The 288,358-nt window shown below is 47.8% G+C and overlaps 1 protein-coding gene across 4 annotated transcripts; it reads right to left on the bottom strand.

Moving 5' to 3' along the window:
• Positions 1–62,913: 62,913 nt before the first annotated feature.
• Positions 62,914–271,537, bottom strand: GALNT14 (polypeptide N-acetylgalactosaminyltransferase 14). 4 transcript variants are annotated; one of them, XM_019448165.2, is made up of 15 exons: positions 271,125–271,522; positions 139,322–139,491; positions 112,435–112,533; positions 104,912–104,979; positions 102,525–102,590; positions 102,229–102,350; positions 94,516–94,603; positions 93,703–93,787; positions 90,242–90,345; positions 81,854–81,980; positions 79,612–79,704; positions 75,456–75,539; positions 74,835–74,979; positions 64,680–64,799; positions 62,914–63,484 (listed from the first exon to the last, which is right to left on the bottom strand). In XM_019448165.2, exons 1-15 carry the CDS (start codon positions 271,251–271,253, stop codon positions 63,329–63,331), a joined length of 1,656 nt encoding a protein of 551 aa, XP_019303710.1. In that variant the 5' UTR covers positions 271,254–271,522; the 3' UTR covers positions 62,914–63,328. The 4 variants fall into 4 exon arrangements, with proteins under 4 accessions (XP_019303710.1, XP_019303701.1, XP_019303748.1 ...); XM_019448156.2 differs by having other exon boundaries at positions 62,914–63,487; positions 271,125–271,517; XM_019448181.2 differs by lacking the exons at positions 62,914–63,484; positions 64,680–64,799 and adding an exon at positions 70,977–71,278 and having other exon boundaries at positions 271,125–271,525.
• Positions 271,538–288,358: the final 16,821 nt, after the last annotated feature.

Below are 288,358 nucleotides of genomic sequence, written 5' to 3'. Positions count from 1 at the left end.
CCAATAATAGTCAAGGACAGCTAAGCAGTAATAAAAAACTTCTCAACAAAGAAAAGCCAAGGACCAGATTATTTCACTGGTAATTTCTACCAAACATTTACAGAAGAATTAATGCCAATCCTCTAATTCTTCAAAAAAATTGAAGGGGAACAAATACTTCAAACTAATTTCACAAGGCCAGCATCACCCTGGTACCAAAGCCAGGTAAGGACACTACACAAACGACAAAAACAAAAACAAACACAAACAAACAAACACTACAAATATCCCTGATGAATATAATGCAACAATTCTCAACAAAATATTAGCAAACTGAATTCCACAGCACATTAAAAGGGTCAGATATTATGATAAAGTAGAATTTATCTCCGAGATACAATGATGGTTCAACGTATATAAAATCAATAAATGTGATACACCACATTAATAGAATAAATGATAAAAATCATATGGAAATCTCCATAGATGCAGAAAAAGCATTTGACAACTACATTATTTAATGTTAAAAACTCCCCACAAATTGAGTATAAAAGGAACATATCTCAAAACAATAAAGGTTATACATGATAACCCTGCAGCTAACACCATACTCTATGATGAAATGTTGAAAGCTTTTCATCCAAGATCACGAATAAGACAAGGGTGCCCATTCTCACTATCCCTATTCAAAATAGCACTAAAATCCTAGGCAAAGCAGTCAGGCAAAAAAATACATACATACATATATATATATATATATATATATATATATATATATATATATATAATAAATCCAATTAGAAAGGATATAAAATTATCTTTGTTCCCAGATAATATGATCTTAAATAGAAAATCATAAAGACTGCCCCTGAAAACTGCTAGAATAAATTAATTTAGTAAAGGTACAGGGCACAAAATCAATATATAGAAATCAGTTGAATTTTTATACACTAACAACAAATTGCCCCCCAAAATAAATAAAAACTCCAATGTCATTCACATACAATAGCATCAAAATGCAATAAGGTGCAAAATGCAGGTGAGATATGTATACTGAAAACTATTAAGAATGATGAAAGAAATTGAGGAAGAAACAAATAAATGGAAAGATATCCTATATTTATGGTTTGGAAGAGTTAATATTGTTAAAGTTGTTCATACTATCCAAAACTATAGATTCAATGCAATCCCTGCCAAAATTCCAGTGGCATTTTCCATACAAATAGAAAAAATAATCCTAAAATTTGTAGGGCATCACAAAGACACCTAATACCCAAAGAAATCCTAAGAAAGAATAACAAAGCAGGAGACACCACACTTCCTGGTTTCAAACCATACTACAAAGCTATAGAAATAAAATCAGTACAATACTGCTATAAAATTAGACACATTGACCAATAGAGCCCAGAGCCCAGAAATAAACCCATGCAAATATCATTAACTGACATTTGACAAGGGAGCCAAGAATGTTTAATGGGGGAAAGGCTAGTCTCTTTAATAAATGGTATTAGGAGAATTGAATGACTACATACAGAATGAAATTGGTAACACCATTCACGAAAACTAACTTGAAATGGAATTAAAGACTTAAACATGAGACCTGATACTAAAAACTCCTAGCAGAAAACATAGGGGGAAAGATCCTTGACAATGGACTTAGCAATGATTTTTTGGATGTGACTATGACACCAAAATTGCAGAGAACAAAAGCAAAAATTAATAAATGGAACTATATCAAACTAAAAGCTTCTATGAAGCAAAAGAAGCAATGAAATAAAAAGGCATACTACTGAACAGGAAAAAATATTTGCAACTCATATGTCTGATAAGGGTTAAAATCCAAAATACATAAAGAACTCCTACAACACAAAAGCAAAAAAAGGAAAAAAAAAATCCAATTTAAAAGGGGGCGGAAGAACTGAATAGATATTTTTTCAAAGAAGACATCTAACAGGTACATAAAAAGATGCTCAACATCACTATCAACAGGGAAAGAAAACTCAAACCAAAATGAGATATCCTCTCATACCTGTTATAATGACTATCATCAAAAACACAAGAGATAGGTGTTGGTGAGGTTGTGGAGAAATGTACCCCATTGGTGGGAACGAAAATTAGTTCATCCACTAAGGAAAACTGTGGAGATTCCTCAAAAAATTAAAAACAGAACTACCCTAAGATTCAGAGGTCCCACTTCTGGGTATAGATCCAAAGGAAATGAAATCAGGATATTGAAGAGTTATTTGCATTCCTGTGTTCATTGTAGCATTATTCACAACACCCAAGATATGGAAACATCCCAAATTCTTATTAATGGATAAATGGATAAAGATGATGTGGTATATATATAAAATGGAATATTATTACATCAAGGGAAAGAAGGCAATCTTGCCATTTGTGACAAAAATGGATGGAACTTGAGGCCATTGAAGTAAATGAAATAAGTCAAAGAAAGACAAATATATGGATTCACTTATATGTGGAATCTAAAAAAGCTGAACTCATAGAAACATAGAGTATAATGGTGGTTCCCAAGGGTTGGAGGCTGGAAGAAATGGGGAAATGTTGGTCAAAGAATACAAACTCTCTTAGAGCAGAAATTAATGCTATCGAAACAACAACAACAAAAAAACAGTAGAACAGATCAATGAAACCAGAAGCTGGTTCTTTGAAAGAATTAACAAAATTGATAAACCACTAGCCAGTTTTATCAAAAAGAAAAAGGAAAGTACCCAAATAAATAAAATCAGGAATGAAAGAGGAGAGATCACAACCAACACAGCAGAAATAAAAATGATAATAAGAGAATATTATGAGAAATTTTATGCCAATAAAATGGGTAATCTGGAAGAAATGGATAAATTCCTAGAAACATATACACAACCAAAACTAAAACAGGAAGGAATAGAAAATTTGAACAGACCCATAACTAGTAAGGAAATCGAATTAGTAATCAAAAATTTGCCAAAAAACAAGAGTCCAGGGCCAGATGGCTTTCCAGGGGAATTCTACCAAACATTTAAGGAAGAGTTAACACTTATTCTTTTGAAGATGTTCCAAAAAAGAGAAATGGAAGGAAAACTTCCAAACTCTTTCTATGAAGCCAGCATTCCCTTGATTCCAAAACCAGACAAAGACCCCACTGAAAAGAACTATAGACCAATTTCCCTAATGAACATGGATGCAAAAACCCTCAACAAGATATTAGCCAACCGGATCCAACAATACATTAAAAAAATTATTCACCACGACCAAGCAGGATTTATACCTGAGATACAGGGCTGGTTCAATATCCGCAAAACAATTAATGTGATTCATCACATCAATAAAAGAAAGGACAAGAACTATATGATCCTCTGAATAGATGCAGAGAAAGCATTTGACAAAATACAGCATCCTTTCTTGATAAAAACCCTCAAGAAAGTAGGGATAGAAGGAGCATACCTCGAGATCATAAAAGCCATATATGAACGACCCAACGCTAATATCATCCTTGATGGGGAAAAACTGAGAGCTTTCCCCCTAAGGTCAGGAACAAGACAGGGATGTCAGTCTCGCCACTGTTATTCAACATAGTTTTGGAAGTCTTAGCCTCTGCAATCAGACAACACAAAGAAATAAAAGGCATCCAAATCGGCCAGGAGGAGGTCAAATTTTCACTCTTCACAGATGACATGATACTCTATATGGAAAACCCAAAAGATTCCACCAAAAAAACTGCTAGAATTGATTCATGAATTCAGCGAAGTTGCCAGATATAAAATCAATGCACAGAAATCAGTTGTATTCCTGTACACCAACAATGAAGCTACAGAAAGAAAAATCAAGGAATCAATCCCATTTACAATTGCACCAAAAACCATAAAATACCTAGGAATAAATCTAACCAAAGAGGTGAAAAATCTATAGACTGAAAACTGTAGAAAGCTTATGAAAGAAATTGAAGAAGACACAAAAAATGGAAAAGGATTCCATGTTCCTGGTTACGAAGAACAAATATTGTTAAAATGTCAATACTACCCGAAGCAATCTACATATTCAATGCAATCTCTATCAAAGTAACACCAGCATTCTTCACAGAGCTAGAACAAACAATCCTAAAATTTGTATGGAACCAGAAAAGACCCTGAATAGCCAAAGCAATCTTGAAAAAGAAAACCAAAGCAGGAGGCATCACAATCCCAGACTTCAAGCTATACTACAAAGCTGTAATCATCAAGACAGTATGGTACTGGCACAAGAACAGACACTCAGATCAATGGAACAGAATAGAGAACCCAGAAATGGACCCACAAACGTATGGGCAACTAATCTTTGACAAAGCAGGAAAGAATATCCAATGGAATAAAGACAGTCTCTTCAGCAAGTGGTGCTGGGAAAACTGGACAGCGACATACAGAACAATGAACTTGGACCACTTTCTTACACCATACACTAAGATAAACTCAAAATGGATGAAAGACCTCAAAATAAGACAGGAAGCCATCAAATCCTTGAGGAGAAAGCAGGCAAAAACCTCTTTGATCTTGGCTGCAGCAACTTCTTACTCAACACGTCTCCAGAGGCAAGGGACACAAAAGCAAAAATGAACTACTGGGACCTCATCAAAATACAAAGCTTCTGCACAGTGAAGGAAACAATCAGCAAAACTAAAAGGCAACTGACAGAATGGGAGAAGATATTTGCAAATGACATATCAGATAAATGGTTAGTATCCAAAATTTATAAAGAACTTATCAAACTTAACACCCAAAAAACAAAGAATCCAGTGAAGATATGGGCAAAAGACATGAATAGACACTTCTCCAAGGAAGACATCCAGTTGGCCAACCAACACAGGAAAAAATGCTCACCATCACTCATCATCAGGGAAATACAAATCAAAACCCAAAGGAGATACCACCTTACACCTGTCAGAATGGCTAACATTAACAACTTAGGCAACAAGAGATGTTGGCGAGGATTCAGAGAAAGAGGATCTCTTTTGCACTGCTGGTGGGAATGCAAACTGGTGCAGCCACTCTGGAAAACAGTATGGAGGTTCCTCAAAAAACTAAAAATAGAACTACCCTACGACCCAGCAACTGCATAATTAGGCAGTTATCCACGGGATACAGGGGTGCTGTTTTGAAGGGACACATGGACCCCCATGTTTATAGCAGCACTATCTACAATAGCCAAAGTATGGAAAGAGCCAAAATGTCCATCGATGGATGAATGGATAAAGAAGATGTGGTATATATATACAATGGAGTATTACTCGGCAATCAAAAAGAAGGAAATCTTGCCATTTGCAACTATGTAGATGAAACTGGAGGGTATTATGCTAAGTGAAATTAGTCAGAGAAAGACAAAAATCATATGACTTCACTCATATGAGGACTTTAAGACACAAAACAGATGAACATAAGGGAAGGGAAAAATAATATAAAAACAGGGAGGGGGACAAAACAGAAGAGACTCATAAATATGGACAACAAAAGGGGTTGTGGGAGGGGGGATGGGCTAAATGGGTAAGGGGCCTTAAGGAATCTACTCCTGAAATCTTTGTTCCACTATATGGTAACTAATTTGGATGTAAATTAAAAAAATAGAAAATAAAACTAAAAAAAAAGAAAAAAAAAGAATGTAAAATATGTCAGGGTATGAAAAACCTTGACTAAATGAGTGCTTTCAGGGTACCAGATCTTTCAGAGAGCAGCTCAGCCATAAAATTTTAATATCATACAAATGAGTGACCTGAGTATAAACACATGATTATAGTATACACTGTATTTTTCAATAAAATGCTATTTTCTTGTGAAAAAAAAAAAGAGTAACAAACTGTCAATTATAAAGTCCAATAAGTTTTGGGGATCTAATATACATAATGGTGATCATAGTTAACAATACTGTATCATATACTTGAATGGTTACTAAGAGAGAAGATCTTAAATAGTCTCACCACAAAATGAAATTATAATTATGGGAGTTGATGGAAGTGTTAACTAATGCTACTTTAGTGGTAATCGTTTCACAATATATAAGTGTATCATATCAAAACATTGTAAATCTTAACCTTTCACAACCTTATATGTCAATTATAACTTAATAAAGCTAAAAATTTTATATAAGAATAAATTTTAATAGATGCTTTTATTGATCTAATTTAGCTATGCTCTATAAATAATGGAACATTTATGCAATGGAATACCATATAGCCATTTACACACACACACACACACACACACACACACCATTTAACAACATGGGGAAATGCTCACAGTATAATGTGAAGCAAAAGAAAAGAAAAAAATCATAATCACATAGATAGCACTATCTAAATAATTCTGTTTGAGAAACACAAATAAAATCAGGCTAAGCCCATAAGGGGAAAGTTATAGAGAACAAGGATTAGACAGAATTATTTCAAAATGTAAATACTGCTTATCTCTGACCAGTGATATTATGGGTAACTTTTATTTTCTTCTACAGTCATTTCTATACTTTCCAAAGTGTTCACAAAATATGTATATTACCCTTAAAATTAATGAAAGGATATTTTTAGAAATTTTTTTTGGCCACTATGGAAAACAGTATGGCAGTTTCTCAGAAAATTAAATATAATCCATATGATCCAGTAATTCCATTCTGGGTTTATTCCCAAAAGAATTAAAAGCAGGGACTCAAACAGATATTTCTACTCCCATGTTTATAGCAGCCTTATTCACAATAGTCAACAAATGGAAGCAACCCAAGTGTCTATCAACGCATGAATGAGTAAAAATGTGGTATATACATACAATGAAATACTCTTCATCCTTACAAAGGAAGGGAATTCTGACACACAGTTATGTGAATAAGCCTTGAGGACATTATGGTAAGTGAAATATGCCAGACACAAAAGGGCAGATACTGTACGATTCTACTGATAGGAGGTACTTGGAGTAGTCAAATTCATAGAGACAGAAAGTAGAATGGATGTGACCAGGGGCTGGGAGGAGGGAGCAATCAATGTTTGATGGGTACAGAGTTTCAGTTTTGCAAGATGAAGAGTTCTGGAAAGGATAGTGTTGGCAGTTGCACAACCATGTGAATGTACTTAATGTCACTGAACTGTACACTTACAAAATGATTAAAATGGCATATTTTATGTTATATATGTTTTACCACAATTTAAAAAATTACTTTTACAGGATTTGAATTAAAATCCACGTAATACTAGGGTCTCAGCTAAAGTGATGAAGTTAACAAGTTGGAAGGCAGTGGGCCAAACTGTGGAAGGTCCTGACAGTCCTGCTGAGCTGTTAGGTTGGAGGAGGCATGGGGGAGAGAAGAGTGAACTGTGGGAGAGCCAGCATAGCAGTCATGCCTGGCATGGACCGAGCTGGAGTAGAAAGAGAAGGGAAGGAAGCCAAAAAGCCACCTATATCCTGGATGCTCTACTTATGCCTCCCTATTTACGTCTAAAGAGATAAAGCCAAGAGAAGTGACTTGCCCAGGGTCCCAGAGCTAGCAGGTGGCAGACCCTTGTCCTGAGTTCAGATGTCTCGGACCCCACATCTCTGCTCCTTCCTTGAAACCACACTATCTTCATATATTACAAATGAAATAAAGGAAGGTCTGTGGGAGAGGAGAAGAAGACAGAGGAAACAGGAAGAATGTAGGGAAAGAGAAATGAAAGAGAATGTCAGGAGACCGGAAGATGAGATTCAAAGCTGCAAACAAGAACAAACTTTTAAATAAGGCCCTGAGTCTGCATTGAACTTTTGACAATTATGGTTTGTCAGCATGGTAACTGATTCATAATTATTTTATGGGAGTTTAGCAACTCTGTATGTAACTGGCTCAGAGCAGTTGCAGAGCTGTTAATCCTGAGTGTTTATTACCCACCATTCAATAAATAGCTTAATAAATCTAAAGAAGTCCAATTTATGGGGATGGTTATGGCGTGCTATTCAAATTCCAAGCAATTACAATAAAACCATGTATATTGAGGGTAATGTAGGTTTTTTTTTTTTTTAATTTGATATTGGAGGATGCTGGTACTTGACACCCCTTTGAGCTATTCTTTGCTCTCTCTCTGGGCCATAGGGGGCCAGAGCAGGACAGAAGTCAGAGGCTGCCATTTTGCTGTCTGCCAGGGTGACAGCAGGGTGAAGGAGTGAGATTGCCGGGGTGATGGAGTGAGATTGGACATAGGCTTGTCATCTTCCATGCTGAATAAGGATCTAGGTTCCTGGCAACAGTGACATTACAAGGCTGTTGGATTTCTTGTCCAGGGCTCACCTCTGACCTTGGTGTGATGCAGCATGTCTCAGCCAATGAGCTTTGGGCATCTTCTAGAAGGTGAGTGATTTGGGAAGGGTCAGGAGTGATGACTTCTTTCGTCACGGCTCCTGTCAAAATCAGGGACTTCTCTGCTCCCTTCTAGGAGTCTAATGAAAATATACAGAGGGCTGTGGGTAGATTAGAAAGTAGACAAGAAATGGGGTGCCTGGGTGGCTTAGTCGGTTAAGTGCTCGACTTTGGCTCGGGTCATGATCTCACGGTTTGTGGGTTTGAGCCCTGCGTTGGGCTCTGTGCTGAGAGGTCAGAGCCTGGAGCCTGCTTCAAGTTCTGTGTCTCCCTCTCTATCTCACTGCCCCTCACCCACTCATGTGCTCTCTCTCTCTGTCTCTCAAAAATAAATACACATTAAAAAAATAAATAAAAAAGAAAGGAGACAAGAAACTACATACACACACAGACATACTTCATGTCATTACTTACACTTGGCCTGTGAATTTCCTCTCATTCCCTGACATTTTTGCCTTGTCCTCCATTAGGAAAGCAACTGGTTGGAAGTGATGCAAAGTGGAAGCGATGCAAAGAAAGATACTAGCCTGAAAGAAAGCAGATCTGGTCCTGGCCTTGGCTCTTACCCTTACTGTGTGGCCTTGGACAGGTCACTTCAATGATGGGGCCTCAGTTTCCCCTTCCAGTTCTGACACTGTGGTTTGATGCTTCAGCGAAAGAGAATTGTAGGTGAACAAGAGAGACAGTCCGAAGAGGTACTCTGCAGAGGAGGATTCCTGTCCGAATTGGGAATGAGACTTTATGTCATCCAAAGGCAGAAGTCTCAGTCCACCTTCTTTCAGCTCAAACATTTATTCTGATTGAGTACTTTATTCAGTATGAAGTTCGGTGCTTGAAACTGCCCATGAATGAGACTCATTGCCCTCCCTGCTAAGAGTTCAGGTCTAGTGAAACAGAACTATGAAACATACTTAAATAATTATAGTACAAGAGGTAAATGCTAAACTGGCATTTCGGAGAAAATGTTTTAGGAGCCCAGACAAAGAAAGTCACTCATTTTGAATTGGGGAAGGATGTGTTTAGGTCAGCCTTGATGGAGAAGTTGGTATTTGAGCTAGGCCTTGAAGATAGGGAAGAGACAGACACTCACCACTGAGAAGATGTGGGAAAGGGCAGGTAAAGGGAACAACAAAGGTGAAGAAGTGTGGAAGTGCATTCATTCACTTGCAACCTGCCTGAAATGGTTTGGGGGCACTGAGGATAAAACAGTAAATAAGACAGACTCTCTGATTTCATGGAGCTTGCAGACAAGTGGACAGGTATTAAACAGCCAAAAATATCAGTGAATAATATGGTCTTAAGAAATGGACAATCCTGTGTGCCTGAAGTGTGGGGTGCATAGTGAGGAAAAACTGGGCATAAACTTGATAAGATACAAACTTAAAAGATTGTACAGGGTCTTAATTGTGGTCCTTAAGAGATTGCACTTTGTCCTTTGGGGTAGTAGGGAACGAACAAAGACTTTTTTTAGTGGAGAAACATTACCAGATTTATGTTTTAGAACTAAAACAAGAACTAAAACCAAGTAAAGAATACATTAGCGTGAAAGAGGCTGGCTGCTGAGAAAGCAATTAGAATGTTATTACTGTAGTCTAAGAAAAAGATGATGAGAATGGACGCAGGGCCATAGCTGCGGTAATGAAGACAAGGAGACAGATTTGAAAGGCATTCCAGAGGCACAAACAAGATCTGATGACATGAGCAGTGAACGAGAAAGAGGCAAAGATGTACCATTTACAGACTGAGTGACTTGAGAACTATTTAAATCATTCTCAAAGACAGAGAATACAGAAGGAAAATCATGCAGTTGGATATGAGATGCCTATGGGACAGCTAGTAAGTTCAGTTAGCAGTGTCAGCTTCGATCTCTAAGATGAGTCCAGGCTGGGGCCAGTGGTTGGAGAATTGTCACCCCAGGTATATAAATTGAAGCCATGAGAATGCATGAGTCCAATCATAAAAAGAATGAAGAAGACTAAGTCACACTGATGAAAATCATGCAGAAGGAGACAAGTTAAGAAATTCAGAATGAATGCTCGGGGAGAATGATGTCCTAGAATTGAGGGAAGAAATAGGGATATGGGGTATAAAGGTGATGTAGCTTGGAAGAAGAAAAATTTGTTCCATCTGGTGGAGAAGTCAAAAAAACTTTCCACAGGGGTGCCATAAAACTGGGTTTGAAAGACTAAAGATTTTTTCAGGTGGAAGAAGATGGAACATTCATTCCAGACACAGAATCGTACATGCAATAAAATGAAGGCAAGAAAGAGAATGTAATGTATTTTGGGAACTACAAGCAATTTGGTATTGTTGGAGCATGAAGTGTGTTGGGGAGTGCCAACTGATGGGGCTAAATGGCAAATAGGGAACAAATCATAAATGACTTTAGGTGCCATGCTCTAGTCTAAGAAATTGGTCTTCACCTGTAGGTAGAGATAGAAGATATAAGCAAGGAAGACTTGGTATTTTGAAAGATCTCTTTGATTTTAACTTTTATCTTTATTCTTTTTTTTCTTCTGATTGGTTTATTTCATGGTTCTTCTAGTTTAAGATGAGTACTTGGTTTCATTTTCTTTTTCAGTGTCCTTCGATAATTAAGTTCTGCTTGTATAGTGTCTTGTATTGCATTGTTTTTGTATAGAGTGTTCCATTTTTCATCGGTATGAAGGTAGTAAGTAATTTCTTGTTTAATTTCCTCTTTGAAATCACCAAACTGGAAGTTTTAAAAATAGAAAGAATAAAGAAATCCAAAATCTGATTTTTTGAGAAAACCAATAAAACAGATATACTTCTTGCAAGCTTGCTAAGGGAGAAAAGAAGAGAGTATAAAAATAGACAAGATTAAAAGTAAAAAAAGGAGACATGTGCTGCCATTACCCATTACATGCTTGGATTGTATACTAACAAAATTTAAAGCTTAATTTTTAAAAATTTTTAAAAATTTAATTTTAGAGACAGCACAAGCCAGGGAGAGGGGCAGAGAGAGAGAGAGAGAGAGAGAGAGAGAGAGAGAGAGAATCTTAAGCAGGCTCCACATTCAGTATAAAGACCAATGTAGGGCTTGATCTGACGACCCTAGGATCATGACCTGAGCTAAACAAGAGTCAGATGCTCAACCTACTGAGCCACCCAGGCACCACAAAATTTAAAACTTAGAGTAAATGTATTAATTCCATGGAAACATATCATATTAAAATTGATTTAAAAGGAAATGGAAACCTTGACTTAATCAACTATTAGAGAAGAAATAGATAAACTGATTAGTGAGGGTTTTGTTTGTTTGTTTGTTTTGCTTTTTAGACAGAGAGAGAGGAAGAGAGAGCTAGGAAGAGAGGCAAAAGGAGAGAGAGAGAGAATTTCAAGCAGGCTCCACACTCAATGCAGAGCCTGACACAGGGCTCAATCCTCCAACCCTGGAACCATGACCTGAGCTGAAACCAAGAGCCAAACATGTAACCAACTGAGTCGCCCAGGTGCCCCTGATTAGTGAGTTTTCATTGAAAAAAGTCACCTGGCCTATAAGCTTGGATTTTATATAACATAAGAATAGGTAAATTCTTACTTAACTACTCCAGATGCTAGAAAGAAGCTTGACAAAGACAACAAAGAAGGAAAACCATATCCCAATATCACTTAATTCGTAATACCTTAATTAGGTGCAAAATTCCTAATACCTTAATTAGGTGCAGATTCTAAATGAAATAGCAAATAAAATTTGGCAGTGATCTAAAGAATAATTTATTATGATTAAGCATATTTTATAGTAAGGTGGCTTAATATTAAAGAATCTATCAGGGTGCCTGGATGGCTTAGTCAGTTGAGCATCCAACTTCAACTCAGGTTATGATCTCATGGTTCATGAGTTCGAGCCCTGCATCAGGCTCACTGCTGTCAGTGCAGAGCCCGCTTCAGATCCTTTGTCCCGCCTCTGCCCCTCCCCCCCCACCCTTCCTCTGCTTGTGCTTTCTCAAAAAAAAATGAACATTAAAAAAAAATCTATCAAAACAACCCACTATATCAATATATATTATTATATCAACAAATTCAATATATGTGTATGTGCATGTGTGTATATGCACAAATATATATATATACACACATATATAATATATATGGTATTTATCTATATCTATAAATATTAACGTAGGAGACTACAATGTAAGGTTGAAGAGACTCTACTAATGCAAGTGAACACCCTGAATTAAGAAAGTACAGCATAGACATATTTGATTATATATAAATTAAAGTCATTATATGAAAATACAAATTAAAAGTAACGTTACATGAAAAAAAGGCTACAATAGAAATATCAGTGAAAATGGTATAGAGTAAGACCCTCTAAAATTCTCTCCTCGATCAAGGCAATAATAACACTAGTAAATGTTCAGAATCAACTTTTTCAGAACTCTGAAAATTAACCAGAGGCATACAGAAATTCAGTGGGCATCTATAAAAGAAAAATGGCTAAAATTTAGTAAGAACAGCAAACATTTAACTTGTCATATTCTCATCTCCCTCACCCCATGCAGCTCTCATGAAAACCAGCAGCCCACTGTCACAGTGGAACCCAATAGCCTGGCAGCCACCAGGGTAACTACTCTGAAAATAACTACAAAATATATAGTGAAAGAAGTGACAAAGAAATGAAGGTATGCAAGGAGATATTTATTTAGTACAAAAGGACATAGAAACGAAGGAACAGAGTAACAAAAAAGACATGTACAAAAAAAAATAGCAGAGTGGCAAAAATAAATAATACTTTATTAGTAATTAATGCAAATGAATTAAATATTAAATGTAAATTATTAAACTCCAATCAAAAGGCAGAGATTGGCAGAATAGACAAAAAAAACACCACTATATGCTGCCTCTAAGAGACATAATTTAGATTCAGAGATATACATGGGTTGAAAGTATAAGGATGGAAAAGTATAGCATGCAAACAGTAACCAAAAGGGCTGTAATGGCTATAGTCATACCAAAAATTAGACTTCAAGACAAAAATTGTTATTAGGACAAATATAAACACATATACACCTAACAACAGACCCAAATACATGAAGCAAAATCCATGACAAATTGAAGGGAAAGTAGATAACAATAGTAGTTGAGCCCTCAATATCTCACTTAAAATTTTTTTTTAACGTTTATTCAGTTTTGAGAGACAGGGAGAGACAGAGCATGAGTGGGGGAGGGGCAGAGAGAGAGGGAGACACAGAATCCGAAGCAGGCTCCAGGCTCTGAGCTGTCAGCACAGAGCCTGACATGGGCCTTGAACTCACAAACCATGAGATCATGACCTGAGCCCAAGTTGGGTTCCCAGGCCCCCCCATATCACTTTTAAAAATGGATAGAACAACTAGACAGAAGAGGAGTAAGGAAACAGAAGACTTCTATATAGAGAGCAACACCATGAGCCAATTAGATCTAACAGGCATCTATAGAACATTCCACCCAACAAAAGCAGAATAGACATTCTTGAATGCACTTGAAATATCCTCCAGGACAGGCCATATGTTATACTGTAAGACAAGCCTCAATAAGTTTAGAAGGATTGAAATCAACAAAGCATGTTCTCCATCCACAATGGAATAGGATTAGAAATCAAAAACAGGAGCCGATTTGAGAAATTCACAAATAGTGGGAATTACACAATATCCCTAAATAACTAATAAGTCAAGGGAGAGGTCATAAGGAAAATTAGAAATTAGAAGCAGTTTGAGAAAAATGAAAATGAAGAAATTATTTTCTAAAACTTATGGGCTACCGTAAACACAGTGTTTAAAGGAAAATTTGTAACTGTAAAGCACTATATTAAAAAAGAAGAAAGATTTCAAAACAAAAACCTAACCTTCAACTTTTTAATTAAGAAACTAGAAAAATAAGAGTAAATGAAATGCAAGGTGAAGAAAGGAAGGAAATAATAAAGACTAGAATGGAAATAAATGAAATAGAAAATAGGAAAACAATAAATAAATAAATAAATAAAGTTGGTTCTTTGAAAAAAAAATCAACAAAATTGATTAATCTTTAACCAGATTAATTAAAAAAAAGAAGACTCAAATTATTAAAATTAGGAATACAAAAGGGAGCATTACTATAGACCTTATAATCAACAGGGTTATGACGTAATTCTGTGGGGGCGCCTGGGTGGCTCAGTTGGTTAAGAGTCCAACTTTGGCTCACCTCATGATCTCATGGTTCACGAGTTTGAGCCCTGCATCGGGCTCTGTGCTGACAGTTCAGAGCCTGGAGTCTGCTTCAGATTCTGTGTCTCTCTCTCTGCCCCTCTCCGACTTGTGCTCTTTCTCTCTCTCTCTCTCTCTCAAAAATAAATAAGCATTAAAAAAAAATTTTAATGGAATTAAAATAAGGTAATTCTGTGAACAATTATAGGCTGAAAAACTGAATGATCCAAATAAAATGGACATATTTCTAGAAAAATTCATGCTGACTCAAGAAGAAATTAAAAATCTGAAGATACCTATAACAAGCAAACGGTGAATTAGTAACAACAACAAAAAACCCTTCCTACAAAGGCAAACCCAGGACCAAGTAGCTTCACTGGTGAGTTCTATCGAAGTTGTAGAGAAGGATTAGCACTAATCCCTTTACAAACTTTCAAAAAATTAGGATAGTGTGGGAATTAGAACCCTCATACATTACTGGTGGGAATGCAAAATGATGCAGCTTCTTTCGAAAACAACTAGCGTGGCAGTTTCTCAGAAGTTAAATATAGAGCTAGCATATGACCCAGCAGTTACACTCCTAAGTATAGACCTAGGAGAAGTGAAAAACACACGTTTGTGCAAAAACTCATATCTGATGTTCACGGCAGCGCTATTCACAATAGCTCACAGGTGGAAGTAACCTAAATGTCCATCAACTGATGAATGAGTAAGTAAAATACAATGGAATGTTGAGACGTAGAAAAGAAATGAACTTTTGACACGTGCTGTGTGAATGGACCCTGGAAACATTATGCTAAGTAAATGAAGCAGACGCAAAAGGCCACATATTATAGGATCCCATTTATATAAAATATGAAGAATACACAAATCCACAGAGAGAGCAAGCAGATTTAGGACTGTCAGGGTCTGGGGGGAAAGGGAAATGAGGAGTGGCTGCTAATGGATGCAGGGTTTCTTCAGGGTGATGAATTAGGTATTAATTAGGATTAGGTAGTGGTGAGGGGCGCGCAACCTTGTGAATACGTTAAAACCAGTGAATTATGCCCTTAAAATGTATATGGTATACAAATGATAACTCAACAAAAAATCTAGGTTATGCGTTTTGACAAAAACAAAGTAATAAGACATGCAATGTTCAGAAATGTTTGCAATTCAGATGGTAGGTATGGGGTGAATTCCTCTACTCTGCAGAGAGAAATTCTAAGTTGACAAAAAAAAACTAAGTCACAATAAAGAGAAGAAATTGTAGCAAAATTACAATTCATAGAAGGGCATATGCAAATGGCACCAAATATACTCAATTCACTGATAGTCACAGAAGTCTAAATTATAATAACAATGAGGTATCTTTTTGCACCCATCAGACTGGCAAAAATTAAAAAGAACTATCATATCTATTGCTGGCAGGGATGTGGGGAACAGAGGGTTCTCATATATTGCTGGTTGGGATAGTGATAGAGCTATTTTGGAAGCTAGCAAGCAACAATTATTAAAATTCAAAGTACATATATTGACCTAGCAATCGTACTTTTGTTAATCTATCCTAGTAAATAAAAATAATATTTTCTAAGGGCATAGACATAGAGATATAGATATAAATATGTATAGAATATAAAAAATACATACATAATATATATAATATATAATAAATAAATTTAAATAATATATAAATAGAAATAAATATGAATATATTAATAAATTAATATATTAAATATATATAAGAATATAAATATAAATATATATAAAAATATATATATATTTGCTGAATTGGCTATTGATGTTTATAGTGGCCCCAAATTGAATAGGTTGTGGCACATTATATTGTGGAATATTATGTAATCACAAAAAAGTATAAATTGGAGAACCACCAGCAGACTTAGAGGGAATTCCCTGGATTTTATTGGATGAGAAAAGATACAGAAGGGTGTGTATAATATAATCAATCCCCTTTCAATAAAATAATTACAAAGAATAGTATATGTATATGTTCATACATTGAATACATAAATCTATATATGATTATACTTTAAGTTTATTTATTTTGAGGGAGAGCGCATGCACGCACGAGCAGGGGAGGGGGCAGAGAGAAAGGGAAAGAGAGAGAATCCCAAGCAGGTTCTGTGCTGTCAGCTCAGAGCCGGATGCGGGCCTCAAACTCACGAACTGCAACATCATGACCTGAGCCGAAATCAAGAGTAGGACACTTAACTGCCTGAGCCACCCAGGTGCCCTGATTGTACTTTTAATATACCTGTAAAAACAGAGCAAGGGAAAAAGATCACTCTGGTGACAGTGGTTGGGAAGATACTTAACAGGAAGCAAAAATGGGTGGTACAGAGACCAGTTGGCAGGCTCCTCCAGGAAAGGCATGATTAAGACCCTGACTAAATCAACGTCACAGCCCAGAGAATCGAGCACCTCTCAGAAGTTCCACCGGGACATCCTTTCTGGGGCTTTCTTTTGGATGCCAGAGTCCCTGCTTGCCTCTACTCCTGCAGACGAGGTGACAGGCCTGCTGGTTTACTGTTCCACTGTCAACACCTATCCCTCCATCTTGGATTCTCTCCTTCCCACAAGGCCAGGACCAAATGAAACCATCTTCACAGTTTTACTATACCCGCAGGCTTGCCCCAATCATTGTCCTGACTGTCCTCTTATATCCTTTGACATTCTCCATGAATTCGGATCATGGAATCCCCAAAAACAGACCGGCTCAATGAGACATCTGCAATGATATCGTCATGGCCTTTTGCTATATTTATTCCTCCTCTATATGGATAACAAGGACATCCAGCTGTGGCCTTCCTTTACCTCCGCATGTTTTCTGTCTTCATCCTTCTTCTGGGAGTCAACTCCACTCCTTTTACCACCATATGAACTTCCAAGTTCTCCCAGAACTCCATCTCAACCCAACTCTCTTTTTAGACCTAGACTAGCGATTCTCACATTGTAGGTGGGTTAGTATATCAGAATCCTTTGGGGAGAGATTTTCAAAATACATATGCCTGCCACTCTCCACCCTGCTCTCATCCCCAGTGTGCCATGGGTTCTGGAAAAATGAGCTTTTCTTTTCTTTTCCAATGATAGCATTAAGATGGTACCATGTACTATCTTCATTTTGCAGACTACGAAATTAAGGATCATTGAAATTAAGTGATATTGCTAGGAGCTTCTGACTCTAGAGCACATGCTATTTCTCCTGCATACCCAGCTTTTTAGGAGAACTTACCAAAGGCTCTGGGGAGGTGCTTTACTTAATTCTTTTTATGTTTTATTTTTAAGTTATTTTTGAGAAAGAGAGAAAGAGACAGAGTACGAGCAGGGGAGGGACAGAGAAAGGTAGGGGCAGATTTCAGAGACATCTGAAGCAGGCTCCAGGCTCTGAGCTGTCAGCACAGAGCCTGATGTGGGGCTCAAACTCGTGTACCTGTGAAGTTGGATGCTTAACTGATTGAGCCACCCAGGTGCTCCTGTTTTACTCCTTAGAAGAACCCCTGGGGTCTACTGCCTAATATCATGGTTTAGTTTTTACTTTTCTGAAAGTAAGCATTGAGCTTGTAATATATGCCAGGAATAATGGGGGTGAGGAAGCTGAATGATAGAAAGGGAAACATAAAGATAAACAAAACTGGCCATCTACTTTTTGATGAGCGCACAGCAAGTAAGAGTAGACCAGCGAAAAGAGGCAGTTCCAATCAGTGTGACCGGTACCTTTACAGGCTAGAGGAATCGGGGATTTATCTTTCCTGTGAAGTCTCCTGGGTGAGCAGGTGTTTAAGACACACGTAATATAAATGGGTCTATTTGGGATTAGCTGTTTCTAGGGGCGCCTGGGTGGCTCAGTCAGTTAAGGGTCCAACTCTTCATTTCAGCGTAATATCACAGTTTGTGAGAGGGAGCACAGCGCTGGGCTCAGAGCTCAGCATGGTGCCTGCTTGGGGTTCTCTCCCTCTCAAAAATAAGTAAATAAACATTAAAAAAAAATAGAATTACCTGTTCCTAAAAGGGAGGAATCCTATCCCTCCCTCTGAACATATGAAGCCTACAGTCTTAGGGGCCATCATATTTCACCCTTAACCTGGGAGCAACTAAAAATAGAACAAAGTCTACTATTTCCCTGTGATTTCTGAGGCTCTGCATGAACCTGGCTGCCATAAAGCTTTAGCAGCAGGGCCTTCAGATACTTCCTAACCTCAGGCAGATAAAACACATGCATGAATGAACACACAAAGTGAGTAGGTCTTTAAAGTATTTAAAGAAGTGAGTGTGATCTTATAGGAAAGAATAGAGGTTCAGCAAATGAAAAAAAAAAAAAAAAAGAAAAGCTCATTCAGAACAGATCGGGAAGTATAAGCAGAGGCAAAAGTTCAAAATGCTGCCTGAGTCGTAGATCATGGACTGTGGAGCTAGCCTGCCTGGGTTCGAAGCCCAGTGCTGCCACTCCCTACATGTGTGGTCTTGGGTCACTTGTCCAAAAAGAGCAGGGCATTTCTGATTCTGAAACAGAAGTTTGGGGAGGGAAATGGGAGGCAGTGGTGATGCTCAAATTATAGCTTGGCCTAGATTATAAAGGATCTTATATCAATTTGGATGTTAGTTGGGGAGATTGGGAGCAAGGGTAGATTTTTAAGGTGAGTGTTGCAAGGTCAAAAAGATTATTCTTGCTCATTTCTCCACAACTCTCCAGTGGCTTCCCTACCTGGCAGGGACCTCTGTGAAGCATCTGAAGAATGCCTCTGCCTCTGAATGGAATCAGCCACAGAGAGATGGCAATGTCCTGCATCGTGTATCTCTTCAAAGCCGAGTGGAATCCTGGGAAGGACGGGGGTGTCCCAGCGTTGGGGGCAGGGATGGCTGTAGAGCCAAATGTTTCTGCAGCTTCTGCCTTTTGGGCCCAAGGACTTCTGAAACATCTGCTCTCCCTCTGTGCTTTCAAACTATAAAAACTGCCGCTTTGATCCAAAGAAAAAATGGATTCAGCCTCTGGGTTAATGCTGTTGGTTAAGGATTTCAGAGAAGCAGGACTGGAGCCTGAGCAGAGAACCAGGGATCAGAAGAAGCTGTGGAAATAAAGTCAATCCACTTAACCTGTATGAATCACAGGTGCTCATTTATAAAGTGGGTGAAGTAACCCTGTTCCACGTGCCATTCCAAGGAGGGGACACAGGAGGTCACACAAGGCAGGTCTCTTCATCAGATAGAGTGATGCTTAACCAAACCCTCAAAACCACAGTCGCATACAATGGCAAGCACTGACTTAGCTCCAAGTCTGGGGGGTCCAGCTGATCTGAGCTTAGCTGCTCCTGTCTGTGTGTCCTCATGTGACTGTGGTTAGCTACAGGTCACCTAACTGGCTCTGCTGAGAGGGACTCTCTTTCATATGACTGAGAGTCAGTCAGGTATTGCTGATCTAGGATGGCCTTGGGACAGTTGGGATCCTTGGCTCTGTTCCACAGGCATGTTCTTCTTGTGGTGATGGCACAGGGAAGGATGAGTAGAAACCCACAGGTGCTTTTCAAACCTCTGCTTATGTCACGTCTTCTAACATCCCATTAGCTAAAGCAGATCACATGGTTAAATCTTGCATCCGGGTGGGAGGGAGCTGCAAAGGTACAATGGCATAAAGTGAGGGTGGAGGGAACCGAAGTGCAGAGTTAGGGCTATTTTTGCCATCTACCATGGCCTCTATAAACTGTAAGCTATGCAAATAAATGTAAGGTGATATTACTATCCAAAGGCAATTTAATCCTTGTATGCTTGTTGAATTGATTTACATGGGCATTGGTCTGTCTCAGACCTGATTACTTTCACAAGTTTTTCCAATTGCCCCATGGTTGTTCATAGCTAAAATAAAACTCCATTTAAAAATGATCTATAAATTTTCCTCGGACAGCTGAAGCTTTCTTCTTTCTCTCCATCTGATATGAGAGTGTGTGTGTGTGTGGGGGGGGTGCGCTATTGGTGGTGATTTTCTGTTTCCATCTAGCTTAAGTCATCAGCGATAACTTTAACTTGGCAGTTTTCATCAGGGCTCTTTCTAAATGTGCTGACATTTCAATTAAATGTCAGTGGCATCATTCTGTTTACCAGCTGGAAGATTTGTAATGGAGAATACTGGTAGTGCCAGAGACTAGAGATTTCCATTTGGTGAAATGCCAGCAAACGCCTTTTGTCTCTACTACCCCCTGAGGGTTCCCTGCATGTGTGTTTTGACAGACTGACTGTCCCTTCAATATGTCCCTGGTGCTCTAGGTCAGGAATTTTCAAATTGTTCCCTGCATCCTAATGGGGGTGCTTCTGGGGTTAGGTTATTGATTTATTATTTGTTTAGGGCACAAATAGAACCCCTTCTGCCCTCCCAGTTTAATGAAAGAATAGCCTGAGTTTGAAGGGCAGGCAGTTAAAAGTTATCATTTGCAACTACATATTTAGATGTACAGCTGACCCTTGAACAACATGGGTTTGGACTGCACGAGTCCACTTATAACTGGATTTTTTTTTCAATATAAGACAGTACTATAAAAGTATTTTCCTTCAGACTTTCTTTAAATTTTTTTTAATGTTTATTTAGTTTTGAGACAGAGAGAGACAGAGCATGAGCAGAGGAGGGGAGAGAGAGAGAGACGGAGACACAGAATCCGAAGCAGGCTCCAGGCTCCAAGCTGTCAGCACAGAGCCCGACGCGGGGCTCGAACTCACGAGCTGTGAGATCGCGACCTGAGCTGAAGTCGGACGCCCAACCGACCGAGCCACCCAGGCGCCCCCCTTCAGACTTTCTTAATATTTTTTCTCTAGCTTAGTTTATTGTAAGAATCCAGAATATAATACATATAACATACAAAATATGTGTTAATCGATAGCTGACATTGGTAAGTCTTCCAGTCAACAGTAGGCTAATAACAATTAACTTCTTGGAGAGTCAAAAGTTATATGTGGATTTTTGAGTGTGCCGTGCCCTAAACCCCCTCCCCATTGTTCAAGGGTCAACTCTATTAGGCTTTTAATTGGGAGCCACAAGAAAATAGTTAATCCAATCATGGACAATGGAGCAAGTCAACCTGGCCACACCTGGCCCAGCTCTGGCCACACCCCAGCTGTGTGATTTGGGGCCACTTTCTCCAGGTCTTTGAGCTTCCACTTCCTCATACGAGCATGAGAATATTATCTATTAGAGTTCTGAGGCTTAAGTGAGTTAAAATGTTTGAAGCACTCAGCAGTGCTGAAGTGTTAGTTATTATGCATATTAATATGATACAAGCAAAAAAAACTATAGATATAAATCAGATGCTGAAACTAATATAAAAAATGCAACTGTCATAACCTGGTTCATGATCTAATCTTATTTGTTAATCAAAACAACCTCATTATTGTCACTGGTTGACTGTCAAAATAAATATTATTGATTAGAAATTATACAATAAACACATAAGTTTCAGATGAGATGTCATTTGAGGAAAAAAATGTTCTGCTTAAAAAATTTAAAAGCCACAGTTCTTAGCTATCTCACATGATTCTGAATTAGGGGCTGAAAAGGCAAATCAGATAAGGGTCCAGCACCAAACCTACTTGGCCCGGGGGGAGAAGGTTCCAGGCTAAGTGTTTAAGCACAACAGTACAGAGATGAAATCATTCCCCAACATTTTCTACTAACACATCCTGTTGAACCCAACAACTTGTGAGAGCATTTGGTGATAGTAATCTTCCATGGAGTTAGTAATTGCCTTGTGCATTGACCAGGGTCTGGGAACAGTCCTATGAATGGTTGCCAAAGCCCCCCGGGTTATGTGTGGCTATTGCCATCATTGCTCTTAGGCTCTGTTCTAATATTCTGGTCCAACAGAATCCACAAATGCTGCAGGGATCTAGGGGGAGCCATGACAGTTTTCCTGCCTCTCCACTTCTACCACCCTGTGTACAGACTGCTGCAAATCAATTTGATTCAAGTTCTAGAAGAGCCTGATGGGCCAGCAAGTCCAAAGGGAGTGGTGGTTGGCTCCATCTTCTGCTGGGGTGCCACGGTGAAGCTGCCCTCACTCTCCCTGTGCTTGGAGGAAGCACGGAATGGTGTTTCTTCTTCACCAAAGACCAGCAGGGGGAAATACTAGTGGGAGTGCCACCTGCTGCCAGTTTGTGCTCAACACAGTTGCCTGCAGTGGATAGAATCCTCCCCGTTTTACAGATGGTCACACTAAAGTCTCAGTGACCCTGCTGGGCCTTCAGCTAATGGTTTCTGACTCCAAGTCCATTGTGAGTTTTATTCTCCCAGCTAACCCCAGGGACTGCTTCAAGGAGGAGCTGGCAAGGGCTGGAAACTTGAACTTCTAAATTAATGCGAAGCTTGATTAACCCACATTATCTTTCTTGTTGTTATTCAGCCATTTCTGGTTTTGCTCAATGTCATATATGCCCAGGAGGCCTCAGGGAGATATGATCTATTCTCCTTCAGCGGTTTCCATTGTGGGGAGGCAAATGCTCCCTCGTCATGGGCTCCTACTTCCATTTTAGTGGCTTCATATTAATCTACAGAATAGAATTACTCTATTCTTAACATTTCTGTTGTAGTTGACCATGTACATTGTTTTTATTTTGCACTTTTTACTGTAATGCATATTTCTGTAATAAACATCTTTGGGTTTTGGGTTTAATGCCAAAACATCTTTGTCAGTATACAGGTATGTAATTCATATATATATATATATATATATATACACACACACACACACACACACATATTTTATTGTGGCAAGAAAAAAAGCTCAATTCTGAAAGTGTTGAAGGAATGTAAACACCAGGCTTGCTGAGGCACCTCCCTTGACTGAGTGGGGCTGGGGGCTGGGGCAGGGGAGGTTGGTACCAAACTGTGGAGGGGCTTGAATGGCAAATGAATGTATTTCAACATTTTTTTTTTTTTGGTAAAAGGGGTTTGCTAAAGAGAAATGTGACATGTGCAAGTTGAGTGTGGGGTTATACATCTGAAGTCGAAGGCTAGAACTGAATAGAGCAAAAAGATATGAGGTCAGGCCCTGACTGCTGTGTGATTACAGCCCTCTGGGTTTCTGTATCCTTATCCATAGAATGATTGGAAAGCTCAGAGCACAGAGGAAGAGTCCCAGTTTCAGAGCCAGCCAGACCTTGATCTAAATTCTAGGTCAGCTATTTACCTACCTGTAAAATGGGGGAGAGTTTTACATACCCCAGAGAGTCATGGGGACGACTACGATTATGGTATAGAGAACATGGTCCAACAGTTGCATAAGCTTGGATAAGCAGTAACTGTTTCATCCTCATTAATTTTACAGACTGGAGATTGTCTAAACTATCCTCCAGCTCACATGTGCCATGGTTCTATTATGTGACAAGATAACAATTTAGAAGAATGAGGGTCCAGAAATTAAATCAGTGGCTAATGGATTCATGGTTTAATCCATCTTGAAAAAAAAAAATCCTCTCCTGGAAAGAACCCAACAGAAAATAGTACTAAAGATCCGAACATTTCCCTGAGGAAGAGCGATGTTGCCCAGAGAGGTTACCTTTAAAGTGTGTTTAATTCACATGACTGGTGTCCAGGCCTTCCGGGTCAGCTTCTCCCCGCTCCCGGGTGAAGAATGGAATGACATGAAGAATACACCTTGAAATTCTTGGATGGTAAAAAGGATTAAAAATCAATAGCCTTTCTGCTTCAACTCTCCCAATTTTGTTTTCATCTCCCTTCTGTAGATAGAAGCCTAGCTACTGAAGAATGACTTGGTGCATCTGGCGGGGAGGGGCTGCTGTGTTTTGCCAAGGGATGTGGGGAAGTTTCTCTGAGAGCCACTGCCAACAGCATCAATGTCTGGCAGAGATTGTGGTGCTGGGCCTTGGGGAAGGGAAAACGCTAGAGCTGTGCCCTCCCACGTGGTAGTCACTAGACAGCTCCTCAGTGACACCAGCCACATTCCAAGTGTCCATAGCCACATGTGGCAGGTGGCTACCGTATCCGCTCAGCTCTACAGCGTTCCTATCACTGCAGAAAGAGTTCTACTGCACAGCACTGGTCTAGAGAAGGATTTGTGGAGTCCCCAAATATTAGAGAGCACAGAGGGATGTTAGAGATTGTCTAGTCTTGCCCCCAACCAGACCAGGAGGCAGAAGGCCTAGTTCCAGTCCCAGCTCTGCCCAAACTCCTTGCCTTGGCCTATCAACTCACATGTCTTGGTTTTCTCATCTATAAAATGGGTCTAATCATTCATTCAGTCTGTCAGCTCATTATTTTCTAATGCCTACTAAGGTTGGGTACTGTGCTACAGACTATGAACCTGAAGACAGGCTCTACTAAATTTCTGGCAGCATCCCTCAGAGCTGATTGAAACACACCAGCGTGTCACAGCCCTGGCGGCAAGAAACTCCCAGATAATGTGCACTGAGTGCCTTCCACTGGGTTTTACCAAATTCAGGAGGGGCTCAGTATGCTAACTGTGCTGAGAGAAGCCACTGGGGACAAAGAGCTCCTTCCAGAGAACTCCTTTCAGGTTTTCCTTTCACATTATGCTGGTCTTTGGCACATTTTTTGCAAGATGAAAATGGCTTAGAGAAGAGACAGAGCAGGGATATAGAAGCTCTGTGTCTGGAAAAAGAGAGATTAAGGTACATTTTGTCCAGACACAGAACTTCTACACCCTGCTCTGTCTCTTCTCTAAGCCATTTTAATCTTGCAGTGAGGTTACAGGCTGCAGGAACCAGTGGAAAGAAGCAGCCGAAGGGGCTCCCACCCTACTCAGATGCCCCTTGCATATCCGCTCTGGAAGGAGAAGCTGGAGGGATTGCCTCCACAACACATCTTGGCCGTACAGCCTCTTAGCCATACCAGCACCTGCTATTTATAAGACATACAGGTGAGGAGGTGAATGGAGGACGTGAAGCCCAGACAAAATAGAAGACCAACCACACTCATGGCTGCTGGTACTCAGCCTCCTGCAGGAGCCAGCATGGGCCATGAAGACCACACTCCAAGTGCTGAGCCCCATGTGGTCCTTCCTGCCCACATCTGGGTGGGTCTGCTTTTGTCATGTGTATGACCAAATGAGGACCCCTCAGCCCCACAGTTGGTGCCTCCAGAGGAGTGTTCTGGGCTAGAGGAGGGGAGACCCAAGGTCCCATCTCAGCCCTACCAACAACTTAGCTGTGTGATCTGGGAACAAGGCAACCAACCTCTCAGGTGTGTGAATCAGTTGCACACACTGATTAAGCCCCAGGCAAAGATATTCATATTTTATGACCAGGAAGGATGCTCTAGAGAAAAACTGCCAATGCCTGGGGTAATATCCCATGTAAGGAATCCGAAGCTTCAGGACCATGGAGAAAAATACAAAAGCTAGGACAAGGCACTCAAATCCTTCCTCTGTTGCTAATCTGAAGCCTGCTTTAATGTCCCAGCTTCCTTCCCTGACCGTCTGTAGCCACCGAATCTCAGGGACAGTCGGGCCCCAAACTTTACCTGTGATCAAATCCCTATGACAACATCTTTGCACACAGGTCACATAGCCTGTGCTTAAACACCACCAGGGATGAAGAGCTCACTATCTCCTATGCCTGCCAATGCCATCTTTGGGCTGGCCTAGCCAATAGAACAGTTTTTGAGATCTGTCCCTAATTTACTATGAGTGACTGCCTGGACGACCAAGTTAAGGCAGAGGCTGGGGCTGTCCAGGCTCAGTGGTAGATGATAGACTAATGAACTATGTTCATCATTGGTACTGAAATGGGCAGCTGTATCTGCCCCCTCCCCCTCCCCAGTACTAGAAACTTTTCTTCTGAGACAACTGCTTTAAACCATTGGTCCTTGTTTTTCCCTTCAGCAGCTCCATGTTAGGACACAATCATCTAACCACTCAAAATAATCCCGTCTTTCCATACTACAACGATTAATTTAGAAATGAATGTGTGACCCAATTCCAGCCAGTGAGATGTGATCAGGGATGTTAGCTGCGAGCTTCTATGAGCTTTCCTCATTTTTCTTAGGGTTATAGGAGGCCAGTTCTTGCTTTCTTACTGGAAGTGAACAAGAGAGCAGGTAGCCCTTATTGCTACTAATGGCCATCACAGGCATGCTACCAATGAAGGATAAGGCTGACACAGTGGATAGCAGAGTGGAGAAATGAAAAGAATCTGAGACCTAGATTATATCACCGAGCCCCTGAATCAATCAGACCCAAAGCGCATCTACCTCTCGTCCTCCAAGTTATGCCAACTAGTATATGTTCTAGTTATTTAAACCTATTAGGGTAGGATGTTCTGTTATCTGCACTAATTGGGCCATGTGGATGTAACAAGTCTAGTTCATGTTGGAATGTCTAGAGATAGCCACCCTCTGTTCTTGTGTTTTCTTACTCCAGGTTTCACTTTTTTGGTCGCTTCAACTATTCCTTATACAGATTGGCTGGGAATAATTTAGTATTTTGCAGGCTCGCTTCTGAGTATACTCAAATTATTTTAAGTCACTCTATAACACCTGATAATAGTTTCTATTTTCCATCTAAGCATCTGGTGAGGTCTGTAGAAAAGTGAATACCAACTGTGTATTGTGCCACCCAGCCTCCTGACATTGTTCCTGGAATCCATATGCTGTTGATGGTCGCATGGGGTTTCTCTTTCCCCAGAATGGCCAAGGCAGCCGAGTTCTTCCTGGCTTCTGGGTAAATAACTCATGTTCTCGTCACTGCGTGTCACAGATAGAGAGTTTTCAGTGGGATTCAATGTAATTGCCACCATCTATCACTTTAATAGCCTAATGAAGGTGAGATGTAATTAGAAAGGGTGTCAGTGGAATATGGAGTTTGTTTTACAATTATCTATATAGCCGGGGGGACCATCAGCACAGAACATTGCCTTTTAAAAGCCCAAGAAACATGTGGCATAAATGTTCATCTTTGAATGACTTAAAGGGACCTGTGGTCAAATTCCACTGGGCTATTTCGTAGGTCCTTTAAATACTTATGCAGGTTGTTTGTGTTGGACACTAGGTGGGCTCTGAAGAAAGTCTCACAGATTCTTGTTTCCTATTGACTTCTGGTGACATTGCAGAGCTGTTTCTCTTGTCACCACTTGAGTATCTTTGGCTGCCCCTTCCTTGATGAACAGTTAATGATTTCCAAACAAACATTATAATCATCCTGGACTCGCTAGTGAACAACATACCTCTTCTTCAACTGAAGAATTTCTGCCTGAGGGCTTTTTTTATTATAGTAAATATACATAACATAATATTTACCATTTTAACTAATTTAAGTGTATAGTTCAACGGCAAGTATATTCACAATGTTCTGTAACCATCACCACCATCCAGTTCCAGAACTTTCTCACCATCCCAAACAGAAACTCGCTTCTTGTTAAACAATAACCCCCATGTCCCCCTCCCCTCATTCTGGGGAACCTCCATTCTACTTTCTGTCTCTATGAATTTGATGACTGACTCTAGGTACTTCAAGTCAGTGGAATCATACAGTATTTATTCTTTTGTGTCTGGCTGCTTTCACTTAGCATAATGTTCTCAAGGTTCATCTACATATGGCACGTGTCCAAATTTCCTTCCTTTTTGAGGCTGAATAATATCCCATTGTAAGTATATACACATTTTGTTTATCCATTCATCCACTGATGGATACTTGGGTTGCTTCTTTTGGCTATTATGAATAATACTACTGTAAACATGGGTATATAAATGTATGTCTCAGTCCCCTTTTAATGTTTTGGGTTATATCCAGAAGTGGAGTTGCTGAATCATGTTGTAATTCTATGTTTAACTTTTTGAGAAACTGCTAGACTGTTTTCCACAGTGGCTGCACCATTTCATATTCTAACCAGCAATGAACAAGAGTTCTAATTTCTTTTCACATTCTCACCTGCACTTGTTATTTTACACTTAAAAAAAAATAACTGTGCTAATGGGTGTAAAGTGGTATCTCACTGCGGTTTTGATTTGTACTTATCTTTGGGGTTTTAATATCCAAATCCTTCAAGAGGAAAATACTTGTCCTACCACAATATGGTAGCAAGGCCTCCAGAGATGGGGCAGAATCCATAAGCAGGAGTTTCCCAGAGCCTCAACTGCCTGGAATGTGAGCCAGAGATTTTCATTTCTCCTTAGAAATGAGTCAGAGCACCAGATTTTACTCTAGTTGAGGTAGGGGAGAGAATTCTGAGCTTGGGAATAAACAGATATGGCCTTCATCACTATCTTGCCATTGCGTTGTTCTTGGGTGGATCACTTGGCTCCTCCAAATTTCCATTTTCTTATCTGTAAAATGAGAGCACTCTGTACTCAGAATGGAGTGTTAAATAATATGATGATGTGGAAGCACCTGGCAAAGTTTAGCACATGTCAGGCCCTCAATAAATATGATCCAACTACAGAGATATTCATAATTGTACCTTGGCTTCTTATTGGGCTCAATTTGTCCAATAGAACCTTATAAATCCCATGAAGGCACACAGACTAAATCATATATTTCTCCCAACTCCTTGTAGCTTAGTACACCCTGGCTAGATAGGGCTCTATAGTAGCTGATGAACACATTGTTTGGACTGTAGTTTTCAGTCAAGATCATAAGAGGTAGAACAAGAGAAAGAAGGCTAGTCTCTAAATCAGGAGGACTCAGGGTGACATTACAAGGGCAAACCACTTCAACAACATCAACAAATTCCATAGACATAGACAAGACAAAGGTACCTTACATGTGGAACATCCTATAGTCAACACAGCATTTCTGATGTATTATTCTCTTTTCCAATTCTCACAACAGCCCTGTGAGCAAGGGGTCATTCCCATTCTCATTAGATGGATGAGCAAATCAAGGCTCAGAAGTTTATGTCCAGGATCCAGGACCTTGAATTAGGTGTCTGGACTTGAACCTAAATCTTCTGATACCAAGTCCATCAAAGCTCTGTGAATCAAACCCATTCTAGATCCGGTTTGATGACAGGAAGAAAAGAAACAGAGATCAAAAGCCACAAGAGGCTTTTCTTTTCACCTTCTTCACACCCAGAACTTCATCATCCAGGTGACTTACTGGATGCTCTGTTACATGTTATCTATGATGGTTTGCCAAAATGGAAATAGAAATTCTCCTTAGTATTGATTTCCATCTTCTCCCAAACATGTGTTCAACAAATATTTCTCTGAACCAAAGCTCAGGCCAGTTTCTTTGGCTCAACTGTGGAAGGACCACCTTCCCTGAGCACCTTCTCTCTTCCCGCTCCCCTGCCCTTGTGCCCCCGCTGCCGTGGTTGGAATGTGGTTTAGTTCACAGGAAGAAATCAACAGCAGACAGACCGCTGGATGGCTGACCCTTATTTAGAAGATACTGTCAGTGGGAAGAACACTGCCACCAGATAACGATCACTTGCTGCTAGATAAATGCCAGGGCTTATCTCCTGATGGATGTTTTGCAAAGAAATAACAATTATTCACCATAGTTTTGTTGGATTGCTGTGGTGTTCACCCTTGCCAAGGGGCACGGGCACCCTTTTGGGAACTGAGCCACTGGGGACAAAGCACAACCTCAGTTTAACACCCAGTGTCTAGACCAGGAGGCAGGAGATGCTAAATGGACAAGGAAGAGGGAGATAGGAGTCTCCATCTCCAACCTGCTGTGTGACTTTGGGGTACTTGATTTATCAATGCCTCAGTTTCTCTAGCCTAAACTATGGTTGTTACTTGCTACCCTGGGCTGTTTTAAGTGCTTGGGAAACACTTGAAACCAACATTAGGATGTCAAATGGCATTTTCAGCACTGTTGAAGTGCCCACATTAGCTCCATTTTCACGGAAAGGGGAAAGGAGGCATGGCAACAGGAGAGTTGGAAGGAGAGAGTATGGGGTGGGAGGGGGCCATGAAATGGGGCCGGGTGGCAGGGGGAAGTTTGAAAGCTCCGCAGCTGTGAGGACACTGGAAGTAAAGGAACTCTCACTATAACACTGAGCCCAGTTTTCCCTTCTGGTCAAAAGAGCACTGGATTTGGAATCAGATGGTTCTGGACTCAAATCCCAGTGCAGCCATTTATTAGACATGATTGTGAGCCAGATGTGAGCCTGCTGAGTTTTAATTTCCTGATTTTAAAATGGGAATATGACTCTGTCCAAACCTGAATTATTGTAATATCCTTCTGACCTCCTGCTTTTCCCGTTACCTTTTATCAAAGCTTAAAATTATGACACTCCTATACTTCACCCCCTTCAATGATTTCCATTTCTTTCTTTCTTTCTTTCTTTCTTTCTTTCTTTCTTTCTTTCTTTCATTTATTTATTTCACATAATGGCTTCCATTTCTCAGAGAAAGTCTGTCTTCATGATGGCCTAAATGGCCCCCCAAGACCAGATCCTTGTTCCTTCTCTGATCTCATCTCTACTCTGCTTGTTTTCCTCAGCCTTCCTGGCCCCTCAGGACTGCAGCTCAGTCCCTTTGCACTGACTGCTCCCTCTGCTTGAAACACTCTTTGCCCAGATATTTGCCTAATTTACTCCCTCATCTCCCTCAAGTGTTTTTTTTTTTTAATTTATTTTTATTCAAGTATTATTAACACAGTGTTAAATTGTTTCACATGGACAATATAATGATTCAACAATTCTGTGCATTTCTCAGTGTTCAAGGTAAGTCTAGGCTCAATCCCCTTTATCTATTTACCCACCCCCACCTACCTCCCCTCCAACAATCACTCTTTTGTTCTCTGTATTTAAGTTTGTTTTTAGTTTGTCTCTTTTTCTCTTCCTTTGTTCATTTATTTTGTTTCTTATGTTCCACATATGAGTGAAATCACATGGTATTTGTCTTTCTCTGACTGACTCATTTCACTTAGCATTATATCCTCTAGATCCATCTATGTTGTTGTGAATGGCAAGGTTTCATTCTTTTTTGTGGCTGAGTAATATTCCCTTGTGTATATATACTGTATCTTCTTTATCCACTGATCTATCAGTGGACACTTGGGTTGCTTCCTTATCTGGGCTATTATAAATAATGCTGCAATAACCCTTCTTAAGGAAACCTACCCAAATCATCCTTTTGAAAATTGTAAGCTCAACTCCCTCTGATCTTCCCAATTTGCTTTATCTCGCTGTTTTTTTTCCCCTCTAACATATACCACCTTCGACCATACTAGATTCTTACATTAACTACTTACTTATCCTATAGGTATTTGTTATTTTTGTTGCCTGTCTCTCCTCATGAGAATGTTTGACTCCTGAAGGGCAGGGATTTTTGTCATTTTTATTCAGTGGTATATCCCTAGAACCTAGAAAAGTGGCTGGCACATAACAGAGGATCAATAAATATGTACTAAATAAAATACAAGTTGAGTTATGTCTGTCTGTTAGGGCTTTGTGGAGGATTAGAAATGATACATAGAAAACACCCAGCACAAGACTCTGTTCCTGGCAGGTGTTCAAGCATCATTAGTAGATGTGCCTGCAAGGGATGTGGTGTGTGCGAGGTTCCAAGTTCTGCTAGCTCCACTGATGGACACACAAGACTTTCTGGGACCCACACAGGAATATGTATATCAGCCCAGAGGGACTTACACATGCTAACAATTACTCTTTGCAGAATGTATTATTATCATAATTTTCATCGGAGATGAGGTGAAAGCCTCAGAAAAATTAAATATCTTGCTCAAAGTCACACAGCTGGGCTTCTAATGGAACCACTCCCCGCTTCCAGTAAGAGGAATAATTGCACTCATTTTGCACAACTGGTGGCTCACATTTTAAAAAATGTTTCTTGCAGAAAAATTTGAAAATAAGAGCCTAAAGAAAATTAAAATCACCTACAATACCACCACCCAAAGCTAAGTACAATCAGAATTTTGGTATGTATCCTTTCAGGCTTTTATTTTAAATATAAATTATAAAGAGCTTTATTTAATAAAAGCGGACTTGTACTATAAGTATCATATATCAATTTTTTTAAAGAACTATATTATGGACATTTTTTCATGTCATTGCATTCAGATCAAATTCATTCTTTTGAATGGCTATATAGTATTGTATATAGCATGATGGAAAATTCTATTGCTAGAATATGATTTTTCTCCAGTTTTCCCCCCATTGCAGATACTGCTGCAGTAATCATCCTTGTACATATTACTGTTTCTGTGGGCTAGAAACCTAGAAGTGGATGTTCTAGATTGAGGGCATGAGCATTTTAAGTTTTGGTTAAGTGATCTCATTGTCCATAGTAGTTTCTCAAAAAATGTTTCTGTCCAAACTCATTTCTATACTGTATCTCTCTCTTCAGTTTGAAGAAGAGGCAAACACTTCAGCTTGAGAACATGATTTTAGAACATTTCCTCCTGAAATCCTAAATAATCAATTGATGACTGCCCCATGGCCCACTAGGGTTCTACTGGAAATCTCCCTGCAGAAACAGTAGACTCTTTGCTTAGTGAGTATCCAATGTCTACCATTAAGTATAAGGTAAACCATAAAAAAATTGTGTATGTATTTTATTCAGTGGAAGAATTTCCTTTTCCTCACTTGCTGAGTATTTTAATCAAGAATGGGTGTTGAAGCTTGTTAAATTCTTTTTCTGTATCTATTGAGATGATCAGATTATTTTTCTCTTTTATTCTGTTTAAGTGGTGAAATAAATACATTGCTTTTCAAAGGTTGAAACAACCTTACATTCTTGGGACAAAATGTACTCAGTCATGATGGATCATCTTTTTCTGGATTTGACTTGCTATGGTTTGCTTATGATTTTAATATCCATGTTCATGAGGGATATTCATCTGTAATTCTCTTTTCTGTAAAGGCTTTGTCAGATTTTTGTAGGAGGCTTATGGTGACCTCATACAATGTAGTGGGGCATGTTTCCTCATCCTTTACTTTCTGAAAGCAATTGCAAAAGATTGACATTTCATATTCCTTAATCTTGATAAACTTCAACAATGGAAACATCTGGACTTAGAGGCTTTTTGTGGGAAAACTGGAGATAAATCCAAGGTCTTTAACCGATAGGGCTATTTAGATTTTCTATTTTGTTGTGTCAATTTTGGTAAATTTTGTTTTTCAAGGAATTTTTCCATTTCATCTAAATTATCAAATTTATCAGCATAAACTTGTTTATAATATGTGCTTATCACTATTTTAAAGTTTGTGCGATCTGAAGTGATAACAGATCCCCAGTACAGATTATTTGTGTTTTCCTGATATAGTAACTTGTGTTTTCTCTCTTTTTTTCTTGATCAGTATTGCTAGGGGTTTTATCGATTTTATTCATCTTTACAAAGAGCCAACTTTTGGTTTTGTTAGTTTTCTTCATTGTTTTATACTTCATTTCTTTCTGCTCAAATATTTATTAGTTTCTTTCTTCTATGTGCCTAGGGTTTAATTTGCTCATTTTTCTTATGGTAGAAACTTAGATCATTAATTTTAAACCTTTCTTCTTTTCTTTAATGTTTACTTATTTGAGAGAGAGTGGGGGAAGGGCAGAGAGAGAGAGGGAGAGAGAGAATTCCAAGCAGGCACAGAGCCTGATGCAGGGCTTGATCTCATAAACTGTGAGATCATGACCTGAGCTGAAATCAAAAGTAGGATTCTTAACCAAACTGAGCCACCCAGGCACCCCTAAACCTTTTTTCTTCTCTAATAAAGACACTACAGTGGTAATTTCCCTCTGGTGCCACTTTAGATGCATTACAAGTTTTGATATGTTGCATTTTCATTACTATTTAGTATGAAATATTTTCTTTTTTTAAGTTTATGTATTTGAGAGATAGGGAAAGTGACAGAGAGAGAGAGAGAGACAGAGACAGAACATGAGTGGGGGAGGGGCAGTGGCTTTTTGTTTGTCTGGAGTTTATAAATCTACCTGGAGAGTGGTTAGTCTAAGATGAGATACTCTACCATTACCAAAACCAAATACCAGTGGCACAAATTGCCTGTTTTACATCTTCCACCCTTTTGCTATTGAGATGTTTAGCTTTTCTTATTAATTTATAAACTCTTCCTCCTGAGCTCATTTCTGCATCTGCTCTGTTCATGACCTAGTTGAACCGGCTGGTAAAATGGCTCCTATTTCACATTTCTCAAAGAGATCATAAAGGATAGCCTAAGAGAACATTTACAAATGGATCAAGAACAAATACAAATACGAAATTAGAAATCACTTCATGGTGGTATCTACCAACACACTGCTATATAATCCTCTGCATTTAGAATTAATAGTGCCCTCACTGCTGGCTACACATGACACAACTTTTCCTGTCCCCAGACAATTTCATTTAGGCTATTTTTTCCCACTGTAATGTTCTACACATGATTTTAAGGCAAACAGACTTTACTCACTACAATGTCTGTAGAACAAACATCACTGAGCATGGAGTCAAGAGACCTGGATGTTAGTCATGGTCCTCACAGTCACATCTGTGTCACATCACATCACAGTCACTTTCCAAGAATCAATTTCTCCACCTTGCAAACAATCATAATGAAAGAGTATTGTGTTGTAGATAGAAGGAGGCAGGTGCAAATACCAGCAAGCTCAAGGTGTGGTGCACAGGAAGAGCTCAATGGAAACTGAGTTCTTTCTCGAGTTCTGACCTGTCCAAAAATGGACAACAGAGGTGAAGCTTCTTGGCTATGGGTGCTGCAGATTATACCATGGGAAAGATGTGCATGTGGGCGGAGGTAGCAGCTGGGCACGGGTACAGGAGAGAGCAAAGGGGATGGGGAAATTGGGACCAGAAATCTCTAACCACTGGGGTTTGCACTTGCTCACTGGAACGGTGTCAAATAATTACTGTCCTAACCCATTACATTTCAGATGGTCTACCACGAAGAATTATTGTGGGAATAACAAGCAAATATAGGTGACTTGAACACAGCTAGTACGGTGAGCCTTGGGTTCAATTTCTGGCCTATCTTATCCACGATGCCAAGCGTTTTCACACACATGGATATTCCTGACAGTGTACCTGGTTTATAAGACGCACTCCATAAATCCTAATATCTGAGTCTGAATCCAACCTGCTTTGCAAGTATCTTCCAATGAGCCACACAGAACTGAACCTGGGGACTCTGGACAATCTCAGCCACAAGGCTACCATGTTCCTCTGCACCTGCTGAGCTGAGTGCTGCCTTGGATGTGTGCGGTACCTGGGTACTGGAAACGAAATCCACTTAGGTGGGAGATTTAGAGCCAGCTCTCATCTCTACCTCTCCCAGCTGTCTGACCTCTAAGGTACTGGGGACAGTATGGGATGGTGTCTCCGTCTGCTTGAGCTGTCATAAAAGAACACTATAGACAGTGGCTTAAACAATAGAAACTTAGTTTCTCACAGTTCTGGAGACTGGAAGTCCAAGATCAAGGTGCCATCGGTGTTGGTTTCTGGCAAGTCTTGTCTTCCTCACTTACAGAGGGCTACCTTTTCACTATGTCCTCACATGGCTTTTCTTCTCTGTGTGCACAGAGAGAGAACGAGAGAGTAAGAGAGAACTCTGGGGTTTCTTTCTCTTCTTATAAGGCTACACTCTGATCAGATTAAGGCCCCACCTTTATGATCTCATTTAATCTTCATTACCTCCTATAGGCCCTACCTCCAAATACAGTCATTTAGAGGTTAGAGTTTTAACATATAAGTTAGTGGGGACACAATGGGAAAGTCAGAGCCATGAAATGAAGAGGAGAGGGTCAGAGGTGGCCAAGAACAACAGAAAGAACACAGCAAACCACGGGCACGGTGAGCATGGCAGCCTGATACAGGCAGTTCTCCAGGCACTGGGCCAGTCAGTTCAGAAATAGGCATTTGGTTTGTTCCAAGATGCTGGCTATTTCTCTTGACTGAAGATCAAACCAGGCCTCTCCAGGGACCAGAGAGGCCCCCTCTGTGGCCCCAAAGATCTGGCTGAAAAGCCCCTTGCCCCACACAGGGCATAGCAATCTTAGAGGGAGGTTTTGCTTTCTGCTTGGAAGAGATAAGGGAACCAACAGAGTCTGGAGAAGGGCAGAGAAGAGTGAGACATTTTAATAAAGGGCCTTTGGTAACCTCTAGTCCCAGCAAGGTAGCATGCCTGTGTTTTCACAGGCAAGAAAAAAAAATACAGGGAGCTGAGATCATCTTATGGATCCCCCAAAATACACAAATGGGTTAATGACCAAGTTCTTCAGGGTCTAACAATCAACTGAGCAGGGCTGAGGACACCTGACATCTGAAAGCTTCGAAGAATGTGCACAGACATATAGGACAAACCTGATCCAGCTTCCAGAAATCCAAAATTAAAAATGAAAGGATAACTAAGGGGGTGATTCTCTCTCTATAGTCAGACTCTCCATAGGGTTCCCTTAAGCAGTGAGCTCCCCTACTGCCATTAAAATATTATTCAATTTACAAAATGTTAATTATATCTAACTTTTTCCTGAACACGTCAATTGTGAACCTAGCTGCCCTGGTTTGACATAGATTCATTTCCTCACGTTTATTCGAGCAATTTTTGTCAGGCACTGTGCTAGGCTCAAGCACGTGGGGTGAGTAAGTCTCTTGCCTGGCCTCCAAGGGACCAGCGTTTACTAGTCAAGCTGCTGGGTGTGCGGCCAGCTGGAGCGCCATAATAAAAATGTCCACAAGTGCTCTGAGGACACAGAGAATGAGGCAGTGACTTCTGTGATGGTGATGGTGAGGACACATATCCTGGGAGCCTCAGCAGTGGAGGCAGTGCCCGAACTGGAATTTCCCCACTTGACCATTCGAGTCACAAATATTTGGTGAGCACCTACCGTGTGTCAGGCATTGTGTTCGGGTCTGCAGTACCACAGAGATGACAGGCAAGGTTCCTGCTTTCATGGAGCCTCCAGTCTAGCCACAGAGATAGTGAACAAAAAACAAGATAATTATAGATTGTGAAATGTGAATTAGAAGAAGAGGGCAGGTGGTTCCTACGTGGGGGAGGCTTACTTTAAATCCAGTGGGTGGGGAAGCGCTTGAGGAGAGGGCATTTGGACTGACAGTTGAGGGATGATAGTAAGTCTCTTTCAAAAAAAGCTGGTAGAAGCTCTAGATACAAGAATTGGTAAGTGCAAAGGTCCTGGTGTGGGGAAGAGATCACATGTCCTGGGAACAGAAAGAGGTTGCTGTGGCTAGAGCGTGCTGGGCAAGGGCAGAGGCAGAGCTGCATGGTAAAGGGCTGTCTTGCTGCTTTGGGGAACAGGGCGGGGGGTTAATTGGGAGAAGGAAACTCAACTGGGTTTTATGGTTAGAAAGATGTGCATGTCCTGTGAACACCCTTACCTCTTCCCATCTAGTTTGGGGCAACTCTCACTATCTGATTGATCCTACTGATCCCATCTTTATTGACAATGTTCATTTTTTGCTCATCATGAAGTTTTGCATGTGATATTCCTCTAATATTAATTAAAATATGATTTATCTTAATTACTGAGTTCTTGGCACCCCCCCTTAAATGTTGCACCTGAGGTACGCACCTCACCTTCCCCATCTCAGCTGCAGCACTGCCCCCCAAACCCCTTACCCTCTTCCTTCAATACTGAGATGTGGCTCAAAGGGTAGAGGGAGTTGGAGATGCCTCAGCTTTTCTTTTCCTGCCAAGAATTTCAACGCCCCTCTCCCACCCTGGGCACTTTTCTCAGTATGTCACCATGTGCACACAAAGACATGGCTCTTCTCCATCATCTGATCTCTGTTGGGTACAGAGGAGACCGATGACCACAGTCATCCGGGGAAACCAGCAACCAAGGAAAGCTTCAGAGTAGACAGAGTGAGAATCCAGATTCTCAGATGCCTGGCAGCAGAGGCCCCGTCTGTGGCCCCAAAGATCTGGCTGAAAAGCCCCTTGCCCCACACAGGGCAGAGCAGTCTTAGAGGGAGGTTTTGCTTTCTGCCTGGAAGAGATAAGGGAACCAACAGAGTCTGGAGAAGAGCAGAGAAGAGTGAGACATTTTAATAAAGGGCCTTTGGTAAGCTCTAGTCCCAGCAAGGTAGCATGGTAGGCAGGCATGGATTTTGATGTCTATGCCTGGCCTCCTCTGAAGCCTTGGCACACTTTCCAATAAGTATGTAAGATGCCCAGGTGAATACAAGTTCTGCATGAGAGGCTGTGCGAGGGAGGAGCCTCTTGAAGGGGAGCTCCGGCTAGGTCAGGGGACTGGGGCTCAGTTCTGTCTCACCTACTCGGCCACACCATTGCACACCTCTGCGTCTCTGTGATAAAATCCCTATAGATGCTTCCTAATTCCCTACCAGACACTGGCTCCTTAATGGCTAGGATTTGTCTTAATACTCTTAAAAAAATTTTCAGCATGCAGTATATGCCTGTACATAGTATACCCTTAATCAATTTTGATTAAATGAAATGTGGAATGATGTATAGGAAAAAACAAACCCAGCAATGGTGCAGTGAAGTCCTATACCAAGGATGGACGGGCTGAATGCACCCTGGGGCCCCTTTAAATTGTCCCTAACTCATCAATCCTTGTCTACTACTTTCTACCTTCTCAACTGGATTTCTTACTAATAAACTCCTTCATCCCATCAGAGGCTAAATTGGGAAATTCTTCTTTGTTCTTGAATAACTTTGAATAATGTCTCACATATATTTAATATACTGGAGGGAAGGTTGGATTTAGAAAAGAATATGGATTTCATGCACAACAGACCTAGACTTGGAAATTGCTATTATAGTTTTGAAGTATTATGTCACTTTTGAGTGCAAGGGATGTGTGTTCCTCTTACTCTTGCCATGGTCAGTGGGGACCTCTTTGTGGGAAATTCAGCACACAGATTTTGTGCAAACTCTTGCGCGTTCCTCATTTTAGGAGTCTTCTCTGCAGGATGTGGCATCCTTACACTCTTTTTCTGCAATTCTCTCCTCTCCTGGCTTCCACAATTAGAACTCTGATTCTCTTTCTTCCACTTGAAGTGGTTCTTTGATTTTCTCTCTTGGTCTGCTGTCTCTGTTCCCTCCTCCTGCCCCAGGAACACTGGCATTCCCTGGGATCCTCCCCCAGGTAGGCCTCACCTTCTTCCTGCCCTGGTCTGTCACTGATCTGCTCCTGACTTCCACACCTTTCCCTTCTGCTCTCGCTTCATCCTGGGGCTCCAGGTTCATATTCCCAACCTCCTTGGACAACTCCATGCGGATTCATATTGTGCCTAAAATTAAATTTGACTGAGAAAAAAAATTGTTTTTCCTCTCCACCTTCTAACCTTCTCCCAACCTAGATTTTTTTGTCTCAGTTGATGATTTTGCCACCAATTTAGGCATCCGGGAGCAGTCTCTGATGCTTCTTGCCTGCTCATCTCTTCCAGATGGGCTATGGCTTGTTCTTGAGAATATTTCTAATCCGTCTTCCTCCTTTCCATATCCATCAGCTCTGCTCTCTTTTTTCTCTTGCAAAAACTTTGCAAATCCCCCAAATGAGTCTTCCTCTCCTAAGCCTCCTACATTTCCAATCTGTCCTCCACAGCCTGGGCCATTTCATTGCTGTTTTACCATTTAAAACCTGCTGCTAGGATCGCTGTCCTTCCCTGGCCAAATGAATGGACCCGTGCGGCCATGGAACCAGCAGGTGGCTGGGACAGTGCTGCCCCCGCACCCTTATGCAACTCAGACTGAAGCTCCTTTACCCTTCCTGGGGAGGTGCAAGGAGGATGTAGCCTCGGTCCGCACTGCTAATGGCATGGCAGGAGCTGACAGTAAAGCTTCCTTTATTTTGCTAATTCCCACTGTAAGCTCCCACTTGAGTGGAAGCAGAAAGCCAGCTCTTAGAACCAGCGTGAGAACTAGATCTGAAAATTTCAGACACGTATGGAAATAGAAAAGTATAATAAACCCCAACGAGCCATCATGTAGCTTCAACGATTTTTAACTCATAGCTTCTCTTGTTTCTTCTCTACCCTGTGCAATCCCCCTCTCCCCACTCTGGGTTATTTTGAAGCAAACAAAACTGAAGACATTGGGTTTTCACAGAGCAAAACATCAGGGATGCAGACCCTTTGGTGATTGACAGCCTCAGTGCCCGTTTGTCCTCAGCACCTATCTGTGGGCTGGCTCTTGCGGGGAGGGCTCTGCAAGGGACTCTGGGGCTGGGCTGTGGCTAATCATAGCTCATGACCCTCTCTCTACTGTCATCTATGGGTGATACCACTCCCTCCCCGTGGGAGCTGAAGGGTAGTGGGGGCCACATGGCTGGTGTCTCCGCACTGTGTCCAGGTTCCCCACCCAAGCCCCACACCTGCCCTCTGCTGGAGGCATCTGGGGCAGCCGGCAAAGCACTACCCACCACCTCCCCAAACCAAGGTCTCATCAACAGGGTGCTCATCAGACTTTCCAGCCAAAGTTAGAATCCATCCTTGAGCTTAACGGGAGGCCGAGGGAGAAGAAGTAGCAGCACAATAAAGGGAAGGAACCCAGACTGTGAAGAGTTAAAGTAGAAAATATGGTATCTGGGTTTCTAAGGACCCCTCGGAGGGACCCAACAGTGTAGTCTGGGGCAGGAACAAGGGTGACCAAGCCACAGGTGGCATAGCGAGGGGATACTGCGCTCAGGCAGCTGGAATGCAAGGGGGTTGGGCCAGAAACTGCAGTGGTTCATTTCCCTGGGGCCTCGGCACAGCCTTTTTTGTAATCAAAAACATTTGCAGGGCTCTGGGCTCAAGATACAAATTTGCATATTGCTTTACATAAGTCAGCATATGGAGTTCGCTCACCCCTAACACCAAGAAAGGGAAATTAAATTCAATTAGATTAATTAGTACAACTGATTGCAAATTGTTTTCAGACCTAATATTAAGGGTGCCGCATGCAGGAAATACAAAATAGATGTTTTAATTGGGAGAGGGGGGAGGAAAGGAGGGAGGCAGCTTGGGCAGCCCAGCCAGGTTCACCAGAGAGGAGTGAGAGAGAAACATGAGCTGGAAGGAGGGTGCCTGAACTTCTATGGGACATCTTAGCTCCCACCTCTGCCCCCACCTATACAATTGCTACAGACTGGGAAGAGGCTGACTTCCCGAGAGGATCAAGCTTAGGCTTGGCCGCTCTCTTGCCGTTATCACTTGCAAGGCTCAATACTGAATGCTGCAATTGTAATTTCTTAAGAGGGCTTACCCAATAGTATACAAGTCCTGAGATGTCCTGAGACGTCCTGAGAACTTACAACCACCCTTGCCGTTCTTCCACAGTTCTCCCCTTCCTTCCTTTGCTGGTTTGCTTCTCTCCCTTGCTGCTTTGTTTCTTGAAATCCAGGGTAGGAGAAAGGGGCTCCAAGGAAAAAAGGTCGTGGGGGTTGGTGCTGCGGGCAATCCCTGCTTTTGCCAGCCCTCCAGATCTGCAGCCCCTGTGAGCATAAGCCTGGCCCTGTGCGAGCTGAACTAGTCCTAACTCCCAGCCAGCCAGCCAGCCTCAGCTGCTAAGTCCCCCAGGTCGGGAGTTAACCAGCCCACCCTTATCAGATATCTGCCTGGGCTCAGGCAGATCCTCTGCCTCCCACTGGCCTGCTGGGGTCACTCAGTTGATGAAGTCGATGAGCAGCTGCCTTGCGTCCTGTGCTGAGAGGACCCCCATCAAGAGTCCCAGCTCACCCAGCTGGGGCTCCAATATCCTGCAAGCCATTCCCTTGCCCCATGGACTGCCAGCTCCCCCTGGCTTTCTCTTGCCCCCCCCCCCCCCCAGACAGATGACAGGAAGCGTGATGGTGCTGTGACTGGTACTCCTGCTGCTTGCCCTCATCCCACCTGCTCCTGGCTCCCCTCCCCTTCCCCAATGGCTTATGTAACTGAAGTCCCAGCACACCTAGGACTAAGGCAGCCTCAGTTTTAAAAGAGACTCATCCACTCCATTTTTGCTTTCCAGTCCAGGCCCCTTTGGTGAATTAGCAGAAGGCCAGAGTACTCCCCAGAGAGCTAGAGGAGCGTAAAACGCTCTCAGTCAAATGCTATAGATGGGTTCTCTGCACCATGAGTCACAGCTGGGGCCAAAGGGATTCCTGCATGGGTCAGCAGCATCCCTGAAACTCTTTCACCTGACTCAGGTTGGAAGGATTCATTCACTTATATATTATACTCATTCATTCAATCACATATCATCTCTTGTGTGCTAAGCCCTGTGAGATAACTCTGAGGTGGACCCATACAGCCTACCTCAGGGTGGCTAGACAAGTCCAGAAATAACTAGAATGTGAGACAGAATAGGCTAAGTCTTCAAGAGAGGCATAAGCAGGTGCTAGGTTATTTAGAGGTAGGGAGAGCACTTCTGGGTGGGCAATCAAGAAAGACTTCAAAATGGTGACCATGTAAACTGGCTTTCCAGGTGGGGTAAGATGGCAGCAAGTGGGGATAGACAGAAAGGCCCACCATGGAGGGACCAGAGCAGTCCCAGGAAGAGGTGGGAGGAGTCTCACCACCCCACCCCTTCAAAGGGCAGCATTCAATTTGGCTTTAGAGTTTGGGCAGAGAAGAAGTTGACAATTTTCAAGAGCTTTGTGGGCAAAAGGCAGCCTGAGGGTACACCAGAAGAAGGAGTGGCAGAGGAGGGAGCTGGGGAAGGAGGGAGCACAGTGTAGGGGGTGGGTAGAAGTGTCAAAGACCTATTGTTCCTTCTAGAAACTTCCTCCTCTTTCCTGCTACTCCCAGCTGATGGCCAAGAGGAAAGTTAGAGGGGTCCCACTCACTGCCCTCAAAAGCCAGGCTCCACTCAGTTGTGGCAACTTCTATGCACGTTTCAGGCTCCACTGGGTCCTTGCCAGCAGCTAGGGTGCCGCAATCCGGCCTCACCCTTCGTGAACCCGCTGCCTTGAGCCTCCGCGGGAGAGCAGAGGCTCTCCATCCAGGCAGTGGCCTGTTCTGCGTAATGATAAGCACGCTCCTGACATTGCTAAACGGCCGTCTACTTCTAATAAACCCCATGCTGGTGGGTGCAGCGCGAGAGGTAATAATCGCTCTTCCTGGCTCACTCAAACGGTAGTCAGGATTATAAAGGCGCATGAATCAGAGATGGCAGCCTGTAACAAAAGCTTTACCTCCAGCTGTTTTGTTCATTTTCTAAACAACAACAGAACATTCCCTCCTTCACCACCCCTCCCGCTTGTTCCTTTGTGTCTGGGATCCATTATCAGCCAAATGCATTCATCTAAACCTCCAGGCTAATACAACTTGAGGGAGGGAGGCCAGAAATGCCCCGTGTCCCATGGTTACGCACTCTTGCTCTCCTTGCTGCTGGTACCTCCCACCTGGAAAGGGATCCCAGGTTCCTCAGCTGGGCACAATTCATCTTCCCTGCTGGCTTTGTCCTTCACCTTCTTCCAAGGCTACACCTGCTCAGGAGCCCTGGCCCTATTCCTGAGGCTTAGCACCAGGCTCCCTGGGCCTCCGCCTTGTGGCCAAGACTTGGTCCCCCATCTTTTATACCTCTGTTCAAGTACCTGGGAACCTGTCTTGGTCCCTGCCTGGTGTCATGGTTGTTCTAAGGGCCTAACTACTACTACTACTACTACTTTCTTCATCTTCGTCTTCTTTTAAATTGAGGTGAAATTCACATAACATACAATTCACCATTTTAAAGTGAGCAATTCGGTAGCATTTAGTACATTCATAATGTTGTATAACCACTACTATCTTGTTCCAAAACAGTTTCATCGCTCCAAAAGGAAACTCCATGCCCATTAAAGCAGTTACTTTCCATTTGCTTCTCCCCACAGTGCCTGGTGGCCACCAATCTGCTGTCTCTATGGATTTACCAATTCTAGATATTTCCTATAAATAGAATCACACAACGTGAGAACTTTTGGATCTGGCCCTTTGCACTTAGCATAATGTGTTCCAGGTTCATCTATACTGTAGCCTGTATTCCTTCTTCTGTCAGAATAACATCCCAATGTATACAGACAACACAATTTGCGCATCCATTCATCTGTTGGTGAACATTTGTATTCTTTCTACTCTTGGCTATAGTGAATAGTGCTGTTTATGATTATGCATATGTGTATATTTGTTTGAGTAGCTGTTTACGTTTCTTTGGGGTATATATCCAGGAGTGGAATGCCTGGGTCATATGATAAATTCTGTGCCTAACTTTTTGAGGAATCACCAAACTGTTTTCCATGGCATCTGAACTTATACATTCTCACCAGCATTGTATGAGTGTTCCAACTTCTCCACATCCTTGTCCGAACTTGTTTTCTGTTTTTGTTTTTGTTTTTGTTTTGATCCCAGCCAATCCAGTGGGTGTGATGTGATTGCTCATGGCGGTTATGATCTGTAGTTCCCTAGGGACTCATCATGTTGAGCATCTTTTCATGTGCTTGTTAGCCATTTGTATGCCTTCTTCAGAGAAAGGTCTATTTAATTCCTTCATCTATTTTCTGATTGGATTGGTTGTCCTTTTGTTGATGGGTTGTAAGTGTTCTTTATATATTCTGAATACTAGGCTGTGAATACTATGATTCACAAATACTTTCTCCCATTCTATTGGTTGTCTTTTCACTTTCTTGGTGGTGTCCTTTGATGCATGAAGGCTTTGAATTCTGATGTAGTCCAATTTATCTATTCTTCCCTCATGTTGCCTGTGCTTTAGGTGTCATATCCAAGAAATCATTACCAAAATTGAGGTCATGAATATTTACCCTATGCTTTCTTCTAGGAGTTTTATGGTTTTAGCCTTTATGTCATTGATTCATTTTGAGTTAATTTTTGTATATGGTGTGAGGTAGAGATTCCTAACTTACTCCTAACTCTTGCTCTCAAGCCCATCTCAGCTCAGGATCCAACCTGGGTCCTGTAGCCTGCTGGTCATTGTCCCTGATGGCAGCATAGTTCAGTGTTTCTTGCTCTGGATTATGTGTTGGTCCAGGACACCCTTCTATTCTGTTCAGCCTCCATGCTGTGGGTTGCTCGTCTGCACTGTAACTTCTTCCCCAGGATTGGCCACCATGAGAGAGGACTTCTTGGCTGACCAGTGAGGTCTGTTCCTCCAGCTTCAGTCTTGTTCTTGTTGTAGGTCTAACCCAGGCCCTCCAATCTCTCCCCTGAGACTGAGCAATCCTGCTATTGTATCAGATTGCTCCAGCAGTCTCTTGTGACAAAATCAAGTTTCTCCAATAAAGTGCAGTTGCTAAGGGTATGGACTGGAACTGTGACCATATCCCAGCCCAACCACTAACCACAAGGGTGACTACAGAGAACTATTTAACCTTTCTGTGCCTCAGTTCCCTCATCTGTATCCATTTACTTCACAGGGTTGATAGGGCCTTTATCTGAGTTCGAATATAAAAAGGGTTATGAAAAGTGGCCAGCCCTTGATAAAACCTCCATGAGTGTCAGCTCTCCTTAAGAATGTCTAAAAACACCACTGGTCCCTGGGCAGCACATTACAACTGACCAGAATGACATTTTAGCACGGATGAGCTCCTTGTCCTAGGTCCAAGGTCAGAAGGAGGTTACCTACCTGGCCAAGGAGGACAATAAACCTATCCATGTCAATAGCCACAGAGAACAACCACACACAAGGAAGGAAGGAAGGAAAGGAGGAGGAACTACAGGGCCCCAAACCAATTTGGCTGGTTGTGAAATTCTGTTGGTGCCTCCAGGTTACATGAATCTACAACCAATTCAGATGCATCATACCTGTGATCTAATAAAAGCAACAGAAAGCAGGAACTGATTTTGCTGAGCTGTCCTGGGTTGTTCTGGTTTCCCCCCCCCCCCATTTGCCTGCTATTGAGTCCTGGGGGAATCTTGTTATCCCTGATGTAATCTAGTGGCAGGTTTGTATCCTGGGGCCAGAATCACAAAGGTCCCCTAGAGTCACCTGTAAGGAAGCCTGGGAGGAGGACCCTTCCCCATAACCACCCTCCTGGCTGTGTCCTTTACAGAGTTGCAGATGACTCATCCCCAGGAGGGAGGTTAGCCACCCGGATTTATTATCTGTCTGAACAGGCTCTGTGCTGCACGACCAAAATAAAAGGGGAAAAAAATAGAGGTGTCTCAGCAAAATCGGCTGAATCAGAGTTAACAAGAAAATCTTGTAACTAATGATCAGAAATTAAAATGTACTCAGGAGCTTTACTTTTAACTGAATCGCAGGGTGGCAGGGTGATACTGTGCAGAATAGCGCAACTCTTATATTTTGCCGGCAGCTAAGGGCAGACTGTTCGCAGCTTGTCTAGGTGGGAGGCTGGTGCCCCATCAACCTGGGCTATCACTTCCGGACGAGAACTTCCCTCTCCCCTCATCCCAGCCCTCGACTCCTCTCAAGTAGAATGTGCCTTACCTTTCCATGCACCTCTGGGGTTACAGTCTGTATCTCATTTGATTCTCACGACAGCCTCACGGTATCGGTGAAACACCTTAATCCCACACCTCTCCATTTTACAGAGGTGAACGCTGAGGCGCAGAGAGGTTCTGCAAGTGTAGGGCCTGATGAAGGATTCGGGTTTTTGAACCGTTAGAATTCCTGTACAAAGGCATCCTTGGAAACAGTTAAATAATCTCCGGTAGTTTCACTTTTCCATAAACCTAGATTTTCATGTACTTCGCACTTAAAAGGCTATGCGCTGCAGCAAGCTGGCAGATATGGGAGTCTGAAGTGCAAACGCATGGTTATTTTCTATATTTTAAATGTTAACAATGGCTTTCATTAGAACCGAAGTCAAATATTTTCTTGCTTGCCTAACTCTAAAAGCACTTAATTTTTACAAAGTAATTCAGATCTGGGGCTGCAGCGAACCATGAATATTTTCAGTCTCTGAGCGAATGCCTCAGAAAGCTGTGGGGGAAGAAAAGAAAGGGTGTCAAGTGAAATGGGCTTGTAGGCTTGACACTTCGCCTTTCACACAACTCTCCTGGCCACCCAGTTATCAATATCACGATTAGCCACACTTCACCTACCCGGATAATGGACACCCGCAAGGGAGGAGCTTGCAGTCTACATGCTGGGGGAGACACAGAGTGATTTGATTTGAGTTTTATTTGCAGATGTCACCCTGGGAAGGGGAGGGGGCGCTCCTCTCTGATTCTTCAATTACAAGGAAGCAGCAGGACCTCCTGCAAGGAGAAAAGACACCCGTCAGGAGACTGGGACTCCGGTCCGCCCTTTAGCACTTACAAGGCTTGAGGTCTTGAGAGAACAATTCTCAGTGCCTCATTTCTCACATCTCTAAAATGGGGATAATCATCCCTCCCATGCAGGGTTGCTGAAAAATCTCAAGTTTGGATCGAATCAGGGGGAAAAACACGAATACCCATGCATATATGTATAGATGCAGGGCTTATCCTAGAGTCGGGATTCAATAACATAGGTGAATTTCAGTAGGAATAGGAATTACAGTTGTACCTGTATTGCAATAGCATAAGGCATTTGGTAAGTATTCTCTAGGTTTGACTTTGCTCTCCTCTGTGAATACACAAAAAGTCTGGCTGAAATCCTATTTCAGTGACACATCCCCTGCAATGCCAACCTGAAGCCACCTCTTCCTCCTCGGTGCTCATCGTCTGGATCTCTCATTAGACTGAACATTGTAACACCCAAAAGCATTCTTTCTGTTTATGGGACCTAGGGCAGGTCTGGATGTTCTGGAGTGGGGCAAGATACCAGGATGTGAGTGTATGGGTAGTGGTGGGTTGGTGGGGAAGGGTGAGGGAGGACATGAGTTTTGGCAAAGGCAAGTAAGTCCATAAAGCCAGCCTGAGATCAGGAGGCCAGTGTGAGGGCAGAAAAGAGTCAGAATGGGAGGACCATAGTTGGGTGGTCATGCAAAGTTTAGGGCCTGACATTTAGGCCCTGTCAAACCAGGGCAGTGGATTGATAGAGGTTCAAGTGGCCAGGTAGTCTGTACCAGGGACAGGTGGCCTAGCACATCAGAACTCCATGCATGAGTCATGACAGGCAAGAGTATATAGATCCCTGTCAACACATAGGTCACCAGAGTCGCTTAGGGGATTTTCTCAAAATACAAGTTCCCAGGCCTCAGCCACTGAGATTCTGAGAGGAAGTCAGATGCACTGTTGAAAGAGCTCATGGGGGGGCGCCTGGGTGGCGCAGTCGGTTAAGCGTCCGACTTCAGCCAGGTCACGATCTCGCGGTCCGTGAGTTCGAGCCCCGCGTCGGGCTCTGGGCTGATGGCTCGGAGCCTGGAGCCTGTTTCCGATTCTGTGTCTCCCTCTCTCTCTGCCCCTCCCCCGTTCATGCTCTGTCTCTCTCTGTCTGTCCCAAAAATAAATAAAAAAACGTTGAAAAAAAAAAAAAAAAAAAAAAAGAAAGAGCTCATGGGCTTTCCTGCTCTGCCAGGGCATGTGCTCACCAGGTGATGACCTTGAAACTTAATAGAAGGCTTAATGAAGGTTTACCAAGAGGCAGGAGGTCTGCAAGGCATACAAACCAGCTCAGAGCGTGTGATGAGCTCACAAACACTTTGTGAAGAAAAATTTTTAAAGAGAAGGGCAAATACCACCTTGAGGATCAAGAAACCAAAGTCAGATGACAAAAAAGAAAAAGGAAAGCAGTCATTTCCTTTAGAAAGATCCATGTGGGAAGGTTGTCACCAGACCCAGCCCAGGTTCTCTCTTAACAATGTCCTGCACCTGAGTTTCCCCATCAGACCCACAAAGACTGGTCATGTCTGTGTGAGAAAAACACAGTTGGTGTGAATCAGTAAGGATTCGAATCTTACCTCTTGCTGATTTGGTTAATTTCTAGCTAATTTCCTCTACACCATAATAAGAGTCCCAGGCTCTAAGCTAAGGTCCACTCCTTAGTGGGGATGTGGGTAGGACCACTGTGAGAACAAGAGGATCATAGGGAGTCGGTTTATCACACGTATGTCTTTCTTTTCTTCCTTAAAAATTGTTTACGGAAATGTGGTAGCCTCAGCTCTCTTCCCCTGTCTTATGTCCGGAAACCCAAGCCTGACATTAGATTGTCCTTTAGAGAAACTAGGGGAACCAAGAGAAAACACCTACTAATATTGACCATTGGGATCCCCCCACAATGAACCGGCAAGGTCACTTTTTTTTTTTTTTTAATTTTTTAATTTTTTTATTTTTTTCAACGTTTTTTATTTATTTTTGGGACAGAGAGAGACAGAGCATGAACGGGGGAGGGGCAGAGAGAGAGGGAGACACAGAATCGGAAACAGGCTCCAGGCTCCGAGCCATCAGCCCAGAGCCCGACGCGGGGCTCGAACTCACGGACCGGCGGACCGCGAGATCGTGACCTGGCTGAAGTCGGACGCTTAACCGACTGCGCCACCCAGGCGCCCCGGCAAGGTCACTTTTGATCATGCCATGGTTCAGCTCACCAGGTGGCATATCCTATCCATGAACACAGAATGTCTCATTGTTTAATATGCCCGTACATCCACAGTTAATAGGAAATTTGAGGACATCTTCCAAACTGAAACAAATTGAAGGGAAACTAGGGAATTCCATAAGGGAGATCGAGGGAGAAAGAAACCACTGAATAACCAAAGAAATAGTATAAGAAAAATCCCCAGAAATGTAGGATATAGAATCTCCAAATTGACATTAGGAAATAATCAGAAGACCAGGTATAAGGAAATGGCCCAAAGCCTTGCAGAGAGGGGGGGAAAAAAAGGGCAACGAATGAAAGAAAATGATTGCACTGGTATCAGTGGAAGCTCAGGAGTGTAGTGGAAGCTTGAAGGCAAGGAAGCAATTTTTGGTGGATGATTTACCTTGTGTATTTTGCATTTCTGGATATCTTGTGAGAGCGGCACTGACAGCCCCTTGTTTGGTACTATCTTTTCAAGCACATTTGTATAGTGAACAGTTTTTGAAGGCAGCAATAGTGTTTCCCTCCAGAGCAAAAATGCCCATTATAAAAGATTTAGTTTCCCGAAGCTCAGGGTTCATCTGTGGTAACACAACACACTGTGTGTGGGTAGGTGTCACTTGGCCCTGTCTCTGCCACCTGTGAGAACTGGGGTTAGGAGAACCAGTGTCAAAAAAAAAAAATGCTGATATTCTACCTTCTCCCATTACTGTGAGTAATAAACTCTCCTTTAGCTCTGACCCAGGGGTCTTGTGTCTTTTACCAGCTGGTGGGCCAACTTGTCAGCTTGCAAGTAGGGCAAAACCTCAGACTCTTCACAGTTCTTGAGAGCATTGCCTTCAGAATCCTGAAGCAAATGACTTTCACCTTAGAATTTTATACACAACTCAAGTAGAGAGCCAATGTGAAGTAGAATAAAGACATTTTTACCATTCAAGAATTTTACCTTTACAGATGCAAATTCAAAAAGCTTACCTCTTACCTTAGGAAGGTACTCTAGGATGCTATCTAGAAAAAAAAGAAAGAAAGGAAGGAAATCAAGAAATAAGATCTATGATCCAAGAAAGAAGTGAACCAAAATTAGAGATTGGAGAAGAGAATCCCCAGGGTGTCTGTTATGCAACCTGCAGAGAAAGCAACCAGTAACATTGGGGCATTTGAACAGAGAGCCTCTTGAGTGAATTCTTAAGGAAGGAAAAAAAAGGGAATAAGGATTTGTTTGAGATCATGGCAAGTATGTCACATGGGAGAATTTGGAGAAAAGAGTGAGAGAGTCACAGAAAATCAGGGAAATGAAAAAGGTGAAGCAATTGTTAATTCAGGGAAAAACAAAAGATTGTATGAGAAAGGAGGTTGGTCGTAATTCACCATTTGGCTCAGTGTATAAGTGCTGATTATTGATTTTGCCAAAATTTATTTTATAAATATGTCACTGGGATAAAAGGAGAGAAATGTGGGCAGTGGTGTGGAAAAACTAAGTCCTTATCTCCCATGGCACAAAGTCAATAGATAATGTCTAAAATTGATATTTCAAGAAACAGCTGTATAATATTCAATTATCGAGGTAAATGCCAGGGGAAAGCCCTATAAGCGTGAAGGATGGTTACCTCTGGGGAAAGGGAGTATATTTGGAATAGGAGATTTCTGTATGTAAACATTGCTTCAAACAAGTATTACTTTGATAAAAGTAATTAAATGCAAGTTTGAGTTTTTTAACAAGACAAAGATAACTGGTATAGCCCTTAGTGTCCTGGATCTCTTTTTTCTTGCAATCCGACTGGCATTGCCTTTATCAGTTCAAAAACCTCAGCTTTTTTCATTGTGAAAAGACAATTTTTAAAATGTGTTACATTTTGGGGCTCCTGGGTGGCTCAGTTGGTTAAGCGTCTGACTCTTGATTTTGGCTCAGGTCACGATCTCACAGCTCATTGGATCAAGCCCCGTGTCCGACTCTGCTCTGACAGTGCAGAGCCTGCTTAGGATTGTCTCTCTCTCCCTCTCTCTGACTCTGTTTCTCTCTCTCTCTCAAAATAAATAAATAAACAAAAAAATTTAAAAAATAAAATGTGTTACGTTTTGAACTTCTTAGTTGCATGACGCATAACATTGTTCTCATGTTTTTCTTGACTAGATTCTCAAAAGGTAAACTTTCTTGGGGAAAAAAGGGAAAAGAACAGGAAGGGGCCTGGGATCTGGAGCTGAAAGAAGTGGGTTTCAGCCCTGCTGCGCTGGCCATCAGTGCTCACACTGTGCATCCTTGGACAAGTTACTGCAAGGCTCTGAAACACGGTGTCTTGCCGTGTAGGTGAGGAAAACAACGCCTTCCTTGCAGGGCAGTTATGGGCAGTGTGTGGGTGTTTTAGTTCCCTGCAGCCTCAGTAGACCTGGCTACCTGCATGGAGGAAGCACCTGCTAAGTACTGATGTGAGCCCATTAAGAGCAATTTCTAAAGACATTTGGAAATGGAAGCAAGTGGCCCCTATGATTTAGGTAGACGTTTGCCAAGAAGCTGGAGTTGGACTGAAAGCACTCTTTCAAAGTTCTGTTCATGCTCAGTAGTCTGGACTTTTCTTTCATCCTAGCCAAGATATACAGAATTCAGGCCATTTCAGCTGTACTGCCGCAATGAGAAAGGATGGATAGAGAAGAACAGAGCTAAGCAAACCCGTTCTCCACGGAATGACTTTGTTTTATAACAAAGAGAATTCCCATCTGTCCACACTGGATTCCCATCAGATGCACGTACCTAGTCTTCAAGACATGTTCCCACCCTGGAGTTTCTGGTTCTGGAGTGTGAACGATGTTCTGTGGTTTGAATATCTTTGCTAGGGCTCACCTCGCCTTCTTATGGGTTCCCCTCCCTAGGCCCCACTTCACAGGTACTGTTACCCTGAAGCCGACTTGGTCGGGAAGTCCCAAAGCCAATTTCAGCAGGCCAGGGCAGCCAGTGGTCATCCCTCTGGATGCTTAGCCCACAGCCCTGCCATTCGCAGATGGGCCAGTCTGAATGCTCTTGGTTCCTGTTAAATTTGTGTTGTTGATTCCCCAGGGCAGCAGGACAGAAGCACCAAGTATCCCTCAACAGAGGCCAGGTTTGAGAGGTTTTCATGTGCTTCATGATCCAACAGAAAGAATTCTTGGTGGTTAGGATGAACTGTGGCCTATTCATGCTGTCCAAGTTGCCGGGGCCTGTTCTGGACATAAGGTGAATGTGATCCTGGCTGGCTGACTAGACACAGGAGCAAAGTGGCTTCATCTGGAAAATCTGGTTTGGTCTGCTCAGGGCAGTTCAGTTCAGCAAGCACCCTCTGAGAGCAGACCCTGGTAGATGCAGTGTGGGCCCCATCCTCGGAGGGGCTTACAAAGAAACAGAAGTGCAAGGGGAGACACGTAAACAGGAGGTACAGTTCATGCATGGAGTGCTAAGTCAGCTTTGCAGAGGGCACAGTGGGAACACGGGAGCACAGGCTGACAGAAGGTGTTCCATGAGGACACGAGGTTTTCACGGGGACACAGGTGTCCCCCTTGTGCTGGGAGGGCTGGAAGGGGTTTCCTAGCAGATGACTCAGCCTTCCTTCAGCCCCATGTTCTTCCCCAACCTCAAAACAAATTGTCAGAAGTTCATAAAGTTAATGCATCATTTTTTATAGTCAGGGTTGAGCCAGGTACTAGAAGACAGTGTGGAGAAGCAAAAGTGGGTTTCTGGGCTCAGACTACGCCCCCTTGCCTCTTGTCCTATCAGCCTTATCACTTAGCCATCCTGTCTTCTGGGAAGCTTTTCCATTCCCCCCCCCCCCACCTTGGTGCCCCTTGTACGCCAGTGACCTCTGTTACGGCCAAGAGCACATCCTCCCCCTGTCCTAACTCTCTCTAAAATAAAACCTGCTTCTCTCCACTGGTCCTCGAAGGCAAGGACTGGTGGCCAGCTCCTGAAATAGTTCCTGCCATGGAACAGGTGCCTAGTAAGTATCTATACTTGGTGATCTCCATATACATTTGGGGGGCTGACTGCCACGTACTTTGCGAGGCAGCATGTTCACCGAGGAGAGGTAGGCAGCTCTACCACTTATATGTTGGGCAACCTCAGGCGCCTGGGTGGCTCAGTCAGTTAAGCGTCCAACTTCGGCTCAGGTCATGATCTTGCGGTTTGTGAGTTTGAGCCCCACGTTGAGGTCTGTGCTGACAGCTCAGAGCCTAGAGCCTGCTTCAGATTCTGTGTCTCCCTCTCTCTCTCTGCTCCTCCCCTGTTTGTGCTCTGTTGTCTCTCTGTCTCTCAAAAATAAATAAACATTAAAAAATATAGGTTGGGCAACATTGACCAATTATTTAACTTTTCTGAGACTCAAGTGTCTCATCTGTGAAATCATGAGGACAACACCTGTCTCGGCAAACTGCTAATAGCATTCACAGTGAATGCAGAGCACATAGGCGTATATTTGACACACAGTAATAGCTCACTAAATGCTAATTCCTTTCTCCCTTCTTTACCTAACAAATGGTTGATGGGTGAATGAATCTGAGGTCAGTACGGCTAGCCAGGTGTTAAACAGGCAGAACCACTTAGTGTAAAACTCCACCCATGAGGGAGTTTGCAGGGGGGATTTCACTGTATCATTTTCTTTCTGGTAGGAACACAGTGTTTTTATTATTTTTAAAAATGTATTTATTTGTTTTGGGGGGGCAAGCAGGGGAGGGGCCGAGAGAGAGAGATGGAGAGAGAGAGAGAGAGAGAGAGAGAGAGAGAGAGAGTCCCAAGCAGGCTCCTCGCTCAGCACAGACCCAACCAATATGGGGCTCTATCTCACAAACCACGAGATCATGACCTGAGCCGAGGTCAAGAGTCAGATGTGTAACTGACGGAGCCACTCGGGTGCCCCGTAAAATTTGTTATTTTATCCTTAATGTGAGGAGCAGCAGAGCCTGGTGACTATGAATCCGGAGCTCTGGCCACGGACTTCTTGGACCTGAACCTTACTTTTACTACCAGGTGAATGACTTTGGGTGAATCACTGAACCATCTTGGCCCCTAAGTTACTCGTTCGTAAGACAGAGATCGTAGTACTGTTACCACATAGCTGTTACTTGCACGAGGATTGACGAAGTTCAAATCTTGAAAGCTCTCAGAACAATGCTGAGCACAGAGTTAAGTGCTGTGTAACTGGTTGCTATGCTACTATTCTTTTGTGTGTCTAAAATGTTTTATGATTGACTAATTAAGCCCGGTTATCAGATACTCAAATGGAACAATTAAATATGGGACGATGCAGGCATCTTCTCTGCAGGCAGAGCAAGATCCTCTCAGCATTAAGGCCATTCTCCCACCTTGTTCCACCTGCTCTCGTCACCTTCTCCTCTCCTCCGTGTCCGCTGCCACAATCACTGAGGATCATCGTCTGTCTTCCACTCTGACTGACGGTGACATGGTTTAGGCCTCATAATCTCTCTTGGACTATTTCTGGAGTCTCTAATAGGCCCCTTGTCACAGAATCTCACCTTTGAAGCACCTTACTTCCTGCTACTTAATCCATCTCTGTCCTCTTACACTCGGGTCAGTATCATTCACTTGCTCCAACACCTTCAGTGGCTCACAGCTACCTCCCCTAGGTCCCCCTCTCTGACCCACACTCTTTCCATGTCTTCTATGCTACGCTCCACATTCCCTGAAAAAGGCCTGTCCTTTCCTGCTTCTGTGTCTCTGTTCTGTGGCTGCTGTTGCCTAGGACGTGTCCCCATCTCCAGCTTTTCGAAACCTCACTTATGCTTCAAGTTCATCTCACATGGGGTCTTTTCTTCCTTGGAACCTCCAGAATTCTCTTTTTGAACTTCCTTTCTGAACTCTGTCTGAACTGCTTTGGGTCCTTAACATCCTATCTCCTGGCTCAAGCCCGAGTGTCCTTTAAAACCACCAATCCATCAGTGGATCTAGAACTCCTGCCCTCCATTTGGTGAGAGACTGGCCCCCAGCCCCTGAGCAGGGGACCCCACCGGAAGGCAGGCAGAAGCCCAGGGCACGGGGTGCTGGACGCAGTGTTCTCACAGCATCCGGGGGTACCTCCAAACCTGAAAATCATGCAGGTGCCAGGCTGGTGAGTTGAAGAGAGGCAGGATTCAGGTATGAGAGCTGAGCATAGGAAGCAGAGCTGAGATACTTCCTGGGGTGTGGGGTGTGGTGGGACTGTCTCTGAGAGGGAGGGCGGAGCTTCTGGGGTGCGGGCCAGACCAGACTTGCTCTGCCAACCTCTGTTCCTCCCGTGCTTGTGCTCTGTTCTCCTGGACTGTGACACCACTGACAGTGTGGCTTCCCCGCAGGGCTCAGCACGGACCGTGGCACACCGGGGGTAGCACACAGGTGACAGACCCGATCTGTGTGCGGGTGGGGAATGAACACAAGGGCCGAGGAAACACCCAAGTGGGCGAAATGGCAATGAACTGCAGGCAAGGAGGGGCCGAGACTGGCGACAGGGACCGCTCACCCTCCCTGCTCTTCTCTGCTTCTTCCCCCTCCTGGGCTCCTCACCAATTCCCAACCGAAGAGCAGTGTTGCTGGGGATCAGGTTCTCCGTGACCCCGGGGCCTCAGACCCAGCCTGACCTCTAAGTGACCTCTGGATCAGGGTCAGCCTTCAACACTCCAGAGCCCTGTCCTCTGCTCTGGACACTGATGTTCAATCCTCACAATAAAACTATAATGACGACAGACATTTTCGAAGACATAATATGTTCCTGGCTCTCTGCTGAGAACTCCACATTTCATTTAATCTCGCACCAACATTATGAGATAGCTGTGACTATCGCCCCATTGACAGAGTTGGAAATTGAGCTCAGAGAAGTTAGGTAATGTGTCCCTAGTCACAGAGCCAGTTACTGGAGGATCTGAACCTACATTATCTGACCCGAGTCCACGGGACTAACTACTGTGCTTTAGAGGAGCATGTTGGTCAAAGAAAAAGTGGAACGGGGCTCAAGGGAAGGCTTTTTTTCTAGAAGTCAGGGTAGGAGAAATTGAGATACTATTCAGTTAATGGGGAAGGGTTGGGTGACGGGGCGGCATACCTGTAGGAGCAGGAAGGTTAGAGGAGGCCCAAGGCACAGGTGAGGCTTGGCCTCAAAGGAGGCTAAGAGGGAAGAAGCAGCTCATTCCACGTGGCCTCAAACTCCTGCGTTCACAGAGGAGAAAAGTTATTTTCAGTAAAAGGCAGGGGAGGAACTGGGTTTGGGCGAAGGGTGGAGGGTGGAGGGATTCGGTCTCCCTGCTGTGGGGACAGGCCCGGGGCATCTCCTCAAGTTGAAGGACAGGCCGGCAGAAAAGAATAAAAGCCCAGTGGAGCTGGAGCCGGCTGCCTCCCTTGATCTCACACCGCAGTGCGATGAATGGGAACAGTTTGGGAACAGAGCGTGTCCTCTCTGTTGTCTCCTATATAGCTTCTGGCTGTCAGTGCACCTTGTTACGCCCAGGGAGCACCCTGCAGAAATGGAAGGGGGCAGGGACTCGCATGCTCCGTCCTAGGGATCTGGGCACCCCTGCTGGGAAGCGGTCTTCTGGAGGGGAGGGAGGCATCCCCCCCTCCCCACCCCCATCCCCCCATCCCACCATCATGGATGGCACACCCTTCATCCCGGCACCACGGCTGGCCCAGGGGGGATGTGCCCTCAGAGGCTGTAATTTCTCAGAAGGCCATGCGGTGAGCCTTCCGCAGGGGATGCACACAGCTCCTCGCTGTGCTGGACAGTGAGTTATTGCAGCCTGTTATCTTCAGCAGCAGGTGGAGGCATCCTGGGCCGCTCCTTTCTGCAGAGCAAAGCCAGATAATATTTACTGGCTCAAATGAATAACGTAACCAGCCCTGGTGCAGCACAGAGGATGTGTCTCTCACCCAAGGTTTTGGTTTTTTTTTTCCCCTCCTTTCTTCCTTCATTATGTTTGTAATTCTGTTTTATTATTTCCCATTGGAAAGCTGTGAAATGAAAATGATGCAAATCTACTGCTGTGAAATAATGTCGTGCTCCAGTCCTTTTCCAATATGCCCTGAGGTTTGCACTGTGACGGCTTCATTAAATTAGTCGGTTCCATGGCAAATGGAAAAGCGCTCGGAGCTTCGGGGTGTGTTAATCCGAGTTAGGATGCTTGAGACCTTGGACCACCAGGGAGCCCGGGAGGTTGGCTCTGCGTGTTGGAGAGAAGAGGCTCCCATCATCACCTGTAATGTCCCAGAGGTCTCCACGTTCACACAGCTGCTCGACCTCTCACGTCACCCTCCAACCTGCACTCTCTCCTCTGTGAGCCAGATGTGCCCAGCTCTTGGCACAAGTCAAGGGAAGAGACAGGTTAGGGCACAGTCTCTTCAGGGGCACAGTGGGCAGTGGCTTAGTGCGTGGAGTTGGGGGGCAGGGAGGGGACTTCAATCTAGTATAGGTAAACCACATAGACCACAGGTAAAAAGTAAGCCTCCTCTCGAAGGCCAGCCAGGACTCACGTTGCCAGATGCCGGGGAATATGCCTGAGATTCCTTCAGATGCAGTGCAATTGTGGCCATGTCCTCTTCTGTCACCATCCCCCAGAGTTTATGAGAACAGATTCTCCTTGCTGGGCTCTATTGCAGTATTAAAGATTTCCATTACTGATAGTTCTTTCCAGTTAGCACTTTCAGTATTAAACTCTGTCATTATGAAGTAAAATATGCATGATCCCTAAATCTATGGGTATTATAACAAGATTTCATTGTTATAAATTTGTCTTCTTGGTCCTCCGTTTCTGTCTTTGCTGTCTTTTTAAAACTCTAATGTCTGATAGCTATAGCCAGGAGGTAATTAGAAAGTGGTACTAAAGAATCACAAGCTTATTCTCTCACTCATTCACAGAAATTTATTGAGTGTCTACACTAAGATATGGTCCCGCAGCCAGTGGGAAAGACAGCGGTGACAGCTAATCATAATACTAAGGAATTTTGGTCTGAGGTGATTTGGGAAGCCCCCTCTCCACCACACATGTAAATATTGTATGAAATAAAATAAAACAATTTGAAACCATAGCTGCACTTGAATGGAAGGGGGAATCCTAGATTCCAAAAATGAGTGTGAATTCAAAGCTGGAGTGATGAGTGTGAGCTGATAGGGGAATTGAATCCAGATGGCTAGAGTTCGAACACCCAAGAGGCCGATGTGAAGACTGTGGACACCCGGGTGGCTGGGATCAGAAACAAGACCGTACATATAGTTGGTTCCTTAAAAGGGCTAAACAATCCCCACCCACCAGCGGGGTGAATGGTGATGGCATTGCAGCAGGCCAATAATTTGCGCAGAGAAATGATCATTTGCAAAAGATGGAAAACCAAGCTTGTGCTAAGTGTAGATGCGGGGTCCAAATTCCCATCGCTTCCACAGAGTGGAAACCACAATCAGAGGAGAAATCAATGTACTAAATGGTTTAAAGTCAATGGGACCCAACAGAGGCAAACTTGAACCTTCCCTGAGGCATGCCTCCACAACCTGGGCACCTGGGGTGTGCAGAGAAAATGACTCCTGCTGAAGATGAGCTCACACAGAGGATTTACACAGCACATAAGGAAACAAACTGGCAAGAGAGAAAGGCTCAGATTCAATATAGCACCCGACTTGGCCACCTATGCTGCTCCTAGAGCTACTCAAAACCTCCCATTTCTGCCCATTCTCTCAATTTCATCAACCCTCCAACTCTAATCCAGACACTTGGCAGTGCCTGGAGCCCCTGACTCTCTTCTTTCCAGTATATATATAAAAAAGGATGTATAAATTCCTTTCCACTTAATTTGCACACCACACCCCTAAGATACTTAGGAATCCTTATTGTTTGTATCTGAGCCCACTAGTCAGATGTGATCCCAGTACAGGGGGCTTCTGACACCTCCTCACCTGGCCGTGTGGTGAGACTGCTCCAGGGTAGTGACTCCAAGCTTGGTTGGTGGTTTCAATCTTGTGAGCCCTTAAAAAGTGAGGAGCGTAGGTCCTTTCTGTTTTCATAGGCTGATGTCATTTGACCCACTTTTACTTTCACCGATGACTACTGGTGGCCTTCGGAGTGAGCCTTTCCAGGATACTGAAATTTGGCACTTGGACTCAAAGATCAGAGTTGACTAAGGACTCTGACTCAGCATTCACTGAAAGACCTGACTGCCAGGCAAAACTTGGTCACACTCACTCTGCTGTGCAACTGCAGGTCGAGGCATCCCAGGGCAGGTCACTGTCCCATCAGGGCATCATCAGCTTTGTCCTCAGTTGGTGGAGGTGTGGAACTGTTGTTATCTTTTTTTTTTTAGTTTTTAAAAATATTTGAGAGAGAGAGCATGCATGAGCAAGCAAGGGAGGGGCAAAGAGAGAGGGAGAGAAAGAATCCCAAACAGGCTCTGTGCTGCCAGAGCAGAGCCCAATGTGGAGCTTGAACTCATGAAACATGAGATCATGACCTGAGCAGAAATCAAGAGTCAGACACTTAACTGAGTCACCCAGGTGCCCCGGAACTATTGTTATTTCTGCCTTCAAATCACAAATTACTCTTGTTTTGGCTTTATCGCTATCAGCAAAAAACGTTTGTCCTCCTGGGGCAAAGGCCTCATTCTTGTTTCTCCGTTTCCTTGGGTGTTCAAGAGGGACTGAGAGCCACCTACACTCTGTGACTTTATGGGAGTAGTAAAATATAAGTTACTTTACCTTGGACAAGGAGGAGTTTTTCCAATCATCCATTTAGGAAAACATTCACTGAGAGCTTGATGTGCCCAGCCCAGTGGTGGGGATAAGGCAAGAAAGAGACAGCTTTCCTGCCACCAGGGAACTCAAGGTCAGGTACAGATATATAGAGAGACCAACAATAGGTGAGGACGTTGGCTCCTTGAATTATTTTAGTGCAGGGCCCGCTTCCCCTACTCAGGGGAGAGGGTACTGGCAAACCTATCTGATCTTTCCTTCTCTGCAAGGCTGGTTTAAATCCTGCGGACACAGCTCGAGGAGTCATCAGAGTATCTTCTTCAATAGGCGGCTTTATCTATCCCATGGCTTCCTCTCCTTTTCATAGTGAAGAATGAAAGTACCACAAAAGAGCCAAACCATAACTAAAGAAGGTAAGAGGGGCATTGTATAAATCGATACAACCCCCGGAAGAGATTCTGGGTGTGTGCACTCAGTCCTTGACCTCCTCTACCTGCAGTAGTCCTCAGCAATGATGAGCTTGAACCATGGCCCTCACTGAAGGCTTTCTGGATGAAGGGGAGACAGACACCTGTTTAGGGCACAGTTCCTGCGGCAGCCAGAAGCGAAAATGGCCCCCAATGATCCCCCCACTCCTGGCATCAGCTTTCTTGTGTAATTCCCTCCCCGTAAGTGTGGGCTGAAACTAGTGACTTGTTTCTATCACACAGAATGTGGCAAAAGTGACAGATGGTCACTCGTGAGATTAGGTTCTAGAGGACCTTGACTTCATCTTGCTGGCACCTTCGACTCGTGGGTCTGCTTGGTGAAGTGAACTGGTATGTTGGAGAGGCAAGGACTGAGGCAAGGACTGTATGGCAAGGACTGAGGGCGGCTTATGGCCAATAGGCCTGTAGAACCAAATCCTGCCAACAGTCAGTGAGTGAGCCCTGGAACAGATCCTCCTGTTTGAACCCTGAGAGGACCAGAGCCCTGGAAAACACCTTGACTGTAGCATTTCCAGTCACTCTGAAGGAGGGGACCCTGTGAAGCTGAGCCTAGATTCTTGATCCACAGAAACTGTTCGATAACAAATGTGCGTTGCTTTAAGCTGCCAGGTTTTGGGGGTAATTTGTCATTTAGCAATAGATAAATAAGACCATTACTAAACAGCTTGTGGTGGACTGACCTTGGCAGAAAATGTATGGGACTATTTTGGGAACTTCTTTTTTTTTTTTAAGTTTATTTTTGAGAGACAGAGCACGAGCAGTGGAGGGGCAGAGAGAGAGGGAGACACAGAATCTGAAGCAGGCTCCAGGCTCTGAGCTGTCGGTGCAGAGCCCGACGCGGGGCTCAAACCCACGAACTGTGAGATCATGACCTGAGCCAAAGCTGGACACTTAACCGACTGAGTCACCCAGGTGCCCCTATTTTGGAAACTTTTAAACAATATGCATTGGTTCTTTTCTTAAACCCTAGTTAATAAGCATGAACAAAGGTGCATCTTGGTGGCTCAATCAGTTGAGCATCTGACTCTTGATTTGGGCTCAGGTCATGATCTCATAGTTCATGGGTTCGGGGTCTGCACTGGGCTCTATGCTGACAGCATGGAGCCTCTTGGGCTTCTCTCTCTCTCTCTCTCTCTCTCTCTCTGTGCACCTCCCCTGCTTGTGCTCTCTCTCTCTGTGTCTCAAAATAAATAAATAAACATTAAAAAGATAAGCACGGACGAACATAGTACCCAATTCCTAGGGCACATTGGGGATTTATTAGAGTAAGAAAGTCCTATGCTAGTGGCCACAGACTATAAAGCCAGGAGGGCCCAGAGCAACATCTAGGGCAGTGGTCTCAACCAGGGAGGAGAATCTAAATCACCTGAGGAGCCTGGACCCCACCTGGACCTCCCAAAGCAGGATCTCCACAGCTGGAATCTGAGCCCCTAAATAGACATGATTTGTCCGGATGAGAGAACATATCCCTGGGTAAGAACCACGGATCTGCTCCTGTTCCCCTACTTGACATGTTGGGAAATGAAGCAGCAGAGCATTTGTGTGTATGTGATTTTTTAATTAAAAAAATTTTTTTTAAGCTTGCTTATTTTGAAAGTGAGTGAGCGAGCAGGGGAGGGGCAGAGAGAGAGAGAGAGAGAGAGAGAGAGAGAGAGACTGTCAAGCAGACTCCACACTACCAGCACCCAGACCGAACCAGGGCTCAAACTCACGAACCGTGAGATCATCACCTGAGCCGAAACCAAGAGTTGGATGCTTAACGGACTGAGCCACCCAGGTGCCCCTGTGTGTCTTTCAAGGTCACACAGGCTGTTGGTGGCAGCCCAGGATAAGAGCATGGGTCTCTCATGGACCTGTTCTCTTTGTCTGCTCTGCCCAAAGACCCTGCAGCCTCCGCCCCGCCGCGTGTCCCCTCTGAATGAAGAACTTAGCTTAGCCCAGAGCTTACATAAGTAGAAACAAATAGATGCACAGAGAAAACATCTAAGGTTCCTTTATTTGTTTTGAAAACAACCTCCATTCTTCATCTCTCAATTTAGTCCTGGTCCAGTGACAAAAAAGGCTTTTCTCTCTGGCTTCCTTTGTAAGAAAGGGAACAACATAAACACTTCCCATTAAATCTTGGTCGCCAGATTCCAGCGAGGTGAAGACTGGGCCAGGACTGGAACTCAGCAGCATGGAGAGCACGTGAAATCTGTTTCTGAGCCCCACGTGGCTTACAATCCTTTCCTCCATCCTCCCTGAGACACCTGCTCCTGTCCAGGGGCTCTTCTCTACCTCCCCATGCAGGGCATCTACTACAGTAGTTGGGAGCTGCTGGTGGCCTGATTTCTGGTCTGCTTCTCATCTGGGAAACGTCACCCACGGCCCCGCTGGCTCAGGCACGGGGTCCTCAAGAGCTCACCAGGTCCCAGTGCTGGCTCATAAGTGACGACTCACATGGGTTGACAACGATTTCCCTGCCATTCTCGGAGCCATCACCAAACATGTCCGTGTCTAGGCAGAGGTGGGATGCTATGTGCTCGATGCGGGAACCAGTCTTGGTCCACTGCTGAGAAGACGGAGAGGAGAGAGAGTGAACCGGGATTCTCTGGCTAAGGCCCCAGGTCCTATCGACAACACCAGCAGCTCCAGAACAATCAGCCGTGTTTACACCACACGGCTGGGGTCACCCAGAGACTTGACTTCACGGTCTCACGGAGGAATAAAATTGCAACTAATTGCTTTGCAGGTACTGTTGGTTTTTCTGGTTTTGTTTGTTTGTTTGTTTGTTTTTTCCCCTCCAGATAAAAAAGTAAAAGCAAAATCAATATGTTTGCTAGGAAAACTCATTAGAAAGCAGTAACTTTCTAAGCCACAGGCCAGAAAACATGAAGCACGTTAGTCAGAGGAGCACCCAGAGAGATGATGTGCCCTCAGTGTCTGCACGGCAGGAAGATGTGGGAGCGAGCTGGGGGATGGGGTGCAGGAGGGCAGAGAGGCTTCTGGGCAGCACCTGATGCCACGAACCTGTGCTCCTCCAAAGAGCTCCAGCACATGAAGGGCCCAGGCAGAGAGGAGAGCTCATGCCTCTGCTCCCCAGACCTCCTCTTACCCAGCAAGTGGGGGGGATGGACACGTTTCGGGGAACCACCATTGAGCAGGCACCATGGACCACTTCAGTTCATCGCTCTAAACAGCTGCCCCATGGGGGGAGCATCATCAACTAACTTCACAGAGGAAGAAACCAAAGCTCAGAGAGGTCCAGTAACCTGCTGTGGGTCACACAGCCAATGAGTCATAAAAGGGCATTGGAATCTCTGTCTCTCTAATGCCAGTACCCAGTTGGCAGGAAACTGTGTGGGGTTAACAACTTGGGGTCAGCTGGGCACATGGCACATCCAGAGTGGTACGAATCTTGGTGGACATCCTGCCAGAGCACAAGGCTCCTGAAGGCAAAGTTCGAGTACTGCTCATCCCCGTGGCCCCGAAGGCTTTGCCCCAGTGCTCTCCGGCTCCGGGGTGCCAGGTGGGCATCAGAGCTAGGCAGGAGGGTACAAGATGCACATGCACACTGTGGTCTGCCGAAGTCCACAGGCATTCAGGGGCAAGCCGACCACCTCTCCTAACCAGGAGGGTCTCTTTCTGATCAACCCCTCCTCTTCTACAGTTTCTCTCTTGTCTTGCACACGAGCCTCCGACCTTACTCAGGCAGTCTGGAAGCTGCAGGTGGCCACGACCCTGTGTACCCACTGAGCACTTACCTGTCTGTCATCTCCATTCTTGCAGAGGACAAGAACCACCGGGGCTCCAGGGAAGATGGTGATGACGGACAGGCACAGCTCCTCCTGGAGGATCTGCTGGGTGTATGTGAAGGCCCATATCTGGAGGAGAAGAGGCCAGAAGGTTCACATCAGGATCCTCGGAAGCCTGGTGGGGCACTCCCAGGACTATGTGTGATAATTAGCGAAGCCTGGTGGTATAAAGCACTGGGGGACCCAGCAGGAACGATGGTCAACAAAGTCACCTTGAACAATGGGACTCAACACCCAGAGGCTCGCAGGTCACAGCCCCACTGAACTCTCCATCCCCACACCTGTGAAGGGGACTGGCCTGGGCACGCAGGCCACCTCTGAGGGGCGCGAAACAACTCTGGGCTTGAGGTGGCGAAGCCTGAACAGCACCGCAGCCCAGCTATGTGGTCAACAGTTTCTCTGTCAGATCCAGGTCTGTTCCCCACACTTGACACCGTGAGCAGACCTGGCAGGGAGGCCAAATCGGTGCCCTGAAAGCCTGAGTGTTCCAATAAGAGGCCCACGGCAGGACAAAGGGAACAGGGAGTGTGCCACGGGAGGGAGCAGAAGGGCAGAGGGAGTCAGGAGACAGAACATCGTCACAGCAGGGGTGTGAACTCCAGCACTCCAGGAGGAGATGGCTTAGCAGAGCTCCTACAGGGAGGGGAGCTGAAAAGGCGAAAGGACAAGGAGGGTGGGGAGAGGAAAGGGGCATTCTGGGAGAGTCCTTACAAGGAACATGCCTCACTTATTCCATGCAATGCCAGAGATCAGAGAGCACCTAAGTGCTGAAGAAGCCCAAGCCACTCCTGTTTCTTAGGTCAGGGGGATGCAAACGTGAAACTCCACAAGGTCCTACCCAGGCTGCCAAGTGGGGGACCAGCTGCCCTTTGCCCTCATCACGGAGCAAGGGTGACCGGTGAGTTGGATGCTTTGAGGGGAGCTGCTGAGAGAACCCATCAAGGACTGAACTCCTTCCCTGCTGCACCCCTGCAGTTGGCCCTCAGCCTCTGGACCAGGCCACTCAGCAGCCACTTCTCCTTGGCCCGAGAATGGAGAAAGGGTCCTTTAGCTGGCTGGCCTCCTGTTCTAGGTCCATATGCCCCATAAGCTGACCCGGTGCTCATCTGTTCCTTGTTCCGCACCTCCCCCAGCTGATGGCAGCCACTCCCCAGCCTTGGCGCCTCTCCTGACTTCTGCTAGCTAGTGACATCCTCAGCGTCTTTCCTGTGTTCTCCTCTTCGCTCCCAAGCTTGGGTCCTTCTGCTGCCCCATCAGACACTTGGATGCAGACCACTGCCTCTCCTGATCTGGAACCTTCCCTGTCCCTGATACCTTGATGGGGCCACTAGTTCAGTGGGAGCCACCGTCCTCTATGGTTGGGTTCTATGTGTGGATTCCCTTTTCATTAAAAAAAATTTTTTTTTGATGTTTACTTATTTTTGTGTGAGAGAGAGACAGAGTGTGAGCAGTGGAGGGGCAGACACAGAATCCGAAGCAGGCACCAGGCTCTGAGCTGTCAGCACACAGCCAGGTGTGGGGCTTGAACCCACCAACTGTGAGATCGTGGCCTGAGCCCAAGTCGGATGCTTAACCGACTGAGCCACCCAGGCGTCCCTCCTGCGTCCCTTTTCAAATTGCTGGTGTTGGGAGAAGATCTAGACCAGGGGAGTGTATGGAAATACAGATGAAAATAGACTGGCTGTGAATTGAGACTTCTTGGAGCCTGGGCAAGGGTCCAGGGGATCCTTTATACTCTTCCATCTATTTCTAGACCTATATATATATTTAATTTTTTAAATAATAAATGTTACGGAATGTACTCCTTGGAACACATCAATAAATTCTCCACCAGCCTTGAACATCACCATACTACACACGCCATGTGCTTCCCTCCAGGGTAAACTGAAAGGGAAAGACGTCTGTATGCACAGAGGTGAAACAATAACCATGATGACATTGTTACCGATGACTAGCATTTGCTGAACACTTACTGTGTGCGAGACACTGTTCCGGGGGCTTTCCACAGATTAATTTAGTCTTCATAGGAATCCTACTAGATAAGTATTATTATTATTATCCTCATTTTACAGATGACGAAAGGCTCACAGAGGTTATCCAAAGTCACAAACTGGTCAGCGGTCCCGGACCATCTCCAGCTTGTTTATTGTTGCTGTTGCTGCCACAGTCATGGCTCCTTCCAGCGCCCTTCTATTCAAGTTTAATCACAGGCAGTGTCTGTCCCTGAGATCCCTCACAAATATAGAAAACTGTAGATCAGTTCCACTCTGACAGCACAGAGCTGGTCACTTCCCACTGGAAACAAGGGTCACACCCCATGTTGGGGACTGGGGAGGGGGGATCGGACCAGACAGTAGGCGCCTCCCTGACATTGATGGGAACTGGGGAAGTGCATGAATGGAGGCCCACGTTCCCCGGACTCCATGCCAGGGCAGGGGGGTGGGGTACACACAGTGCGGCCTACCAGCCTGTGCCTGTTCCCCTTTTCTTCCCACCCCGGCTCTGTCCCCTGCTGTGAACTCCTGCACCTGCATATGCGTGCTCGGCTGGTCACCCCCTTGGACCTAGGTAGTGTGCTAGGGACACAGGGTACCCCCAGGAGATCCATGCAGGTCCTCAGTTCAGGCTTCAGCCATTTCGGTGGGGGATTCTGGGGCTCCAGACATCTGCAGTGTGATCTAGAAAGTGGAAGCAGATCATGGGTGTGTGTCCAGAGAATTCTGTACGAGGAGGGGAGGGTGGGGAGAGAAAAGCCCGAAGCCCAGGCCCAGGCCCAAGCCCAAGGGCAGGAATGCCAGGGAACTACTGCCCAGGCCCACCATACAACTGCCTCAGCTTTAGATTTCTGCCATTGTCGGGAAATGAGGCTAAACACACAGTCAGTAATGTGGAAAGAAGATAAGGTCCATCCCCCTGACCCATTACCCACCCACACAGCTTGCTGTAAACCATGAATTAGCATTTTAAAAATAAATCCTGTAATTATCTTGATTACCACAATACACTGACTTTGTCTTTGTGTGTGTGTGTGTATGTTAAGAGCATTAACTAATTAAACATAAAAACTTGACATATACCACAATTTCTGAAAGCTTATCTTGGCATTTCTTCTTTTTTAGTATCCCAGGGGCTTCTAAACCTGGAAGTGCTAGGGAAGGCTTGAGGGTGGGAGGGGGGTGGTGTTTTTTTTCACATCAGAGACACCCCATCCACTAATGCCTTTCAGGAAGGAAGGCATATGGTGACCCCCACAGGGGCCAGGGCTGGGCTCAGAAGAGATCACTCAAGACCCCCAAGGGGAGAACGCACATGCACAGACAGGGTATGGAAGCCTTTACACTGAGTGGACTTTCCATTAGCTGGTGTTTACTGGCACTGAAATAATTCAGCCTCATGATTTCTCGGAGGAGCCACATCTGCGAGGGAGGAGGGAGGGAAGCAGAACACGGGAGCAGGTGGGGCAGGAAGCGAGGAGAGGTTTTCCGATTCCCATTCTGCAACCTGTCAGCCTTCCAGAATGGCCGGTGATGAATGGGTTTATTAAATGAACCTCGGAGTCAGAAATGGATTCAGGAAGGTAGCCGTGGTTGCTCAGGCTGGCCTGGCCTAGATCGGTGTGCGCTGAGCCGTCTCCTGACAGCTCCATTTGGGGGTCTGGCCCAGTCATAGACACTACCCCCTGTCCCTGCACCCCGGTGCACACAGACATGGCCACACCTACAGAAGGTAACTCAGAGGTGGTGTGGGCAGCCTCGCCTCCTTAAGGATAGGCCACTGAGGGACTGAGGAGAGGGGGGTCCACTCCTGGCCCTCCAGCCCCTTTGCTCCTGCCCTGGAAGAGGGGAACTGATGATGGGTCGAGGTTGGACCTTAAGGACTCTGCGCTTAGAGAGCCTCTGGAAGTCAGCCTCTGCATGAGGAGAAGCGAGCAGCCTGGCAGGTGGGAGCAGCAGACTTCTCTCTGGGTGATGCCCATCCGGCTGCAGCTGTCAGGGCTGGGACCACACGGGCCGCAACACCCAGCCCGGGTTTCATGTCTTGTGTTGGATGGAACAGCAGAGGAAAGGGGCTCTTAAGAGGACATGTCTGGGGGCGCCTGGGAGGCTCAGTCCAGTTAAGCATCTGACTCTTGATTTCGGCCCTGGTCATGACCTCACGGTTGTGAGATCGAGTCCCGCATCAGGTTCTGTGCTGAGCATACAGCCTGTTTAGGATTCTCTCTCTCCCTCCCTTTGCCCCTGTCTCCGACTCGTGCTCTCTTTCTCAAAATAAATAGACATTTAAAAAGAAGAAGAAGACATGTCTGGAGGAGCCAAGGTCCAAAAGAGGCAGGCATGAGATGGGTCGGGGTCCAGGCCCAGGGCTGAACTTGGAATGGCTCAGGGCCACCTCCAGGAGGCAAGAAGGAACCAGCCTGGGGCAGCAGCTCTTGACTAGAGTGATCTCACCCCTATCTGTCTGCCCAGGGGACATGCAGCAGTGTCTGGAGGCATTTTTTGAGCACTAGGACTAATTGGAGGGTGTCACTGAAACCTAGCAGGTGGGGCCAGGGATGCTGGCAAAACCTACAGCGCACATGACGGTCCCCACAACAAAGAATTATCCAGTACTAATGCAAACAGTGAAGTTGAGACACCCCAGCCTTGTCTGAAGGGCTTGGTCCCTGGGGACAGCAGGCCCGGCATTACTCGTGTATGACCTGAGAGTACTGGTCAACCTCTCTAAGCCTCGTTTACCCCATCTGTGAAATGGGGGGATAACAGGACACGGTTCACGGGGTCGTGTGATGACCAACCCAGATGATGCCCATGGAACACGCAGCCGGCGCCTGGCCCTGACGCGGTCTCCGTGAACAGTACTTTTGTGGCACGTGGGAGGAGCGATGGTTGGGTGAGGAGAGAAACATTCACACATGGAGAGAAGGCAGGGGCTGTGTTGTCATCAACGCAGAAGCCCGCATCAGTTACTGATGGTGGTGAGCTCCCCGTTCAAAAACTCTTCAGCGTGGGGAACAGTAAACAATGGAGAAGAGACCCCACGTGCCAAGCAGCATTGCTGGTTCTGTTGTGGTTAGATGGGCAAATAGCTCATTTATAAGGACTCTGGCTCTAGGTGCTTCACATTCATAGTCTATTGATGCTCACAGTGGCCCTGGGATGCAGGAACGGTTTTATGGAGGGGGACAGAGGTCAGTGGTTACTCTGGGCAATGCCAGGTGCAGACCGCAGGGTCGACTTTAAATGTGGGGCCTCTTTGGTGAGAGTGGATCTGAGCCAAGGGCATCCAGAACCACCAACTGGCCTTGAGTAGGCCACTCTGAAGGCCGCACATACACACCCTGAAGCCTTCTTCAGACAAGGTGTCTGGAATGAATGCATGGGCTCAAGTGACACTTCAGTTCAGCCAACCTCTTGATGCACCTAGGTCCCTGAAGGATCACCCAAATGCACTGACCAGCCGTGTTGGGGACACCTTCTTCAGCTGCACAGACACAGACCTCAGCCTCTCCCTGGTGACCTGGGAGGCTCAGAGTTACAGTCTCTGCCTTCGATTAGGACCTTCACCAGACTCACTGTTAGGGTGTTTTCTTTATTCCCAGTCCATCCTGTCCCTTCGTCCTGAGTTGTAAGAACATAGTTTATATACACGTGACTAAAAACCCACAGCCAGTGCATCTGTTGTTGGGTCATGCTGTTGGGCCCGAGAGTGACTGCTGGCTCCTTGCTTGTTACTCCTGTGAACGTGGGCGACATACTGAACTCTGCAGCTCTGTCCCCTCTACGGGGAATGAAGATAATGTGGGTCCCTGCCATGGAGGGCCACTGTAGGGAACAGATGGGTTTCCATGTGTATGTGTTCAGAACGGGGCTGACCACAGAGCAAGCGCTTCATCTGTGGACTATGGTAACGGAGGAAGCCAACAGGAAAAGAGATGGGCCCAGAGAGCTTCCTTTAGAAAAGTGCCTTGCTTTGCCTCCCAGGAGAGATGCTGGAAAGGCAGCCATGATGGGGCTGATCCCAAGGGTGTGTTCCCAAAGTGTGGGGAGGAATGGTGGGATCAGACAGGGAAGATGACATACTGGCCACCGTCCCGTGGGCAGACTCACTTTGGGTACCAAGGGGAGTGCAGGTGCGGGGGCAAGAGTTTCACCTTCTCTCACCCACCCGGGTGTCCAGCTGTCTACCGTGTCCTTCATAAGCCAGTAGCCCAAACTGCCAGGAACACAGGGAGACGGACACACTGAAGAGTTTTTAGGTTTGCTTCCCTTTTGAAAAATTGGGATAGTAAACGAGATTGGTGCATCTGTCTTCCTTCTATCTTTCAGACAAATATTTTTCTAGAGAATCCAATAAAATTAAGGGGGAAACTCGTTAACCTGGAGGGTTCTTGGGCTTCGCACGTCTGCAGACTGATGATGTATTTCTTGTGTACTTCACCCAAGGCATCAGCTTGCTGACATCTTCAATACACTCTCAGATTAAACATTTTGTTCCCAAGGTTGACGAGCCGGTCAAGAAAGAGAGGTGAGGCAGGGTGGACAGATGGGCTGGGGGTGGGGCAGGGACATGAGCCAGTGTCAGAGGCAGAGGACAACCATGGTCTGGTTATTTCCTTTCAACAATGGGGACACCCATGTGTCTGGGAACCCACCCCTGGAGAGCGTGTGGCCAGCTGGAAGCAAAACTCCAAGCTCTTGTTACCACCCTCTGCTGTTCTTTTACTCCAGGAGTCTGGACCCTGGAATCATCTACCCCATGGCCTGAGCTTGGTTTCAGGACCTGTAGAGATCTTACCCCAGGTCTCTCCTCCCAAGGGTAGACTGAAGCCGGACTACACACAGCCAGGCCCAAAGGGAACCATTTAGAGGGGAGTGACCAAATGTGGATTTGCCAGCAGGGAGTTCATAGCGGGGGACAGAGCCGGGGCGGGCAGAAAAGGGGAATAGGCACAGGCTGGTAGCCTGTGCTAAGTGTACCCCATCCCCCTGCTCTGGCATGGAGTCCGGGGAACGTGGGCCTCCATTCATGCACTTCGCCAGTTCCCATCAATGTCGGGGAGGTGCCGACTGTCTGGTCTGCCCTCCCACCCCCACCCAGTCCCCGACATGGGGTGTGACCCTTGTTTCCAGTGGGAAGTGACCAGCTCTGTGCTGTCAGAGTGGAGCTGATCTACAATTTTCTATATTTGTGAGGGATCTCAGGGACAGACATCTCGCACGAATGAACTTGAATAAAAGGGTTCCAGAACCATCTATGACTCCGACAGCAGCAGCAATAGCAGAGCTATGGCATGGTGGCTAGATTTTCCAAATCCCGCCATCACTACTTCCTAGCCTATGACTTTGGATAATCTCTCCAGGCCCTGGTTTCATCTGCAAAATTAGGATAATAGTGATACCTCCTTAACAGGGCTCTTGTATCCCTTCCTTGCTACGGCTTCTCACAGGCAGAGAAGGCGGCAGCTGCAGAAAGGGCTGAATTGAGTCATGAGAAAGGGCCTGCGGGGCACATGGGACGCCCCTCTGGACAGGCCAAGAGGCAGCAAAAGAAGAGAAATAAAATGTAGGAGGGGAGAAGAGGCGAAGCAGGGTCAGAGGAGACAAGCTTGGGATGTCATAGCACATTAGCAGAAAGGGCTGGTGGGCAGAAAGGCAGGACTATCTCTCCTATGTAGGAAGGACGGAAACATACTGAAAGGAAGAGAAAGGTAACCCAAGTCAGTCCTGCAAGCGTGTAGCTCCACATGTGTGCACGCATACACACAAACTGGGGATTATTCTAGCTGAATTAGTTATGCGGATTTCTATCAGTCCAAAGTGGGTTTACACCTTCACAACACTTGGACGTGCAGCCCAGTCCTGCTGTTGGCCTTGGGCCCCCTCTCAAAGGGGGCTGTGTCTGATGCAACCTGGCCCCACTCTGCATCCAGCATGCACCCTGATGCCTGGCACACTGTGGGCACTCAGTGTTGTCCGTGGAAGCAGACTGAATGTCTATCTTAGAGTCTTCTTCCATTTTCCTGAATTCACACTGCTGCTACACAAACTGTTCTCTCCAAAGTGGGGAGGAGTGATAGCTTGGCACTCTCTTCTAGAAAGAGTTCTTGGCTCACTCCAAGCCTGTTACTATGATCGCTCTTAGTTTCCCACAGATCACTGCTTTTCCTCCCCTTCTTGTGCCAATGGAAGGTCAGCTGGAATAGGTACTATTACCCTCCAGTGAAATCTTTCACTGGGGCTGGGCTAGTGGGGAACCCCTCCCTGAGACCGCAGAGATCCTGTGGCTCCCCTCCTCCCATGTCCTTACGGAGCCGAAGACATGAAAAGCCACTGCTTTGCTGAAGACAGATCAAGCCAACTCCTGTCCCTGGAAAAGGCGGATGGCAACATTCAGGCTGTTGGGAACCCCGCGGACGGGGCCTGCACACAGAGTCAGAAGAGAGGCAGGTGCCTCACCTATTTTCAACAGTTTACAAAACAGCCACTTAAGCAAATGGTGTCATTCCCAGCCAGGCTGCCATACCTAAGGCAAAACCAATACCCCTGCTTCCTTTCCCCTTTCCTGTCTAACTCAGGCAGCCCCTCCCATGTCCTGCTGGAGCAGAGAAACGGGTCTTGGAAAAGTCATTGCAAGCTGGAGGCCGGGGGTGAGATGCCTCAAACATAGGCATAGACTTTTGTGGCAGACGGTGTGGGGAGACACTGAAGACTGTATTGAGATGGGGAACAGAGGTGTGATGGTGACATGTCTGCTGGGGGATGAGGGGCAGAGACCGGAGACTGTAGCCGAAACCAAACACAATGGTTCCCAACCCAGGTGGTTTTATGCCCCAGGGGGGTTTGGTGTAGCTTGGAGAAAGTTCGATTGTCACGACTGGTGTGCGGGACATCTGGTGGGCAGAGGCTGCTGCTAGGCAGGCTGCAGAGCACAGGACAGCCCCCACTGGAAAGAACCATCCAGCCCCAAACGTCAACGGTGCTGAGGCTGAGGAAGGCTGAAGGAGTGAATGCAGGACGAAGAAGAAGAGCTAGCTATTCGAGGGGAGACGGGAAAGGATCTGCGGGAATGGGGACGCGGGGAAAAGAGGAGCCAGGACGGATGGACAGGACTGGAGCCTGGAAGAGGGTAGTCACACAGAGAAGGTGTGGGATGGGGGTGTGGCCGTGGTGCCTGGCAGCTGCTTGTGACTGGAATCACGGACACTGTGTCATCCAGCCACAGCCCAGGCCTTCACACATGCTTCCTGGGCTGCCCCTTCTCCCTGTCCTGACACGGCCTATTCCTACTCCTCTCTCAGGATCCAGACATTTTCAAGTCCTCTGGGAAGATGTCCCTGATCCTTATGCGTATGGCAGATACCACCCTTGGTGACTGAGCTCCATCCAGGACAGGGTTTACAACAGAAGGGCTGCTTACTTGCCGCGTCCTGAATTAGATCCCTTGGCGGGGGTGTGGCCATAGAGACCAGCAACCTAGTCACTCCTCACCTTGTCTTCACAGCACAGAAGAGCGGTTTGCTGGGTGAATAAATGAGTGAAATGCCCAGAGGGATGAAAACTAGAATTTGTGAATCAATGAAACGGGATGTCAAAGCTGGAAGCTTGCATAGAATCTCTAAGAAACCATTTACAGAGCAAAGGACAGTGACCTGAGAACCTGGGTGAATACTCACCATTATCATATGAAAGCGGAGGACAGGAGCCGGCAAAGGAAAGAGGAAGAAAGAATCTGGATCCTGCAGCTCTGTGGGAGCCAGGAGGAAGCTATGTGGCTAAAGCTGGATGTGCTTTACTGTATCCACCTGACCCAGCCCACATTTACTGCCAGCAGGTAGGACACCAGTGACATACGTACTCATTAAATCCTGCTAATTTAATGGCAATTTCCTATAGGCGCGACGTTGCCCAGTAAGAGGTCTTTCAGAGAAACTCTACACATTTGGAAAACTAGTGGAGTGAACTCAGTCCCAGAATGAGGAGGAATCATACTTCTTCTCCTCTGTTGCTAAGCTCTGGGTATAACTGGACCCCTGGTGTCACAGAAAAGCAGGTGACGGAGGCTAAGTCCCTGTACATGTTCTCATATCCCCAGCCTGTTGCTCACCTGGGATTTTGCATCCTCGCCTTTGATCTTGACACAGGGGCTTAGCCTGAGGTTGTAGATCTCAGTGTTTCTCTGCCTTTGAGACTCTAGGCACTTCTGCCTCTGTCGGATAGTGCCCTTCTGGATGGAGGAATCGTTGGGGACTCTGGAGGAAAGTCACAGGAATGAGGACAACCAGCCGCTCTTTGGCTTAGTAACACTAGCAACTGGAGAGGTCAAGGCAGGGTTTTGAGGATGACAGGGGCGTTTCATCCTGGGTGGTATTACCATGACCTGTGCTGGGGTGGGGGCTGCCACTAGGAACAATCCAGCAAGGAGAGACCCAGGAGCCACAAGGGTAAGGAGCCTGACATAGGACAGCATCAGCGAGCCCACGCCCTCCGATCAAGTGGGGCTCAAATGCCAGCAGTTGCAAGAGACTGCTGCTAGCTAACCTCAATCCCTCACGCTACTGATTAACTTAATTCCTCTCCTGGTTTCAGGAAGGAAGGGGAGCTGATTGGTCTTCTCAGAGCTCCACGCACTTCAAAGTCCTGATCCAGTTGGCCACGGGATGTCCCTTCTCTGGACCAAGTCAGCTGAGGGCCTTGCCCTGCAGCCAGCAAGAGGTAGGGCGGATACCTGAGCTCTGGATAGACATTCTCCAGGTACCACTTGAAGCTCTGGCAGTGCAGATTCTTCCTCAGCTCCAATCTGCTCTCGACGCTGGGGGTGATGGGGGCAGGGGTAGACACAAAGACAAAACACAGCTGTGTCACAGACAGGTACCGAGGCCGAGGCACAAAACACAAGCTGTTGCCCACGCTGCACCCACCTCTCTCCGGAGGGTACTGGAGAAATTACCCGAGACAGATTTCGAGAGCTCCAGACACTGCTATGGAAACACTTAGCAATATCTCACAATGGCGTGGTAATGACACGCACGGAGGGTTTGTGCTTTTACTTGGAAATGGGATCTGGGGGTGTTTTTTACTTTTCATTAAAAACAAGGCTACAAGGACATTCAGGGTGTTGTTGCTAATTTACTGCTAGGCCTCTGAGTCTACTTATCCACAAATCCCTCTTTGGATTCTGTAGTCAAAATATCATTCCTGACCACCTCTCCCTCAAAGAATCATCTTCTTTGGCTGGTTCTGGTGCCTGGTCATGACTTTATGCATCAGACATTTATTGAGCGCCTACTGTGTGCCAGGTGTTGTACCCCATGTGGGAAATGATGGATGGCGAGCTTTTGAGCAATTGACAAAGGTAATGAAACAAGCAACCACAACCCTGTGGGGACGTGGGGCGGGCATGTGGGGACTGTGGGAGCCCCTCAGAGGCGCACCCTTGCTTGTTGGGTCCGCGCTCGCCCAGGCGGTAATGGTGAAGCTGGTATCTGGAAAGAAAAGTGGACGCTACTGAGACAAACCAGAAAGTGGGTGAGGCAGGGACCCCAGGTAGACGCAGGGGAATACCAAAGGGAGATTGGTCTGGTGGCAGGGGCAGCGTGTGCATGAATGTATGCACGTGGGGGTGGCGGATTGGAAGTAAATGGGATAAGAGATGATGAAACGAATGGTAAAGGGTCTGGGGGCCACTGGGGAGGAGTCTAGACTTTGAGACAACGGGAGGCAACTGATGGGCTCTTAGCAGAGCATGACACGGCGACGTCTGCACTTTCAGGGCATCTTACTGGTGGCGAACTGGTCTGACGGGGCCAAACTGGAGACAGAGCGGGCAGGGGGAGGCGGCCGCAGAAGCCCAGGAGCTACTCACGCTCTCAGGTAGGAAAGTGGGGAGTGGAACGGAGAGAAGGGACAGGTCTAAGCCCCTCCATTTCTCCCCAGCTGCACTGCCATCACTCTCCTGGGTTCCATGGACACTTTGTTCTTCCTGGGTGACCATAGAGGACCGACCCTGACTGGGCCAGCCTCCCCTCCTTCCGGCCCTGACTAGACCAGGTGCTTTCACAGCCAGTACGCATACTTAGCACTAAGCACATCTCCTCACCAGACCCAAAGCAGGGTGAGCAGAGGAATGATGTCACTTTTTTTTTTTTTTAAAGCTGAATGTTGAGTGTTCAAGCAAAGACCCAGGCGCTCAGTGTGTGAAGGGCACAGGATCACCGGGACTTGGTGATTGCAGGACATGGGAAGAGACGGGGAGGGAAGGGTCAAGGCTGACACCCAGATTTCTGACTTGGGCAGCAGGACACAAGGAGGAGTGTTCGTGCAGATGGGGGATGCGGGATGAGGAACAAGCTTAAGAGTGAAGTAGACGAGTTCTCTTCAGGATTTGAGTTAGAGGAGCCTGGGAGGCGTCCAGGTGGAGATGTCCAGTTTGTACTTGGAGAAGGCGCAGTACGAAGACAGAGAGGACAGACCCTTGTGGAAGACCACATACAAGGTGGAAAAGAGGAAACTGAGGCTGCAGATGGGACCAAGAAGGGGGAGTGGGGGCAGAGCACGAGACTGCAGGTGCAGAAACCGTGGCCGGAGATATGCCGGAGGGGCTGGGAGGGAGAAGACCGATGGGTTAACACAGAGGATGTATCGGGCCCAAGGGGGTCAGGGTGAGCCAGGTGGGGGCTCTCAGGAACAGGAGGTGGGGGTGGGGCTCAGATCACACTCAGGAGAGGAGCAGGGAATAGCTGCCCACAGCACTCGCAGGCAGGAGCTCATGACGCGTGGCCCTGAAGGAGCAGACAGGGCTGTAAGGGCATGAGTGATGCTGGATTGAAGGGAAGTTTTTGTAGGTTTTTCCCCCGCCTCCTTCTCTTCCTTTTTAAATGGTTTAAGTTTTAAGCTTTACGACACTGTCTCAGTTTAAATGCAGATGGGAACCATGTGGTAGGGAGGAAAGATCAGGGCTGAGGAAGAGTGGAGACCCGCAGAGGACAAAGTCCCCCAGAACAGTGGTTCCCACGCTGTCTGCACATTAGAGTCGTGGAGGTGGGGGTGGGGTGGCTGCCTCTTAAAAATTCTACAGCCCAGGCCATACCTCAGAGTAGGTCAACTCTCTGGGAGTGGCAGCAGTCATTTTTGAAGCTCCCCAGGTGACTGCAACATGCAAGCTAGGTTAGGAAGCATTGCCCTAGAACTTGGCTCTTTGAGGAGAGGTCCTCAGACCGGCAACATGGCACCACCCAGGCGGGAGCTTATTAGATATGCAACTCTACTGAATCAGCAACCACATTTTAACAAGATCTCCAGGAGACGTGTGTGCACATTAAAGTTTGAGAAGTCCTGAGCCAGGAGGCAGGAGAGAATGAATCCAGGTGGAGGGAGCTGGATAAATGTTGACTTATGAATGAATGCAGATGAAAGGTGGATCCCGAGTACAGGTGGAGGGCTGGCTAACACGGCAGGAGGCACACCTGTCTTTCGAGATGAACTAGAGGAGAATGGGGCAGATACAGCAAAGTTCACAGGTCATTTGTCTTGGGAAGTTGAGGCCATCTATTTCATCTATAAAACAGAAGGTGTCATCTGTTGTGAGTGACGGGTGAACTCAGGGGCTGGGGAGACAGGAAAGGTTTAAATGGAGATTGGGGAGAATGGTACCCAGGAAAGGCGGCAGGACTGATGGGTCTGCCAAGGGCCTCCCTATGAGTCTGGTGGCCACGGTGTGTTAGCAGCACCGGCTGATAATTTCCAGAACCTTCAGCAGCCTGTGCGCAGGGGAGGGAAAGGCAAAAAGTCGGATTCATCCAGGGTTGAGAAAACTTTGCCTGGGGTGCTGATAGATGCACAACAGGGTAAAAGATCTGAGGACAATATCTTTTAAACCTTCTCTTTAAGTAAGAGAGTAAACCCAAGCTAGGGAGGGCAGGAGGTAAGGAAGGGGGAGGTGCATGGCCACAGACAGTGGACCGGAAGTTTGAGGACTCAGGACAAATGCCCTGTGAGGTCCTGCGCAATTGCCCTGGAGGGACAGCATGGGTTTATAACCTCAGAGACGCGAGCCATTCTGGCTGGGTCCGATGTAATCCTCCTGAGGGGTGCAGGCAGCAAAACCCACCCGCTCACCAGCCTTAGTCTGACTGAGGGACAGCAGTGTGACAAAACAAAACAAAACAAAACACTGGCTGCTCCTCAAAACAGTCAAATGACAAATATAAACAAACATAAACATCCCATTTTTCTTCTATCAGCTCTGGGCTGGAGAATTGCACCCTATAGTTTTGGGATCAGACAGGTGTGGTTTGAGCCTCATCCCCCAGGTGATTTGATTAGGGCAAGTCGCTTAATCTGCAGAAGCCTCGGTGTCCTATCCCGTAAAATAGAGGCAATTAAATCCATTACTCAGAGTTTGGGGAGCGCTAACAGGATAGCCTTTAGGGCATCTGGCACAGAATTCCTTTCCTGTCCTTGTCCACTCCCAGGAAGCTAGAGCAGGGTGCTAGGGGACACCTGTCTGATACTGCTCCTCTGAGAAGAAGGGCAGTTTGTGTGTGGGTGACTCAGAATTCGGAGGAGGAGCTCTGACCTCTAGGGACTAAGGCCGTTGTGTCCCTCATCCTACTTCTCTGTAAAAAGCTATAAATATCGCCCCATTGTGTGAAACACAGCTCACTCACTGGGGCGGTGGTCCAAGTTGTCAGTCATTCCATAAGAGCTACCAAGAGCCCTGCACACCCAGGACAGGGCAGGAGCAAGAAGGGACACAAAGGAGAGCAGCCACAGCCCGGGTCCTGGAGTGGCTCAAAGGCCGGGTGACCAGCTAAGTGGACAGGCTGTCAGGAGCTGGGGATCGTCTCAATCCTCTGCACGAATCAGCCTGAAAGGACACTTACTTTCCAAAGGGCCTCTCCAGGGCGAATGGCCGGGCAGCATAATAGTACTGCTTGTATTCATCCATCCACACTTCAGCTGTCCTCTTGGTGTTCCTGGGGAGGTGGGGTGGGGGTCACATATCGGTTAAAATGCACATGTAAACAACATTACCCAGCTGGGGGCCCCAAGACCCAGGAATAGCATTCTTCCCTGGGCACTGAGCCCAGCCAAGTCCTACCTGCTCTCCAAAGGGGCCTTTCCCCCAAGACCCAGGACATTAGTAGGAAGGACAAACTCCTCCCCAAAAGGTACACACCAGAAAAATTATGCCAGAAATAGAACTTATGTGGCTCAAAAATAAATGAATGAATGAATGAATGAATGAATAAAGAGAAAAGAACCAGGAGAACCCACACATGCCAGTGACCAAGAGCAGAGAGGCAGGACCTCCAGCTACCCTCAGGACCTCTGATCAAGGGGCTCCCCCTTTCTGCAGGGAAAGTGGTAGGGTCCCAGCTTTCGGCAGGAAAGCCAATCGCACATGGCTTCCTGGAGCCCGTGTGCTCAGTGTGGCGCAGGCATAAAGAATCAAGGAATCAAGCCGTCTGTCAGACATTTGGCCAGCACACTAGTCTTTTCCAAGAGTTTGCTCTGAGTCTGACCTCACAGGGCACAGAAAAAGCGAGAGAAACTGACACGGAGAATGTCACCATTCAGCAGACAGGGAGGCAGAGGTACGAGGAAGAGCCCGCAGAGCAAGACCGAGGTCATCAGAAAACAGTCAGATGCCAGGTGCAGCAGAGAAGCAACTCCCGCCAAGGCCCACGGAAGTGAACTTGGGGTCTCACTACATGGGGATGCTCCTGCAGACTTCTGGTTCTGTCTGCAGCAGAGGCATTCCATATAGGGGTCTGTTACACTCTTCCAAGTTGGTGGACCCAGAATGAGTCACGCACCCGCAGTCCATTCTTGGTGCACTCAAGTTACCAGCGCTTTGCTGGCGCGTTCCCCTGGGCCGGTCATCAGCCAACTGCATGCCGCTTAGGAAACACCTGTGCCACTTTTCTCTCACCACTGACTGACCCACTGGCCAGGGCTCAGACTCAAAGACAGTGCCTGTTCTGGAGCCTAGGGCTGCCCCCTCATTCCTAGGCTGGCCCCCTTCCACATCATAGCCCCCTGGCTTTCCTACACCAGGTGTCCCCCACTCACCTTTTCCTCCTGAAAACCCGAGGGCCCAAGGCAGCTCTCCCTTTGTGCCCGCTGGGTTTCTCACCGCCCCACCCCTGTCCACCAAGTTCCTGCAAAAGGTGTTAACTCTTCCCCTGCTCAACCCCATGACGGCCCTGAGACCGTCATGTCAGGACATGACCTGTACCTGCTCATACATGTGAAAACTGAGGAAGGAAAAACACCGATGAGGAAAACGATGACCCAGATGAAGAAAAGCACCAAGAGGCACTTAGCTTCCCCCTCTCCCAAATGGACTAAATGACAGAAAAGAAAAGGAAAAAGGAGAATAAATGGAGAAGTGAGGCTGTCAGATGACAAGACACGAGAATAAGGGAAAAAGCGGGAAGACGGAGGAAAGATAAACACGGGGAGAGGGGTACACAGGAATTATTTCTAGAAGGAATCACAGAAGAAGCGTGTACAAAGGGACAGAGCAGGAATAGGTAAGTGCAGCACCGGGTCACTGAGGCCCAGGGATCTTCATCCTGCCCTACCCCTTCCCGCTGCAGGAGGTGCAAACACCCTCTGCAAGAAGCCCAGGGTCGCAGGGCTTCCCCAGCCTGGACCCCGTCTGGGTGCTGGCAGGGCCCTGGGGCAGGCACGTGAGCTGTAGCCACTTGTGCATCCCCAGTCTCAAATCCTTCCAAGGACCTTTCCCCTGGTGACCCAGCCTGAAAGTGGGAGCAGTGGATCTTCCAGAACTCAGAGGCAAAATGGCATCCTCTTCCCCCAGCCCAAATGCCCCCAAATACCTGGAGCCCTGCAGGATGGTGCTGCCCAAGGACATGTGGGCCTTGTTGAGCCCTGGGCAGTCAGCGGTGGGGAACAGCCCCAGGCCTAGTCCTCAAGCTGGGTGGGCAAGCCCGACCTTCCCAGCTTAGGCAGAATCCCAGGGAGAATGATGTGTGGCTCCAGAGCATCCAGAACACTCAGGAAACTTACCAGAGAACATGGTACAGCCACAACCCATCACTGGGAAAGCCCTCGGCTTTCTGTTGCCCCCTTGAAGCCCCTGGGATGTGCACTTACTTTATATATGTGTTGGCATTTCCATCTGGGAAAACATACGGGTGCTTCTTCCGGAAGACGTGGCCCACCCGGCTGCAGGGGACGATCTCGAGGCTGCCCCCGCACATCCACACTCTGAAGGAGATTTCTGTAAGACAGCCGTGCCCCCTCATCACTGCGCTGTGTCCTCAGGAGGGGAGGGGACCCAGGATGACAGCCCTGAGGACCAAGGACGTGGTCAGGGCCCGCTGCATCTAGCCTAGGGCTTGGGGGTGAGGAGCTGGCTTCGTAGTCAGACTGTGTGCTCTGCTGGCTGGGCAACCTCAGTTTCCCCATCTGCAAATGGGGACGACAATAACTCATAGCCGGGAGGATGACCGGAGTGAATATGGAAATAGTGGCTGGCTTGGAGAGGCACACGTTTAATTAGCCCCTGTTCCCTCCCCTCATGGAGGACCACAGAGGGCTGGAATCAGGACCAAGAAGAAAGAATCCCCAGTCAAGAATATAGGAGAATTTCCCGACAGTCAAGGCCCAAGGAACGGCTGTAATGGAAGTAGTGAGTTTCACACTCTCACAGGCTAGCAAAATACAGGGGCAGGATTCCCAGGAAACCCCTGGACGAGGTGTCGGTCACCTCCCAATGGCCCGACTGCAATTCTATCATTCTGTAAGGGTGCCTGAATCGTAGCCCGGGAGGAGGAAGTCTGGCCAGTAGCTGAGAGCAGCTGTAGAGAATGCTGGAAGCCTCTACACTTGCTGGGGTTGCTCCCTAGGGCGGGGATTTTGCACACATACCCATTTCTTGCTGGTTGGCTGCCCGCTCTGAAGCTGCGGGTAGAGCAGAGTCTGCAGAGGCTGGGATGAGGCCGGGGTGTGCATTTCTCCCCTGGGGCTGTGTCCTAGCCTGGTGCTCCCGCCCCGGAAGGAAGCAGGGGAACACCAAGGTGGGGGAGGGGAGTATCTCATCACCGCTAGTGTTTAGAATTGCTGAACGACCGTCAGGCAGTTTTGTGATTGCTTTTACCTTCTCTACGGACAGTGCACCTCCTTATTGCCTACACCCAGGGTAGGCTCCCCCGTGCACCCCACTGGCCAGGCCACTGGTGGGAAGTGCCAATTTCCCATCTGGGAATTGCCGCCTGCTCCATGCTTCTGCAGTCAAGCTCAAGTGGGAGGAGGGCAGGCTGAATCGTATTCATGACCAGGCCCATGGGTGGCTGCTCTTGGGGGCGGGGCACGTGGAAGCAGACTGCGGTCCAGGAGCGGGGAATGAGGATGTGAGTATTCTAGTGCCTTCCCATCACATATGTGCCCCACACCCTCCAGTACCTTGGGCCCTACCTCCCTGGGTTCTTTCACCCTGGGTCCTCTCTTTCTTATCTGCTGCCCCTCCACTTCCTGCTCTCTGTCTTCTCCCATTCCGGCTTTCCAAGCAGGTGCCTGGACACGATTTCTCCATTGTGATCCTCACCTGCTCGGTCACTCACCTGTCCTCAGCCACCCTTTACCTGTCCCTACTGCCTCCTGCCCCTGTGCCCTTGAATTGCAGGCAAGGCTCCCTAGATACCAAGCCCACTGCCACCACCTTCCCCACACCGGCCCTTCTGCTTGCCCAGGTTCTGGTCCCAGTGCACTACAGCTCATTCCCAGGAAGCTCGGGGACAGGGTGGGGACAATGCGCACACTCAGATGAAGAAAGGGCTTCTCAAGATTACTTCCAAATGGTGGCAAGAACATGGAATGAGGGAGGAAGATGAGAAGAGCTCGGCTTTGGGGTTGGCAGCCCCGAGTCCACGACAGTCCCCCAGCCGTATCCCTGGGGGAACCTGCTTCATTCACCTCGCTGAGGCTGGGTTTCTTCACATGCCAAACCAAGATCACAGAAGTACTCCACAGGATTGCCACCCACATCAAATGAAACAGAGGTTTTGAGAATATAGCGAAACGTCTTTAGTACGACAGGAAGATCAGCCATGGGTGTGATCAGACGCCCCTGAAGCCAGTCTCTGAAACATGGACCCCATTAGCACTGCCCTCCCTACCTGCTTCCAGCTTCCTTCTTCTGCCACAGCAGCCACTTAAAATTTGTGGAACTAACACTTTGGGGTTTTGACTTTCCATCAAGGTCCTCGATACGCAGCAATCTGATGTTTGGCTGGAGCACAGTGGGATCACATGCCCCAGCCTGGTGTTTGTGGGATGGGGGGACACGAGCAATGAGTGAGCTCAGCTGACTGCCAACACCCGCCTCCCCACCCTGCAGTGAGCGCACCGAGGGGCTGCAGGGGCCGGGCCCTGGAACTGTTAGCACACGTGTGACTCTGGCCTCAGGACGTCTTAACAGTATGTTCCAAAAGTCTACTGTGCTCCCCTCGTTTCCTCTCCAGCATCTCAAAATACGGTCTGCTCCAGTTCCCAAAAAGGAAAACCCTCTCATCTTGCAAAACTAGAGACGGAGATCTGGTTTACTAGATATAACCTACAAATTTTGTGCCAGCCCTCCTCCAAAAATACGCATACGTTTTGGCTGTGGTCTCTTCCTTTCCATGTATTCAAATAAGACATATGTCCCTCCTCATTTGCAAAGCGAATCACTCCAAACTTTGCCTTAGTTCCATCCCTCGCGCCCCCCCCCCCCCGGACCCCTGCAACCTGTTTCTGCCTCTGTGCTTCCCATGCCCAGGATCTTGTTTCTCTCTCCATCTTTGTCCCCCCGTCGGCATGCACAGGCCCCCCACCTCGGAAAGCAGTCATCGGACCCTGGTTCTTCTCCACCTTCTTTCTGGTCTTCTGGCATTCTTCCACCCTGAGGCTCTGTCTCTTCGGTGTCTTCCTGACACTGCTTCCTCAGCTGGCCCCATGGTTCACGTGATGCTGAGGACTCCCCTCCATCCCGCCAGCCCTAGCTTGCTCCTGGCTCCTGTGCCAACTTCCAAGGCTGTCTGACCCTTTGCCAGGGAGTGCTGGACACCAGCAGATGCGTTTCATCTCCTACCCGGTCCTCACCTTCCACAGCCTGCCACAGCCTGTCTCCTCTCCTCCACCTGTTAAACCATCCCTCCTCCTCCTCCTCCTTTTCCTGTGGCTGCTGCTTTAGCCTAAAATCACCACACATCTCAATTCTGCAAACGTGAGCCATGGGAGGAAAATGACCTCTTCATCTACCCCTGGGCTGTGCTTTGTTCTGTCCTCCCTCAGGTGGTAGCTTATTAGTCATCCTAACAACCCTGCTCCTGGTCACGGATGTCCTTATTTTATGATGCAGAAGTGGTTCTGACCTGACACCTGCCAGCGGGTTCCTGGGGACTGAAGCACATCTCCCCACTCCTGAACTCCGCTCTCACCCTGCCTCCACCTGCCCTCAGCACTCAGCAGCAGCCGTCGGCCAACGCAGGTGTGGTGGGTGCAAAGACGCTGGCTTCAAGGCTTTTATCGGCCAACAGGAGAGGCTCACCTATGACCAGCCACTACACTGCATTTCCTCCACTCACTCATCCAATCGTGACAAATGCCCGTCTTTGCGCCCCTTTGGTCCGGCTGATGCTGCCCGTAGTGCCTGAGGCCCAGGATGCGCTAACAGCTTCTCTGCTCTGGAATCTTGAGTGTTACAACTGGGGTGAAGGGAGACACGGGGCCTGACCTGCACTGCGGTACTGCCCCCAGAGTCGGGCAGCCTGGGGGGTGCAGATTGGTGTGATGTTTCACAGGTGTATTGTGTGGGATATTTAGCACCCAGGACATGGAGTCGCCCTGTCCTTGTCTACACCACTGACATCAGGATAACCGTCCACACAGATACGTGCTGACACCTGGGAAAGTCTCGGAACCCAGAGGCCCCACGCAGCGGGGGCTCGTGCGTCAGAAGTGCTGTGGACAGAGGCGTGGGGCAGCGGGCCCTCCAGGCACCGCCTAGACCCTCTACTTTCCACGTCTGCGGCTCCTGCTCCTGCAGAGTCATCACTTTCTTAAGTGGGGAGGCCGAGCAAAGAGATGCTGTAGGGAATCTGTAGGGGGTTCTCGCTGAGTCAGCGCCGGCACCATCTCCACGGTGATGAATGTCATGCAGGCCCTAATATACTCTGAATTCCAGGGAGGGAGACGTGTCATTATTCCACCCTCATGGGGGGGGGGGGTGGGGAGGGGACGGCGCTGGTATCTTATTTTCTTTAGGCATCAGACTCATGCTTGACGGAAAGCTGCCCTCCCCACCCTCCATTCTCACCTCTTTTCTTCTGTCTCATCAACCCACTTACCAGGTCTTACCAGGTCCCCATGGCACCCCTGCCCTCCCCCAGACCCACCTCTGCCTGACAAGCCCATGACTGGCTGGATGGGAAAGGGGACGCTTTCTCCCCAGACAACAAACCACAGCCATCCGAACACCACTGCTCAGCCAGACCCGTCAAGGCTCCAATTTCATTTCATAGTCGGGTTTCTAAACACAGGTGGAGGGCGCTTTAGACACAGGCTCCGCCGACTTCAATGATCCTGTTTTACATGGAGCTGCACATATCGTATACAGACACGCATTGTACACACAGCAGGAGGACCCATTCTGCCTTTGGCCAAGGGGAACCTACTCAGGACAAGGGGAGTGGAGTGAGCTGTGGTGGGCACTTACCTGGCTACTGTTCTCCACAAGTCCACGCATACAAATGTGGCCATAGAGACCCGGCTCCTTTTAATGATCTTTAAGTTCTCAGGACCTTCTGGGCCTGGAAACTCTGTCATTAGTTTTTAATGAATGCATGGACTTGAGTAGAGATCATTTTCTGGTCTACAAAACCACACCTCATACCATCTGGGGCCATCTCGCTGCATCCAGGCCCCTAGCTTCTGAACAGGCACTAGCCACAGGCCCACCATGGTCACGCAGAGCCATAAGCCTGCAAATGCCAAGGTGGCACACTTATCTTTCCATAATCCCTATGAAAACAAGCCATGTGTGTCGTCTCTGCTGGGCCCAGGGTAGACGTGGGGAAGTCCAGGGGCAGTGGGAAAGGATGGTCCTGGGGGACTTCATCGGGGCATGGAGCTTCGGCCCAACGGCCCAGAGAAGGAACTGAGCTGTGACCTGCTTTAGTTTAGTTCCCTGTCTGTGGGGAGAGGACTTTTCATCAGACGTGGATGCTCTTCTCAGATGAGGCCATCTCCGTCACCTTGAGCCATCCAGCATGAAGAGGGAGAGGCAGAAAGAGAAGGTTCCAGGGAGAAACTAGTCCAGCAGGTCAGATACATGCTCCTTTAGCAGGTGCTGTCCACCCCCCACCCCTGAGTCTGAAGGGGTAGCAGGGGCATTAGCTTTATCTACTTACAGCAAGCTGCCCTGGGGCAGGGGAGGGTAATCGTCACTTTTGCTGCCATAACAAAGGCCACACAAACCTGGTGTGTGGGTTTGGCTGGGCCCCCTGCTGAGGGCCTCCCAAGGCCCAAATCCAGGTGTGCGAACATCACGTTCCATGCTGGGGGCTCTGGAGAAGACTCTACTCACCAGCTCCCAGTCCCTTGGTTTGGAACACTGGTAGCCAGCACTTTCCAGTGTTCTAGGCCTCTAGGACTAGAGGTTGGAGGCATATTCTCGCCTCGTCCCGGGTTTAGCGGCAGGCAGGCGGCAGGCACAGGTGAATGAACGCAAATACAGAGAGGGCCCAGGCCTCGTAGAGAGGAGAACTGGGTGCGGAGGGGCCCAGAGTGAGTGGGGTGGGCGGGAGAGCGGGCGGGGAAGGTGTGCTAGTCCTGGGTGAGGCCGCCCTGGAGCTGTGTTGTGCAGTGGAGTCCACACTCGGTGGAGGAGGGAGGCCAGGTGGTTGCAGAGGGCCGGGCATGTTGGGGCTGTGCCTCCGGACTGATGGCTGGAGAGGTGGGCACACACCAGGAGGGACTCAGCTGAGGGGTGTGGGCCTCGTCCTTAGGACAAGAAGCACCCACGGTGGCCGCCACGCCTGGGAAGTGGGAGAGACCTGCATTTCAGTGCTCTCTGGCCCAGTGGGAGGCTGGCTTTGAGGGGAACAGAATAGTCCTGGGGCTGGAGAGAGGGGTGGATGTGAACGATGATGCTTCGGGTGCGGATCCCGGGACTTGGTGAGCTGGGCTGCGGGGAGGCCCCCCTGCCACACCCTGGAGCCAGAATTCCTTCCCTCAGCACCATCCCTGAAGCTTAGAGAGCTCCCCGACCCCACTAAACCCCCGATCGTCATCCCCATCCTGATGGGCTCTTCCAAGTGCCCACTCGGGTGCCTACCTATGTTCGCATGCAGAGTTGGGGTGCTCCATGTGACATACGCACCGTTGGAGAAGCCCTGCATCCTCTGGCATATAAAATGCTTAAAAAAAAATAAAAAAAAAAATCCAGAAATGGCTTTCAAAGTGCTGAGAGCCGGCTATAACATAACGGGATGCTGGGATGGGAGAAAGCCGTGTTTCCTGGGATAGCTGTCTGTAGTGCTTTTTTGTGGATTGTAAAATTAAAAAAAAAAAATTTGTGTTGGATCAGAAAATGCCTCTCCCACACCTCTGCAGAAGCTCCTCCCTACTTCCCCAGTGGAATCAGCACTTGTTAATGTCCCACGACCGGAAGCAGCTAGCTGAGATTGCCACTTAATGTGGGCAGATGTGTGTCAACATTGCTATAAACAGAAGGTACTGGAAGGTTGGGCCAGAATGTGCCATCATTAAAAATAACGTGCTGCCTGAATCCCAAAGCGACTGCCACGTGGAGGAAGGCTCACACTCACTTTGTAGGGTTCAAGGGGGCAGAACAAGTCCCAACAGACAGAGGCTAGAGGGAGATGGGTTACCACCAAGGAGAATTTTCTAACAGTTTAACACAAAAATTCACAACAAGAGCATGTGCTGAACTGTGAAGCAGTGAATGTGTTGTCATAAACAGCACCTGAGCAGAGACAGGATGTCTGTCAAAGTGCTATAGAAAGGATTCGTTTGATTGTAGCAGGAAAGGCCGGAGCACATGAGAGGATCATGAGAGACACCTTGAGCAGCACGATGTCCTGGGCTCTGGGCTGCCCAGAAAGACAGAAATCTCATCCCCATTGGGATCGACAAGGGTCTACCAGGTTCTGAGCTCTTCTGGGCCCGTGCAGGCACAGCTGATCTCAAACCCATATCCGATTTATTTCCCCAGGCTGTTCCAGGGGACGGGTGCCAGGAAGGGGAGGCAGTTTGGTTCGTGGGATTGGGGTTTTCTGCTCGTTTGTTAAGCTTACAATCTGGCCCCTGATGGCAAGAGATGTATACTTTTGATGGGTTTCTCTACACTGCCCAGTTTGGGAGAACAGATGCTGTGGGTCAGGCCAGCAGCCATAAATTCCTGGAAAATAACTCTTAGTGACTGAGGAAGAAAGCCATAAAACACTCTGGAGGCAGGGACAGGAAAAAACACTGGCAGAGGACAATGCATGAGATTACTGCTAAATGCCCAGACGAGCCCCATGGGTCATTCTCAGGCCATGTCACTGCTCCGTGAGCCTGTGCCCAACGCTCCCCGGTGACACTCTGGCCTCTTCCTCTCTTTCTCCAGTGTCTTCCTCAACAAGTAGTTACCAAAGTCACCTTCAAGGTGGCCACTACCATAAGCACTAGAGACAGCTGGGAACAGAACAAAATCGAATCCCAGCCCATATTCTGGTCACTTCCTGGATCTTGGAAACCAACACAACACCTGCTGGCATTGTGTGCAGATGGCTCTGGGAGTTTTACAGACCCGACTCTGTGGAGTTTCACAATAACCGCAAGGAGCACCTTGGTGTCGCACTTCTACTACGTGAGGCAGCTCCGGGCTCACTCAGTGCTACGAGCTACACGAGCAGGTCCCGGACTGCTCTTTCTCCCGTAGCTGCAGAATGCAGGCCCACACCACTGCAGCCAGACACGCTTGCACAGTTTTGCACCCCTTCCACCCACACCCCTTTCTCTCTCACTAAAAGACAAGGGCCAGATGCTCCTGGGCTTCTGTGGCGACGACCCCAGACCCTCTTCATTACCCTGGTGCTGAGTGCTGTGTGCACAGAGCAGCCAACAGATGTTACCCAAGTCACGGGGTCACTGTCAGCCCTCTCCATCCCCGGGCCCCTTCCAAGACCCCCAGTTCAGAGCTCCCGGCTCAAGCCTCCGGCTTGGTATTCCTCCTTAGTCTTCCTGGCTTTTGCATTTCAACTTGCCCCTAACGGTCTTCCCCAGGAAGGCTTTCCTGGTGCTCAGCGTCCGTGTGGCCCCACAGAGAAATGCCTTGTTACCTCCACCCTCCCGGCAACCACTCCTCCGGTGCCCCCACTGGCCTTGCTCCCAAGGAGTGACTTACTGGCCCCTCCCAGGCCCTCACCCCAGGTACACGTGGTTCCAGGACACAGAGATGCCACCCGGCCCCAGGACGCAGAGACAGTGACTCACCGAAGTTCTCTCCACCCCAGATGTCCATGTCTGTATCATATTTCCCCAGGTATTCGAACCAGGATTTGTCCATCACGAAGAGCCCTCCAGCAATGATCGGAGTCCTATGCATTTGGAAGGAAGGGAGGGAGTTACGAGAGAGAGACCGCCGTCACATTCATCTGCCCTGGCAGTGCAGAGCTCAATACAATTTTCTCCCCATTTCTCTTCCTCTTCACAGGGCCAATGCATTATTACCTAAAACAAGAACATGCTCTGGAGTTTTTTCTTTTGATTTTAAATCTCCCGGCCTCACAGACAGGCTAATTTACTCATCAGCATGCCTTCCGTTGGGGGAGCTAGGATTTGCTCAGAACACTGCTGCTCTGAGGGCCTGGGGATCCTTCACTGGCCTCTCCCACAGGCCCTGCCCAGCGTGGCTCTCTTGGGGGGTTCCATTACTGGGAACCCGGGCAGCGGGCCACTGACCAGGCAGGGAAGGAAGACTGAGGCAGCACCTGTTAACAGCACATCCTAGGGCGCCTGGTTGGCTCTGTCAGTTAAGTGTCTGACTCTGGCTCAGGTCATGATCTCCCAGTTTGTGAGTTCGAGCCCCGCGTCGGGTTCTGTGCTGACAGCTCAGAGCCTGGCACCTGCTTTGGATTCTGTGTCTTCCTCCTTTTCTCCCCCTGCTCTCCCACCACTTGCACTCTGTTTCTCAAAAATAAATAAATATTTTTTAAAAATTGCACATCCATTTTTTGAGATTGTGTTCTCCTTTTCTTCCCTCTTTACCCCTCTATCATGGGTTATGTCACCTATGTTGGGGTCCTAACCCCCAGTACCTCAGAATGTGACCTTATTTAAGGAGCGAGTCTCTATAGAAGTTAAAATGAGGACATTACAGTGAACCCCAAACCCATGTGACTAGTGTCCTTAAAAAAAGGAAACACAGAGCCAGAGAGACAGACGTGCCTAGAGAGCATATAATGTGAAGAGACACGGAGAGGAGAGCCCCATGAAAGCCAAGGAGAGAGGCCAGCATTGGCCTCAGAAGGAATCGACCCTGTCGACACTTTGATTTTTGACTTCAAGCCTCCAGACCTGCAAGACAATACATTTCTGTCGATAAGCCACTCTGTGTGTGGTACTTTGCTGCAGGAACCCCAACAAACTAATACACCCTCATCTTTGTTTTTTCCCGTGGGATCCCACCCCACCTTCCCCTGCCTCTGGTGCCTGAGAGAGATGCCAGAGAAGCCACTTGGAAAGGAAAAGGTTGCAGAGGAAGGCAGACAAGGATAGCAGAGTCCAACCAAATAAGCCAGCAAGTTTAGGGACGTGTGTCTATAAGGATCGGTGGCTGGGAGAGGTGGGCAAGCCCTCAGGGACCTGGCCCCTCATCCAGCGTGTCCAGAGGGTGAAGGCAGTTTTCACCCACGTCAGTTAGTTGATGGAGAGGAGGTCCAGAAACCAGGTCTCCCAAAGCCACGCCCCCCTGCTATTTCCTGCAAACTGACCTAATGCTGGGAAACACTCATTCTGGGAGCAGGGATATTCCCACAAGAAAAGAGCCCACCCTCAGAAGGCCACCACTGGGACAGAGAAGGGTAATACCAGGAGGTGGCTGCACCACCGCCCCCTTTGTCCTTGATGTGGTCCACCACCATATCATGTGCTGCCACTGTTGGGTAGCTGAGAAGCTGATGTGTGCTGCATGGAGCTCTCAGTGTGGGAAGAAGGTTCTACTCTCCCTTTAGAAATAAAGGGCAGGGGGTGCTGGGATGGCTCAGTTGGTGAAGCGTCCGACTCTTCGATCTCCACTCAGGTCACGATCTGATGGTTCAGGGGATCGAGCCCCTCATTGGCCTCTGCACTGACAGTGTGGAGCCTGCTTGGGATGGTCTCTCTCCCTCTCTCTCTGCCCCTCCCCAGCTCACATGTGTACTCTCTCTCAAAATAAATAAATAAATAAACATTGAAGGAAGGAAGGAAGGAAGGAAGGAAGGAAGGAAGGAAGGAAGGAAAAAGAAAAGAAAGAAAGAAAGAAAGAAAGAAAGAAAGAAAGAAAGAAAGAAAGAAAGAAAAAAGAAAAGAAAGAAGAAAGAAAGAAAGAAAGAAAGAAAGAAAGAAAGAAAGAAAGAGAAAGAAAGAAAAGGCATTAGCCAGCATGCCATCTGGCTCCAATCTCCCTCTTGGCATCACTCCAGATTATGACAGCTGGAGGAGGAGGGAGGAGAGGCCAGCAGGTAGGTGAGACAGAGGTCCCTGGTAGAGCTCTCCTGAACACACACGTCTCTCTGGAGTGTCCCCATTTGGCTCTTCATAGCTCCTTGGTTCACAATCTGAGTTATGTTCTTAAGTTAATTCAGTGCAAGTGAGCAAACGTTTACTCTATGGCAGGTCCAGAGATACGGAGATGCCCATGAAGAATGTGGGGCATCCCTAAGTTACCGGCCAGAGAAACTGCATCCTAGTGGTCTTGTCTGTATTTCTCCAAGCACTTTTATCCTCCTGACACCCCACCTGAAGCAGACAGCTGTCAGCTTGGAGATTCCCCAACAGGTCTGGGACACGTGCACCAGCCTTAGGTAGGAACATCCACACCATACGTTCTCAGTGCTCAGGACACAGGCTCCCCGCTGGGTGAACACCATGCTCTGTTCTACCCCTGGCCCCGCGACAGGTCCTGGGCCCCAGGCGGCCATCCTGCCACCATGTGCAGCGAATCATAGCAAGGGCCTGAGGAGAGAACGCCCGCAAAAGAGCCTGGAGTTGATGCCACCATCTCATTCTCAGACAGGACACAGCAGATGTGTGTTTGTTTGTTTGTATATATTTTATTTTCAGGGAGAGAAAGAGTGCATGCACGCAAGTTGGGGAGGGGCAGAGAGTGAGGGAGACAAAGAATCAAAGCGGGTTCTGCACTGACAGCACAGAGCCCGATGCGGGGCTAGAACTCATGAACTGTGAGATCGTGACCTGAGCCAGAGTCAGATGTCTAGCTGATTGAGCCACCCAGGCGCCCCAGACGTGTTTGTTAACAAGCAGCAGTGGCCAGGCCTTGAGATCAGCCTCTGCTTACAGCACTGCTGACCTGACCTTTCCTGGGCTGAATCCTGCCTGGTACCTCAGCTCTGGCCCTAAGGAACCATCTTTTCCCCAGTCAGAGGCTCAAACAGGACCATCTGGTCCCAACTTCCCAACGTTTCGCGGGAAGTGTAAGTACGAGGCGCATGTGTGGGAAGGGTGACACCGGGCAGCTCCTCAGCACAGGCTTTACCAGGCCCCTGTCCCCTCAGGAGATGTCTCCTTGAAGACAGAAACTCCTGACGTAAGGGGAGAGGGGGGCTGGACTGGCAAGGGTTCTCCTGGTCTCTGCCCAGTCCTGAGTGTCCAATGTGAAATGCCTCCTACACTCTGCGGCAGCGGGAAGGACCGAGTGGTGACAGATCTGCCCAGCCACCCCTGCCCTGACTTACCTGATGGGCTCGGTGGGGTCCAGGCGCCGAGCCTTCTGCTCTGGGGAGAGCTGCTCCCACTGGAAGTGGAGGCTCCAATCAAACCCTGGAACACAGCACTGAGTCACTTGATTTGGTCTCTCACGTGCCCCCGCAGAGCCTGCGCAATGCGTCCCTTTTCTGGAAGCTCATGAACGCATCCGGGGAAGCTGGTCCCAGGCTGGTCAGCAAGAAGGCCGCCAGATGTCCCTCCCACAGCTTCTCTTTCTCTACCTCCTACTGCCTCTCTGAGCCTTCTCTGCTGGGCAGTGAGAGGATAAAGGGCAGACGATAGAGTCACTTGTGACAGAGTCTAAGGGGGACAGGATGGGTAGTTACAGGCGTGGCCCTTGGCCAGGAGCATTGGGGAGGCGCCAGCAGGTTTTTGTAAGGGGCTGAGCTACCTCAAATCAGTTTTGGGGAACCAGCACTAGGCCCTGAGCAGAACCTTGGTGGGCGTCAGAGAGAGCGTGGCGACCAGTGCTGAGGTGACAGAACAAGTCAGGCCCTGCCTAGCTGGGGGGTCCTTGCCTCCCTCCTGTTCTCAGGTCCCAGAGCAAGCCCATATCAGAGCCAGGGCTCTGGGGGCTGGAGGCATCATCCTACATACTCCCCTGGCTGTTCCATTCGTGGCCTCAGTGGTAAGGCCACAATGGAGCCACCAGCATTATAGGACTCAGGGCTGGACGCTCCAGACAAAACCACCAGCAGACGCTTCCCCCACTTTCCCCCTTGAATGCAACAACCAGGAGGAGCAGCGAGTCCTTGCTGGGGAGGGGTGCTGGCCCTACTCACCGCCCCTGAGCTCCGCGGCGGACTCGATGTAGTTGAAGTTGTCCAAGCTGATGATGTCAATCACGGGGCACACCACCCGCGTGTAGTCCTGGAAGACAGCAGACTCCGGGCTCAGCCTGTGGTGCCAAGGAGCCGGGCTGGGAATCAGTGAGCTTGGCAGAGCCTCACCCTGGTAACGCCAGGCTGGTTTTGTGGCCTTGACTAAGCACTGCCAGCTCTGGATCTTAATTTTCTCATCTAGAAAATGGGGTACCGCGACCTCTCTGTTTCCATTGCCTAAAACGCCAGGAGCCTTTCTCTGACTCCTGGAGTCCTTCTCAGCCACAGTGGCCTTCGGAGCATGGTGGGGACACGGCAGGGGCCGGCTGGAGAGGGATGCAAACGAAGAAGGGGGAAAGCAGGAAGAAGGGGGCTCTAAAAGTCCTTCACCATCAGTGGGGTCTCAGGAGGCAGAGGCCACAGCCAGCCCGGAAGGTGACCTCTACCTGCAGTCCCATGAAAAGAAGCCACACACCCACAGGAAAAGCACTTTGGAATTTCCAAATACCTTCATTCTATGCCTACGTTTACGAATAGCATCTCTCGACATTCCTAACTTCAGGCGTCACTTGTGATGGTCACAGATCGGTGCCTCCAGTCCTGACTCACCCCCTTCCTTCCAGACTCAGATCCGGTATGCCACTGGCCACCTCCGTGGATGACCTGTGGGCTTTCAGTGATGGCTTCATCATCTTGTCCCCAAACATGCTCCTTTCCCTCGGTTGCCTATTTCTGCTAACAGAACCATCACGTATCCCTTCGTCTCCCTAGCACAAAGCAGAAAACTTCGCCTCTGCCCATCACCCGTCGAATCTAACTCTGAAACTGCTCGTCTGAGTGTGTCCTGCCTCCATTTTTCCCCCTCACACCTGGCGTACCGCAGTGGACTCCTACCTTATCCCACTCTCTTCCCTTCGGCGGCCGCCGAAACTGTCATTACGATGTGAAAATCTCACTGTGCGCTCAACAGCTAAAAACCTGAACTGCCTGCAAGATAAGGTTCCAACTCCTTAGCCTGGCATTCGAGACCATCAAAACCAGGCCTGTATCTCCCTTTCCGGCTTCCTCACTTGCTGTATCCCTCAGGCTCCCATGTCTATAGGCATCAAAGTCACCCAGGAAACATTCTCAAAATATGCAAGACAGAGGCACCAGCTCCTGGGGGCTGTCAAGGTGCTGCATATATTTTTAAAGCCTTCCCTGCTCTGGGTGAACACCCTGTACCTGGCTTGCGGGAGGGGAAGCTGGGGGCAGTGTAAAGGAGATGTGAACATGGAGACTCCACAGCCAAATGGAAACCAAGCAGCCTGGGAGAGCCAGCAGGTCGGGGAAATCAGGCGGGACCACATCTCCAATCCTCCACACCTACCACCTGCCGGCACAGGCAGGAACCTCTACTTCTCCTTGTCGCCATTTCATTTCCTAGTTCAATCTCTCTCCCAGATGAGGCTGTCTCCTTATTTTAAGCTCGGACTTGCCAGGTGCCTGTTTTTATGTTCACAGACTTCATTTGGCCCTCAGCTTCCACGTGTGACTCATCCTGACAGTGACAAGGTACCTCGGAAGGCAAGGGGCCCATGTGGAAAGAAATGCTCATTTTCAATGCATTGCTTCTACCTCTGGGCCGCACACAGATGCTCCTTCCACAGTCGACACAGCACCTGCCCAGCTGCCACTGCTCTCCAGGCACCACTCAGGCTCTGTCACTGTGCGTCTCTGAGTGTGCACACGCACCACGTGCCCACGCATGGCCATCCACACCAATACCTCCCCACGGACACAACCTCAAAGACATCCTTGTGACTTGAATTCTGACATGGTTGCGGAAGTTCGGAGACTGAACTTCTTCTGTGAGTCTGACAAAGTCCTCATTTTGCCTTGGCTTGTTGAGCGTTTGGGTCTTTACAGCTTCACTAAGTCCTTATGTCAATGCTTGTGCAGCAGAGAATTACTCTTGCCCAGAGATATGTTTGGCCCTTGCCCAGCTTCTGGGCAGTAACTCCTAAGCCCTCAGAATGCCCTGCCTAGAAGAGTGTCTCTGTTTACCTGGGAGATTTGAGATATACCAGACAGTCTATGCTAATAGTGTGACTTATTATGATGAGGGCCTTGGGTCATGTGGTACCAACTCAACCTGACCTTCGGAGGGGCATGGAGACCATGGGGGGGGGGGGTGGTCAGCCACATCTAGGTGACTGACCCCCAACAAAAAGCCCAGACACCAAGGCTTGGGTGGGCTTCCTGTTCTGAAATGCTCTGTACACGTTGTTATACATCCTGCTGGGAGAAATGAGTGCCGTGTGTATAATCCCACTGAAAGAGGTCAACTAGAAGCTTGTGCCTGGAACTCTCTATGCACCTGTTCCCACTGCTGAGTTTAACCTGTCTCCATTTGCTACACGAAACAGTAATCATGAATATAATAGCTTTGCTAAGTTCCAAGTCCTTCTAGTGAATTACTGAATCTGCGGGTGGTCTGGGGACCCCCACACCGCAATCCTGGTGTTTCAAATCTCTCCTCAATATTTGGAAATTGAAATGCAAAATAAAATGCTGGTTGCTTGCCTGGGAAAATGCTGGTTGCTTGCCTGGGCCACAGCCTTCCCCAGAAGCCACCCAGGGGCTCCGCCTCCAGGGTGCGTCGGCTCTGGTGCACCGTCCCTGTATGTTCCAAGGGCTTCTGCCCTTCTATTACTCCTATCACAGTTCATATGTGGTGTCTGCTTAGAGTCATGGAGACCAGGTGGGTAATGAGGGATGTTTGGGGCTCAGTGCTGTGTGAAGCCATGTCCTTAAAAAGAGGCTGCACGAGACTTTAAACGTGACCCTTAAAGCCAGGACGCAAATCTGAGTGACACTGGGGGTCAGTATCTGCTCCACTTGCGCAGCACTGAGCCCCAGCCCACGGCCTGCTGGGCAGCAGGTGTTCATCAGCGTCGGCTCAAGAGGCTGGCTGTTAACTCGCTCTGAGGGTACTATGTCGATGGCTGGTAGCAAAGCGGATGGGTCAGTTACAGTTGAGAAAAATGGCCTCTCCTCCTACAGGCTCAGGGACGGAAGGACTTCCGGTAAAGATACCCAAAGCCACCACAGGTGCTGGCCCGTGAGCTCCAGTTGGCTGGTCTTCAAGGCTAGGCCCACAGGTCGGCTTAAGCAGGCAGCTGGAGGAGTCACTGGCAGGCCCATGGCCTGGACCCTGTCTCCCCCCCACCCCCCCACAAGTCCATTGGTAGCAATGACAGAGGCTGAATGCACCAGCCAATGGCCATCGATCACCTGTGCGGTACACCTCTCCTTCCTCCACCCATTCACGTAACTAAAACTACACTGTGAATGGGCACTCAGAAAGCTAGAGAGATCAGTCACTCACTTGGTGAACCAGCTTTACTGAGCACCTCTTATGGTTTAGGAATTGTGGCGGGTGCAAAGATGGATACGGCCTCACAGTCTAGGGAAGGCAGAGGACAGGCACTGGAGGGTGACGACGGAGCCTCTAAGGTAGGCTGGAGGGGCGGGGTGGGGGAGAAGGAAGGGGTCCTCGAGGAGGGGACAGAAGACCTGGGTTCTCATTCTGATGCTGCTATCTAGAATTGACGTCACCTTAAGCAAACCAGCACACGCTGAGGAACTGTTTCTTCATCTATAAAGTGAAGACAAATTATTATTTGCCAAACCATCTTGCCTTCCTAACAGGGCTTTTGGGTGGAAGAAGAGAGGGAGGCGTGTGAGAGGCTTTGAAGCATATGTAAGCCATTATTTACATAAATTTACCAAATGCTAAAGGGATTGAAATTTCTTAAAATCTTTTTTCCTACTGAAGAGATATGTAGATAAGGAGCAGGGAGAAAGAGGCTTCTGTTAAAAGAATTAAAACCAACCTGGTGCTTGTTTCAAGTATCATCGTGTAGCTGAAGGGAGGAGACTGGACGCGAGAGAGTTCCTTGTGGAAAAGACCAGCTGAGGACGGTTTCTGACAGCCCAAACTCGGCCTCTCTCTTATCTCTTTCTATTTTTGAAAATCCCCAACTCCAATTACAGCTTAAAATTTCCACTTCTACTCACAAGATCAAATCACGTTTTACTCTGAGACGAGACACAATACAAAGACGTGTGGAAACACAGGCTGACACACGCCCACATCCCTGTCCTGGAAGGGATGTCTCAGTGGAATGTTCTAGCAACAAGAGCCAGGGTCTGGAGAAAACCTCTGCAGCCCACAGAGGCTGCTGTGGCGCTTTGCAAGGGGCAGAGCCAGACCACGGCCCCAGGGTTTGTCCGGCCAGTCCCTTGCTACTAAAGCTTTAGATCAGACAGCGGTGGGGATCCGGAGCTCAGCCCGGGAGGATGAGCTCTATTCGGGGCCAAGTGACTGCCACAGGAGGAGCACTGGGTGGCAAGGAGCACTCACACGCAGGAGGGGGAAACGATGAAGGCTTCTCTGCCCTGCAGGTGAGGCTGACCAGGGATGCAAAAATGAGAATATTTTTCAGAGAGGGCTTCTGTGATGGCCTCACAGGCACTGGGTTGGAAAGGGTTCATTAAGGTTGTCTGAGAAAAGCAAGGCCCCCTAACATATCCTGCAGGGCCACATCAGCCTGAGGGGGGGGTCCTATAGATCAAACACTGAATCGCCACATGATCCCACAATTCCACTGGTTGGTATCACCCCAAAGAAGTAGAAGCAGGCACTCAAACTTGCATACTAATGTTCACAGGAGCACTATTCACAATAGTAAAAAGATGGAAACAACACAAATGTCCATTAGCAGAGGAACGAATGAACAAAATGTGGTACGCAGGCAGTAATTTCTCTGACACTGGACATAGCAACTTTCTTCTCGATATGTCTCCTGAGGCAAGGAAAACAAAAGCAAAAATAAACTATTGGAACTACATCAAAATAAAAAGCTTCTGCACAGCAAAAGAAACAATCAACAGAACTCAAAGACAAGCTACTGAATGGGAGAAGATATTTGCAAATGACCTCCCTGATAAAGTGTTAGTATTCAAAATATATAAAGAACTTTAAAACTCAACACCAAAAAAAAAAAAAGAAAGAAATAAACAAACAAAAAAACCCAATCAACTAAAAAACGGGCAGAGGACCTGAATAGACAGACATTCTTCCAAAGAAGACATACAGATGGCCCACAGACACATACAAAAATGTTCAACATCACTCATCACCAGGGAAATGCAAGTAAAAACCACAATGAGGTATCACCTCACACCTGTCAGAATGACTAAAATTAAAAATACAAAAAACAATTGTTGGTGAGGATGTGGAGAAACAAACGGGAGCCCTCATGCACTATTGGTGGGAATGCAAACTGGTACAGCCACTCTGGAAAAGAGAATGGAGTTTCCTCAAAAAGTTAAAAATAGAACTGCCCTACGATCCAGTAATCACACTACTAGGTATTCAACATACAAAATACAAAAACACCAATTCAAAGGGATACATGCACCCCAATGCTTATGGCAGCATTATTTACAATAGCCCAACTATGGAAACAGCCTGAATGTCCACTGATTGATGAATGGATAAAGAAGATACGCTGTATACATACAACGGAATATTACTCAGTCATAAAAAGAACGAAATTTTGCCATTGGCAACAACGTGGATGGATCTAGAGTATATGTTAAGCGAAATAAGCCAGTTGGGGAAAGACAAATACCATGTGATTTCACTCAAATGTGGAATTTCAGACACAAAACAAAGGAGCAAAGGGAAAAAAGAGAGACAAACCAGGAAACAGAGTCTTAACTACAGGGAACACACTACACTGATGGCTACCAGATGGGAGGTGGGTGGGGGGGATGAGGGATATAGAAGAAGGAATTAAGAGTACACTTATCATGATGAGCCTTGAGTAATGTACAGAATTGCTGAATCACTATATTGTACACCTGAAATTAATATAACACTCTATGTTAACTATAATTGAATTAAAATGAAAAACTTAATTAAAAAATGTGGTACACTGTGATATTGTGATATAAGAAGAAATATATACCTGGCTTTTGATCTTGGTTCACTGCACAAGAGCTTCTTTTTTTTTTTTCTAATTTTTTTGATGTTTATTTATGTTTGAGAGAGAGAGAGAGAGAGAGAGAGAGAGAGAGAGAGTGGGGGAGGGGCAGAGAGAGAAGGAGACACAGAATCCGAAGCAGGCTCCAGGCTCTGGGCTGGGAGCACAGAGCCCTACATGGCTCGAACTCATGGACCATGAGATCATGACCTGACTGACTGAGCCACGCAGGCACCCCTATTTCACTAAGAGATTCTAAAACCCTTGGGATTTCCTGAGAGATGGGGGGACAGGGACATCTTTGTTATTCATAGTAATCCCCTTTCATGGAAACTGAGTTTACGCTAATGAGATGACTGGTCAGCTGAGGAACCAACCACTTGATTAGAGGGTTGGTACTTTCAGCATCATCCCCGCCCCCCTCACCTCTGTGACCGGTAGGATCTGGAAGGGCCTCCAGGGCCAGGCAAAGCCCTGAAATTAAAGGGTCTGTTCATAACCTACTATTTCTCAATCCAGACCTCTTCAGCGGGATTTTGCCAGAAAAAAGGGGGAGAGAGCATTTTCTTAAACAGCGCTAAGTTCTGAGCTCTCCCAGTCTCAGGGAAGGCGGTCACAGGATGGGTATTAACCTCTGGGCCCATGTGTGAGAACTCTGCAAGGCCACCAAGGTGCTCTCGTCGGGACGAACGAAGCCGGGAAGGATTTCCCACTTTTCGGAGTGGTTCACATATCCCAATTCTTTCAGCCTCAACCCTGTCATTTTGCACAGGGAAGATGGTGTGGAGGCAACACGGAGGGCTCTGGTGCAGGTGGCGCTGGCCAGGGAATATCAGCCCAGGTCACATAATTCCCCTGACACTGTGTCCTCGTCTGTGAAATGGGTATGTGAAAAGTAACGGACCTCGTACTGCACAGAGCGGCCATGGGAGCAACTCAGGCAGAAAATGAAGGGCAGCAACGCTAAGCACTGATGCTGGTACCTACTGGTGACTTCTGGAGATCAGGATGGGGGTGGGCGGACTTTGGGGAATACAAAATACCAATGGGAACATTAAAGAAAGTTGTTTTTTTTTTCATACTTTCCAAAGGAGTAACCGAGACATAGAAGAAACATACAGAATTCCAGAGTAATCTAAAGGCAGACAGAGGCAAGGAATAAAGGTTTCTCAGCATCCTGCCCACCTGCCTTGGCCTGTGGGCAAGGGTGATGCATGGCTGGAGGAAAGACAGAAGCCTCAGGAATTGGGTGACAAGGCCCAGTGAAAGTCTGCTGCCTTCTTCTCACAAAAGGCACTCATCAGGGCTCCCTTTCTGGAACCTTCTACTGTCTGGGAGAAATAGTTCTGGGCAGTTCTCTTGCCCAGGAAACTGCACGTGTCATGTATCAGCTGCCGTTGGCAGCCCCATTTGCGGGCCTGCTGTGGGTCACAGTGTGATACAAAGAACTGGTCCCGGGCCTTGCCCTGCCATGTGACCGTGGGCAGGCCGCTCTACCTCAGCTTCTCCATCTCTAACGAGGGGACAGCAATCTGTCCCACCCCCTCCCAGAGGGCCTGGGGGGCATATGTGAAGTACTGGCCTGAGAGAGCCAAGAGGTGGGGGCTGTGGAATCCTGGCCTCAGTCAGCCTCACTCACCTCTTTGACTCTGTGCAGCAGGGGCTGGAGCCAGTCTCTGTTCACTTCACAGTGGCTGTCAAGGAAAGTCAGAGTGGTGCCCTGGGCAACACTGGCGCCCCGGATCCGGGACCGGACCAGACCTGCAGTGGGGACAAATGGGCAAGTGGATGCCCCCATCCTTCCATCTTCCGGCAAGCTCGCGGGGGGAGCCACATGACACCCCCTGCACACTGAACATAGACCCAGATGTGCACACACACACCCCAATCCCTGACACTCATGCTCCAAGGTCCTGCCCAGCTGCACGGACCTACCTTGCCGCTCTGTGTTGCGAATGCATTTCACTTTGGGCAACTTGATGAGTTGACTGCAGTCATCAGCTGTGAAGACAGAAGGTGACGCGGGGTGAATGCCCTGGGGTGGAGGTGAACCCGAAGAGTAGGTAAGTAAGGCAGCCCTACCTACTGTCCCTGCCCCCAGCCGCAGAGCCCTGTTCTGCCCCCAGGGTGTTTGTGGGTTTTGGATGAGGCTGACTGATTGCTTCTATCAATATACAAACATGGCCCAGTCCATGCAAAGTGGCCTCAAGGGAGGCCGCTTTGGAGCAGGTCACATAGTAGTACCTGTATGCTTGCTGGCAAGCACTTCCAGATGGGAATTCTTGGGATGGCCACCTGGAGACTCTTCTCCGTTTCTATAGACCATGAAAAGCAGGAGACGAGACTCTTGCTCACTCTAGTGGGGTCTAGCAAAAGCTGCTGGGAGACCACACAATGGATGAGATGAACTGTGGCGTTTCCTGTCTGATACCGGAGACCTTATCTGTCAAGTGATCTGTCCAGTGTATCCCATCACAGAACTGGCTTACCTCTCTCTCTACCATGCAGGGGAATGTGCCGGGATGGGCAGGAGACCCTGTCTTCAGCATCACCCCAGACCTGTCCTCTGGCTTGCCTGCCTGCCCCATTGCTTCCCTGACCCACCAAGTCTCTGAACTCCATATTGAGACCCCATCGTGTTGGTTTTGCTTCACTGTTTTACCACTCTTAGCCTCTCTTTGGCTCTGGACTCTATAGAGTGACAACAGAGACTCATAGAAGCTTCCTCTGGGCCAGGTACTGTTCCAAGCACTTTGAATGTGTGAACACATTTACTTGACTTTATTTTTTAATGTTTATTTATTTTTGAGAGAGAGAGAGAGAGGGAGAGAGTGAGCAGGGGAGAGGCAGAGAGAAAAGGGAGACACAGAATCAGAAGCAGGCTCCAGGCTCTGAGCTGTCAGCACACAGCCGGATGCAGGGCTCAAATCCACGAACCGTGAGATCATGACCTGAGCTGAAGTCATGTGCTTAACCAACTGAGCCACCCAGGCGCCCCGTGTTAACACATTTAAATCCTTACATAAACTGTATAATTATAATGATCTCCATTTATAGTCAAGGAAAGCAAGGCACGTGGAAGTTACTAATTTGCCTGAGGTACGTAGCCAGTGATTGAGTAAGTGATAGGTCTAGGATTTGAAGCTGGGCAGTCTGGCTCCGTCTGTGCTCTAACCACAAAGCCACTCCGCTTCTGAGTGAACCCAGCAGCATACCCTCCTCCAGCTCCAGTGCCAGGTGACCTGGCAGGACGAGTTTCTCCCCACCTCCAACTGCTTCCTCACTAGGAAGGGAGATCAGCTCACCAAGTTTAAGTACTGAGAGTCCGATCTTATTGTTCTGGACCCAGTGCACAACTCACGTATGCATTACTCCCAGGGTTCTGAGGCCGTGCAGTGGGTGTGGGTGATAGCCTTCCCACAGCAGACCCCAGGGTGGTAGTGGTTCCTAAGCCAGCTGCCAGCATGGGCACTCGGGGGGACAGATTCTACTCTCCTAGGACTTGGAGCTGTTCCCAGGGCCATTGCCTGCTTCCCCTGGTTTGTCACCAGAAAGAGGTGGCTCTGCCTGGAACTGCACCCAGGATGCTGGGATGATGGCTCTCATAGGAGGCGGCCCTACCAACCCTTGAAGTCTGAGGATGCTTCCCCAACTGTCGTGCCCATCAAACTCAATATACACATGTCTGAGGACACCTGCATGCTCTTCTGTGGGCAAGAAGATATTGGGGGGGGGGGTGACCCACGTTCTTTGATAGGACAACTTGGAAACGGAGATGACCAATGGCTGGAGGGTCAGAGGGTAGCTGCTCACTGCGTCATGGCCAGGTGGTGGGATGCCCCACACGGCACCCTGCAGAGCCCACCCAGCACCCCCCACAGGAATGCAAGGAGAGGGTACTGCAGCCTGTGCTCGGGCTAGCAGATTGTCACAGATACGAGTCACGGACCCCAAGCGATGGAAACTGCTCTGGGTCCCAGGGTCAATTCTCTGAAGTTTTCTATGTCCAGGATAGGGGACAGTGACATACATGTGTGTTCACACCTCCATGTCCACACGTGCACACACACACACACACACACACACACACACCCCAACCCAATCAAGGATCGACTAAATATACTGTGTAGGTCCTCAAAGACCCACAGCAGACGACCCAACAAATTGTTTTTAAACGTAAGGTTTATCTCCCTCCTGAGCCCCACATCAACACTTGAAGTCTTCTGTACCTGCTACAAGCCTAGGCTTCCCTCTATCCCCAGACAACCACGGGCAGGGAATAGAAACCTGCGTCTCCAAAGCAAGGGAGCACTGATACTCACGGTCATTGCTGAAGTCATCCACCAGTATGATTTCCTGGATCAGATTCATAGGAGTGCGGTTCAGTACGCTGTGAGGTGGAAGGACGGGAGATAATTAGGACTTCTAGCAGTTAAAAGTATGCACTAACCCGAGCTTTAAATAGACACCACTGCATTTGAGGAATGAAAACTGGGAGCAACCAAAGGGCTTGTGCAGTCACACCGCTCCCCTGTGCGCCCCTGGGATACAGCCCTGCTTTCCCCTAGTGAATGCCACCGCACCCACCCAGCACCCAGACAGAAACCCAGGAGTCCTCCTCAGCGATATCCCGAGACCCCACACCGAGTCAGTGATCAAGACTTGCTGGTCCCGCTAGAAAAGGTCGCTCAAACCACTTCCACCTCTTCCACTTCTGTCCTGGTTCAACCTCTCTTGCCAGATTTTTTGCAGCAGCCATGACCTGCCCGGGCTGTCCTCTGGGGGCCTCCAGAGTGAGCTTTCTGAAGCCCGGAGCTGACGTCTCATCGTGCGACTTTCCTCACCAATGCAAACAAGTTAAGTTGACAAAACCTTCACTGTCTAGACCCAAATCCTCAGCACGCTCTTCACTGTCTGGAGACGGACCCCATTTCCAGCCTCCTCTCGCCTAGGGCCCTTATCGGGTGACATCCTGCTGGTTTGTAACCGAGAGCTGGGTCTGCCACACTGCCATGGCCTGATATGCCCCTTCTCTGACGCAAGGACCAGTTTAACGTACTTCCTCCCCTAAGAGCTTTCCAGGTACTCAGTGAGAATGGATGGCTTCAGCTTCCTGAGGCTTCTATCATGCCTAACTCTGAGGGTTGGTTTTTGCTGGCCCCTCTGGGCAGAAAGGTCAAGTCTAGCCCAGGGGATCATGGTCCTTGTCAGTACTGTGCTGCCAGAAGCCAGCTCAGAGCCGTGGCCCGCCATTCCCTCCAGGGATGTGTACTGCACACCTACTATGTGCTCAGCATTGCATTGGGTATACGAGGAACAGAGGGAACGTCAGCTCTGCCTGCCAGATGCTCAGAGTCTAGGAGCTATTTACTACAAGCTGTGTGATCTTGGGCAAGTTACCTTACTGCTCTGTGCAGTAAGTGGCCCCATCTGTAAAATGGGGATAAGAACAGTAGTACCTTTTTCACAGGGCCACTGAGAGAATTCGAGAGAAAATGTTTCTAGAGCATTTAGCACAAAGTCTGGCTTGGAGTAGTTGTCTGGCACTATTTTTGTGCGGCAGGAACAATTCTGGGATTGACTTCATGTGCTGGTCTGTGCTGCCAATGTGCACTCACAGGGCAAGGCTGGATTTCTGGGTTCCCTCGGGGTCTCGGGCCGTATTCCACTTCTGAACACCCCAAACCACGCAGTTCCTCAGACACCCTCGGGGCCACACCACCCACTGGGGGGTGCCCATGGCCTGGTGCGTGTTGGGGAGGGGGTTCAGCTGGTGCTGGGGGGTTACTATGTGAGTCCCTCCTCTCAGGAGGGCCAATCTGAGCCCTGTTTTTGGTGAGCCGCCCTGTCTAAGCAGGATGCAGAGACTCTCCAGGAGAAGAACTTTGCCTGGAGCTACTTTTATTTATGTAGCCTTAATTCTCACCATGGCAACTGGTAGAAGGTGAGAGAGCAACCCCGACTCCAAGCCCTGAGCTGGCTGTTGGGAGGTGGGGACACAGAGGGGCAGGAGGTGGTGGGAGGAGACCCTTACCACACAGGATCAATTGACAGTCCCAAAGAAAACACACGCCAACCCAACGACCAGTCTCCTGTTCAGACAGGGAAGGGGGGAGGGAGGCAGAAAGAGGGGGAAAACCTGCTTGAAGAATACCCTCTAATGAGGTTTGATTAAGGCTGCAGCTTCTTCACGTGATTCCCCCCAAATCCCTGCCGGCTCTTTGAAATTCAAGAGTTCTCTTCTGTGAACATCAAAAGGTAAATCGCATGCAGCTCTGGGCTGGTTGAACTGAGAGATGATTAGCGAATAAAAAATGTCCAGGGTTTAAAAAAGAAAAAAAAAAAAAAACAGAAATCGTCAGCAGTAAGTGCTAATTAGACCATTTCCTGGTAACACCTGGCTTGTTTTTTGCTCCCCTAATCAGAGCAATTGGAGTGATAGCGGGGGCTCCGTGAACATGGCCCTGGATTGGGAGAGCCTGAGGTGGCAGGTGCTCTGGGTTCCTGGGGTGGCTGGTGGAGAAAGGTCAAGTCTAGCCCAGGGGCTTGGCCTGGCCCAGCTGGTCCCCCCAGGGGCCCCCTTTCTGAACCACCGCTGCCATTCCCACCATCCAGACCCTGCTTGCTCCATCCCTGGAGAGCTGTGCTCTCCCCAGTCCGTCTGCCAGGAGGCCTCACCAGTCCCTCTGCCACCAAGCCAACTGTCCCTTTCCTCCAGCTTAGGAAAAGCCCGTCCCCCACTACGGCGTTCCATGCCCTTTCCACACAGCCTCCGAATGGGAGTGAGTGCTCACCTCACTGGCAGGCCCAGATCACACCCTGCCTGGGAATTATTCTAGAACTGAGTCTCCTACGCACGGCTCACTTCTCTGCCAGAGGGCAGCTAGGCAGAGAGCAACTACCTACACCTTCCACAATCTGCCTGCCGAGCCCTGACGGCGGGGGCCCCCACGGAGCACCCTGGGAGGCGGCGGGCACGGCGGTGTGAACGGCGTGGGAGGCCGGGCGGCCCCCAGCATCTCCTAGCTGTGCCATCCTGAACAAGACGCCAGGCCGCTCCCAGCCTTCGTTTTCATCTGTAATTACATTTTCCTTGTAAAGGCAGGCGATATTAATACTTGACCTACTTCACAGGCTCTTGTGCCTTATGAAATGAGGAAATGTATTTGAAATTGCTTTGTGAACTCTACGGTGCTGTATGCAGGCAGGGTTTCTCCAATGTTCCCTAAATGCCAGTGGGATGAAGACCTGAGGTGGGCTGACCGTTGAGTCTGGACCTTCTGGAGTCAGGCTGACTTGGGTTCAAGTACCAGAGCTACATATCCACCATTTGCTGGCTTGAGAGCTTCAGTAGGTACTGAGTCTCCAGCACCACAACTTCCTCGGCTGCCTGAAAGGTGCTCAGCATGGAGCGTGGCCCAGGGGCTGCTTTCAGAATCCAGGTTATTGATAATAATGATGATCCTGGTTCTCAAAGTGTGACCCCAGGGCAAGCAGCATCTGTGCTGCCTGGGCACTTAGAAATGCGAATGCTCGGGCCCCACGCCAGATGCACTGGGTTAGAATACCTGGGGATGGGACCCTCTCAGGGAATTCTGATGCCTGCTCAAGTTTGAGAGCCCCTGAGTAACAACACTGCTGCGTCCCCGGGCGGGAGAGCATCAGGACCCCTGCCACTGTCCATTGTACAGGACCCCTCTGTGCCAGGCCCTGCCTGAACCCACTCACTCTTCTCCACCATCGTGTGAGGCAGTTATTACTGGTAGTTCTTGTTTTGCAGAAATGGAAACTGAGGCAGAGAGGTACAGGAGCTTGCCCAGGGCCACACAGTTGGTATGAGCAGAGCGGGCAAATCTGGCCCCGTGTCTCTTTTCTTATCCACCTTAACCTAAGAAGTTGTTCCCTCTAAATCCAGAGTTTTACCAAAAAAGAAAAAAAAAGCAACAGTAAGGAGATTCAGGGTATAATCATGCATGCTCCAGAGCCCCCACGGGCAGTGTCGGGTTGAAGGACACTCCAAAAAGAAGGGGACAGCTCTGGGTCTCACATATACACAGGGACCCACTGCAATACCAGATAAAGATAAGCCATTCCTTGGGGCTTGCTTCTGTCTCCTTAAAAAAAGAAGTCCCCTCACTGATCTGGGTTGTGACTCTCCCTGCCCCCATCACCCACCCCCATCATGCCACTGCCTAGCTCTGAGTACCTTCATGTACACCCTCCCAGCCCCCAGCCCTCACCCAGCTAACTCAGGAACTCAGGGGGCCAGAGAGCGAGGGCAGGGATGGGCAGAGGGGCGAAGGTTTAGTCAAGTGCTGGGGGGAGGGAGGGGGAGGAGAGGGTACATTCAGTCTCCCCTTGAGCGTCTTTCCCTTGTGAGAGCCTGGCAGCAAAACCATCAGAATTCTAGAACATTAAAGATGAAAGATACTTTAGAGAAGATCCTTTCACTGATGACAAAGCGAGATAGGAAGAGCTCCTCATTCAGTCCTGTCTCAGTGGCTGGTGATTTATTTGTGCATGAAGATAGGGAATGGAAGGAAGAGAATCCCAAGGCAAATAATACCTGGCCATGGAAACTTCTAGAAGTAATCTTCCTTGCTTCCCTCCCTCCCCTAAAATTCACTTTCACCGTGCTTATGATATAAAAGCCTGTCTGTTCACACAGTTCTACCTTCATTCTGCTGTTTTCATATATCACACTTGGGTGTTATATCAGAAGTTCCTCAGAGGCAGGAAACAGGTCCATGGGCTCTCCTGGCAAAGTGCCCAGGAGTTTGGTGTGTGGTCTGGCACTTCATGGGTGCCTTCTGAAAAGTATGGTGCTGATGCGCTGGTCCTAAGCCCTCTTTCAGAACACAGGGCACCAGGGCCTCGGAGGCAGTGCTCATCAGGCTGGTGGACAGAGGCACTGGGTTACACCCTTAGCTGCCTCCCAACCTCCCCCCTGAGCCAGAAACCTGAGTCTTGGCTCCTGCACTTACTAGCCCGGTAGCCTTGGGCCTCTGTTCACATCAGGCACCCCTGACTTCAAAAGTTCCAGTTCTGGATGGGACTCTGACTGGACTGAGGCATGAGGTGTTCTGGAGACCATAAAGCCCAGCATACATTTAAAATATTAATGATATTATTATAAAGTATCATTATTACTATTGTAAAAGAGCAGCGAGAAGAAAAGAAAAACTGTGTCTTAGAGCTGAAAGGGAGGAGTCTACAGGGAGCACCTCAAGTGACCTCGAGAATATAAACATGGTGTTAGGGAACGATGGGGAGCCTGGGAGCCCCACAGGATAACACCCCCAAATGTTCCAGGTAATGTCTTCTTGTGGAAAATGTGGTAGAACTGGAAACACGAGGGATATTTTCATCTCCATCCTCAGAGATGTGGTCAGTGATCTGCCCAAGTCACACGGCCAGGAAGCAGCAGGGGAAGGACTTACTTGACCCCAGATCTTGTGACCCCAGGTACCCGACAGCCTCTTTTGAGAGCTCACTCACCGTGCAGATATGGAGATAGCTAATGCTGCTCAAGCACCGACTCTATGCCCGCCACAGTTCTCGGTCCCTTGTCTAACCCAAAGCAGCACTATGCGATAGCTATGGTTATTATTCCCATTTTCTTGATCAGGCAACTGAGCCACAGGGAGCTTTGGTAAGGGGTGAATAAGATGCAGTCTTGCCCTAAAGGAGTTCAATGAAGATTACACCTGGGAAAAATGCATTAAGTGCTAGAGTAGGGATTTGTAGTAAGAAGTCCAGAGGAAGGCTCTAATGGTGTGTGTGCGTGCGTGTGCGTGTGCGTGTGTGTGTGTTAAGGGGGTGGAGGTGCGTGGTGTCAGAGGATTCCTAGAAAGAAGAAGAGAGGCCAGCCTGGAAGGTGAGGACTCTTGCTGATCCCAGTGCCCTCGTGGAAACATCTGGCAGACATAGTTTGTTCCAGAAACCCTGCCTACCCTGCCTAAGCAGACCGTGATGGCCATGGGGCTGTGGTCTGGTGTTTTCAAAGTAGTCACCTTCGTTCCACCATGTCCCTGCTCAGCCCAGAGGCTGAGAAACAACGTTTCTCCCTTCACCAGAAAAGACTCAGGTAAATCGGATCACCCCATACCCCTGTTCCCCCCCATATGCCCGCACTGGTTTACAAATTGGAAAGGTACTGACTCCTGACAGTGACTCAGGACATTTTCTGGTCAAGAGCTGAAGCCTTGTTGGGAAACCAAATGCAAACCTGGGGGCCTGGGGGGCGAATACAGAAGCCAGGGCAGAAAAGGCAAGCAGCTGGCAGAAGGAAGCAGCCAGCCGGTTGCCAAGGACATCTGGGCAGCAGACAGAGTTGCCCCTGTAGACAGGGGGAAACAATACATACTCGGGCAGTTCCCTCCTTGCGTTTCTATGGGATGCACTGACCCTGCAAGGCAGACATTCATCGTAAGTGACAGGTGGCACCGAAGACTTGGTGCCCGCCATCAGGGCGAGCCTGTCGCTGACTCCCTCCCATCACCCGGAGCTTCCCTACCTGCCCACAGCCAGGCACAGGAAGGTGTGGCTTAGTGATGGAAATGACAAGAGATTTCACCATGTTTGGTCATCCTCTCCTTGGCCCTCCCTCTCTGTGGGATCAGGTGACCATGCGATGCGCTGCCTTCCAGATAGGGATGGGCTCAAGCAGGCCATGTGTCCCAGGGGCATGGAGGTATCGCAGGCACTTTATCCCAGGGCCGACCCCAACACCTCTATCAGGGATGCTGAACACCACCACCATCCACAGCCTTGCCTATAGAGGCTGCTAAGAACTGAGGTCAGAGTGCAAGGGTTTGAGCCCTGCTTCACCACTGTTAGCTGAGCAACAGCGGGCTTTGATTCAGTACTTCCAAGTCTCAGTTTTCTCAGCTGCAGAGTGGGTACAGCAGTGGCCTCCCACCTACCCAACGGACAGCATGAGCCGAGGCACGTCTGCACACGAGGGCACCTCATGATCAATGGCTGCCATTACCACCTTCGAAGATGCCAATGCTGCTGGAGACTTGAAAGAGGAAGGGGGGCCGGATGGTGTTGGGGGGAGGGTGGGCATGGGGAGAGGGCTCCAGAGTTATGGGAGGGACATGGCATGGGGAAGGGAGGCAAAACAACCAGGGCCAGGTCTCCAGGGCCCTGTCTGTTCTCTGAGGGCAGTTCTGCTGGGAGCTGACGCTGGGGCTTTTGCAGGTCACAGATTCATGCAGGCCACAGGCCAAAGTAAGGATGCACCTGTTAGAGCAAGAGCAGACCCAGACTAGGAGCTGAGGGTGGGTGGAGAGGCGGAGCGGGGTTGGGGCTGCAACAGAAGATACACAGAGGGGAAAGCAAATATCAGCACTGCCTTCGAGCTGCTCTGCCATGTGCCGTGGCTCCTGGCCACATGGAGGCTGTGGAGAGGCGTGGACTGGGACTTGCAGTGCCTGGCAGACCCAGGTTCTAATCCCAGCCCGATGCTGGGGTGGGGTATTTACTCAGCGTCACCCCTCGGCTCCCTTGACAGCTGTGGAAGTTAGAGCTCATGTTCCAGAGACAGTCTAGCACGATGGTTAAGGGCGAGAGCTCCAGATCCTCTGTGGCTGCCACTGACCTCCAAGTTACCGACCACCTGGGGCCTCTGGCTATCCCCCTATAAAATGGGGTAAGAGCCGCCCTCACAGGAGGATGAAGAGCGACAGAATGGATGCATAACATGTATCAGACAGCACCTCCATGGAGTGGGACATGCCTGACATTCTTATCACAGGGCCAGCCTGCCAGTGAGCAGACCCGGTCTTCCCAAGGGTTGGGCCTTGAAGGGCTGATGGATGGATGGGGGAGGCTGTCTTACCTGCGGATGGTTCTGAGCAGGGTGGAGCGGGCCTCGTTGTGGAAGGTGATGATGATGCTGGTCGGGGGCAGGTCTGCACAGTACACCAGCAGGGTGCACCTGGGGAAGGAAAGGCAGGAGCACAGGTAAGACCTTTGGGGGCAAAGCAGATCTAAAGGGCTGGCACCAAGGGGCCAGGTGACTGGCGGTCACCGGTATAGACAGATGGCTGGCATCTGGGAGGGCTGACCTGGTTGCACGGTGCAGATTAAGACCCCAGGGCAGGAAAGTTCCCAGAATGACTGAAGTTCAATTTCCTACCACCTCAGGGGAACTTGGGCTCACATCCAAATTAAGTGAACGTGCAGAACAGAAATGTGGGATTTCTCACATGCCTGAATTCATGCATGGAGGTTCCTGGTAGCCACACAAAGCCACCCCAAGTCCTGGGCTCTGCTCCCTGGTCTGTGTCCATCCCGGACAGAGCCCCCACCATGTCCTCGGCCGGCAGCTCCAGTTGACTGCACCAGGCTGACCCCTCACCTCCTGCCACACACAAACATGGAAATCTTGTGTGTTTAACAAGGCAGAGCCCTAAAACCCTGGCGCAGAGACAATAAAACCCCATCTTAAAAAAACATTCATTTCCACGTGTCCAGGATCATTTCGTATGACAATTACATCTGGGGTAATTTCAATTTAATACCTCGCTGCAAGTGAAAATTGTAGCCCGCAGCCCGAAAATTACTATAATAATGAAAATAAACCCGCCAAGTGATGTCGGTGCCACCAGGGACTATCCCTGGGTAAGTGCTTCCTCCTGTTTGTCGCTCTTTCGGGGGCTGTCCAATTACGGGGAGTGGTATTAAATGAGGAAGTAAATAACAGACATTTGGTGAGTCAAACATGTCTTGTCTTCATTTTCCAATTTCGTCCTAGGCTCAGGGCTTTGCATTTGGGGTCCAGAGATCCAAGGATGGACTCCCAGGGGACCGTGAACCCCCTGAAATTGTTTGCAAAGTCGAGTAGGCAAAGGTGCAGGTTGTAGCTTTTACTAGATTCGCAAAGAAGTCTGTGGCCGAAGATGCTTAATCTCAGTCCTAGGCCAGAGAGCCTGACGCCCCTGTGGCCTCCGTGATACGTGAACACGTTCCTCCAAGAGCAAACCCTAAACAGAACAGAGAAGGCTGGGCCCTTGTGCTCAGGGCCTGAGCAGATCTGGGTTTGGGTCACCCACCAGGAGCCAAGAATTGGGAAAGGAAGGCCCCAGGGGAAGAGACAGTGAAAAAGGTAAGTCATGGCCTTTAGGCCTTCTCCTGCGGCTTCCAGAGAGACAACCCCTCACCACATCACGTCAGCTGTACCTACTAAGAAAACCCCCTGGAATTCACCCCTTCTCTGTCATCCCTGTGGGCCTGGTTCCGAGAGTCCTGCACCTTCTGTCCCTGCCAGTCACGTCCTGTGTGCCACACAGCTCCGCCCATGCCTTCCTCTGGCTTGAAGCCCTCAGTGGCTCCTGATGCAAAAAGTCCAAACTCCCGACACAGCCCTCAAGACCTTCCACACTTGCAGCTCCCTATGTTGGCAGAACTCTCCACCACCACTCACACTATGACTTCCGCATGGAGCAAAGTCCTTCCTCCCTTCTTCATCTAATGAGACCCTACTCATCCTTCGAGACCCTGAGCAATTTTCCCTTCTGCTGTGAAGGTGTTCCACACTCCCCCAGATAGGTAGTGACTTGTTCTTCGTGTATATGTCTCTCTTCTAGAGCTTCCTGATGGGACTGTCTCCTTCGCTTGACTATAAGTTCCTCTAGGAAAGGACCCTTGTCTATCTCCATGGCCCTAGAACAAGAGTTAAGTATACTAGATGCCCATTCATGGGGAAAGGGAGAAAGAAATCCAGGAAATGCATTTCTAGGTCAACTGATGACTTAACCTTTGGTGTATTTCAAAGGTGTGGCAGCCAGCCTCCCAGAAGGCTTCCAGAAACTCTCACCTACGGGTCCTTGTGCCTTGTGTAGTTCTATCCCCCTCACTGAATCAGGGCTAGCTCCTATGACCAGCAGAATATGAATGACAGTGGGTGACTTCCAAGGCTAAATCACCAAAGCACTGCCACCTGGAGGGAAGCCAGCTGCCGAGGACGTTCAGGCAGCTTGGCGGAGAGATGCCTGCATGCAGAGGAACTGAGGCCTCTTGCCCACAGCCGGCACCAGCTTGCCAGCCATGTGAACGAGCACCCTGAAAGTGAATCTGCCAGCTCTGGTCAAGCCTATAGATGACAGAAGCTTCAGCAGCTCTAAGCCAGAACCGCCCAGCCAGGATGCTCCCGATTCCTGGCTCACAAAGACTAGGAAGGTACACCACGCTTCCTACTGTTTTTAGGCTGCTAAGTTTGGGAGGGGGGTGGTTTATTTATGCATTTGTTAGCTATCACGAAAAGAGAAGGAAAATGCCGTGACATGGTCCGTGGATGAGAAGAGCCCTTGACGTGGCCTATGTTTGTATACAGAGCTGAGTTTAAATTGGGAGCAACAAGGAAGGAAGAGAGCAGGCGGCTGGTTGAGGTGGACATGGTGGGGGCCCTCGGTTGCTGTACTGCAGGGTCCGTGAGGACACAGAGAGGATGGAGATACCCAGGCAGAGGGGGAGGAGGCAGTGAGCATGGGCGGCACTGTAAGGAATGAGGTGGATGTCAGGGAGAAGAATAACCATCTGTCTTCTGCAGGAAGCTAACAGAGCTGAGAGCTTCGCAGGACCTCCTTGTCTCCATCAGAGATGGGGAGAAAGAGAGAGACTGAACCAAGTGACTCAGAAGGCCACTATTGCCAGGGCTGTGCCAAGGGTCAGGTGCTAGAAACTGCCCTAGGGATGGCTTTCCCTTCCACAGCCTGGGAGGCAAGGGGGCCCCAAACCCTAGCTTTCGTGATGTAAGTTATTTAAGGACAACTTGGTGCGGGAGGGTGATAGTGGGAACAGCTGCTCAGAGAGCTTTTGGGGACAGAGACCCTTTCTCCTGCCTTGGCGACATTCAGCCCAGAGGCAGTCATGTTCATGTGCGACAGCCCAGCAGTATGGACACACACAATGCTTGGAGGGCAGAGAGGCAGGCATCACTCTCCCCGGCTGGTGAAGTCTTCATGGAGCTGGAGGAGGAGGTAGGGACGGACCGAGGGACATGGTGTATGGTGTCCCAGTCCCGGCACGATTCTGGACCCTCAGACTGAGTGCTGAGTGAGACAGGTCATAGAATACTGGCCTGGGGGTCATACGCTACTGACCAACTGTGGGACTGTGAGCAAACCCCCTCCTCCCCAGTCTGCTGTCTACTCATCTGTAAGACAGGTTGGACCCCAGGTCCTCCTGCTTAAGGTCCCCCCAGCATCAGTAATCAGAAGCTGTGATTGTCGCTGACAGTGAATAAAACACAGTTAATCTGAAAGACCGTCAAAAAGACCATTTTCAGTTTAGGCTCAGCTGTGTTGCTGGATATTGAATTTTCTTTTCTGAACTGTTTCCTCATCTGGAAAGTGGAGACAATGATTTTTTAACTTGTAGCGATCCCCCCCTCCCTAGATTATCACTATGTTGTTAGGTAACAGTCCATGCTTGACAAAACGGTAACTATCATTATTTTCAACGTCAAGTTCAAATGTGCGGACAGCTCCTCCCATGGGGTAGTTCTGTCCTGTCTGACAGAGGGAGAGGGGCGCTGGGAGGCAAGAGGGGGCGAGAGAGCAAAGAACGTAGCATCAACGTTAGAGAGAGGAACCTGGGCTGTGATGTCAATGCGAATCCTGGATCTGCCGAAAACTGGCTGTGTGCCCTTGGGCACATCATTTGCCTTCTCAGAGCCCCAATTTGTCACCTATACAATGCAGACAAATACCTCCCTTGCAGGCTTGTGGTGAAGAACCCAGGCTGCAGGCAAAGCAGCAGGTGTTTAACAGATGCTGAGAAGATGGTAGGTAGAATTATCATGACTACAGTGGCTGAACCTGCCTCCATGCACTGGTCCACGCTTATGGACCAGAACCTTGAACTCATGGTTCAGAAAAGGAAGGGGCCTTGGAGACGAGTCAGTTCAACCTCTTAAACTGGGCAGAACTTGGTGGTGTGCCAGGCATTGGTGGGAGCCTGGGTCGTTGTGCTCCTGGACCTCACTCCCCTCCAGCCTCCTGTGCCTGCAGGATACAGGACAGGGGCTCCTCTCTAGGTGGGGCAGGAATCCCCTAAGCGCCCCAGCATGCACAACCCAGGGAGGGTAGGCAGCAGGGCAGAGCCTCACAACATGATGGCACGGGCAGCCTAGCCTGGCTGAGGGGACTTCAAGGCATCTTCCTTCTGCCCCTGGTCGCAGCACATCCACTGTCTCATCTGACCCTTGCAACAGCATCTGAGAACCTCCACTCCACACAAGAGGAAAACTGGGGCTCAGGCTTTCCCTCAAGGCCACACACCTGGTGAGGGATTCAGAAGAGCTGAACCCGGGTCCCATGACTTTTTTTTTTTTAACGTTTTTTTTTTTTTTTTTTTTTTTGAGACAGAGACAGAGCGTGAATGGGGGAGGGTCAGAGAGAGAGGGGGACACAGAATCTGAAACAGGCTCCAGGCTCTGAGCTGTCAGCACAGAGCCTGACGCGGGGCTCGAACTCACAGACCGCGAGATCATGACCTGAGCCGAAGTCGGACGCTTAACCGACTGAGCCACCCAGGCGCCCCCTGGGTCCCGTGACTTTTAACTGCGATTTGTCTCTAGCGTCCTGCAGCCCGCTTAGGGACAAGCACTAGGCACCGGCAGCAGCAAGGCAGAGAGGCTGAGAAAAATCCTTCAAACTGGACGCTGTGTGGAGAGTCAGCTCAGATGGTGGGCTCTCTGGGAGAGGGATCTAAAAGATTAATCAAACAGCAAGATCTATCAGGGACACCAGAGGAATGTCAAAAGCTGCAATGCTAAGATCTGGTACCCACAGACAGACAGGAAAGCTTGTTTATAATTTATTAAAGATTCAGGGGTTTTACTGGAGGGAAGAGTGAGTGAGCCGGAAAGATCGGGGCGGGGGTAGAGCCGGGAGGAAGGGCGGCCCATGCTGTGTGGGGAGACTGACGCCAGCCCGCCCGCCCGGGCTGCTGTCCCCATGGCCCCAGCACCTCCTGAATAACGTATGCTCCACTGAGCTCATTTCCTATGTGTCGTTTATTCTCTCCTGTTCCTCTCTTTTCTTTCTTTCTGAAAAATTCACCTGAGATTCTTGATTTCCCCAAGTTCAGCTGTGTCTCCAAGTGCTTCCTGAACCATCAACTTCTTGAGTGTTCAGGGCACTTACAGGCTGAGGACGCCTCCATAGTGGTTCGGAGATGCCGGCCCCGGGACACAGGTAGGAACTTCTCCCTCTTCCATCCCTTTCCATCACCAATCGCTGCTCCCCTGCTTGCCCTCCCCTCCCCACCCCTGCACCCCAACAGGTGCCAGTGTGGCTATGCCAGAAACGTACTAAGCAACAGTCAGTTACCCCAGAAATATAATGTACACATGTCTTCTATTTTATTGCACAAGCTTGTGACACCGGCACTTACAGCTGCCTGTAAGTGATGTGAGGATATCAGCATCATCCCCATTTTATCAGTGGGCAACAGAGGCTCCTGGTGGTCCTAAGTGTGCCTGCTATAAGGCTGGGGCCAGTCCTCCTGAACATACACCTTCTCCTACAGCGTGCCATCCTTATGGAAGAAAAGACATGGTCATAAATGACAAACATTTGGGGTTTTATCCTGGAGTGTGGAAACAGGAGGGAGTGATGGAGAGGCAGATGCAGTAACTCTGAAGCAGAGACATAAGTATTTTTACCCAAATGTTGATGGAAAGGAAAAGCCACTGGACTCCCCTGCAATGGACACTGGCACCAAGTGTGAGAAGACAGACTCTTGAAGGCAGTCTGGTGTCCCAGAGGGGAGACTGAGGACAGTTAGAGAAAGAGGAAAGGTCATGCAAATATGTGGCTCGATGTAATGGAGATCAAACAAGCCTGTGGGCGGGGGGGTGGGAGGAGTGGGGGTGGGGTGGACACCCAGGGTGTGTCACTTATTTGGGAGCTTGGAACTTCACTTCTCTAAGCCTTAACTCCCAGTTTACAGGGATGGCCTATCTACCTCAGGGAATGTTTTTAGACTACTACATAATGACCCCTACTGCCGGGCATGTAGTAAGTACCCTGCATAGTTAACACTCACCAAAACCCTCTGAGGGGCCACTGCTTAACGGACTCACTGCTTAACAGCTGAGGCACAGGGGGGTTGAGTAAGTCGCTGCAGCCAGTGCAGACATTTGAACGCAGGCCTGCCAGACGTCCTTGTCACCAGGCCACTATCATCACCATGCCATAACATCTCCTGGCCAGTACTCTTCCAAGCACAAGGGTATCCATAAGCCTCCAGCGGCTGCTCAGGTCCCGCCTGCGCCCTGTGCTCTGTGTGGACCCATGTGCCCCCAATTCAAGTCACCAACCCAAGAAGCAGTTGCTACTGTGCTGGGACCTAGCTGTTGCAGTGACCTGCCCAGAGGAGAGGGACAGACTGCCACTCCTGGGCCAACTATTGGTTGGGCCACCACAGGGGAATCCCGACAGGGGCTCTCACCGCCAAGGTGAAGCCCGTGAAGGTGTGATTTCCATGAGGCTCTGGGAGGGGCAATTCGTGAATACGTGTTCCTAAACGGAAAGCTGCTCCCCTCCCTCTGATTCCTTCAGACCCACACACACTGCAGAGGTCAGACTGAGGCAGAGAAACGGAATGGGCTGTCTTCTCTGTATGTTCCATTTCCTGAGCTCTATGGCCACAAAGGCCAAGGGAAACACAGCTGTAAGACATAAAGTGAGGGTGGCACCAGTTTCCTGGGGGAACACTGTCCCCGAGGGAGCAACAGTCTGTGGATTCTCAGGTGCAGGGGCCTGTGGCACATCCTCTATCCCTCCCCAACCTTTGTCTCGACTCACCATGTCATGGCTCCAGCCCCGAAGAGGGCTCAGGGAGAATGCCATCTCTCCCCCTCATTCCCCCAGATGCCAACACCCACCCCAAAGCTGGTGCGTGTGAGGAAGAATGAGGAGGGCAAAGCTCTTAGCCAAGGGAGCTTTCCAGAATGTCAGCTGCCTAACGACAGCGACAGGGAACATGCCACCAGCGTTTACGATCACAGATTCCGTTTTCAGAGCCGAGACCATCCAATACATTCCTGGCTCAGTTCTACATAAGGAAGCCTGCTCCCAGGCATGAGGAGAAGGAAGATGGCCCGAAAGGTATAAAATGCCAAACCTCTGCCTGGCCTCTAGGTCCAAGCCCAAGTCTTTAGAAGAGAAAAATGCAAGCAGTATGAAAAGTATGACAACTGTAAAATCAGAAATTCCTTTTAATCTCATTTCATGGGTAACACTGATACACTGTAAGGCATGAAATTTTTATTTCATGTCAATTTCACTGGGCTTTCACATGCAGATTAATTTGTTCATCCACATAAACATATACTGCTCCTAGGTCTTGCCTCAGCATCTGTCCTCACTTAGTATTACAGAAATCCTGCATCGCATTAAAGGCACTTAGAGTCACTGCGATCTGCTACTCCATTATGCTGCCACATTTTAATTGGTGAACACTTTATTAAGTTCCTGTATTCTGGGAAGGGGTTTCGTGAGCCCTTAGGGCAGGGAAGTGAGCTGCCTAGAAACGTGGCTGGGTGCTGTGGTGGGCAGCAGATGGCCTCCACTCCCCGAGTCCTTGTGTACTGCCCTCCTCTGGGGAGTGGGCTGACCCTGGGGACTGGCTTCTCAGGAACAGAATACAGCTAAAGTAACAGGATACCGCTTCTGTGATTAGGTTAGGAAAGACTGGGCATCCATCCTTCTGGCCTGCATACTTTGGTGAAGGAAGCTGCCATGTTGGGGAGTCCCACGTGGCAAGGAATTGAGCGTGGCCTCTGGTCAATGGCCTGTGAGGGACTGAATCCTGCCTACAACCACACGAGGGAGCTTGGATGTGGGTTCAGCCCAGTTATGCCCAGTTATGCCAGCGGCTCTTGCTGACTCTTGATCACTGTTTGTGAGAGCCAACAGTCAAGGACCCACCTGGGCCATGCCTGAATGCCTGGCCCGCAGAAAATGAGATTATAAACATCCTTTTAGGCCACTAAATTGTGGGTAATGTGTTATGCAGCAATAGGCAAGGAATACAAGTACCCTTAGCTACCTGGAAAAACAAGTTCAGCAGCTGTTTGTCAGTCCACTGGGTTCAAAGGCAAATTCTCCTGGGTAGTTGGTGGAAGAGTTAAGCCATTGCATCATGGTTCTCCCCACAAAGTGCTCCCAGAGCCCCCACACCTCCATTCCACAGGATGATCTAGGTGTGGGTGCCCAGGAGACCCACATACAGGGAGACGTTCTCCAGTGGTACCTTTTGGGGTTCTTCCAATTTTTATAGATTCAGCTCCCTCAGGGGTTCTTAATATGAACCATACAATACATAGAAAATTGTTGACTCTCTTCTCACTTCTCCCATGGATGGTACATAATAGTAGCCTTCCACATGCACAGAAGAGAAGTTAATTCAGTTCATACAATGGATGTCCTGGGGCTTTAAGGCTTAATTCTCGGCAGAAAGGTTGACCTAGATGGTGTCGTGGACACCCCTCCATGAGCATAAGGCCATTTAACAGAGGACTTGATCTCGGGGTGAGCCTGCTTAGGCCAACAAACACTTTCCCTTGCACCAACATCACCATATTCCTGGTTGACTCTACCTGTCAGGCCAGCTCAGGGCCTGCAGTTCACTTCTGCCTCCTCAGAGTACCCTCCTTGATTTCTCGGCCACCTACTCCCAGCACAATCAGATTTCTAAGAAAACCTACATCTTGACCATTCTAGGGTACTTCTACCATCCGAATCATTGCAGCCTGTAGATCAGAACAGTGTTCCCAGAAAACAGCACTGCAAGCCCATTTTCCTGGCAATGTAAGAGGGCCCCATAGGGTCTTTGCTGACAACTGGGAAGCTAACTGGGGAAGGAGAGCACTATGATGTAAGAGGCCAGGATATCTGGACTCCCCTAGAGTCTGGTTCAGTCCTGCTTCTACTTTATTTTGCAGCCCTCAGCAGCTGGAAGACCTTTCTCTCTCTCTCTCTTTTTTAATATGAAATTTACTGTCAAATTGGTTTCCATACAACACCCAGTGCTCATCCCAACAGGTGCCCTCCTCAATGCCCATCATCCACCCTCCCCTCCCTCCCACCCCCCATCAACCCTCAGTTTAGTCTCAGTTTTCAAGAGTCTCTTATGGTTTGGCTCCCTCCCTCTCTTCCCCCCCCTTCCCCTCCCCCCTGGTCTTCTGTTAAGTTCCTCAGGATCCACATAAGAGTGAAAACATATGGTATCTTTTTCTGTATGACTTATTTCACTTAGCATAACACTCTCCAGTTCCATCCACGTTGCTACAAAAGGCCATATTTCATTCTTTCTCATTGCCAAGTAGTATTCCATTATGTATATAAACCACAACTTCTTTATCCATTTGTCAGTTGATGGACATTTAGGCTCTTTCCATAATTTGGCTATTGTTGAAAGTGCTGCTATAAACATTAGGGTACAAGTGCCCCTATGCTTTTTGGCTCCAGACAAACCCCTGAGTTCCTGCAATGCTAGAGAGTACTTGCTTAGGCACTCCCTACACCACGAGCTGTTGGACAGTGTCTCCAGGAGAAGCCCATGCATGCTCTGTGAATAATGTGTACACAAGTCAAATCAGTTGGGCAAATGAGAAATACTGGAAAAATACTAGATCACCTTATTCGTGATCCATCGATGAACATGAACATGGTAAAGGCTCTGAAACCTCTGCGAGCTTATTGTTTACCAAGCTTTGACCTCAGAACCTGACCTCTCCCCACCCTTGCACCTCCCCCCACCCCCATCCTACAATCCCTTTCCCAGAATGAGAACTCAACTATTTACCAGGTATATGGTGAGTAAAGCATAGCATTTAACATCCTACCAAAGAGAATTCTGTGGGACACAGGTTTAGAAAATGTTGGTTCCAGCTCCCTCTTTTTTCAGATGAGGACACGGAGCCCCAGAACAGTACACTGACTTGCCCAAGGCCACCCTGCTAGTTAGTGGTCAAGCTAAGATCTTCTGGGCCTTACTACTGAACTTGCTGTTTCCTTAAGGCAACCAAGATTGAGGGGGGGGGGGCTGTCAGATGATACAGAGAGGCCCAAGGCTCCAGTCCACATGGGGTCACTATCCACTTCTGCCTCTCAGTGTCCTTTAACCACCCTCTCCCTGCCAAATCCTACCACCAAGGTCCCTAGTACATCTCTACCTCTAATGGAAACTTTTTAGTCTTTACTTGTTATCTCTGTAGCACCTGACACTGAGGGTCACACATTTTATTAAATACTTGGTTCTTTGCTCTTGGCTTTAGTGAAATCACCTTAGTGTGGCTATTCTCTTCTTAGGCTGTCTCTTCTGGATTCTCCTTTTCTTTCTTTCCCTCATCTAAAATTCTAGTGTTCCCCCCCCCCCCCCATTCTCTTAAACTGTCTTCTCTTCAGGCTCCTCTTTGGATTACTCAACTTTTTTCTAAGGCTTTGATTTCCTATCTGTTTTCTAATGACCCCAACCTTATCCCTCATCCTGATGAGCACCTTCTCTTGGATGTCCCCATGAGGTGACCTCTTCACCCAGCCTCTGCCGCCTCCAGCACCTCGGCCAAGCCTGCTGAGCCCTTCGTGTTCCCCAGATCACCATCTACAGTGTGCCCAAACCCAAGAGATATTCTTGAATCCTGCTTCTCCCCCACTCCCCAACCTAATTAAAGGCCTAGTTCCACCAATCTTTACTTAACTCTCCACCTGGCTGTTTCTCTACATTCCCATCATGTCTTCTCTGGATTACTGCAGCAACTTCCAAGCTGGCTTTATCTCCTTCCAATCTATCCTGCATGCTGCAGCTAGAATGATCTTTCCATACTGCCAACTTTTAATGCATTTCAATGCTGCCCTACTGCTCATGAAATAAAGTTGAAACTCCTAATCACGGCTTGCCATCCCAGTGACCCAGTACCACTTCTCACTCCTCCCCTCCATGATCCTAGTTTCTGCCATGTTCTTCTGCCTGACCCCCTCCTTCTCTCTCTGGACTTCTCTGCAGGCATGGCCTCCCTCCTGCATGTCTGAAATGTACTCTCCTCTCTTCCAAGGCCAGGCAGTCTTCTCTTCTATTCTTGGCTTGGAAGTTACTTTCCCCAGAAAGCATTTCTTGATCTCCCAAGGCTTTTCCAGTGTATGGAAGTATACTTTCCCCACCCCGCCCAGGACACCTCTGTAATTTATTACCAAACACTGCGAACTTACTTTTCTGTCCCCTGTACTGTCAGCTGTAGCAAAAACAAGGACACATTTGTGGTTGTGACCTCAGAACGTAGCACGGTGATTAAGCACAGTAGATACACAATACGTGTCTGAAGAAATGAGTGGATGCGTGAGTGAGGGAGGAAGTAGGTGGGCTCCCACCGGGGCAAAGCCAGAGGGGACACTGTCCCTTGCCAAGTTATGAGTGACACCAGCTCAAGGGAACTGCTGAGCTATAAGATGAGCCAGGTGCCAAGGTCAGTCATACAGAGAAGAGATACCAGACAAGTCACCAAAACTGAAGCTGGAGTATGCAGCCACAGTGGCAAAAATTGGGAGCCTCGGGCGAAGGCTGTCCTGGGACACAGCTGGGACAGTCATCTGGTGCCTGTGCAGAGCTCTGGCGTGTTCTGTGTGCACAGGAAATACCCACCTGTGTTTACAGGGCTGGAATGTTCCTCTTGATTACCAAAGTCTCAGGGACGAGGAACAAGGCGTCCACAAGGGAGATGGGACAGACTGACTGCTACCTGACCAGGATGCCAGACATGGCCCAGACACCCTCTTCACCCGGACTCATGCTGTCCAGTGTGGTGGACACTGGGCACTAGAGTGTGAAAGACACACGAGACTTCAAAGACTCTTTACGAAAAAGAATGCAAAATAGTTCATCACACTCATGGCATGTCAAAATATTTGGGTACACGGAATTAAGTAAAACATATCATTAAAGTTAATTTCACTTGTTTCCTTTGCTTTTAAAATGGGACTACTAGAAAATTTTACAGTACCCATGTGGCTTACATCTATTTCCATTGGACATCACTGTCCTTGGTATTACTGAACCTTAGCTTGTATGCAATCCAGTTTCAGATTTTAGTATTAGTGTCAGGCAATGGTTTCTAGATGATGGGTTCTTTTGTAGGAGTAAAATAAAACTCAAAAAATTATAAAGACCAGGATGCCTGGGTGGCTCAGTTGGTTAAGTGTCCAACTTCAGCTCAGGTCGTGATCTCACGGTTCGTGAGTCTGAGCCCTGCAACAGATTCTCCGCTGCCAGCCCAGAGCCCTCTTTGGATCCTCTGTCCCCTTTCCTCCTCTCTCCCCACTTGTGTGCTCTCTCTCAAAAATAATTAAACATTTAAAAAATTATAAAGATCGTTACTAGATTTGCAACATTTTATTTTGCAGGAGAGGATATCTGTTAAAGACCCCATCCTCTAATATCATTTCATAAAAGAAAGGGGGTTTGGGATGCCTGAGTGGCTCAGTCAGTTGAGCGTCCGACTTCGGCTCAGGTCATGATCTCGCGGTTTGTGAGTTCGAGCCCTGCATCGGGCTCTGTGCTGACAGCTCAGAGCCTGGAGCCTGCTTCAGATTCTGTGTCTCTCTCTCTCTCTCTGCCCCTCCCTGCTCATGCTCTGTCTCTCTGTCTCTCAATAATAAAGAAACGTTAAAAAAAATTTAAAAAAAAATGAAGGGGTTTAAACACTAAGGCTGCTATTTAATTTAAAATTAAACACTATTTAATTTCATAATAATTAAAAACTCTTTAAATTGTAAAATTAAGCTTTAAGAAAATCTTTCTCATGGCCTCCTCTCTCCCCCAACACTGACGATCAGAGTTGCACTGATTCCCATGTGAAAGTACAGCTCAAAGATCCGTCCACTAATTTATATGAGGCTGTGTTTGACCACCCCCGCCATGGCATGGACACCAGACACTGAGGACAGGCCATCTCCACTCGGCTCTGGACCCAGCAGCCCCTGCTCCGTTCTTGGGGGGTGCTGATGCTAATATGTCAGTATGGTTTTTCCAATCTCCTATCCCAATTTTTTACCTCCTCCCACACTTTTGCTGCCCATACAACCTGGGCTCAGGACGACCCCTGACTGGGAAATACAGCTGCCTGGGGCTGTATTTAGGCCTCGTAGAAATGGCCACTGCTCCACTCTGCACAGGACCCCTTTCCTTGTTTTTTCCAGACAACTGATTCGGCTGTGTTGTTGACCAGCTCCTTCGAAATCACTGGGACCCTGCGGTTTGGGGGAAACCATGGGTAGACAGAAGTGCCTTCTCTCCAGGATGAGAAACTGCTCTCGGGAGGCAGCAAAGAGGCCTCTCTTGGGTTGCTGCCAGGATCTGTGTTAGCTGGTAGCGGGCACCACCCAGATGGCAGCTATGTGCGTGTGTGCGTGTGCCTGGGTGTGTGTGCATACGTGCGTGTGCACACACATAGGGGATAATGTGCTCAAAAGGCAAGTGCAGAGTGTAGCTGGGACCAGGAAGTGTGGAGGTGGGCCAAGGCCTATTTTTGAAATGTTTCTGGAAAAGATTCCTCGGTGTCTGGGACGAGGGCTCCTTCAAGTCTTATTTTAGCCCTGCTTGAATCACATTACACAATAGTAATAACAGACAACACCTACTGAACCCTGGCTCCGTCTCAGGTCTCCTTCCAAGAGCTTTAGATCTGCGCAATGATTCTCAGAGGTAGGTGCTGGGACTCCTCCTCTCTCGTTCTGGAGGGGACTGTGAGGGCAGGTCAGTAAGCAGCAGAGCCTCCATCTAAAACCAGGTGGGCTGACTCCCGGCTCTGTGCTCTCACAGGCTCCACTACGGGACCCTTGGATGGTCATCCGACCTGCGGGCTCCCAGCCTTTATTTCACACTGGCCTTTCTCTCTGTCTTTGGTCTTGAAGGGCACATGCTGGAAGGTTCTGGAAAGAGGGAAAAATAACAAGTATCTCCCCTGCTAAAGAATGGTATCTCCCTTTGATGTTCCCTGAGCTATTATTTCCTGTTATTTCTCAGACTTTCCAGCTAAAGGATCAGAGAATAGTCAGTCCTTCATTTTACCTTTTACCTTCAGTCCTCAGACTGAAGTAGCTGAGATAAAACCTGTGGTCTAGTGACTCCAGGAATGTATCCAGGCCCAGCCCACCGAGCTCAGGAGTGGTCTGGTTGAGGGCCAAGTGTCCCTTACCTCTTCTTCTCTGGTGGACTGACAACGGTGTGCCCCCTGGAAGGTCCGAGGTAGGGAGGTAAGCAGCAAAGCCTTCCCACACCTTCCCAAGCCCTCCTAGGCAGTCCATTCAACCATCCCCAAGTCAGCCCTGCCCCACATTCTGCCTCCACCCCACCTTTCATTCTCACTTCCATCTGCCCAAGCTGGGTCCACACCCTTGCAGCTCCTAGACTATTCTTCCACCTGTAGAGTCTCCCCTTCATCTCCTCCCTCCCTGCTTTCCACGCTAATGTCCCTAACACATGCTTCACACACCACTGTCCCTACCCTCACTCTGTGCCTTGAAGCCAAGCCCTGACTGCATCCCAAGGTCTCCCCATCGGGCTAACCCCCAGGCTTGCCCCACAGTTCCCCTGCCTGAACCTTCCAGCCCTGCTAACCTGGTTCACTCACCAGCACAATCTCCACACGCCTCCCCATCCCCAACCCCCACCCCCATCTTCCTGTCCAGGGCTGCCGAAATTATAGCTTTTGTGCCACCCACGTCAGCCCCTACCACCACGCTTCTTGTGGGAGTTACTCTGTTATCTGCAAAGCTATACTGTCTCCTCCGTGGGCAGGGCCCACTTTTCTACTTCTTGTTCTCAAGGCAAGTTAGTCAACCGACCAGAGTCAATGTCCTCATCTCTAAACCCGAATCACAGCAAGGTGGCTGGAAGGCTTAGCCGGGAGAACATATACAAGGTGCCTACCATGTGTCATGGGAATAGTTTGATCAATAAACATTGGCTGTTTGTGGTCCCGGATTTATGTGCTAACACAGAGAATCCTTTGTTGAGTGAAGGTGGTTTTAAATTTCCCGTGATTTGATTTCCTCCCTCTGTTCTGGAGGATTCTTTCCCGCACCTGCACTCCGAACCCTCATGTTTTCAGTAGACAGTTTGAGAGTGAATCCAGTGAGATGCCCTTTGAGTTCACAGTCCCTCAGCGGGTACCGATGAAAGGCTGAGTGCCGGGCACTCTGCTGGCATACCCGCCCCAAGTTGCTCTAGGTCACAGGGGGGAGAGGATGTGTGTCCCTCAGGGTAATGAGTGCTCAGAGGTGAGCACGGGAGTGAGAAGGAGCCTCTGAACTTAGCCCAAGAGGGTGAGATGTTTTCCTGGAGAGCACTCCCTGACCCCATAGAAGGATGCCCTGAGCAGACAGGGCAGCAAAGACGAACAGGAATGAAGCCTCGAGCACAGTCGGGCAGCCGCGAGCCCTAGCTGGCTGGGGAAGAAGTGAACTGGCAACATTTGAAAGATCTCAGATGGGGAGCAAAGGGTCTGCATTTGGAAAGCTCTCCGTGGAGGAACAGGAGAGGATGGACGGGTGAGGAGTCAGCGCCATGCTGGAGGGCGGTAGGCAGCTGCTGTACTCACCCAGGTGAGAGGGGACAGCCACGGAGCATGGCAGCAAGGCCAGGGCCCAAGGGATGTCTAGGAGACAGAGTCAACAGAATGAGGGCAAAGCCGGGCTCCAAAGGTTTGGGCGTGCGTCATAGGTAAACAGCGGGACCTATCCTGAGATGGGGCAGGTGAGAGCAAAGCGGGTGCCTGCTGTCTCAAGAGATGGTGGCAGTGGGCTCAGCGAGGCTAGGGGTAAGGAACAAATGTGTCCATCTGACAAATCAAGGAGAAATGCAGAAGAGCAAAGAATCGGGAGAGCAGATACTGCTCTGGTTAGCATTAGGGTCATGGTGGGGGCAGAAGGTGACAGCTGTCTGGATACATGTGTTCCAGTCAAACATCAGGGTTCCTCCTGCTGCATCAGGGATACCAAGGATAACTACAGCGGCATTAGCCGATCCTGCCCTTGTTACTCCAATGGAACTCTGGCCGCTACATGACTCCGTGGGTCCCCCTTCTTCTGTCACATCGTGCATCCTTCAGCTGCTTTTCCAGCCCGCTGCTCGCGTCACTCCATCCCACTGTCTGTCACCCTGGCCAGCACCAGCTTTCCACAGCCGCCTGCCCACAGCTGTCACCTCCTCTGCTCTTTTCATCTCCCGTCAGACACGGTTCCACTTCCTGGCCCCCGGCCCTTACATCACTCCCTCTGCTGGCCTTGGCTTCCATTCCCACTATTTTAAAAGTACACATTTCACCAGACGGGGTGTCGCGATTGCCTCATTGCTTATTTTGCGCTCTGGTTTTTAAAGTAAGTTTGACATTCAGGCAAGCGAAGTGTTTTGGCGCCAGGAGCCAAGGCTGAGGCAGGAAGTTCTGTGCAGAACTTCTCTGCCCGCACCCTCTCCACCCACGCACCACCTTGTTCTTGGAGCACACCCCAACTCAGAGGTGGAGGATGGGGCGCGGAGCCAGGACCTCTCCAAACTCATTCCCGCAGCTCCCTGCTCCCTCGGGGCTGGCACCCTCTCCCCCCTGCCTCCCAGACCTGCTGCGGAGCCTGGAAAGATCACAGGGCCTGGGTGCTAATGCTGATCCTGGTATTAAGACCATTCTGGCAACTCATCACAGCTAACAGTCACGAGTGCTTACTAGGAGTTGAAGACCATGCTCAGCATTCGACGTGGATTATTTTGGCTCACCCTGACAGCATCCCTGGGTGTGGTTATTATTCCCATTTCACAGATGACAAACTGAGGCTTGGGGAGCTTGAGTAACTCACCCGAGGAGCAGCTAGCAAACCGGCAGACATGCCGTAGCTCAATGCTCACAGGGCAAGGAGACCTAGCCCTGCCACTCAGTCCACCAGTTACGGTGCCTGGGCTCCGTTTCCTCCCCTGTGAGGTGGCGGTGTCCCCTTCACCCAGGCACTATTAAGGTCATGTGACAGGGATGTGAGAGTGCTCGGCGAAGTCTCCTAGAGAGACGAGGCGCGGCCACTCTTGTTGTGAGGACTCGCCGAGGTTCCAATCTTACTTAGGAATGGTGCCAGCTGCCCGAGCCTCCCAGGATGTCCTCGAGCCCGTTCTGCTAGGCCCATTTCTTCCTGGCATTAGAGGCACAATGGGGTACATCACACCAGACGATCGTTCTTTGAAGTGCTGGGAGGTAATGGTGACCGAACACAAGAGTGGCAATAAAGGACAGCTCTAAAGGTCCTGCAGGCCCTCTAGTCCCCTTAGGAAGGGAAGTGTGTGAGGAGAAGGATTTATCCCCAGGGGGAGGGGAGGTGCTGCTGAGATGGAGGGAGCCGTGCTTCTGGAAATAGCCTCCAATCAGATTTAGTTCCTAAGTCAGTTTCTGCACATTCTTACCAGAAGTGTTTTCAACCAGCAAACAGGGCTGGAAGTGACCTTAATAAGCATCTCTGAGCTACTTCTCTCTTCTTTCCCATGAGGAAACAGATACCCTGATAGCTGAAGAGTTGGCCACTATCTTGGACAGGACCCAGGGCTTCCCACGCTCAGTCCAGGGGCTCCCCTCCATTTTCTCAGACTGCCACGGTGTGCGAGAAAATGTCAGAAAACAATCAGAAGAGAAGCAGGTTATTGAGAATGAACTAAGAATCAGGCTTCGTGCTTGGCTCTTGGCCAAAGGGCCGAGAAAGGTGAAGAGAGCAGGTATGAAACACTTGACCGGGTAGTGGTGCGGCCCATGACCTTATGAAAGGTGGTCCACGTCACTGATCCATGGGGACAGGCAAACCGAAACCATGGTAAGATAGCACAACTCAACCTCTCAAGGCCTCAAGTGAGACTGACCGCCAATCACTAGTGCCTCACTGCAAAGACGCGGAGCAATTGGACCTCTCATGTGCTGCTGGTGGGGTGGAAACAGGTGCGACAGTTTCACTGGGGGTTTTGCAGCATGTACCAATGCTTCTCGGGACACGTCCACATGTTCACCAAAAGACAAGGACACGACTAACCAAAGGAGCATGGATCATACGAGCCTCACACTGGAAAAAGCCCAAAGGAGCATTCAAAGCAGAAGATATATACATTGCAACATACAAAGAAATACTATACAGCAACGAGAAAAAACACGCCGTGTCTCGCAAAATGTGGCTAGATTTCACGCATGTAATTTTGAGGGAAGCCAGACACACAAGAGTACATACCGTGGAAGCCCATTTTTATATATAAAGTTCAAAAACAAGCAATGCTAGACAATGGCATTTGAAGTCTGGATCGTGTTACCTATGGTGGGGAGTAGGCGCGGGGACATATGGGTGGTTCTGGATGGCTGAAACTCAGTCTTCTTTTTCTTTCTTTCTTTCTTTCTTTCTTTCTTTCTTTCTTTCTTTCTTTTCTCTCTCTCTCTCTCTCTCTCTCTCTCTCTCTCTCTCTTTCAGAATTGATTTTTAAGTAATCTACATTCAACATGGGGCTTGAACTCACAACCCCAGATCAAGAGTCCCACGCTCCACTGACTGAGCCAGCCAGGCACCCCAAGTGTCTTCTTTTCCTTGAGGGAGATATTTGATGTGGGAATGTGGGCATGTTCTCTCTGGAAATTTCTTCAAGTGGTCCATGTATGAACTGTCAGCTTTGCTGTATATATGTGCTACTTTGATTCAAAGTTTACTTAAGAAAAGATGGAGAGAGGTTCTGGGTCTTGGTGTGTATTTTGGTCTTGCAGGGATATTTCAAAAGCTGCAGAAGTGAAAGAATTCAATACAGCCTATGACATAAGCAAGAGCCACAGCCAAGCTCAACAATGCCTTCTATTTCCCTCAGAACTCTAGCTGTCTGGGTGCCCATGACAGCACTAAAGAGAACACCCCAGAATGCAGAGTGCAAATCCAGGGTCTCCTCCTCAGCCTTCTGCCTTCTTAAAAGGGTACACCCCAAAAACAACTAGAAAAAAAATAATTTGGAGGAGAGAATGATGTCACCTTCCCCTTGGTGTCACTGGCCCCTGCGAGCACAGGTTGCTTGTTCTCAAGGCTAGCTTAAGGGAGAAGTCTTCCGGGGGGGGGGCAGGGGGGGGCAGGGCCCACTGCTGAGAAGGTACTGGTGGCCTGTGGAAGGTACTAAGGAATGTCAACTTTTGTTCAGAACGACCCTTCCCAACCTCCTCCTTTCTTCTACAGAAGGATGCTCCCAGCTTAGCGTTCCAGACTTGCCTGTGGTTCCCACGGTTTGTATGTCCCAAATGGCAATGTCTCTGCTATTCCTGAATAAGCTCATTTGTTGCTGGATAACCTTTGCTGTTTAACTTTTAAGGCTGACACCTAATAACCTAAGACTCGATAATCTGTAGGATAAATTTTTCAGGGGCAGTATTTTCATTCCAAATCAGTTTCCCCTCCTGGGTCCTGAACACACTTCTCCGTCTCTTTCCACATCTCTTTCCATCACCTCCTTCCCCAGGCAGCATGCAATAAGGGAGGCAAACCCAGCGGGGAGTGAGGGAAAGGTGGGCTCCAGAACCAAAGCCATTTAGTGCCTTTCAAAGGCACACAGGTCCTTCCTAGTCTTGGTGACAGAACACCAGAAGAAATTATTGACTCCGTTAACTACCTGAAATATGTTATATCTATGCCTCCAAGCAAAGCTAAAATAGAGACATCAAACTAATTGGGAATTGGGAAACAGAGTCCTCAAGCATTATCTCTTCTCCTTCTCCTTGTCCCACAAGCACCAGTAAACACACACACACACACACACACACACACACACACACACACATACATATATATACCCCAAACATCTTAAAATTTGAGTTTCAGCCAAGCATTGACTAGCTGTATGATCTTGGACATGTCCCTTAAGCCTTCTGAGCCTGGATCTCTTTAGCGAGGTATAGGCTTTATCTGGTATTCTTGCTCTCCTGCCTAAGTCTTCATTACCAGGACTGATGCTCAGTCCTAAACCTAGCAGTCAGATGGGGGTAAAGGACAGACTCCTTTTCCAGGTCCCCATCAATAACTTTTTCCTCTGGACCAGTACTCACTTCTCGCCTCTCCCACCTCACCCCAGAGCAAACTCCCCACCCCAGGGGGATCCTCGCCCTGAGGATCCCACATCACACTCCACCTGCCTTGGATCAGCCCCAGTTCAGGCCAAGTTTGGTTTTGGACATTGCCTACCCTCCTCTGGGGCCGGGGGGCCGGGGGGCCGGGGGGGGGAGGGTGGCAGTGGTGGTCCCGTGCAACACTGCTGTCTGGCACAGTTCTGCTCAGTCCTACTTTGGTCCCCCTTCCTGTTGGCAGGAGCTCGGCTGACCCCGTACCAGCTAGGGCATCTCCGGGGGTTGCTGAGATGATGAGGAAGTGCTGAGACAAAAGCGAAGGCACCCCAATGTTGACTGGATTAACACTTTGCTACAATGCAGCCCCACGCTTCCCTTTCAGAGTTATTCTCCCCTCCATCATCCCCACTCCAAGGAAATTACGCTGACTCACACATAACACTGTGGCTCTTTCAACCAATCTCCTCGTCTTCACATATGTTGTTCCCTCAACCTGGGATGCCTGCTGCCCCCTACCTGTCACCCTCCATCCCAGCTTAAATACCATTTCCTCCGAAAAGCCTCCACCTCTCATCCACATGTAAATGCCTTCTCCTGGGTAGGCCGGCTTCATGCTGTTTTGACATTCTTACAGGAAAGCTCCTAAACTTGTATGGTTTGCTCCATGACCAAGACAGTAATAGCAACACCAAAACCAGAACAGGGTGGGAGATGGGCACGTGGGAATCAAGGACAGGAAGTCTGTGCATTAGCTCCAGAATCAAAAATATGGCCTCAGAGCAATCCACAGTTGAGTATCAGGAATCAGTCCCATGTGCATTTCCCCCATAGACCATGAGCTCCCTGGGAGTGGGGACCAACTTCTAGGGTAGAGCTTGGCATGTGGTTAGTGCTCAATGAATGGGTCAAATGGAAAAGAAAGGGAAAATGAATGGATGATTGAGAGGCATAATGTCAAAGCTGGAATGAGCTTAAACAAGGTGTGAGAACACATTAGCTAATCCGGTTTGTTCAGAGGAATTCTCATCAGCAAGTTTTCTTGACTGGTCCCCTTTCAAAGGCTGAGATGCTGCCTCTTCAGGAAATCCACCTGAAACTCACAGAGCAGGCAATGATGGAGGGACAGGGGCAGCAGGCAAGGACCCAGGGGACCAGGAGTGTAAGGAATCCTGGCCCAGAGGCACCTTCTATCTCTGCCTGTATGTCTTCTCTTCCACTCCTACCCTGGGGAGAACCCCTTCCTGCGCCCAGTATCCGGTACTCAAATTGCCACCCAGGGTAGCAGATACTGTTCTCCTGAAGAACCACTTCTAGGATATTCAGAAACTCCTTCTGCTACCACTCTCCAAGGCTCCCTGGGACTCCAGGATGCTCTGGAGTGAAGCACACTCAGAGCTACTATCCACAGGCTCACCAACTCCTATATTGAAAAATGGTGCACAGGAGGGATCAGAACGTAGCAGATGGGGAGAGCATGTTTGCAAAAGCTAAGTGGCTGTGATGGGTTTCCTCTCTCCTCCTCTCTGCCTCGATGTAGAATCACCAACTCTGTGCTAAGCTAGTGGAAGAGGCTTGACTCTGAGGGAATATGAACATTTTTTATGCTTAGCTGTTCCAGCCGTAACGATTTTTATCCTATTACTGCTAAGTGACGAGTACAAGGAGAGAAATGATGATGATCTTTGGCAGCCATTCCAACCGAGTAAATACAAGGAGGCGAGAAAGGCGATCCCAGACTGGGCCACTGCCCCTTCATTTCCCAGGATGAAAAGGAGCAAAGGAAAAATGTCTTCCTGGTGAGATGTATCGAAGTGTGGAATTTTCTCTCCAGGCAAGCGATGGGTATCCCACTGTTTGAACCATTTAGCACTGCACTGGACAAAGGCTGGGAGAGTATGCTGAGGGGAACAATCAAACCAGCCGGCCAGGAGGAGGTGACCTAATGAGGCTTCCCAGCTGTAACGCCTTGCAGCTCACGGCTCATGGGCACAGTCCACCCTGCCACCTGCTCCCTTGCAATCAAAGCAAACCCATAATAAGTATTGCTAGGCAACAGCAAAAATACACGTTTGCTTTATCAAAATATTTCCTCCCATCTTGAGGGGTGTGCCTCCGTTTAATGGCTTCTTGTCTGCCAGATGTTTTATGTGCTACTTGGATGATGGCAAATCCAGCTGTTACCACCAAAATGTGGTGACAGCGGGGTGGGGGGGGGGGAGGGAGGGACACCTGGAAAATGAGGACTATTTGTTGGACCAGTCAGTGCTTGATAAACAGGAGAGCTCCCCTGGGAGATCTTTGCAGGCTCACCCCAGCTAGCCGCTATCTCTTCCTTACACTGAAATAGTTACTCATGGCGCACTACCCCCACCCCGATAAAGGCAGCCACATCTTTATCCTCGTGACCCCGCAGGGCCTAGGAAGTGTCCTGGGAGTTAAGGCTCTTGTAGGCATTAACAAGATTTTGGGTCTCAGGGGGGAAATGTGGCAGTAAGTTGCTCCGATGCAAGCACAACTTTTGGGTTCCCACAGAGGCGGGTGGGAGAGGCGAGTGCATGTATGCGGATACATCTGGAAAGAGAAGACCAAGCATAGAAGAACGCACTTATGTACAACTGCAGTGACTTGTGCACTGATAAAGCTTCAAGGCCACCTAGTCTGAGTGCAATGAGAACACAAAGCCAAGAAAGGAGCAGGGATGTGCGAAAGGCCATTGCTGGTCACCTGGTCCCCACGCCTTTCACAGGCCCTGGACCAGGGATGGGGAAACTGAGCTATGGCCAAGACATGTCTAAAGGCTGATGATAGCATGTTTCAATCTCAAGACCGTGAAGACTGCATTAGGTTAAATGTGGGTGGGCATGGGAAGGTTAGGCTGTCAAACTCAAAGGGTGAATGAGCAAAGGATCCACTTGAAACCATAGTTACTCATTTTCTAAACTATCCTGGGTGTGGACATCACTCACTGGCACCCCCACGAAGCCCGGGAATGGGGAGCTCCAAGCCTGCCTGCTGGCCTTGGTCATTCCACTCTCCAGGGCAACCCGGCCATCTCCACAAAATACCCTGGGCTCCCTGGCTCAGAGGACCAAGAGAACAAGGTGACTGTTCCATCCTGTATGGGGAAATGAAGCCCCCAGCCTCTCTGGGGCTGCCTTCCCACGCTGCCCCACCACGACATCCTGGTCAGGGGTTCCACGCTGTCAGCGCATTTGGCTTTTACATAGGCCCAGCTGCCTGTTGGGTGAGAACTTCGGCAGCCTCGTCCTCCTCCCCCACCCCACCTGCTGCCCCCCTCAGTCTCACAGCATCTTTGGATTCCTGAGTGATGCCCCCCAGTGCCCGCCTCTCAGCAATGCTTGCTCTAATGCTCAGCTAATAGTTCTGTCTCAGGCGCTGTCCGCACGCATCCTATAAATCAGAATCCAATTACTGTGGTAAGAAAATTGGAAGCAAATTTAATAAGCTCAGGCCACTCCCCCATGCTGTTTCTTCACTCTTCTCTTTCCAGTAATGAGGGAAAATGCCTTTTTCCTTTCACTGAGTCTGTTCTCCTGTCCCCTCATCTAAAGCCCCCGAGCATGGAAGGAGTGGACGAAGGGGGCTTCTTCTTGGCCCTCTTTCCCTCTTTGCACATGAGGCAGATGGGAGGAAATAGTCAAGTGTCTCTGCAGGCTTAACCCCCCTCTCATTTGTTCAACAAATGTTTCTGGAAATCCTAGCCCACACCAGGCTCTGTAATAGGTGCTAGCAAAGATGGGTCTCCCAGAAGGCCAAAGGCCTTGTCCTGTTGCTGGGGCTGCTGATGCATGTTGATGTTTCCCTCTTGAGAAGTCAGCTAACAAGTGGGGCTGGCTTAACAGCAATGGCTCTCACTGCAACTTTGCCCCTCAGGAGACATCCAGCGATACCTGGAGACATTCTGAGTTGTCACACGTCGGGGCTGCTCCTGGCATCTAGTGGGTGGAAGCCAGAGATGCTTCCCACCTCCTACAATGCACAAGACAGCCCCCACAGCAAAGTATGATCCAGCCCCAAATGCCAGCCACTGATTGAGAATCCCTGGTCTATAGGATATTGGCCACCAGAGGCCACAACTGGTCAGAGCTGTGACAGGCAGGGCCCAAGAAGGGCCCCAGGCACTGCATCAGGATGAAGTCAAGATACAGGGAGGCTGGACTCACAGGATTAAGGGACTTAGCTGGGGGTTTTAACCTCCTGGACACAGGCTCCGTGGGAAGCAAGGGCTGGAAGTAGGAGATCCTGGAGACAGAAGGTCACCCCCCCAGTGGGGCCCATCCGAGGGAAGAACACTGGGCTTTGCTGGTAGTTGCCGGAATTCTCATTAGCACAAGAGTGATGTGGTCACAGGGTCAGCCCCATACCAGACTTAGCCTGGAGATGGCCTCTCCTGGTGCTAGCCTGGGGCTGTGCATACAGTTGGAGCTTAACACCCCTGCCATGGCGGCCGGGTCCCTTGTGCTGGCCTTCATTCCCAATCACTCATCCTCCCCCATCCCTGGCCCTCATTCCCAACCACCTGTCCTTCCCTCTTCCTGCTCTTTCAGATCAGGATCCACAAATCTGAAATTCTCTGCTCCCAGAACCCCAGCTCCCACAGGGCAAGTTTAGTGCCCTGAGGCAGACATATGGCTGATAGACTTTTCCCCTCTGTCTTCCCAAAGGGGACCTGGATTTCATTTAAATCCTCTCTCCTCCTCTTGCTGCCATGCCAGCAGATCACACTCACTTAACAAATGCAACACGCTGCAGCGGGCCCTGAACAGGACCCAGTAAACATGAGTCCTTGGCAATAGTCTCAGTTCTTCCCCCACAACCAACACATATGTCCGGCCTTGTAAACCGCTTTCATTTCTGCCTCTCAGATCGCAGACCAGGGTGAATGCACAAATTCATCCTATTCAACGCATCCCCTCGAACCTGTCTGGTCAGTGAACCCCCACCGCCTGCCCTCCTTCTGCAGGTTAGGGTACAGCTCTCACCTGGATGCATCTGCTCCTTTCCCGGCAGGAAGCATCCATTTGTCCTTCCAGAGGGTCTCGCCATCTGGACTCAGGACAAGGAGGGACCTGTCTGGAACCAGTGGGGCTTCTCAGCCTTCTGTGTTCTATTTGCTCTTCTCCTACGTGTAGTCTCTACTCAGGGAAATAAAATGATCTAATTTTTAAAGAAAATTATAGCAGGTATCAGGGAACATGATACGTGCTGGGGAATTTTAACAGCAATAATACAAGACTCTGACTTTAAGAAGCTTTCAGGACGGCAGCAGGGAGTGTTCGAGGCACAGCCGGTGCCCTGGATCTCTGTCGGTGGGGGTCTTCCTGCTGCTAAGGAAGAGTCTCGTGGGTACCATAAGAAGAGAGTTAAGTTTACAAACCCTCCAAGTTAGAAGCCACAGATACCTTATAGCTCATCGCTCTGGCTTTTATTTATGTGGGGCAACCAGGACTCCAGCTCTGTTTATGAATGACAGTCACTGACAAGGCCTGGTTGAGCTGCTCCATGGGAAACATGCTATGTAAGTCAAGGTTTCTGAGTTGTATGGCCTTGTTGGGGAAACTGAGTCTACCAGCCTTCACAGACTGCCAACTTAAGCACCACCAGACTGACCAGCCTCATAAGTCATGAAAATTCGTACTGCCCTGGTCATAAACCCGTGTCCACAAGTGGGTACCCACAGACCCGAACAAAGGTAGAAAGCTAAGAAGCTCATGCCAGCCATACAGCTTCTCAATTTAACCATGCCTTCAAGGCCCTCTACCCCCCACAGGCCAGTCTGCCATTTGAAGCTGGTGCAAAGTGAAATTCTTGCAGGAGACACAAACTCCTGTCCATGGGCCATTAGTGCAGCTGGGTCTCTCAGTTGTGGGCTAGGAGGCCAGCACAGGGGAGCTGGGATCGAGGCTGACCTGCTGATTCAGGCCTCATCAGGAAGCAAAGGGCCGCTTCGACTCCAAGAAGGATTGGTAATGAGGCAACGTGCCATCACAAAGGCTCTTCTTGTTTAGAAAGAACCTTCCTGCATTGTTCCAGGCCTGATCTCCGCAGCCCATCCGAAGGTGTGGCCTGACCAAGGACATGGCAGACTGGAGGCCGTGTGAACGGGCTGCTCTGAAGCAGACAGCAATGGCATGTAAAGAGGCCCCTCTGATTTTTCCATCTCACAGGACGAAGTGCGCCTGGGCTGTCAGAGGAAAGGACCTCCTCCAGCGACAGATGAGGCCACCAACCTGACTTCCCAGGGATCTGCCCATCCTGCCCTCCCTCTGTTTGAAAGCCAGGCCAGGCCGTGGGACTCTGCCAGGGACAACGGGCCCAGGCTACAGGGTCTTTAGTGCTCTGTGACTTTGCGCTGAGGAAGGCAAGGTGCAGGGGGCTCCCCCATTCTCCCTGCAGGCGCTTGGGGATGCCTGGCAGCAGTGAGCAGCACAGAGAGGGTAAACTACCACATCACAAAACTTCAGCATCCAGCCTGCCACGGACGGTTTGCCTGCCCCCATTGTTGGCATGGGCACCGCGCAAATCAAGCCTGCTGTGGCTCTGTCATGACCTCAGGGAAGGGCAGAGAGTAATAAGGGGGAAAACAGGGAAGTACCTCAAATGGCGAGTGTCCGGGACGGCCCGATTGCTGGAGATCCGCTCGCTTTCCCGCTGGTTGAAAGCATACAGCTTATAGGGATCGTCACCAATGCGCCACTTTTTGGCGTTCAGATACCGCCGCTCATCAAACTGGTCCCACGGGTCTTCCCAGTCAGTGTCCAAATTCTGTGTAGCACAAACGGGCAGTCCGTGAGAATGGCTCCCAGCCCTCCATCAGCCCTCTCTGTCAGCGCCCAACTGCAGAGAACGGAGTTTTCCTGGCACAGTCCAGCCCAAAGATGGGGCCAGAGGTAGGACGTTAGTAACACCCCCAGCAGCAATAACAGAGAACAACACAATGAAGACAGCTACCATTTGCTGAGTGCTATGTAGCAGGTGTTGTACGAGAACCTTTACCCACTTCTTATAGTAGTTCTAAGAGGTGGACAGTTCTCACATTCCCATTACATGGACAAGAAAACGGCCTGAATAAACTAAGTACCTTGCTCAGGATCCCACAGTTCGGAAGTGGCAGGGCTGGGACTTGGGTCCTAGAAGCCTGACCCCAGAGGCCAGCTCTCCAGGGTAATTTGAGAACACCTGGCTGAAAAGTACCAACACACAGCAGGTGCAAAATGAGTGTCATTCCCCCCTGTGCCACAGGAAGAGATGAGTAGTAGGCGCTCCATCTATAATGGTGTGCTACCCACCAGATGGACCCTGGCGTGTTCCTTTCTTCCTCCAACCCCAGACTCTGTGGTTATTTTTAAGAAGCATCAGTCCCTCACCGTACGTGGAGACAGCGCTTGAGAATGCAGAAGGTGGCTTCTGTACTCAGGATCTTGTTCCATCCTCCCTAAACTCTCTGTGCTGAGCTGGGAAGACACGTTTTCACAAGGCTTACAGGCTCGTCTGCACAGGTAGACGGTGGCAGAGGCCCAAAGCGGAGCGCAGTCTCCTGGGCCCTCCGGGGCCTCCACACAGCAGAGGAGGTGAGGAGATTTACACGGGGAGGGGACGGCTCCTGCCCAGAGCCAGGCCGCCTCGTCTGCCCTGCCCGCACCACCTCTGCAGCCACGCGGAGACTCTACACCCAGCCAGCAAGGTGCGGGCTTCTAGAGCCTCCACAAGCTGGATGCTTCCCTCGATGGCCACTGCCCAGTGGGTACTGACACCGTCACCTCTAGAGGAGAGCCACTGAGCCCTTTCAGGTTCGCCAAAGCAAAAAGCATTCTGTATCTCTGGAAAGAACCTATTGACCGGACTGTGCCCTGGAATGTGGGAGCTGGGGCTCTGGGGCTGGCATCATCACCAAGGATGAGATGCTCACTTATGTGTTTTGACCCTAGTTGCTGTGCAAGCGTATGAAAAGCTGCCTGGGTACTGTCCATCCCATCACCGACCAGGATGCCCTCCTGTACGTGGGGAGCCTGACAGGAAGGCCCCGGGGCAGGCTCCACACATGCTAGGGCAGGCGCCCCACCCACAGAAGGCAGCTCAGAGGGGTGGCTCGCCAGGGTACACATTTATCTCAGATACCACTTGATTTTATCTAGTAATCTCTCTCTCTCTCTCTCTTCCTGTTATCTCCTTTTGAAACAGCATTCTCCTGCTAATAGCACAGAATGAAGCTTAGGAAACCAGCGATTTTTATCCAATAATGGATCTTATTAATGTCTTGGGATACTGCTGCTATACAGGGGGTGGGGTGTGAGATCCTTGGCCTGTGCTGTGCAATGTCACAGCCTGACAGCTGTCACCCATGCTTGGGACATCACTACAGAGCCACCCTGACATCCTTCTCTGCAGAGAAGGGCCATGGGGCCCCACACCACCTCCCACTGGCTCATTCCCTGTTAGATTCTCTTCAGTTCTCTACACGGTAAGTTCCTACAGAGCTCTGTGCCACAGAGGGGAGATGCAGAGACAGAAGGCTGCAGAGGGGTTGCAAGGCCACAGAGAGACATGCACGAAGACACCCATGACACCTATGCCAGAGGGGTGAGGGAAATGGGGAGGGCTTCCTGGAAGAGGTAGCAAATGAATTAGTGCTTGAAAGAGGAGCGGACAGTTTGCTTTGCTTACGAGGAAATGGGAGGGGAGATAACAGGCATACTGAAAACCCAGATATATGGCAGGAAGACCCGGAGGAGGGGGAATCCGGTCAGGGAATGGCTAGCTCAGGGATGCGGAGGCCCAAAGCGGAAATTGCAAAGAGCACACGAGGGAAAGAAAGCTCTGAAACACAGCTGGGTCTGTATGAAGCGGGTCCAACAGAAAGGTCTCTGGCCACATGTGCAGGAAGAAGTGGAGGGAAGAGACTGCCATAAGGAGCCCAGTTGGCAGGGGACCTCAGTAATCCAAGCTGGTGGGAAGGGAAGCCTGAACTGGGGCAGTGCTGGGGCATGGCTGGAAAGCTCCATGAAGCAGTTGGAGGGGCAGGCCCTGTGGAGAGGCACCGCGGCTGGAGAAAGGGCAGGTAAACACCCCTTGGCCTCATCCCCTACTCTCTATTCACACCAGACCAGGCCCAGGACCAAGAGGGCATAAGACTGGGTTGTTTGCTCCGCCCGGCGATCACCACCCTCTGGGCAGCAAAGCATCTCTGACGTCCCCTCCAGGATCTGCCTCCTTGGGGTTGGTGCCATGGGAACTCAGCTGGGATTCTGGCCCCCAGAAAGCCTAGAGCCAGAGTAACAGCCTGGCTGGCGAGGGAAAGTGTCTGAACAACCAGTCAGAGGCATCCTTGGAGGGGACTGCTCCTTCCCATGGTCATATGTACAGAGCCGGTTCACACTTTGCTGCCCTGGGATCCACTCTGGGGGTGGGGGGGAACTCTCTGCACCAGGAGCTTGGTTTTCCTATAATGATATCTGGATGTATTAAATAATAGCGAGCCTGTGTTTAAAATACTAACACTACCATCTGAATAGCAATTTCTATTTTACAAGGCAGCTTGCACATATTGGCCCAGAACGCATGCACACACAACCCCATCTGGACAGGGAGGGATGGGTATAGAGAGGCTAGCTGGCTGGCTTGCCCAAGCTTGATGGCAAAGGGACTGGTGACTGAATCCTTCCTAGAACCTCCCAACACCTCGGTCTGTTCTGTCTTACCATGGAAACAAGCCAGGGGTATCTCCTCTGCTGAGAGTGAGTGGGCAGAGAAACCACCCCCCCTTGAGGAGTGAGGTGGGGGGGCAGACCCAAAGGAAGGGCCAGCCACTCTTTCCCTGCCTGCCCCCATATCAAAGTGGCTGTAGCCCTCCCAGGATTTTTGAAGGGTCCCAGACTCCACCAGATATTTCCGGAACTAACTTGGAGTTGGTTTCCAAGCTCTTCAATGCATGAGTCCCCCTGCTCAGTCTCTGCGAGTCCAGAGTGCAGCACACGGTATCCAGGTTTTGGATTCCTTGCTTTTTGGCTCATGTGACCATCTGGGACAGTGCCTGAACACACACTTTAACCTCCGCAAACTTTCCTATTACAGGAAGAGATACTGCTCTCTTAAACAAGAACACACACGAGCCCCTACGAGACCCCACTCCAGGACCGTGTCCCCTCCTGTGTGGCCCTCACCACCATCCAGCCGCCCCGCTGCCCCCCAGAAAGTTCACACTTGACTTTCTGACCAGAATTTACTCAGTCTGGAGAGTGTGTGTGTTTCTAATGGTAAGCACGATGCCACACACAGAAAACAAAAGACAATCTTTTCTATAGAATATACCTGATTAAGTCAGCCAAACCCAGCTTAAATAATTTGGCACCAAAGACGAAAGCTCAGAAGAACATCCAAGTGGCTTCATTTCTTTCCTCCCACCATGCTTTCATGAGACACCCCCAACCCCCTTACCTCCGTCCATCCCTGGCCTGCTCCTTCTGTTCTACTTTTACACTGATTATTTTGCACTAATACTATTAGAGCTGATTATGTGGCTATTATTTTCCACTAATGCTCTTGTCTCCTCTCCTTTCCCAAGCTACCAGTTCACTTGTTACCCTAAGTTTCTTCCTTTTCGCCATCAGAACGTCTCTATCACTTGATGAGGCCTCTGTCCCATTCTGAACTGTGCTGATTATTATAAAACCTCTCAAACTTACCCTATGACAAAAGGACTAACATTCTGGGGGGACCCCTATCACGTGTCATTTACATCTAATCCTCACAATCACAGATGCCAATTTGACCATTCCCATTTTACAACTGGGGAAACCAAGGCAGAGACAGATTCAGTGACTTGCCCAATGTCACATGGGTAGTATGTTCTAGAGCCAGGATTTGAACCCCTGTAGCCTGGCTCCAGCTCCTATGCTCCCAGCTATTAGGTGACACTGCCTTATCATAGCCTCACTGCCATCTTCTTGGGTCATCTTCAAAGACTATGTGTGTGTTTCCCATCATTTTTCTCAGCCAACTTCTTTCTCTGCATGGGGATCTTCCTCCCTCAAAGGGTCTCTGTGCCCCCTTCACCATCACCCCACCCGTCTATCACTCTCCTTTCTGGGCACCTAGTCTCCGCCCAGCCATGGCAGGAAGGGTACAATTCTGCAGGCAGATTCCTATGGGAAGGTTGGAATATGCTAGGCTAACACATGGGAGATCAGAATTGAAAATAATGATATAACTTATTATTTAAAGATGAGATCATTCATCTATCCATCCAATGTTTGAAACTCCAGCATAACATTCCATTGCCCAGTGGACGTCCCTCCTGGGTCCAGACAGGGACACAGAGGTCCCAAGTAGCTCACTCCAAGCTTCAAAGGACTCCAACTTCTAGAAGTTTCCTTCTAATATTGAACCAGAATCTGTCTCCTGGCATTATCTCCCTTCTGGGTCTGTTTTTTCCCCCAGGCTATTTGATACAACTTGAATCTTTCTCATACCTTTTGGATATTTAGCTATATCTACTGCGTCTTCTAGGGCTTAACCCCTGGTACCATCATCATAGTGTCAAAAATGGACACAGAGGAGTGCAAAACATATAATAAAGGGTCCAGGAGAACAAGACCAACTAAAAAGTTTGATAGGGTTCATCGAAGAATTCAAACACTCTGGAAACCTTTCCATACATGTAGTAAGAGAAGAGGAAACACTGCTCACAATGGAGTAACTTTTCTTTTAAAAAAAAAAAAATTTTTTTTAACATTTATTCACTTTAGAGACAGAGAGAGACAGAGCATGAATGGGGGAAGGTCAGAGAGAGAGGAAGACACAGAATCTGAAACAGGCTCCAGGGTCTGAGCTGTCAGCACAGAGCCCGACGTGGGGCTCGAACTCACGGACCGCGAGATCATGACCTGAGCCGAAGTCGGTCGCCCAACTGACTGAGCCACCCAGGCACCCCTAACTTTTCTATCCAGGTTTGCTACATGGGAGCTGTTCTGTGAAAATGCTGTACCTATGGTAATGTCTGCCATTTATCAGAAAACCAAAATTAATCCCACAGCCCCCCTGTCAGAACCTTAGAGGGAAGCAGTGAATGAGGGGTGCCCCAAATTATTTCTAATTCACACAGACCTAACATACAATGACAACTGTATTCCCAATTTCCAAATGAGGAAATTGAGGCCCGGAGGATAAATGGTCTGCCCAAGTTCGCATAGCTGAGAGGTGTCTATGTCAAAGCCGGTAGACCCGGGCCGGGTTCCAAGCTCACTACGGACACTGAAGTTCCCACCTTCACATGTGGACAGCCTCGGTTTCCCAGCACCAAGGCGAGTGTCCCTGCATTCCGCCCCTGGAGGTTTCTGCTTCCCGCACCTCAGCAGACCAGACACTCACGGGGGCCTTCATACAACCAGATCCTGCATCAATGACAACAAACTGTGTTTTAAAAGTGTATTTCTGGGCTTTCTATAAGGAAAATCTTCCATATGAGAGGCGGGGTGAGGCCAGGGGAATATACAGGGTGTTGAAACTAGAGTTGGGAGTTGAATGGGAAGCAGACCAAATGTGACGCTGCCCTGAGGGTAAAGGTCATTGAGAAAGTAAACCTTGACCCCCAAAATGGAGAAACTGAAGCCACATCTTCCACAGTTAAGGCCAGGAAGAAGGACTAAGTGGTCCCAGATCAGTTGTAGCCCCGGCTCCCAGCAGAAGCAAATGTAATCCTATTTAGAGAAAAGCATCTCCAATTTAGGTCCCCAGGATTCCCACAAAGCTCATCAAAAGGTGAAATCACAACAGAAGAGCAGACACACAGGGAAACAAGTCACTGTTAGTGAGAGTTAGTGGAAACTATAAACAACAGATTTAGATCTTCCAAAGACTTCAGATGTAAGAGTTGGGGATACAAAATAAAGCAGAACTGTAGATAAAATGGTTAAAAAATGGAATAAAAAAAATGAGCCAAGAACAAAAGCTCATTGAAAAAGAACCGAGCATAACTTTTAGAAAGAAGAAAGTATAATAACGACTGAAGGGCAATATCAAACAGGCCAAAGAGAAACGTTTCTCATTAGCTGCAAAGCTTTTTTGCTGGAATGCTGCACCTCCCTTACCCCCGTGAAGCAGGCAGGCCAGTCGTGTTGTTCCCATTTCACAGATGAGAAAACAGGCTCAAAGAAACAAAGGAGCCTGCTTAAGACCACATGGATTGGGAGTTCACTACGAACACTCGAACCCAGGGCTGTTGGCTTCAAAGCTTGTGTTCCCTCAACATCACCAGGACATGTTTTTCATCAATCCAGGACATGTTTTACCCCCTTGCTGAGCAGTCCTTAAAAATGGAGGAGTATCTGGTCACCCCAGCACTGTTCTAATGTCCACCCAGCTGGGGACTGACCTTATTTTTCCAGCAACCAGTCCAGAGAGTGAAGAGGACAGAACAATCTCTAAGTCCTGCCTAGAGTGAATCGTCTGGGAAAGGAAGGACCCTGGGAACAGACTCCTCCCGGTGTGCAGGACAAACCCCAAGAAAGAAGGAAGGGCCAGCCGGCCCTCCACTCACTGGGGCTCATGGCAAGGGAAAGAGCTGGAAAATCCTTTTCCCTCATTTAGGGACAGCACATCAATTATGGATTATTAGATAAGATCTTCATTTTAATATTTCCACCATGTATTATCACCTCTTCCTCTCACTGGAATTCTGTCTTGGGAGTTATTTAACTGATGTGCAGAAATCTAAATTTAATTTATTATGATCTAACTCACTTTAGAAGCCAAATTACCCTGCACTGGAGAAGGATCAAGTCAATATCCCACTTGGCTTTCTATTTATCTTCTGCAGGGTTTTCTCTCCTCTTCAGGATTCATTTTATCTCGGGTGCCAGTAATAAATTTAAATTTTCCTGTGAATTAGGCAATTGCTCCTTCAATGTTGGAGTTTAATGGTTAGTATTAATTACACGAAAGTCACTCCTTAAGGAATGTGATAGATGGAATGGACATATAATAGAGGGGGAAAGGGCTATTTCTCGGATCAAATGAGGTAGCATGTAATCAGCAGGAATGAGTTTACTCTTGTATTCTAGGTCTTTCCATTTCTTCCCCAATTTCCTTTCACAACTCACACCCTCCCTCCCCCTCCACCATAGAGCCAGGTGATTAGAAAATGAATCTGCTGGGAGCTGCTTGCTGTGACTTCTCGGAGCCCCTGGAGGGCCTGCCAGCCTGGATGCCAAGCCTAGAACCCTCTCTAATGCTGGCTTCTTTCTCCATCTGCTTCCAATTACCCTCACCAAACCTCTGACAGCAAGAACCGCCACTGCCCAGCTCTCTCCTCCCTGCCACTGTCCCAACATCCACATGCCGCCTGTATCCCAACTGCACACCACATGCAAATACGACTTTGTAGCAGGCTTCGAGCTTTCTGGAAGCAGAGAAGTTCTGATAATTATTTTAATTGCCTAGAAACTCCAACTGAGAAATATAATATGATTAATGGAATGGACAGAAGCCCGGCTTTTGTTTCTGGAATAGAACAAAGGAAACGCACACAATTTGGACTGTATATGGAGATTAATTTGCTTACTAATTAGCACGAGAGGGAGGTACCAGGGAAGTGTAAGTCTGCGTGGCCGGGGAAGAAGGGCTGGCTTCCCCGCAGGTGCCTGGGTACGTGAGCATTCATGCTGATGTGTCTGCTTCCTTCCTACCCAGAGTCCTATAAATTCGAAACCCAGAGACCCTTTACGTGGACAGGCATCCCAAATTGCTTATCGCTTGCTAAAAGAATACTCCCAATTGTTGGTGGGCATGAGGCCAGAGAGAGAGCCGGCCCTACTCACATGCATTTCTGCATCCTCTCCTGCGGGTTCAAAGACTGCAGCAGTAAGCCAGGACTGGAACACCAAAAGCCTCCCCCCTTCCAGGTCTGGAATCCAGAGAGCAAGAGATCGGGGAGGGGAGATAGCCAGGGACCCCCGCGGGGCTCAGGAGAAAGAGGATTTGGTGGACTGCACAGTGGCACAGGCAGATGGATTTGTCTGCCACCAGGAGGCCGATGCTGGAGGACAGCATGCACGAAGAGATGCAACCAGTGCCCAGGGGAGACTAAGCAAAGCATCTGGATGTGGGACGAGAAGAGCTGGAAATGGGCTTAGGAAAGGAAGCCTCCGGCTGGACACAGCAGGACGCTGCAGCACACTGTCTCTGGCGTGGACCGCTGAGCCATCTTGGGCGCATGGTCACCTCATCAGACCGAGGGTGGGTCTGCAAGGGCAATGCTGTAGCCATCTTCCAACGTGGCCACAGGGGCCTCCGGCAGGACTGAGATGGGGCCTTGAGGTCAGAGCCTCACCCTATGGGAAGCAATTTCTAGAAGGAACTAATAAAGCACTACAAACAAGATTCGGATTTCTCAGGGACAGAAGAAATCTCTTTCCCAAAGTCCGGCTCCTCTCCCCTCCTTTGCCTGAACAGGGCTGGGAAATATCTTCAGGCATCATCACGAGGCCCTTTTGCCTCAAGGAACACTTACGGAGCCAAGCAATTTTCAAGGGGCCCTACTGAACCTAAGCATCTAGCAGGGGTCACAAACGAACGTGCCTTCAGGGTCACTGAGAACAGAAATGCCAGTGGATACCTTGTAAGTACCTCAAAACACCTGCCTACTCACACTCCTTAAAACTACCCTTTGGGTGAGGCAAAATATGCCTATGGGCTGAATTTGGCCTGAAGGCCATCAAACCGTGACCCTGGGGCAGGAATGGAATAAAAGGAAAAGGGTAAAGATAAAGGAGGGAAGGATGACTTAAAGGGAATAGCACTCACATTACCGGTTCTGTTCTTGTGACTTCTTTTCCCCTTCCAGGGGCCCCTTGTACATCTCAACCCAACTCCCCTGGTCAGATCTGCAGCTGCAAGAGTGTCCATGTGTGGGAAGGTGGCACACACCTTGGGCAGAGAAGGGGTGCACCGCACCAGGGAGGATCCTGTAATCTTCCACGGTTCCTTCGATGTCATAAAGAGAACGCAAGTCAGGAAAGCTGGATCCCGAGTCTGGCTCTGCTCCACACAACCTTTCAACTGCGTGTGGTCAGTTTCTCCCTCCGTCCTGAGAGCAGTACTAACCCTTACCCCGCACAACTTTACAGGCCCGGATTAGATCTTCAAAATGAGATACGGCCGGAAAAATTGCTTGGCAAAACATAATGCGTGTGTAACATATTATTATTGTCAACACTGCTGCAGTTACTATTATTTCTTTGGGGGACTGAATGCTAATGGAGAGAAAAGGCAATTTACAGCCAGCCACTTTATGTTTAGCTTCGTCCTTCTTTGTGGTGGAAACGTGGTCTCTGACAGCATCGACAGGCAACTGACCGTATGCATCACCTGACCAGCTGTGATGAAAGCAATAGGTCATTATCGATGCTGATGTGTCCTGGGACCTGGCAGGGCTGGTCTACCCAAAAGCTCCATCTCAAATATGGTTTTGAGCTCAGAGCCACTCAAATGATGAGACAGAAAACGATTTTAAGAAGTGATAGTTAAGGTTATCTCCAGCTTGGCAGGCTAGAAGCTAGCATTATGGGACCTCTGAGCTAACCGCCTTTTAACAAGTGTGGAGGTGGGGGCTTGGGGCCAGCACAGAACCTGTGCGGGCGACTCTGGGGAGAGACCTAGGGAATCTTGGGGGAGAGGTCAGAAGCCTTAGCCTACTTGAGACCCCAAGTCTCCATCAGACCAAGGAACCTGAACGTCAGGGCTCCTGCTCGACTGTGGGCCCCTCTCCTCTATCGGACACATCAGCTCTGGAGGGGCTCCTCTGGGCCTCCTGGGACTTGGCTTCAATGGCCAGTCCTACAGCTGGACTCGCAAGGAATGTGTTTAGTGAGGTTTGTGGCTTCCCCACATCTCCCTCTGGGCTCTTCCCAGACAAAGGTGACCTTGGCAAAATCAAGATGGAGATAGCCTTGGGAAGCCAGGGAAAAGGACTGATGTGGAAAGGTGATCAATTCTCACACCGGACACCGCTCAGAACACCCACAGCTAGTAGTCTGTAACATGTACTGCGCCCCAGGATCTGTCCTGAAATAGTCACTTGCTGCATACTCAGGACAAGCCCGAAGCAGATGCCATCATGAACCCTATGTTACTGAAGGGGAAACTGAGGTTTGAGAGGCTAAAGGGACTTGGCCAAGTAAACTGGGATTAAACCCGGGCAGGTGGGCCCTGTTGTTCCTTAAGCATAACCTGCCATAGCAGGGGGTCGTGGGTGGAGGGCTCCTGACCCAGCACCGGCCTGGAGAGGGACAGGGAAGAGGAGGGAGGAGGCACTGCCGTTCTGCCAGGTAATCCTGGAAATACCTTTCCTAATCCGCACGCTAAACTCGACTCTGGCTAGAAAAGGAGTTTCCGAGTCAGGTGTCCCATAAGCCCTGTCATTCATTCCCCAAAGGTGACGTTAGCAAGAAGCCTCAAGCTCTCGGCTGAGAATTTGTTCCCTTCCCTCCTATGCCTCCGAGGTGCAGGCTAGATCTCCCCAGATACTGTGTGCGGCGAGGGCCCAGAGCTTAGTGCATTTTCTATCTGCTCTGTAAATAAGGTGACTTCCAGATACCCTCTAGCTCCCTCAAAACTAGGTCAGCTGCTGAATATGGAGGTGTGGGATTGGAGCGAATGACTTTGAAATGACTTTATCTGCAGGACCCCATGGGGGCCGCTGGCTGGCTTTTATGAAAGGGGCTCTTTTTATGTCAAAAGCAGACCCACAGTACCCAGACGACATGCCTGCTGAATCTGGGTGGGGGTGGGATGCTCGCCTCTGCCAAGGGCAAATTTAGTGCTGCAGGCGACACAGCAAGTGATAATGGCAGCGAGCTGAAAAACCAAGAGAGATCCTTCTGAGCCTGTCCTAAATACTGGCCATCTTTATGACACAGTGAGAACGTGAGTCACGCCCTGTCACAGAAACGATAAAAAAGAGGTTTATGATGCACCTGCTTGTAAAGAAGGCCCCCCACTTCCCTCACTTTAGGAAGCACAATAATTGCTCCCCAAAGGACATGCTGGTCACCAACCATTCTTGTCCATTCATCAGAGTGCCTGGGGCATGATCCCTTCTGCAGGTGCATCCTGAACTGTGAGGGGGTGGAAAGCGTAGGAACACTGTTTAAAGCCCCTCTTACACGCTAACTCAACTTTGTTTAATCCACAGTGGCCTTCCCTTCGCTGTTTCAGAATCAGGCATACTCTCCCTTTAATCACATCCGGGACTCTATGGGAATCCAGATTTGCAATTCAGATACATTGGGAAGAGATTAATCACTTGCCAGAGCTGTTTGGGTTTATGTTTTACTTTACAAGAGCACTCATTCGCTTTATTTTATAAGAGCACTCATATATAAAATTCCTTTAAGTAATCCATTTTCTTCATGCATTAAAATTAGATTCTGGTGACAAAGAAAATTCAGTATCTGAAATTTTCCAGAGCACTCTTCCGGGAAATGAAGTCAAAACTATCAAAGCTCTATTGCCCTGTGCCTCTCTGCCCAGCCCACCCACTTCTCATCCTGGACACACGGTGGCAGGGATCCAAAGCCCTCTGGTCCACAGTCCCGGAGCAGGACACTTTTCCTCCTGTGTTGTGTTATGCTTGTGAGTGTGACCACTATGTCTCTGGTTTCCGCTCTGCTTCCCAAGGGGGCGGTCAAAGCCAAGGCCCAAAGCTGCCTTTTCAGATTTTCAACACCACCTTCTTTCTTCAACTTCCCAAGGATCAGCTTCTCTCTGAGGGTCCTTCCATCAGGAACTTAGCTCTGTCTCGTGTGCCTTCCTCTTGTGTCATTCCCTAAGTGGCTCAGTGCTGGGCTCCCCTGGCCTGGCTGTCTTGCGCCCCGTCGAAGAGCTTCTCCCAGCACATTAGACATCAAGGATTTCCAGGCAGCAAAGACGACAGAACGTACCTTCTGGTGTGCCTCTGAAATCGAGGCTGGGAAAAGAGGCAGCCGAGTGGGGGTGGCAGGAGGGCGTGGTGTGTAGAGAAAGTAGGTCATTAGTGGTAAAGACTGCAATTTTCAAGTGGTTGTTAATGCTTTGTTTATATGGATTTCTCCAAATGTGACATTTTAATGGCATCATAATTGTGTGATTACAGTGCAGTCGACACTGCTCGGGGAGGAAAGGCGACAGGGGCTCCGGTGACCTGCTGGGGGAGGCGGCTCCCTGCACGGGCAGCCAAGGGGACTGGCTCAGTCCTGCTCAGGCCAGGATGCCTGACAAGCATGAGAAGGAGCTCCCCAGAGGGCCTTCTGCTAGACAGGGCCACGGGTTTCTAGGAAACTCGCACCCCGCCCAGTCCCTTGGACAGAATCAATGGCCAAGAAGGGAGGAGGGAGATGAGGGCAGTTACTCGTCACCCCAGAGGCCCACCCACAACAGCTGCACCGCTTCCTTCACTCTGTGCATGTGTCATCCATTCATTTACTCATCTCTTCGGTTCTTACTGTCACCGGAGGTTAAGGGCCAAGAGATACTGAGAAATAAGAGACAAAATTAAGTAAGAAGGAGAGGGTGGCAATGAAAAGGAGCCACACTGACTGGGTGCCTACCACTCACCGTCCCTTGGGTTCCAGGAGCCCCGTCTTGGGCTCTCCCACAAGCTTTGGCAACTCCTCAATCTCCTTTGCCGGCTCCCTCTCCTCCCTGGCTTCTAAATGTTGGGATTCTCATGGATGTAATCCTGATTCCTCTTCTTTTCGTCTTACTTGCTTACCACAGGCAAGTTCTAGTCCTATGCCTCCAACACCTCTCACAGGTGGCAAATTTCCCACAGAGCCTTCCAGCCTGGGTCTCTTTGCTGAGCTTCACCTCTGCACCACCCAAAGCCCCACCTAATATGCCCACTGGGTTGTCTCACCCTGAGTCCGTTCCAAATGGAACGCTCCAACTTCCCATCCCAACCGGCACCACCTTCTGTCTTTCCCATGTGAGGAGATGGCACCAGTATCTGTGCAGTGGCTCAAACAGGAGTCTGACGGTCATCCTGATGCCTCTTTCTCTCTCACCTTCACCTTCAGCCTGGTCACTCGAATGCCCCCCATATATCTGACCCATCACCCATGCCCTAAAATGGGTCTCCATCCAACCACCTGCCCTCTTCTGTCTCTACAATCATGCCCAACCACCACTGACTGCCACAGGCCCCAACTCGGCATTTCTACTCTTGGCCCCAACCATCCATTTTCCAGAGTCACCTTTTTTTTTTTTTTTAACGTTTTATTTTTTATTTTTGAGACAGAGAGAGACAGAGCATGAACGGGGGAGGGGCAGAGAGAGAGGGAGACACAGAATCGGAAGCAGGCTCCAGGCTCTGAGCCATCAGCCCAGAGCCCGACGCGGGGCTCGAACTCACGGACCGTGAGATCATGACCTGAGCTGAAGTCGGACGCTTAACTGACTGAGCCACCCAGGCGCCCCCAGAGTCACCTTCTTAAAAGTACACCTGATCCTCTCTCTCCCATTCTAGCTCCAAACATCTCCAGGGGCTCCTGCTGCACTCAGAATACTGTCTCCACTCTACCATGGGCCCCCAGGCCCTGCAAATTCTCCAGCCTTGTCCCACTTCTCCCTTCCTCTTTGTTCATTATACTCCAGCCACACTGGCCTCTTCGGCTTTTTTTTTTAAAGATATATATATATATATAATATTTATAATATGTATATATATGTTATATTTTATTTATATTTATTTACATTTTATATTATATATTTTTATATACATTTATATATTGTAAGGATATATATATTTATACATTATATATTAAGGATATATATATATTTAATTTTTAAAAATGTTTATTTATTTTTGAGAGAGAGAGAGAGTACGAGTGGGAGAGGGAGACACAGAACCTGAAGCAGACTCCAGGCTCTGAGCTGTCAGCACAGAGCCTGACACGGGGCTCAAACTCATAGACTGAGAGATCATGACCTGAGCTGAAGTCGGACACCCAACCGAATGAGCCACCCGGGCACCCTTTAAGGATATGTTTTTAAAGTTTATTTATTTAGAGAGGTGGGGGGGGGGGGACAAGGGCAGAGAGAAAAAGAAAGAGTATCCCAAGCAGGTTCTGCACTATCAGTGCAGAACTTGAACTCATGAACCACAAGATCATGACCTGAGCTGAAGTCAGTTGCTTAACCAACTGAGCTACCCAGGTGCCCCTGGCTTCTTCAGCTTTTAAAACAAGACCAGCTTTTTCCCATCTGTTATGGGCTGAGTTGTCTCTCCCCAAGATTCATCTGTTGAGGTCTCCAGGGCCTCAGAATATAACCACATCTGGAAATAGTGCCTTTAAAGAAGTAATTAGGGCTAAATGAGGTCATGGGGGGGGGGGTGCTAATCCATGTGACTATTTGGAGATAAGGCCAATAGATACTTACAGAGATGATTGGGTTAAAATAGCCATCAGAGTGGAGCCCTAATGTCACATGACTAGTGTCCTTATAAAAAGAGGTAGAGGTACCAGGAATATCCTCACACAGAGGAAAGGCCAAGTGAGGACACAGGGAGAAGGCGGCCATCTGCAAGCCAAGGAGAGAGGCCTCAAGAGAAAACAACACTGCTAGAACTTTGATCTTGGACTACAGGCCTCCAGAACTTCAAGAAAATAAATTTCTGTTGTTTAAGCCCCTGGTGTATGGTATTTTACCCTTAGCGAACAGGCCTCCATGCCTGCTGGGCTCTCTCCCCAGAATATTCTCTATCTGACCAACTCCTACCTATCCATCAGCCTCAGACTAAGTGCTGCATCTTTAAAGGGGCCTTCCAGGAACTTTAGGTTGAATCAGTCTCTCCTTACACTTTCCTAGAACTTTGTACTTCTCCTTCAAGGAATCTGGAAGTCCCAGTCTGCACCACGTAACTTTGTCTAAGTATATATTTCCTGTCTTCCTCCCTGACCAAGCCATTGCATTCCTTTTCTTTTTAATTTTTTAATGTTTATTTATTTTTGAGTGAGAGACACAGCATGAGTCGGGGAGGGGCAGAGAGAGAGAGGGAGACACAAAATCTAAAGCAGGCTCCAGGCTCCACGCTGTCGGCACAGAGCCTGATGTGGGGCTTGAACCCACGAGCCATGAGATCATGACCTGAGCCGAAGCTGGATGCTCAAACAACAGAGCTACCAGGCACCCCTAAGACCACTGCATTCTTGACAGCAGAGACAGCCTTCTCCATACTCACCACCGACATCACTGGCACAGCTGTTGGCACATGGTATATTCTCAAGTATTTGTTGAATAAGTGACTCAGCAGACAAGAATGATCTCATTAAGAGCCCCAGGATATGGATACCATGATTCTCATGTCATATACAAGCACAGGCTAGGAGGGGGAGAAGGAGATAGGCCCAAGGGCAGCCATCAAGGAAGGAGCAGGAATGGTGAAGAAACCAGGCCATCTTCCTACAAGAACTTGTAATGGCCCCACCTGTCCAGAGAAGGGAAGGTCAGCAGGGGCTCTGCCTGTCACAATACTTCAGGAAGCATGCCAGTCTTGGTTTGGGTCTATAGGGATGGGCCAGGCTGGCAGGAGCCTAATACAGAGGGAACAGGGGGGATGGGAAGAGCGGATGTCCAATGGGGCTGGGTTTGCCATCTCTCTCCTCCAGTTTCTATCTCTGTGACCTTGGCAAGTGATTTAACCTCACCTTGGCAGCTAAGAACACCACCACCACAGCTGCCTATTCTGTGAAATAACGATGCTATTTTATGAAAGAATGGAATAAAGTAAGTAAAATATTGAGCACTGTGCCATGCATACACTAAGCACTCAATAAATAGCAGCTACATGTTTATTTGTTAGTAAAGAAGAAAACACCGTGTGTCTGCAGGGCAGGAAGTGATCTCACTAATGAGGCAGCGAGAAGCGTCCTAGAGGGAGCCAGGGGATCTGGCTTTCAGGTCTGCCTCTGCCACTACACCTGGTCCATGGGCAAATCACTTCTGCTCTCACTTCTGGGTCTCTGGCTAGTCTCCCCACCCATCACATGTAGGAGTAAGATAGAGAAGGCATTCTTAATTATTTGATGAGACATGGCCCCCTTTCCAATGTGATGGAAGCCATGGACTGATTCCCCAGAGAAATGTCCTTATTTACATAGATGCAAATTTCTGCTTACAGCATCAAGGATCCAGTGCTACCCTAGTCCCAGGAGGCACCTGGCTGTCAAGTCCAGCACAGAGGAGTGAGTGCCTTCCTGAAAAGATGAGTTCACATGGGCAAACCTGTCTGATAGGGAAGAAATCAATGATGTCCTCCTTCTTCCCTTCCCAGCTACCCTTTAGGGGGTGGAAGCCAGCTCCCCAGCTCTTCCAGGCTCTGCCCATTTCATGCTGAGCACAGTAATGAGGCATGCTGTTCAGAGGGACCCCATAATTGTCCCTGCCCAGTGCTGTGCTGTAAAAGGCAAAAACCTTGAGATATATTATCCAGATGTACAGCCCCCAGCCCTGGCTGCCATCTGGGCAGCCTGAGAAAACATCTCCAGAGGTCCATGAGGAAACAGCTCTGGGAGAGAACGTGGGGTGGTTTTCAGCAGCTGCCCAGAAGCTGAGGGTGTTTAAAATGGGGCAGGGACTGGGGCGCCTGGGTGGCTCAGTCGGTTGGGTGTCCGACTTCGGCTCAGGTCATGATCTCGCGGTCCGTGAGTTCGAGCCCCGCATCGGGCTCTGGGCTGATGGCTCAGAGCCTGGAGCCTGTTTCGGATTCTGTGTCTCCCTCTCTCTCTGACCATCCCCTGCTCATGCTCTGTCTCTCTCTGTCTCAAAAATAAATAAATGTTAAAAAAAATTTAAAAAAAAATGGGGCAGGGATAAAAAGAGTGGGGATGTCAGCCAGTTTCAGGAACTTTTCTACTCCTTGGTGCCTCAGCTCCAAGTACAAAACATACTTCCTTGGCCTTTTCGCAGAGCTGACCAAAAGATAGGCCTTGGGTATTTAGTTTGGGATCTGCATTTAATTTTTCACACTGCTGCTGGAATGACTTTTCTAAAATACAGTTGGATCCCATCCCTTACCATGGGCTGCAAGTCCTTCTCTGGACTTCCTGTCTCATGCATAATCCTGGTCCCCACACACTGGTATCCTTACCGGTACCTTTTCTCTTAAACTTCCCCCACCACTACTAGAAGAGAGTTGAGAAAATCTGACCCCAGCAGTCTAAAAATGTCCCCCCTCTTATTGCGACACTATAATTCCTTATTTATTGGGCCTTCCTGCCCCAAACTGCCTATGCCTTAGAAGTGGGAGTGTGGATTTTCTCTGGGGATTCTGGCATCTGGCAGAGGCTGGGTGTCCTCAAGAAAACTGCCTGCAGCCCCTGCCTCCCTACCACATTCAGGCTGCAGAAGGCAGACACAGAGTTCCCGGCCCTCAGACTATGCCTTGTGGAGGAAGTGAGCCAGGCTCAGACATGCTAGGAAAGCGGTCAAGAATTGACCCGCCCTGAGTCAGGGTCAGGAGGTCAGGCAAGATGTAAACAAACCCCATGACCATGATGCAAACGTGTTGCTGGTGGGGGACGGTGGGGGACAAACACAAAGAAATGGATCATAGCATGAAAAAAAAACAGGGGCACCTGGGTGGCTCAGTTGGTTAAGCATCTGACTCTTGGTTTCGGTTCAGGTCACGATCTCACCCTTTGGAGTTCGAGCGCCGTGTCGGGCTTTGCGCTGACAACATGGAACCTGTTTGGGATTCTTTCTCTCCCTCTCCCTCTCTCTGACTGTCCTCTGCTTGCATGGGCTCTTTTTCTCTCTCAAAACAAATGAATAGACATTAAAAAAAAAAAAAAACACCAGATACACACACACACACACACACACACACACACACACACACACCAGAAACCCCAGTGTGAAAGAAAACATGACCTAAGGAACAAAAGAAATCACCCAAACATGCTTCATGTTCTAGAACAACGTAAGAACATGAATTTACTAAGATAAGAGCTAAAAGATGAGATGATGAAGAAATGGCTCAAAGGGCTATACAGTTGAGAACCACAAAACACTTTTGCAGAACCAATAAACAAATGTAGAAATCCCAAGAAGTGGAGCAGGTGCAGCAGAGAATCTAGTTACTGATACCAACGAAAGGGTCGCAGTTCTGGTCTGCCACCCGCTGGCAGTGGGCCCTCGGGCGGGTCACTGTGACTGTACTGGAGAAAGGCTCACATTATTAAAGCAACCAGAGGAGAGAAACCCATGTAGAAAGAGCAAAGGTGAACCAACATCAGAAAACTGGTCACCACGAAGCCAAAACACAGGTGGAACGCACAAAAGGTATTCACCTTTTTCTTAACAACAGCTCCCGAGGTGAATAAAGGATGGAAGGTGCACAACACAAGAGCATGCCATGTTCCACGAAAAAGTGATGCAGAACAATCAGCACAAAGACACTTCCTGGCTTAGGTACTGAACTTGGAAAATCAAGACAGAGATCACCAAGCATCCAGGCAGAACTAACAAGTTACCTACAAAAGGGAGAACATTGACCTCAGACTTGCTCATAGCAACATCCACCGGCAGAGGACAATGAACAGACGCCATAGAGGCGGACTCTCTGCGAGACCCGAGAGCATCTTAACCTTTTAGGGTGTTGTTCCAGTGTGAAGGCAAGAGGCTAACATTCTCGCCATCAGAGAACCCAGGGATTACAGCACCTGTGAGCTTGCTTTGAAGAATGTGCCAGAGGGTAACATCTGGCCAATGAAGAGACGGTTCAAAATGAAAAGCCCAGGAATGAAGTATAAGAATCAGCAGAGCACTGAATCTATTTAATTAGGGAACAAACCCAAACGGCTATGGGAATGGTGATCCAGAGCAAGCTACTTAATGTCTTTGAGCCTCAGTTTCCCTCACCTGGAAAATGGGAGAATTGTGTCCATCTCACAGGGTTTAAGGATTAAATGAAAACACCAGTTGCGAAAAGCAGTGACTTGCATGTAACAATTGACAAAGAGGCGAAGGTAACCGAAGATGAGGATGAAAACGAGAACGGAAGTGAGCACCCCAACTCCCCCCACCAGAAAAAAGGCAAGAGGAGGACCCACTGTTCAGGTCTGGAGAGCTCGTGGGGTGCTCTGGGCTCTCACAAAGATGCCTGCCCCAATGCTGCACGTCAAAGAGGGGAGAAGCCTTCCCCACAGAGGGGTGTGGGGCCCCCAGTTCCCAATCAGGCAGACAGCAGCCCCTTTTCCTCAGGACAGAAGTCGAGAAGCTCAAGACCAAATGGGAAACATGACTTCACTTCACATGAGGAGCCATATGACAGGTAGCAGTGCCTCATGAGGGCCTAGAGGGAACTTCCATATGACCAGCCCTGAGGAATGGAGCACCATGGGGAACCTGGGACGCACAGGTCAGGAAGCCGAGTTCTAGACCTGGCACTGGTTCCTCCAGACTCATGTGCTCCTCTTCACGTCTTGGGGTCTATCCTCACTGGGGAAATAGGGGGCTGGGGTCACTGGTCTCCAAAGTTCTCTGGGTCTACCATATGCCTAGAGTGCAGAGTTCTGAGCTGGCTGCATCCCTAGCAACTAATTCAATAAGCAAACGAAGGGAAGAGGGAGAAAGGCAAGAGACATAAGAGGTTGAGTATAAATTAGCAGGTGACGGGGTGAGAAATGGAAGCAGGATGTGAAAGTTCTGCAGGGCTATCAGGACACTCCCTGCCAGTGGAAACAGAGAGGTAGCTGCCTCCCCCTGCACGGGGCACCTCAAATTCCACTCCCAACAGGAGCGCTGAAGAAAGAAGTCAATACCACCTTCTGAAAGGGTCCATGGCATAAAAACTGCACCAGTCTATCTTAAAATCGGTGGGATAAAGTTTGAGAAGAAACAGGATTTTTGCATAGTTTCAAAGTACATTCCGCCAAGACTTTTATTAACTACAAAGGAAAAAAATGGTAATTTTAAATAGAGGAACCTGGCAGGCATCACCTTGGCCACGCGATTGAGGTGAACACCACAGTAATAAGACATTGGTATCATGCATCCCCCAAAATGATGCACTTGGAAGGGCTCATAGCCTTCTTGCCAAAAGCACATCACCTCAACCTAATCAGGAGGCAACATCAGACAAACCCAATTGGGAGACATTCTGCAAAACAAACAAAGTATCAAGGTCATGAAAGACAAGGAAGACAGAGAAACTGTCACAGATGGAAAGAGACTAAGGAGACATCACAATTGAATGCACCATGGGATCTGGAATTAGATGCCAGAAAAGACAAAGGGTGTCAGCGGAAAAACTGGTGAAGTTTTAAGCTGTAGTTGTGTTAATAGCCAGTCTGTAGTCTAAGGCTTTGTAGTAAGCCTAAAGCAGCCATTTGAGGCTCAGAACTATACAGCAGGGTATGCTGCTGGGCACTGGTAGAAACAGAAAATATTAAAACACAGACGCAGACACACACACAGACACACATCTCTAACCTTGGGATATCAAATAATGTGGGGCGCCTGGGTGGCTCAGTGGGTTAAGTGTCCCACTTTGGCTCAGGTCATGATCTCACGGTATGTGAGTCTGAGCTCCGTGTCGGGCTCTGTGCTGACAGCACAGAGCCTGGAGCCTGCCTTCCCGTTCTGTGTCTCCCTCTCTCTCTCTCAAAAAACAAATAAACATTAAAAAAAAAAAAAGAAAAAAGAAAAAAAGAAAAATCAAATCACGGGACATCAAGCAACGATATAGCCAGAACTACTCAAAACGAACTGGATAGTGTTAGACCTACCAAGCCATAAATTTGAGCAGGCCTGAGAGCAGGCCATCATCAAGCAGAACTAGAATGTTCAGAATCAGGCTTGGGCACATCCACAGAGCAAAAGAAGACTGTACAAACAGGTGGCTGAGACCTCTCCTCCACCTTGTCACATACAATCATTGTCTTGACACCTCTCAGCTCACAACTATGGCCTCACGAAGAGAGGCTTGGGGGCCCTCTACCGAGAAGGAAAACGTCTGAGCTTTGTTTGCAAGTTACTTGGGTCCACAGATGGGTGCAAACCACAAATGGACTGTTGTCGCTCTACAGCCATACTCGGATGTGGCCTTGAATTGGTGCTAAGGGAAAACCCCTCCAGTCGGTCAAGCTTCAGACAGTGCACCTTGTCACGCACGCACTTATATGGAGGAAGACGTGGCTCAATGTAGGGAAACACCCGGACTCATGAACAGTGGTAAATGGCTAAACTGGTCGTTCAGGGACCTGGAAGGAGCAAGATTAAAAGGCTGGAGACAAGGACGCCTGGGGTAGAGCCTTCTGGGAGTTGCACCATGTGTGAGGATCTATATCACATGTTAATGCCCACTGAAGAACATCCATGCCAGAACAGGCAGTGGCCATGATGACTCTTTAGAAGTCAGCCAGGCTCTGTCTTCAGCTACCCTAGTGCATACAACTGGCTCATGAATCAAGCAGCCATGGAGGCAAAGATAGAGGCTATGCATGGGCCTAGTGGCATGGGCTCCTTGTTGCCAACTCTGATGCAGCCACAGCCAGGGCCACATGCCAACCTGCCCACAACAGAGACAAATCATGAGGCTAATACAGCGCCATCCACTGAGACCAACCAGCCACCGGGTACAAGTGGATTACAGTGCACCCTCTCATAATGGGAAAGGCCATGATTCATCCTTCCTGATGAACATGTATTTCAGGTATATGTTCACATTTCCTGTCAACAGAGCCTCCGCTGGTACCACTATTTTGAGGGCTCACAGAAAGTCTGACCTGTTGGCAGGAATTCCCCATAACGTTGTCTTGTACCAAAGGGCCCATTTTATGTCAAAGAGGGTAAAGCAGTAGGTACCAGACCACAGATCCACTGGTCCAGAAACATACTATGCCATCCAGAGTCTGCCAGAGTGTTGCTGAGGCACCAGCATGGAGATGATGCCCTGAGAAGACAGGACACCATCCTTCAGGGAGTTGCCATGCACTGACAGCCAGTATGTGATGTTCTGTAGTCGGCAGGTGACGTTCATGGGGTCTGGGTACCAATGAGTAAGGGTAGGAGTGGACGCATTCACCGCTCCCACACTCAGGGAGTTTGTGCTTTTTTTTCTCCACAACTGAGGCTCTTGGAGTCTAGACCCCCTGGGTCCCAGAGAGGGGATACTTCTATCTCTCAGTCCCACCTAAGGGGACAGCGCCCCCTTAAACTTAAAGCTATTGTTGCCACCTCTTTGGTTTTGATTCTTCTCACCAGTAGACCAGCAGGCCAAGAGAACAGTTATCTAATAGAGAAGGATGATTGAGGTGAGGGGAGGGGGGGGGGCACTGTGTAATGGGGACAGAAGGCACACGCTTGGCATTCAGGTGACTCTCTGGAGCATCTCCCGGTTCGGCCGTAACTGGATAACAGGCAGGTACTACAACCCCTAACTGCCAGAGACACAGTAACCAGGGCCTCGGGGATGAGAGTCTGGATCACCCCGCCCAGCAAGCCAGCTAGACCAGCCCTCAGTGCAGGTGTAGGTGTGTGTGTGTGTGTGTGTGTGTGTGTGTGTGTTTGGGGGGGCAGGGGAGGGAGACACGAAGATCAGTTTCAGCCCCGGGAACAACTACAGCAGCAGGAGCTGTAGTTGGTTATGTGAGCCCTTCCCTTGCTAGATTCCCTAGAAGCTGCCTGACCCGAATCCCAGAGAGGCGTGGATGGTATATGGATTGTACTGGATGCAGTGGTGGACGGCAGGGGGTGCCACTGGGGTCCCTCCCAGATCCCATTAACTGCACCTGTATCTCCTTACCCCGGAGGCTGAAAGTGCTGGCCGCCGACTTCCTCAGAGAACTGCTCTCCGCTGAGTGGGAGAGGCACGCCATGTGCCAGGCTCTGTGCTAGGAGCACCATGCTCATTATTCACTGACATCCTCCTAGCGACCCTGCAACCTGAATATCTGGATGACCATGTCATGCATGAGCAAAGGCCTCAAAGCTAACCACGGCTGAATGGCCCTTGGTCACCGTGCCAATGGCACTTCTGTCTCACGTATCAATTCTGCCTCCATATTTGCATCACATTCCTAAGACTCTAACCCCTTCCATCCCCATGGCCGTCAGCAGAGATGCCCTGAGCCTGGTACCTCGACAGCTGGGGTTTACTCTCCTATGGCCCACAGGGCCTGCCAGGAATAAGAGTGGACCCTCCGCATCCCCCACCTCCCATCCCTGTCCGCCGCAAGCATTTCTGACGGGCCCAGCGATGTGAATTCTCCAGGCTCCATCACAGCCTTAATGACTTCTGAAGTTACTACAAGTAATACACATAACACACTATCCATTTTTATAAATATTTGAGTTTCCTGCTGAGAAAACACAAGATTTTTTTATTGTTACCTGCAGGGGACCCAGGCTCTGGATGACACAAAAGTTTAAAGACTGGAATCTTCGGCCTCAGGAGTGGATCAGAGGTGAGTGTGAGGCAAGCAGATCAATAACCTGTTCAGTTCATGGCACCTGGGGTGGGGGCCCATTCTGCAGGAAGAGCATCCTGTTTAGGATCCACCCCAGTGACCCTGCAGTCACAGAGACCCCCCCCCCCCACCCAGGGTAGATGCAGGGGGCCTGGCCCCCGTCACCTGGGAGTATGCCAGGGCTGCAGCACTGGGAGGGTGACAGAATGGTTAAGAAAGAGGGCACTTGGTGAAATTAAAAAGCAACCAATTTAAAAGAGATTAAGCAGGGAAAAGGGGATTTAATGATTAGCTTTTGCCACTGTGAACTAGCTGAACCCACTGGCATGGAGACTAATGGTTTAATATGTTGTTAAACAAGGGTGAGACTTCTGTGTGAGTAATAAGGGCATCTGTAGCCACAGCGATGACTAGGGGGACATTACCCTCACGGTGGGGGGGGGGGGAGGCCTGGGCCTCAGGGGCGGTGCTGTTCCAGGTCCTGACCGTGGACAGCGGCCTGGGGCACAGGGAGCCAGGCAGCTCCAGCACAATCTCCGCCCATCTGGGGCACCACAGAGCGTCAGCTCCGGAGGAGTAATGGCCCACATACTGTTCACTCTTGCTGAAGAGTCTGCAGGGCCGGGAATCTGGCACAATAGACATCACACAAGAGGCAAGGCTTCGGGGACGGGTGGACGGAGGGAAGGACAGGTGGAAGCTACCATGCCTCCCTTCAGCTGAACTCTCCCCCAACATAAAACGGTGCAATCTTACTTTAAATGCATTGTTTTAAGTGTATTTATTTATTTATTTATTTATTTTGAGAGAGACGGAGACTGCATGAGTGGGAGAGGGGAAGAGAGAGGGAGAGAGAGAGAGCCCAAGCAGGCTCCACACTGTTAGCTCAGAGCCCGATGCAGGGCTTGAACTCACGAAAGTGTGAGATCATGACCCAAGCAGAAACCAAGAGTTGGACGCTTAGTGGACTGAGCCACCCAGGCACCCCTGTGGTCTTACTTTAGAATGGGACTCAAGTTGAGAATTTGTTGACTCCAGAGCTTATTTTGAGTGGGTTTTGCTTTAAATTTTAATTTTTTTTATATTTATTTTCGAGAGAGAAAGAGACAGTGCAAGTGGGCAAGGGGCAGAGAGAGGGGAGACCCAGAATCTGAAGCAGGTTCCAGGCTCTGAGCTGTCAGCACAGAACCCCAGGCAGGGCTCTAACTCACAGACCACGAGATCATGACCTGAGCTGAAGTGGGATGCTTAAACAACTGAGCCACTGAGGCTCCCCAAGTGGGTTTTGCTCTAATTTTCATTGGTAAAATCCCTTCCTTCAGGAACTACAGAGCCCGGATGTCTGACACCTGACACATGTCAGCAGCACCCGTTTGTACCATCATTTGTGATGGCCCAGGGCCACTCATCATTCACTCATTTAATGACCACTCATGGAGAATCTGGCTGTGTCCACCAGGGCCTGGTTGAGGCAGGAAGCTGCAAGGTTCTCCACACAACCACACAGTCCAGTCCTGTCACGACAGTTATGACCAGGCAGGTCCAAGGGATGCGAAGGTCTCTTGCTGAAGTTAGATGGCTACTGCTCCCTGTCCAGAGGCTGGTACCCCAGCCTGGAGCTCAGACCATCACGAGGATGGCAGCTTGGGACAGAGCAAAGAGTGCTGGAGTCTAGTCCCATCTATCTCTGCACCTGCTTCCTGTGTGACCCCAAATACTGAGCTTGGAGTCTCCATTCACCCCTCTGTAAAATGGAAAGCATAACACTTGACCCATCTAGGTAACAGGGTCACTGTGAGAATGAAGTAAAAGGATGCGTGTAAAAGTGCCTTGACAACCTAACTGCCTTCTACACATACAAGAGACTATTACTGTGCCAGAACTACGGCACAGAGTTATACTAGAGCTTACAGGTCAGGTGACCTGTCTACCAGGTCACCAGGTGACCAGGCAGTCTACCCTCTGTGACACAGATGAGTGGGAAATGGCCACAGATTTGGGAACATACATGTTAGAGAGATGTGTTTTGCTACTATAACACAGCAAAGCAATGTTGGATCATTACCCCGGACATGAAAATAGACTCAATCTATAGACCTGTATATTTTAATTGTGTTCATTAAAAGGGGATTGAACCTAAAGTAAAAGCTGATTTTTCTGTAACTGTTCTATCTAAAACCTGGCTACAGCTTTAATACCTTCATGTGGGTCAATAACACCCCAGGGAAAGAGAAGTTGAGAAAGAAGCAGGGGACCTCCAGCAGCCCCTGCTCTCCCTGCCTCGGAGTCAGATAGTCAGAACCCCTCTCTGGGCAGCACAAACCTGAGGGTTGGGCAGCTCCCCCCTGTGCCTAGAGTTCAAGGTGGCCTCGGCATCCCATAGGGATGGTCTCATCCACAGACCGAAGGCAGTGGCCACTGTCGAATTCCCCATGCTTCCACTGTGACGCTGGGTCCAGAACTGGCCTCCTGGGATGCACTTCTGCCCCTGTGAGTGGGGAAGTAGGTTGTTGGCAGGATAGGCCTCCGTTCTTCTCTGCCTTGCCCTACTCTGCCTCTTGGCTCCCAAACATCATACAGCTTATAGTGATCATTGGGGACAAGACAGTCCCACCTGCTGACCCAGAATTCATCTGGCTCATCCCCTTTCTGGGTGAGCCAGTCTCCACTGCTCTAAGGAGTACATGATGGGCTTGAGACACAGGCTTTCCAGCAGCCCGAGCATTTCTGAAAAGCCAATTACATGCTTATTACTCCTCTCCGGGAATGAAACCCACGTCCCACATGGCCAGCCCCTTCCCCAGCACACACTCGCTTATCTCAGCCACACGGTCCCTCCTGCCAGCCACTGCTGTCAGAAATGTATAGCTGGACTCTTAATCACCTGCCAATGGGCCTGGAGGGGAAGGCAGGAGCATGAATTCCAAGAGATATTCAGCAAGAGCTGGAAAAACGTGCAGGCACGGCATGGATGAGCTGGTTTGCAGGCAAGGGAGGGACACTCTGGGAGTCATGTGAAGCGGTGGTCACAAAAGGGCAACAAGGTAAGAGGTAGCTTTGGGGGAGGTCCGAGGTCCTCTCTCGCAGACCTGTGGGCCAGATCCAGCCTGCCACCTGCTCTGATCAGTAAGGTTGTATGGAGACACAGCCACACCCACTCATTAACACGCTGTCCACGGCTTTCTCCTACAACAGCAGAGCTGAGACCATATGGCCTGCAAAGCCTAAAACATTTACTACTTGGCCCTTTCGATAAAAAGGCATAGTCGGAAGAGCCCTGGAGCCTGAGCCTAGAGGTGGGAGACTGGGGATAAAATGGGTACTATGTCCCGCACTTGGCTGTGTGCACCTGAGGAGGGGGTCTTCATTTCTCCACAGACCAGTGGATGATTTTCTCATCCATCAAATGGGGATATAATATCTACTTTCCAGGGTTGCTGCCATAATGAGTAAAAATTGGACAAGTGGTGTAGGCATTGAAGGCCTCAAAGGCAGGTGCATCAACAGAGAGGAAGAAGAAAGGTTATTCCTCTGGTTCTTAAATAAATCTTTGCATCCTATTCTTTGTGGCTGGAGTATCTTCAGAGACCATGCATGTGTTTTGCAAATATGTGTATAATTGGGAGGGGTGGGTCAGAAAGGGGAGGAAAAGGGGGATGAGGGGAGAGCCATTCTTTGTCACCATCTTGATGGACCAAGAGAAATACTGATAAGACAGGAGAATCAAACCCTGCTTCCTTTTTTTAATGCAGATGCTGTCAGACCCAAAATATGGCCACAGAGCCCCCAGAGGTCCCCACAGTGGGAGATGGTGGGATGGTGGGATGCTGTGTCCCAGTCCCGTCACACTACCTGCTTGGGGTCAGTTTTCCCTTGGGTGGAGTATTATGGATCTTGACCCCATTCTCAGCCTTACAGTCTCCCCTCAACCCCAGTTCTCAAATAAGGTCACTTTTTTTTTAATGTTTTATTTAATTTTGAGAGAGAGAGAGAGACAGAGTATGAGCAGGGGAGGGCAGAGAGAAAGACACACACAGAAGCAGGTTCCAGGCTCTAAGCCATCAGCACAGAGCCCGATAATGGGGCTCAAACTTGTGAATCATGAGATCATGACCCAGGCCAAAGTCGGACATTCAACCAACTGAGCCACCCAGGCGCCCCAACAAATAAGGTCACTTTTCACCAGCACCCCACCTTCCTTAAAGTCAGAATACATGGGCCTTCAGTTGCCACATAACACTTCTATAAAACAGTGTCCTCACACTGAACCAATGTGGACTGAGGGGCTAAGAAAGTACCACAGGGGTCCCAAGACCAGCGGGATATGATGCCTGCTCAAGATGCTTATGGTCTTGGGGTAGAATGGGGACAAGCATGGCCAGGTAAGGAAGAATCTTTAGGATCTACACACAGAAAAAATTATGGTGCCCCTCCTCATATATAATTCTAAATAAAAAACATGCCACACTGACACACAAGCCTGAAGTTCTTTGTAGCTCTTCTAATGCCAGAGTTCTGGGTAGGTTCATGGAGCTGACCTCTTCCTCTTGCCCCACCACCTACCAGTGGCCCTTCTCTGCAGCTGTCCACTTAGTGGAGAAGTCAACACTAATGCTAAGTGCTCTAGAGAGCTCCAAGCAAAGGGCACCGATGGTCAAGAGGGACCACTTCTGGAAGCAGACCTGTGAGTGCTATGGCAGGGGCACATTTGGGTCAGGCCTTGAAGAACAGGAAAATTTCAACAGACTGAGATGTGGGAGACAGTTTTCTAGTTTTCTAAGGGTCTGGCCAAAGTACAGAGTGGGGGAAAAAGACACGTTTGAAGGAAGAGTAAAATTCTAAATTTTGCCTGAAAAAGGTTCTGGTGGATGAAAAATAACGCTAGTAAGGCAGAGTATGGAGGCCCTTAACTACCAATTGTCTTATTTGGATCTCATCGCCTCTTGCCCCCTCGAGGAATTCTTTCCTGTAATTCTCCTCTCTGTTTTACATCATCACATCCCTGCTCTCTGCTGGATCATTCCCATCAATCAGCACGCAAACCTAGAACACTGTTTCCCATCTTTCAAAAACCCTCCTTTGCCATCAACAAAACAAAAGGTAACCTACTGAATGGGAAAAGGTATTTGCAAATGATATATCTGATAAGGGGTTAATGTAGTATGTCATGAACTTCTATAGCCCAATACCAAAAAAAAAAAAAAGGGGGGGGGCAAATAATCTGATTTAAAAATGGGCAGAGGGCCTGAATAGACATTTTTCCAAAAAAGACATAGAGACGGCCAACAGACACGTGAAAAAAATGCTCAACATCACTCATCATCAGGGAAATGCAAAACCACAATGAGATATCACCTCACACCTGTCAGAATGGCTAATATCAAAGAGACAAGAAATAACAAATGTTGGCGTGGATGTGAAGAAAGGAGGACCCTCATACATTCTTGGTGGGAATGCAAATTGGTGCAAACACTGTGGAAAACAGTATGGAGGTTCCTCAAAAAATTAAAAATAGAACCACCATAGGATCTAGTAATTCCACTACTGGGTATTTACCCAAAGAAAATGAAAACACTAATTTGAAAAGATACATGCACCCCTATGTTCATTGTAGCATATTTACAATAGTCAAGATATGAAAGCAATCCAAGTGTCCATCAACACATGAATGGATAAAGAAGATGTGGTAAATACACATGATGGATTATTACTCAGCCATTAAAAAAATGAGATCTTGCCAACAACATACATGAACCCAGAGGGTATTATACTAAGTAAGTCAGACATGGAAAAACAACTACCACATGTTTTCACTTATACTTGGAGGCTAAAACACAAAACCAACAAATGAAAAAACAGAAAACGACTCATTAATAGACAACAAGCTGATGGTTGCCAGAGGGGAGTTGGGTGGGGGGATGGATGAAATAGGTGAAGGGGATCAAGAGGTTCCAATTCCCAGGTATAAATAAGTCACAGAGAGATGAAAAGTACAGCATAGGGAATATAGTCAATCATATTGTAATATGTTGTATGGTGACAGATGGTGGCTATGCTTACTGGGGGAAGCATTACATAACGTAGAATTCAATAGATGTTGAATTGCTATGTTGTACACCTAAAAGTAACGTAACATAACGTTGTACGTCAACTGTGCTGAGGTGATAAAATTATTTTTAAAAACCCTTCTCTGACCCCAGATCCCTCTTTCACCCTACAAACACCCCCTTTCTTGTACTGACTTTACAGAAAGAGTCCTGCCTTCACTGTCTCTTCCTCATCTCTGTTGAATCCCAGCCCACCAGGCTTTCTCCTTATGTCTCCACTGAAATGGCCTTTATAGAGGTCATCCATGATTTATGAATGATCCTTGTGGAGGTCCTCCATGATTTATGAATGATCCCTATGGAGGTCATCCATGATTTATGAGTAGCCCTTAGGAAGGTCATCCATGACTTCCACTTGGTTAAAGTCAATCCACAATTCTGGGTTCTCTCATGCTTGACCCAGCAGCATCATTGCACAGTAGCTCCAGCCCTCCCACCAGGACACTATCCTCCTTTGCCTCTGGGCCACCTCTCTGTCCTGGGTTTCCTCCCACCTCTATGGCTGCCCCTTCTCAGTCTCCTCCCTGCTAAGCACTGAAGTGCCCTGCTATCTTCTCTGTATCTATACACTCTCCTTTCCTGATCTCATCTACTACCAAGTATTTCAACATAAAGATGACTCCTAAATTTCTATCTTTACCTCCAACCTCTCTCCCTCTTCATGTCCAATGGCTCCCCCAGCATCTCCAGTGGAAGGTCCAAAATATTTCCTGACGTAAGTCCCCAACCTAGGTCTCGATTTCCCCTCAGAACCTGCTCTTCTAAGTCTTTTTCACTCCGTGAGAGGCGAATCCATCCATCCCACTTCTCCAGCCTTCGGCGTGCATGTCACACTAGCTTCCTCGCTGTCTCACTCTCCACATCCTTTCTGTTGGCAAACTTGCAACATACCTCACGTGACTCGGTGCCTCCGCCACTACCCCTGTGCCTGTGCCCACTCCGCCCTCTCTTATCTAACCGGTCTTTCTGTTTCTTCCCTTTCTCCCTAGAGGTTATTCTCCACACAGCAGCCAACAAGGGCGATCCATTAACCACATAAGTCAGATAACATCACACCTCTGTCTAAAACTTTCTACTGGCTACACATCTCACTCACAAAGTCCTTACAATGGCCCAAAGACCCCCATGTTCTCTCCTCTCCCCTCACTCTACTCCAGTCATACCAGGCTCCTGGCTGTTCCTTTTTGGTGCCCATCAAGTCCCCACCTCAGGACCTTGGCACATGCTGCTTCTTCCAGCTGGAATGCCTTTCCCCCAGATATCTGCCTGGCTCATTCCCTCCTGCTCAGATCTTACCTTACCTCTTTAGAGGCCTCATCTGGACTACACTTCCCCTTACTCTGTTCTGTTTGTCTACATATTCACTCATATAGATTATGTAACCATTTTCTTTCTACTTCTCTAACTAGAATGTGAACCCCATGAGGGCAGGAGCTCCGGCGGGTATCCCTGGCAACCAGTCCAGAGCCTGGTACATGGTCCTATGCGATAACAGTTGCTGACTAAGTGCCAGGCCCCAAAGTATAGGTTTTCTTTGGAGTAACAGTGGGGAGCGACTGAAAACCACTGAGGAGAGTGATCCCACACAGCAGACTCTGGGACCATCTTCCCAGCGGAGATGGCAGCTTCACAGAGCAATACAGCAGTTCCTAGCCTTAAAATCAAAATACGTAACATGTGGATCAGCTGTATCACAGACACTGTGCATAGCAGGCCAGACACATCATCAATTTGGGGCAACTTTTTTTTTTTTTAATTATGTGATAATAATGAAATGAGGTAAAAGTGATTCAAGTACTTAGGTTAAATACTTTACATTTAATCCTTCTTGTAACTATTATACCTATTTCAGAGAAGGAAAAACTGAGGCAGAAAGATGTATAGTAATGCTAAGAATGTATAATAATGTTAAGATGGGGACAAGCCTAGGTCCCCATACAGGAAGTCTGATTCCAAAGTTTGCACCCCTCCCCACCTCATTCCGCTAGCCTGTGAGAGGGGCTGGCATCAGGATCTGCAAGGAGTCCTCCCATCACTAACATTCTATAATACGGAGGGGGAGGGGGAGGGGGCGGGGGGTTGAGATTTTAAGGCATTGGCTCCAGCAACAGTTGCTGTTGCAGTCTTGAGTCAGAACACTGGAAACTCAGGCAGGGTTTCTATGTTCCCATCTTGAGGAGAATTCCTTCTTCAGTGAACCTCACTCTTTGCTCTTAAGGCCTTCAACTGATTGGATGAGGCCCACCCACATGGTAGAGAGTCATCTGCTTGACTCAAAGTCTACTGATTTATTTTTTTTAATTTTTTTTAACGTTTATTTATTTTTGAGACAGAGAGACACAGCATGAACAGGGGAGGGTCAGAGAGAGGGAGACACAGAATCCAAAACAGGCTCCAGGCTCTGAGCCATCAGCCCAGAGCCCAACGTGGGGCTCGAACTCAAGGACCGTGAGATCATGACCTGAGCCGAAGTCGGACGCTTAACCGACTGAGCCACCCAGGCGCCCCATAAAGTCTACTGATTTAAATGGTTATCACATGTTTACAATATCTTCCCAATAACATCTAGACTGGTGTTGAGCAAAAAACTGGGACCCACAGCACCCCCCCCCATCCCCGCCACCAATGACACACTGCATTAACCATTGCCATGAGCTTGTCCTTAGATGTGCCCAGTGTGCAGGGCCGGCCAGAGACCCGAGTGGAACATCAGGCACTTTCAGGAGGACACTTCTCTCCAGCAAGGGGCTGGGCCACTGGCTTTTCTGCAGGAGGTTTGCAAAGGTCACAGTGTCCGTCTTGATTTCCCTTCTCCTATTACTTTGCCAGGTCCCCGAGGCCTTGTAGAAGCGTTTTTGATTCTGGCTATTATGGCTGTTGTTATTATCCTTCTTAATCTTGGCACCAGGATGCCTTGGCTGGCTTCCAAGAAGAGCTACTTTCTGTCTCCCTGACATCCTCCTGTTGCTTTTAACCGGATGCAGAGTATCTTGTCTTCTCTCCCCAGACAGACACTGGAGTGTGGCCTGTGACGGCTAAAGCGGCCGCTCTGTCCTGGCTCGGAGATGAATGAGGCCTCAAACGGGGTGACACTGGGTCATCCTGGCTGCCACATAGAGACGTTTGCTTCTAAGGGGATTCCAGAGGTCCCTGTGCCTATCACTTATCAGAAAGGGGGGCTTCCCCAAGAAGCACAAGGGGCTCCAGTCCTGCCTCTGGACTGTGACCTATCTTTCCCAATCTCCAGCCTTGAGTTCCCACGAAGGCCTGGAGAACCTCCAGGGTGTCTTCCAGCTCTAGTTTTCCACCATGCCATCACGGCTGGTCATTTCTGCCATGCTCACGTACAAAGAAGGGGGTCCGGCCTGAGTCGCGGTGTGCAAATAGGTGCACAAGGACTTAAGGGCACAGCTGGGAATCGAATCCAGGACCCTCCACTCTGAGTCCACAGCCCTTTCCTCTCCAGTCTTCCCCATGTGGCCCACTTTCCTGAATGTAACCCGAAGTGAGAGATAAATGCCACACTGAGACCAGGACACCCACACAGCCCCCACACCTACAAGTACGAGAGAAACGAACCTTTTGTGAAGGACACTCTCCCTTCCTGCTTGCATTGCTTTCTCATCGTGTCCTGCACCTTAATGATGTACCATAACCCATATTAAAAAAACACTCTGGTCCGCCTGATACCACCCAGGCACAGTGGAGAACCGGACCCCCACATACTCTCGCTGGGCCTTAAAGATGGACTCCGCTTTCAGTATTTTCTTACTCTGAGAAGTCATGGGGCCCAGTTCGAGATCAGGTATTCCATCTCGGGGTTCCTAGCACAAGGCACACAGATCCCAGACAAAAGGGGTAATGAGTGAGATTGGCCAACCTTGGCAACTTTAGGAAGAAACCTGGTGCACGGATACCGGTGGGTTAATAGTATTTCTAAGCATCCCCTTCGGCACTGGGATACAGTATTAGATGCCCGTTACCTGTGTTTCTATTCATCACCACAATTTCATGTGCCCCACATGCCTCTACACCTCTGTAAACGACAGTCTTTGCTTCTGGGAGGCTTTAGGCACCGACTGCTGCCTGGGGGATATGACGTGCAAAGACGGTCATGGCGTGTGTGTGTGCGTTCGTGCACACACCGCCCAGGGTGGCTGCATCGGTGGTATCTTTCTCAGGTGAATAAGGCTTGCTAAGTCCGCTGCTCATAAGCATATGTAGTCAGGTGCACAATGCGTATGAATATGCTTGCAAACTTGAACCCCTTCTTTAATAGTAAATGTTCCTGTTCATGACCCTCGCCATTCCCGTCGTTGCTAGCATGAACTGTTTCCTCACCGTCCTTTGGTTCCTTGGGGCCAGAAGCCTGACCCCATCATGCAGGAGGCTGCCCAGAGAGGCAGGTGTGAGGGTGCCTGGCCTCTCCTGAGGGGCACATTACTAAGTGTCACTTACTAGCCACTTATCTTGCCAAGGCTTCCACTGTCCTACAGCCACTTCCCTCCTCCAAGATGATGGCCCTCTACTCCCAAGACAGAACAGGCTGAACCGGCCACCTGCCCCAGGTCTCCCCACTCCTCCTCACCTCGACTCAGAGCCAGATCAGAACTCAGTCCCTGCAGGGCCAGCTCCGGGCTGAACACCAGGGATTCACCCCTGCTGGGTAAAGATGCCCACATTCAGAGCTCCAGGGCCACTGCCTGCGCCCAGCCTGTTAACAGGCCATCTTCATCCAGGTCAGAACCCAGAGCTGCCCGCCCTCCCCAGTGTCTCCCACATGTAACAATCTGTGTCAGAAATACTGCTCCTGTATTATAAATATGCAAAGCCGGAGAGGCAGCGGGCGACTGGGATAAAACACCCGGGATTATTTACGAGTCTCCGACTCACACACTGGGGCTTTATTTGCTTAATGAATGGCCGGGGCCAGCCATCAGCCCAGGGATTTATTTGTCACCGGGAGCAGGAGACACTAGGACGTGGAGATGTAAAAATGACAAATTCCCCGACTCAGCCAAGGTGGTATTTCATTGCCGCGATATCCAGTGGGGAAGGGAAGGTGAGCGGTGGGAAGGACGGCTCCCAGGCAGAGCAGCAAAGGCTGGGGGGGCCCCACAGTTGAGAGATTGGGCAGGTTAACACACAGACAAAACAAAAACAGAAGCACCGCTTTCCAGAACAAAGGCCAAGGGCCAGGAAGCAAGGCCGTGTTAGCAATCCTCCCACAGAGCTCCCACTTCTCAAACTGCCCTGCCCGGAACAACGTTGACACGCGCCCTGGGAAGAGAGTGGGCCCAGACGTGCGCACACTCGGATCTGAGTTTCTCCACAACAACTCACTGGGCAGAGTGACCTGAGCAAGTCACTTCAAGTCTCCAGAACTGTTTTGTCATTTGTAAAACAAAGGCAGGGGCGTCTGGGTGGCTCAGCCGGTTGAGCATCTGACTCTCAATTTCAGCTCATGTCATGATCTCACGGATCGTGAATTCAAGCCCTGCATCAGGCTCTGCACGGACAGTTGAGAGCCTGCTCAGGATTCTCTCTCTCTCTGTCTCTCTCACATTGCCCCTTCTCCACTTGTGCTTGCTTTCTTTTTTCTTTTCTTTTCTTTCTCCCTCTAGGCTCACTAACGTGATGAATACCACTTTGACCCAGTCTAACCTTTGCATGTGGCTCTGCAAATTCTTGGATTAGCCTCTCATCTACCAGTGCCGCTGCAACTCCCCCTACTTTGTTCACCCAAACTCACTGAGTTAAGGAAACCAAGTCCTCAAGCAGTTATAGCTTGTTGGCACACATTCATGACATTGGGATCTGTCCAAAAACATTATATGGAGGAAAAGGAAGTCTTTAAATGCCCTGCCTAAGCCTTGAAAAGAGCTGCCACCCTTAGACTCCCATAAGGAAATATGATTTGGGGTGAAGGATCTCGGCTATGGAATCCATTTTATAGGGAGAGATGGAGGTTTGCCCCATCCTCTCCATACCCTCCTGGAGAAGTAGAGCATGGACAGACACCCAGTAAGAGGGGAATGTGTTCTCTCTCCAGTAAGTGTCTCCCTGTTTAGGGCTCTGTGTCTGGCATTACTGAGCTGTGCCCTGCTCCCTCTGCCTATGTCTTTAGGAAGTCCTTACAGCTGCCGTTCTCATCTGCCAGCGACCTTCCTTCATTTGGAACAAGGTATCTTAGTCCTTTAAGAAGGTTGTGCTGAAACCAGGGTGGGATTTGGAGCAGAATGCCCAGGGATTCCTGGATACAAAGACATGCTTGAGGACCACAGTGATGAGGCCAGCTCCCCAAGGTGGGTGGCCAATCGGGGGCTCAGGTCCGAAGCCCTAACTTGTGTAAGAGTGGACTTTTCTCAGAAAGTTTTCTGTGCTCATGGTCCCTAGGAAAGTGGTGGGGATGGCTGGTTGTGGATTCACCTACTCAAGATATCCCCAGCCACTGACATCCCAGAATGTTCATCCTCACCTGGGCCCAGGGCTGAGGATGAGAAAGTCAGAATGGGGTGCAGGAGAACAAGAGTGGGCACAGGCACAAGGACTGAAGCACTAGGCTCCAGAAGATCCTGAACAGCAACCAAAGGCAGGGCTATTTTCATTTCCAAGAAACAGATGAAGTCAACCGTTCTGGGTAGCTGGGCTTGACTTTTGCTGCTTTTACTTTTCTGGTGCCTTCTGAGGTCAAGTGTATTAAGAAGCATCTTGGGGCTGGGAAGTCACTGAAGCAGCCTGAGGTCTGTGCAAGCAAGTATATGACTTGATTCTGCAATCTTCCTGCCAGGGAAGCTGTTGAGAATATTCCCACCCCCCTCGCCCCCCACCACCATCTCAAGATTCTCTCTCTTTCCCAGGCCAGGAAGCCCCTCCTTAGCACAGCTCAGCGGCACTACTGAGCGATGAAGGTCATATCAGCCTCCCCGAGATCTGCTGTGAAGAACACTTGAAAGCCAAGAAGCCCTGCCCTGAGCTGCACTTAGCTCAAGCCTGGAAAAACAGCTGGGCTCTGTGGGAAAAGGTGCCAGGGAAGGCTGCATCCCATCCCTTAAGGGGACCACTGGATCAGTCAGCCCCCAAAGCAGTCCTGCACTGGCAGGGACCTGGAGTCACACCCCACCCCAAGTTCAGTGCCGCACTGTGATCAGTGAACATCCTTGGGTTGGGGAACATACTGGGCATAATCTAGCTGGTGCTGCATGTAAAGGGACAGATGGCAGTGAAAAAAATCAGGTCTCAAAAAAAAGGGGGGTGCCTGGGTGGCTCAGTCGGTTAAGCATCCAAGTCTTGATTTCAGCTCAAGTCATGATCTCACGGTCATGGGATTGAGCCCTGCGTTAGGCTCCGGGCTGGGCACGGAGTCTGCTTAAGATTCTCTCTCTCCCTCCCCTCCACCCTGTCTGTCTCTCTCTAAAAAAAAAAAAAAAAGAGAGAGAGAGAGAGAGAGAGAGAGAGAGAATCAGCTCTCTGAAATGAGCTCTGCTGGCTCGGGTGGGCTGCTCCTGCAGGTGCAAAGGCTGAGTCACTGAATGGAGAATGAGCTCTTGAGGCTTTGGGATAGCTCTGATCTGCTGGGCATTTCCTTCTTGCTTCCATGGAGAGGGGTTCCCACCTATCTCTCATGCATGGCACGGCTCGTACTTGCAAAATGCAATGCAGCAGAGCCAGGGGCAAGATGGGGTCCCCTGTCCTCCCTGGTGGCCTCCCTCGTGACCCTGACACTCCTAGCAGCACAACCACAACAGAGTTTCTATTTCAAACTAAGGAACCGTGAAATCTCAACACAAGACTCTGAAATTGCCCCAATTCTTTCTTTCAAAGCCAATCGTTTAGAATGAACAGGCTATCTTGCTGCCTCCCACTCCCGACCTATGATTCTCCAGCTAAATTCTGATAATGCTGCTTTGCCTGCTTGATCTTCTAAGGAAACTCCTGTGTAGAGATCACAGACATCGCTCAGCCCAGACCTGCTACCTTGTCTCCTTCACACTTCAGGGTTAATGGCAGACTGCAGCACCGGGAATCCTGTTCCGAGCTCCTGGTCCCTTCCTGCCCTGGCCTGCCTTTGTCCCTAAACGTCTGGATTGCTCCACAGGCTAAGTGCCTGTCCTGCCACCCCCAACCCACTCTCTCTCCACTCCTCTGCCTGAGAGAGGCAGGTGATGCCCAAATGTTCATTCTGGCATTAATTTCTCTGCAGAATTCCCTCCCGAGTTTCCAACCATCCGCACATTTCCACGGAGATGTCCTCATTGTTGAAAACGCACATCAGAACCTGAACTCATTATATGATAACAGCAAACAAGCCCTCATACTTGTCAAGAGTTTGAGCATTCTCAAGTGGCTTTTACACCTATTTTATACCCATTATCCCATTTAAATCATACACAAAGTCCTGAAATGTAGGCCAGGGTAAGCATTGCTATTCTTATTTCATAGGTGAAGGGACCAGGGCTCAGAACTGCCTAAGATCAAATGGCTAGTAAATTACGGAGCCAAGGCTACACTCATTCTCCTTCCTTACTTCTCAGATCAAAGATCCCAACAGCTATCAAATCCTATGAAGTCAGGGCGTGTGGCTGGCTCAGTCAGAAGAGCATGCGACTCTTAGCCTTGGGGTTGTGAGTTCGACCCCCGTGTGGGGTGTTAGAGATTACTTAAAAATAAAATCTTAAAAAAAAAAAGGAAAAGAAAAAAAAATCCTATGAAGTCTACTTTCCTCCCCAACCCCTTCTATACTGAACACATCCTTCCACGGCGATGACTCTGCTCTAGGCTTTTGTCCGCAGCAGCCTGGATTCGTGCAGCGGCTGCCGGCTTCCCCTTTGCAGATCTCATTCCTACACCCTTCTAATGCACTGAATGCCGCCTCCAGATTATGAACACTGACGCCAAATAATCCTTTCCAACACTTACTTCATGTTGTTACTCTTCTAGGAGCAAGTTTCAAGGACGCTTACCAGCCTATACTTTAAAATACAGTGTTTGGTCCAGCACCGGAGGCCCGCAAAAGGGCCCCACTGTCCTTTACAGCTTTGCTGGAGAGTTCCCCCGAGGGCCTGGGGCTATTTCAGTCATTGACTTTTGATCTACGGGATTGTTTCTGTGTTCGCTATGTGATAGATTTCTGCTCTAATCTTTATTAATTTCCTACCTTCTGTTTGATCTGGGTTTTTTTTCCTAATGTCTTAAGGTAGAGGTTTCTGTTATTGACTTGAGATCTTTCTTCTTTTTTAAATATAAGCATGTACAACCATAAATTCCCCGCTAAGCAACGGTGTAGCAGCACAAGTTTTGGTATATTGTGTTTTCTATTTTTTAGGTGGGTTTACACATTCTTTTAAGTTTTTATTTAAATTCCAGCTAGGTAACATAGTGTAATATTAGTTTCAGGTGTACAATATAGTGATTCAACATTTGCATACAACGCCTAGTGCTCATCACAGCAAGTGCCCTCCTTAATCCCCACCACCTGTTTCACCCATCTACCCACCCACCTGCCCTTTCATAACCATCAGTTTGTTCTCTATAGTTCAGAGTCGGTTTCCCGGTTTGCCTCTCTCTGTTTTATTTTTTTTTCCCTTTGATCATTTGCTTCTTAAATTCCACGTGACTGAGGTCATATGGTATTCATCTTCCTCTGACTTATTTCACTTAGCATACTATTCTCTAGCTCCATCCACGTCATTGCAAATGGCAAGATTTCGTTCTTTTTCATGGCTGAATAATATTCCATTGTATATACACAGCACATCACCTTTAACCATTCATCAGTCAATGGACACTTTGGCTGTTTTCATAATTTGGCTATTGTAGATAATGCTGCTATAAGCATGTATCCCTTTGAATTAGTGTTTTTTGTACCCTTTGGGTAAATACCTAGTACTGCAATTGCTTCATCACAGAGTAGTCCTACTTTTAACTTTTGGAGTCACCTCCATACTGTTTTCCAGGCTGGCTGTACCAGATATGATGTGTTTTCATTTTCATGCTTCCTAAGGAATTTTCTACCTTCCCTGTGATTCCTTCTTTAATCCACCGGTTATGTAAGAGTATATGGTTTAATTTCCCAAATTCCCTTCTGTAATTGATTTCTAATTTCACTCCACTGTGGTTGGAGAAACTACTTTGTAGGCTTTCAATCCCTTTAAATGTACTGAGGTTGTTTTATGGCCTGGTATCTGGTCTATCCTGGAGAATGACCCATTCTGCATTTGAGAAGAACATGTATTCTGCTTTTGTTGGGTGACGTATTCTACAAACGCTGTTAGATCCAGCTGGTTTATAGCACTCAAACCTTCTAGCTCCTTTTTGGTCACATGCTAACTTTCTCTATCCATTACTGAAAGTGGAATATTGAAGTCTCCAACGATTATTTTCAAATCATCTACTTCTTCTCAGTTCTGTTAGTTATTGCTCTGCTGTTAGGTGATTATATGCTTACATCTGTTATGTCTTCCTGATAAACTGACTCTTATTAGAAAACGTTCTTCTTGGTCTCTATTAAAAGTGCTGTTTTAGAGTCCATTATGTCTGATATTACTACAGCTCCTTTTGGTTATTGTTTACATGTTCTATTTTTAACCATCCTCTTACTTCCAACCTCTTTGTGTCTTAAATCTAAAATGTGTCTCCTGTATATACCATAGAGTTGGATATATCTATATATCTATATCTATATATATATATATATTTTAAATCCATCTTGCTGGGGGCACCTGGATAGCTCAGTTGTTCAGCATTCGACTCTTGGTTTCGGTTCAGGTTATGATCTCACAGTTCATGAGATCAAGCCCACATCAGGCTCTGCACTGACAGTGCGTTCTCTCTCCCCATCTCTCTCTGCCCCTCGCCTCCACATACATGCTCTCCCTCTCTCAAAACAAACATTTAAAAAATCCATTTTGCCATTCTCTGCCTTTTAACTGGAGTCCATTTAAGTTTAGTGTAATTAATAACAAGATAGGATTTATGACTGCCATTTTGCTGTTTTCTCTATGTCTTGTGTCTTTATTCCTCTATTTTTGCATTTCTGCCTTCTTTTGTGTTAAATGGATGTTTTCTAGTGTACTATTTTTATTTTGTTTTTGTTCCTTAGCGGGTTTCCTGGAGATTACGATTCACATCTTAATTTAGAACCATCCCATTCAGATTAATACGAACTTATTTTCAACAGTATATAAAATCTTTGCTTCACTACAGCTCCATTCTTTCCCTCCTATTTTATGCTAGTGTTGCTACACAAATTACATCTCTGTGCATTATAAGCCTATCAACACAGTTTTATAATTGTTGCTTTGTGTAGCTGTCTTTTCAAGGAAACAGGGAAAAAAGGATAACAAATAAAATGAATTTACACTGTAGTAGCTTTTACTACTCTATATTTTCATATGGATTTGAAATGCATCTAGTGTTCTTTCATTTCAGGCTGAGAGATTCTCTGTAATATTTCTTGTAGGGCGGGTCTTCTGCCTCTCAGTTTTTGTCTATCTGAGAATTTCTTAATTTCTCCTTCACTTGTGAAGGATAGTTTTTACTGAAAATTCTTGGTTGACAGTCTCTCTCCTTCAGCATTTTGAGTATTTCATTCCACTGATTTCTAACCTCTAAGATTTCTTATGAGGAGTCAGCTGTTAATCTTGCTAGGCTCCCTTGCATGTAACAAGTCTCCTCTCTCTTGCTGCCTTCAGCATGTTTGCTTCATCTTTGACTTTTGACAGTTCGATTATGGGGTGTCTGGGTGTGGATTTCTTTTTTTTTTTTTAAACATTTATTTATTTTTGAGAGACAGAGAGAGGGCATGAACAGGGGAGGAACAGAGAGAGAGGGAGACACAGAATCTGAAGCAGGCTCCAGGCTCTGAGCTGTCAGCACAGAGCCCGATGCAGGGCTCGGACTCATGAACCACGAGATCATGACCTGAGCCAAAGTCGAGTTGGACACTTAACCGACTGAGCCACCCAGAAGCCCCGGGTGTGGATTTCTTTGAGTTTATTCTACTTGAATTTGTTGAGCTTCTTGGATGTGCAGATTAATGTTTTTCATAAATTCAGAGTTTCAGGACACCATTTCTTCAAATATACTTTCTGCCACATTCTATTCTCTCCTTCTGGGATTCTTATAATCCACATATTGGTACATTTTATGATGTCCCACAGGTCTCTGATGTTCTGTCCCTTCTTCTTTTTTCACCTTGTTCCTCAGACTGAATAGTCTCGATTGACTTACTTTTAAGTTTGCTGATTCTTTCTTCTGTGAGTTCAAATCTATTGTTCACATAGCGATAATTCTCAGGAGATGGGGCCAGGAGGGGAGCTCCAACTCCATTCTGACCTCTCCAGAGTTGCTAGTCTGCTGATTTTGATACCTACTGTAGTTGCTAGGATGTTGGTCAAGAATATTGCAGAGCTGAAGCAAATGGGAACAGGGCAAGTTAAAATGTCACTGGTTCGTACTAAGATTCAGTCATTTTTCTTGAAAGAATGTTCCTCAAATTGTTGGAGGTCTTTAATTTCTAGAATTCTGGGAAAATTGATTTTGACAATTTTTGCCAGGATTCTGTTTTTATGGAAGGGCAGATTTTTGGAGGTAACTACTCTGCCATTTTGAAAGTGCTTCAATGGCTGACTTTTTTTTTTAGTTGCTATTTTAACCATGAGAAAGAGCATATAAAATTTATCATCTTAACCATTTTTAAGTGTACAGTTCAATCATGTTAAGAATTTTTACCTGTTGTGAAACAGATCTCCAGAACTTTCTCACCTTGCGGAACTGAAACTCTATTTCATATACCCGTTAAACAACTCCCCCTTCCCCTCTACTCTCTATTTTGTTTGACTACTTTAGATACCTCATATAAGTGGTATCTTTTCCTACCTCTTCATGATGGATTAATTTATTTCAGTTAGCATAATCTCCTCAATGGTCAACCATATTGTAGCATGTGAAAGGATTTCTTTCCTTTTTAAGGCTACACAGTGTATGTGTGTGTGTGTGTATATATATATATACACACACACCATATATATATACACATTCCATACATATATACACATTCCATATATATATACACATTCCATATATATATACACACTCCATATATATATATATACTCCATATATATATATATATACATGTACACTCCATATATATATATACACTCCATATATATATATATACTATATATATATATATGTATATATATTCCATTATGTACATTTTGCTTTCCTATTCATCTGTTGAACATCTGGGTTGTTTCTACCTCTTGGCTATTGTGAATAGTGCCTGCCATGAACATGGGTGCATAAGTATCTCTTTAAGAGCCTGCTTTCAATTCTTTTGGACATGTATCCAGAAATGGGATTGCTGGATCATATTACCATATGATCTATTTTTAATTTTTTAGAAACTACCATACTGTTTTCCATAGCAACTCCATTATTTTACAATCCCACTAACAGTGCAAAAGGGTACCAACCTCTCCATCCTCAATCACATTTGTTATTTTCTGTCTTCGTATGAGTTTTTTTTTGTTTTTTCCTTGATGGTAGCTACCCCACTGGGTGTGAGGTGATAGCTCACTGTGGTTTTTATTTTAATTTCTTTGATGATTAGTGACTCTATCTGTTCACATGCTTGTGAGCCATTTGTATGTCATCTGGGGAGCATTGTCTATCCAACTCTTTTGCCCATTTTTAAATAGGGTTATTTGATATTTTTGTTGTTAAGTAGTAATCATTCTTTGTATACTCTGGATACTAAATCTTTATGAGATAAAGGATTTGCAATATTTTCTCCCATTCTGTAGGTTTTCTGTTCACTCTGTTGTGTCCTTTGATGCACAAGTTTTTAAGGCTAATGTAGTCTCATTTGTCTATTTGTGTTTTTGTTGCCTTTTTCATGTCATATCCAAGAACACATTGCCAAATCCATTCACGCCAAGTCATGAAGTTTTTCCCTGTTTTATTCTAGAGGTTTTATAGTTTGGGATCTTATGCTTATGCCTTTAACCCATTTTGAGTTAATTTTTATCTATGGTGTAATAGTCCAAATTCATTCTTTTGCAGGTAAGTGTATATTTTTCCCAATACTATTTGTTAAAGACACTGTCCTTTCCACACTGACAGGCCTTGTCACCATGCTGAAGATCATGTGACCACATACAGAAGTGTTGATTTCTGAACCCAGTATTCTATTCCATTCGCCTATATTTATCTTTCATGCCATATCATACCGTTTTGATTACTGTAGCCTTGTAATATATTTTTAAATCAAGAACCAGGAGTCATCCAATTGTGTTCTTTTTCAAATTGTTTTTGCTATTCAGGGTCTCTTGAGACTCCATATGAATTTTAGGATGGGTTTTTCTATTTCCACCAACAATGTCATTGGGATTTGGATGGGAATTGTGTTGGATTTCATACAACAGATTCATAGATCACTTTGGGTAGTACTGACATCTTCCTTTATAGAACACAACCTCATGTTTTCTACCCAGCAGCCTACCAGTTTTCATTGTCCTGACAGAATAGGAGTTCCCTGAATCACTAATGCATTATTAAGCCTATTTCTCTAGTTCTGTCACGTATGAGGCAGAAAAAGGTCCAGCATGGAGGAACTCTTTTTCTCATTTAGCTCCATATCACTTTTGAAACACAGGAGAGTAACTTAAAAGATCATGTTACAAATAAACAGAAAAACAAGCATATTAATTCAACAACGACTTATTTAACATCTGTGAAAAGCCAGGCGCCATGCTTGGCATTGAGGATTCAATGATTCAATATAGAGTCCCGGCCCCTATGCTCAGAGATTTCAGCAGGAGAAAGAAATGGCCAAAGCTGTCAAAAGACCAAGGAAGCATCAGGAGCAAAACCTACTTGCCCAAACCAAACATACTCTTCTATCACTTACATTATGATCTTTAGTAGATGTTTATTTCAGTCTTCGTTCTGCTTAAACTGTGGTGCATTTGTGATGTCAGGAATATCTGGCCATGTTTAGGAGTTTGAACAGGACATAAAGGTAGCAACAGTACAGATCAATGTATGTGGCCAATGCTCCTGTGTGCGGGCCCCCAGGCATACTTATCCTCACAAGTGATTATCGGGAGGTATAAGCAAGAAGAAACAGAGACCTGTATGCAATACCTTAGAAGGCTTTGTTTGATATCCTCTTTATAAAGCTTCATATGAGAAATTTATTTTAGAATCAAGTAATAGAGAAAGCTTTGCTTCTCTTGAGAAACTGTCTCTCCCTTTCTGATAACAGAGTTATGACACCACATCTCCCTTTTCACTTTAGCAACTCGGAAGCTTAGAGTCAAATGTGAAGCTTAACTGTAGCAATTCTAGTTCCTGAAACTTTGAGTTCTTTCCCCGGTCCGAATTCTTTATTTCTATCTCTCTACGGTCATGAATTTATGATGTGCACAGAGCCAAAATCATTTATTAAGATATGTGACAGGAAAATCATTATATAATTAACTTTTTTGACCATACTGAAAGAGGCTAAAAGGAGTAAGTATTTTCCCCTCTTTCATCTGGAGGAAGTTGAGAATATCCTCCAAAGCCAAGATGGGGCTTGGTTTCTGTCAGTGCCATGAGTGGTGGAGATTGGGGCTTTCCTCCTTGCAGCATCCTGGGGATATAGCAGTGGGTCTCAGAAAAAAACAAAACAAAACAAAACAAAACTGATGCTTCCAGCCTGGGCCCGCAAGCTCTCTTAATACGGAAGCAGAGGAGACACTGGTCTGCAGGCCATGTGGAGTAGGATATGTCCAGTATGGATCCCCAACAAAAGAATCCTTCACCAGCTTTTCAGAACTGGTGAGACTCCTAATGCTTTTTTTATAATCCTCAGGGAGTGGTTGGGGGCGGTAGTCTCAAAAGACAGATTAGATTTCCTGCCAGCTCAGCAGGTGGAAGCTTGGCACCGATTAAATTTGACTTAGAGAAATAAAGAAATGTGACATGCTTTACACCCTACTGTTGTGGTCTGAAATGCATACCTGATACATGAGATATAAATAAACAAATGAATAAATAAACAAACCAGAGGCCAGAATGCCTGGAATGAATTCCTAATTTGCTGTGTTTCCATCATTAGGACCATGCAACCTTGAAACACAAGGGCTCATGAAGAATTTGGCATTTGGCACAATAAATGCCATCTGTGGGGGCTGTATGGTAAGGGATGAAGATAAAAAAAATCCAAAGATAATTCCAAACTTCACAAAACTTACAGTTTAATGTGGGCCTTCCATGTCAACAACATTAATAAGAAAAAGGACAGCCATAGTGTCACACTACATATTCTTATTATGCGCTCTCTACACATAAGGCATGAAAGAGAAAGAGGAAGATTCAGACAGCACCCAGCAGGCAGGAAGCACACATGTTGGTGAAGAAAATAGGGCAGGGAGAATGACAAAACAGTAGAAGAGGGATATGTGTTATTAAAGTGATTTGCATAAAGTACTATGGAAGGAGGGGTTGTTTCTGCCTAAAAGGTGAGAAGGCTTCAAAGAGGAAAGGGTGTTTGGGCTGGTCTTTGAAAATGGAAAGGATTTGACCAGAATAAGGTGGACAGAGGGGCACTGCAGACCAAGGGTGGTGAAGTTACGGGTCTCCACCTGCTCATCCTCAGGGCTGCAGGGGTAAAGGAAATGCCTCGTCATGGATGCCCATCATGGTGCATGAGGATGGATGGATAAATGGTGGTGGTAAGACCACAAGGGTGCATGCAGGTTGGCCACAGACAGGGTTTTGAACAACTTGCTCAGGTGTTTAGACTGTAGGTTACAGGCAAGGTGATGGGGAGGCTACTGATGTCTGGACAGAGACATGGAAAGGGGAGGATTCAGACCTTGAACAGGTTCAAACCCTGAACAGGGTCATGGGAAGAAGGATGCTTTGGGCAGCTGACTTGGATAGCTGAATGTGGGAGGATGTCTTAGAGAACATGGATAGAGCAGTTGCAGGGTGAAGTGTTAAGAAGTCCATTAGAAGGCCTTAGGCACTTGAACTATAAGAGGCAGAGGGTCATGGACAGAATGCAGAAGATGCAAGAGAGTTCACAAAGGTGGAGCGGTGGTAAGCTGGGGGCAAGGGGAGAATGAAGAGAAGAGATGTCAAGAGAGGGCTCTGGGGTTTGAGGCCTGCATGAAACTGGGAGTATGAGAGCAAGATGATTTAGGAGGAAAATGATGAGCTCAGGTGAGAGTGCCCTGAGCCTGAGGTCCCAAGAGACCCTCCGATGAGCTGCTTAGCAGGTACCTCATGTAGAGAGACATATTACACAAGTGTGTGCTCAGTTTTATATGTTTATACCCTGATCTTTCATAACTGATAAATTAGTGGAGATCCATAGTCATCTAACAAAAGGATTCTTCACCTTACAAAAGCATTAATAATAGGGTACTTTAAATAGTTAGCTCCCCTGGTGAATATAAAATAGGTCTTAATATTTTTTTGGAAAGGTGACATACACCTCTCTTTTCAAAAACCCATCTACTGTGTTAAGTAAAGCATATCTGTGTATGAATATGGAATGAACCGAGAGACTTCAGCCAGGTAAAATTAATCAAGGTAGATGTTGTGAAGGAGATGACGGATCTTAAAGGGATTACTGAAAGGGTGGTATTTGAATTGGCGAAGAAGACTGAGGGCTCAAAAAACAGGGGTGGACCGTAGTCTCACTGGCATGGACAGCTTCCTGTATTCTCCCCACTTCTCTCCCACCCCAGGCATGGAACCAGTGAAGCAGGCTGGGAGGTGGACAACTCCATCCATCTGTCCATTGAGGTGAAAACCCTTGGGATACCCTTCACTCCTTTCCTCTTTCTTACATGCTGTATCCAGCCCATCAGGAAACCCTGCTGGCTCTCCTTGAGAAGCACATCCAGTATCTGCTCTTCTCACCATGTCCACTGCTGCCGCCATCTTGAGCCAAACCACCACCACCTTTGGCCCGGATTATTATTATTTTTTTTCAACGTTTTTCATTTATTTTTGGGACAGAGAGAGACAGAGCATGAACGGGGGAGGGTCAGAGAGAGAGGGAGACACAGAATCGGAAACAGGCTCCAGGCTCCGAGCCATCAGCCCAGAGCCTGATGCAGGGCTCGAACTCACGGACCGCGAGATCGTGACCTGGCTGAAGTCGGACGCTTAACCGACTGCGCCACCCAGGCGCCCCCGGCCCGGATTATTTTAATAGGCATCTAATAGATCTCACTGATTCTACCTTTCCCAGAATGGTCCTTTTTAAGTACAAGTCAGATCATCCCATTCCTTTATTCCAAATCTCCAGTGGCTCCTCACTTCCTCTGGATCAAAGCCAAAGTCTTTATTTGAGCTTATAAGGCCCTACTTTGACATGGTTCTGGTTACCTGTCTCATGTAATCCTCTCCTCTCCCTTCCGTCACCTGGCCCATCCACTTCAGCTATGCCAGCCCTCTGCTGGTCTTCAAGTTCCCCTGCACACTCTTACATTGGAGCCACTGCTTTAGTTTTTTCCTCTGCCTGGGACACACATCCCCAGATATCAGCAAGACTAAATCCCTCACCTCCTTCAAATCTTTGTTCAAACCTCATTGTCACTCTCACCCCATAAATTCTGCCTCTCCTCAGTATTTCCAATCCCTCTCTTTGCTCTCCGGTTTCTTTTTTACACAGTGCCTATCTCCTTCTGATGTACCATATATTTTCCTCACTGAACATGATTATTTCCTGGCTATCTTCCCTTGCTAAAATAAAAGCTGTTAGTGTTCTTCATCTTGTTTTGTACCTAGTTCAATGTAGCTGTTTAAGAAATAACATAGGAACGAGTGAAGAAGAAAAGAAAAACCCACGTAGACAAACAAGAGGAGAAAAAAAACAACTTCAGCTCAAAACACTGCACTTGGAGACAGAAGGCAAAACATCCAATCCCTGCAGAGCCACAGACAAGGGATTAAAACTTTCTGGGGTCCTCCACCTTACCAGGAAGAGCTGGACCACGTGATTTTATTTTTAGGGCTTTGCCAAAATTATTTAACTCATGCAACAAATACACATTGAGGACCTACTACACGGGAGGTCCCATCGTATAAAGATTAATGTAAGGGACCACATCAGTCCCTTCCCAGTGTCCAGAGAGACCAACCTGTGAACAATGAATGACAATACAATACAGCATCAGACGTCTACACAAGGTGCTGTGAAACCACAGACACAACAGTGATTAAATCAATGATGGGGTGGGCAAAGGGTGAAGGATGGCCAGGGAGTGGACCGGCCAGGCTGTAGGGTACCTCCTTGCATCGTGGAAAGCGGTACCTGGAGGACCCACCCTCTATGAATGCTGTCAAGTTTCCTGATTGCCAGCTTCATATGCCGTCCTCTCTAACCAAAGAGCAGAGAACTAGCAACTTATTATAAGACTATTTAATCATTGCAAGATCAATTTTTTGCATGGAATTGTTTCTTCACATTCCCATTAGTAAGCCCTTTAAAGCCACCCAGTGTTATGAAAAGACAGGACTGTTGTCCTCACACATCAGAGTTCCCAGAACTATCTGCCAGGACTCAGCACTAAGAGGACACAGTGCTCACTGCATGCAGCACCGGGCTTGTGCTTACAAACTCAACACGCTGCCCCCTTAAAATATGCACCCCTTGAAACTTGCAGAGAGCTTGCTTTCCCCTGAAAGCCCAAGGTTCACATTCAAATCAAGTAACGTTTTCTCTTGTGCATTCCCGATTATCATCATTTGCTGACAACACTACCATTTTCATCAGGACATTGATTTATTAAGTGTCCTTCTGTGCCTAGGATGTAATTCAGAACAAGATAAACAGATGTATGGTCTCTGTATTCTAGAAACTTTTTCCTTCAATATTCCATAGTTAACAGTGCACAAACCAGAAAGGAGTATTCTGGAAAGGACATCCTGGCTACATTCTATCCCAAGTGCATTTGGGTAGTTAGAATTATGGGATGTCGGACCCATCAAAGGCATTGGAAATGCAAGCCAATATGCTCACGGAAAATCACCACCTTGAAAACCTTCAGAAAGGGCTTCAAGATGGGAGGTGAGGAGGCAGACCTCAGGAGTTATGTGCATGCTGGGATGAGAAGGACCAGGATGAGGGTTAGGTACGGGTGCAAGCAAGGATGGGGCACCGAGATACGTGAGCAGCACCCACGATCTGGGGCATTATTTAACTGAGAAAACTGGGCCAAACCTTGAACTCTGAAGCCACAGCCACGAGGAGGCCATTTCTACGTCCCAGCATCCAGGGACACAGATGCCAGCGTCATCTCTGTCCTGGACTGGCAGCTCGTCCAGCTGAGGTTCAACAACACTCGAGGTGCCAAGCTGGGCTCAGACACACCAATGAGGAAGTGCCAGTTAGCAAACTGCACACACCTGAGTTTTCCAGGTACATCCACAGCCCGATAATCAAGGACGAAAGACTTTCCTACCTCTTGAGCAAAGTACAAGCACGGATGCAGCAAGAACGTGCATGATCCCTCCTCGGTTTTGTAATTGGCCATTTGTCCCCGTTCCCTGTGGTTACCTGGACACTCCAAGTAAAAGGTCACACTTTCCAACAGGAAGCATGCAAGACCTCTGCATGATCTCTGCTCTCAACTTCCTACTCTCCACCTCCATCGCTTATCCTGTATCCTCATGCTGTTCCTGCAGCATACACCCCACCGCAGAGAGTAACATCACAATACAACAGTAATAAATAATAATAATGATGATAATAATAATAATAATAATAATAATAATAAACGTTTATTGAGGAGGTTAAGTTGCAAGCAGTCATTGGGTAAAGATTTTCGTGGAGTAGCTCACTTAATGCTCAAGGGATTTGAGGAATCAGGTGCTAGGATCATCCACATTTTACATGGAAAAAAAGAACAAAAGCAGAGGTGGCGGAAATAATGTGCCCGAGCACCGGAGACAGGTTTGAATCCATGCCGGCTGGCCCCAGAGCCGCACACGCTCACAGCCACCCCCGCCACGCCGCCCCCGGACAGGCATCAACTACTTTGTGGGGTCTTGTTTGCAGTAGGTCATGAATGTGACATGGAAATCCATGATGGCCACCTGGCTTCTGAATGACACTTAACAGCAGGAGTAAATGAAGGAGCAAAATTTGGTCCTTAAATGTGCATTACACGGAGCCTACAGTACCTATTTTTTCTAATCGAATCTAATTTTGCTCTGGAGTTCACTGCTCCCACCATTCTTCACCGCCCAGCCCACTTCTTTATGTCATGCATTTCAAGTTCACAGGCCCTGCTTTAGAATTTTCAAGATATGCTCACCTCTCTCAGCTCACTCGCGGTCTTTAAGATGCTTCTCTAAGGGAGGCAGGACAGCCAGCAAAATCCTTTTTTGCAAATGGAGAAAGGAAAGCTCAGGGCGGGGGAGCCCCTCCCCCAGGCTCAGGTACTAGGAAGCCGCCTGGCTGGAAACGGGCTCCTCCCTCCTGCAGGGCTAATCTCACAGCATAGACCGTCCTCCCGGTGGAACCCCGAAGGAGCAACCCTCCGGGAAAGGATGGGGTAGGGCCTGCCTGGCCAGAGGCTGAACTGCAGGTCCCAGGTGGGGCAGGAGCACGGAGGAGGCCTGCCTTGCCACCTTCCCTCCCCCCACCCCCCCAGTCAGACCAAGCAAGGCAAGAAGGGAGCTCAAGAGGCAAACATCTGACATGAAGTCAGCATGTGGACTGGTACAGGCTTTTCCGTAGCATGGCATCATTCCCTGGGGAAGGAGGCAGAGGTGCCAGGGAAAGCCTAGGTCCACCCTAGGGCCCTGATCTCCCTTATGCTGCCCTCGACCTTACCACTTTACTCTAAGTCAGAGAGTCCCAGTGGCTGGACTGCCATTTGTAGCTGCTCACTGGGCTCTAAGTAGCTGTGGAATTGGCTCTTCCTGATGACCCTTACTCTGAGATCTGATGGGCACTACAGGGAACACGTCTCACTTCAGTATAACTAATAACAAGGGCCAGGAGCCCCAGGTATTCCCCCATCTCCCTTCCATATCCAAATTCTTGAGAGCCTGGTCTAGGGACCTTTTGAAGGACTCCTTTCTAGAGTGGAGGGTGGACCTGAACAAGGGATCCCAAATCTGGTTGCAGGACAGGATCACCCAAGAGAGCTTTTCCAAACTGCAGACCCCAGGGCCACAGTGAATCATAAACTCAGCAAGCAGGCCCTGCAATCTGAACGTTGACCATCTCCAGAGAGGAGTCCCGCACCTTAGGGGGACAAAGTTGTGATGGGAGCTGCTCACCGGCCATGACTGGAAAGAGGACACATACAGCCAGAGCTCACCCACCCACATCACCTCCAGGCTCACCTCCAGTGCCAGGATCCGACCTACTCTGGGAATGCAGGCTTGCAGCCAAGCGCCAGCCCCTTGGGGCTCCAGCTGAGGGTCTATAATAGGTAGATTTAGAACGCTTTATCCAAAGCTGCTGAGCCTGGGGGATGCCTCCAAACACCCAAGAATCAGCTCCCCACCCTCTGGGGGAAACAGCCCAGACATGCGGATCTTGAGACGCCTGCCCAGGGCGCAGAGGGGTATGCTCGGAGTCAGGGGTAACCTCCCTGCCCCCAAGGAGGACTTGTAGGCATATGTGCTGCCCCCACCAGGGGGTGGGGGGTCAGGGAATGCATAATGCTCTGTTTTTCTTGCTTTCTATTAGGAACCACAGGCCCTGCTGGCTCTGTGGCTTGTGGCTAGGGGACACGGGAATGCCCAAATGTACCTCAATCCAGCCACTTCTCCCCTAGGAGGGCCCTGATGAGGGAGTGGGGCTCTGCTTCTTTGTGAGCTGACAGCCCCTAAGGGGAGCTGGCTTGCAAGACCTGGTCTGGAAGCCCAAGGCTGAAGGAGGACCTTGTCCTGCCCCCATCCACTTCCAACACCTGCTACTGACCAGCCTCCGGAAACTACAACAGTGAATGGCTGGATCTTCAGGAGGAGAAATAAGAGAGAGAGTCAGAGAGTGCCAGAGAGGACCAGGCTCTGGGACAGTCTCCCCCTCCAGCTCCTGCCTCGTTCCCTTTCCCACACCATCTGCATCCTTCCGTGGAGTTCTGCCATCGCTCCCCCAGGCTGAAATGTCCACTATGAACCACCGTCTCATCTTCTCTCACTCAAGATACAAGAGCTTGGAGCTGACTCCTTCACTCTATGCTGCTATTATGACCCTCTTGACCTTGGGCCAGGCCAATGCCCTGCCCCAGACCCCAGAGAAGCCCCTCCTGCCCTCCCAGTCAGGACTGAACTCTACTCCTACAACTCATGAGAAGCCAAGTCCCTTCCCCTGACCTGCTCATTCCCACCAGGGCCCCTTCACCAGACAAATGCTCCCTCCAGTCCACAGGCCCCTCTTCCTCCCTTTTCCTCCCTTCCCCTCCCCCTGCCCGGCCAGCCCTCCCTCAGAGAGAAGGGAGGAGCACGGCCATTAGAAATGTCCCATGCTGTCCTCGCAAACCCTGCACGTTCTCATAAAGTGTATGTTACCCAGCAAGCCCTCTGTGGTGGGACACAGTCACTTGCTCACTTCCTTAACAGTCCTCGTTTGCCCCGCTCCGGGTGTCTGTCATCTGCCGCAGACCCCCCCTTCTCCGGTTACAATCTAGGTGTTCAGGTCATTCTCAGGTATCACGTACACGAAACTCATGAAATGCTCAACGTGGGAATGATCATCATTCAAGACTGCCAAGAAAGAGGACCCAAGGTTCCTCAGAAATCCCCACAGTCCAGCCAAAGGCTCCTGAATGTTCCAGGCCAGGGCTGAGCTGGCTCCGGGCCCTGGAACCACATCAGCAGCTCACTCTTTGGCCCTCGGTCATGAAGGATCCCTGAACCGTGGTGTGTACGTGACAGGGGTTCCAGGGGGTGAGTGGGGGCACCGAGGGGGTAAGGGGATGCAGGGCAGAGGAAGTCTGCAGGCTGAGGGTGGGGGCAGAGGAAGCAACAGGGTAAAGCAGGGAACACGAGGCACACGGAGCTCTCAGAGCGGTGTGCCAGGAGACCCACCGCAGACCTGTGGGCCTGTGAAATCCACATCCCCTTCATCCGAGATTCTGCTCAGACCTCCTGCACAGATTCCCTTCCGACGTCCCATTAAACTTTACTACAATGCACAGCTTGTAAACGGCATCAAAATAATTTACTGCAGCCTTTATATGCCTAGGTTTAAATAATAAACATTTTTGTCTCACCCTTCTGGGAAAGGAAACTCTTGGGGCGGGGTGGGGCAGACTATGAAAAAGTAGAAGTGGGACCTAGAGTTGGGAAGGGCGGAGAAGGAGGAAATGCGACATGCAGTGATGCGGGGTCCGCCTCTCTAGCCACCACCAGCGGCCCGGTTTCTCTCTGCCTCTGGGCCACGTGTGGAGCATCATGCTTCTCATTTCAGATGAGAAGGACAGGTCCTACGGGCGAGGGGGCGTGTGGACGGGCACAGCTCACCAGGGCTCCAGCAGGGTACAGACATGACAGGTTCAGGATGTGGTCCACAGCCTCCCGAGATCACCCCCCCCAACAAGGGACACGAGGCAAAGAGTCAAGCTGAGGAGGAAGAAGCCAAGGGGACAATGACTTGGGAACGAGGTCTGCAGAGGGACATTAAGGGGCCAGAGCTGAGCAGGAGCCCACAAGGTCCCTAGTAAGTCTCAGGCTGCAAGAGCCTGGTTGCCAATCCCAGCCCCTGGGGCTTGGGTGGCCAGGGCCGCGCAGCGAGAAGCAGCAGAAGCCAATCGCTTCTGGGATGTTCTGCTGCAGGCCGGCACTAAAACCCCTTAAGTGGAAATCATTCAGTCTCCTAGGCCTCTGCCTAAACCTGAAGAGTCAGCAACCAGTAGCTTGTTACTTTCTTTAACTAATGCCTTTCTATTTTCTGCAGAGTAAACAACTTGATTCCATTAGATGTTGTAAAATATTTACCAAGTGGCCAGGGTGGCTTCCTTCCTCCCAGCGTGCAAGAGGGAAGAGAGCTCCGGTCAGGCCTCTGAACAAAGATCAACAGAGATCACCACGAGCTTCCAGTCACTGACCACTCAACCAGACACATGCAGACTGGGGAAGGGAGGAGGGCGGAACCAGAGGGAGGGGTCATGGTGAGAAGGAGCAAGTGGCAGACAGACAAAGCCTGCCCGAGCATTAAATGCAACATGGCATCCTGGATTGGATCCTGGGACCGAAAAGCTAGCGAAAGCTGAATAAAGTCTAGAGTTGGGTTAACGGGAACGCACCCATGTTGGTTTCTTAACTGTGACAAATGCTCCAATGAATGTAAGACAATAGCATTTGGGGGAACAAGGTGAGGGGTATACAGGAACTCTGTATGATCTCTGCAACTTTTCTGTGGGTCTAAGATTTTTCTAAGCTAAAAAGTTTAATTTTTAAAAAAGGGAATGCACAGCTTCTCTAGAGGTAAAGGGGGTCTCCCTTTCATGGGTGGTGGAACCTGGGGGCAGCCCAGCTCTGACAGGGACCTTCCCTGTGCAGGACCTCACCCTGGAGAGAGCCTGCAAGTCACAGGCAGATTGTGACTAACGAGGGGAGGCGCAGAGAGGGAGGGAGTGGGCAAAGTCTCCCACAGAAATGGAAGAGCAGGAATCAGGCGGCAAGATGCTGCGGAGAAACCACCTTCGTCCCAAGAAAAGGGCCCTGGATGGAGGGTGAAATGAACTGGGTAGAAAGCCTTGAGCCATGCGGAATACTCTGGGCTCACATCAGGCAGCCCATTGATGGAATCCTTCGGAACCTGCCTCCAGGGGGCTCATAGAAACCCTCGACCCAGATGGGCATGTTTGGAATGCTCATCACCGGCCCACTAAGGAAGTATAACATCCTTGACCAGGGTGGGGAAGGGTGGCAGTGATCCCCCCCCTCAGCCCCTCCCACTCCTGCTGCCAAAAGGGGCTTTGGGCTTTTCCAACCTCTCCTATCTTATGCCAGCCTTTGCCGGGTAGGGGCAATGGATCAGGTGACCACTGAGGTATGTAGCCTCCCCATGTCTTGAGCTCCTGGCCTGCTCCCACCACTCAAAATCCCTGCTCTGGACACGGGTGGCCATACTCTTCTCATCCAAGGCAACAGGAGAGTCTCTCAACTGTTAGGATGAGGCAGAGGAAAAGTGTACAGTTAATTTTGTTTAAACTGGGCTAGGCTACAGGGCCCAGTTGATCAAACACAAGTCCAGATGCTGCTGCGAAAGTACATTTTAGAGTGATTAACATTTACAATCAGTAGACTCTGTGTCAAGCAGATGACCCTCTGTAACATAGGCGGGCCTCATCCAATCAGTTGAGGGCCTTAAGAGAACAAAGGCTGAGCTCTCCCAAGCAAAAAAGAATGTGACATCGTAATAAGAAAGAGAAGGGGAAATCAAGATGGACACTCTGACCTTTGCAAGCCTCCCGCAGAAAAGCCAGTTGCCCAGCCCTATTACTAGACAGAGATGTCCTCCTCAAAGTGCCTGCATTCCACCCGGGTCTCTGGCTGGCTCTGCACACTCAGCACATGTGGACAAGCTCACCATGAGGTACAGGCTACGTGTCAGTGGGGCAAGGCTATGGTACCCACTTCTTTGGTCAACACCAATCTAAATGTTGCTGAGAAGGTATTTTAAACCTATGATTAACATTGACATCAGTAGACTTTGAATGAAGATTAACATTTAGCTCAACAGACTCGGAGTCGAGCAGATTACCGCCCCCCCGCCTCCCAGAACATGGGTGGACCTCACCCAACGAATTAAAGAACAAAGACCAAGCTTTTGAGGTTGCCCCACAGAAGAAGGAATTCTCCTTAAGAATGCAACTTAGAAACCCTGCCTAAGTTCCCATCCCTCCTAGCCTGCCCTATGAATTTCGAACTCAAGACTGCAGCATAAGCTCTCTGACCTGAATCTCCAGCCCCGTAGATTTAGTCTCGCCATTCCCACAATCACGTGAGCCAACGCCTTAAAATGAATCCCTCTCACAGAGATAGAGGTAGGTGTCGATATGTAGACACACACACGTATACCAGTTCTGGTTCTCTGGAAGACCCTGACTAATACAAGGGAAGCAGAGGGTCCAGAACATCACAGAGAGGATCAGAGGCGCCTGCTCCCTTCACTGTCCTGCTGACATTCGTCTGTGGCTTTAGAGACCGTGACACCCCATCATCGGTGCTCCCAGAGCTGCGTCGTTCAGTCACTGAAATAAAGAGTTCATATTGATTGTCCTAAAAGGATGTCTTTCCCCAGACTCAAAAGTGACAGTAAGTGACAAACATTTCAGAAATAGCTCAGTGGACATTCCCCCACTGCCTCTCATTTTCCACTCAAAAATAACCACACATCACTCACCTTCCTACTCCCCCCACCCCGAGTCATGTATGCCCGGGCTGACAGAATTTCCTCAGTGAGGAGAACAAACACGCCACCTGCCAAGGAGATACACTCACTGAGGTGTCGAGTCGCCCAACAGCACACAACAGATGCACGGGGACGGGCTGCCGCTGGTCCTTCCAGGTCGTCGCGCCCACGATTCTCTCAGCGTGGAGGCTGCCCAGGGCCTGTGGGTGCGAAACGGACCCAGGAGTCCAGGCCTGGGCTGCACCCACAGAGCCCCCACAACACCGAGCCACTCACCTCCTCGTGCTCCCGCGAGCCTTGGGCCCCCCGCTCTGTGAAGCAGAGAAACTTCACCTGACAGAAACGCTGACCCACACAGCTGGGTGCAGGACATCCTGGACGTCACACCGTAGTGTTACCAGAGGATACACTCAAGGTCAAACAGAATGGAAAGCTGAGCATTTTCACTTCACTCCCTTGGTCAAGGGCGGGTAACGGCAAGGAGCTGCCCACTCTGTAGAAGCCTGGTACCCTGGGAGCCATCAGGACGCCCTTCCTCCGCTCGGCCAAGACACCCCTTTCCCTCTGCGAAAGCCCAAGCCACTGGGGCCCCTCCCCAGCTCAACTGCTGCCCCGAGGAACACCTGTTCAGGAGGTGGTAGGGACACACCATCTTCATCAACCTCACCTGCAGAGGACGGCCAAGCAGCAGATGCTTTAGAGAGCCGGGTTCCTCTGGAAGCTTCTGCCTTCCAATCACGGTTGCCAAATTTACCAAATCAAAGTACGGGATGCCCAATTCAGCTGTAGTTTCGGATCAACTGCAAATGCATCTCATGCAGTATTTGGGAACATGTATAATTTTAATTGTTGTCAGAGAATCTAACTGGGCATCCTCTGGCTTATCTGGTCTTCCTACTTCCAATGGAGGAGAGCCCTCAGAGCTACAACATCAGCCCCTACTTGGCGCCAGCCCCTGGGCGTCTCCTTCCTGTTCCTTACAGCTGGGCCACTCCCCCGGCCCAGGCCCAACCCTAAGCTGAGGGACTGAGTTCGACACACACGCCAAAGCAGAGACCCAGAGGTCCCAAACTGGGCTCCAAGGCTCTAGCCTCGCGTTCCACTCTTATAGTTCCACACTTGCAGATCCCTGCTAGTGTTCTGCCCAGCACCTTTTGGGGACCCTTTGCCCATCCTCTGGTCCAGTACAAACCCCAGCACAATGGGTGGAGGGCCCTGACTGCTGGGACCGTCAGCCACTTCATCTTGGGTACCACCAGCCTTCCTGGTGGATGTGCGACTGAAGACAACTACAGCCCCTGAACCCTGTGCCGGCTGCAGGTGTAAACTCAGCTACCAGCACCCACAGCTAGGGAAGGTGTCCACCAGGTGAGCGGGACTCTTCTCAGCCCATCTTTCCCCACCATCTTTGTCATGCCCTCCTGTCTGCCCAATTTCAACATCTCCTCCATGATGGCCATGGACCAGGTCTTAGCCAGGTGTGGTTCCTGACCAGGACCACCCTTCAAAATAAGACCCACAAAAATGCATCTAGGGACCATCCCACATCAGATATTTCGTCACTTCCCCCTGGGGCATCTTGTTCCATTTGTGACGGGAATCCAAAAACGATGCTTCTGATTAGATTGGCTTCTCAGCTACCGTGCTTCCTTAACAAGAGACACAGCAGGGCATTCATGTACTAGTGATTGTTCATGTTCTAGTGACTGCTCTTCCTGGAACATTTGATCGTGTATCACTAGAACAGTCATCTTTTTCTTCTTCAGGGCAGAAGACTATTCTAGTCTTCAGACCATAGTGCTGGGGCAACTAGCAAATCAGATCAACACTGGGAAAGCCTCTCTTACCTGTTCTGGCCCACCTTGGAGCTGCTGTTTCCCACTGAGTAAGAAGCCCCCCGCCCCCAGTGTAGTTATGTAAAGCCCAAGGAAAGTGAAAGTCAACACCATTCATTCCTTCAGCCTTTATCCACCCACCGAATTTGCCACAGGCCTCCTCCGCGTCAGGCTCTGTGGAGAGCAAGTCGGTGTCCTGCCTTCAGGGAAATCATACATGATTTAGGGAGAGAGACAAGTAAACCAGGCACTTCAAGGAAGTGTGACACATGCTTTGAGCCCCTGGAGGGGAGCTGTCTACCTAATGGCTGTTCTTTTTTTTTTTTTTTTTTAATGGTTTGGGGTAAGATTGAAGTTTCACTTGCCTATGTGTGGACTTCACACGGACTTGCCATTCCCTCAACCAAAAATATTCTTGGCGTGGCTGGCTCCTTCTTGCCATTCCTGGGTCAACTTAAAGGTCCCCTCCTTGGGGCGCCTGGGTGGCTCGGTCGGTTGAATGTCCAACTTCGGCCCAGGTCATGAGCTCACAGTCTGTGAGTTCGAGCCCTGTGTTGGGCTCTGTGCTGACAGCTCAGAGCCTGTACCTGTTTCGGATTCTGGGTCTCCCTCTCTGTCTGCCCCTATCCTGCTCACACCGTTTCTCTCCCTCAAAAAAAAAAAAAAAAAAGTCGCCTTCTCTGTGAGCCTCTCCCACCTGCCTGATATGAAGTGGCTCCCACCACTCTTCATCCCATCACCCCGTTTTATTGTCATTAGGGCATTTATCACTGCCTGGCCTCCCCTTACTTGTTCCCCCATCTCCCCCTAGATCAGAGCCTGGTCTGTCTCATTCGGTGCTACAGCCCCATCACCCTGCACAGTGCCCGTTGCACAGAAGTTTCCTGCATAAATGAATAACCACATGAACACAGAGAACAACAGCCCAGTGGTTCCCAACCTCCAGGGCTCCTCAGTGTAGTAACACGGCACTGTGAGCTATCTGCATAGATCCCAGAGCCTAACACACTTCATCTGGTCCACAAAGCCCCACAGGGGAAAGAAGAGGTCACATTTCTTTGCCTTTGACTAGAAGGAGATCAACTCAGCAGTACTGGCTCCCAGGCCAATCAGAAACTCTAAGTAGTAAATATATTTTGGTTAGTGAAAGCGGGGGGAAAAAGCATAATATCAGAGCCGCTCATTTGGCAGAGAACGTCCTCCAAGACAGGAAACCATGCAGCAAAATTAAAAGCACCAAAGGGTCTTCAGGGTGGAGAGACTGGAAGATCTGCCTATTTGCGGGGTGGCACGTCCGAGGGTCGAGCCCAGGCAGAACCACAAGCAGGAAGCTGGAGCCAAACTATCCGGGCAAAGGAGGAGATTCGGCCATGAAAATACTGCCCATAAAAGAAATCATGCTCTGGAAAAGGAGTAATTTAAATGAAAGCTGAAATTATTATTCACAGCACAGAGACCATGTATCTTTGGGCTCACTGTTATTAAATGGATCATCCACAGAACACCTGCAATCTTCAGAAGGGCTAATCAAAATTTGGGAAGTGGACACCCATTAGCAAGGTGCCAGCATACTGCTTTTCACTTCTTCTAATATTTCAAAAAGCGTAAATGACACAGGCAGTTATGCCTTGAAAGCTGACCTTTGGATAGCACATTACACGCTAGGACAAAAGGTGCTGGATAAACCACAGCCTTGTCATTGCACTTGATCAACGGACTGGCCTTTGCAATGCAAAGCTTCAGGGTTGGAACAGAACAGACCAGGTCAGCTGTGACTCCAGCTGCTGGAGGCCAAAGGGGCCATTATGCCATTATCTGCTCTCGGAGCCCTGGCGTGTCCCTGCCACTTGACTCTTTGTGTCACCCGTATGCAGTGCACTGGGTCTTGGGGGAGGGGCTCCTCTTGTAACGAGAGGACTTTGAGCAGACTCCTTGCAGAGGGACAGGCTCCCCACTGGCTAGCCCCTGGCTACCAGTGGCCACCTCAAAGACTGAACAGTGGCTTGGCTACTTTTCCTGCCTTGCAGTAGGGCAAGAGACCCTGATAGTACAGTGACTAGTGGCTTTATTTCTCTGAATAAGAGTGGCCCAGCCAGAGAGGACAGCAAAGAGCCCCAGCCTGGTCTGATGAGAAGTCCTCTGGGGATACTGGACAGGAGCCAGGAGAGACCTGTACACACAGTGGGAAAAGCCAGGATTCTCCTCACTTGCACACTTTTATCTAGAGTATAGCTTGGTTGAAAGATCATATGTGGTTGTTTTTAATGTTTATTTTTGAGAGAGACAGAAAGACAGAGTGTGAGCAGGGGAGGGGCAGAGATGGAGGGAGACCCAGAATCCGAAGCAGGCTCCAGGCTCTGAACTGTCAGCACAGAGCCTGAGATGGGGCTCAAACTCACAAACCGGGAGATCAGGATCTGAGCCGAAGTTGGATGCTTAACCGACTGAGCCACCCAGGCGCCCCAATGTGTTCTTGAAAATTCAATTATAATTCTGAACATCAGGTCAAATTAAAAGTGCCAGGGCACAAGCAATCTAAAGCAGTGGTTCTGGGGCTCAAACAGCAGTGTGCCCCCCAAATCACCCAAGAAACATAAAATGCAGGAGACTAGGCCCTGCTCCCCCAATTCTGAATCAGTAGGTCTGGGGGGGTGGTCTTGGGAAGTATTCATTGTAATTAGCACCCCAAGAGATTCTGGGGTGGGCAGGGGAGGAACAAAGAGATCCCATTTCGAGGAAACACCTATCCTAGAAGGTGTGGTTCTCAGAAAGGATCAGTGTTGAAGCCATGAACACAGACAGAAAGCGCCAGAACTACCCCAAAGCTTGGCCCAGGGGTCTCGACCTTGGGACTTGGGCAGGCCCTAGGACTGACAGCTTCAAGCTACCACCAACCACAATCCAGTACCTCCATAGGAAGCAAGGTCTGTCAGGTCACAACCAGCCAGCCCGGGACTTCTGAACCTTTTACGTGTGTGCAGGCCATGGGAAGCCCTTCTCAAAACAATGCTTATAAACTCATAAGATAGAGGCGCCTGCGTGGCTCATTTCACTAAGTGTCTGACTCTTGGTTTCAGCTCAGGTCATGATCTCATGGTCATGAGATCAAATCCCTGTGCTGGGCTCTGCAGTGACAGTGTAGGGCTGGCTTGGGATTCTCTCTCTCCACCCCTCCCCCATTCAGGCACGTGAGCTCTCTCTCTCAAAATAAATTAACATTTAAAATAAATAAACAGATGCATAAAGTGCATGGAAGGACAAAGGAAACAAATTATATTCAAATGTGGTTTTTCAAAATGTTTCTTAAAACTTAATATAGTAATCCCTGTATTTCTTTATTAATGCTTTCAGCAAGATCCCACAGTACTCTAGAGCTGCTATTATTTCAAGGTAGTAACAAGATGGAAAAAAGCATTTCAAAATACCTGTAGCAGTTGCATGTGTACCTGTAAAGCTGGGGCCAGCCAGGAGAGCCAGCTTAGCCAGAGAGGCATTGGGCTGGCTCTAGAACCACAGGAGAAGCCACAGCCCTCTTTTTTTTTTTTTAATTAATTATAAATTTTATTTAAGTAAACTCTACCCTCAACGTGGGGCTCCAACTGGAGTCGCACACTCCACCGACTGAGTCAGCCAGGCGTCCCACCACGGCCCTCTTTATAATGCCAGGAAGAACAATCACGATGTGGTTCCCTCTTTTGTCATCACATGACAACTACCCCCCACCTGAGAACAGGTAATACTGGTCGGCTCAGTGAAACAGAAGGAGCCCCAATTTCGATGTCAGAGTCTGGGGTTCACATCCTGGTTTTTCTCCGTCTGTGCCCCCAGATATATCGTCTCTGATCCTTTCCATCCTGCTCTGCGCTCCAGCCAGCCTTCCTCTGCCTGCTGCAGGAACATCACCCCTCCCTTGCCCCTCCGGCCCTCGGGGGTAACTGCTTCCTGCTGTTGCTGGCCCCTGAGGGGTTCTCTGTCCTCTGCTGGCACCCTTTCTCCTGCCCACAGATCTTTAAAATTTTTTTTTCAATGTTTATTTTTGAGAGAGAGAGAGAGAGAGAGAGAGACAGAGACAGACAGAGCATGTGCAAGGGAGGGACAGAGAGAGAGAGAAGGAGACACAGAATTAAAAGCAGGCTCTAGGCTCTGAGCTGTCAGCAGAAAGCCCAATCCCCTGCCCACAGCTCTTTAAAAAGCCCCTTCATTAAGGTCCCTTCAGCCATACTCTGTGTGCACCAGCTGTTTCGTGCCAGAGCCCTCCCCCAGCTACGTGACAGTGAGCAAGGCACCCCAACAGGTGAGCCTCCCAGTTCGTGGAGGGGAAACCATGGCACCCGCATCATCATAGAGGGGCTGCGAGGGTTCAGTGGGACACTGTGTATAAAGGATGTAGCACGATGTCCAGCCTGTGGAAGCCAGGGGAATCACCTTCCATTTTAGAACTAGGGATGAACTCCAAGGACAGGTTACTCTGCAGCTTGCTGTTGGTGAACAGATCAAGAATAGCCCTTGTCTTGGCCAGAATGGCCAGAACCACTGCAGGGCGGGGCGGGGGGGGGGTCTTTTTAGTGGCACGGAGGGCTCAGAGACCAAGCATCAGCAGCCAGGGGACCATTCCTCAAGGGACAAAGGAGGAGGTCAGGCTGACCCCAGGGGAGCCATTTGGTTGGGGCATGACCCCCCCCTTGTATGTCCTCTTCATCTCCCTCATCCTCTTTGCCCCTTGGCAATAAATCCCCACACCTAACAGAGCACAGAGCACAGAGCTTTCACAGAGGATGTCCCGTCTGGTCTGTACAACATCATGAAGCAGATCTTACAATGCTACTTGTTTTGGGGATGAGACCGAGTTCAGAGATATTAAGAGACTTGTCCCAAGCCATTCATCTTCAAAGTACCAGAACCAGGCCTAGTCCTCAAGTTTTCTAAACGTCTCAATTTCTTTCCCAACAGAAAGACCTAAGAGGGCAGATATAAATGATTCAACAATCCCCGCTCCCTGCAATCGTCTGGGCTGGAGAGACAGGCCCTTTGCTAAAGAACAGATATGGCATGGAAGTCATCCGCCTACTTAGTCATTGAGCATTTTTGGTTTCATTGTGTAGTTTAGTGAAAATAACTCCAGGAAAAGCAGAAAGACCAAAGAAACACGTTTAAGTCAAAGGGCTGAAAAGCTTAACCTATTTCCTAGAAGACAACAGTGTCTTAACCTTTGTTTTAAAGGGGCAAGTGAACCAGCCCGGTGGCTTTGTCCAGCACCTGTCCTGCACCTGTCCAGCATCCAGGAGGAAAGTGTTAGTGAATTAAAAACAGAAATCATGGCCCACTTCTGCTCTGAACAGAAACAGCCCAACGCTTTAGGCACTTACCCTGGAATGTTACTTGTTCCGAATAAATACTATCCGAAATTCAATTTAATGTCTGCCTTGGTGGTTGCTGCAGACTAGGAGTCTGGAGTTCTCTCTTGTCCAGCAAGAGAGTGGACGCAGAATTGAATACGAGAGGGGCTAATATCCAGGAGGAGGCAAGAGCCCTGAACAGCCATTTCATCTCTGTATTTATTGAGTTCACAAGATGTTACCCACGTGGTGAACATGAAGAAAACAAGATCTTACACACGTGGATGTGGAGAAAACACTCAGAGAGTAATCATTAACTTGTGTGCGTAAGAAGCAAAGGGTCTAGTGGGGCAAGTGGAGTTTGTGATCAAGAAACATTGGTGTCAGACGGAAACCAACTTCCTGCAGGTGTATACCAAGTTTCTCATAATCCCATTACAATATCTCGCTAACTAACCTCGGGCACTTTCACCCCGTGGCGGTGGCTTTCCGCCCAAATCTTTTCTCTAACCCATTTATGTAAGTAGAACCTACTTCCCCACAATTGGTCATGCCAAATTATACTTCCACTCCCTATCAGTGGGAGTTCCTGACTCTCCTTGACTGCTTAGTGTGGACACCAACATGAGCCTTCCTTCTCCCAACCCTTGAAATGCTTCATGGCCATTAATTCCTACAATACACTTGAGAGGAAGACAGGTGTTATTAGCTGCACCTCATAGATGAAGAGACCAGAGGCAGAAAGGTTAAATGGCTTGCCCAAGAATGACGAGGAAACCAGTATCACAGCCAGGGCTGGAACCAATGAGGTCCCAGGTCAGGGTTTTTTCTACCAGGCTCGGAAGACTCTATTATGACCATGAAGCTTTTCCAGATTGTCTTTCTCTGCCCACCATAAACCAGCCATTCAGGTCTCCACCCTCCACACAAGATCCCCATCCCTACCCCAAATACACACACCCACCACCCGGGGCTTCCTCTGTAACTTAAACAGGTCCCCCTCTGGCCAGAAAGAAGGCCCTTTGGTGGAGGGAGGATGCTGATTATACACTCCTGAGCTTTCATAGGGGAAAGCTAATCCATTCCGAATAAATTGAATCCGCCTTCACGGAGCACGAGGAACCTGTTCATAAAACATTTGCTAACCATTAACTACAGTCCTGCTATTAAATGCTGTTAATAGCTGCTCCTCAAAACTGTGCTTCACCAGACTAGCTGCACCTTTAATGGGCCAGAGGCTGTCAACGTGACACCCGGGCCCCGCCACGGCACAGTCAGGGTGACGCGTTTAAGTTAAACAGCTCTCTCGATTAGTTTCGGTGCTTTGGGCCCAGCAGGTCACCTCTCTTCAAGGGAAGCCAGTGTGGCCCAGAAGACAGCCAATGCTGCACAGTGGCCTGGCTCTGCTCGCATCTCAGTCTTGACTGTAATGTCACCCAGCCAGGACTTTTCCGGGGAAGCCCCGGGGCATCCAGGGAGATGGGCTGCTCCCTGAGAAACACGGGACACTGTTCCTCCAGCTCTTCCTTCCGCGTTCTTCCTCATCCCCTTCTCCCTTTCAGTTTTAAGTGTTGGATGTTTCTCTTCCCACCCTTCAAATGCTCCCTGACCACTCACCTGCACCCAGTCAGCCTCCACCCCGAGGCCAAGGGTCCCAGACTCTGCCAGACCCCCTCCCGGGCACCCCACGGGGATGTCCCACACACCCCGCAAACTCAGGCCACCTCACGGGCACCCCCAGTGCCCCCCCCCGCCCCCATGGCATCCTTCTGCATCTGATTCCAATCAACACCACCTTCCTCCCTCCGCCCAGTTTCTCAGACCAAACGTTTGGCCTCTTTCTTAATTTGTCTTCTCAACCCTACATCCATTGATGGGCTTATTAACTCCACTTACAGATATCTCTGGCACCCATCCCCTTCCTAATGGAAGTTGCCTTTTGTAGCAACGTGGATGGAAATGGAGAGTGTTATGCTAAATGAAGTAAGTCATACAGAGAAAGACAGATACCATATGTTTTCACTCTTATGTGGATCCTGAGAAACTTAACAGAAGACCACGGGGGAGGGGAAGGGGAAAAAAAAAGTTACAGAGAGGGAAGGAGGCAAACTATAAGAGACTCTTAAAAACTGAGAATAAACTGAGGGTTGATGGGGGGTGGGAGGGAGGGGAGGGTGAGTGATGGGCATTGAGGAGGGCACCTGCTGGGATGAGCACTGGGTGTTGTATGGATACAAATGTGACAATAAATTTCATATTTAAAAAAACCCGCTCTGACAAAAAAAATCAAATGCAAGCATCCCTTCTCAGTCTGGACTCCCACCAACATGCCCAAGAACAACTGAGTCCCCCTTTCTCCTCACTCCAATATACCTCCTCTAAAATACCAGCGTAATCTTCCTATAACAGCAATGACCATGAATTTCTCCTCCTGGAAACAAACTCTTCATCCGGGGTATATGTGGCCTTTTCCACTTGGGACCCAAACTCTACTGGCCTCCAGTAACTCTCCCCAGCAGACCTGATATTCCAACTACCCCAGACCACCAAGCAACCCTAAGAAAACAGATGTCAAGGGTTTGCTCATGCTATTCCCCCTGCCTAGAATGTTTTTTCCCTTACCCCTTTCACTTTAAGCATGGTTCCCTGGCCCTTTCTGAGCAAAGCCCTGCAACTTACTCTACACCTGCCTCTTTTCTGAGTACTGATCATCTCATCTTACACCACTGCCATCTGCCCCGAGGTACCTCCTGTCACCACCCACTCGGAACAGTCCTTGAGAACAGGAGCAAGGCTGAAGTTTATTCATACCTCTAGCATTTAATGCAGTGCCTGAACCAAATGGTTTCAATAAAATCTTGAGTATGAACTGAATCACTGCCTGGTAGTACTTAAGAATAAGTTTGCCAGAATGGAAAAGATTTGAAAAGACAATTCTGCAGGAGCAAACATCCAGGATGAGGATTTTGTTCTTATTTTCTCCCTATAGGGCAGAGTTGGGAGCAAAAGGAATATGGCAAGCCTCAGGCCAGCTCCTCCAGAACTCACGAGGAAGTCACGCTGATGGGGAGTGGCTCTTTCTTTCGCCCAGATCCCCTGCTGCAAACACTTGATGTTCCTGAGAATAGAGACTGAAACTCAGCTGGGTGCAAATCTGCTCTTATGTTCCTACTGTGTGTGAGGACACAAGGCAAATGCAAGACAGTGTCTCTGCCTCTACAGCTTTCCCTGGATTCCCACACTGTCTAGACACAGGCACAAACCCGAGAGGAGAAGGAGGTAAGATGGTCAATTTCTAGAACATTAGAGCTAGAAAATAACCTCAGGGGCAAACTCCCCCAGCACTTCCCTGACCTGTCTCAGAGCCCCGGTCCTAAGGTGGTACAGAGAGGAGATCAGGGCAGTAGATTCCACTGACGCCCAAACCCTGGTCCCGCAAAACCAGAGCTCCTCTATATCCAGCTCACATTAGCAGCCTGGCCAAGACTTCCATTGCACTAAAAGGATGCCCCCCGGGGGAAAGAGTTGGAAGTTAATGTCTATTCTAATTCTCCAGGTCATTCAACCAGCTTATAGAATAGCCGAGACTATATTTACACATCCAAATATATGATACAGAGGATACTGATTCCTGTTGGGATTGGTACACTTTAGACTGTCCTTTGGATCTTGCCAGACCCCCCCACACCTTGAGACCTGACGCCAGAAGAACACCTATGTTTCCTTCCGCACCCACCAGGGGTTCCTCTGCCTCAAGAGGGCAGCCCTCTCCTGCTTCTGGCTCAGAAAGCAAACATTCCTGTCTAAAGGGAAGAGAGGAGCTCCTTGTGTTGGGTGCCCGTGCAACCTGGGTGTCCAGGTCCTGCCGTGGCCCAACCAAGGACCAGGCTGCAGCAGCCAGAGCTCCTAGTTCAACATCACTACTTGGTATCACTTTCCAGAAGCTCTAAATAAATGCAACGGGGGAAAGACGAGGGGGCTGGCTCTGCTCTAAATAAATGCAACGGGGGAAAGACAAGGGGGCTGGGAAAGAAGGACTAAGGGTATTTTCTTAAACAACTACACAGCCAGGTCCTTCCAGAGAACAACTTTTCCTTTGTCTGTATCGATCTCCAGAATAAACAGGGACGAGAGTAGAGAAAGCCATGAAAAACTGTTAGCACGGTTAAAGAGATTCATCTCCTCCTCCATTGCCGGCAGATTAAGCGCTCACACTCCCAGGCTGGCTATGCTTCAACTCGAGGAATGAAAAGTGGGGGTGAGGAAGGAGGCTGGAAACAAGCCCCAAATCGACCTCTCCCTTCCAGATCAGTCCTGAAGACCTCCCTGCTCTGGACTCCCACAAAATCTGTAGTCTATGCATCTCTCCTGGTCCTTTATCACCTTCTCTTTTGTTTTATTATTTTAACATTATTACATGGATGCTCTACCTCCCCAGGGCCCTGAGGGCAGAGCGGAGACCTGATGTTTTACACTCTGTCTTCAAGCCTCCTCCGTCATCCTCTATCCTCCCTCCACAGAAGGCTAAGATATCACGGGGAAAGTGAGTCAGTCCAAAGCCCTCCCTTCTATTTAATAGCTGTGTGAACTTAGACAAGTATTTGACTCTCTCCGAGCTCCATTTGCTGCATCGGGAAAACAGGGAGAATACTTTGCAGGAAAGTGGTAAGAATTATACGAAAGGTAAAACAATCAGCTCAGTGTCTGGCAAATCCCAGGGGACAGGACGCGGGTGCCATTGGCAGAGTGCTGGCTGGGGTTAGGCAGGACCAGTCAGGGGCCAGGAGGAAGGCCCTGGATGAGTGAATGCTGCTGTACCTTCCAGCCCCATCAACTCAGTGACGGCCCCTCCCGGGTCTCAGATTTACAGATCCAGCTCACCACATCGGATTTTAAAAACCGTGTGAACTGAAGCATCGCGAAATGAATCACCCTCCAATTGCCCTGGGGAGCCTCCCGCTTTGAGAATGACTACAACAAACCCTCCTGCAAATCCTCCCCAGGTGCCCAACCAATCTTGGGCATCCAACAAACCTTCTCTGCATGCCCAGGGAAAGAACAGCAGGACCAAAGGCCAGAGGCCGACCTGGGTTTGAGCTCCAGCTTTGACACAGTTGTGCCTTGTAACTTAACTAAATATCCCCACAAACTGCCCCCCAAATGCAACCCAGTGGTAGTCAGTAGAGCACAATGACCAGAACACAGGAACGCCCAACTCAAGGTTCAAATCCCTGCCCCAACATCTCCCTCGCTGTGTGACCTAGGGCAAGCGGCTCAACGTCTCGGAGCCTTACTTAACCTTGTCTCGCTCCCACACTTGGTATGTGGGAGAGGAGCTCATTGGTGACCGGTGCCGAAGCCAGGGGGGGGACAATGCACAGCAGGTGCCCCCTCCCTGTGACCCCATTTCCCTCTTTTCATCAGTCTGGAGGTTTCATTCTGTGTGTGCCCCATTAGCTGCTTTTCACCCGCTCCCCAGCTAAGCTGTTTTTAGGCCACCCTAGGGGCCAGAGCAGCACTGGCAGAGGGAGACCAGGAAGAATTCATGGCACCCTCCCCTGCTATAAAGTACCTAGGAGCCTGTCAGAAGCCAGAGGAGCAAGGCTGTGGCTTGGACAGTGGCCATTACTCACCTGCTCTGCCCCGGGGACTCAGGGAGGGGGGCTGCCGGGGGCGGCCAGCCACCTTTAAGGGTCTCGGTTTGCTTGTGAAAGAGAAACAAGGGGTTTATTTATGTCACTCCGGCTGAGCAAGGAGGGAGGAGGCCGTGCGGGGAAGCCTTTAATTAGAGCTCTTCACCTCAGAAATGCTGACACGGGTTGGACAGCAGCTACATCTTGGCCAAAACATCGTCATCCCAACGATCCCGCTGGAAAGATAAAATTGGCCGCAAATATTGGTCTCTGCAAAGAGCGGAGTGTGGAGCAGCCCGCGGGCTTGGCTGCAGGTTGGGTCCTGCCGCTGCCTCAGACACCCGCGCTCGGGCCACCTGGCCCCCCACCGCACAATGCCGGCCCCTAGGCTGGGCCAACTCTCCAGAAACAGATGAGAGAAATCAAGTCAGAGCGGGAAGCCTCAGGGCTATGGAAATCCAATTCCCAGGTCCAGTGAGACCGAGAATGGGGGAGACTGGGAGGGGCACTGGTGGCCCCTCACCTCTCCCACATCCCTGCTGAGGGGCTGGGACACCAGTCCTCACCCGCTCGGGGCAGGGATGCCTGCCCCGGCAACACCAGTGACCCAGCGTGACGGTGCAGGGTCCTGAAGGCCTGGGCTCTCTGCACCGCATCCAGAGCACAGACAGTGAAGCTTCTCCAGGGTCCTCCTTCCAGAGTCCTCCCTCCAGGGGCTTTGGTGAAGGGCAGACACCACATTCGCTCAGAAGAGCAGGGTCTCCACAGGTCACTGGATCTGGTGTGAAACCGGGCAGGGTCTCCCGCTATCCCCAGTGGCTCTGAGACAGGCTGCTTTCCGTGCCTCAGTTTACCAGCTTTCCCTTTTGCAAAGGGAGGGCTTAGGAGTCCATGCCTACTCGTGCAGTAACACCGACCTTCACGTTGACACCATTCTCTGCTTCCAGTGCTGGCAGCGCCCTTAACTTTCACTAACATTTCATGAAGTGGGCACACCTCACCCCGTTTTTTAGACCAGGCCTGGGGCTCAGATGTCCCCCTGTGGCTGAGGCGAATCCAGGCAACATGGACGTGTGTGGTATTACCATTTGCACGAGCCACCATCCCGGGGAGAGGCAGGCACAAAGACTGGGGACGCCCCATGGCTGCTCTTCCCTTCCGTGGGTGTCGCTTCTCCCCCATCAGCACCAGCCACAAAGCTCAGGAGTCCCCACTCCCCTCCTCACCCCAGCTCTGCCCAGACAGGGACTCCAAGTCAGTCCCCAAACTGGAACCTCTGGTCATTACCATGGGGCCCCTCTCATAGGCACCCATATTACAGTTGCTTCTGGAGACATAGAAAAGGCTGCACCCCAAGCAAGGTCTGTAACTGATGACAAACTTGCTTTAAACAGTAACAATAGAGGGGCACCTGGGTGGCTCAGTCCGTAAAGCGTCCGACTCTTGGTTTCAGCTCAGGTCATGATCTCACAGTTCGTGAGTTCAAGCCCCACATTGGGCTCTGTGCTGACAGTACGGAGCCTGCTTGGGATTCTCTCTCTCCCTCTCTCTGTCCCTCCCCTGCTTATGCTCTCTCTTTCTCTGTCTCTCTCTCTCTCTCTCTCAAAATAAGTAAAAAAATAGTAACAATAGGTGTAGAGTGACCCCTGCTCCGCTCTCAACCCCCAAGGATCAAAACTCGAAGAGGGGCCACATTAGCATACCACCAGCCCCTGGCAGCCCAGGACAGCAATGGGGCCCCTGGGGATTTAAGACGATGCCGGATTATTCGTAATGAAATGGAAACAAGCCAAACGTCCACCAGCTAATGGATGGGTGAACAAAATGAGGTATATCCACACAAGGAAATACTGTTTGTCAACTAAAAAGAATGAAGGACTGATTCAGGCTACAGCATGGATGGACCTTGAAAACACTATGCTAAGTGAAAGAAATCTGTCACAAAAGGTCACATGTTGTGTGATTCCATTTATATGGGATGTCCAGGAAGCGGCAAATCCATAGCGACACGAAGTAGATTAGGGGCTGGGTGGGGGGCACGGGGAGTGAATGCTAATGAGCACAGGGCTTCCTCTCCGGGGAAGAAGATGCTCTAAAATTATATTATGGTGATGGTAGTACAACCCTGTGGATACACTAACACTACCGAGCTATGCCCTTTATATGGGAGGATCTTAGGGTATGTAAATTATATCTCAATAGAGCTATTTTTTAATTAAAAAAAATAAATAGATGCTAGAATGATTCCCCCTTTATCTTCCTTTTGGGAGAGCGGTAGGGAGATGGTCAGTATCTCAGAAAGAGCATCAAACCTTCTCACTGTTATTTACCTACCCCGAGGCCACATAAGGAAGGCAAAGAGGTCAGTGTTCGTTAGGGGGTATTTGTCTAGGAACGGGCTGGGCCGCCCGAATCTGCCCGATCGTCACGCTCCTCACTGACTGCACCCTAGCTACGTCCTGAGCACTTTGCTGGCAGTCTGTCACTCATTCTTCACGACAGCCCTGTGACGTAAACGCTTTTACTGTCCCCATTTTAGAAATGAACAAATGGAGTCTCCGAGAGGTTAAGTGAATATAATTCCTCGCCCAAGGACAGGTGGACCCCGAGCGCACGCAGTCTCCAGAGCCTTCCCTCTTCCCTCTGACCAGAGAGTGCACTGGAGGCGATCCAGGGTCGTGCCAACCAGCAGGGGCTCAGCCCGGGCTCCCTGGAGGCTGACCCCCAGCAGTAAAAACGGAACTCGCAATAGGAAGACATCTTTTTCTTCCCAAGAGGCCTCGGGCAACAACAAGATGGATGTCCTTTTAAATGACTGTCCACCGTTGTGTGTGATGGCTCTTTGGTTTTATCTAATCCTCCTCAGTTCATATCACTGCTGTCATTTGTCTCCCCCGTCCCAATGGGGTGATGAACCACCCTGCCTGGTGAAAAGCAGGCGGTGTGTCAGGGAAGAGAGAGACCCATCAATGCTGGCCCAACCCTGGGTAAGGAAAGGGAGCCAATCAACAGCGAAGCCACAATCTTCCCTCCATCCACCTACACCTCCCCTCCGGGCTCTGCAAAGCATCCTCCAGGAACCTCTGGGAGGAAAGGCACAAACCATAAGCCACAGTCCGAGTGAAGTCCCAGGGAGGACACATACTCTGACCCCACGTTCAAGGCCTTCTTCCCCATGTTAACCAGGGGCGGCTCCACACATGCGTTCATTCACCAAACACCTGCTATGAATTCGGTCTGGGCCCAGCACCTGTCCGGGGTCATTAAAGGAGCCCATAAACAGACCTAGGAGTTTGGGTGTTAGGTCCCAACATTCCCCGATGACAGAAGGAACCTAGAAATGGCAACACCATGAAGGCCTTACCCATGCTGTCCTATCCTCAAAAACAGGGATGCTTATATACCCCTGTGGGCCCCTATTTATTTTTTTAAATGTTTATTTATGTTTGAGAGAGAGAGCGAGAGAGTGAGCATGAACAGGGGAGGGGCAGAGAAAGAGGGAGACACAGGATCCAAAGCAGGCTCCAGGCTCCAAGCGGTCAGCACAGAGCCCGACGCGGGGCTCGAACCCACAAACCGCGAGATCATGATCCGAGCAGAAGACAGATGCTTACCAGACTGAGTGACCCAGGCGCCCGGGTCCCTGTTCAAAGGTCATCTTCTTCCACCTGCCCACTTTACAGTGACCTTAAACAAGCTTGCAGTTAGGCTCCAAAAGCCCTGTGATTCATCCATTCTCTGGCAACCCGAGAAAACGCTCAGCAGTGATTTATCAAGTGTGCTCCAGGGGAGGTGGCTGACAGCCATGAGCCCGTGCAGCCGAAACAAGCAGTGTGCTGTGAGCCACACTTCTCATTTTAATTTGAAATCCTACATCTTGCATTCTGATTTTTTTTTCAGGTGCGTCCAAATTCCAGTGTGTGGGCAAATGCCCAAATCACTGAGTTGGCAGGGCCATCCAGACTCCCCTGTCCCATGGCAAAAATGCCGATGTGTGAGACTGGGTGATTTAATGATTAAGGGATGGAGAACGGCAGGCCCTGCTCGGGGCTGAGGGCTGTGCCTGCAGGTGTGGGAAGGGCTGTGTCTGTTAGCACAGAGATCCCATGACCTGCTTGGGCTTGGGAGAAAAGCAGAACCAGACTCAACCAAGGAGGACCATCATGAGTCTGCATTCTCCCTGCCCTTGACCTTCTGCAGCTATTTCTTGAACAAAGTCCAGAGGACACCAGAGCACAATGGAGAGCCAACAGCACTGAGGGCAGCCTCTCGGATCTGAAACTCACAGTGGACAGAGAACCTGGTGTTAAGTGACACCGTTTCCCTCATTGCACACATCCTAGCTTGTTTCCTTCCCCACCCGCCCTGGGCAGGGAGTGGTCCACACAAGCGAACCCACAGTGGCAACGCTGCCTCGGTGGTCGAGGCTCTGTAGGCTCCCAGTCTGTGTGCCCCTCGGCGGCCCTTCCTGCCCTACAGGATTTCCTGGTCCCAGGAACCTGCCCCCAGCTTCCCAGCTGCTCCCTGGCTGCCCTCTCCTCACCTGACCAGTTATGTCTGGGCCTCCCTTCCTCTTATCTCTGAATTCTGGGTATCTCTCCGTTCCTTCAGGCCCTGCCGTGGGTGTCTGGGCGTGGAGGCAGGGCTGGCTATGTAATTGGCAAGGCCTACTGCAAAATGAAAATGGGAGCTTCCCATTCAAGACTCATTATGAATGTCAAAAATGGCAACAGCAGAGCATGAAACCAAGCAGGGCCCCCTGTGTACCCTCATGTCACATCCCGGGACGCCAGCTCTGGAGGCTGCCTGATGCAGGCGTCTGGACTGGAGGGGCTGATTAGCAACCCCAGAGGAGATATCAGCCAGGGGACAGTGAGGGCTGCGGTGTGGGGACCACCTACCCACCCACGTGTGCAAGAAAGGAGAGAGCGAATCTGGAGGGACCAGAAAGGGAGGTATGAGAGAGACAGGTGGAAGAACAAGCGAACCCAGGCAGAGGGCATTTCGGGATGGAGGGACTGAGACCTGGTCTTGAACCTGTGCTGTGCAGAGCATGGGGATGGTGGGGAGCAGCGGTGGTGGGCTCAGGCTGGAGGAAGCTTATTCCCCTCCTTCCTTCCAGGCTCCTTCCTCCTCCGTGTTTCTCTCCCCCACCAAATCTCTCTTTCTGTCTCCCCCTTCTCGCCCCCTCTCCTCCTCTCTGCCCCCTACCTCTCTCTCCCTTCTCTCCCCCCTCCCTCTTTTCCTCTCTCTCTCTCTTTCACACACACACACACACACACACACACACACACACACACGGCAAATCCATATCTACTCCCCTGGCCCATCCCCTCTCTGTCCTCCTCCTGCCCTGCTTCTTGCCCTCTTTTCCTTTCCATTTCACAGCCCCTTGGTCTCCCTGGGAAATTCTGCCTTCCTCTGCTTGTTCCTCACTGGACCGGCAGACACGGATTCTTAGAGCTGAAGGAGACCTAGGGAACACCTGGTCCCCCTACAAGCCCAACAGGTGTGTCCCTCCCATGGGAGCCCTCACCCCAGTGCACAGGAACAATGGGACTTGCCCCTGAGCACTCTAGATGGGGCAAGAGGGCAAGGGAAGCTTTGCACCCTAGGACACCACGCAGAGATGTGTGGGACAGGGTGACATGGGCCACCAGACTCTAGCCCGGTGTTCCTGCCACAACCACATTTCCTGCACTGGGCTTGCAAACCGTCTATGTGTCCTCTTTGAGCCCTATGTTTTTAACACACAACGATAAACTGGCTTTTGCACTGGAACAGCTAAGTGTCGGGTACATGGAAGATGTGGGTAAGGAAAACACCCACGTTCAGAGGAAGTACCAGAAACCGCAGGGCTCAGGCCACCTTTGCTGGGCAAACCCCTCCCCCAACTGCTTGCGTGATGGCAGCAAGTGGCCACCCAGTGATAGTGTCTGAGGGCTCCCTCGCTAACCAGCTGTAGGATCTTGGGCAAGCTGTTTAACCACGCTATGCTCCAGAGTCCTCGTCTGCCAAACGGGGATATTTATAGGACTCACTCCATGGGGATTTTATGAGGTCTGAATAACATAAATAACTTTGCCCTGTGCCTGGCATATTACATGCGCTCAAAACATGTTGATTATAAAGATGGGACTTAAAAAATACACGTGTTGCATGCTGGCCGCGTGCCGATGTTGGTTTAGGCACAGGAGATACAGTGGTCGAGAAAACCGACAAAGACTCCACCCTTTTGGAGCCTGCATTCTAGGGAGAAGATAGGCAAATCATAGATAAGCTGTCTGTGCTACGACAAAAACAAAGCAAATTCGGAGACTCCAAAGGAAGGGAAAAGCAATATCTGGGATGGAACCTCTCTTTCCATTGCCACATGGGCCCCTCTGCCTTACCCTAGACTACTTGTCTTCCTGTGTGTTATATGAGCCCTGAGTTCTCTGCACATAACAATAATCAATTGGGGTTTACACTGCAAACAGATCTAATGGAGACTGGTCTAACGGGGGTTTTCTGCTCACAGTATGCTGAGCAGAGAACACAGCAGAGCCAGCACTGGGTCCAAATGTCAGCTCGGTGACCTTGGAGAAGTCACTTGACCTCCCAAGTCTTAGCTTCCTCATCTGAGAAATGAACCTAACTAGGGACAGCTGCTGTGAGCACGATACCCAGGGCGGAAGTGACAGTATAACCAGGACTTGGCACGAGATAGGACTCCACCATCCCCATACATCTTTCACATGCAAACGTGTCTCACGCATCTTTGAGCCTCTACCCCCCCCCACCCCGCTCCCCAGAAGCTGCTCCATCCATAAAGGTTTGTTGACTGATCTGGAAATGATCAGAAACAATCTCTGGGGCCTGGAGACATAGGTTTGAAAAGTGATTCTTGACGGGTGCAGAATACGTGTCACAGTGGGGTACTACAGCTCCTCAGAAACAGAGACACATCAGGGAGAGGTTAGGCCGGACCGGGCCCAACCCCGAGAGTGACGGCGTGTTTACAAGAGCTATTAGGGGCTGCGGTGCCTCACGTGCTTACGGGATGATTTCTTCTGCCGGGACTGGAGAGGAATGTTTGAATGTTTGAATCACAAACATCCTATTTGAATAACATGATTTACTCCAAGTCAGGCAAGAAGTTCAAAACCTGTGGTAGAAGACTCCTCCCAGATGCTGGGTTCTGTGATTCCGGAAAGTTCTACCCATGCATGAGTTAGGGAAAGAAATCTTTCTAAAGCCTCCTACAAATAACTCCGACAGTCACGAGTTCTGCAAAACCAGGGACTCTATCGGGTAGAGGACCAGGGTGTTCCCCATGCCTCGGACAGTGCCCGCATGCACCTTCCATAAACACTTATTGAATGAATGCACTGACCCATCCACCCACCTGGTCAGAAGCTGCCTGAACTTGAGTATCCTCAGGTCACCAAGGCCCTGGAAACCACGATCAGCTGGGAGAGCTGGAGAAAGGAGCCGAACGGGATCAGGCAGGGATGCGAGCTGCCCACGTACATTCAGAGCAGTGTCTTGCTCGAGGGTTCCCACCTGTTGGGCACCCAGTTAGGTGCCATGCAATGCCACCATTCTAACAAGCCTTCAAGGTCTATTTTGTCACTCACATTTTCTGTATGAACCAACAGAGACCCCGAGAAGCTCACTGACCACCCAGGAGCATGTAGCTTCTAAGTGGCCAGTGAGGATGCAAACCATGGTCTGTCTGCAACTCCACGCTTTAGATCCAGCTCTGCTCCTACGGATACCCTCCCTCCACCCCTCCTCTGAGCCCGCCATCCCCTGATGACCACCTCTCTGTGAGAGGTGCACGGAGCCATGCAAGAGGGAGGGGATGGTCCTGAAGGATGATCCCTGAAGGAGGAGGTCACCACATGGCTCTGAGATGGTCCCCGTTAGAAGCACTGATGCAGATACAAAAGAAGTACAAGAGGGATGTGTGTATGTGTGTGTGTGTGTGTGCATATTCACAGATTCACACATACACATATGTACAGTGGCCTCAAGAAACTCATAATCTCTTTGAGAAAACAGGAAACAATGAATAATGCAATAATACTGCCTTACTGATTTACATAGTAAGAACCACACGTGGAGTAACTAAATGACTTGTCATCCAACTGGAACACTTAAGGAAGAAAGGACGCACCGCGAATAATACTCTAGGACACCAGACATAAATGGGACTGGCCAAGTGACCCAGGACATAAGATCACCTGAGCTAGCTAGATAGTCCTAAGCTCCAACAAACTTATGCAGAGCCAGCTTTCAAGGGCCCCATAGGAATGTGAATTCTGCACAATGGCACCCTATCCCTTGTGACAAGAGTACTAATGATTACTGTTATTTGTATTACTATAGTAACAGCCTTTATAACAAGCAGCTTCTACTGGCTCAATATGCCAGAGGCGGTGCTAAGCCGTTGCCAACTCCATCTCATTTGATTCTTGCGACCACGAGGGGTGGGCATTACTAGACCCATTTCATAGGTAGTAAAAGAGGGTACAAAGAGTTTGGGTTAAGTGACATGCCCATGGCCACAAAAATGAGTGCCCAAGAAAGTCTCTGAATTTAAAGGGCCTCCTCTTAATCACGAGCTGTGGGTTTCTCCGTTATTTATTTTCTCCTGCCTTCCTCAAGGAGGCTACGGAATCCAATATACACGCCCATCTCTCACCATCCACAGCTCGGCTCCCAGCATCTCGGATGGTTTCCTTGTCTCCATTTTAACATCTGCTTCCCTCCTTAACATCTGTCCCCTTTTTCCCTTCAATTATCTCAGCAAATACTTTTTCATTCTCTCTAAATATTTCCCCATTTCCATTCCTGTTACAAACCTCCAAAGACACCAGCTAATCTTGTCTGATGTCTAAGAGTTCCTTTACGAAAGCGAATGAAAGCCTCAGTTGTGAAAGAAACTTTAAAATAATCAACAGATCTATCATCTGATAACATCGAAAGTGCCCCAAAGTCCCCTTCCGTGATCCCCAGAAATCCTGCTTTACCTCCTTCTCTGTCTTTAATTAAACCAGCTTGTCCCTGAGTACCAGCAAACACACCACACTTCTCACTTGATCTCCTCACCTCTGGGTTTCATCCCGTGATCAGCAGGACAGCTGCACCACGGCCTACCGTCCACCACACGTGCCTTGCTGTTCGGTGACAGTCTAGGGTAAGAGGCCACGGTGCACTGGCCCAGGAGCCTGATCAGGACTGATCGCGCTGGGTCCATGGGGGCCCTGGGTACGGGACAGACCGAGAGGCTGGGCAGCCCGGAAGGAGCCAGGGACATCGCTATGTCACAGCAGAAGTGACAAGAAGGGAGAAGTGAAGGGCCAGGGAGAATCTGGAGGAGCCTGGCTCCCATGGAGGCGGGGCTGGGTCTGAGATACAGAGGCTGGAAAAGGGCCAGGACCACTTATATGCAGCAGTCACCCAGGGCAGCAGCCGGAGCACTGGCAGGGAAAACTCAGGCTCGGGAGGAGAAAACTTCAGCAGTAATGATCCTACTCGACAACTTGCCGAGGGGGAGCAAGGCTTTGAAAATAGTAATGAGGTTTGATAACATTAGTCGATCATAAGCTCACCGGGTCTGCTGCCCCAACTCAGGTCTCAATCAGCCCTTCCCTCACTAAAGGAACATAGATGGATAAGAGACCCCATCGTTTTAAAAGTTACTCGAAAATTGTGTCTAGAGTTAAAGCCAACTAGACGACTTTAGGATAAAAGGTCCAAGTCTGAAGTTCTCATCAAAGCAATCCTGACAGGGTCTGGCCTCCCTGGACCCCCCCATCGAATCAGTCCCATGCACCCTGCATCTGCCCCCAACTGATGCAAGCTTCCTGGGCCCAGCCCTGCATGGTGCCTGAACCAGGAAGGTCTCGGGCCCTGGATCCTGGGAGCCACGCTGCCCACTCAGGACAGGCTGTTCACTCATGACAAAGGTCCAGAAGCTGGACAGCATGGTGACACAGTAGGGAACAGCACTGCCACAGAAGACCAAGGCTGGGGACAAGATTCAGGCCTGAGAGAACTCATTGTGGAGACAGAACAGGGCAAAGTAGGGTTGCCTTGTAGACCAGAGGAGCAGAGGGCTGCAAACTCAGGCCCCTTCGGGGGCCCTGCTGCACAAGCCCATCTCGGGGCCTGGGAAGGGGAGCAGGGGAGCTACACCAGGGGGGCTGGGGTTGGCTTCTGAGTGAGATGGCTGGGCCCAGGCCTCAGGTGCAGAGCATTTTCAATTCGAGAAAACAGAGAAGAAATGAAATGCATGCCAGGATATATGGCTGAGGTGTCCACACATTAGGGAGAACAGCTCATCTGGACCCAGAGCCATAATGGCCCGGGCCCCACCTCAGGCGGGAAGACAGATGGACAAGTGGTGCTCCTCCAACGAGAAAGCCATGCATCTAGTGATACTCAGCTTCCAGGCGAGCCTCCCACCAACTGGCCGAGGGAATGTGTCCGCAGGAGCTCTCCACAGGCTTCTGCCATCACCGGGGTCTCGATTTCCTGTTCTGGGCTGAGTGAGCTTCGTGTCACTCAGCCCCCATCTCACCTGTTCCCTCTGCTGGTCACTCCAGCATAGAACCTCCTGGTGCTCCCAGGGAAGACCAGGCAGCGCGCTCAGGGTACCACTCCAGCCTCTGGCAGTCCTGCATTTGGCCAGCCCCCTGCAACCTGGTGCACCCCCCCCCCCAGCTGGCGTAGGCAGAGGATGAGCTCTGCAAGCATCACGATCCCCTCTCAAAGGGATGCAGTGGTGCACATTCATGAAAATGGTGCCTGGGGTAAAACCAGAGCTGACCAAAATGATTTCTTTTTTTAATGAAACAACACAGAAGAGTAGAGTGTCCAGTGAAAATATAACTCGAGCACGTCTGGCCACCTGTAAGGTGGATTATGTGTGTTAGCTGGCACCGTACAAACATCATGGGAAACCAAACGAAACACATCATCACCCTGAATAACAGGGAGAATAGGATTACAAGATAGCATACAGGACGCCTAGTTATGTTTTTAGCATAAGTATGTCCCACGCGATATTTGGGACATACTTACCCTAAAAAAGTATTCATTGTGTAGCGGAAATTCAAATGTAACGGGTGTCCTCTATTTCTACTTGCTAAATCTGGTGTCCCCACTAAGAAACCAGGTGGTGTCCATCCCACACTTAGACTCTTAAGTACAGTCCGATAAAGGACCACTGTAAGTGAATAAAAGTTAGATGTTAGTATATGAAGAATAGTTTTAAAAACTCATTACTTTCCAGAAGAGGAAGACTAAGGCGAGAAATTATTCAAATCCAGGCATGATTTATTACAGGAAACACCCTGTTCCAAGAGACTCAGAGGACATGGTTTCTCACCCCAGGCTTGTCACCTGTGTACGTCACTGAATTTTCACAATTAAAGACTTAGTTTGAGGATGGGACTAGGAAACCAGTCACTGTGTTCTTTCCAACTGTACCATGTTATGGTTCTATTCAACTAGAACTATATGAAAAGGGTAAACATAAATGCATTTATATTCCAAGTCCTAAAATAAATAAATAAATAAGTAAGTAAGTAAGTAAATAAATAAATAAATAAATAAATAAATAAAACTAGAGAGCTTGGGAAATACAGATCCTTTTTCTTTCTTTTTTAAACATAATATACCATCACTTCACACAGTTGTCTTCCCCCCCCCCCCCCGCCCCACTCCTGCCGGTGAGAACAATTAGGATCCACCATCAGCAAATTCCAAGCATATAATAAGGCATTATTAAGTATGGTCATCATTCTGTATATTAGGTCACCAGAATTTATGCAGTCTTCATAACCGGAACTTTGAATGCTTTGGCCAACATTTCCCCATTTCCCCTCCCCCAGTCCTTGGGAGCCACCATTCTGATCTCTGCTTCTAGGACTTTGACTTAGATTCCACCCATAAGATCGTGTAGATTTCTCTGTGTCTGGATTATTTCACTTAGCATAACGCCCTCCAGCTTCACTCCTACTGTCACAAATGACAAAAATCTCCTTTTTCATGGCTAAATAATATTCCATTGTCTATTTATACCATGTTGTCTTTACCTATTCATCTATCATCAGACACTTGATTTCCCAGCAGGTAGAAAATGCATATGGCCGTGTTCTAAGAGATGACACCATGAGTCAAAGCCAGAAACAGGCCCAGAAAAGACAGAGATAAACTTGTAAACCCGAGTAAGCGATCTGGACCTCTAGAGCTCTATGTATCCCAAACATTCTGATGAGGATAGAAGGGAAGTAGCCCTTCCAGAAGACAAGCCTCTCTAAGACTGTGTCTGACAACACCTTCTTAAAATAAAATCCACTGATCCCTATAAAGAATGTGCCTCAGATAGGGTAAAGCCCGATTAATCACAAAAGACGTTGGTAAGTCTTTCTGAAGACCACACCAATGGCTGGCCGAGTCTCAACAAGGATGAAGAGGAACATCAAGTTTGTGTGACCACAGCTATTTCTTCTCTACACATCCAAGAGAGTCTTCCAAAGAAGATGAATTCGATCCAAATTTAAAAATCATTTGGGAACAACAAAAGCACACCTTTCTCTTCTAACACATAAATAAGCAGAAAGGAAAGGCAAAGATTGAGTTAACTCCAAAATACAATATGATAAGTGTTTGGGGTTGGGTCTGCCCCAAACAGTCCAATTCATCTTGGCAAAGACTCATTTTTACATTTACAGCAAAAAACAGTTAAACATTCAAAAGTGCACATGCTTATTTTGTTGGGAAAATTATACACATTTGTTTGATTAGCTTTGGTAAATAAAATAACTAAGTCATCACTCAAGACTCAGAAGTGGCTGCAAAATTGATTCAACGAAATGTCAAAATAAATCATAGCTTAAAAATGCATGGTATGTAACTTCTAAAAATGAAAACCACATCTATCTCTGTCAGAGTTGTGAAGCCTATGCATTAAAATTATATCAAAAACGAATGCAGTTTTGAAAGGAAAATATTGATTTAATCGACTCTTCCTGACTAGTGATTCAAATCATGATTTGAATCAATTTGCTTTTAATCGAGCCCACCCTATCCAAAAGTCATTTATACATGCCTTTGGAGTGCATCATGTTATGTTCGGTGGGTACCGACCGGCCTACTTATAGGACGCTGAGGCTGATAACGAAAAGGACTTGTTCCCCATGCCATGCAAACAGGACAAGGAGAGATAATCCCAGGAAGACCGGCCAAGCACCGACAACACACAGTCCCCGATGTACAATGGTTTAACTTGCGCTTTTTTTTTTAATTTTACCAATGTGCAAAGTGATTTGCATTCAGTAGAAACCACACTTTATTTTTTTTAAATTATTTTTTAACCTTTATTTTTGAGACAGAGACAGAGCATGAATGGGGGAGGGGCAGAGAGAGAGGGAGACACAGAATCGGAAGCAGGCTCCAGGCTCCGAGCCATCAGCCCAGAGCCCAACGCGGGGCTCGAACCCACGGACCGCGAGATCGTGACCTGAGCTGAAGTCGGACGCTTAACCGACTGAGCCACCCAGGCGCCCCAGAAACCACACTTTAAATTTTGAATTTTTATCTTTTCTCAGGCTAGCAATATGCAGCGCGATACTCTCGCGATGCTCAGCAGGAGCAATGAGCATAGCTGCCGGTCAGCTGCGTGACCACAAGGGTGAATGACCCCCAGACTTACAAACGCCCTATACCCAGGTGGCTCAGTCGTTTGAGCGTCCGACGTCAGCTCAGGTGATGATCTCGCGGTCTGTGAGTTTGAGCCCCGCGTTGGACTCTGCGCTGCCAGCTCAGAGCCTGGAGCCTACTTCGGATTCTGCGTCTCCCTCTCTCTCTGCCCCTCCCCCACTCATTCTCTCTCTCTCTCTCTCTCTCTCTCTCTCTCTCTCTCTCTCTCTCTGTCAAAAATAAACAAACATTAAAAATATATATATATTTTTAAACAAACCCCCTATACCCAGACAACCACTCTGGGTTTTCCCTTTCGGTTCTGTATTCCATAAATTACATGAGATATCAACAATTTTTATACAATGGACTTCATGTTAGATTATTTTGCCCAACTGCAGGCTAATGTAAGTGTTCTGAGCGCATTAAGTTAGGCTAAGCTATGACATTCAGTAGGTTGGGTGTAGTAGATACATTCTCTACCTATATGTGCAACTTACCGTGGGCTTATGGGACATAAGTCCATCATAAGTTGAGGGACATCTGTATAAATACTAAGCAAGTGAGCAGACACAGGTGAAGACAGCCATGTGGGGCCAGAGTGCAGGTGTAAAGGCCAAGCCTGGGGACTCAAGTTCATGTGTGACACTCGGATCCTACAGATTTCTGGGATGGAGGTCAGGATCAAGGCTGACTTCGGTCACAGGGGACTGTAGTAGCACTCACGGGACCTCGGCCATAGGAGAGGCTGACAGCCACAGACCAGGACAAGGCAGAAGGTAAGAGGAAACCAGCTTTTAGAACAAGAGGATTAGATGAGGCCCACAGGAAGCTGACTAGATGCTCAACTCATGAGTTAGGGACTCAGGGAAATGCGACAATTAACCAGATAAATTAGCTGCAACGTAACTTCAGCTTCCTAAAGGGGAGTATCAACCTCCCAAAGATCTAGAATGGGTGGCACAGTCAGCTGGGTATATGGGAAGCGCTCAGTATGAATTATTACCAAGGAGAAGGAAGATGAAATGTTCCCTGCTAGCATAACCCAACTGTCCAGCTTGCCCAGGATCGATGGGCTTCCCAAGATGTGGGGGGTATCCAGTGCTAAAGCCAGAAAGAGCCAGACAAACTGGGATGGTTGGTACTTCTCTCCCTGAGAAGGACCCAGACTGATCACGGAGCCTGGGGGTGGGACACAAGCTGCAGGTGGCTCCGAGTGCCTTTAGCTGTGGGCATCAAAGGCCAGCTGAGTCAGGGAGCCAGGCACCATCTTCCTACAGGCAGAGCAGGGTTTTCTTGTCCGAGAACGATGCTCGGCTTATCCCTTCAAGGCACCTGGTGAAGGGAACATAGTGAATCGATAACTGTTAATGAGCTGCCTAGTCTAATCATTTCCTCCTGACGGTTCCTGTTAAAGAAAACAGAGCAGGGGGTACAGGGGGTAGGAGGGGACTGTGAGGACACGGGGTCTGGATGTGCCTGGGATCACAGGGTTTCAAGTGGTCTCCCTCCCCTCCCCTGAGTGGGAACCTCTACCCAGTGCCTCACTGCTGGTGGGCACTCAGCCGGCGCCCACCGCACAAGCGAGCTGGGTGGCGGGGCTGCGGTTCCTGTCTGCCGCCTCCGTGGATGTGCCTCTGCAGAAAAGCCTAGGCTCTTAGCTGGGAATAACCTCAGGAAGCCACAGTTCTGCTCTCCCGTGTCAAGCAGCCACGGCCCCATGTGTGACCATGACCCCAGGTCGCCAGACCCCATGTGTGACCCGAGGGAAGGGTCCTCACAGGGCCATGGGTCCCCACTCCCTCTCCCGCTGCTGGTGAATCTTCAAACAGCAGGAGAAAGGAGAGAGAATCCTGGCGACAGACTGTTGCCAGGGAAGCTGCCAGGGACTCCTCGGTTCACTGAGGGACTTGGGGATGGATTTAGGAACACGATTTCTACAGGCTGCTGATCCACAGTACAGCGGAGGAGAAAGTGCACTGGGTTCGCAGTGCAAACCTCCAGTTCAGCCTCAACTCACGCGAGCCGAGCCTGCACTGGTGCAGCCGCTGCGGGAGGCACGTCCTCAAACTTAATCCAAAATAAGCATTATTAGACCCCCTCTCCTTTGTTTTTCTTTTGTTTTGTTTTGTTTTTGATGAGAAAACAGTCTCAGAGAAGTGGAATATGAGGCTAAGAGAAGAGGGCTGTTCAAGACAAGGAAGCTATTAGGTGGTTCTGTGAGTTGGCTGAGGCTCAAACAGTTGATTCTGGAACCCGGAAGATGAGGATCTGGATGGAGACTGGGAACGCGCACCAAACTAATGATGGCTGGTGCAAGAAAGTAGAAACCTCAGGGCCAGAAGGAGAGTTCTCTGTAGGCCAGCCGTCCAGTGTGGCATTTGAAGCCCTGTGGAAGATGTGTCTAACTCCTCCATGTTTTTTTTTTTAAGTTTGTTTACTTGAGAGAGAAAGAGAGATACAGAGAGAGAGAATCCCAAGCAGTCTCCACACTGTCAGAGCAGAGCTGATGCAGGGCTCAAATTCATGAACCAGTGAGATCATGACCTGATCGGAAACCAAGAGTTAGATGCTTAATGGACTGAGCCACCGAGGTGCCCCCAGCTCCTGCACATTCTGATGCTCAGCCTGCCTGGGTCATGGAGGTGGGAGAGGTGTCCTTCTCAGCAGCCCTGTCCAGGCAGGCCGGTAAGAGAGAAGCGTGGGAACGGACACCCCACACATCGGGACTGTTACAATGGCTTTGCTCCTTCATAACGTAGTAGCCTTAAGCAAGCCACTTAACCTCGCTGAACTTCAGTCTCTTCACTACAACCTGGCTCGCCCAGAGCTGGGCCGAGCATTAAAGATAACAGGTGTGTTATGCTTAGCACTGCACGGGGGACAGCACAGCCCTCCATACATGGCGAACATTACTTCAACCAGACATTGGCCAACCTGCCAGGGTACCTGACCCACAAGACAAATAGAAGAGATCCCACTCCCTGATTGAGGGCATCAAATAAGACCGGACTGACTTATTGAATTAGAGGCCTGACTTGAAGTCTCCGTTCCTTGTTCCTCATCTTCTGGGCTTCCAGAAACGCAGTCCAGGATCAGGACAAAGACTTCTAGGGGCGCCTGGGTGGCTCAGTCAGTTGAGCAGCATCCAACTCTTGATTTTGGCTCAGGTCATGATCTCACGGTTCATGAGATCGAGCCCCACATGGGGCTCTATGCTGACAGCATGGAGCCTGCTTGGGATTCTCTCTCTCCCTCTCTCTGCCCCTTCCCCACTCCCTCTTGCTCTCTCTCTCTCTCTCTCTCTCTCTCTCTCAAAATAAATAAATCAACATTTTTTAAAAAAGACTCCTAGGGAAAGGATGGAGCCAGTACTCAAGCATGACCTTCAGAACTTTAAAAAGATGCTCCCAAGAACAGCCACAGAGGAGTTCAAGTCTGAGCCAAAAGACAGTGAGGGAGCCTTAACCACAGAAAGGTCACAGGGATGGAGCAGGGGGCACAGCAGGCGAGGCAAGGAAGTCGGCCTCTGCAGCACCCTGGCCTGGGTGCTCACCAGGGAGCCCCAAGTCCCACACCAGACCCTGCCACCTCTGTCACACCTCCCCCTTCTCCAACGTTCCCTCTACGCCTTCCAGTGTGCTCACTGCAGTCACTTCGTTTCCTCTCTGTGCACTGCTGCAACCCCTCAGCTCTCTCATGCTTTTCTGATGCTGCTCTAACTGAAGTGCCCACATGTGACATTTGCTCTGATACCCCACCCCCTACCCGGGCCACCAGGCCTTCACTGCATCCCAACATCTCTGGACTCACCTATTCCAGGCTAACCCTTGGTTTTTAGGAACAAAGAGTCACCAGCTCTTCGCCCCTTACACCTGCTACTACCCTCCAAGGCACAGCCTTTCAACCACACAAACCGGCTCAGGCCCATGGGCATGGGACCACCCCGCTGAAGCAGGTACCCTCAGAGGATGTGCCTTACAGCCGTGCTCTTAATCACCAGGCTATACAGCTCCCCAGGCCCTTGACCTTTCCTTTCCACCCCCTCCAGGCCTTTCTACTGCTGAAGAATGTGACCTTGAGCAAGCACCTTCATCCTTCTGCAGCTGTGGTTACAGCTATAAAGATAGAAGTTATACAAATTATGTTCACAGGTGAGATAAAATAGCCCTATGAATTTAATAATCCCTTCAAATGAATTTGTACTTTATTCATTACAATACTATCATCTGAAAAACAGTAGTATACCTGTGAGTGAGATTTATTATTTGGTTGTCCAACAGCAAAGCAATGATTGGTGTACTACGGATCCTCGGACCCAGGGTAATAATTCCACAGTCCTCCAGGGGTCCACGGCCTGCAGGCTGGCAAACAGTGAGCTAGACAATCTCAAAGGGCCTTTCGAATTCATTAATTCAACAAATATTTACTCAGAGCCTGCTAAGAAGTGTTCGTTCTACTCAGGGAGACAGAAAACACCCAAGAGAACAAACAAAAGAATGACCAATTATGCTAACTGGTAGGAAACATTAAAAAATGAGGCAGCATGGAGAATGTGGCCTCATTCAGAATGAATGGTGAAGGAAGGCTTCTCCAGGGTAGTGACATTTGACTATGTGGCCAGGATGATGACCAGACACCAGCCATGGGAAGGGGTGCAGGAGTCAGGAGAAGAAAAGCAAAAAACATTTCAAGCATAAGAAAGAGACTTTACAAAGAATCTGAGGCAGGTGCCAATGTGGTCTGTTTAGGACCTCTACAGCTGAGGCTGAGGACATTGAGGGGCAAATAATAGAGGGAAAAACAATTCCAATTGGATGTGTTGAGTTTGGGCATGATCATGGCATCCAAACAGTGATGTTAAGACAGCTAAAATAGTAGAGGAGGCTACGACTCAGGTCCCTGTGTTCAAGACATACATTGAGGAGTCACCATCATAGAGGTGGTATTCAAACTCTGTGAACAGCAGTGGGGTTGAGAGTAAGCAAAGAGGAGCTCCAGACCACCTTATCAGAAATGCCACCACTAAGTGGGGGGCAGAGGAGGAGTCAGGGAGGGAGGAGGAAAACCAAGTGCTGCTGAAGGAGTAAAACCCAAAAGAAAGGAATTCCAGAAAGAGAGAGTGACCCCCTCAGCGGAGGAAGTAAGACAAGGGTGGAAACACATCCACTGGCTTTGACAGTACAGATGATGTGGGTGACCTTGACAAGATGGGGCTAGATGGAGTGGTTGTGGCAGAGCCACTGGAGATGAAGAGAGCAAGGGACATGAGGAACTGGGACACCGTGTGTGGGCCACTCTTTTCTAAAAGTCTGGCTATCCAGAGAACCAGAACAAAGGCACCAAAGAGGAAAGAATATGGTATTTTAATCTTTAGCAAGTATTTGCTCCCTCTCTCAATCTTCATGCTGGGAGGGAGTGTTATTTCCCACCCCACTGACGTTGGGCTTGGATATCTGACATGATGTGGCCAATGAGAAGTACAGCTGTGCCCTCAACAAGGGCTTGAATGTGCTTGCCTGATTGGGCTTGCTGTCTTTGGCTCCTGTCTTCGTCCACAAGGAGAACATACTTTGGGCAGCCTCTGGATGATGGAGGATGAATAATATGTGGCACAGACTAGAGTGCAACCCACGACGTGGAACCCAGCCTGGATCTGTGGAACCCTAGCCAGCCCACAGGCCAATGAGCAAGAACACAAATGCTCGGATGCTGTGGTTATTTGTTCCGCAGCATCATCGTGGATGTGGCTGACCAACACAAGGGGGAATGCTTAGTTAGACAGGGTTATTTTTAAGATAGGTGATACCAGACATGTTTGTACACTAATGGGAAAACCATCTATTGAAATGAAAGAGGATTTGGAGGGCTGGGAGAGGTGAGCTAGCTTTGGAAGGGCAATATCTACGACAAGAGCAGGAGGGGATGAGATCCTGAGAACCAATAGAGGAGCTGGCCTTAGGTAGGCGGTGGGGGTCGGGTGGGGGCGTCCTTCATTGTTATAAGAAGGGAAAAGGTGGATGTAGATGCCAGAAGGTTTGAAAGCCTGGGAGAGGAAAGATGAACTCAGATTGAACAGGCTCAAACTTCTCAAGGAATGATGAGGCAAGGTCATGGGTGGGGAGTGTGGATGGCAGTGGGGAGGGGTACCTTGTGGCCAGCTGTTTGCTCTTCCTTAAATCTTTTTAATTTTCTCCACTGATTTAAATTCTAGGAAGTCCCCCTTTCTATTTGAAAGCCTCTGTTAATGACTCTAGGCTACCATGACCCCTCTCTTTCCCTTCAGCTTCTGTAATCTCAACCCCAGCCCAATACTTGATTAGCCTTCTCATTGTCTGATGCAGGACTTACTGATCCCTTCCCTCTGCCAGACTTGAGCTTGACGAGCCACAGGGGCCATGCCGTCTGCTTCTTCTGAATCCCCCACAATACCAACTGGCACACTGATGTTCATGTCAAAGAGGCTTAATTGCTTGCTAACTGGCTCAAGAAGAAAAAAGTATTTGTAACTGTCTGCTAGAATAGTCACTCTGGACCAAAACAAATCAAGCAAGATCAGCTGTTAAGAGTTAGCCACCAGAACCATTGTTTTTGAAGACAGACACGTTCTTTCGTTCAGTTTTTTCTCCCTCCTCACTTCTTATGCCAACTTCCCTAAAGCCTGATCCATTTTCTTTTCTTGACTGCTTCTAAAATTCTTTCATCAATCCTGCCTTGGACGTACTGACATCTTCCCTGGGAAAGTAGAAGGGTTATTTTCCAGATGTTCTTTAATGCCATTGCTTAGAGGGCTTTCTGTTTTATTTTTAATGAAACAAAAACTGCCAGATCTGACAGGTGATGCTAGGGAGCCTGTATTTCATGCAAGGGGTCCCAGAAATAACAAGCAGCCAGCATGCTCCTTCCATCCCAACTATGCAGATCTTATTTATACCTGAAAGAGAACAGAGAGAGCTCACTCTCAAGGGCCTTCCCAGCCTGAGCCGGGGTGGGGGGGAGGGGCGAGCTGAATATACCTTGAAGTCTGTTCAAGGAACCTGACCATCTCAGGTCTTGCACTGCCCTCTTCAACACCCGCCAGTTATATGTGGAGAAAACAAGTCTGGTCTAGAGAACACCCGCTTGCCAACAGGGATGCCACGGGCAAACTCACGAGGCAGGTAGGGGTGCTCACCCTCCATCCCCTCACGGCCTCCAACCCGTCTTCTCAAGTTGCCATCATTTCCAGATACCAAGATCTCGAGCCTACCCACCCCTCCTCCTCTGTTGGAGCAAAGGCTTCCTCCTCATCTGTGAAGGTAGGTATTAAAATATCTACCTCACAGGTGTTGGGAGGACAGAATTAAATAATGCATGTTTTACAAACTGGCAAGTGTTTTACAAAGGGAAGTCATTAGTACTAATTCATACTAAAGTTGCAAAGACTGTTATTACCTGTCCCAGAAGTATTTTTAAACAGATCCTCTGGCCTCCCTTCCCCTCTTCTGCAGAGGGCAATGTTTTCCTCCCTCAGCAGTGGTGGTATTTCAGGCTTGGGTAAAAGGAACTGTATTTGTTTTGACTGAGGGACTTTATTTACAGGACACAGACTAGAGGCCAGCAAAATGTGGCCCACCACCCAGACTTAACCTATCACCTGTTCCTATGTGACAGATAAGCTAAGAGCAGTTTTTACATTTTTAAATGGTTCGGGGAAAAAAAAGTCAAATGAAAAGTATTTGGTGACACATGAAAATTACATGAAATTCACAGAGCATCCATAAATAAAGATGTATGGAAACACAGCCACACTCACCTGTTTACATACTACCTGTGACTGTTTTCATGCTACACCAGAAAGCTACTTGAGTAGCTGCAACAAAGATCATATGGCCTGTAAAGCCAAATTATTTACTAATTGGTCCTTTAATGAAAAATTTGCCAAGTCTTCATATAGACCATCTTCCACCTGCCCCAAGGCTACTCCTAGAAAAAGATCTAGAATGAGTAGGGATTTGATGCTAGGCTTGGAATTCCATTTTAAGAGAGATACAGACAAAATGGATCATATTCAGGAGGGCAACCAGGAACGTGCTGGGTTTCAGACATGTGTCAGAGGAAGAATGGTTAGAGAGTTAATTAACAGGGTGCCTCCAAAGACCCGTCATGAAGAAGAAAGATAAAGATCCTGCTGTGGCTACAAGGAGTAAACTTAGGGTTGGATGCCTATTTCAGCTCAGTATAAAGAAGCATCCTAGCTGTCTGAGCTGTCTCAAGCAATGAGTCTCCTATCACTACATATATTCAAAGGAGTGAATGTACAATGTCATGAATATAAAACATAGTTATCAGTGACCAGCATCTGGTCATCTTTTAGATGATTACTCATCTTGCAAAGACCTCCTTAACTACCCCACAAGCATGCACAGGGCAGGATGTTCTGGGATGTCATGTTTGTGCCACATGATTCAGCCATGGCTTAGGGGACTAGGAATGGCTCTTGTCTGGGGCTGGACCCACTGGGGTCTTTTACCTTAGAACTTAAGAGCAGGTCAGGGACAAGGGAGAGGACAAGGGAGCCCTGTACGGCTGGCAGTATAACTTTCCTGCCCACTATGTGAGCTGAGGAGCAGAGAAGGCTGATCTGCTAGGAAAGCAGAATAAAGCCAAATAAAGCAGAGAAGAAAAGGAGGAGATGGAGAAAGCACTGTTCCAGGGCTCCCAACTCTGCAGGAGGCCTGGGTTCCAGGACCACACTTCTGGAACCCTGCAAGAGTCTCATTTTGCAGGAGCCGGTTTGGGATGGCTTCTCTGACTTATAGCTCAAGCAACTGGAAAGGGAGACGCAACACCTGAGAGCCTGGCCAGGCTCTTCCAGGACCAGGGACTTAAGATCCTATTAGCCAGCCTGGAGGAGAGGCCACACCACCTCTCCAAGCAGTGCCGAGGGAGTCCGGAACTGCACATCCCCAGCAGAGAGCAAAGATGTGATATGCCGATTCCCACACACCGTGCCTGTGTCTCTCCTCTTCAAGAGGAGGATAACGTGAGTCTATCACACCACGCTGCTGCAAAGAATAATGAATAGCACTGTTAACAAATGACAAGTGCTGTATCTCTTATTATTATCTATCATGTATACATCATTTTATTTCTGTAGCATTCAGCAGGTGTTGAATGTAAATGGCCTGAAAAACTTCTGCAGACTTGCAGCCTCTTATAAAGAAAAACATCTGTGAGCACAGAACAGTAAAGCTGCCAGGTTATTCCATGTCCAGGGCTCAACTACCCTGAGCAGGACTCGAGAAACCCCTCTCAAGCACGCTGATTGTCTAGAAACCCACTGAATGCAGGCAATTCACATCTGTTTTTGGAACAATAAGATCTACCCGGCTGTGGGCTTTGACCTGGCCCCAGTTGTAGGCCAAAGCTATTTGTGTGATCAGAGAGCCATAGAACATATGCACGTGGGCAACTTGTGGCCAGGTGCCCTCAATCACCCTCTCTACTCTGGCAAATAGGATGGCCTTGGGTCTCCCTTGATCCATTTTATTCCACATGCCAGACTTCACCATTCTCCAGGTGTCTCAGCTTCTTCTCTGCTCTATTGAGCATACAGAGAATAGAAATTCATGATTAAGTAATTTTCCCAAAGAACACGTGGCTGGTTTTGAGACTGGTCCAGCAATGATGTTCCTACACAGACTTGCAGTAGGGGATGTGCTGGGTGGGGGCAAGGGCGGGACTGGGAGAAGGTAGGCTCTGGCCCCCTTGCTGCCCAGTGATATTGGGCCCCATGCAGGCTATTTATCCTTTCTAGCCTTAGTGGTTTGTCTTTCCGGTGAGTGGATTGGACCAGGTACAAGGTCAGAGCCAAGGAATAGCAAGATTAAAATGAGGAAGAGACCAAGAGCTGATAAAAAAAAGAGCCACCAGGCAAATGTCAAGTCTCAGTGGAATCAATGAGTATATTCTAGCTGAGTCACTAAGAGTACAAATTGCGTGCTGACTTAAAGCAGCATAAATAGTTGAGACAACACAGAGGTGACTCAATCTTGGTAGACATTTGTCCCCTTAATAGCTTAATGTCATCAACACAGATACAACCAGGAAGAGTGACCACTAGGGCCCCACCCAGCATTCAATGTCTATGAATTGCAACCTTGGTCCAGATACACTAACAAATACGTATCAGCCCCAACAACAGAACAATTGCAAGCTGAGTATTTGACACAGCGTGGGTTCTGTATTAAGCTACTCCCTTCCTACCTAGAGCTAATTGGGCACAGGGGAAATCATCCTTAGAAAGGAAAGACAACAAAGTGTCCACTTCCATTTATGCAAAAAAAAAAAAAAAAAAAAAAGGTTTGTGCCCTGACTTTATACTTTTTACTCTCCCACTAAAATGTTCTTTGGTCCTGGGGGGGCTGAGGGGGGGCGGGGGGTAAAAAAAAAAAGTCAACCTGCCTACTTATCAGGACAATAATGATTATACTAGGTCACTGGAAAATAATCAATTTTAAAACTCTTGACCCTCTATGGGTAGAAAGAAGGCTAGCTAGAAGGAGGGGAAGGTGTCTTTCCAAGACCATCTATTTAATATCCTAATCTCCTCCAGACTATCTCCCATAGCAGTTATTGAATACACTCAACACACCAACTCCTTTCTCTAGAAAAAGTTCCCAAAGTAGCTGAGATTTATGACTTAGAAAAAGTCTCTACCTTTCTCTGTCTTGTTTTCTCATTTGTAAAATAAGGGAAATGGTACCTGTACTCAGGGCTGCTGGACAAATTACCACAAACTTAGTAACATGGAACAATGCAGGTTTATTTACCTACAGTTCTGTAGTTAAAAGTCTAACACAAGTCTAGGTAAAGCTAAATATCAAGCTGTCGGCAAGGGCATGTTCCCCCTGGAGGCTCTAGGGAAGAGTCGGTCTCCTTCCCTTGTCCAGTTTCTAGAAGCTGCTTGTATTCCTTGGCTTCTTCCCTCCCTCTCCACCTTCCAACCAGCAGCGGAGGGTGGAGTCCTCACCCTGAATCACTCTGAGCCCCTTTTATGCCTCCTTCCTCCACTGTGATTACACTGGACTCACCTGGGTAATCCAGGCTCCTCTCCTTATTTTAAGGTCAACTGACTAGGAACTTGACTCCCCTTTGTCATGTAAGGGCACATATTCAGTTTCTGGGAATTAGGAGAGGACATCTTTGGGAGGGGAGGGAGGGAAGGTCGAGGAGAGGGGGCATTTGTTTCCTTACCATAGTACCTGTCCCAGAGAGGCTGGGAAAGTTTTCTCTCAGTAGCTAAGCATAGGACCCTGACCAAACCTCTTGTCACTTTGGTTCCTTCTAAGTCTAAGAAGATCTTTAAGATCTACAACTTTATGGAACTAAAACAAGGTCATGAAAAGGTAGGCTTCTGTGTATGCTTTGCCTCATGTAATGCTCGCATCAATCCTGGGAGATACACAGGGAAGACAGGGCTATTACCTCGTAATCTGAGAGTAAGAAATTAAATGATTCGCCCAAGATCATCACACAACTAACCAAAGACAACTGTGCTTTCAAATTAGAGTCTGCAAATAACACATGCCCTGCATGAAAACCTGTCTGAAAACCATCCAAATGTACACACAGGGAAGATGGTAACCACCACCACCATTGGCCAAGGCACAACTTGACCTAAGTGGAGAGGTGTGGCAATGGTAGACCCTGGTCTCTGAAGATAATTCAGGATTCTGGATCTCCCACATTGGATTCCTGTTCTATGTCTGTCTGTGTCCCATTGAAAGCATCTTCCTAAAACCGTATTCCTCCTTTCTTACTATGAGACCACACATAATCAGCATTATCCTCATTCTAAACCAAGAAGAAGCAGTCATGATCCTCTAGCTGGGGAAGGATTAGGGGAAAGTTTCCTGTGCTCTATACAGGGCTGGGTGGTCTCAGGGCCCTTCTGGTCATGTGAGACAGGATAACTAATCATAGTTACGGAAGCTTCTCCCTGCCTTCCTGTGTCAAATCCAGTGGAAAGGAATACATGAATAGTGAAGATATCTTCTAGGAAACAAGAGAAGAAAGCTAAAGACTGAAGGTCTCTGAGGTGCAGTGGACTCCAGTTTTTATGGCCCCTAGCGTCCATTGCCACATCAGTGTCTTTTGGGAGACTCAGACCTTGTGCATACTCCCTGTTCCACCTTCCATCCCAAGGGCAGAGAATTACCTCCCACAAGTATTTACTGAACAGCTAAAATGTGCTCTAGGCATGGGAAATACAAGAATAGACAAGCCAGAAGAGGATCCTGCTGTCATGGAGCTACCAAATAAATAAATCCAAGGAGACACCTTTGAAGAGTGTTATGGGCTATGAGAAAATAAAATAGGGTTTTTGTTACAGAGAGAAACCAAGGATGTTTACTGGAACTTTCAGCTTTGTCAGCTAATTCCTCCTTTGTGTAAGCCCATACGGGTCAGGTTTCCTGTTGGTCATATCTGAGCATACTAACACAAGTGGCACTCACCCCCTACTATGAGACTCTCCAGTACTGTGCTGTGCACACAGTAACACTGCATTGACCGAGCCCAGACCTCTGTGATCATGGGAAACAGGCAGATGTGAAGAACCCAGAGCTGGCAGGTCCCAGGGGACAGCCTCAGGTTCTAGCTCCAGCTCACCACTGACCAGCCGAGTACCTTCTACCTGGGCTGGAGTGTTTCCTCACCAGTGAAATGGGGGAGTTTCACGAGTCAGTCTCTATGATCCATTCACTTCCACCATGTTATGTCCTATGCTCCATATGTAGGAGCTGCTCAGACTCACATCATAATAGCCAACTGAGTAATCTCAAGCTGGTATCAATCACCGTTCTACATCTCTATGAAAAAGCTGCAAAACAAGCATCTAACACTCGATCCAGATCCATACCAAATCGTCAAGGGAGATGGAAACTGCACACTCAGCAAAGGCACTGCATTCTGCAAACAAACGCTCCAGTGCCTAATAAAAGTTAGTGATTCGAGATGATGCTGATTTTACCTAAAAAACGCATAGTGGACTCTGAGGAGCTCTGCCTCTATCCTTCATGGCTTATTAAGGGAGGAATGGATTTGAACAAATTACATTTGTCATTTGTACCCTTTTCTGTAGGTGGTGGACAAGGGGGCATGCATCATCTTGTGACATAAATATATCAGTAAATATGTCGGAATCCTGTCACTGTAATAATCCCCTTTTTAAAATGCATTTACATGTTTGTTTGTTTTTTTAAAAAAGGTAGGGGCGCCTGGGTGGCGCAGTCGGTTAAGCGTCCGACTTCAGCCAGGTCACGATCTCGCGGTCTGTGAGTTCGAGCCCCGCATCAGGCTCTGGGCTGATGGCTCAGAGCCTGGAGCCTGTTTCCGATTCTGTGTCTCCCTCTCTCTCTGCCCCTCCCCCGTTCATGCTCTGTCTCTCTCTGTCCCAAAAATAAATAAATTTAAAAAAAAAAAACGTTGAAAAAAAAAAAAAGGTATACAATGAAAAGTCTCTCTTCAACCCTAGTCCATCACCACCCCTAAAGGCAAACCATTGTTATTTTGCTGTATAGCCTTCCAGAACTCCTTATGCATATGGATGCAAAATTAAATACATTCTAATTCTGCCCCACTCCCGCTCCATCATCTTTTAGTAACATATACACATTGTTCTACATCTTAGCTTTTTTTTTCATTTGGCAATCTGATAGATAAAATACGGTATTTGCATCCAGTTTTAATTCGACTGTTATGAGGTAAGACTGAGCATATCTCTTAACATACTTAGGACATGAACATTCATATTTTTTTTCTATGAATTGTCTGGTTATATCCTTTGCCTATTTTTTTTATCAGGCTGAAATGCTTTGAAGCTGAAATGACTGAAATGACTCTTCGGAGCTCTTTATCTACTAAGACGATTAGTCCTTTGTCATTTTTCTTCTCAGTTTATATAGATTTTTTTCTTCCTAGTCAGGGTGATTTTGTTGTTATTTTTTTCTTTCAATTCTTATCGAGTCATATAATACCAGATTTTTCTTTTATGGATTCTGGATTTACATTTGGTTAGAAAAGCCTCCTCTGTGCTACCTTCTGGTACTTTTATAGTTTTGTTTTTACATTTAGATCTTATTTTCATTTTGAATTTTATCCTAGTGTATATACAGTGTGAGGTATGGATCCAATTTTGTTTCTACCCCACAGAGCAACCAGTTATCCCAATACTACATATTTAAACTTTCCCTCCAGTGATTCGAAATGCCATCTTTATAGAATACTAAATGATCATATGCATTTGGATCTATTTATATATTTTGTTGCTGTTAACTATTTGTGTATGTCCCTATAACTCTTTTTCAATAAATAAGGCACTATAATAAGTTCCAGTATCTAGTAGGACCACTCTTCCCATATTGTTTTTCTTTTTCAGAATTTTTTTGACTGTTCTTTTTTTTTTTTTTTTTTTTTTTTTTAGTATAATTTATTGTCAAGTTGGCTGACATACAGTGTATACAGCATGCTCTCAGTTTTGGGGGTAGATTCCCATGATTCATCGCTTACACACAACACCCAGTGCTCATCCCAACAGGTCCCCTCCTCAGTGCCCATTATCCATTTTCCCCTCTCCCCCGCAACCCCCCCTCCCACAACAACCCTCACTTTGTTCTCTGTATTTTATCCCCTTCCCTTCCCCCATGGTCTTCTGTTAAGTTTCTCAAATTCCACATATGAGTGAAATCATATGGTATCGGTCTTTCTCTGACTGACTTATTCTTATTTAATTTTTTATGTGAAATTTAAAATAAACATACCTGATTTTCTTTTTTAAAAGGACTTCTGGTACTTTTATTTAGATTGCATTCAATTTACGGGGGCGCCTGTAACTGAGTCAGTTAAACATCTGACTCTTGGTTTCAGCTTAGGGCACCATCTCACGGTTAGTGAGTTAGAGCTCTACGTCAGGTTCTCCGCTGACAGCACAAAGCCTGCTTGGAATTCTCTCTCTCCCTCTCTCTCTGCTGCTTCCCTGCTTGTGTACTTGCTCTCTCTCTCAAAATAAGTAAATACGCATTTTTAAAAAAGAAAAAAAAATAGATTGCATTAAATTTACAAATTAAAGAGAATGACATCCATCCATTGTTTTTCTATCCATGAACATGATATATCACTCCATTTGCTCACAGCTCCTATCCTTCCATAATGCTTTTAAATATTCTTACATGTCCTACTTACATGTTCTACATATCTTTTTTTGCCAAATTCATCATTGTTTTATATTTTTTATGTTATAATAATATGTTATAATAACTGTTATGTTTTTATGTCTGTATATACAAAAGGTATTCATTTCTGTGTACTAATTTTTGCACTTTGTTGTTTTTGGGGATTCTTTTATTATCTGAAATAGTTTTCCAGTGATTTCTCTTATGTTCTCCAGCCATGCAACCTCAATACCTACACATGTAGTGGCCCTCACCTCCTCTGCACTTCTCTCTCCGAACTGATTTCTCTTGTCTACTGTATTGGTAAGCATCACCAGTGCAAGACAAATCCTAGTACTAACAGTGTAGATTCCTGTTCTTTACATCAATGAGAATTCTTTTGCTGTTTCCCCATTAAGCCTGATGCTGGCTTTTAGTCTGAGGTGGATGTATATTTAGCATGTTAAGAAAGTACCCAGCTGCCCTGTTTTCTTATGTGTATTTTTTTTTTACTAAAACATGATCCTTTAACTTTCTCAAAGTCCTTCTCAGAATCTATGAAGGCAGCCATTATTATTTTTTCTAATGTTCACTGCTGCAGAACCATACCTGCAGTCTAGGAATAAAACCCTCTTGATTATGACATATGTATTCAAATGTATTGCTAAAGGTGTCTTGCTAAACTTTTTTTGAATTTTGAATTGATATTCATAATGGTAATGATTAGTCTTTGGTTTTCTATTTGTGCCTTTTTTGTCAGACTTTGGTAACTGTTTCTTTTTCTTTGCTTATGCTCTGAAACGTATTGGAATTGTCTGTTCCTTGCTAGAACTTTCCCTGTAAAACCATCTAGAACGGGGATTTCTTCTCTGGGGCAGGGTATACCTGTTTGAAAGTTCGGGGGGGGGGTTGTTTTTTATTTTTTAATTTCCACTTTGGAAATTTTGGATTCTTTACTGGGGTCAGTTGAGTAAAATATATTTTCTTGGAAAATAATCTAATTCGTTTAGCTTTCAAATGTATTTGCATAGGGCTGAGTCAAGTAGTCTCTTACGATTCCTTTAATTTCCTATTTATGTCATTTCCCACATATCATTTATTTTATGTATCTGTATTTGTTCCCACATTCTCTTGATTAGATTAACTGGTTGTTTATCTATTTCATTGTTATTTTTCCCCAAAACCAGCTTTGAAATTTATTTCAACTGCCTTTGTTTTCTAACTCATTAATTCTTACTTTTATCTATTTCTTTCTTCTGCTTTCCCTCTGCTATAATCTGTTTTATTCCACTATATCTCCTCAGCTTAGATGATTAATTCATATTACCATTCTTTTGTGTAAATATTTAAGACCACCATTTTTCCTCTGAGTACTGCTTTAGCCATAGCACATCTGTTCTGACAGCGTTTTCGTTAATCATTGTTTTCCAGAAAATCTGCAATTTCACTTTTTATTTTCCTCTTTAAGCTATGCATTAAGTGTTTTGGTTTGTATTGTTTTGTTTTGATTTGATTTTACATTCAGCGTAATGGTATTTTGCTTTTCTGATTTAGTATTAATTTCTAGCTTAATTGTATCAAAGAACACTGCTTGTATTTTTTTTTTCTGCCTGCTGGGATTTACTGAAGTTTTCTTTGTCCCCTAATAGATGGTCAATATTTGTGAGTGTATCATGGGCCCTTGAAAGATGCATTCTCTTCATTTAGTGCACAGGATTTGCTATTTATCAAATGGATCTTCTTTATTATGTTAATTAGGTCTTCAATATTGATTTTTATTCTTTGTCTAGTTATCTGGAGATTGAAACATGTAAATGAAAGCGATCTGTTACAAGTGTGCTTTGGTCTATTTCTTCCATGTATCTCCTGAAATTTGTTCTTTCAATGTTGCTGCTTTTTTTTTCCATTGTGAAATGTACACATTAGCATTAAGAAGTTCCTTTATGTCATTTAATGCATTTTAACCTGAATTCTCCTTTGTTTGAGGCAAGCTCCTAATTACTACTTTCTATTTCTGTATTTTCCTCACTTTCCTTCATTTATCCTTCCTGTATTTCCAACCTTCCTGCATCATTTTACTTGAGGGGCATCTCCATAAACAACACCGGATTGGGTTGTTGATTTGTGATCCAATCTGAAACCCTTTTTAAAAGGCGAGTTAAACTCATTTATATTTAGCACCACGACAAACAGGTTTGCTCCTAGTTCTCATTTTATCTTATGTTTCTGGTTTCTTGGCATTATTTTTAGTCCTTCTATGATTGTTTCTCCTGTGTGACTGTTTTGGGAGGGTTCATGTTTTTATTCTGGTGGTTGCATTCATAACTACAACATTATATAATAATCTTAACCTATGTCTTTAGACATGATTTATTAATCCTGTACTGGAAGCAAAGATAAAATTGGTAGATTTTCTCTTCTTCCCCCTCACTTCTTTCTATAGAGGCAAAGAAAAGGCATGGTTGGGGTGGGGAGAGAGAGACACACACACATCCCTGGATGCCAATTTTGAAAGTGCATGGAAATGTTAACACAGTGGCAGCTGCACGCAGGGAGGGAGACGATGAACACATTACATAAGCAAGCCCCTGGGCACCATTTACTCTGGCTACGCTATGTCTCTTTTCTACCACCTGATTTTGGTCAATAATATTATCTTTCCTAATGTTTGCCATTTATTGTTAAATATAATTATGCTTATATTACTTCTTTTGTCAGCTCTAAATTATATCCTTTGAGTCCCTGTTATTACAGAATGAGGCATTCAGGGAATTTACTCTCCCCCCACCTCCCATATTTGTTAGTTGTGCCATTTTGTCATCATCAGAACATTTACATTCTCCTCTGTCGCTCTAACGCTTCTATTTATTTTAGTCTTAGTTTTAGTGTAGATTGGCGGTTGGAAATACTCAGCATTCACCCTCAGTCTTCTCTTCGCTGGCTGAAGTTCATCCTCTACTAGTTTGCTCAGTAGGGGCTCATGGGAACAATATTCCCTGAGTTACCGCATGCTAAAAACTCTTTATACTTAAAAGACAGCAAGGATGGATATAAATTTTGGCTCACACTTTCTTTCCTTGCTTATCTTTCAGATGTTTCACTGTCTTTAGGGTATTAAATGTTGCTGCAGAGGAAACTGGGACCAGCCTGATATTTTTGTCCCCCTAAGTAACTTGATTTCTTTGCCTCTATTCCCAACAAATTCTTTCTTTTTACTTACTATTCTTTTTTTTTTTTAATTTTATTTTAGAGAGAGAGAGAGCACACAATCAGGGGAGGGAGCAGAGGGAAAGAGAGATAGAATTTCAAGCAGGTCCCATGCTCAGCATGGAGCCTGATGTGGGGCTCGATCCCATGACACTGGGATCATGACCTGAGCCAAAATCAAGAGTCACTCAACTGACTGAACCACCCAGGCACCCCATCTTTTCATTTATTATTCTTTTTCATGATCTTTTTGTTAATTTTTGAAGCAATTTGAACCTAAAAAAAAAAGATGCAAGAACAATACAAATGTTTACACGCCCTCTATGCCAAGTCTTGAGATGATGACATTTAACTGTATTTTCCCCATTTTTGGAAACAAGGATTTTTCTTTTGGCATGATGCCTATCATCTCTAAACACTCCAGTGTATGCCTCCCAAAGACAAGGACCCTTCTCCTATATGACCACTATACAGCTCTCCAAGTCAAAACATAAACACTGGTCTAGCACAGTCCCACACACAGACCCACTCAAATTTCCCCAACTGCTATAACAATGCCTCCTTTCTCTTCCTGGTCTGGGATCTTATCCACTGACACACATTCCATTTAGCTGTAATGTCTCATCAGTCTGCTCCAGTCCGGAATGGCTCCTCAGTCTTTCTCTGTGTCTCAAGTCCTTAAAGGTCTCAAACAAGTTATAGGCCTTCATTCTGTAGGGCCTGGGCCCCTCCTACATTTCCTCATGACCAGAAACAAGCCATGCATGCTAGGCAGAAATACAACAGAAACGATGCTGTGTTAGTGCATCACATCCAGGGCACCCTATGTCAAACCATCCTAACACCAAATGATGTTAAGTTTGATCACCTGGTCAAAGTGGTGCCTGCCAGCTTTCACAACCAACAATTCACCATCTTTCCATTGTAGTTGATTACAGTTTTGTGGGAGGCTATTCCAATAGTGTACCAATATACTGATGCTCATAAGAAACCTCCACCCCCATGACTTAGCATCCTTGGACAACTCCTGCCTGTTTCAACTACCATTATGATAGATGCCAAGTGGTAAATATCTATTTCCACCATTCCGTCTACATTTATCATTGGCACTCTACTGTAAGGAAGAGACTTCTCTTCTCCCCACTTATTTATTTACTAACTTATCTATTTATATACTCATTCATTCATTTGTAACAGTATGAACTCATGGATTCCTATTTTAGTCAATAGATTGTAATCCGATATTCATGCTCTTATTGTTCTCATTTTGGCCCATGGAAACTTCAAGCTGACTTCTGTGTCCTTGACATTTTCTTATCTTTTCCTGACTTTCTGGTAAAACAGAACATTTCAGGTTCATTTCTTACTCTCTCTGCCCCACCCCTTAAGTCAGCCATCTCTCTGAGGAGCCCCGGTAATTTTTAGTGGAGGACAGTATTTATAAACCTCAGTGGGCACTCAGGACTACTGTAGTCCCACTGCTTCTGGGCCATCTCACTGGAATGAGTTAGGAAGTGTATGTAAGTATATTCACACATATTGACGCTTCAAATTCCAGTCCAGCATCTCAGGTTCTTTCTAGCCTTCCTTCTTTACATGTTTATAAATCTCTTCTCAAACAGTGAAAAACATGGGTCCTACTACCCTCTCTATATTTATTTACTTGCTCAATAAATTAACCTATTTGTTCCCTGTAACTAGTCTCCAGGTCATTCTAGCCACTTTCTATGTGTGCCCCCTCCACATTCACCCTCTACCCTGCTGGAAAGGGAAGGGAAGAGAAGGGAAGGGAAGAGAAGGGAAGGGAGGGGAAGGGAAGGGAAGGGGAAGGGAGGGGAGGGGAGGGGAGGAGAGGGGAGGGGAGGAAGGGGGAAGGAAGGAAGGAAGGAAGGAAGGAAGGAAGGAAGGAAGGAAGGGAGGAAGGGAATTATTCCCTATCTTTAATGTATAAAACTTTGCAAGGCTATACCTTGGTGTTAACTTCCCTTAGTAACATTTAGATTTAAGTCTTCTTTTATATCCTGAAAGTTTTCCTAATTTATATTTTAAATATTTGTTCTATTCAATTATTTTGTGTTTTCCTTCAGGGACTAAATTTACACTTATGCTAAATTTCCATTTCTTGTCTTCTAAATCTACCATTTTCTTTCTAATCTTTATGAATCCTTCCCTTATTTCCATTGCATTTATTCACCTTTCTTATTTCTATTGTCTGTGTTCCACACTGTATTTTCTGGTGTCTATTTTCCCTTGAGATCCTTCCAACTTTATCTCCATTTCTGAGATACGTTTGCCTTTTTTCTCCTCTTTCCTCCTTGAGTACTGACAGCTCACATTTCCCTACCTCTTACCATCCTGTCATCCCTTCCAGAATTCTTGTCTCTGCTTTGTAGTTTTTCTTCATAGAAATGACTGCTTCATTGAGTTCTTTAAATTCATTGTGAAATAACTTGATTGCAATTTTCATCTGCTCCCTGAGAATATTTTCCTGGGAATGTTCCCTATTTGGGGGTTCCTTAATTTTTGTGACTACTGCTGACACTTTTTGCTATAATATCTTTGCTTCTATTTTGCCAGCACTCTCCATTTCTCTTTTGTTACTCATCATTGTGCTAGGTGGACTTTCTTGAACCAGTTTTTTGCAGGAAGTTCCTGTAGGATAGGAGGAAGGACCAGGACAGCTTTTCGTTGTTAAAAGAAAGTTCCCTTTGTGGGGGTAAGGACTGGGAGGAGGCACAGAGAGACTTCTGGGGTGCCTAAAACACTCCAGATCTCAATCTGGGTGGTGGTTACACAAAGGCACATGTGTACAAATCTTGGCAACCTAAAAAATATTTGTATACCTTACTGTATGTATGTTATACCTCAAGAAACATGTAATGGAAGGAAGGAAAGAACGGAGGGAGAAATGATTTTTTTTTCTACTACCACAGATATTACTTCCTACAAATATCCCTCCCTGGAGGATTCTTTGTATTAACCCACCTCCTCTGCTTCTTTGAAGCAAAAGAGACTTGGGAGGCACCTTTCTTCAGTTCTGCTCATGCCAATCCTTGCCCAGTATTTGCAAATAAGGGACATGGCTGGGGTTCATCAGGATGCCCCTACACCTCCAGGTCATGCACTTTGCTGGCACTCTCAGCCACCTGCTGCCCAGAGGCCCTCCTGCCACTCTTCTAAGCCTCTACACACACACACACACACACACACACACACACACACACACACACCTTCAGTGGTCTCTCCCAAACCCAGCTGCTCCGGCAGCCAGCCCTTGCAGCACATACTTCAGATTCCACAGATTATTCTCTAATTCCACTGAAAATGACATTTTGAGATTTAAAAAAAAAATGTTCTCCTTGTTGCTCTTGTATAATATCCAAGAGCAGAAAGCAAGAGAGGTTGTCTTGCACAAACTATATCATGCTGCAAATCCTGTTTGCCTGTTCTGCTAGCTGGCCACAACATTTCAAACCAGTCGCCCCTTAAGCTTCAGTCTCCCATTAGCAGAAGTGCCAGAAGAAACAGCTGTCCTTCTCCCAGCTCCTTCTGAAGATTATCAACAGAGTATGGAAGGTACAAACAGGAGGCAAGTCTCCCTGCTGCTAGGACGGCTTCCCTAAACATGGTGCTTTCCATGGTGCTGATCATTTTACCTCTCCTCCTATTTCTCCTTTAGCATCTGGTCTTCCATAACCATTAACCAGGGAACAGCTGGTTCTTTAGGATAGAATCGTACCCCACGCCTCAGACTCTCACCGCCTCCACAACAACACCCACACTCACACCTAAAGACAGAGCAGATTCTTCAAAATACCAATTTGTTGGCTGCCCTGTCTCATTTCTCTTGCTGGCTGCAAAAGTAACAGTAGGAATGTGCCACTACTTGGCACCATCCGTCTGGCTGTGAGCAAACACAGGCTCTCTCAGCCAGGCGGTGTTTCAGGAAATACCAAACCCAGACTCCTGCCTCTGACCCCATGTGAACCCCAAAGTTTCAAGCTGCAGATGGGCAACATTAAATCACCAAGGCCTCAGGACTCCACCATCACCACATCAGTCACAAATATCACCCTTACTAATAGAAGTGGCAGATGGGAACGTAAATTCTTCAAAAGCAATTCGCTTGCCAAGGACTAAGGAACATATGAATGAAGTGTGAACAGTAAATTTTTCCAACTTTGGGAGGCTGGACACGTCACCCTCTCAACTATACCAACGGGCTCTAGAAGACCCAACCTAGTTTTCCATCTGGCTGAAAACATTTCAGGCTGACTTAAAGGCAAACACAAAAGTTTGTTCTCTCCTCCCTCTCCTAGGTGGTCAAAGAAAGCCCAGAGCTGTAAGAACAAAACTCAGGCAAGGCAACACTGGTAGGAACACTGGGCGTTCAGGTTTTCCAAACGAATGAGGGTAAGAACAATCTTTTGATAACATAATCCTTTGAAATCACATGCCCTCCTTCAGAAGGCTCTTTGGAATGGAAAGGGTTTCCCTAGGGAACAAGCGCTATACAAGTGTTAATCATTTGCAAGTTCTGGGATGGTTTTCACAGCTGGAGGGTCCAGCAGGCACCCAGCATCCCTGCTGGCAGCTCCCAGCTCCCTACTGAGTTTGTATTTCGCCACACAAAAGAAGCCAGTTTGGAACAGATAGAATGCAAGGAATTTGGATTAGGGGCCAAGAGGCCAGGTTCCAGATAAGCTCTGCCACTAACCACCTAAGTACTCTTGAAAGGAACTTCCTCTCTCCAGGGTCAGCATCCTCAGACCTAGGGAGCAAGCAGGTCTGATAAACTCAAAGGCTCCCGCCTCAACAAATGAAGGCTCTGCTCTGTCCCCTGAGCCTGGCTGTGCTCTCCCTCCCAGATCCCAGACCCCCAACACCATAAGGGAAGGCCTTGTGCTTTGTGAATCAGCCTCCACTCCACCCAGGCCTGGAATGCAGCTGTTACTGTGGCAAAACGCGGTGATTACTTCCAAACCAGCAGCAATGGTAAATGGCAGAGAAAATAAAATCCAGCAAACTCTAACTGCAAAACCAAACCAGCAGAGGAAAAAGTGGAGAAAGTGAATGCCTAAGTAACATTTCTCTAAATTGCCCACCTTTTGCCTCTCCACGAGAAATAGATAACAGAAAGAAACCACCCATTGAGTCGGAAAATGAATCATTCCTTGTTCGCAGATGAATCCAGGCTGCTAATAGCACTGATGGGTTTAGAAAACCAAAGACAAGGAATGTGAGGCATCAAAGGAGCCTGTCACAATGTGAAATGATGCCCTTTTTCCTTCCTTGAAAGTATAAACTGGTTTGGCTCAAATTATGTCTAATTAGGACTCAATGAAAATGAAATGCTCATAAACACACATACACAGAGACACTCACACACAGGAAGTGGCCCCTCTGTCCTACGGCAGTGCGGACAGATTGTAATGGACGCGATGCAGTACAATCATTAAACATCTCTCCAGCTTATCTGCGTGCGGTGTGTCTCAATAATGTGTTATGAGGTGTGTTTGTAATTGGCTACTGCTGATAGTGGTCCTTGAAAGGGAAATGGAGTGTGTCTAAATGCAGACAAAGCTACTTAGCGCGCCAGGACAAGATGAGATGCTCCTCACAAGGTCCAAATGGGATACTCAGGGCTTCTTCCACCCATGGCTTGGGAGAGAGAAAAAGGAATAATCTGTCTCAATTTTCTCAGCTCCAGAAACAATATTTATAAAATAGAAGGTGATTTCAGAGCTCATTTATTTTCCTGGTTCACAGTCCCCACTCTCTGCTGACATCATTTTCTAACCAATTTTATTTCCAACAATTGCAGGAACAGCCTCAATTCTACTTGAAATCGTTAAAAACAAATCCATTCTTTCCTTGTCTTTGAGTCCCATCTGTCAAAAAAAAAAAAAAAAAAAGGTTTAATTTCTGTATTGCCTTTCTTTGAAACAATATTCCAGGTCTCTGAATAGCCAGACAAGATCCTTCTTTCTTCCCTTCTTACCTTCTGAATCCCTGTATTCCCCATCAGTGCAAAAAGCACACCAGTTCCTCCTGGCTCTGTGTCTAGGCACTCCACTCACTGGCTCGTCAAGTGAAAGGCTGTCCCACTCCAGAGAGATTCTGAGGGACATGTCTCGCAAACACTAGGCATCTCAAAAATGGAACAGGCCAAGGATTTAAGAGTCACAAAAAGAAAGAACCCTGTTTCTTACCCAGAAGGCAATCTTTAACAACCAAAATCAAAGCGTGACAGGAGATGCCAAGCATGTGCTGGCTTCCATGAAAACCGTGGACATATTCTGGCTGAGGACAGTTAGAACAGTCTACCAGAGCACGAGATTGAGGAAGGGAGAGCGAGCGCGCCTGGGCCGGGTGCTGGCCCTATAGTGCTACGTCCTTCTGCTGACCTCCCATTGGGACTACCCCAGGAAAGAAAGCTTTGTTCAGTGGGGAGCCACGCTAGCCCTGGCAATCACCCCATTTTTTTTCTAAGTGCTCAGAAAACCATCTGTTCTCAAATGCAGGGGAATTAATGTCAAGCTGATTGTTCTTTTTCTCTGAGTGAGAAAAACTGAATCAGCGAGACTTATAGCAACTCTCACGTAGGCTCTAGATTCATAAAAAAAAAAAAAAAAAAAAAAATTCTGGTGCACCTGGGTGGCTCAGTTGGTTAAGCATCCAACTCTTGATTTCAGGTCAGGTCATGACATCACTGTTGGTGAGTTCGAGCCCCATGTTGTGTTCTGCACTGTCAGTGTGGAGTCTGCTTGAGATTCTCTCTTTCTCTCTCTCTCTCTCTCTCTCTCTCTCTCTCTCTCTCTCTGCCCCTCCCCTGCTTGTGCTCTCTCTCTCTCAAAATAAATAAATAAGGTTAAAAAAAATTCTTGGGCAGATTTTCAAAAATAACACTCAACTTGACTCAGGTAGGTTAAGGGGAAAGGTGGGATCCTGGACCAGACCTCCACATCCCTTACTGACTGGAAGGGATGTACCCAGTTTATAAGACAAGAGTTAGACAAACCATCCCTCATCCCAGTGGTCTTCCAACAGAGCCAGAGAATTTAAAACAGCAGGCACTCCAGAGCCTCAAAGACAGCAAACCAGAGTGAGGCAGAGAATAAAACGCTGCCTCTTGCTTCAGCTCTGAAGCCCCAGGGAACCTTCTGGATTGTGGGTGGGGAAATGCCACGGCTGAGCCACCCAGCAGGCAGGCCCAGTGATTCCACATTAGCAAGCCCCAAGGACACCATGACAAGGACTCCAGGCTGGCTCCCCTGAATATGCCACAAATTTCCAGGGCAAAGGGCCAGCTTATACTTTTATTCCCACAGTGTGGAGTTCAGCAGTGGTCACACAGTAGATATTTGCAAAACATGTGCTAAACTTAATTTGTTCACTGAATCTACAGCAGGAAAGCCAAAGGCAGGGGCAAGGAGGACCGTCTGCTTGTTCAACAGACTGATTTGTCTGGGACATCTTTTGTGGGAGTCCCACGTGTGGCTTTCAGCCAGGACTTCAAACTACAACCCATCAAACCGAAAGTAAACCTTCACAATATACCACAGGCTGCACAAAGCTCACCCCTGAGCCCAGCCCTCTGGAGAATGCTGGCTGCGTCACTGTGAGTGCCCTTTGCCTCTTAAAATGAAGCAAGATGATACAGGTGAACAGGGACCTACTTACACTCTTGCTCCAAATGGAGGTCCTCACCTGACTTGACTCACATTTTCTAGGCACAGTGAGTTTCCACTCAATCCTTTCCTCCTCCTCCATCTATTTTGCTTCTTTCTTAGAGTTAATTTATCTTTCCCTTTGTTAGATAGGCCACCAGAAGCACTGTTACCAGCAGGAAAGTCCCACAGAAAGCTGTTGCCTTCAACCACAGGGCTCATGCCTCCTTTCCTTCAGGCTCAGTGTTATTTGTTTTGCTTCTTTTTCCTTCTACACATCCCTTTCTGTTCTACAGAGGACCTGAGCTCCCATTTCAGTTGCAAACTCCATAAAAAATTGCCCTTTAGAGAAGGCCAACAGTCATACTCCTGCCCACTCAGCATAAGTGTGCCCCGAAATGCTCCCCCCAAGAGCAATGAGCTGGCCCCTGGGCTCAGGAGAGCAAGCATAGGGCCCTTGCTCTCTTACACTGAGGACTGTTGGAGCAAATCCTGGACCAAAACCTATGCTTTTCAACAACACTGTCACATCTGAGTCAGGCCTCCTGATCAGCTCATAAAGAAAGGCATGCCACAGGCATTTACCGACGCATGACCTTGAATAAGGCACCTTGAATGAGTCTCTGCCTCATTCTTCATGTAAACTGTGAAAATATTGCCTCACTTAGAGTGTTGGATGGAGATCAAACGAGATGTATGGGACAGCACTAGGCACACAATTGTGTATGGAAGAGATGCTTAGTAAGTTTTGAAAAAGGTGAGGATCTCTTGAATTCTTCATGGGCTAATCTTTGTAATATGCCATAGTCTTCAAAGAAAAATGGCCAATATTCATGATCTGTTCATGATCATTCAAGTTCTCCTCACTTGAAAGGCCATCTGATAACATCTTGGCCAACTAATTCCCCAGCAATTCAGGCTCCACTTGGCACTCTGTCCACCCTATGGAACAAGGTCTGATACCATGCTCATCGGCCTGCAACACCATTGAGTTTATCCCTGATGTTACTTTGAATCTTCTCATTCTTGCCATCCCCAGGTTCTTCACTTTGATGCCCATCTTATACCAAATCCTCCTTTCTCTGGTTACAGAATCTCATCACCATATCTTTATGGAACTCTTACGTTGTGACGGATTAAGCCTGGAAGTCCCAAATGGCCCCATAAGGAAGCCATTTCAAGTCAAGATGAGTTAGGCCTATCCAGTGGTGTTATATGCAGCTGCTATAAAATCACAGTAACATTTCCCAATGAAAACTGAAGCATAACCCGTCTCCCAGAAGGTAGCAGAATATGAAAGGTAATGCAAAGACTCCACCTTCACATTTTCCTACCAGAACTTAATTAGGTTACAAAGAAACCTAAATCTTAAAACAGAATTTTCTTGGAAATTTCTGAAAATTCACTATTGAAAATTCAGAAACTGATGAAGCAATTTGGGACAACGGTGTCTTGAACGTGCCCTCGTGGACATGTGGAGTCATCTCTCTCAACTCCAACCCAACTGCAGGGTGCTCTCTTGAGCCTGGAAGACCCTGAGACAAACACAGGGGTATGGTCTGGAGTCTGTGAGAGGGACCACAGGTCCTGCAGAGATGGATGGAGGAAGCGGATGCAGGACTGAAAGACAGCATGGAGGACAAGAGCAGAGAGGTGCAGAGCAAGAGCAGAGCTACCAAACCCCACGAACAACTTGGCCAAGAGTGAGACTGAGCCCTGAGAAGAAGGCAGCATTCCTGGCACGAGCACACTGAGGGGGCCTTCCATTTCCCTGGCTCAGAGGAAGGGCTGGAGGCTGAACAGACCCACCAAGTCCTCTCTGACCTGGTGCCAGAGCAATTTAGGTGGTTCCTCCTGGTGCCTCAGGGAACTGACACTAGCCAAGTGGAACCACTCCAAAGCACAGAAGTCGAGACTACACCACCATCACCACTCTCTGCTGATCTTACCTGATACAGTCAGACAGCTGGTCCTAAGCCTCATCCAGGAAACAAAGGGAACAAGCCACCCACAGAAGGGGCCAGAAGCCAGAGAGATGAACAAGCAAGACACTTAGAGAGGGAAGCTGTTGATGAAACAGAGCTGCTGGAGGAGCCAAAGGGCAACACAATCAAAAATAATAACAGCACCTAATGATATTCATTCATAGCACACACATACAAAAAGACCTTCTGGAGCAAAAATTATGATTTTCAGACTAAAAAGCTCATCAGATGAGTTGACAAAGGGGATCACTGCTGTAGGGACTGAATTAGTGGTTTGGAAGACCAAATGGAAAAAAAATATATATATCACAACAAGAACAAAACCCAAAAGACCTAAAAATCAAAGGCAAAAAGAAATTTGGAGAACATATCCATCTGTGTGCAGAGCCCGACACAGGGCTCGAACCCACAAACCGTGTGATCATGACCTGAGCTGAAGTCGGACGCTTAACCGACTGAGCCACCCAGGCACCCCCAACCTATCCAAGAGGAACACATAAAGAATAGACAAGAATTAAATTAATAAAAGTGGAGCATTTCCCTTGAAGAAAGACCTGGAACTGAGCTCCTCATAGGAGTCATGGAAAAGGACATACTCCAAGGCATGTTCCTAAGTTCCAAGGATAAGGAGAAAATCTCACCACTACCCAGTAAGAAAGAAAAGGTAACTTACATGGGAAAAGTAATTCGTCTTCAAGTAAACCTGCATCTGCAAAACTGGGATCAAGAAGACACTGTATCCACAGAATGGCCAGTAGCCAAGCCAGAAGTCACCCCATCTTTTTTTTTTATTTTTTAAATGTTTATTTTTGAGAGAGAGATAGAGAGAGAGACAGAGCACGAGCATGGGATAGTCAAAGAAAGAGGGAGACACAGAATCTGAAGCAGGCTCCAGGCTTTGAGCTGTTAGCACAGAACCAGATGTGGGACTCGAACCCATGAACCGTGAGATCATGACCTGAGCTGTAGTTGGATGCTTAGCCAACTGAGCCACCCAGGAGCCCCCCCCAACCTGTCCAATCAGCAGAGTATTTGTGGATATGCAAGGGTTCACAGAAAAGATAACCTACACAACCCATCTGGGAAAAAAAGCTCAGATCAAAAACATGAATGAATTCAAACAGAAATCTCAAGATGGGTGAGATGAAGAGAACACAGTGGTGAGTGTAAGCCTCATGATTTGTTACATCTAAATAGTAGGAAAGTGTTTGGAAAGTGTAATGTAAGTCACAAATAAGAGTACTTGAAAAAGAAGAGGCATTCTGCAAAAACAAAAACAAAAAAAACCCTGACATTTCATTCTAGAAGTGTTAAATTATCTCAGTAAAACCTGGAAATTAGGGGTGGTAGAAGGTGAAGTGAGTAAAAGCCTTCGAAGTTCCACCTGCTTTCAGTGTAAGCAAGTGTAAGGAAGTAAAAATGTCCCCATGAGGCTCAACTCATCAGGTTGATAATGAGTGGATGAGGAAAAAAATCTTGGCAGGGAAAACTCACTGATATCTTGTTTTCATAGAAATAGGTATTTAAATACCCTGAAAAGAATGGTAACAGTCAATGTTGATGGCACAGGAAGATATCCAAATGGAAAAAGGACAGAGGAGTTGAAATGGTCATTGGCCAAACTAATAAAAGTAACATAAAGGAGAAAGATAAAAATAAATAGTAAATATTCAATCTATCAATGATTCCATGAATTATGATATGCTGAATATTCCTATTAAAATACAAACATTATCAGATTGGATTGAAAAATAAAAATAGCTATGCAAGGTAGTCAAGGCCTACCACTGGATTAAAAAAAATCTTCCCAATTCACTTTATGAAAGCAGTCCCCTCTTAAATGTAAACTCTGATAGAGTACCAAAAAAATTATACATGAATCTAATTCATGAATACAAATGTTAAAATTCCAAATAAACACCAACAAATAAAATCCAGCAGCAACAATGAAAATAAACCATTACTATATAGGGTTTATTCCAGGAATGCAAGGATGGTTTGAGGAAGGAAATCAAAATAATTAATTGCATCAATAAAAGGGAAACACATAATTCAATCAAAACATAAAAATTCAAAAATATTTTTAATTAAAAAACCTTGAGGTAAAACAGGAAAAGGAAACTACTAAAATACAATGAATAATATTTCAGGGGTGCCTGGATGGCTCAGTCAGTTGAGAATCTGACTCTTGATTTTGGCTGAGGTCATGATTCCAGGGTCATGGGATCGAGTCCCACATCAGGCTCCATGCTAAGCATGGAGCCTGTTTAAGATTTTTTCTCTCTCTCTGTCTCTGCCCCCTCCCCCACTCACACTCTCTCTAAAATTTTAAAAAAAATTGTTTTTAAGAATATTTCATAAAAGTGGACAGCAAATTAGCAAAACATTACAACCATTTGCATCAAAATCAAGAAAAAGTTAGCATGGTTTTTCATCTTAAAGTTCCCATGAATGTGACAAAACAAGATAGTGAAATAATCAAGAAATATTCAAACAGGAGAGATAAATTTAACTCATTTTGATAGTGATATGATTTTATATCTAGGAAATCCGCTGGATTATTCAAGTAACCCCTGGATTTACTAAGAAAATCCTAGTAAAAGTATGATATTGGCACAGTAGGAGATAAATAGGTCAAGGGAACAGAATGGAACTCCAGGAACTAAAACTCAGTATTCTGGGGAAACAAATATAAGACAAAGGTAGTATTTCAGTCAGTGGAGGAAATGATGGTTTAGTTGGTGATATTGACACAAATGACTACCCATTTAAAAGAAAACAGAGTTGAACCCCTACCTCAGATTATATGTAAAAATTAATTCCAGATGGACTTAAGATTTAAAAATGTGTAACTCATGTAGAAGGGGAAATTTAGGCTGTTCTATATACAACCCAGATGTTAGGAAGATCTTTTTAATAAGACAGAACACTCATTAGCTATTATTAAAAAGACAGTTAACTATGAGAAAACAAGCAAAAACACTATATGGCAATATATAAAAAACAGAAACAAAATCAACAGTATAACAATTGATTAGAAAAAAAAATCTGCAATGCCCACGACCAATAAAAATCTGTCTGTAACATACAAAGAGCTCTTATAATTGACAACAAAAAGATAAACAGCCCACTGGAAAAACAGGCTGAGGATATGAATAGATACATCACAGAAGAGCAGATCCTTAAGGGCAGTAATGTACAAGAACACATCCAACCTCTCTGAAGTCAGAAGAATGTAACATTACAATAGGATCCCGTTTTCTACCCTTCAGATAGGCAAAAGGAAAATGACAACATTTATGCTAAAGGGGATGCTGGGGAAAGGGTTCTCATACTATGCTGGTGGAAATGTGGATTTTTACACTGCTTCTAAAAGCAATATTACTATACCCATTCATATAAAAATCAGACTCCCTTGGATTCAGAATTCTCATTCCTCAAAATCTATCCCATAGAAGCAAAAGCCCCCATGTGTGAGAATACGTGTGCAATATTTACTGCCGCACTGGGTTTGATAACAAATGTTAAGAGACAAGGTGGAGTCCCACTAAATGGAAACAGGTGAATGAAATCATAGAATATTATGCAGTCATAAAAACAAGCTGGCTGACCTGAGCATTTCTAGGATATGTGATTAGATGACAAGTAAGATACAAAGACATATATACAACATGATCAACCTCTCTCTCCTGTTTAATAAGGACCACAGCAGATCTGTAAATGCTTATCTACGTTTCTATACTGATGACAGGTGCAGAGAGAAGACACGGAAGTTTATATACACAGGTTGCTACGTTGCTTATGTAAAAGTGGGGGAAGGGAGGAATGGAAGGAGCTAGGGAGTAGGGGAGCCTAAATCAATCAATCAAATAATTAATTAATAAGCAGCAATGAGATAGCCTAGACAATATCCCATTTGGGCAAATCACCCATTTTGACGTTCTAAGATTTTTTTTCAATATACATCTTCTGTTAAACAAAATAAGGTCCTACTATGGACACAATTTTGAATCCTACTTTTTTTTTTTAACATGCTACATCATGAGACTATGTGCATGTCCGCTGCATTAGGTCCTTTCCTAATCTAGCTTCCCAAACGGGTAATCTGGAGAGAGTCTCCATGGATCAGCCACACATTGCAGGTAACACAAACAGGCCATCAGCCTTGGGCTACCTGGTATATGTAAGAAGGAGGGAAGCTTCTAGAACCTCATTGTGATCCATCCTCCCAGTCACAACAGCTGGGATGTTGCCACTTCATTCCTCCAACTAATGCACATGGACTCAGGTCTTCGGGACTCAGGACCCCAAGCATACGCCCTCAGTTCATGCCTTTTGTAGGTGACTTTTGGCCACAGCCCCGCCAAGGCTTCATCGAGGGGAATGTAGACAGGTGAGATGAATTTTCCAGAGGAGCATTTCTCTAGGAAGCAGCCACATGAATTAAAGATGAAAATAGGTGGTCAGGAGAAACCAGAATCAACCTCGGTGAGAAATGAAAAGCATACACTCTCATTTAGGCCAAAAGGGTAAAAGAAAGGGAACGTCAAATTCAAATTTCACTGAATTGCTACCTTAAGAGTAATTAGCATACTCTGAGCAGTTAAAACACTTAAACCCAAAACATGTACTAAACAAAGTCCCCAGTGAGTAGGGTATAATATTCCCAACCTGGGAGATCTGTTTACTTTCAGACATACTTGCGTTTTAGAACAATAAGCAAATGACTTTATTTTCAAACTCTTCCACATCTGGCTTGCTCCTGGTTTCCACTGACCTCTGCTCACTCTTGCTGGAGGCCTAGCACCTCATAAGACCTCCCTTGCCCCTGCCACCCAGACAGTCTCCCTTTCTGTAAATTCCTACAGAAGTTACCCCTTGTTCTACAGGAAGACAGTCTACATTTGCTACTGCCCTAGATTACACTGGTTGTCCCATCAACTCCATCGTAATATACTGCAGGTGTGGTAGGATCACATATTGAGATATTCCATTATATTTCTTCACATTGCATTCTACCTGCTCACTCCCACCCCAAGCGGTACCCCAACCCCTAATCTCAACACACAACCAGGACTTGATGCTCCCTTGCTTCCAGGAAGGTGGTATGCAAAAGCCCGTGTTGCTGAAACAATAAGTAGCACAGAGGGTGATGGAAAAAAGGAATTCCTCTAACTTGGAAAAACAACGGAGGCAGCCAGTCCTAAGAGTGCTGGGTGCCCAGGGTGTAGCAAGATCCAAGAGGGACGCCTCAGTGCTGCCCCTAGGTAGGCGGGACCCTGAGTGTGGGGACTCAGGGCATCAGAAGGAACCCAGCCCGGAGGTCAGCACAATGACGAGGGTTTGGTCAATGATGTTCCAGCTGAGACCACAATGCCTGGAAGATTCAAGGCCCCTCCCGTGTTCCTGGGAGCACTGAGGAGGCCTCCTGGATCCTTCTGCAGCTCTAAGTAGAAGAACCCCCCCAGTCTAACTGGGTGAACGGGACTTTAGACTTGAATGATCCAATCCAACTGAATTCACTACAAATAGGGAAACGTGCCACCAACTCTAGACCTCAGTTTGTCCCATATAAGCTTTTTGTAAGAGTCAGTTGACACCTAATACGGCATTTCTCAAACTTTAATTGCACGGAAACCATGTGGGCGTTTTGCTTCAGCGAGGATGTGAAATCGGTAGGTGTGGCCTGAGGTTTGGCATGTCTAACAAACTTCAGGTGAACAAATACCCCCACCCAGGAATCACACTATGAGAACCAAAGGTCTGGGGCAGGGATTAGCAAACTTTTTCTCTAAAGGGTCCCGTAAAATGTGAGCTTTGTAACCCAGCCAGTCTCCCTCACCATTCAGCTCTGCCAGGGCAGTGTGAAGGCCACCACAGAGAACACATAAAGGAGCCAGCGTGACTCTGTTCCCGTAAAACTTTATTGACGGACACTGATATTTGAATCTCCCACAGTTTTCATGTGCCACAAAATATTATTTTTGTTTTGAGTTTTTTCCCAAACATTAAAAAATGTAAAAAAACCAAAACCAAAACCATTCTTAGTTCCCAGGCCGTGCATAAACAGCAGGAGGAAGGGACTGGATTTGGCCCATGTGCAGACCCAGGTCTTGGTGCCCAAATAAGTATAGAATCACAAGAGGCACCCCGGGCAATTCGACCCACATGGCTTGCTCAGCCACCTTATTTTCTACCCTGAAGTTTCCCTATTTTCTAGTGCCTATTTTCTATCCTGAAGTTTCCTGTCTGCCTTCCACTAGGACTATGCTTTTCAAACAGCACACACTTAGGGGACAAGTAGATCCCGACAAATGCCCTTCTTCAAAAATCACCGAAATGACTTTAAAAGACCTCCCTAAATGCTTTTTCTTCTAATAAGAGGCATAGTAGAATAACAGGTTCCTGTTTTAGTGAAACAGCTTTTCAGGATGAGACTGACCTTCAACTAGAACTTTCTGAGCTAACGGGGGAGTGACATGATCAGGGGAAGAAAGTCACCCTTGCAAAAATGACTAGTAAATTCAAAAGCAATCTTCTCAAGCCTTTATCCTGTGAACCCGAATTAAGATTCTCTCTATCCCCTTGGCCTCATGTTCCACTTTAAAAACTCAAAAGAGAGGAAAGACGCCTCTTCATCTTGCGGTACCTTTCACCATTAAAAAACCATCCTAGAGATACAGCCGTATCCTTCCAGTAATACACAACAAATGTAAAACCCAGGAGGGAGGTAGTTTGAGAGAAAAAGTGGCCAGGAGCCAGCAGACAGCCACAGCTCCACGCTCCGTTACCGCCCCAAATTTGCCCTGGACATGAGGGCAGACCCCAGCTGGGACATCTCCTACATAGGGCTTCACATAGAGCAGTGCCCCATAGGGGCCTGTGGGATGAATTGATGGGCTTGACCTAGTGGCAGGGGAATTTGCCTGCTCTGTCTCCCCATGCTGGCCAGCCACTCAAAAGGAGAAACTCCGAGGAGCTCACTGCCCCTTGTGAACCATCCCGATGACACCCCAGCATGGGCTCCAGAATCACCCAGACCTATCTTAGCTCTGCCACTTACTAGCTCTACTGATTTGGGCAAGTTATTGGAACTTCATGAACCTCAAGTTCCTCATCAGTAAAATAAGGCTATTCAATGTCATCCAGAGATAATATTTATAAGAGAACATTTTAACAACCTGTATGGCTCAGGCACTGTTTAATCAGAAGGGTGCCAGCCTTTTTTTTTTTTTAATTTTTTAAAAATTTTTTTTAACGTTTATTTATTTTTGAGACAGAGAGAGACAGAGCATGAACAGGGGAGGAGCAGAGAGAAAGGGAGACACAGGATCTGAAACAGGCTCCAGGCCCTGAACTGTCAACACAGAGCCCGACACGGGGCTCGAACTCACGGACCGTGAGATCATGACCTGAGCCGAAGTCGGACGCTCAACCGACCAAGCCACCCAGGGGCCCCAGAAGGGTGCCAGCCTTAACACCACCCAGCATGACCGTACTGGCAAGCACCAACTAACTCTCAGCCTGCCAACCTCCCAGGCAGCCCAGGGAGCTCCCAAGGGCTCTTTCAGATGGAAGAGGACCCATGGAACTCCTAGCCACCCCAGGTGGCTAGGACTCTCACACTGCTAGGGGACACGCAGTCAACCTACATGGCTGACCTGGTGGGGAGTAGTGGGGAGTGCCGGCACCTAAAACACCCAAATGTCCATCCCATTTACCTTGAATCCAGGGTAACAAAGACCAAATCTTAAAATGCCACACAAAAAGCAACAGGGTCATCTCTTTGACAATTAAGTCCAGCACTGATCTCACAAAGAAAACCCCATGATCCCTAACCCCTTAAAAAGACACAGTGCCACAGTGCCATGGGAAAGATCCAGACACTGCTCTAGAATAGCCCGCCTTCTTCCCATAAAAGACCTGACACACTTCACACTTCAGGGCCTGACATATGGCACTCAATACATATCAGCTCTCCCAACCCCACTTTGGGACCAGAAGGAAACAAGAAAATGACCAGATTACAGCTCAATAAACAAACATGCTTAGTACGACTAAGCATAGTCGTACTAAAATTGGAGAAATTGGAGGTCTTGGCCCTGAAAGAGAAAAAAAGGAAACTGCACATTATAAAAAGGAATATGCATTAAAAGTAGAAAGTATCATAAATGCAGCTTATGTATTGTATTAATAGCAGGTATTTGTTTTTCCTGCTAATAATCTAATTAGCAGTCAATCCGATGCATCCTTTATCATCAGCTGATCCATAATTACTGCTCCATGCTGAGTATTTTCCCGGCACACGATAGCTTTCAACTCCTCAGCACAAACAACCAAATAATTGGTGCTATTATGCTAGGGAAGGAACTACTCTCCGAGGGAGGGATGATGTTGGGAGTGGGTAGCCATCCACTATAGCCTTCGCATTTTTGTATCTGTTGGTCAGTTCTCACTGTCCCCTCTCCAATCTGTCTTGAGGCACACCTAAAGCACCTTAACACTCGCAAGAATGGGATACCTTGAGGACTTCCTTTTTTAAAGTTTAACCCTGGGACGAGAAACATTCCCAGTCATCTGCCGGAGAGAAGTGTTCGTAAGGATGTCAAATGGTCCAGAAAGCACAATATATCTCCCTTTGAAAATGTTGTAAAGTTTTTTCTTTGATTACTGTTATAAAAGGACTTGTCCTAGAAGAGCCAGCTTCTGATATAAAACTACTTCATTCAATAGCTTCTGGTGTAAACAAGAGGTGTATAATTCCAGGAAGCAGAGCAAAGGCTGCTATAAAGGCTGGCTGCTAAGGTAAAGAAAGATCTATCCAAGTCATCACTTCCAAGACAGCACAGGGGGTGCGAGGGTGAGGGGACAGAAGGAAGCATGGGGTGAACAAGTGATAAGTGAAAAGAGGTAGACTCAAGGGCCAGACGGGTCCCTCTTGGAATCCAGCTCCTTCCTCTACCTGCGAGCCGCATGACTTTGGGAAAGTCACTGAACTTCCCTAAGCCTTGAGATTCCTCCTCTGAAAAGTGAAGCAAATAATACCGACTGTACAGGGTTGTTATGAATAGACGACTACACACACACAGCACCTGGCACTTACTAGGGGCTCAGATTGTTAGTTCTTTGCTTTCATCCTGGATACACCCACCAACAGCTGGTTTTCTGCAAGCCAATAGTTTGTGCCACGTAATTCCATTCTCTGGAATTAAACCTCCGCCGCTTACCTATAGGCATAAGCAGGTTTTAGCCTGGATTCACCACGGGACAGCTACACCAGCCAAAGTCCTATGCATGGTTCCCACTGTCCTGACGGCCCTCCCCCAGCACCCACTCTCCTAGAATCCTCCCCATCCTCCCATGATCCAGCAACTAAGGGGTTAACACGCAGCACATACTTTGGTTCGCTGGTACCCTTGGCACACCAGTTGTTAAAGGTCTCCCTGATTATTTATTATTATTATTATTATTATTATTATTAAAGGGAATAAGACTGGGGAAACTGGAAAGACAGATCAAGACCTTTCTCCAGAGACGGTCTCATCCAGGAAACAGGAATCAATAGCTATAAAAAGAATGAAAACTACATACTCTGACCCCAAGTGAGGTGCTGAAATCTGAGTCAGAAGCCACACACTCAGAGGTTTTTGTTTGTTTGTTTGTTTGTTTTTGAACTTTTTACTGAAGTGAAATACACAAACAGAAAAGAGTGTGTGTTCAGTGACTTTTCGCAAAGGGAACACATCCAAATAACCAGCACCCAGATCAAGAAACTGAACAGAACCAGTTCTCCCCAAGCACCCCTGTCCCCTTCTTGTCACTAACCCCATGAAACTGACTTCTAACACCATACATTTGTTTGGCCTGATTTCGTGCTTTATACAAATAGGATCCCACAGCCAAATCTGGCCTGCCTCCCACCTGTTTCAGCACACCCTGAAAACTAAGAATGCAGTTTACATGTATAAATATTTGAAAATACGCAATACTAAAAAAAGACATTTCATGAGATGTGAAAAATACATGAAATGCAAATTTCAGTGTCCATAAATAAAGTTTTATTGGAACACAGCCATGTTCCACTTGCTTACATTATTGTAAACTCTATAACAGCACTGTTGAGTAGTTACAACAGGAACTGTATAACCTAAAAAAAAAAAAAAAAATACATACGGTCTGGCTCTTTCCAGAAAAAGTGTGCCAACTCCTATTCAGGTTACATGACATTCACCGGAATACAAATATATTTCTCTGGGGTTTCTAGCTAGGAGCAAAACTGCAGGGTCAAAGATATATACATATGTTCAGCTTTTGTAGACACTACCAAGAAGCTTTCCAAAATACACGCTCCATTGTAAGAGAACAGCTAAAACCTGGAGCAGAAACCATAATGCCAGTTTTAAGAGAGGCAGGGAGAATTCCAGGGAGTTATGTGATCCAGAATTGGGCAAATATGATTAGAAAATCAGTAGGGCTTCCGAGTAGAGAGGGAAAATATCAGACTTCTTAGGTTTACATTTCTTTTTGTTCTGACTCCATGCACACTTGTTAAAAATATAGTTCCCTTTAATGTTGCCATGCTCCATGAAAATAGACAAGAGTGAAAAAACCATGTTTCCGCTTGGGATCTTGGAGTAGACACTGACTTTGTCATTCAGGCCACATAACAAAAGCACCACCATGAGCCCTTCAGTAGTTAATCTGAACTGCAGACAAAATATCCAAGAAGACATTAGCAGCTCCTGATTTTCTGCTTTCGTAAGTTGAAACGTACACATGGACAGCAAGTACGTTAGTAACACCCATCCTCCCAAGCAGCTGTGAAGAAGCTGAGCCCAGTACTGGGTGCAGCCGGCAGTCAGTCTGACTACAAGGCAGGACTGAGCAGTCATCAAGGGGTCTTCAGGGCTAAACAGCACCACACAGGCAGGGCGCCCTCTGCTTGGGGACAGAGGCACTTCCCTGGAGTCATCCACCACATACTTGCCTTGCATTTCAAACAGGACATATTAGGTTCTTTCAAGTGACATTTTTCCTCTTAGAGGGGAATTGCTTCTGATCGTCCAAGCACCACATTCATCAGGAAAGGGATTCAAATCAACAGTGTCTGTCTTAATTGCACAATCCCGTTGACTTTTGAGAGGAACAGCCTCGTGAATGACAGCAAAGTTTCATTTCCGGCTGTCAACCCCGCCAGCCTAGGAGGGACGTCCTCACCGACACGTGGACGGAGCCACTCTGGCCCAGCATCTTCCCACAGCAGAAGGTAGCATCCTGTGGAATGTTTCTCTAGGGCCCGGGGGTAAGTCAAACCTGGCCGTTCCTGGAAGAAAACCCAAAGTCTTCCTGGACCTGCAGTGGTCCTTCCAAGATGGGCTCTCTGGTGCCCCTAATTCACTCCTCAGTTCCCTTCCACATGCAGAAAAGCAACACTGGTCTTCCATCAGAGGTCGGGAGTCATTGCTCAGCAAGAGCGCTAACCTTTTGTCCATATGAAAATATACATATAACATGTACCTACATAAAATAGATTTCAATGCTAAGCAGAAGCTGAGCATGACCATAATAGAAACAGCATGAGCTTTAGAGTCAAAAGAGTGAGTTCAAGACAACTTACTGGTTGGGGGTGCCTGCCAGAGTCGCCTCCCCCTTCTAACCTCGGCTTCATCATACTTCAGAAAGTGAGAGTGTTACTAACTTCCAGCTCACGTGGTTGCAGGAAAGATCAAAGGAGGCATTTGTGAATACCAACACCGTGTAAACTGTAAAACATCACAGGAAGCGGTGGAGGAAAGAAGCTCCCGCTTAACATCCTGTTCCTGATTCACCTTTAATTAATCAAGTCTTTGAGCCAGTTCCCCCACCGATGAAGACCCCAGCCCCGCCATAAGCACCTTAGTCAATTCCGCACCCATCTGGCAGCCATCAATTGGCCGTCTATTAACAGCCAATTATCTGGGCAGCTTAATTAATCTGTGCACCACGTGCTCTGATCTCCCCGAGATCCTAGAATACAATGAGCCTGAAATATGGGCGCCAGCTAATTTTTCAATGGCCATCAAGGAATTTGGCGTGCATTATTCCTGTGTGTTGCAGCTGCGAGTGATGGGCGCATAAATATTGATTGGACCAGTCTCTCTGTGGCTGGGGGGGAGGTGGGGGGGGGTGGTGCGGGTAATGAATGACTGAAGTGTTCTCAGAGGAACAAGAAAAGCTACATAAATCTCCAGTCCCAACCACAGGGAAGAAAATCCTAATTTCTAAACCATAGTGAGACAAGGAAAAGGGACAGTTAGCCTCTTTGGAGAGAGCTTGTCAAGATGGGGCAGTCATACCCGTTCTCTAGATGCTTCCCTCTCTCTCCTGGCCTGGAATGAGATGCAAATTGGGTTTAAACAACCAGGATCATTAGAAAGGAGGCAGCTGGGTGGCTGTTCCCTTCATCTGGGAATTCAAATCCAATGGCAGGAACATGTGAGCATACAGCTCTCCCCTGCATTTCCTTGAAAGATCTCTGTAGTGCTTACAGTTAAGAAGACAAGTGACATGAGGAGAATTTAATTATTTTTTTAAGTGCCTAATCTTGTCTCTGGGAATGGTATGCAGAAGAGACGTTGTACTTGGAAGCGGCGTTGTCCGGGACGCCGTGGGTCAGATGGCTCCTCAATTTCTGCGAGAAGGGCTCACGCTGCTCCCAGGGCATCCTAGTGAGCGGAATGGCCCGGGGTGGCCCAGGGCAAGGCAGTCACTTCCCTCCTTCGTTAACAACTGTTTTTCCATCCAAGGCATCAGGGACACAGGCTGCTCGAGACCTTGGCTGGAGCCACAGGGAAATCCCAGGCCCCTGTCCCCCCATCCCAAGACTTCTTCCAGGGGCTCCTGGCCGAGTGCCCTGGGGCTCTCTGCTCTAGACCCCACCAGCTTTCCAGGAGACGCAAATAAGAGGAGGGAGAATGTGGTGGAGGGAAGAGGGGATGGTGTGAAAGAGAAGCAGGAGGAAAGAGGACCCCCAGCTAACACCGCAGAGACCTCTCCCTCTCTCTCCCCTCTCAGCTTCCGAGTGTTCGTTCATTAGGTCCTGTGATGGCAGCAGCTGCTGCCAAATGCAAACACTGCTGCCCCAGAAGGTCACATCAGGCCATTTATTCTGAAATACCAAAATACCAGAGCCAGCAGATTTCAGGAGCTTCTGCAGAATTCCCCAGGGTACCCGAGTACGCGTGTGTGTTCTTCCATATCCCAAAGGGGTTCTTTCTTAATCAGCTCAACATCTGAGGACTCAGAGACTGATTTATTTTTTTGGTTAATCTAGCGTTTCTGGTAAAATAATTAAAAGATAAGTAATAGACACGGAGTATCTGTGGTGTAATTATTTATAGCCACGAGGTCTTACTTTCGGAGTCATTCCCAAATTACCCGAAACGACTGAGACCTGCTGGCGGGGCGAGGGCGAGACAGGCAGGGGGGCCGTAGCCTCGCTGCCCCCATTTCACAGCTGGGGAGACTGGGTCCCAGGAGAAAGGACCGGAGTTCCCTCCGGCACGGCCAATGGACAGCCACACACACACAAGAAAAGCCAGAAGGTGAAACCACACGTGATGATGTGACACGAGCTGCCAGGGGAGGGTCGGGCTCTCAGTCTCCTGACTGCAGTGAACAGTGCGAGTCTCTGAGGCTCCTGTGAGTGGGAAGGCTGACCACCCAGGGGCCCTGCAGCCAGCTGCGGCGGGCGGCGGGCACATTCACACTCACGGCCCCCCGCAGATGGTGGGTCTCTAATGTTGCTCTCTGGGGTGGCATGTGCAAAAGCCATGGCAGGCTTCGCATACTGCCCCGGACGGAGGAGCAGGGGATCTGTCCCTGCTTTCTAATTCAGACACTCTTTCACAAAGTGCAATGGGGACTTTGAGATGCTCTCTGGAGGAGCGATAGAACTGGACACGTTAGACACTAAACAAGGGCACAGCAACACATATCTTCAAATGCGCCTGACAATGGAGAAGACGGTTTTGGAAATGTGCGGTGGAAGGCTGCGGGAAAGGACGCAGGCAAAGGAGGCAGACGAGCTATCCTGTGAACCAGGCCGGGTGGAAACCCTGGGCCTCAGGCATCAGCCAAGGCAGCCTCATTCTGTCCCTGTTTAGTTTATAAATGACCTCTGATGAGTGGAAATTAACACTTTGAAATGAAGCAAACACACAAGCAACCTTGAAAAAGGGTAGTCTCTAGACAGGCTGAGGGAGGCTTATGACAGGAACATTAATTTCTCTTTCCCTCTTGGTTTTGGCCCTTTGTCTTCCCTGACTTGAGCAGGTATCATTCTATGCCTCCAGGAACATTTGAGACAGGGATTCCTGGTCTTTGTTTCCAAAAGCAGGAGGCCACTTCGGTGAACAAGGGTTTAGTGAGAGAGAGAGCTCCCCACACTGACTCAAAGAGAGTCCCTCAGAATGATCCGATCCATAGGTCCCTAGACAGGGCCTCCCACCTGGCCCTGAAGGGGAGTGCTTTCTTAGCCAGAAAGCAAGCTGGGATGTGGGTACAACCCAGTGTGGGCAGACTCCCACCAGCCTGATGGGCTTGAATTTGGCTGCAGGGGAGAGCTCAGGGTAAAAAAAAAAAAAAAAAAAAAAAATAGCTTGTTGATATCTACAAAAACAGGCTATTTCTTGAATATCTGAGGTTCCAACCTGCTACTTTCATATTTCTCAGCCTTGTACAGCAGCCGCTACTGGACCACGAAGCAACACTATCCTCCACCTGCTTTGGGAACCACAGCGGGGGGGGGGGGGGGGGGGGGGGGGGAGGGGGGGCAAAGAGCCCAGAGCCTGGCACCAGCACACGCAGGAATGAAGGAAACAACGGACGCTCATCTGATGGTGGGCTACTTCTGGTCACGCCAGGGTCAAATTCCTTGGACAGAGTCCAGGATGCATGCTCCAAGTGTCAGCAGATTAACAGGGTCTCTCTCTAAAATTCATGATTTTTTTTAATGGGAGAAATGATCTACTAAATGGGGAATAAAATAACAGTGTCATATACTCAAGGCATTTGTGGCATGCAAATACTACCAAAAGACAAGCTCTTTTCTAATAGCGTTTGCTATATTTCTAGTAGAGCACAAATACATCTACATGGGCCCGAGGCACTTTATTCAAAGCCTATACATCTCCAATACCTTCCTCAAAAAGTACCCTCAGGCCTCAAATTCTTTTGCTTTTACTAAGCCCTAAGCCCCTGGACTAAATTTAGTTTCTTGGAAGAGACAAATGTGCTGCTTTTTTTTTTTTTTTTTTTAATTCTGTCGGTTATTGTATAATTCTCCAAATGGCAAACAAATGATACAGGAGAGAAGAAATGAAAACATTTTCCAGGTATTTTTACTGGTATAGTATTTATCACTAAAATACAGTTTGACTTAAGACATCAAACTTGTTACACGATTTTCAATTAGGAATTGGAGCTCAGCAGAATTTGGAGGGGGGAGGGACCCAGTAAAAGAATCAAATCAACATTAAGAAGTCAAACTTAAAGAAATCTTTACTTGAGCTATTAATAGAGCCAGCCCTTCTTGGAACTTAAAAAAAATCCAATTAATTTTATTAAACCAGGAGTGCAGCGTGCCTTCTCTACATCAGTTGGATTGTGACAAGGCACAGGTTTTATTTTATTATCGGGTCCACTTTAGAGATCCCATCCCCAGGCCAATGAGGATGCTTTCCAACACTGGGAAAAAAATGTAAGGGCCTGGGAATTACAGCCTGTAGTGGACTCCAGGGAAGGCAACTTGCCGTGGAAAGTCTACGTGGAGGGGTCCCTGGCCCAGGAGCCCCAGCCCCAGTCCTCTCCTCTCCAGTTTCTGGGGTGTGGGGGCCGGGGGGGGGGGCGGGAAAGGGAAGCTCAAGGTTAAAAAAAAAAAGAGTGCTTGTTGATATTCTGACTTCTTTTTAGAGAAGTCCCCTGACTTCTCTAAATATTTTTTTTTAATTTTTTTAATGTTTCTTTGTTTTGAGAGAGAGAGAGACGGAGTGGGAGTGTGGGAGAGGCAGAGAGACAGGAAGACACAGAATCCGAAGCAGGCTCCAGGCTCTGAGCTGTCAGCACAGAGCCCGACGCGGGGCTCGAACTCACAAACTGCAAGATCATGACCTGGGCCGAAGTCAGATGCACAAACAACTGAGTCACCCAGGGGTCCTTCTAAATATTTTTTAGTGAAGGGCACCCACTGCTTGTGCTTTGGGAAATAAACTGACCCCCTCTACCAAGGTGGGAAGGAGTCCAGGAAGGACAAAAACTTCCCTAAGGCTTCCTTTCAATGTGTCCAAGTCAAGAGCTCTTCAAAGGACCATGAATGAGCATTTCCTAGGAAAAGCTAGGATACTGAACTCACACAAAACTGAGTTTTTTTGCCTACAATAGACAAACATCCCAACCAAATTCCTACTATTGAGGAAATAATCTCTGCCTTGGAAAGGATGCTGCAATCATTGGCTGCAACCGGACCCTCCCCACCAGGGGGAGCTCTGTCCAGCCAAAGGAGCCTCCTCAGCCCCAGGTGGCCTCCTCCAAGAGCAGATCAGGATTCCCCCCTGAGGAGGTTCCCCCACAAATTATACCAACACCTTCCCCCCTCCCTGGAGCTCTTCAAAGGCAAGTGTCTAGGCACAAACCATGGAAATGCTGGAAAGGAGGTTGGGAAGCACATGCTGTGAACACCCCTAGCCTCACCCCATTACCCACAAGTGCAGATCCAGGCAGTCCACACAGCAGAGCGGCATGGAAGGAGCCTGTGGGTGGGCGGTGCCAAAGACGATCCCATTCCATTCTTACCCCGGATGCTGCCACTTAATAATAGCCTTGTTATCGTGGGCCAACTGTATAACTTCATTATTCAGGCTTATCTGCATAAACGTATTATCTGCCTTATGTGGTTGTTGTGGAGATTAAATGAGGGAATACGTGTGAAATAGAGCTTTTGAATTTGTAAGACACCACACAAATGCTAGCTTTTGTTACTTCGCCTGAGTGCACATGCTCAAACGAGCTTGGTCCTTGAGGAACTCAAGAAGAATGAAATCATTCGGCCATGTTTGCATGGGGCCAAACTACAAAAAAATCAACACACTTAATATTCTTCATCTAGCTCCAAATATCATACCCATCAATAGGCTGCTTCAGACTCACACGGAACACTTGTATAGACAGTGATTCTGGGACCTTCTCCCAAAACCACAGAATCATAGTCTCTGCAATAAGCCACAAAACTTGTATGTTAAACACTCTCCAGAGGATTCTGCCATGCCGTCAGGTTTGGGAACCAACCGCACGCCTTTGTACAGGATGTGCAAATTTCCTAAACAGGTCAGTCATGGCAATAACATTGTTCTGGCGCTCAGAAGGACTCTGTCTCTCCGTCTCTTTCCTCGGATACACATATCCTAAGATACGGAGGGGTGTTCATCTACCAGACACAAATACACTCACGAAGAGACACAACACATATACGTGGGCACACGAGGTCACACATACAGGCAAAAAACAGAAAGGAGAAATATACTAAGAAGGGCGCCTAATAATAAAAGGTATCGAGATTTTAAAAGTCTATACAATTTGTGCTTCTCAAGGACACAGAACATGGGAGGAAGAAGAAGTAAGATATTAAGACCAAAAGCAAGTGGCCAAAACTAGAAGCCCACCTCTTCCATGACTGCACACCACTATGTCCAGAATTCCAATATTAGACCACTCCCCCCACCCCACCCACTACTCACTTGTTTGTAATTCTGCCTCAACCAGGAACTTGTGAGAGCCTCCCTACCTCCCTGCAAAGGGCAGGGACATAGTATCTTCATCGCAGCAGCCTCCAAACCCAGCACAGGGCCTGGCATCTAGCTGGATTCAGTAAATGTGTGTCCAGCACATGCCAGGGCGAGAAGAGGCAGGTAAAGACGAAAGACAAAGTGCACAAAGAGGGATACGGATCTCTTGTCCCAGCTCCCTGGTGTAAACTAAGAATAAGTAAGCTTAAGGTAATGAGGTTCAATGCAAAACAGAGAGAGTTCACGTCCCTGCAGGCATCATTAACTGCATCACAAGGAGCAGAACCACCCTGGGGGAAAAAGAAGAAAAGCTCTCCAGATCTACAGGCAGGTCTGAGGTGAGAAAATTGATCCAAAGGCTTTTTGAAGTCACCAGTCTGATCTCTCACTCCCCTGCTTACTACCCCTCCAAGGGCCCCTAGCACCCCCAAGGTCCTACCCAATCCTACCCTTTCACACTTGCCTGCCCTTACTCCTGCCGTCAGCCACGTGGTTTACACTCAAATTATGCCAAATTCACACAACCCGCTGTGTCATTCCTCTAAGCCTGTTTGGTACAGTTAACCTCTACCTTGAATGCCCTCCCTACCTCCTGGCAAACCTACTGTTCATCCTTCTCAACTCAGTTCTGTCACATCCTCCTCCCCCAGGAAGTCCCCAGGCTCCCATGACACCCAGTACACTGAGCCCTGTTGGCGCTCAGCACTCTGTATGATCCTGGCACATTCCTGAGCAAAGCCCCTACCCCTAGAAGGTGAGATCTACATATTTGTACCCATAACACCTAGCACACTGCCTGGCGCACAGCAGACCGTCAATAAACGTTTGTGGGACTCAACTCGGCATTAGCAAGATTCCAAAACACAAGTGCCAGAAGACTTAGTTAAAAAGGGATCTGAAAGACACCTTGATTTAGTGGAAAGGTTCTGAATATCAGCGGTCTGAGTTCAAGTCAGAACCACCTAAGGCAAGGCACAAAGACTGAACCTGTTTCTTAATCTATGAAATGAGGATACCACCCAACTTACACAATTACTTATGAAGAAGCACCTATTGTTTACCTGGCACAAACTGGGCCTCTGTATGGACTTACTGGGGAGACCCCCTTCTCTCCCCATCCCCCCCCCTCACTTTTTTAGCCTCCAGCTTCAGACCATACCCTCTTCCAAGGGCTTTTTCCAAGTCCCTGGAGGACTGCTCTGGACCCAGTTAGTAAATGTTGTCTGCCTGGTCAGGAACCCCCAGAGGCCTCCTTCTGTGTCCCACGACCAGGTCTGAGGAAGAGGAGACTCAGGAATGGGGACTCTGAATTAAAGGTAAATGTGTGAATGTAAATTAAAGGGAGAACCTTCTGGCTGGGCTTGGAGGAACCCACGGGGCAGGAGTTGGAAAAGCCACTTGGATTCTCATTTCCCCAACTCCCCACCAACATCAAGGCGTCTGGTTTTACAGGCTCCTCAGTGGTGTTCAGGGCACATTCAACTTCCCACGCAGCTAAAGAGATCGGGGACAATTAGAAAGCAGGGGTAGCGACAGGCCGGCGGGCCCGGGCAGCCAGCGTGCGGGAGGCTGCACGGCGCTCGCCCGCGATGCACACGCGCGCGCGGCGCACCCCGGGCCTCCGGCCTCCCCTGGTCGGGCCTGGCAGCTGCGGGAAGGAAGGAGGTCAGCGCCGCGGCCAGACTCCTCGCGGGCGCCAGCACCGGCCCTCCCTGCCACCCGACCCCACCGCCCGCGACTCTCCCGCGGCGTCCACGGACCGCCACCCCTGGGAGGCTCGTCTGCAGCGTCCCCTCCGCCCCGGGACCCCAGCGCGCTGCCCAAGTTCAGCTCCCCACTCTGCCCGCGAGCGCGCTCCCGCCACCCACACCCACTCCCACTGCCACACTTCACGGGTCGGGAGATGCCTCGAGCCTTCCTAAATCCAGAAACATCACCCTGTGGCCGCAGCCGGCGCCCCGTTACCTGCTCGCGGCACCCAGACTCCCGCCCTGGCTTCCCGGGAGCCCGCAAACCCGGCGCGCGGGCTGCGCGCACTCCTGCAAATCAGTGCCCCGCGCCCACCACGCCGCCCAAGCCCGTACCTTGGGGGTCTGCACTTCAGGTCCCGGCGGCAGCTCGAACTTCTTCTTGGTTACCCAGAAGAACAGCAGCACGGTGATCCAGAGCACCCCGAAGATCGGCAGAGCCAAGCGGCGATTCAGGCGCCGCATGGTCCCGTTTGCCTCGTCTTCTCCGCGGCGCTACGCCCCTGGGGCACCCCCTGGCGGTCAGGGTCGGCGGGGCAGGAGTCCTGGAGAGCGCCGACCTCCGGATCAGGGTGCTGGGGCGGCAGGAAGCTGCTAGGTGCTCCGCCCGCTTCGGAGAGAAGCGAGCAGGGGCGGGGGGCGCGGGGCGCAAAGGGGCCGGGAAGGACCGAAGGGCAGCCAAGCTGGGCACACGTTCCCGCCGGAGAAGCGCAGTGGCAGCTGAGATGCTCCCTGCGCCGCCGCCGCCGCCGCCGCCTCGCCCGCCGCCGCCGCCGCGAGGGAAACGGACTCGAGCTGCGGGGAGGGAGGAATCTGAGGCTGTGCCCGGCACCCCGGGAAGAACAAGAGGGAGGAGGGAGGGGAGGGAGCGAAGCGAGAGCGTGGGCCCGACAGACCGACTCCGAGGGAGCCCGGGCGGGAGCGAGCGGGGCTCTGCGAGGGGGGCGCTACCGCCGCCCGCCGACTGAGGCGCATGGTGCGGCTCGGGGGCCGCCGGCGCAGCCGAGCCCTGGCCGCGGCTCCGGGGCCGTCCGGGCTGGGCCGGGGCGGGGCAGGAACGGTACCCCCGCAGGCCCGCCACCCCAGCCGCAAGGTGGGACCTAAGGGCCAAGCCCGGGCCGGGTTGAGCTGTGTCTGGGAGGACTTTCCCGCTCGGCGCGGGGGCTGCACGTGGCGCTCACGCCCGGAGCCGGTCCCCAGTGCACCCGCCTTCCGGGAGCCGGCGCCGGGACCGGGGGACGCGGGCGCTGGCGGGGCTGCCGCCTGGACCGCGGTTCACTCTCCTGGCCTTTCAGGGCCAAGGCCGAGTTCAGCCAACTCCCCCGGGGTGTTTCTATGCCTGCCTGCAGGTGCCTGGCAACTTTTTCTGCTTAATGGAACGCTGAGCTGGTCTAAATTTAACTTTAAAGAAATCTTTTTAAAAATTAAGGCGCAATTATCTCCCTTAAGGGTTTTCTCTCCCTGTAAGCATCAGGGCTCTGCGCTTGCGAGCGGGGGGAGGGGGGGGGGAGGGGGGGCGGTGTTCCAAATTTGCGCCAACCACATGAGGTACTTGGGAATGACCCTGGGAAAGCCCCCTTTCCCAAATGCCCTTGGAAAAAATGCATTCTTCTCCTTTTTGCAGATGAAAACTACTTGGGTCTAGAAGCAGCGCAAATAACGGATTGGATTCGCACGCAGGCCTCAGTTAGACTAGAATAATGGTGCTGTCAGGGGAGGAGGCGTTCCTGGCCTGGGTCAGCCATACTGGCCATGGGAATACTGGGCAAGTCCTTCAGCTTTCCCCAGCCCTAGATTCCTCATCTGCCAGATGGGGGTGGTAATACCTCCTTGGACAAGTGAGTGAATAATTGTGAAAGCTGAATGCAGGGTGCTGGTGTTATTCGAATCATTTGACCCTTCGAAGAGGGGTGTTAAAAACTCTGTCCTGCCTGGGGAACAGTGGCTGCAGGAACTGTGCCATTTGAATGTATGCGGTCTTATTTGGAGGGGTGCTTATCTCATTAAGTTGCTCGGGGAGGTAAGGATGAGGTACCTACCACTGTAGAGCCACCGTCCTCTTGCCTGTCCCCACAGAGCTCAGTATAGGGGATACCCCATACCCTATCTGAGGCGAGCAGGGCTGTGGAATTCATTCTCTAGTAAAATGGAGCCCCCAAGAAGTGGAGTCACATATGGAGTAATCTGCTGAAAGCCCCCTATACTTGGTGCCTTGTCATTCAGCCACAGGGCAGTCCTGCCTCACAGCCCCAAAGAGTTCTTGGCCAGGCTGTAGGTAACAAGGTTTCGGTTGGGAGCAGAGGTGGAAATCAAACAGCCCAGAACAGCTGAGCTCTCTTGGCAGCCCATCTTAAGATTCAGCTGAGCTCTCAGACCGTCACACAGAACCCTGGGGGTAGGGGACTGGTGGTCCAGAATCTGCCTTTATTAGAACTCTATACGCTGAAAGGTTGGGGTAGGCTCCCCAGCCACCACTTTGGCGGGGCGAAAATCCAGGTAGATCACTGTAATGGGAGGGATGAGGGGAGCAAAAAGGGAACCCATCCGTGCAGCATCGTGAGCGCCCTGGGTCTCTGCCAGGGGCCTCACCCTGGACCTGCAGCCTTGGGCTGGTGCCCTGTTCTGCGGCAGGCTCTGCAGGGGACCCCCAGGCAAGCCGCTGAGATGCTGTCGGCTCCAGGCAGGAGCTGCAACACCGTAGTCCATTGCTCAGCGCTTTGTGATGCGGCTTCCGAGTAACAGATGGCAGACAGTTACACAATCGCCAGGCTTTAGACATGGTGCAGCACCACACTGCCTGCCGCCGAGGGGCTGAGGGGCTTCGTTCTGTTTGGCATCTGGGGAAACCGAGGCCCTGGGTTTCCCGTGGCAGCTCCATGCAGAGCCTGCAAGGGAGAGCAGGGATTGCCTTCCAAGGATTGCCTTCCAAGGGATTGCCTGCTTCTTGAATCGTTATTTTGCCCTCTACTCAAGTGGAGAAGATCCCCTGGTCCTCTGGAAGCTGTCAAGGGAATCCAGTTTTGCCAAGTGTCGTTACCTGATCCAGCCCAAAGGTATAGTAGTCTGGGTTGTCACATCAGTAACGGTCATCAGGATTGAAATGCACTTCAGTTGGGACTTCAAGCGTCTGGAAACCAAGTGGGTCCCCAGGCAGGACCCAGCCCTGTAGGTCTCTCCCAGGACCCGGCATGGGCCCCCTCACCCCCACCCCCACCCCGTGCGCTCTGGTGGATATTTAAAACTTTAATAACCAGCTTAAGTAATGCAGAGCACAGTTGATCCCAGTGGGGGATTAGCTATCACTGGCGATTAATCCAAGTTACTTTTTTCTCATCACAGCTTATATGGGGAGGAAAAGCTCCTAGCAAAAGATTTAACATGGCAGGAAATAAGATAAATTAAATAAGAACTCTCGTTAGGAATAAGGAATTAGGACTCTCCTGGTGCCCTAAAATGGATCTACCTCCCTGGTCTTGATATTCCCAAACAAGTTCCTCAGTTCTCTGGGTGGGTCTCCATTTCCCCATCTGTAATGCCACGCCCTCTCAGAGGCCCTTCGAGCTCACACACACAAAGCCCTGACCTTCCTTGTCCCCGGCGTAGGACTCTTCCCGCCACTCCTATTGTTGGCAAGTTCTGTGCGAGCTGTTCTCTCCTCACAGCCGAAGACATTAGAGAGGAAATTGGGTATTGGAGCAGATGTGAGTCATTCGTGTTCATATAAAAACTATGGAATAAAACCCATTATGGCCCCGGAAAGCTGTGTAAAGCAGCATATGGAGCAAATGTGAGCTGGAAACAGGAGGAAGCTATGGAGTCCAAGGCACATGCTCTCCAACGGCCTTTGCTTTGGGTTTTCACCCTTGGCTTCCGGCTTCCTTTCGCTGTCCTCCTGTCACTGTCCGCGAGCTCTCTGCAGCCTTTTGCTGCTCTCGGATCCGAGTCCCTGTATCCGTCCTCTCTGCCCACTGCGTGACTTAAGTGACAGCGCGTGTGTGCCTGCAGTCTTCTATCTGCATGCTCATTAGACCTGTCACCCCCAGTGAGACGCCCTCTGTGCCGACCTAATGAGATTTTACCCACAGGGGCCCGGACAGCTTGCTGTGGAGGGCTTTACCCCTTCTGGGCCATAGGGAGGGCTAAGCGGTAGCCGGGCAGATCGTAGCACAGCGGAGAGACGAGACACGCACACGGCCCAGCACTGGCAGGGGGCCCTGGCAGCAGAAGGAGCAACGGAGAATTCAAAGATGTCTTGTCTTTATTCCACAGTCGTACAGACCCAGGTCTTCGGGCCGACCCCTGCCGTCTGCTCTGTTCAAGTTCTCCAACTGTAAATAATACATCAGCCCTCTTCCTCGGTGCTCCTCTCCCTTTCCCCTGCCACAGTGGCTTCTGTTACAACCACATGTCCCAAGTCTCCTGCAAGGTCTTTTGATAAAGTGAGTGATGGAATAGTTTAGGCTGCGTGGTAAATGCAAATGAGCTCTTACCAAACTCCTTACCTCCTCTGTCTGCCAAACTGGTGTATCGTCAGAAGAATAAGGCCAACTGGTTTTTCCTCTCATCTTTGGTGAGTAGATGGGTGGCTTTATCTCAGGGATCTGAGAGTCACCGTTCTGGACTGCTCTCTATCCATTAAGCAACTCCTTTCACTATCCCACTACCCCCCTCCTCCCCCACCTCTTGTTTTCCCTCGGTACCCCTCTATAATTTGCTTCCTAGAAAGGGATTTATAGCTTTGCATTTCAAAAGCCTGCTTCTCCCTTCATTACTTGTGCCCCCCAACTTTCTCTGCTCCTCACCCAAATAGCAAGTGGAAAACTTACTATGGCTGCCATGGTGTCTTTGTGGGTTGTAGAGAGTGATTTGATCTTGTGTGTTAATGTCCTGCAGCTACCTGAGCCATGAACCATCCACCCCCACCAGAAAATGCAGAGTTCTAGTTGCATGAAGGGGTGACCCAATTAACTTAAAGAAAAGTAGAGGAAGATTATTTAATAAACAGAATTACCTAGGAGCGTCTCTGAAAGAGGAGAGCACACACAGAAGAAACCGAGGGACCCAAAGACAGGTGTCATTTGCTCCCCAGGTCCCAAATTTCCAATAGCCAGGTCTGACAGCCACCTGCATGATCTCCGACCATCAAACAGTCCTTGGTAGACTCAAGCTTAGAGGCATCAGTGCAGGTAGAAGGGAGCAGGAGAGCTGGGAACCCAGAAGGAATACAACTGTGGTGGGTGCTTTCTCATCCGGCAGGAACATCAGCAGTGAGAGGAACCGACTATGCCCAGGGGTGGAAATAGGACAACTCTCCTTCCCAGGACACCTTCCAGGGGCCATTGGCAGATTCTGTCATCAAGTCATTCGTGGATGTTGCATACTGAACAGGGGGAGCCACGTGCCCGGTTTGCTTGAGAAAGTCGGTTTATTCCTATTTTCCTGGCATGATTATGAATAGTGCCCTCTTCAACTTTTAAGAAATTCCTATATTAGACAATAAACTAGATGGCCACTCTAATGGACAGGATGACTTCCAATGATGTTGCTAAACACAACATTGACTTTCTTAAGTGACTAAAAATGCGGGTCTTTGATGTTAAAATTTCTTGTGTGTTTGTGTGTGTGTGTGTGTGTGTGTGTGTGTGCGTGCACGCGCGCACTGGGCTCAGGATAAACTAAGTGTTCATATGGGGTGCTTTTCTGAGTGACATTTAAGATATTTATTCAAAGATGAGACAGTATAGACAAATCGAGCCAGCTTTAAATAGGAAATTATTATATTGCCCACACCAGTCAGTGTCTGACCCCACTTACCAGCTGAAGGCATTTTACCCACCTAGCAGCTCACACATCCCGGAAAGCAGTGGATTCCTGGCACAGATGTCCCTTCAAAGGGCAGGGGCTCTTGACATCAGACTCTATCCCTCCAACCATCTCGTCCTTTCGCCCACGTACCTGCACAGGCCATGAAAGAAACATGAATAGATAGGGTCAGGGAAACAACAGCACAAGCACAGTGGTCACGATGGAACTGACATTCAACCTTCGTTCTGAGGTCGCAGTGCTGGGGGTGCAGGCAAGACTCACAAGGAGCCAACTGATCATTGCCAGTGTAAAGGGGTGCCAGAGTTTCCCAACTTCTCAACAGAAACAGAAGTCCAGACTACCATGTGAAACCTCCTGGAATTTAACTATTAACTGATTTAATTCCCATCCTTCAAAAAAAGAGAAAGTTCAGGTGGGCGATAAACTAAACAGGTCTGCCGTCTGGATCCAGCCTGCTGCCTGCCAGTTTACAACCCATACTTGAGCCATAAATGTCTTACTAAGCGCTGATATGTCCTGTGTACCATCATTCTATTAACTTGAACAGATATACCCAGACAAGGCAAAGGGGAAATAATGAATTGGACTATGTTAGGGTCAGAAGGGGCCTTGGAGAACATCTAGTTCAACGCTCCCTACTTTGTAATTAAGGAAAGTGGAGCCCAGAGAAGCTACATGATCTACTTACAGCAAGAAAATAAGTTCATTACTAAAGCTTGGGTTATCGTGTATCTATCCAGAGACACCCGTTGTCCAAGTGATGTCCCTCAAGTGAAACGGAGCTGTGACACTGGGTGGGGTGGGGGAGCAACTAGGCCCAGAGGTTTCCAGGTAATCGGCAAAGCAATAAAAAAAATACATGGTGATTATAGATTCTGGGCAATTGGCTGTAAGGAATACAAATAAATATAAGGCCTGTTTCTGGTTCTTCAAGAAAGTGTAAGCTGGTCATTAGGACGCAGGCTTTAGTGTGCAAAGATCTGGTTCCTCCTCTCTGTTGAGTTTCCATGGAGTAATAATACGAGTCCCAGGTAGAGGCACTTCAGTCAACCTAAGAAATAGCTACAGTGCAACAGGAAAATTATTTTTGTAGCCATACTCTGCAACTCTCTTCAGTTCCTCTTTCTAAGTGCTGTACAAATATTAATTAAACATAGATTATTTGAAAAGTGCTTTTAGCATTTGAACTCGACTGGGCTGCATCAGAAGATGATATTAATATCATCCCCTGTTGGCAAAATGCTATTTTTTAAAATAAAAACTCCTTCCCTTTTGCAGTTTCCCTCCACATAGACAATTTATTTTGCCCATCCTCCGGCTATTTCACCTTTTGTGTCATCATTTTCATGAGACAAGTGAAAATAATATTTCTCTTGTGCTGCAAAGAGCCAAATACCTTTCTCTAGCTTGATCCGAGGGAGGCGGGTTTGCACGGTAATGGAAAGAAGCCTGATGTACAGTCCAAGCACAAATCCCCGGGGAAAAATAATGCATCTCCTTGAAAAAAAAAAAATAGCTTCTACTTATGAGGAAGGAGATTTTCAATTTATAAAGGTTTCCTATTTCCGTCAATTGCCGGGATAACTGCGTTCCAGAAAGGTTAGGCTCCTCGTCTGTCCGTAAGGCAGACCTGCCTCTTGGATCTGGAATGTAGATTCTAAACTGATGAGTGGTGATGAACATTTCCTTTCCATCCCTGCACCACCATCCCCGGGGATTTGGAGGTGCTGAGGACCCAAGGGTTAAAATCCATTACCCTGAGGGGTAGCAAAGTTCCTTTCAGTGATTTCTTCCCCCATCACGGCTCTCAGGCCTGACTTCCAAATTGATTTCCTTAATAACTATTAAAGATCTTTTTAATTAAACCAGGCATCCTCTTCCTTGGCAAACTTTTCTTGATGACATCTCTGGTTAATTAAAGGTTTAAGCTGCAAAGACGTAAGAACAAGGAAGCTGCTTTATGGAGTTTCTGCTGCAGAAGCCTGGGTTCGGCTGTTCCCCCATCTTCCTTTACTGCGGTCCAGAAAATGTTCATGATAAAGACGGTTGGCTGAGGGGGGAGTGGTTAATCATTCTGTTTCCCGAGGTTCAATTTCTCCTTTCAGGCTTGCTGGGTAACTCTTTATCAGGTACTTTTCATTAAAAGCATCACTCATTTTCATTATAATTCACTGATGCTGGCAAAACATTTTTACCTTTTCATCCAAAATTCCTGAGGCAGTTGATACACTTGATAATCCGAGAACAACAAATAAAGGCCTCTTTTCACCCATCCGTAAAATGCAGCCACCTCTACAACTGAATGGAGCAGGTTCTCAGAAGACAGAATTGGGGGTGGGGGTGGGTGGGAATAGTATATGTATATGCAATAATAAATTGTTCTAATCCACTTACCTTCTTTATCCTGGTTCTTTTTTTTTTTTTTTTCCATTTCTTCCACCAAAACCTTCATTTAAAGATGGTGGGTGGGTGGCACCTGGGTGGTTCAGTAGGTTAAGTGTCCAACTCTGGCTCAGGTCATGATCTTGCAGTTGGTGAGTCAGAGCCCCATGTGGGGCTCTGTGCTGACAGTTCAGAGCCCGGAACCTGCTTCAGATTCTGTCTCCCTCTCTTTCTGCCCCTCCCCTGCTCACGCTCTGTCTCTTACAAATAAATAAACATTGAAAAAAAATTTTTAAGTGGTAGGATAGGGTAAGGTGTGCAGGATGTCATTAAGGAACAGAACTTTTCTTCGTGCAAAGTTCAACAGCTCATAAGGTGGAAATCAAATCAGTGACCTTGGCTTTGTGGTCATCATGGTCTAAACTATGGGTCTCAAACCTAGATATACATTAAAATTACCTCTGATTGCTATTAAATCAGATAATTGTGTCTTACCCTAAGCATGCTGAAATTCTATGGGCAATGTTTCTAGGCACCCGAGTCCAGAAACTACTGGTCTAGTCAATATATTCCAGTGGAGTTTGTTACGTTTCTAGGCCTGCCTTGAAATGAGAAAAATGGCCTATTATATCAATATTTTGGCTTTGTCGATGACTCAGTCACAACAAAGCAAAAGGAAATAGAACCTTGAGTACTGCTGACAAACAGTGGCTCTAAGTCTGATGAGATACCAAGGATGGAATTCAAAAGCCGTGCCCACTCACAGACTGTCATTGGTCAGTACAGTTCCATAATGGTTCTCAAACCATTAGAGAGAATTAGAATTCACCTGCAGAATTTGTTTTACTGGTCATTCTGTTATAAACATTCTCAAACACACAGAAAGATAGACTATAGTTGACTCACCTGCCACATATAATATACCTACCACCTGGATTCAAAAGTTGTTAACATTTTTCCATATATGTGTGGGCACACACACGCATGCACCCACAATTGCCGAACCATTGAAAAATAAATCACAGACATCATGATACATAACACCTAAACAGTAACCTTAAATAAACCAGAAATACTTCAGCACACATATTTTTCTAAAATTAATGACCTCCTGGGGCATAACCACAAAACCATTATCACACCTAACTGAATTAAAAGTAATTTCCTAGGGGCACCTGGGTGGCTCAGTCAGATGAGCATCCGACTTCAGCTCAAGTCATGATCCCATGGTTCGTGGGTTCAAGCCCCACGTGGGGCTCTGTGCTGACAGCTCGGAGCCTGGAGCCTGCTTCAGATTCTGTGTCTCCCTCTCTCTCTGCCCCTCCCCTGCTCACACTCTGTCTCTCTCTCTGTCTCAAAAATAAATAAACATTTTTTAAAAATTAAAAAAAATAATTTCCTAAGATCATAGAACACTCAGTCCCTAACCAAGTCACTAGATACACCAAAACAGAAGAGCAAAGCTTCCTGTCCAAGTTCCCAAAAATGTTTCTTCAGGTAGGTGACGATCATGCTCTGGGACACACTGCTGTCGGTGACTAATTAGGAATGCTTGTCTTTCTAATAACTGAACTGCAGTTCACTTTCTGTACCTTGGCGATTTGTACGGCACTGAACAGTCATTATTTCATGTGCTGCAGTCTGCAATGCTGCTCTAAGGTGGATGGAAGCGATGGAGCTCCTGGGGCGAGGACTCGTCGTGACGGGCCAGGTCCTGTTGGTAGATCACAGTGGCAGCTTGGATCCCAACTCCGGTGTGATGGACTGAGTGCCGAGCAGAGGGTCTGACTGAGACCGGGAGTCCTGGTGCTCACTCTGTTTCTCACTCTGCCTATGGGACCTCGGGCATTGGACCCCGCCTCTCCGGTGTCTTCACCTGTAAAGGGAAGAACTAAACAGATGGTCTCAATGATTCTTCCTGCTTCCATCTTTCTTCAATCCAATGCATTTCTGAGTCCTCTTTTAAAACCCTTGATGCATCTCCATTTAGTTCCACAGAAAATTTATACAGGGGTTTATTGAGTCCTCAGGAAACACCTACTAATAGAATATTGTGGAGAAAGAGATTGATTTGATGAAAATCTTCCCACTTGCTGTGGCCAAATATAGCCAGGTCCCTTAAATTCAAGGAGGGTGTGAGCCATTATTGAGAAACTCCTTCAGCAAGGTAGAGGGCACAAGGTGTGCCTGAGAAAGATTCTCTTTCTTCTGCCCAAGCTGGGAAGGTGAAGGCAGCCCCCTGGAGTACCAGCCTACAGGCCAGGATGCCCAGCATGTGCATCTGATGCTGGCTGCCCTAAGGTCACAGGTGTCAGAGAAAAGGGCACATCTCTGTGGAGGTACAGGTGCCCAAGCCCCCCCTTCCCCGCTCTGTTCAAAGAAAACTACAAAAATCTAAGAGTGCTGACAAAGTCAACAGCTTCTAAACAGAAAGGACATATTCAGCCTGAGACCCCCATTTCATTTTACAAGTGACCCCAGCGTCCTCACCCTTGCCTGTATAACAAGGGCTCCGGGTTTCTTTAAACCCCTGCCGGGCTTGCCCACACTCCCCAGAGCTGGTCCGTGGCAGAGCTGCGGGCTGACAGGTGAGGACCAGAGCTACTTAAAATTCTTCACTTGAGGGAGACTTTCATTTTATATGTATTGTGTGAATTTTTTACAAGTAGAACATATTCATGCATTGCTTGTGTAATTAAAAATAAATAATTAAAATCTCTGATGGCTAATGGGTTTTTCTTTTTAGACTCTCAAAGACAAAGCAATTTCCAGGATGCAGCAATGGCTCTGAGGTTTTTACTGGTGGTATATGGGGTGGGGGAGGGGGAGGGTGTGCAGGGGTGTGTGTGTGTGTGTGTGTGTGTGTGTGTGTGTGGTATGTGCTGGTGGGGTATGATACATGTGGTGTGGTGTGTGTGATGGGGAGGGTGTGGGGGTTGTGAAGGGGGTGTGGTGTGTGTGGGGGGGTGCAGAGGGGTGTGGGGTGTGTATGAGGGTGTAGGGCAGTGTAGTGTGTGTGTGGTGTGTGGTATGGGGGTGTGTGTAGGTGATGTAAATGTGTTTGGGGGCTGTCAGGGAGTGGGGGACGTCGGGGGGTACAGGGTGGTATGGTGTGTGATGGTGTGGGAATAGATGTAGGGGGTGTGATGTGTGTGAGTGTAAGTTGGGGGTGGGGCTCCCCTTTACAGGAACTAAATGGAAATGGCCTCATAATGCTAACACGATGACAGTTCTAATGTTCATGCCCTTACACACAGACCACATTCATGCACGTTAGGGGCAGTAGGATCACTGCGGCTGGATAAGTATGGCGGGACGTGGACCAGCAGTGGAAGGTGGGAGACAAAGGTGTGGAACAAAGGAACAATTCCCCTGGTTCTCTGGGTCTCTGTCTCTGTCTCTCAGGCTCTCATGACCTCTTTCAGAATATCCTTTCCACTTACCCTCAGTGCTGCCAGACCCGTCCAGCTGGGAGCCGTGTCCTCATGTCCCTCTTAACACCCCCATAGGAGGGCTTCCACGTTTGTTCCTTCTTTGAAAGTCCTTTTCCCTCGTTAGAAGTTAATCACCACCTGCAGCCTGTCCTCAGACTTTAGGGAAGGAACTTGCCAGTGTCAGGGTGACTGGCCTGAGATCAGAAAGCCCCACCGTCTCACAGAAGAGAGTTAAAATGTAGGGCTTCTGTCCCAAAGGAGTCACATACTCCAGGAATGAGCTCTCCTCATGGAGAGTCAGACAGGGAAGTGACCTTTAAGATCACCTTCAAGGCCAGTGCCCTGATTCTTTCTAGTCTGCCTTCAGAGGGGCTTAGGGTGGTCTGGTTTAATGACACACCCTGTCTTGGAATCAGCTGAGGTGGTCACCATTCCTCAAAAAGATGGAATTGGAAGGGACAGGTTTTATAACCTCAAGACTGAATAAAAGGCATCCGGACCGATGAAGGCAAAAGGGGGCAGAGCAGCCTACACGCACCTCGTAGTGAGTGTGGCTGGTGTGGAGCTAGTTTTGCTTAGTGGTTAAGCTTGTGGGCACCTGTGTTCTAATCCCAGCTCAGCCATCAGCTGTGGCCACTGATCCTTCTTTTCCCCAGAGTCCCCAGTTGGAGTTGGTCAGACAGAACCTCTCGTTCTCATCTGGGATCTGCTGCTTCTTAGCTGTGTGACCATCGGTGTCACTATCTAAAAAACAAAATGGCAGTAAGAACATCTCCTTGTGGGGTTATTGTCAGGATTCAGAGACAATGGATACAAAGCACCTGGTACAGAAGGTAATTAATATGTTAATCATCCGTTCTTGCTGCTCATGACCATGTGATGACGGCTAGGTAAGCCCTCAGAGGGCATGGACCATGTCTTCCACACCTTTGCACCCCTCGCCACTTGGTGACATGATGAAAATGCTCAGCACCATGTTTGTTTAATAAATTTTTAAAAGCGAGCATCTCCTTCCACTCGATCGACAGCCCTACAAGAGGGAATGAGAAGTGATGTGTTCTGGGAATAGAGCACCAAATCCACCCCTCGCTGAATATGTCATATTGACAACGCTGGTGGGCACGTGACTCGTGTCTGACTGCCTCCATCTGAATCACCTTCTAATTTAGAGGAATTCCTGCACCCCCACGAGGGGCTGAAACAGTCTGTCTGTCTGTCTTGGGAGTAGAAAAGACTAGCCATTTCCTTTCTAGCCTATCCTTCAGCCCACATTTATGCTCTCCCCAACAGAAACCACTTCACCAAATTTTTACATGGGAGCTGATGAGACAAGAGAAAAGGGACAGGGCAGCAGTGGGAGCAGTGACAGCTGAAAGGTTGAATTTCAGGGGGTAAAAGAGCGCTGGTACAGGCTGCACAGAAGCCACTGATGCCTTAACAGAAATGCCAACTCTGGCATCTGGGTCTCTGTGAGGCTGGCAGTGGTTTGCTCACCAGGAAAATGCTGTCTGGCATCGGTCTCTGTGACCTCCCCTGATCCCCCTAGCTCCAAGGTGCCACACCAGGCATGGCTCTGGAGGCTTAGCCCTGGTTCTCTGTGAGCTGCCCAAATTCCTCTCAGGAGTCTGTTTCTGCTTTATCCCACAGTCATCTCCTGTAGCTTACTGGACAGATCCAGCAAGGTGCTTAATCTCTGCAGCTCAGTTTCCTCATCTTCAGAATGGGGTGAATTCCTTAGGGACAGAAGGAGGTACTATATGCCAAACGTCCAGCATCAGAGGACTCAATAAATATTATTTTCCTATGACATCAATCTGGTGACAGTCACAGTCTCCAGCCACAACATTACCTTAGATTCCTTTCCTGACTTTGGAGTATTTGTGTGCCCTGGGGATCCACATGATTCTACCATCTCATTGGTTGGTTCTCTAGCTAGAGTGAGGTCAGGAGGCCAGGAATAAATCATACCCCACATGTATAGGTTGAAAGGCTCAGAGGCCTCAAGAGTGATCTGTAAGATGGGGTGCCTGGGTGGCTCAGTCGGTTAAGCATCCAACTTGGGCTCAGGTCGTGATCTTGCCTTTCGTGAGTTCCAGCCCCGTGATGGGCTCTGTGCTGATGGCTCAGCCCTTCCCCTGCTCCCACTCTGTCTCTCTCAAAAATAAACATTAAAAAAATTAAAAAAAAAAAAAGAGTGATCTGTAAAAAATGAACCCAGGATGGGGACTGTGGGCCTCATTTCAAAAAAAATAAATAAATAAATAAACCACAGTTAATATATCTAAGTTTCCCCAAACCCTCCAGATGAAATGGAATGATCTTGGCACAAATACTCTTTCAAGGCTTTCGAGACTCTAATTCCTTGCATTTTCAAGATTTGCTGAACTGGAATAAGAAACAGTTGCAGAGTTATTACCCCTTGACATCTCTTTCACTCATGGACTGGTTGGTTTTTGCCCCTTTGTGAAGGCCCCTGCACTTTATGGATATCTTCAGGTGGTGATAAAAAGCCACATGCTCTGACCAGGAAGCCTTAACAGAAATTCTAGATACCTTATCACTGCTTTAGACTCACCTTGTGGATTTGTAGATGACTTTGAAATTTGTTAACTGCAAGAAAGGAAAACCACTCAAACTGGCTTAAGCAAAAAGGGATAATTCATTGGATGTATAGCCTAGTATCTAACAGAACCCAAGGACAGTAAGGACAGCCAGATCTCAAAAGAATTACTCTCTCCATTTCTCTAGGACCACAGGAAGCCTTGTCGCTAATCCTCTCAGTGGCCTGCTTCATTATTTCCTGCTAGATAGCCCCTTGGATTGTTCCCTTGTTTCACCTCCCCTGTCCTCCTTCTCAAAAATAGCAGCCTCGGAGCACCTGGGTGGCTCAGTCGGTTAAGCCTCCGACTTCAGCTCAGGTATGATCTCACTGCTCGTGAGTTTGAGCCCTGCGTTGGGCTCAGTGCTGACAGCTCAGCCTGGAGCCTGCTTTGGATTCCATGTCTCCTTCTCTCTGCACTTCCCCTACTCTCTCTCTCTCTCAAAAATAAATAAACATTAAAAAATTAAAAAAAAAATAACAGCCTCACAGCCATCCATCTCTATGGCCTTAGGGGCTTCCTTTTCCTGCATCGCATGTATTATGGCCTGAGCATATAGTGTGCATGTATTTATTTTATATCTTTCCCTTGCCCCACTAGCATGTAGACTCTGTGAGGAAAAGGACTTTGTTTTAGGCAATATTGCATCATCTGCATCTCAAAGAGAGCATGATGCCTAGAAGGTATTCACTGAATAGTTTAAAATGAATAAAGAATGAATGAGTGAGTGAATTCTCCTCTCTCCAGTCTTGTTCTCCACTTCTGGGTATTCATGGAGGAAAATGGCTGCCTAGCATGGGTGTCTGTGATCTCTCCTGATCCTCCATTCAAGCTCCTAATTATTGACTAATTTAGTTTCTTCGTGAAATCCTTTTTTTTAATTTTTTTTTTTAGAGTTTATTTATTTTTGAGACAGAGACAGAGCATGAACGGGAGAGGGTCAGAGAGAGGGAGACACAGAATCTGAAACAGGCTCCAGGCTCTGAGCTGTCAGCACAGAGCCCGACGCGGGGCTCGAACTCACGGACGTGAGATCATGACCTGAGCTGAAGTCGGCCGCTTAACCGACTGAGCCACCCAGGCGCCCCATCTTCGTGAAATCCTTGAAGAGAGAAAGAATCTGATTGCCTCAGGTCATCCTGCAAATGAGTTCCTTTGGAGTCTACTCTATGTCCCAAGACCTTTGGGTGCAGAATGGAGCCCAGAGCACAAAAAGGCATCCAGGACTGTCAGAAGAATTTGCATCTTTAAGTAAAAAGCCATCACGAACAAAGTCTTTGTTTTATTTAATTTTGTGTTCCCACTGAGGGGATTGGACAATCACTAATTGGTTTTTGTTGTTATATACTGACACCTACGATATTACACCAAAAAAATACACAAAACACACATGTGTGTGCCTTTCTTCATGAATTCCCAATTGTTTCTATGAAAGCCTTTTTAAAAATTGTTTTAATTTTTATTTATTTTTGAGAGAGAGAGACAGACAGAGTATGAGTGGGGAGGGGCAGGGAGAGAGGGAGACACAGAATCTGAAGCAGGATCCAGGCTCCGAGCTGTCAGCACAGAGCCTGACTTGGGGCTTGAACTCATGAGTCATGAGATCATGACCTGAGCCGAAGTCAGAACCTAACTGAGCCACCCAGGCGCCCCTCTATGAGATCCCTTTTCAGTGTATCTTCTCAGGAACGATCAGAAGGCTTGGCTTTCCATGGAACCTGAACCCTAACTTGGCAATTAAGCTTCTCTCCCGATAGAGTCTTCAGTGGTGGTTTTCTTCTCTCCTAAGAAAACCTTCAGCTATTTTTCTGCTGGTCATCCAGTTGGCTATGAGCTGAACTATTTTCATCCACAGTTCCCTGCCACACACATCAGTTCCTTCAGGTTCTTTCCCCAGTTAGCTTTAAAATGAGACATAAACCCTACTCTGCTGTAAAATTCCATGTGTCTCTTTCATCCATCCCTCACCAGGAAGAAAATCATCCCAACCAGCTTCCTCTTCTCTATAGCTAGAGTTGGGTGCATTCACTGTGGTATTAATTAATGAACAGACTCTTGGTCTGGTTGCCCTGGCAATGCTCATCAAAGCGTCAGAACCCTTCCAACAGAACAGCACATCCAGTAGTCGATTAACTGTTTTCTTCACACAGGTAAGCCAAGTGCACAGAGCACCTGGTGCAGAGATGGGCACCCAGGGGATGCTCAGTAAACACTTGCTGATTAGCTGACAATACCTAGGCCAGTGAAGAGGGTGCTTAGTCCGCTGCCTTGAACATCTGAAGGCATCTAGAGCTGGTGGCTGAGACACCATCCAAAGGGAATAGCAACCAGTGTGATTTTACAAGAGCATCAGCATGGTGCTGAGACCTTAGAAATAATCTGGAAGAGCATGGAAGGGACTATACGCCCTTTACTAGGGCCAGGCTGTGATTGGAGGGGAAGACAGGAAAACTAGAGCAATTCTTTCTGCCTGTCATTCCCACTACCATCTCCCAAGGCAACAAAGAAGACTCTCCACTTTGGACTTCAGTCTCAGGGGTTCCTACATAGCCAGCCATTAGCCCAACTCATGCTAGGTCAGACGTCCAGGCAGGAAAAATCTCCCTCACTCAAGTGTAACATAGAATGCCAACTGTATGCATAAACATAAGAACCAGCTTTCAGCTTAGTTACAAGCATGGATTTTCCAGCTTGTTTCTTCTGAGCCCATGTTTGGGGCTGTACTCTTTAGGAAAGTTGAGTCCTCCCAGGTACATCTCAAACCCAAGTGGAAACTGTTTACTCCATTACATGCTCAATCACTGATTGCTTCTCACATTTCTTTGGAAAATAAAGAACAGAGGGAGACCCGTTTATCCTAGCCCACTTAAAGGAGAGTTTATTGAAAAGATGAAGAACTGGCAGTCACCTGACCTATCCAGGCTTCTTGGAAAGAGGATCTAAGTAACTGAGAGGCGTGGGGCCCAAGCAGCTACCCTCTCTGGTTCTCTCGGACACAAATAGTCATGCATCCCAGCCTCTCTCCAACGTCTACTATCTTTTCCTCTCTGCTTCGTCACTCATGGTTTCTGCTCTCATAATTTAAGCTTTGGCCTTCACTGGAGCTGACTCTGACCCCATCCCTATATGCACTTTGGGCCCACATGATGACAAATAACTCTCTCAGTCCCTCACTATTCCACTTCCAGATTTCAAGAGAGGGATCTGATTGACTCAGCTCTGCTCAGGAAACTGCTCTAGACCAAATAATTATATGAGAAGTAAGGGGCAAGAGTGGGTTGTATGCTACCGTCATGACCACCTTGGTCAACCTCCCTGATCTGGGCTG

This window comes from Panthera pardus, unplaced genomic scaffold (assembly GCF_024362965.1).
Source record: "Panthera pardus isolate Hobbes unplaced genomic scaffold, ASM2436296v1 HiC_scaffold_26, whole genome shotgun sequence".
In the NCBI taxonomy this organism is placed as follows: domain Eukaryota; kingdom Metazoa; phylum Chordata; class Mammalia; order Carnivora; family Felidae; genus Panthera; species Panthera pardus.
Note: the sequence above shows the minus strand (reverse complement) of the source record. Positions and strands in the feature narration are given on the sequence as shown.

Coding starts and splice junctions, on each gene's coding strand:
- GALNT14 (XM_019448156.2), bottom strand. CDS start 271,253: ATGCGGCGCCTGAATCGCCGCTTGGCTCTGCCGATCTTCGGGGTGCTC. Junction 139,492..271,124: donor CTGAAGTGCAGACCCCCAAG/GTACGGGCTTGG, acceptor TGTGCTACACAG/AATTTGGACACTGACTGGGA. Junction 64,800..74,834: donor GCGAGGATGCAAAATCCCAG/GTGAGCAACAGG, acceptor CTTCTCCTCCAG/ATATGGGCCTTCACATACAC.